The 288,358-nt window shown below is 47.3% G+C and overlaps 1 long non-coding RNA gene across 1 annotated transcript; it reads left to right on the top strand.

The window, feature by feature from the left end:
* The first annotated feature begins 98,622 nt into the window (after positions 1–98,622).
* Positions 98,623–218,487, top strand: LOC138295464 (uncharacterized). Its single transcript, XR_011203603.1, has 6 exons — positions 98,623–98,740; positions 99,208–99,306; positions 184,749–185,105; positions 185,744–186,432; positions 217,789–217,878; positions 217,962–218,487. It is a non-coding gene; the product is annotated as an uncharacterized lncRNA (long non-coding RNA).
* The last annotated feature ends 69,871 nt before the right edge of the window (positions 218,488–288,358 follow it).

Below are 288,358 nucleotides of genomic sequence, written 5' to 3'. Positions count from 1 at the left end.
AAATGTGGCTAAAAAATCACGTTTTCCTCGGATTTCTATGACAGAAAGTTCTGGAATCTGAGAGGAGCCACAAATTTAATTCCACCCAGCGTTCCTCCAAGTCTCCTGATAAAAATGATACCACACTTGTGTGGGTAGGCCTAGCGCCCGTGACAGGAAATGTCCCAAAACACAACGTGGACACATCCCATTGTTTGACAGAATACAGAGCTGTTTTTTGCAAAGTGCCTACCTGTAGATTTTGGCCTCTAGCTCAGCCGGCACCTAGGGAAACCTACCAACCCTGTGCATTTGGGAAAACTAGAGACCTAGGGGAATCCAAGATGGGATGACTTGTGGGGCTCTGACCAGGTTCTGTTACCCAGAATCCTTTGCAAACCTCAAAATGTGGCTAAAAAAACACGTTTTCCACACATTTCGGTAACAGAAAGTTCTGGAATCTCAGAGGAGCCACAAATTTCCTTCCACCCAGCGTTCCCCCAAGTCTCCCGATAAAAATGATACCTCACTTGTGTGGGTACGCCTAGCGCCCGCAACAGGAAATGCCCCAAAACACAACATGGACACATCCCATTTTTTTGTCAGAAAACAGAGCTGTTTTTTGCAAAGTGCCTACCTGTAGGTTTTGGCCTCTATCACAGCCGGCACATAGGGAAACCAACCAAACCTGTGCATCTTTTAAAACTAGAGACCTAGGGGAATTCAAGATGGGGTGACTTGTGGGGCTTTGACCAGGTTCTGTTACCCAGAATCATTTGCAAACCGCAAAATGTGGCTAAAAAAACACGTTTTCCTCGGATTTCTGTGACAGAAAGTTCTGGAATTTGAGAGGAGCCTCAAATTTCCTTCCACCCAGCGTTCCTCCAAGTCTCCTGATAAAAATGATACCTCACTTGTGTGGGTAGGCCTAGCGCCCGCGACAGGAAATGCCCCAAAACACAACGTTGACACATCCCATTGTTTGACAGAATACAGAGCTGTTTTTTGCAAAGTGCCTACCTGTAGATTTTGGCCTCTAGCTCAGCCGGCACCTAGGGAAACCTACCAACCCTGTTCATTTTTTTAAACTAGAGACCTAGGGGAATCCAGATGGGATGACTTGTGGGGCTCTGGCCAGCTTCTGTTACCCAGAATCCTTTGCAAACCTCAAAATGTGGCAAAAAAAACACGTTTTCCTAATATTTCGGTAACAGAAAGTTCTGGAATCTGAGAGGAGCCACAAATTTCCATCCACCCAGCGTTCCCCCAAGTCTCCCGATAAAAATGATACCTCACTTGTGTGGGTAGGCCTAGCGCCCGCAACAGGAAATGCCCCAAAAATACAACGTGGACACATCCCATTTTTTCACAGAAAACAGAGCTGTTTTTTGCAAAGTGCCTACCTGTAGGTTTTGGCCTCTAGCACAGCCGGCACCACATAGGGAAACCTACCAAACCTGTGCATTTTTGAAAACTAGAGACCTAGGGAAATTCAAGATGGGGTGATTTGTGGGGCTTTGACCAGGTTCTGTTACCCAGAATCCTTTGCAAACCTCAAAATTTGGCTAAAAAAACACATTTTCCTCACGTTTCGGTGACAGAAAGTTCTGGAATCTGAGAGGAGCCACAAATTTCCTTCCACCCAGCGCTCCCCCAAGTCTCCTGTTGAAAATTATACCTCACTTGTGTGGGTAGGCCTAGCGCCCGCAACAGGAAATGCCCCAAAACACAACGTGGACACATACCATTTTTTGACAGAAAACAGAGATGTTTTTTGCAAAGTGCCTACCTGTAGGTTTTGGCCTCTAGCACATCCGGCACATAGGGAAACCTACGAAACCTGTGCATTTGTGAAAACTAGAGACCTAGGGGAATTCAAGATGGGATGACTTGTGGGGCTCTGACCAGGTTCTGTTACCCAGAATCCTTTGCAAACCTCAAAATGTGGCTAAAAAAACACGTTTTCCTCACATTTCGGTAACAGAAAGTTCTGGAATCTCAGAGGAGCCACAAATTTCCTTCCACCCAGCGTTCCCCCAAGTCTCCCGATAAAAATGATACCTCACTTGTGTGGGTACGCCTAGCGCCCGCAACAGGAAATGCCCCAAAACACAACATGGACACATCCCATTTTTTTGTCAGAAAACAGAGCTGTTTTTTGCAAAGTGCCTACCTGTAGGTTTTGGCGTCTATCACAGCCAGCACATAGGGAAACCAACCAAACCTGTGCATCTTTTAAAACTAGAGACCTAGGGGAATTTCCAGATGGGGTGACTTGTGGGGCTTTGACCAGGTTCTGTTACCCAGAATCATTTGCAAACCGCAAAATGTGGCTAAAAAAACACGTTTTCCTCGGATTTCTGTGACAGAAAGTTCTGGAATTTGAGAGGAGCCTCAAATTTCCTTCCACCCAGCGTTCCCCCAAGTCTCCTGATAAAAATGATACCTCACTTGTGTGGGTAGGCCTAGCGCCCGCGACAGGAAATGCCCCAAAACACAACGTTGACACATCCCATTGTTTGACAGAATACAGAGCTGTTTTTTGCAAAGTGCCTACCTGTAGATTTTGGCCTCTAGCTCAGCCGGCACCTAGGGAAACCTACCAACCCTGTTCATTTTTTTAAACTAGAGACCTAGGGGAATCCAAGATGGGATGACTTGTGGGGCTCTGGCCAGCTTCTGTTACCCAGAATCCTTTGCAAACCTCAAAATGTGGCTAAAAAAACACGTTTTCCTAACATTTCGGTAACAGAAAGTTCTGGAATCTGAGAGGAGCCACAAATTTCCATCCACCCAGCGTTCCCCCAAGTCTCCCAATAAAAATGATACCTCACTTGTGTGGGTAGGCCTAGCGCCCGCAACAGGAAATGCCCCAAAAATACAACGTGGACACATCCCATTTTTTCACAGAACACAGAGCTGTTTTTTGCAAAGTGCCTACCTGTAGGTTTTGGCCTCTAGCACAGCCGGCACCACATAGGGAAACCTACCAAACCTGTGCATTTTTGAAAACTAGAGACCTAGGGAAATTCAAGATGGGGTGATTTGTGGGGCTTTGACCAGGTTCTGTTACCCAGAATCCTTTGCAAACCTCAAAATTTGGCTAAAAAAACACATTTTCCTCACGTTTCGGTGACAGAAAGTTCTGGAATCTGAGAGGAGCCACAAATTTCCTTCCACCCAGCGCTCCCCCAAGTCTCCTGTTGAAAATTATACCTCACTTGTGTGGGTAGGCCTAGCGCCCGCGACAGGAAATGCCCCAAAACACAACGTGGACACATACCATTTTTTGACAGAAAACAGAGATGTTTTTTGCAAAGTGCCTACCTGTAGGTTTTGGCCTCTAGCACATCCGGCACATAGGGAAACCTACGAAACCTGTGCATTTGTGAAAACTAGAGACCTAGGGGAATTCAAGATGGGATGACTTGTGGGGCTCTGACCAGGTTCTGTTACCCAGAATCCTTTGCAAACCTCAAAATGTGGCTAAAAAAACACGTTTTCCTCACATTTCGGTAACAGAAAGTTCTGGAATCTCAGAGGAGCCACAAATTTCCTTCCACCCAGCGTTCCCCCAAGTCTTCCGATAAAAATGATACCTCACTTGTGTGGGTACGCCTAGCGCCCGCAACAGGAAATGCCCCAAAACACAACATGGACACATCCCATTTTTTTGTCAGAAAACAGAGCTGTTTTTTGCAAAGTGCCTACCTGTAGGTTTTGGCCTCTATCACAGCCGGCACATAGGGAAACCAACCAAACCTGTGCATCTTTTAAAACTAGAGACCTAGGGGAATTCAAGATGGGGTGACTTGTGGGGCTTTGACCAGGTTCTGTTACCCAGAATCATTTGCAAACCGCAAAATGTGGCTAAAAAAACACGTTTTCCTCGGATTTCTGTGACAGAAAGTTCTGGAATTTGAGAGGAGCCTCAAATTTCCTTCCACCCAGCGTTCCCCCAAGTCTCCTGACAAAAATGATACCTCACTTGTGTGGGTAGGCCTAGCGCCCGCGACAGGAAATGCCCCAAAACACAACGTTGACACATCCCATTGTTTGACAGAATACAGAGCTGTTTTTTGCAAAGTGCCTACCTGTAGATTTTGGCCTCTAGCTCAGCCGGCACCTAGGGAAACCTACCAACCCTGTTCATTTTTTTAAACTAGAGACCTACGGGAATCCAAGATGGGATGACTTGTGGGGCTCTGGCCAGCTTCTGTTACCCAGAATCCTTTGCAAACCTCAAAATGTGGCTAAAAAAACACGTTTTCCTAACATTTCGGTAACAGAAAGTTCTGGAATCTGAGAGGAGCCACAAATTTCCATCCACCCAGCGTTCCCCCAAGTCTCCCAATAAAAATGATACCTCACTTGTGTGGGTAGGCCTAGCGCCCGCAACAGGAAATGCCCCAAAAATACAACGTGGACACATCCCATTTTTTCACAGAACACAGAGCTGTTTTTTGCAAAGTGCCTACCTGTAGGTTTTGGCCTCTAGCACAGCCGGCACCACATAGGGAAACCTACCAAACCTGTGCATTTTTTAAAACTAGAGACCTAGGGAAATTCAAGATGGGGTGATTTGTGGGGCTTTGACCAGGTTCTGTTACCCAGAATCCTTTGCAAACCTCAAAATTTGGCTAAAAAAACACATTTTCCTCACGTTTCAGTGACAGAAAGTTCTGGAATCTGAGAGGAGCCACAAATTTCCTTCCACCCAGCGCTCCCCCAAGTCTCCTGTTGAAAATTATACCTCACTTGTGTGGGTAGGCCTAGCGCCCGCGACAGGAAATGCCCCAAAACACAACGTGGACACATACCATTTTTTGACAGAAAACAGAGATGTTTTTTGCAAAGTGCCTACCTGTAGGTTTTGGCCTCTAACACATCCAGCACATAGGGAAACCTACGAAACCTGTGCATTTGTGAAAACTAGAGACCTAGGGGAATTCAAGATGGGGTGACTTGTGGGGCTTTGGCCAGGTTCTGTTACCCAGAATCCTTTGCAAACCGCAAAATGTGGCTAAAATATCATGTTTTCCTCGGATTTCTGTGACAGAAAGTTCTGGAATCTGAGAGGAGCCACAAATTTCCTTCCACCCAGCGCTCCCCCAAATCTCCTGATAAAAATGATACCTCACTTGTGTGGGTAGGCCTAGCGCCCGCGACAGGAAATGCCCCAAAACACAACGTGGACACATCCCATTTTTTGACAGAAAACAGAGCTGTTTTTTGCAAAGTGCCTACCTGTAGGTTTTGGCCTCTAGCACAGCCGGCACATAGGGAAACCTACCAACCCTGTGCATTTTTTAAACCTAGAGACCTAGGAGAATCCAAGATGGGATGACTTGTGGGGCTCTGACCAGGTTCTGTTACCCAGAATCCTTTGCAAACCTCAAAATGTGGCTAAAAAAACACGTTTTCCTCACATTTCGGTAACAGAAAGTTCTGGAATCTGAGAGGAGCCACAAATTTCCTTACACCCAACGTTCCCCCAAGTCTCCCGATAAAAATGATACCTCACTTGTGTGGGTAGGCCTAGCGCCCGCGACAGGAAATGCCCCAAAACACAACGTGGACACATCCCATTTTTTGTCAGAAAACAGAGCTGCTTTTTGCAAAGTGCCTACATGTAGGTTTTGGCCTCTAGCACAGCCGGCACATAGGGAAACCTACCAAACCTGTGCATCTTGTAAAACTAGAGAACTAGGGGAATTAAAAATGGGGTGACTTGTGGGACTCTGACCAGGTTCTGTTACCCAGAATCCTTTGCAAACCTCAAAATGTGGCTACAAAAACAAGTTTTCCTCAGATTTCGGTGACAGAAAGTTCTGGAATCTGAGAGGAGCCACAAATGTCCTTCCACCCAGCATTCCCCCAAGTCTCCCGATAAAAATGATACCTCACTTGTGTGGGTAGGCCTAGTGCCCGCAACAGGAAATGCCCCAAAACACAACGTGGACACATCCCATTTTTTGTCAGAAAACAGACCTGTTTTTTGCAAAGTGCCTACCTGTAGGTTTTGGCCTCTAACACAGCCAGCACATAGGGAAACCTCCCAAACCTGTGCATCTTGTAAAACTAGAGACCTAGGGGAATTAAAGATGGGGTGACTTGTGGGGCTTTGACCAGGTTCTGTTACCCAGAATCCTTGGCAAACCGCAAAATGTGGCTAAAAAAACACATTTTCCTCTGATTTCTGTGACAGAAAGTTCTGGAATCTGAGAGGAGCCACAAATTTCCTTCCACCCAGCGTTCCCTCAAGTCTCCTGATAAAAATGATACCTCACTTGTGAAGGTAGGCCTAGGGCCCGCGACAGGAAATGCCCCAAAACACAACGTGGCCACATCCCATTGTTTGACAGAATACAGAGCTTTTTTTTGCAAAGTGCCTACCTGTAGGTTTTGGCCTCTAGCACAGCCGGCACCTAGGGAAACCTACCAAACCTGTGCATTTTTGAAAACTAGAGACCTAGGGAAATTCAAGATGGGGTGACTTGTGGGGCTTTGACCAGGTTCTGTTACCCAGAATCCTTTGCAAACCTCAAAATTTGGCTTAAAAAACACATTTTCCTCACATTTCGGTGACAGAAAGTTCTGGAATCTGAGAGGAGCCACAAATGTCCTTCCACCCAGCGTTCCCCCAAGTCTCCCGATAAAAATGATACCTCACTTGTGTGGGTAGGCCTAGCGCTCGCGACAGGAAATGCCCCAAAACACAACGTGGACACATCCCATTTTTTGACAGAAAACAGAGCTGTTTTTTGCAAAATGCCTACCTGTAGGTTTTGGCCTCTAGCACAGCCGGCACATAGGGAAACCTACCAAACCTGTGCATTTTTTAAAACTAGAGACCGAGGGGACCAAGATGGGGTGACTTGTGGGACTCTGACCAGGTTCTGTTACCCAGAATCCTTTGCAAACCTCAAAATGTGTCTAAAAAAACACATTTTCCTCAGATTTCGGTGACAGAAAGTTCTGGAATCTGAGAGGAGCCACAAATTTCCTTCCACCCAACGTTCCCCCAAGTCTCCCGATAAAAATGATACCTCACTTGTGTGGGTAGCCCTAGTGCCCGCAACAGGAAATGCCCCAAAACACAACGTGGACACATCCCATTTTTTGACAGAATACAGAGCTGTTTTTTGCAAAGTGCCTACCTGTAGATTTTGGCCTCTAGCTCAGCCGGCACCTAGGGAAACCTACCAACCCTGTGCATTTTTTAAAACTAGAGACCCAGGGGAATCCAAGATGGGATGACTTGTGGGGCTCTGACCAGGTTCTATTACCCAGAATCCTTTGCAAACCTCAAAATGTGGCTAAAAAAACACGTTTTCCTCACATTTCGGTAACAGAAAGTTCTGGAATCTGAGAGGAGCCACACATTTCCTTCTACCCAGCGTTCCCCCAAGTCTCCCGATAAAAATGATACCTCACTTGTGTGGGTAGGCCTAGCGCCCGCAACAGGAAATGCCCCAAAACACAACGTGGACACATCCCATTGTTTGACAGAATACAGAGCTGTTTTTTGCAAAGTGCCTACCTGTAGATTTTGGCCTCTAGCTCAGCCGGCACCTAGGGAAACCTACCAACCCTGTGCATTTGGGAAAACTAGAGACCTAGGGGAATCCAAGATGGGATGACTTGTGGGGCTCTGACCAGGTTCTGTTACCCAGAATCCTTTGCAAACCTCAAAATGTGGCTAAAAAAACACGTTTTCCTCACATTTCGGTAACAGAAAGTTCTGGAATCTCAGAGGAGCAACAAATTTCCTTCCACCCAGCGTTCCCCCAAGTCTCCCGATAAAAATGAATCCTCACTTGTGTGGGTACGCCTAGCGCCCGCAACAGGAAATGCCCCAAAACACAACATGGACACATCCCATTTTTTTGTCAGAAAACAGAACTGTTTTTTGCAAAGTGCCTACCTGTAGGTTTTGGCCTCTATCACAGCCGGCACATAGGGAAACCAACCAAACCTGTGCATCTTTTAAAACTAGAGACCTAGGGGAATTCAAGATGGGGTGACTTGTGGGGCTTTGACCCGGTTCTGTTACCCAGAATCATTGGCAAACCGCAAAATGTGGCTAAAAAAACACGTTTTCCTCGGATTTCTGTGACAGAAAGTTCTGGAATTTGAGAGGAGCCTCAAATTTCCTTCCACCCAGCGTTCCCCCAAGTCTCCTGATAAAAATGATACCTCACTTGTGTGGGTAGGCCTAGCGCCCGCGACAGGAAGTGCCCCAAAACACAACGTTGACACATCCCATTGTTTGACAGAATACAGAGCTGTTTTTTGCAAAGTGCCTACCTGTAGATTTTGGCCTCTAGCTCAGCCGGCACCTAGGGAAACCTACCAACCCTGTTCATTTTTTTAAACTAGAGACCTAGGGGAATCCAAGATGGGATGACTTGTGGGGCTCTGGCCAGCTTCTGTTACCCAGAATCCTTTGCAAACCTCAAAATGTGGCTAAAAAAACACGTTTTCCTAATATTTCGGTAACAGAAAGTTCTGGAATCTGAGAGGAGCCACAAATTTCCATCCACCCAGCGTTCCCCAAAGTCTCCCAATAAAAATGATACCTCACTTGTGTGGGTAGGCCTAGCGCCCGCAACAGGAAATGCCCCAAAAATACAACGTGGACACATCCCATTTTTTCACAGAAAACAGAGCTGTTTTTTGCAAAGTGCCTACCTGTAGGTTTTGGCCTCTAGCACAGCCGATACCACATAGGGAAACCTACCAAACCTGTGCATTTTTGAAAACTAGAGACCTAGGGAAATTCAAGATGGGGTGATTTGTGGGGCTTTGACCAGGTTCTGTTACCCAGAATCCTTTGCAAACCTCAAAATTTGGCTAAAAAAACACATTTTCCTCACGTTTCGGTGACAGAAAGTTCTGGAATCTGAGAGGAGCCACAAATTTCCTTCCACCCAGCGCTCCCCCAAGTCTCCTGTTGAAAATTATACCTCACTTGTGTGGGTAGGCCTAGCGCCCGCAACAGGAAATGCCCCAAAACACAACGTGGACACATACCATTTTTTGACAGAAAACAGAGATGTTTTTTGCAAAGTGCCTACCTGTAGGTTTTGGCCTCTAGCACATCCGGCACATAGGGAAACCTACGAAACCTGTGCATTTGTGAAAACTAGAGACCTAGGGGAATTCAAGATGTGGTGACTTGTGGGGCTTTGACCAGGTTCTGTTACCCAGAATCCTTTGCAAACAGCAAAATGTGGCTAAAATATCATGTTTTCCTCGGATTTCTGTGACAGAAAGTTCTAGAATCTGAGAGGAGCCACAAATTTCCTTCCACCCAGCGCTCCCCCAAGTCTCCTGATAAAAATGACACCTCACTTGTGTGGGTAGGCCTAGCGCCCGCGACAGGAAATGCCCCAAAACACAACGTGGACACATCCCATTGTTTGACAGAATACAGAGCTGTTTTTTGCAAACTGCCTACCTGTAGGTTTTTGCCTCTAGCACAGCCGGCACAAAGGGAAACCTACCAAACCTGTGCATTTTTTAAAACTAGAGACCTAGGGGAATCCAAGATGGGGTGACTTGTGGGACTCTGACCAGGTACTGTTACCCAGAATCCTTTGCAAACCGCAAAATGTGGCTAAAAAAACACGTTTTCCTCGGATTTCTGTGACAGAAAGTTCTGGAATCTGAGAGGAGCCACAAATTTCCTTCCACCCAGCGCTCCCCCAAGTCTCCTGTTGAAAATGATACCTCACTTGTGTGGGTAGCCCTAGCGCCCGCAACAGGAAATGCCCCAAAACACAACGTGGGCACATACCATTTTTTGACAGAAAACAGAGCTGTTTTTTGCAAAGTGCCTACCTGTAGGTTTTGGCCTCTAGCACATCCGGCACATAGGGAAACCTACGAAACCTGTGCATTTGTGAAAACTAGAGACCTAGGGCAATTCAAGATGGGGTGACTTGTGGGGCTTTGACCAGGTTCTGTTACCCAGAATCCTTTGCAAACCGCAAAATGTGGCTAAAATATCATGTTTTCCTCGGATTTCTGTGACAGAAAGTTCTGGAATCTGAGAGGAGCCACAAATTTCCTTCCACCCAGCGCTCCCCCAAATCTCCTGATAAAAATGATACCTCACTTGTGTGGGTAGGCCTAGCGCCCGCGACAGGAAATGCCCCAAAACACAACGTGGACACATCCCAATTTTTGACAGAAAACAGAGCTGTTTTTTGCAAAGTGCCTACCTGTAGGTTTTGGCCTCTAGCACAGCCGGCACATAGGGAAACCTACCAAACCTGTGCATTTTTTAAAACTAGAGACCAGGGGAATCCAAGATGGGGTGACTTGTGGGACTCTGACCAGGTACTGTTACCCAGAATCCTTTGCAAACTGCAAAATGTGGCTAAAAAAACACGTTTTCCTCGGATTTCTGTGACAGAAAGTTCTGGAATCTGAGAGGAGCCACAAATTTCCTTCCACCCAGCGTTCCCACAAGTCTCCCGATAAAAATGATACCTCACTTGTGTGGGTAGGCCTAGCGCCCGCAACAGGAAATGCCCCAAAACACAACGTGGACACATCCCATTTTTTGTCAGAAAACAGAGCTGTTTTTTGCAAAGTGCCTACTTGTAGGTTTTGGCCTCTAGCACAGCCGACACATAGGGAAACCTACCAAACCTGTGCATCTTGTAAAACTAGAGACCTAGGGGAATTAAAGATGGGGTGACTTGTGGGGCTTTGACCAGGTTCTGTTACCCAGAATCCTTTGCAAACCGCAAAATGTGGTTAAAAAAACACGTTTTCCTCGGATTTCTGTGACAGAAAGTTCTGGAATCTGAGAGGAGCCACAAATTTCCTTCCACCCAGCGTTCCCCCAAGTCTCCTGATAAAAATGATACCTCACTTGTGTGGGTAGGCCTAGAGCCAGCGACAGGAAATGCCCCAAAACACAACGTGGACACATCCCATTGTTTGACAGAATACAGAGCTGTTTTTTGCAAAGTGCCTACCTGTAGATTTTGGCCTCTAGCTCAGCCGGCACCTAGGGAAACCTACAAACCCAGTCCATTTTTGAAAACTAGAGACCTAGGGGAATCCAAGATGAGATGACTTGTGTGGCTCTGACCAGGTTCTGTTACCCAGAATCCTTTGCAAACCTCAAAATGTGGCTAAAAAAACAAGTTTTCCTCACATTTCGGTAACAGAAAGTTCTGGAATCAGAGAGGAGCCACAAATGTGCTTCCACCCAGCGTTCCCCCAAGTCTCCCGATAAAAATGATACCTCACTTGTGTGGGTAGGCCTAGCGCCCGCAACAGGAAATGCCCCAAAACACAACGTGGACACATCCCATTTTTTGTCAGAAAACAGAGCTGTTTTTTGCAAAGTGCATACCTGTAGGTTTTGGCCTCTAGCACAGCCGGCACATAGGGAAACCTTCCAAACCTGTGCATCTTGTAAAACTAGAGACCTAGGGGAATTAAAGATGGGGTGACTTGTGGGGCTTTGACCAGGTTCTGTTACCCAGAATCCTTTGCAAACCGCAAAATGTGGCTAAAAAATCACGTTTTCCTCGGATTTCTATGACAGAAAGTTCTGGAATCTGAGAGGAGCCACAAATTTAATTCCACCCAGCGTTCCTCCAAGTCTCCTGATAAAAATGATACCACACTTGTGTGGGTAGGCCTAGCGCCCGTGACAGGAAATGTCCCAAAACACAACGTGGACACATCCCATTGTTTGACAGAATACAGAGCTGTTTTTTGCAAAGTGCCTACCTGTAGATTTTGGCCTCTAGCTCAGCCGGCACCTAGGGAAACCTACCAACCCTGTGCATTTGGGAAAACTAGAGACCTAGGGGAATCCAAGATGGGATGACTTGTGGGGCTCTGACCAGGTTCTGTTACCCAGAATCCTTTGCAAACCTCAAAATGTGGCTAAAAAAACACGTTTTCCTCACATTTCGGTAACAGAAAGTTCTGGAATCTCAGAGGAGCAACAAATTTCCTTCCACCCAGCGTTCCCCCAAGTCTCCCGATAAAAATGATACCTCACTTGTGTGGGTACGCCTAGCGCCCGCAACAGGAAATGCCCCAAAACACAACATGGACACATCCCATTTTTTTGTCAGAAAACAGAACTGTTTTTTGCAAAGTGCCTACCTGTAGGTTTTGGCCTCTATCACAGCCGGCACATAGGGAAACCAACCAAACCTGTGCATCTTTTAAAACTAGAGACCTAGGGGAATTCAAGATGGGGTGACTTGTGGGGCTTTGACCCGGTTCTGTTACCCAGAATCATTGGCAAACCGCAAAATGTGGCTAAAAAAACACGTTTTCCTCGGATTTCTGTGACAGAAAGTTCTGGAATTTGAGAGGAGCCTCAAATTTCCTTCCACCCAGCGTTCCCCCAAGTCTCCTGATAAAAATGATACCTCACTTGTGTGGGTAGGCCTAGCGCCCGCGACAGGAAGTGCCCCAAAACACAACGTTGACACATCCCATTGTTTGACAGAATACAGAGCTGTTTTTTGCAAAGTGCCTACCTGTAGATTTTGGCCTCTAGCTCAGCCGGCACCTAGGGAAACCTACCAACCCTGTTCATTTTTTTAAACTAGAGACCTAGGGGAATCCAAGATGGGATGACTTGTGGGGCTCTGGCCAGCTTCTGTTACCCAGAATCCTTTGCAAACCTCAAAATGTGGCTAAAAAAACACGTTTTCCTAATATTTCGGTAACAGAAAGTTCTGGAATCTGAGAGGAGCCACAAATTTCCATCCACCCAGCGTTCCCCCAAGTCTCCCAATAAAAATGATACCTCACTTGTGTGGGTAGGCCTAGCGCCCGCAACAGGAAATGCCCCAAAAATACAACGTGGACACATCCCATTTTTTCACAGAAAACAGAGCTGTTTTTTGCAAAGTGCCTACCTGTAGGTTTTGGCCTCTAGCACAGCCGATACCACATAGGGAAACCTACCAAACCTGTGCATTTTTGAAAACTAGAGACCTAGGGAAATTCAAGATGGGGTGATTTGTGGGGCTTTGACCAGGTTCTGTTACCCAGAATCCTTTGCAAACCTCAAAATTTGGCTAAAAAAACACATTTTCCTCACGTTTCGGTGACAGAAAGTTCTGGAATCTGAGAGGAGCCACAAATTTCCTTCCACCCAGCGCTCCCCCAAGTCTCCTGTTGAAAATTATACCTCACTTGTGTGGGTAGGCCTAGCGCCCGCGACAGGAAATGCCCCAAAACACAACGTGGACACATACCATTTTTTGACAGAAAACAGAGATGTTTTTTGCAAAGTGCCTACCTGTAGGTTTTGGCCTCTAGCACATCCGGCACATAGGGAAACCTACGAAACCTGTGCATTTGTGAAAACTAGAGACCTAGGGGAATTCAAGATGGGGTGACTTGTGGGGCTTTGGCCAGGTTCTGTTACCCAGAATCCTTTGCAAACAGCAAAATGTGGCTAAAATATCATGTTTTCCTCGGATTTCTGTGACAGAAAGTTCTAGAATCTGAGAGGAGCCACAAATTTCCTTCCACCCAGCGCTCCCCCAAGTCTCCTGATAAAAATGACACCTCACTTGTGTGGGTAGGCCTAGCGCCCGCGACAGGAAATGCCCCAAAACACAACGTGGACACATCCCATTGTTTGACAGAATACAGAGCTGTTTTTTGCAAAGTGCCTACCTGTAGGTTTTGGCCTCTAGCACAGCCGGCACATAGGGAAACCTACCAACCCTGTGCATTTTTTAAACCTAGAGACCTAGGAGAATCCAAGATGGGATGACTTGTGGGGCTCTGACCAGGTTCTGTTACCCAGAATCCTTTGCAAACCTCAAAATGTGGCTAAAAAAACACGTTTTCCTCACATTTCGGTAACAGAAAGTTCTGGAATCTGAGAGGAGCCACAAATTTCCTTACACCCAACGTTCCCCCAAGTCTCCCGATAAAAATGATACCTCACTTGTGTGGGTAGGCCTAGCGCCCGCGACAGGAAATGCCCCAAAACACAACGTGGACACATCCCATTTTTTGTCAGAAAACAGAGCTGCTTTTTGCAAAGTGCCTACATGTAGGTTTTGGCCTCTAGCACAGCCGGCACATAGGGAAACCTACCAAACCTGTGCATCTTGTAAAACTAGAGAACTAGGGGAATTAAAAATGGGGTGACTTGTGGGACTCTGACCAGGTTCTGTTACCCAGAATCCTTTGCAAACCTCAAAATGTGGCTACAAAAACAAGTTTTCCTCAGATTTCGGTGACAGAAAGTTCTGGAATCTGAGAGGAGCCACAAATGTCCTTCCACCCAGCATTCCCCCAAGTCTCCCGATAAAAATGATACCTCACTTGTGTGGGTAGGCCTAGTGCCCGCAACAGGAAATGCCCCAAAACACAACGTGGACACATCCCATTTTTTGTCAGAAAACAGACCTGTTTTTTGCAAAGTGCCTACCTGTAGGTTTTGGCCTCTAACACAGCCAGCACATAGGGAAACCTCCCAAACCTGTGCATCTTGTAAAACTAGAGACCTAGGGGAATTAAAGATGGGGTGACTTGTGGGGCTTTGACCAGGTTCTGTTACCCAGAATCCTTGGCAAACCGCAAAATGTGGCTAAAAAAACACATTTTCCTCTGATTTCTGTGACAGAAAGTTCTGGAATCTGAGAGGAGCCACAAATTTCCTTCCACCCAGCGTTCCCTCAAGTCTCCTGATAAAAATGATACCTCACTTGTGAAGGTAGGCCTAGGGCCCGCGACAGGAAATGCCCCAAAACACAACGTGGCCACATCCCATTGTTTGACAGAATACAGAGCTTTTTTTTGCAAAGTGCCTACCTGTAGGTTTTGGCCTCTAGCACAGCCGGCACCTAGGGAAACCTACCAAACCTGTGCATTTTTGAAAACTAGAGACCTAGGGAAATTCAAGATGGGGTGACTTGTGGGGCTTTGACCAGGTTCTGTTACCCAGAATCCTTTGCAAACCTCAAAATTTGGCTAAAAAAACACATTTTCCTCACATTTCGGTGACAGAAAGTTCTGGAATCTGAGAGGAGCCACAAATGTCCTTCCACCCAGCGTTCCCCCAAGTCTCCCGATAAAAATGATACCTCACTTGTGTGGGTAGGCCTAGCGCTCGCGACAGGAAATGCCCCAAAACACAACGTGGACACATCCCATTTTTTGACAGAAAACAGAGCTGTTTTTTGCAAAATGCCTACCTGTAGGTTTTGGCCTCTAGCACAGCCGGCACATAGGGAAACCTACCAAACCTGTGCATTTTTTAAAACTAGAGACCGAGGGGACCAAGATGGGGTGACTTGTGGGACTCTGACCAGGTTCTGTTACCCAGAATCCTTTGCAAACCTCAAAATGTGTCTAAAAAAACACATTTTCCTCAGATTTCGGTGACAGAAAGTTCTGGAATCTGAGAGGAGCCACAAATTTCCTTCCACCCAACGTTCCCCCAAGTCTCCCGATAAAAATGATACCTCACTTGTGTGGGTAGCCCTAGTGCCCGCAACAGGAAATGCCCCAAAACACAACGTGGACACATCCCATTTTTTGACAGAATACAGAGCTGTTTTTTGCAAAGTGCCTACCTGTAGATTTTGGCCTCTAGCTCAGCCGGCACCTAGGGAAACCTACCAACCCTGTGCATTTTTTAAAACTAGAGACCCAGGGGAATCCAAGATGGGATGACTTGTGGGGCTCTGACCAGGTTCTATTACCCAGAATCCTTTGCAAACCTCAAAATGTGGCTAAAAAAACACGTTTTCCTCACATTTCGGTAACAGAAAGTTCTGGAATCTGAGAGGAGCCACACATTTCCTTCTACCCAGCGTTCCCCCAAGTCTCCCGATAAAAATGATACCTCACTTGTGTGGGTAGGCCTAGCGCCCGCAACAGGAAATGCCCCAAAACACAACGTGGACACATCCCATTTTTTGTCAGAAAACAGAGCTGTTTTTTGCAAAGTGCCTACCTGTAGGTTTTGGCCTCTAGCACAGCCGGCACATAGGGAAACCTTCCAAACCTGTGCATCTTGTAAAACTAGAGACCTAGGGGAATTAAAGATGGGGTGACTTGTGGGGCTTTGACCAGGTTCTGTTACCCAGAATCCTTTGCAAACCGCAAAATGTGGCTAAAAAATCACGTTTTCCTCGGATTTCTATGACAGAAAGTTCTGGAATCTGAGAGGAGCCACAAATTTAATTCCACCCAGCGTTCCTCCAAGTCTCCTGATAAAAATGATACCACACTTGTGTGGGTAGGCCTAGCGCCCGTGACAGGAAATGTCCCAAAACACAACGTGGACACATCCCATTGTTTGACAGAATACAGAGCTGTTTTTTGCAAAGTGCCTACCTGTAGATTTTGGCCTCTAGCTCAGCCGGCACCTAGGGAAACCTACCAACCCTGTGCATTTGGGAAAACTAGAGACCTAGGGGAATCCAAGATGGGATGACTTGTGGGGCTCTGACCAGGTTCTGTTACCCAGAATCCTTTGCAAACCTCAAAATGTGGCTAAAAAAACACGTTTTCCTCACATTTCGGTAACAGAAAGTTCTGGAATCTCAGAGGAGCCACAAATTTCCTTCCACCCAGCGTTCCCCCAAGTCTCCCGATAAAAATGATACCTCACTTGTGTGGGTACGCCTAGCGCCCGCAACAGGAAATGCCCCAAAACACAACATGGACACATCCCATTTTTTTGTCAGAAAACAGAGCTGTTTTTTGCAAAGTGCCTACCTGTAGGTTTTGGCCTCTATCACAGCCGGCACATAGGGAAACCAACCAAACCTGTGCATCTTTTAAAACTAGAGACCTAGGGGAATTCAAGATGGGGTGACTTGTGGGGCTTTGACCAGGTTCTGTTACCCAGAATCATTTGCAAACCGCAAAATGTGGCTAAAAAAACACGTTTTCCTCGGATTTCTGTGACAGAAAGTTCTGGAATTTGAGAGGAGCCTCAAATTTCCTTCCACCCAGCGTTCCCCCAAGTCTCCTGACAAAAATGATACCTCACTTGTGTGGGTAGGCCTAGCGCCCGCGACAGGAAATGCCCCAAAACACAACGTTGACACATCCCATTGTTTGACAGAATACAGAGCTGTTTTTTGCAAAGTGCCTACCTGTAGATTTTGGCCTCTAGCTCAGCCGGCACCTAGGGAAACCTACCAACCCTGTTCATTTTTTTAAACTAGAGACCTACGGGAATCCAAGATGGGATGACTTGTGGGGCTCTGGCCAGCTTCTGTTACCCAGAATCCTTTGCAAACCTCAAAATGTGGCTAAAAAAACACGTTTTCCTAACATTTCGGTAACAGAAAGTTCTGGAATCTGAGAGGAGCCACAAATTTCCATCCACCCAGCGTTCCCCCAAGTCTCCCAATAAAAATGATACCTCACTTGTGTGGGTAGGCCTAGCGCCCGCAACAGGAAATGCCCCAAAAATACAACGTGGACACATCCCATTTTTTCACAGAACACAGAGCTGTTTTTTGCAAAGTGCCTACCTGTAGGTTTTGGCCTCTAGCACAGCCGGCACCACATAGGGAAACCTACCAAACCTGTGCATTTTTTAAAACTAGAGACCTAGGGAAATTCAAGATGGGGTGATTTGTGGGGCTTTGACCAGGTTCTGTTACCCAGAATCCTTTGCAAACCTCAAAATTTGGCTAAAAAAACACATTTTCCTCACGTTTCAGTGACAGAAAGTTCTGGAATCTGAGAGGAGCCACAAATTTCCTTCCACCCAGCGCTCCCCCAAGTCTCCTGTTGAAAATTATACCTCACTTGTGTGGGTAGGCCTAGCGCCCGCGACAGGAAATGCCCCAAAACACAACGTGGACACATACCATTTTTTGACAGAAAACAGAGATGTTTTTTGCAAAGTGCCTACCTGTAGGTTTTGGCCTCTAACACATCCAGCACATAGGGAAACCTACGAAACCTGTGCATTTGTGAAAACTAGAGACCTAGGGGAATTCAAGATGGGGTGACTTGTGGGGCTTTGGCCAGGTTCTGTTACCCAGAATCCTTTGCAAACCGCAAAATGTGGCTAAAATATCATGTTTTCCTCGGATTTCTGTGACAGAAAGTTGTGGAATCTGAGAGGAGCCACAAATTTCCTTCCACCCAGCGCTCCCCCAAATCTCCTGATAAAAATGATACCTCACTTGTGTGGGTAGGCCTAGCGCCCGCGACAGGAAATGCCCCAAAACACAACTTGGACACATCCCATTTTTTGACAGAAAACAGAGCTGTTTTTTGCAAAGTGCCTACCTGTAGGTTTTGGCCTCTAGCACAGCCGGCACAAAGGGAAACCTACCAACCTGTGCATTTTTTAAAACTAGAGACCTAGGGGAATCCAAGATGGGGTGACTTGTGGGACTCTGACCAGGTACTGTTACCCAGAATCCTTTGCAAACCGCAAAATGTGGCTAAAAAAACACGTTTTCCTCGGATTTCTGTGACAGAAAGTTCTGGAATCTGAGAGGAGCCACAAATTTCCTTCCACCCAGCGCTCCCCCAAGTCTCCTGTTGAAAATGATACCTCACTTGTGTGGGTAGCCCTAGCGCCCGCAACAGGAAATGCCCCAAAACACAACGTGGGCACATACCATTTTTTGACAGAAAACAGAGCTGTTTTTTGCAAAGTGCCTACCTGTAGGTTTTGGCCTCTAGCACATCCGGCACATAGGGAAACCTACGAAACCTGTGCATTTGTGAAAACTAGAGACCTAGAGCAATTCAAGATGGGGTGACTTGTGGGGCTTTGACCAGGTTCTGTTACCCAGAATCCTTTGCAAACCGCAAAATGTGGCTAAAATATCATGTTTTCCTCGGATTTCTGTGACAGAAAGTTCTGGAATCTGAGAGGAGCCACAAATTTCCTTCCACCCAGCGCTCCCCCAAATCTCCTGATAAAAATGATACCTCACTTGTGTGGGTAGGCCTAGCGCCCGCGACAGGAAATGCCCCAAAACACAACGTGGACACATCCCATTTTTTGACAGAAAACAGAGCTGTTTTTTGCAAAGTGCCTACCTGTAGGTTTTGGCCTCTAGCACAGCCGGCACATAGGGAAACCTACCAAACCTGTGCATTTTTTAAAACTAGAGACCTAGGGGAATCCAAGATGGGGTGACTTGTGGGACTCTGACCAGGTACTGTTACCCAGAATCCTTTGCAAACCGCAAAATGTGGCTAAAAAAACACGTTTTCCTCGGATTTCTGTGACAGAAAGTTCTGGAATCTGAGAGGAGCCACAAATTTCCTTCCACCCAGCGTTCCCACAAGTCTCCCGATAAAAATGATACCTCACTTGTGTGGGTAGGCCTAGCGCCCGCAACAGGAAATGCCCCAAAACACAACGTGGACACATCCCATTTTTTGTCAGAAAACAGAGCTGTTTTTTGCAAAGTGCCTACTTGTAGGTTTTGGCCTCTAGCACAGCCGACACATAGGGAAACCTACCAAACCTGTGCATCTTGTAAAACTAGAGACCTAGGGGAATTAAAGATGGGGTGACTTGTGGGGCTTTGACCAGGTTCTGTTACCCAGAATCCTTTGCAAACCGCAAAATGTGGTTAAAAAAACACGTTTTCCTCGGATTTCTGTGACAGAAAGTTCTGGAATCTGAGAGGAGCCACAAATTTCCTTCCACCCAGCGTTCCCCCAAGTCTCCTGATAAAAATGATACCTCACTTGTGTGGGTAGGCCTAGAGCCAGCGACAGGAAATGCCCCAAAACACAACGTGGACACATCCCATTGTTTGACAGAATACAGAGCTGTTTTTTGCAAAGTGCCTACCTGTAGATTTTGGCCTCTAGCTCAGCCGGCACCTAGGGAAACCTACCAACCCAGTCCATTTTTGAAAACTAGAGACCTAGGGGAATCCAAGATGAGATGACTTGTGTGGCTCTGACCAGGTTCTGTTACCCAGAATCCTTTGCAAACCTCAAAATGTGGCTAAAAAAACAAGTTTTCCTCACATTTCGGTAACAGAAAGTTCTGGAATCAGAGAGGAGCCACAAATGTGCTTCCACCCAGCGTTCCCCCAAGTCTCCCGATAAAAATGATACCTCACTTGTGTGGGTAGGCCTAGCGCCCGCAACAGGAAATGCCCCAAAACACAACGTGGACACATACCATTTTTTTTGTCAGAAAACAGAGCTGTTTTTTGCAAAGTGCCTACCTGTAGGTTTTGGCCTCTAGCACAGCCGGCACATAGGGAAACCTACCAAACCTGTGCATCTTGTAAAACTAGAGACCTAGGGGAATTCAAGATGGGGTGACTTGTGGGGCTTTGACCAGGTTCTGTTACCCAGAATCCTTTGCAAACCGCAAAATGTGGCTAAAAAAACACGTTTTCCTCGGATTTCTGTGACAGAAAGTTCTGGAATCTGAGAGGAGCCACAAATTTCCTTCCACCCAGCGTTCCCCCAAGTCTCCTGATAAAAATGATACCTCACTTGTGTGGGTAGGCCTAGGGCCCGCGACAGGAAATGCCCCAAAACACAACATGGACACATCCCATTGTTTGACAGAATACAGAGCTGTTTTTTGCAAAGTGCCTACCTGTGGATTTTGGCCTCTAGCTCAGCCGGCACCTAGGGAAACCTACCAACCCTGTGCATTTTTTAAAACTAGAGTCCTAGGGGAATCCAAGATGGGATGACTTGTGGGGCTTTGACCAGGTTCTGTTACCCAGAATCCTTTGCAAACCTCAAAATGTGGCTAAAAAAACACGTTTTCCTAACATTTCGGTAACAGAAAGTTCTGGAATCTGAGAGGAGCCACAAATTTCCTTCCACCCAGCGTTCCCCCAAGTCTCCCTATAAAAATGATACCTCACTTGTGTGGGTAGGCCTAGCGCCCGCAACAGGAATTGCCCCAAAACACAACGTGGACACATCCCATTTTTTGACAGAAAACAGAGCTTTTTTTTGCAAAGTGCCTACCTGTAGGTTTTGGCCTCTAGCACAGCCGGCACATAGGGAAACCTACCAAACCTGTGCATTTTTGAAAACTAGAGACCTAGGGAAATTCAAGATGGGGTGACTTGTGGGGCTTTGACCAGGTTCTGTTACCCAGAATCCTTTGCAAACCGCAAAATGTGGCTAAAAATACACGTTTTCCTCGGATTTCTATGACAAAAAAGTTCTGGAATCTGGGAGGAGCCACAAATTTCATTCCACCCAGCGTTCCCCCAAGTCTCCTGATAAAAATGATACCTCACTTGTGTGGGTAGGCCTAGCGCCCGCGACAGGAAATGCCCCAAAACACAACGTGGACACATCCCATTGTTTGACAGAATACAGAGCTGTTTTTTGCAAAGTGCCTATCTGTAGATTTTGGCCTGTAGCTCAGCCGGCACCTAGGGAAACCTACCAACCCTGTGCATTTTTTAAACCTAGAGACCTAGGAGAATCCAAGATGAGATGACTTGTGGGGCTCTGACCAGGTTCTGTTACCCAGAATCCTTTGCAAACCTCAAAATGTGGCTAAAAAAACACGTTTTCCTCAGATTTCGGTGACAGAAAGTTCTGGAATCTGAGAGGAGCCACAAATGTCCTTCCACCCAGCATTCCCCCAAGTCTCCCGATAAAAATGATACCTCACTTGTGTGAGTAGGCCTAGTGCCCGCAACAGGAAATGCCCCAAAACACAACGTGGACACATCCCATTTTTTGTCAGAAAACAGACCTGTTTTTTGCAAAGTGCCTACCTGTAGGTTTTGGCCTCTAGCACAGCCAGCACATAGGGAAACCTCCCAAACCTGTGCATCTTGTAAAACTAGAGACCTAGGGGAATTAAAGATGGGGTGACTTGTGGGGCTTTGACCAGGTTCTGTTACCCAGAATCCTTGGCAAACCGCAAAATGTGGCTAAAAAAACACATTTTCCTCGGATTTCTGTGACAGAAAGTTCTGGAATCTGAGAGGAGCCACAAATTTCCTTCCACCCAGCGTTCCCCCAAGTCTCCTGATAAAAATGATACCTCACTTGTGTGGGTAGGCCTAGGGCCCGCGACAGGAAATGCCCCAAAACACAACATGGACACATCCCATTGTTTGACAGAATACAGAGCTGTTTTTTGCAAAGTGCCTACCTGTGGATTTTGGCCTCTAGCTCAGCCGGCACCTAGGGAAACCTACCAACCCTGTGCATTTTTTAAAACTAGAGTCCTAGGGGAATCCAAGATGGGATGACTTGTGGGGCTTTGACCAGGTTCTGTTACCCAGAATCCTTTGCAAACCTCAAAATGTGGCTAAAAAAACACGTTTTCCTAACATTTCGGTAACAGAAAGTTCTGGAATCTGAGAGGAGCCACAAATTTCCTTCCACCCAGCGTTCCCCCAAGTCTCCCTATAAAAATGATACCTCACTTGTGTGGGTAGGCCTAGCGCCCGCAACAGGAATTGCCCCAAAACACAACGTGGACACATCCCATTTTTTGACAGAAAACAGAGCTTTTTTTTGCAAAGTGCCTACCTGTAGGTTTTGGCCTCTAGCACAGCCGGCACATAGGGAAACCTACCAAACCTGTGCATTTTTGAAAACTAGAGACCTAGGGAAATTCAAGATGGGGTGACTTGTGGGGCTTTGACCAGGTTCTGTTACCCAGAATCCTTTGCAAACCGCAAAATGTGGCTAAAAATACACGTTTTCCTCGGATTTCTATGACAAAAAAGTTCTGGAATCTGGGAGGAGCCACAAATTTCATTCCACCCAGCGTTCCCCCAAGTCTCCTGATAAAAATGATACCTCACTTGTGTGGGTAGGCCTAGCGCCCGCGACAGGAAATGCCCCAAAACACAACGTGGACACATCCCATTGTTTGACAGAATACAGAGCTGTTTTTTGCAAAGTGCCTATCTGTAGATTTTGGCCTGTAGCTCAGCCGGCACCTAGGGAAACCTACCAACCCTGTGCATTTTTTAAACCTAGAGACCTAGGAGAATCCAAGATGAGATGACTTGTGGGGCTCTGACCAGGTTCTGTTACCCAGAATCCTTTGCAAACCTCAAAATGTGGCTAAAAAAACACGTTTTCCTCAGATTTCGGTGACAGAAAGTTCTGGAATCTGAGAGGAGCCACAAATGTCCTTCCACCCAGCATTCCCCCAAGTCTCCCGATAAAAATGATACCTCACTTGTGTGGGTAGGCCTAGTGCCCGCAACAGGAAATGCCCCAAAACACAACGTGGACACATCCCATTTTTTGTCAGAAAACAGACCTGTTTTTTGCAAAGTGCCTACCTGTAGGTTTTGGCCTCTAGCACAGCCAGCACATAGGGAAACCTCCCAAACCTGTGCATCTTGTAAAACTAGAGACCTAGGGGAATTAAAGATGGGGTGACTTGTGGGGCTTTGACCAGGTTCTGTTACCCAGAATCCTTGGCAAACCGCAAAATGTGGCTAAAAAAACACATTTTCCTCGGATTTCTGTGACAGAAAGTTCTGGAATCTGAGAGGAGCCACAAATTTCCTTCCACCCAGCGTTCCCCCAAGTCTCCTGATAAAAATGATACCTCATTTGTGAAGGTAGGCCTAGGGCCCGCGACAGGAAATGCCCCAAAACACAACGTGGACACATCCCATTGTTTGACAGAATACAGAGCTGTTTTTTGCAAAGTGCCTACCTGTAGATTTTGGCCTCTAGCTCAGCCGGCACCTAGGGAAACCTACCAACCCTGTGCATTTTTTAAAACTAGAGTCCTAGGGGAATCCAAGATGGGATGACTTGTGGGGCTCTGTCCAGCTTTTGTTACCCAGAATCCTTTGCAAACCTCAAAATGTGGCTAAAAAAACACGTTTTCCTAACATTTCGGTAACAGAAAGTTATGGAATCTGAGAGGAGCCACAAATTTCCTTCCACCCAGCGTTCCCCCAAGTCTCCCGATAAAAATGTTACCTCACTTATGTGGGTAGGCCTAGCGCCCGCAACAGGAAATGCCCCAAAACACAACGTGGACACATCCCATTGTTTGACAGAAAACAGAGCTTTTTTTTGCAAAGTGCCTACCTGTAGGTTTTGGCCTCTAGCACAGCCGGCACATAGGGAAACCTACCAAACCTGTGCATTTTTGAAAACTAGAGACCTAGGGAAATTCAAGATGGGGTGACTTGTGGGGCTTTGACCAGGTTCTGTTACCCAGAATCCTTTGCAAACCTCAAAATTTGGCTAAAAAAACACATTTTCCTCACATTTCGGTGACAGAAAGTTCTGGAATCTGAGAGGAGCCACAAATGTCCTTCCACCCAGCGTTCCCCCAAGTCTCCCGATAAAAATGATTCCTCACTTGTGTGGGTAGGCCTAGCGCTCGCGACAGGAAATGCCCCAAAACACAACGTGGACACATCCCATTTTTTGACAGAAAACAGAGCTGTTTTTTGCAAAATGCCTACCTGTAGGTTTTGGCCTCTAGCACAGCCGGCACATAGGGAAACCTACCAAACCTGTGCATTTTTTAAAACTAGAGACCGAGGGGACCAAGATGGGGTGACTTGTGGGACTCTGACCAGGTTCTGTTACCCAGAATCCTTTGCAAACCTCAAAATGTGTCTAAAAAAACACATTTTCCTCAGATTTCGGTGACAGAAAGTTCTGGAATTTGAGAGGAGCCACAAATTTCCTTCCACCCAACGTTCCCCCAAGTCTCCCGATAAAAATGATACCTCACTTGTGTGGGTAGCCCTAGTGCCCGCAACAGGAAATGCCCCAAAACACAACGTGGACACATCCCATTTTTTGACAGAATACAGAGCTGTTTTTTGCAAAGTGCCTACCTGTAGATTTTGGCCTCTAGCTCAGCCGGCACCTAGGGAAACCTACCAACCCTGTGCATTTTTGAAAACTAGAGACCTAGGGGAATCCAAGATGGGATGACTTGTGGGGCTCTGACCAGGTTCTATTACCCAGAATCCTTTGCAAACCTCAAAATGTGGCTAAAAAAACACGTTTTCCTCACATTTCGGTAACAGAAAGTTCTGGAATCTGAGAGGAGCCACACATTTCCTTCTACCCAGCGTTCCCCCAAGTCTCCCGATAAAAATGATACCTCACTTGTGTGGGTAGGCCTAGCGCCCGCAACAGGAAATGCCCCAAAAATACAACGTGGACACATCCCATTTTTTCACAGAAAACAGAGCTGTTTTTTGCAAAGTGCCTACCTGTAGGTTTTGGCCTCTAGCACAGCCAGCACCACATAGGGAAACCTACCAAACCTGTGCATTTTTTAAAACTAGAGACCTAGGGAAATTCAAGATGGGGTGATTTGTGGGGCTTTGACCAGGTTCTGTTGCCAAGAATCCTTTGCAAACCTCAAAATTTGGCTAAAAAAAAACATTTTCCTCACGTTTCGGTGACAGAAAGTTCTGGAATCTGAGAGGAGCCACAAATTTCCTTCCACCCAGCGCTCCCCCAAGTCTCCTGTTGAAAATGATACCTCACTTGTGTGGGTAGGCCTAGCGCCCGCAACAGGAAATGCCCCAAAACACAACGTGGACACATACCATTTTTTGACAGAAAACAAAGCTGTTTTTTGCAAAGTGCCTACCTGTAGGTTTTGGCCTCTAGCACATCCGGCACATAGGGAAACCTACGAAACCTGTGCATTTGTGAAAACTAGAGACCTAGGGGAATTAAAGATGGGGTGACTTGTGGGGCTTTGACCAGGTTCTGTTACCCAGAATCCTTTGCAAACCGCAAAATGTGGCTAAAATATCATGTTTTCCTCGGATTTCTGTGACAGAAAGTTCTGGAATCTGAGAGGAGCCACAAATTTCCTTCCACCCAGCGCTCCCCCAAATCTCCTGTTGAAAATGATACCTCACTTGTGTGGGTAGGCCTAGCGCCCGCGACAGGAAATGCCCCAAAACACAACGTGGACACATCCCATTGTTTGACAGAATACAGAGCTGTTTTTTGCAAAGTGCCTACCTGTAGGTTTTGGCCTCTAGCACAGCCGGCACATACGGAAACCTACCAAACCTGTGCATTTTTTAAAACTAGAGACCTAGGGGAATCCAAGATGGGGTGACTTGTGGGACTCTGACCAGGTACTGTTACCCAGAATCCTTTGCAAACCGCAAAATGTGGCTAAAAAAACACGTTTTCCTCGGATTTCTGTGACAGAAAGTTCTGGAATCTGAGAGGAGCCACAAATTTCCTTCCACCCAGCGCTCCCCCAAGTCTCCTGTTGAAAATGATACCTCACTTGTGTGGGTAGCCCTAGCGCCCGCAACAGGAAATGCCCCAAAACACAACGTGGACACATACCATTTTTTGACAGAAAACAGAGCTGTTTTTTGCAAAGTGCCTACCTGTAGGTTTTGGCCTCTAGCACATCCGGCACATAGGGAAACCTATGAAACCTGTGCATTTGTGAAAACTAGAGACCTAGGGCAATTCAAGATGGGGTGACTTGTGGGGCTTTGATCAGGTTCTGTTACCCAGAATCCTTTGCAAACCGCAAAATGTGGCTAAAATATCATGTTTTCCTCGGATTTCTGTGACAGAAAGTTCTGGAATCTGAGAGGAGCCACAAATTTCCTTCCACCCAGCGCTTCCCCAAGTCTCCTGATAAAAATGATACCTCACTTGTGTGGGTAGGCCTAGCGCCCGCAACAGGAAATGCCCCAAAACACAACGTGGACACATCCCATTTTTTGACAGAAAACAGAGCTGTTTTTTGCAAAGTGCCTACCTGTAGGTTTTGGCCTCTAGCACAGCCGGCACATAGGGAAACCTACCAAACCTGTGCATTTTTTAAAACTAGAGACCTAGGGGAATCCAAGATGGGGTGACTTGTGGGACTCTGACCAGGTACTGTTACCCAGAATCCTTTGCAAACCGCAAAATGTGGCTAAAAAAACACGTTTTCCTCGGATTTCTGTGACAGAAAGTTTTGGAATCTGAGAGGAGCCACAAATTTCCTTCCACCCAGCGCTCCCCCAAGTCTCCTGTTGAAAATGATACCTCACTTGTGTGGGTAGGCCTAGCGCCTGCAACAGGAAATGCCCCAAAACACAACGTGGACACATACCATTTTTTGACAGAAAACAGAGCTGTTTTTTGCAAAGTGCCTACCTGTAGGTTTTGGCCTCTAGCACATCCGGCACATAGGGAAACCTACGAAACCTGTGCATTTGTGAAAACTAGAGACCTAGGGCAATTCAAGATGGGGTGACTTGTGGGGCTTTGACCAGGTTCTGTTACCCAGAATCCTTTGCAAACCTTAAAATGAGGCTAAAAAACACGTTTTCCTCAAATTTCGGTGACAGAAAGTTCTGGAATCTGAGAGGAGCCACAAATTTCCTTTCACCCAGCGTTCCCTCAAGTCTCCCGATAAAAATGATACCTCACTTGTGTGGGTAGGCCTAGCGCCCGCGACAGGAAATGCCCCAAAACACAACGTGGACACATACCATTTTTTGACAGAAAACAGAGCTGTTTTTTGAAAAGTGCCTACCTGTAGGTTGTGGCCTCTAGCACAGCCGGCACATAGGGAAACCTACCAAACCTGTGCATGTTTGAAAACTAGAGACCTAGGGGAATCTAAGATGGGGTGACTTGTGGGGCTCTGACAAGGCTCTGTTACCCAGAATACTTTCCAAACCTCAAAATGTGGCTAAAAAAACACGTTTTCCTCAGATTTCTGTGACAGAAAGTTCTGGAATCTGAGAGGAGCCACAAATTTCCTTCCACCCAGCATTCCCCTAAGTCTCCCAATAAAAATAATACCTCACTTGTGTGGGTAGGCCTAGCGCCCGCAACAGGAAATGCCCCAAAACACAACGTGGACACATCCCATTTTTTGACAGAAAACAGAGCTGTTTTTTGCAAAGGGCCTACCTGTAGGTTTTGGCCTCTAGCACAGCCGGCACATAGGGAAACCTACCAACCCTGTGCATTTTTTAAATCTAGAGACCTAGGGGAATCCAAGATGGGATGACTTGTGGGGCTCTGGCCGGCTTCTTTTACCAAGAATCCTTTGCAAACCTCAAAATGTGACTAAAAAAACACGTTTTCCTCACATTTCGGTAACAGAAAGTTCTGGAATCTGAGAGAAGCCACAAATTTCCTTCCACCCAGCGTTCCCCCAAGTCTCCCGATAAAAATTATACCTCACTTGTGTGGGTAGGCCTAGCGCCCGCAACAGGAAATGCCCCAAAACACAACGTGGACACATCCCATTTTTTGACAGAAAACAGAGCTGTTTTTTGCAAAGGGCCTACCTGTAGATTTTGGCCTCTAGCACAGCCGGCACATAGGGAAACCTACCAAACCTGTGCATTTTTGAAAACATGAGACCTGGGGGAAATCAAGATGGGGTGACTTGTGGGTCTTTGACCAGTTTCTGTTACCCAGAATCCTTTGCAAACCTCAAAATGTAGCTAAAAAAACACGTTTTCCTCACATTTCGGTGACAGAAAGTTCTGGAATCTGAGAGGAGCCAAGAATTTCCTTCCACCCAGCCTTCCCCCAAGTCTCCCGATAAAAATGATACCTCACTTGTGTGGGTAGGCCTAGCGCCCTTGACAGGAAATGCCCCAAAAACAACCTGGACACATCCCATTTTTTGACAGAAAACAGAGCTGTTTTTTGCAGAGTGCCTACCTGTAGATTTTGGCCTCTAGCTCTGCCGGCACCTAGGGAAACCTACCAAACCTGTGCATTTTTTTAAACTAGAGACCTAGGGGAATCCAAGATGAGGTGACTTGGTGGGCTCTGACCAGGTTCTGTTACCCAGACTCCTTTGCAGACGTCAAAATGTGGCACAAAAAACACGTTTTCCTCACATTTCGGTGACAGAAAGTTCTGGCATCTGAGAGGAGCCACAAATTTCCTTTCACCCAGCGTTCCCCCAAGTCTCCCGATAAAAATGATACCTCACTTGTGTGGGTAGGCCTAGCGCCCGCGACAGGAAATGCCCCAAAACACAACGTGGACACATCCCATTTTTTGTCAGAAAACAGAGCTGCTTTTTGCAAAGTGCCTACATGTAGGTTTTGGCCTCTAGCACAGCCGGCACATAGGGAAACCTACCAAACCTGTGCATCTTGTAAAACTAGAGACCTAGGGGAATTAAAAATGGGGTGACTTGTGGGACTCTGACCAGGTTCTGTTACCCAGAATCCTTTGCAAACCTCAAAATGTGGCTACAAAAACACGTTTTCCTCAGATTTCGGTGACAGAAAGTTCTGGAATCTGAGAGGAGCCACAAATGTCCTTCCACCCAGCATTCCCCCAAGTCTCCCGATAAAAATGATACCTCACTTGTGTGGGTAGGCCTAGTGCCCGCAACAGGAAATGCCCCAAAACACAACGTGGACACATCCCATTTTTTGTCAGAAAACAGACCTGTTTTTTGCAAAGTGCCTACCTGTAGGTTTTGGCCTCTAACACAGCCAGCACATAGGGAAACCTCCCAAACCTGTGCATCTTGTAAAACTAGAGACCTAGGGGAATTAAAGATGGGGTGACTTGTGGGGCTTTGACCAGGTTCTGTTACCCAGAATCCTTGGCAAACCGCAAAATGTGGCTAAAAAAACACATTTTCCTCACATTTTGGTGACAGAAAGTTCTGAAATCAGAGAGGAGCCACAAATTTCCTTCTACCCAGCGTTCCCCCAAGTCTCCCGAGAAAAATGATACCTCACTTGTGTGGGTAGGCCTAGCGCCCGCGACAGGAAATGCCCCAAAACGCAACGTGGACACATCACATTTTTTTAAAGAAAACAGGTGTTTTTTGCAAAGTGCCTACCTGTAGATTTTGGCCTCTAGCTCAGCCGGCACCTAGGGAAACCTACCAACCCTGTGCATTTTTTAAAACTAGAGTCCTAGGGGAATCCAAGATGGGATGACTTGTGGGGCTCTGGCCAGCTTTTGTTACCCAGAATCCTTTGCAAACCTCAAAATGTGGCTAAAAAAACACGTTTTCCTAACATTTCGGTAACAGAAAGTTCTGGAATCTGAGAGGAGCCACAAATTTCCTTCCACCCAGCGCTCCCCCAAGTCTCCTGTTGAAAATGATACCTCACTTGTGTGGGTAGGCCTAGCGCCTGCAACAGGAAATGCCCCAAAACACAACGTGGACACATCCCATTTTTTGACAGAAAACAGAGCTTTTTTTTGCAAAGTGCCTACCTGTAGGTTTTGGCCTCTAGCACAGCCGGCACATAGGGAAACCTACCAAACCTGTGCATTTTTGAAAACTAGAGACCTAGGGAAATTCAAGATGGAGTGACTTGTGGGGCTTTGACCAGGTTCTGTTACCCAGAATCCTTTGCAAACCTCAAAATTTGGCTAAAAAAACACATTTTCCTCACATTTCGGTGACAGAAAATTCTGGAATCTGAGAGGAGCCACAAATGTCCTTCCACCCAGCGTTCCCCCAAGTCTCCCGATAAAAATGATACCTCACTTGTGTGGGTAGGCCTAGCGCTCGCGACAGGAAATGCCCCAAAACACAACGTGGACACATCCCATTTTTTGACAGAAAACAGAGCTGTTTTTTGCAAAATGCCTACCTGTAGGTTTTGGCCTCTAGCACAGCCGGCACATAGGGAAACCTACCAAACCTGTGCATTTTTTAAAACTAGAGACCGAGGGGACCAAGATGGGGTGACTTGTGGGACTCTGACCAGGTTCTGTTACCCAGAATCCTTTGCAAACCTCAAAATGTGTCTAAAAAAACACATTTTCCTCAGATTTCGGTGACAGAAAGTTCTGGAATCTGAGAGGAGCCACAAATTTCCTTCCACCCAACGTTCCCCCAAGTCTCCCGATAAAAATGATACCACACTTGTGTGGGTAGCCCTAGTGCCCGCAACAGGAAATGCCCCAAAACACAACGTGGACACATCCCATTTTTTGACAGAATACAGAGCTGTTTTTTGCAAAGTGCCTACCTGTAGATTTTGGCCTCTAGCTCAGCCGGCACCTAGGGAAACCTACCAACCCTGTGCATTTTTTAAAACTAGAGACCTAGGGGAATCCAAGATGGGATGACTTGTGGGGCTCTGACCAGGTTCTATTACCCAGAATCCTTTGCAAACCTCAAAATGTGGCTAAAAAAACACGTTTTCCTCACATTTCGGTAACAGAAAGTTCTGGAATCTGAGAGGAGCCACACATTTCCTTCTACCCAGCGTTCCCCCAAGTCTCCCGATAAAAATGATACCTCACTTGTGTGGGTAGGCCTAGCGCCCGCAACAGGAAATGCCCCAAAACACAACGTGGACACATCCCATTTTTTGTCAGAAAACAGAGCTGTTTTTTGCAAAGTGCCTACCTGTAGGTTTTGGCCTCTAGCACAGCCGGCACATAGGGAAACCTTCCAAACCTGTGCATCTTGTAAAACTAGAGACCTAGGGGAATTAAAGATGGGGTGACTTGTGGGGCTTTGACCAGGTTCTGTTACCCAGAATCCTTTGCAAACCGCAAAATGTGGCTAAAAAATCACGTTTTCCTCGGATTTCTATGACAGAAAGTTCTGGAATCTGAGAGGAGCCACAAATTTAATTCCACCCAGCGTTCCTCCAAGTCTCCTGATAAAAATGATACCACACTTGTGTGGGTAGGCCTAGCGCCCGTGACAGGAAATGTCCCAAAACACAACGTGGACACATCCCATTGTTTGACAGAATACAGAGCTGTTTTTTGCAAAGTGCCTACCTGTAGATTTTGGCCTCTAGCTCAGCCGGCACCTAGGGAAACCTACCAACCCTGTGCATTTGGGAAAACTAGAGACCTAGGGGAATCCAAGATGGGATGACTTGTGGGGCTCTGACCAGGTTCTGTTACCCAGAATCCTTTGCAAACCTCAAAATGTGGCTAAAAAAACACGTTTTCCACACATTTCGGTAACAGAAAGTTCTGGAATCTCAGAGGAGCCACAAATTTCCTTCCACCCAGCGTTCCCCCAAGTCTCCCGATAAAAATGATACCTCACTTGTGTGGGTACGCCTAGCGCCCGCAACAGGAAATGCCCCAAAACACAACATGGACACATCACATTTTTTTGTCAGAAAACAGAGCTGTTTTTTGCAAAGTGCCTACCTGTAGGTTTTGGCCTCTATCACAGCCGGCACATAGGGAAACCAACCAAACCTGTGCATCTTTTAAAACTAGAGACCTAGGGGAATTCAAGATGGGGTGACTTGTGGGGCTTTGACCAGGTTCTGTTACCCAGAATCATTTGCAAACCGCAAAATGTGGCTAAAAAAACACGTTTTCCTCGGATTTCTGTGACAGAAAGTTCTGGAATTTGAGAGGAGCCTCAAATTTCCTTCCACCCAGCGTTCCTCCAAGTCTCCTGATAAAAATGAGACCTCACTTGTGTGGGTAGGCCTAGCCCCCGCGACAGGAAATGCCCCAAAACACAACGTTGACACATCCCATTGTTTGACAGAATACAGAGCTGTTTTTTGCAAAGTGCCTACCTGTAGATTTTGGCCTCTAGCTCAGCCGGCACCTAGGGAAACCTACCAACCCTGTTCATTTTTTTAAACTAGAGACCTAGGGGAATCCAAGATGGGATGACTTGTGGGGCTCTGGCCAGCTTCTGTTACCCAGAATCCTTTGCAAACCTCAAAATGTGGCTAAAAAAACACGTTTTCCTAATATTTCGGAAACAGAAAGTTCTGGAATCTGAGAGGAGCCACAAATTTCCATCCACCCAGCGTTCCCCCAAGTCTCCCGATAAAAATGATACCTCACTTGTGTGGGTAGGCCTAGCGCCCGCAACAGGAAATGCCCCAAAAATACAACGTGGACACATCCCATTTTTTCACAGAAAACAGAGCTGTTTTTTGCAAAGTGCCTACCTGTAGGTTTTGGCCTCTAGCACAGCCGGCACCACATAGGGAAACCTACCAAACCTGTGCATTTTTGAAAACTAGAGACCTAGGGAAATTCAAGATGGGGTGATTTGTGGGGCTTTGACCAGGTTCTGTTACCCAGAATCCTTTGCAAACCTCAAAATTTGGCTAAAAAAACACATTTTCCTCACGTTTCGGTGACAGAAAGTTCTGGAATCTGAGAGGAGCCACAAATTTCCTTCCACCCAACGCTCCCCCAAGTCTCCTGTTGAAAATTATACCTCACTTGTGTGGGTAGGCCTAGCGCCCGCAACAGGAAATGCCCCAAAACACAACGTGGACACATACCATTTTTTGACAGAAAACAGAGATGTTTTTTGCAAAGTGCCTACCTGTAGGTTTTGGCCTCTAGCACATCCGGCACATAGGGAAACCTACGAAACCTGTGCATTTGTGAAAACTAGAGACCTAGGGGAATTCAAGATGGGATGACTTGTGGGGCTCTGACCAGGTTCTGTTACCCAGAATCCTTTGCAAACCTCAAAATGTGGCTAAAAAAACACGTTTTCCTCACATTTCGGTAACAGAAAGTTCTGGAATCTCAGAGGAGCCACATATTTCCTTCCACCCAGCGTTCCCCCAAGTCTCCCGATAAAAATGATACCTCACTTGTGTGGGTACGCCTAGCGCCCGCAACAGGAAATGCCCCAAAACACAACATGGACACATCCCATTTTTTTGTCAGAAAACAGAGCTGTTTTTTGCAAAGTGCCTACCTGTAGGTTTTGGCCTCTATCACAGCCGGCACATAGGGAAACCAACCAAACCTGTGCATCTTTTAAAACTAGAGACCTAGGGGAATTTCCAGATGGGGTGACTTGTGGGGCTTTGACCAGGTTCTGTTACCCAGAATCATTTGCAAACCGCAAAATGTGGCTAAAAAAACACGTTTTCCTCGGATTTCTGTGACAGAAAGTTCTGGAATTTGAGAGGAGCCTCAAATTTCCTTCCACCCAGCGTTCCCCCAAGTCTCCTGATAAAAATGATACCTCACTTGTGTGGGTAGGCCTAGCGCCCGCGACAGGAAATGCCCCAAAACACAACGTTGACACATCCCATTGTTTGACAGAATACAGAGCTGTTTTTTGCAAAGTGCCTACCTGTAGATTTTGGCCTCTAGCTCAGCCGGCACCTAGGGAAACCTACCAACCCTGTTCATTTTTTTAAACTAGAGACCTAGGGGAATCCAAGATGGGATGACTTGTGGGGCTCTGGCCAGCTTCTGTTACCCAGAATCCTTTGCAAACCTCAAAATGTGGCTAAAAAAACACGTTTTCCTAACATTTCGGTAACAGAAAGTTCTGGAATCTGAGAGGAGCCACAAATTTCCATCCACCCAGCGTTCCCCCAAGTCTCCCAATAAAAATGATACCTCACTTGTGTGGGTAGGCCTAGCGCCCGCAACAGGAAATGCCCCAAAAATACAACGTGGACACATCCCATTTTTTCACAGAACACAGAGCTGTTTTTTGCAAAGTGCCTACCTGTAGGTTTTGGCCTCTAGCACAGCCGGCACCACATAGGGAAACCTACCAAACCTGTGCATTTTTGAAAACTAGAGACCTAGGGAAATTCAAGATGGGGTGATTTGTGGGGCTTTGACCAGGTTCTGTTACCCAGAATCCTTTGCAAACCTCAAAATTTGGCTAAAAAAACACATTTTCCTCACGTTTCGGTGATAGAAAGTTCTGGAATCTGAGAGGAGCCACAAATTTCCTTCCACCCAGCGCTCCCCCAAGTCTCCTGTTGAAAATTATACCTCACTTGTGTGGGTAGGCCTAGCGCCCGCGACAGGAAATGCCCCAAAACACAACGTGGACACATACCATTTTTTGACAGAAAACAGAGATGTTTTTTGCAAAGTGCCTACCTGTAGGTTTTGGCCTCTAGCACATCCGGCACATAGGGAAACCTACGAAACCTGTGCATTTGTGAAAACTAGAGACCTAGGGGAATTCAAGATGGGATGACTTGTGGGGCTCTGACCAGGTTCTGTTACCCAGAATCCTTTGCAAACCTCAAAATGTGGCTAAAAAAACACGTTTTCCTCACATTTCGGTAACAGAAAGTTCTGGAATCTCAGAGGAGCCACAAATTTCCTTCCACCCAGCGTTCCCCCAAGTCTCCCGATAAAAATGATACCTCACTTGTGTGGGTACGCCTAGCGCCCGCAACAGGAAATGCCCCAAAACACAACATGGACACATCCCATTTTTTTGTCAGAAAACAGAGCTGTTTTTTGCAAAGTGCCTACCTGTAGGTTTTGGCCTCTATCACAGCCGGCACATAGGGAAACCAACCAAACCTGTGCATCTTTTAAAACTAGAGACCTAGGGGAATTCAAGATGGGGTGACTTGTGGGGCTTTGACCAGGTTCTGTTACCCAGAATCATTTGCAAACCGCAAAATGTGGCTAAAAAAACACGTTTTCCTCGGATTTCTGTGACAGAAAGTTCTGGAATTTGAGAGGAGCCTCAAATTTCCTTCCACCCAGCGTTCCCCCAAGTCTCCTGACAAAAATGATACCTCACTTGTGTGGGTAGGCCTAGCGCCCGCAACAGGAAATGCCCCAAAAATACAACGTGGACACATCCCATTTTTTCACAGAACACAGAGCTGTTTTTTGCAAAGTGCCTACCTGTAGGTTTTGGCCTCTAGCACAGCCGGCACCACATAGGGAAACCTACCAAACCTGTGCATTTTTGAAAACTAGAGACCTAGGGAAATTCAAGATGGGGTGATTTGTGGGGCTTTGACCAGGTTCTGTTACCCAGAATCCTTTGCAAACCTCAAAATTTGGCTAAAAAAACACATTTTCCTCACGTTTCAGTGACAGAAAGTTCTGGAATCTGAGAGGAGCCACAAATTTCCTTCCACCCAGCGCTCCCCCAAGTCTCCTGTTGAAAATTATACCTCACTTGTGTGGGTAGGCCTAGCGCCCGCGACAGGAAGTGCCCCAAAACACAACGTGGACACATACCATTTTTTGACAGAAAACAGAGATGTTTTTTGCAAAGTGCCTACCTGTAGGTTTTGGCCTCTAGCACATCCAGCACATAGGGAAACCTACGAAACCTGTGCATTTGTGAAAACTAGAGACCTAGGGGAATTCAAGATGGGGTGACTTGTGGGGCTTTGACCAGGTTCTGTTACCCAGAATCCTTTGCAAACCGCAAAATGTGGCTAAAATATCATGTTTTCCTCGGATTTCTGTGACAGAAAGATCTGGAATCTGAGAGGAGCCACAAATTTCCATCCACCCAGCGCTCCCCCAAATCTCCTGATAAAAATGATACCTCACTTGTGTGGGTAGGCCTAGCGCCCGCGACAGGAAATGCCCCAAAACACAACGTGGACACATCCCATTTTTTGACAGAAAACAGAGCTGTTTTTTGCAAAGTGCCTACCTGTAGGTTTTGGCCTCTAGCACAGCCGGCACATAGGGAAACCTACCAACCCTGTGCATTTTTTAAACCTAGAGACCTAGGAGAATCCAAGATGGGATGACTTGTGGGGCTCTGACCAGGTTCTGTTACCCAGAATCCTTTGCAAACCTCAAAATGTGGCTAAAAAAACACGTTTTCCTCACATTTCGGTAACAGAAAGTTCTGGAATCTGAGAGGAGCCACAAATTTCCTTCCACCCAACGTTCCCCCAAGTCTCCCGATAAAAATGATACCTCACTTGTGTGGGTAGGCCTAGCGCCCGCGACAGGAAATGCCCCAAAACACAACGTGGACACATCCCATTTTTTGTCAGAAAACAGAGCTGCTTTTTGCAAAGTGCCTACATGTAGGTTTTGGCCTCTAGCACAGCCGGCACATAGGGAAACCTACCAAACCTGTGCATCTTGTAAAACTAGAGACCTAGGGGAATTCAAGATGGGGTGACTTGTGGGGCTTTGACCAGGTTCTGTTACCCAGAATCCTTTGCAAACCGCAAAATGTGGCTAAAAAAACACGTTTTCCTCGGATTTCTGTGACAGAAAGTTCTGGAATCTGAGAGGAGCCACAAATTTCCTTCCACCCAGCGTTCCCCCAAGTCTCCTGATAAAAATGATACCTCACTTGTGTGGGTAGGCCTAGGGCCCGCGACAGGAAATGCCCCAAAACACAACATGGACACATCCCATTGTTTGACAGAATACAGAGCTGTTTTTTGCAAAGTGCCTACCTGTGGATTTTGGCCTCTAGCTCAGCCGGCACCTAGGGAAACCTACCAACCCTGTGCATTTTTTAAAACTAGAGTCCTAGGGGAATCCAAGATGGGATGACTTGTGGGGCTTTGACCAGGTTCTGTTACCCAGAATCCTTTGCAAACCTCAAAATGTGGCTAAAAAAACACGTTTTCCTAACATTTCGGTAACAGAAAGTTCTGGAATCTGAGAGGAGCCACAAATTTCCTTCCACCCAGCGTTCCCCCAAGTCTCCCGATAAAAATGATACCTCACTTGTGTGGGTAGGCCTAGCGCCGGCAACAGGAATTGCCCCAAAACACAACGTGAACACATCCCATTTTTTGACAGAAAACAGAGCTTTTTTTTGCAAAGTGCCTACCTGTAGGTTTTGGCCTCTAGCACAGCCGGCACATAGGGAAACCTACCAAACCTGTGCATTTTTGAAAACTAGAGACCTAGGGAAATTCAAGATGGGGTGACTTGTGGGGCTTTGACCAGGTTCTGTTACCCAGAATCCTTTGCAAACCGCAAAATGTGGCTAAAAATACACGTTTTCCTCGGATTTCTATGACAAAAAAGTTCTGGAATCTGGGAGGAGCCACAAATTTCATTCCACCCAGCGTTCCCCCAAGTCTCCTGATAAAAATGATACCTCACTTGTGTGGGTAGGCCTAGCGCCCGCGACAGGAAATGCCCCAAAACACAACGTGGACACATCCCATTGTTTGACAGAATACAGAGCTGTTTTTTGCAAAGTGCCTATCTGTAGATTTTGGCCTGTAGCTCAGCCGGCACCTAGGGAAACCTACCAACCCTGTGCATTTTTTAAACCTAGAGACCTAGGAGAATCCAAGATGAGATGACTTGTGGGGCTCTGACCAGGTTCTGTTACCCAGAATCCTTTGCAAACCTCAAAATGTGGCTAAAAAAACATGTTTTCCTCAGATTTCGGTGACAGAAAGTTCTGGAATCTGAGAGGAGCCACAAATTTCCTTCCACCCAGCGTTCCCCCAAGTCTCCCGATAAAAATGATACCTCACTTGTGTGGGTAGGCCTAGCACCCGCAACAGGAAATGCCCCAAAACACAACGTGGACACATCCAATTTTTTGTCACAAAACAGAGCTGTTTTTTGCAAAGTGCCTACCTGTAGGTTTTGGCCTCTAGCACAGCCGGCACATAGGGAAACCTACCAAACCTGTGCATCTTGTAAAACTAGAGACCTAGGGGAATTAAAAATGGGGTGACTTGTGGGACTCTGACCAGGTTCTGTTACCCAGAATCCTTTGCAAATCTCAAAATGTGGCTACAAAAACACGTTTTCCTCAGATTTCGGTGACAGAAAGTTCTGGAATCTGAGAGGAGCCATAAATTTCCTTCCACCCAGCGTTCCCCCAAGTCTCCTGATAAAAATGATACCTCACTTGTGTGGGTAGGCCTAGGGCCCGCAACAGGAAATGCCCCAAAACACAACATGGACACATCCCATTGTTTGACAGAATACAGAGCTGTTTTTTGCAAAGTGCCTACCTGTAGATTTTGGACCTCTAGCTCAGCCGGCACCTAGGGAAACCTACCAACCCTGTGCATTTTTTAAAACTGGAGACCTAGGGGAATCCAAGATGGGATGACTTGTGGGGCTCTGGCTAGCTTCTGTTACCCAGAATCCTTTGCAAACCTCAAAATGTGGCTAAAAAAACACGTTTTCCTAACATTTCGGTAACAGAAAGTTCTGGAATCTGAGAGGAGCCACAAATTTCCTTCCACCCAGCGTTCCCCCAAGTCTCCCAATAAAAATGATACCTCACTTGTGTAGGTAGGCCTAGCGCCCGCAGCAGGGAATGCCCCAAAACACAAAGTGGACACATCCCATTTTTTGACAGAAAACAGAGCTGTTTTTTGCAAAGAGCCTACCTGTAGGTTTTGGCCTCTAGCACAGCCGGCACATAGGGAAACCTACCAAACCTGTGCATTTTTTAAAACTAGAGACCTAGGGGAATCCAAGATGGGGTGACTTGTGGGACTCTGACCAGGTTCTGTTACCCAGAATCTTTTGCAAACCTCAAAATGTGGCTAAAAAAACACGTTTTCCTCGGATTTCTATGACAGAAAGTTCTGGAATCTGAGAGGAGCCACAAATTTCATTCCACCCAGCGTTCCCCCAAGTCTCCTGATAAAAATGATACCTCACTTGTGTGGGTAGGCCTAGCGCCCGCGACAGGAAATGCCCCAAAACACAACGTGGACACATCCCATTGTTTGACAGAATACAGAGCTGTTTTTTGCAAAGTGCCTATCTGTAGATTTTGGCCTGTAGCTCAGCCGGCACCTAGGGAAACCTACCAACCCTGTGCCTTTTTTAAACCTAGAGACCTAGGAGAATCCAAGATGGGATGAATTGTGGGGCTCTGACCAGGTTCTGTTACCCAGAATCCTTTGCAAACCTCAAAATGTGGCTAAAAAAACACGTTTTCCTCACATTTCGGTAACAGAAAGTTCTGGAATCTGAGAGGAGCCACAAATTTCCTTCCACCCAACGTTCCCCCAAGTCTCCCGATAAAAATGATACCTCACTTGTGTGGGTAGGCCTAGCGCCCGCAACAGGAAATGCCCCAAAACACAACGTGGACACATCCCATTTTTTGTCAGAAAACAGAGCTGCTTTTTGCAAAGTGCCTACATGTAGGTTTTGGCCTCTAGCACAGCCGGCACATAGGGAAACCTACCAAACCTGTGCATCTTGTAAAACTAGAGACCTAGGGGAATTAAAAATGGGGTGACTTGTGGGACTCTGACCAGGTTCTGTTACCCAGAATCCTTTGCAAATCTCAAAATGTGGCTACAAAAACACGTTTTCCTCAGATTTCGGTGACAGAAAGTTCTGGAATCTGAGAGGAGCCACAAATGTCCTTCCACCCAGCATTCCCCCAAGTCTCCCGATAAAAATGATACCTCACTTGTGTGGGTAGGCCTAGTGCCCGCAACAGGAAATGCCCCAAAACACAACGTGGACACATCCCATTTTTTGTCAGAAAACAGACCTGTTTTTTGCAAAGTGCCTACCTGTAGGTTTTGGCCTCTAGCACAGCCAGCACATAGGGAAACCTCCCAAACCTGTGCATCTTGTAAAACTAGAGACCTAGGGGAATTAAAGATGGGGTGACTTGTGGGGCTTTGACCAGGTTCTGTTACCCAGAATCCTTGGCAAACCGCAAAATGTGGCTAAAAAAACACATTTTCCTCGGATTTCTGTGACAGAAAGTTCTGGAATCTGAGAGGAGCCACAAATTTCCTTCCACCCAGCGTTCCCCCAAGTCTCCTGATAAAAATGATACCTCACTTGTGAAGGTAGGCCTAGGGCCCGCGACAGGAAATGCCCCAAAACACAACGTGGACACATCCCATTGTTTGACAGAATACAGAGCTGTTTTTTGCAAAGTGCCTACCTGTAGATTTTGGCCTCTAGCTCAGCCGGCACCTAGGGAAACCTACCAACCCTGTGCATTTTTTAAAACTAGAGTCCTAGGGGAATCCAAGATGGGATGACTTGTGGGGCTCTGTCCAGCTTTTGTTACCCAGAATCCTTTGCAAACCTCAAAATGTGGCTAAAAAAACACGTTTTCCTAACATTTCGGTAACAGAAAGTTCTGGAATCTGAGAGGAGCCACAAATTTCCTTCCACCCAGCGTTCCCCCAAGTCTCCCGATAAAAATGTTACCTCACTTGTGTGGGTAGGCCTAGTGCCCGCAACAGGAAATGCCCCAAAACACAACGTGGACACATCCCATTTTTTGACAGAAAACAGAGCTTTTTTTTGCAAAGTGCCTACCTGTAGGTTTTGGCCTCTAGCACAGCCGGCACATAGGGAAACCTACCAAACCTGTGCATTTTTTAAAACTAGAGACCTAGGGAAATTCAAGATGGGGTGACTTGTGGGGCTTTGACCAGGTTCTGTTACCCAGAATCCTTTGCAAACCTCAAAATTTGGCTAAAAAAACACATTTTCCTCACATTTCGGTAACAGAAAGTTCTGGAATCTGAGAGGAGCCACAAATGTCCTTCCACCCAGCGTTCCCCCAAGTCTCCCGATAAAAATGATACCTCACTTGTGTGGGTAGGCCTAGCGCTCGCGACAGGAAATGCCCCAAAACACAACGTGGACACATCCCATTTTTTGACAGAAAACAGAGCTGTTTTTTGCAAAATGCCTACCTGTAGGTTTTGGCCTCTAGCACAGCCGGCACATAGGGAAACCTACCAAACCTGTGCATTTTTTAAAACTAGAGACCGAGGGGACCAAGATGGGGTGACTTGTGGGACTCTGACCAGGTTCTGTTACCCAGAATCCTTTGCAAACCTCAAAATGTGTCTAAAAAAACACATTTTCCTCAGATTTCGGTGACAGAAAGTTCTGGAATCTGAGAGGAGCCACAAATTTCCTTCCACCCAACGTTCCCCCAAGTCTCCCGATAAAAATGATACCTCACTTGTGTGGGTAGCCCTAGTGCCCGCAACAGGAAATGCCCCAAAACACAACGTGGACACATCCCATTTTTTGACAGAATACAGAGCTGTTTTTTGCAAAGTGCCTACCTGTAGATTTTGGCCTCTAGCTCAGCCGGCACCTAGGGAAACCTACCAACCCTGTGCATTTTTGAAAACTAGAGACCTAGGGGAATCCAAGATGGGATGACTTGTGGGGCTCTGACCAGGTTCTATTACCCAGAATCCTTTGCAAACCTCAAAATGTGGCTAAAAAAACACGTTTTCCTCACATTTCGGTAACAGAAAGTTCTGGAATCTGAGAGGAGCCACACATTTCCTTCTACCCAGCGTTCCCCCAAGTCTCCCGATAAAAATGATACCTCACTTGTGTGGGTAGGCCTAGCGCCCGCAACAGGAAATGCCCCAAAAATACAACGTGGACACATCCCATTTTTTCACAGAAAACAGAGCTGTTTTTTGCAAAGTGCCTACCTGTAGGTTTTGGCCTCTAGCACAGCCGGCACCACATAGGGAAACCTACCAAACCTGTGCATTTTTTAAAACTAGAGACCTAGGGAAATTCAAGATGGGGTGATTTGTGGGGCTTTGACCAGGTTCTGTTGCCCAGAATCCTTTGCAAACCTCAAAATTTGGCTAAAAAAAAACATTTTCCTCACGTTTCGGTGACAGAAAGTTCTGGAATCTGAGAGGAGCCACAAATTTCCTTCCACCCAGCGCTCCCCCAAGTCTCCTGTTGAAAATGATACCTCACTTGTGTGGGTAGGCCTAGCGCCCGCAACAGGAAATGCCCCAAAACACAACGTGGACACATACCATTTTTTGACAGAAAACAAAGCTGTTTTTTGCAAAGTGCCTACCTGTAGGTTTTGGCCTCTAGCACATCCGGCACATAGGGAAACCTACGAAACCTGTGCATTTGTGAAAACTAGAGACCTAGGGGAATTAAAGATGGGGTGACTTGTGGGGCTTTGACCAGGTTCTGTTACCCAGAATCCTTTGCAAACCGCAAAATGTGGCTAAAATATCATGTTTTCCTCGGATTTCTGTGACAGAAAGTTCTGGAATCTGAGAGGAGCCACAAATTTCCTTCCACCCAGCGCTCCCCCAAATCTCCTGTTGAAAATGATACCTCACTTGTGTGGGTAGGCCTAGCGCCCGCAACAGGAAATGCCCCAAAACACAACGTGGACACATCCCATTGTTTGACAGAATACAGAGCTGTTTTTTGCAAAGTGCCTACCTGTAGGTTTTGGCCTCTAGCACAGCCGGCACATACGGAAACCTACCAAACCTGTGCATTTTTTAAAACTAGAGACCTAGGGGAATCCAACATGGGGTGACTTGTGGGACTCTGACCAGGTACTGTTACCCAGAATCCTTTGCAAACCGCAAAATGTGGCTAAAAAAACACGTTTTCCTCGGATTTCTGTGACAGAAAGTTCTGGAATCTGAGAGGAGCCACAAATTTCCTTCCACCCAGCGCTCCCCCAAGTCTCCTGTTGAAAATGATACCTCACTTGTGTGGGTAGCCCTAGCGCCCGCAACAGGAAATGCCCCAAAACACAACGTGGACACATACAATTTTTTGACAGAAAACAGAGCTGTTTTTTGCAAAGTGCCTACCTGTAGGTTTTGGCCTCTAGCACATCCGGCACATAGGGAAACCTATGAAACCTGTGCATTTGTGAAAACTAGAGACCTAGGGCAATTCAAGATGGGGTGACTTGTGGGGCTTTGATCAGGTTCTGTTACCCAGAATCCTTTGCAAACCGCAAAATGTGGCTAAAATATCATGTTTTCCTCGGATTTCTGTGACAGAAAGTTCTGGAATCTGAGAGGAGCCACAAATTTCCTTCCACCCAGCGCTCCCCCAAGTCTCCTGATAAAAATGATACCTCACTTGTGTGGGTAGGCCTAGCGCCCGCAACAGGAAATGCCCCAAAACACAACGTGGACACATCCCATTTTTTGACAGAAAACAGAGCTGTTTTTTGCAAAGTGCCTACCTGTAGGTTTTGGCCTCTAGCACAGCCGGCACATAGGGAAACCTACCAAACCTGTGCATTTTTTAAAACTAGAGACCTAGGGGAATCCAAGATGGGGTGACTTGTGGGACTCTGACCAGGTACTGTTACCCAGAATCCTTTGCAAACCGCAAAATGTGGCTAAAAAAACACGTTTTCCTCGGATTTCTGTGACAGAAAGTTCTGGAATCTGAGAGGAGCCACAAATTTCCTTCCACCCAGAGCTCCCCCAAGTCTCCTGTTGAAAATGATACCTCACTTGTGTGGGTAGGCCTAGCGCCTGCAACAGGAAATGCCCCAAAACACAACGTGGACACATACCATTTTTTGACAGAAAACAGAGCTGTTTTTTGCAAAGTGCCTACCTGTAGGTTTTGGCCTCTAGCACATCCGGCACATAGGGAAACCTACGAAACCTGTGCATTTGTGAAAACTAGAGACCTAGGGCAATTCAAGATGGGGTGAGTTGTGGGGCTTTGACCAGGTTCTGTTACCCAGAATCCTTTGCAAACCTTAAAATGAGGCTAAAAAACACGTTTTCCTCCAATTTCGGTGACAGAAAGTTCTGGAATCTGAGAGGAGCCACAAATTTCCTTTCACCCAGCGTTCCCTCAAGTCTCCCGATAAAAATGATACCTCACTTGTGTGGGTAGGCCTAGCGCCCGCGACAGGAAATGCCCCAAAACACAACGTGGACACATACCATTTTTTGACAGAAAACAGAGCTGTTTTTTTAAAAGAGCCTACCTGTAGGTTGTGGCCTCTAGCACAGCCGGCACATAGGGAAACCTACCAAACCTGTGCATGTTTGAAAACTAGAGACCTAGGGGAATCTAAGATGGGGTGACTTGTGGGGCTCTGACAAGGCTCTGTTACCCAGAATACTTTCCAAACCTCAAAATGTGGCTAAAAAAACACGTTTTCCTCAGATTTCTGTGACAGAAAGTTCTGGAATCTGAGAGGAGCCACAAATTTCCTTCCACCCAGCATTCCCCTAAGTCTCCCAATAAAAATAATACCTCACTTGTGTGGGTAGGCCTAGCGCCCGCAACAGGAAATGCCCCAAAACACAACGTGGACACATCCCATTTTTTGACAGAAAACAGAGCTGTTTTTTGCAAAGGGCCTACCTGTAGGTTTTGGCCTCTAGCACAGCCGGCACATAGGGAAACCTACCAACCCTGTGCATTTTTTAAATCTAGAGACCTAGGGGAATCCAAGATGGGATGACTTGTGGGGCTCTGGCCGGCTTCTTTTACCAAGAATCCTTTGCAAACCTCAAAATGTGACTAAAAAAACACGTTTTCCTCACATTTCGGTAACAGAAAGTTCTGTAATCTGAGAGAAGCCACAAATTTCCTTCCACCCAGCGTTCCCCCAAGTCTCCCGATAAAAATTATACCTCACTTGTGTGGGCAGGCCTAGCGCCCGCAACAGGAAATGCCCCAAAACACAACGTGGACACATCCCATTTTTTGACAGAAAACAGAGCTGTTTTTTGCAAAGGGCCTACCTGTAGATTTTGGCCTCTAGCACAGCCGGCACATAGGGAAACCTACCAAACCTGTGCATTTTTGAAAACATGAGACCTGGGGGAAATCAAGATGGGGTGACTTGTGGGTCTTTGACCAGTTTCTGTTACCCAGAATCCTTTGCAAACCTCAAAATGTAGCTAAAAAAACACGTTTTCCTCACATTTCGGTGACAGAAAGTTCTGGAATCTGAGAGGAGCCAAGAATTTCCTTCCACCCAGCCTTCCCCCAAGTCTCCCGATAAAAATGATACCTCACTTGTGTGGGTAGGCCTAGCGCCCTTGACAGGAAATGCCCCAAAAACAACCTGGACACATCCCATTTTTTGACAGAAAACAGAGCTGTTTTTTGCAGAGTGCCTACCTGTAGATTTTGGCCTCTAGCTCTGCCGGCACCTAGGGAAACCTACCAAACCTGTGCATTTTTTTAAACTAGAGACCTAGGGGAATCCAAGATGAGGTGACTTGGTGGGCTCTGACCAGGTTCTGTTACCCAGACTCCTTTGCAGACCTCAAAATGTGGCACAAAAAACACGTTTTCCTCATATTTCGGTGACAGAAAGTTCTGGCATCTGAGAGGAGCCACAAATTTCCTTTCACCCAGCGTTCCCCCAAGTCTCCCGATAAAAATGATACCTCACTTGTGTGGGTAGGCCTAGCGCCCGCGACAGGAAATGCCCCAAAACACAACGTGGACACATCCCATTTTTTGACAGAAAACAGAGCTGTTTTTTGCAAAGTGCCTACCTGTAGCTTTTGGCCTCTAGCACAGCCGGCACATAGGGAAACCTACCAAACCTGTGCATTTTTTAAAACTAGAGACCTAGGGGAATCCAAGATGGGGTGACTTGTGGGACTCTGACCAGGTTCTGTTACCCAGAATCGTTTGCAAACCGCAAAATGTGGCTAAAAAAACACGTTTTCCTCGGATTTCTGTGACAGAAAGTTCTGGAATCTGAGAGGAGCCACAAATTTCCTTCCACCCAGCGCTCCCCCAAGTCTCCTGATAAAAATGATACCTCACTAGTGTGGGTAGGCCTAGCGCCCGCGACAGGAAATGCCCCAAAACACAACGTGGACACATCCCATTGTTTGACAGAATACAGAGCTGTTTTTTGCAAAGTGCCTACCTGTAGATTTTGGCCTCTAGCTCAGCCGGCACCTAGGGAAACCTACCAACCCTGTTCATTTTTTTAAACTAGAGAACTAGGGGAATCCAAGATGGGATGACTTGTGGGGCTCTGGCCAGCTTCTGTTACCCAGAATGCTTTGCAAACCTCAAAATGTGGCTAAAAAAACACGTTTTCCTAACATTTCGGTAACAGAAAGTTCTGGAATCTGAGAGGAGCCACAAATTTCCATCCACCCAGCGTTCCCCCAAGTCTACCAATAAAAATGATACCTCACTTGTGTGGGTAGGCCTAGCGCCCGCAACAGGAAATGCCCCAAAACACAACGTGGACACATCCCATTTTTTGACAGAAAACAGAGCTGTTTTTTGCAAAGTGCCTACCTGTAGGTTTTGGCCTCTAGCACAGCCGGCACATAGGGAAACCTACCAAACCTGTGCATTTTTGAAAACTAGAGACCTAGGGAAATTCAAGATGGGGTGATTTGTGGGTCTTTGACCAGGTTCTGTTACCCAGAATCCTTTGCAAACCTCAAAATGAGGCTAAAAATCACGTTTTCCTCAAATTTCGGAGCCAGAAAGTTCTGGAATCTGAGAGGAGCCACAAATTTCCTTTCACCCAGCGTTCCCTCAAGTCTCCCGATAAAAATGATACCTCACTTGTGTGGGTAGGCCTAGCGCCCGCGACAGGAAATGCCCCAAAACAGAACGTGGACACATACCATTTTTTGACAGAAAACAGAGCTGTTTTTTGCAAAGTGCCTACCTGTAGGTTGTGGCCTCTAGCACAGCCGGCACATAGGGAAACCTACCAAACCTGTGCATGTTTGAAAACTAGAGACCTAGGGGAATCCAAGATGGGGTGACTTGTGGGGCTCTGACCAGGCTCTGTTTCCCAGAATCCTTTGCAAACCTCAAAATGTGGCTAAAAAAACACGTTTTCCTCAGATTTCTGTGACAGAAAGTTCTGGAATCTGAGAGGAGCCACAAATTTCCTTCCACCCAGCATTCCCCTAAGTCTCCCAATAAAAATAATACCTCACTTGTGTGGGTAGGCCTAGCGCCCGCAACAGGAAATGCCCCAAAACACAACGTGGACACATCCCATTTTTTGACAGAAAACAGAGCTGTTTTTTGCAAAGGGCCTACCTGTAGGTTTTGGCCTCTAGTATAGCCGGCACATAGGGAAACCTACCAACCCTGTGCATTTTTTAAAACTAGAGACCTAGGGGAATCCAAGATGGGATGACTTGTGGGGCTCTGGCCTGCTTCTGTTACCCAGAATCCTTTGCAAACCTCAAAATGTAGCTAAAAAAACACGTTTTCCTCACATTTCGGTGACAGAAAGTTCTGGAATCTGAGAGGAGCCAAGAATTTCCTTCCACCCAGCCTTCCCCCAAGTCTCCCGATAAAAATGATACCTCACTTGTGTGGGTAGGCCTAGCGCCCTTGACAGGAAATGCCCCAAAAACAACCTGGACACATCCCATTTTTTGACAGAAAACAGAGCTGTTTTTTGCAGAGTGCCTACCTGTAGATTTTGGCCTCTAGCTCTGCCGGCACCTAGGGAAACCTACCAAACCTGTGCATTTTTTTAAACTAGAGACCTAGGGGAATCCAAGATGAGGTGACTTGGTGGGCTCTGACCAGGTTCTGTTACCCAGACTCCTTTGCAGACCTCAAAATGTGGCACAAAAAACACGTTTTCCTCACATTTCGGTGACAGAAAGTTCTGGCATCTGAGAGGAGCCACAAATTTCCTTTCACCCAGCGTTCCCCCAAGTCTCCCGATAAAAATGATACCTCACTTGTGTGGGTAGGCCTAGCGCCCGCGACAGGAAATGCCCCAAAACACAACGTGGACACATCCCATTTTTTGACAGAAAACAGAGCTGTTTTTTGCAAAGTGCCTACCTGTAGCTTTTGGCCTCTAGCACAGCCGGCACATAGGGAAACCTACCAAACCTGTGCATTTTTTAAAACTAGAGACCTAGGGGAATCCAAGATGGGGTGACTTGTGGGACTCTGACCAGGTTCTGTTACCCAGAATCCTTTGCAAACCGCAAAATGTGGCTAAAAAAACACGTTTTCCTCGGATTTCTGTGACAGAAAGTTCTGGAATCTGAGAGGAGCCACAAATTTCCTTCCACCCAGCGCTCCCCCAAGTCTCCTGATAAAAATGATACCTCACTAGTGTGGGTAGGCCTAGCGCCCGCGACAGGAAATGCCCCAAAACACAACGTGGACACATCCCATTGTTTGACAGAATACAGAGCTGTTTTTTGCAAAGTGCCTACCTGTAGATTTTGGCCTCTAGCTCAGCCGGCACCTAGGGAAACCTACCAACCCTGTTCATTTTTTTAAACTAGAGAACTAGGGGAATCCAAGATGGGATGACTTGTGGGGCTCTGGCCAGCTTCTGTTACCCAGAATGCTTTGCAAACCTCAAAATGTGGCTAAAAAAACACGTTTTCCTAACATTTCGGTAACAGAAAGTTCTGGAATCTGAGAGGAGCCACAAATTTCCATCCACCCAGCGTTCCCCCAAGTCTACCAATAAAAATGATACCTCACTTGTGTGGGTAGGCCTAGCGCCCGCAACAGGAAATGCCCCAAAACACAACGTGGACACATCCCATTTTTTGACAGAAAACAGAGCTGTTTTTTGCAAAGTGCCTACCTGTAGGTTTTGGCCTCTAGCACAGCCGGCACATAGGGAAACCTACCAAACCTGTGCATTTTTGAAAACTAGAGACCTAGGGAAATTCAAGATGGGGTGATTTGTGGGTCTTTGACCAGGTTCTGTTACCCAGAATCCTTTGCAAACCTCAAAATGAGGCTAAAAATCACGTTTTCCTCAAATTTCGGAGCCAGAAAGTTCTGGAATCTGAGAGGAGCCACAAATTTCCTTTCACCCAGCGTTCCCTCAAGTCTCCCGATAAAAATGATACCTCACTTGTGTGGGTAGGCCTAGCGCCCGCGACAGGAAATGCCCCAAAACAGAACGTGGACACATACCATTTTTTGACAGAAAACAGAGCTGTTTTTTGCAAAGTGCCTACCTGTAGGTTGTGGCCTCTAGCACAGCCGGCACATAGGGAAACCTACCAAACCTGTGCATGTTTGAAAACTAGAGACCTAGGGGAATCCAAGATGGGGTGACTTGTGGGGCTCTGACCAGGCTCTGTTTCCCAGAATCCTTTGCAAACCTCAAAATGTGGCTAAAAAAACACGTTTTCCTCAGATTTCTGTGACAGAAAGTTCTGGAATCTGAGAGGAGCCACAAATTTCCTTCCACCCAGCATTCCCCTAAGTCTCCCAATAAAAATAATACCTCACTTGTGTGGGTAGGCCTAGCGCCCGCAACAGGAAATGCCCCAAAACACAACGTGGACACATCCCATTTTTTGACAGAAAACAGAGCTGTTTTTTGCAAAGGGCCTACCTGTAGGTTTTGGCCTCTAGCATAGCCGGCACATAGGGAAACCTACCAACCCTGTGCATTTTTTAAAACTAGAGACCTAGGGGAATCCAAGATGGGATGACTTGTGGGGCTCTGGCCTGCTTCTGTTACCAAGAATCCTTTGCAAACCTCAAAATGTGACTAAAAAAACACGTTTTCCTCACATTTCGGTAACAGAAAGTTCTGGAATCGGAGAGAAGCCACAAATTTCCTTCCACCCAGCGTTCCCCTAAGTCTCCCGATAAAAATTATACCTCACTTGTGTGGGTAGGCCTAGCGCCCGCGACAGGAAATGCCCCAAAACACAACGTGGACACATCCCATTGTTTGACAGAATACAGAGCTGTTTTTTGCAAAGAGCCTACCTGTAGATTTTGGCCTCTAGCTCAGCCGGCACCTAGGGAAACCTACCAACCCTGTTCATTTTTTTAAACTAGAGACCTACGGGAATCCAAGATGGGATGACTTGCGGGGCTCTGGCCAGCTTCTGTTTCCCAGAATCCTTTGCAAACCTCAAAATGTGGCTAAAAAAACACGTTTTCCTAACATTTCGGTAACAGAAAGTTCTGGAATCTGAGAGGAGCCACAAATTTCCATCCACCCAGCGTTCCCCCAAGTCTCCCAATAAAAATGATACCTCACTTGTGTGGGTAGGCCTAGCGCCCGCAACAGGAAATGCCCCAAAACACAACGTGGACACATCCCATTTTTTGACAGAAAACAGAGCTCTTTTTTGCAAAGTGCCTACCTGTAGGTTTTGGCCTCTAACACAGCCGGCACATAGGGAAACCTACCAAACCTGTGCATTTTTGAAAACTAGAGACCTAGGGAAATTCAAGATGGGGTGATTTGTGGGGCTTTGACCAGGTTCTGTTACCCAGAATCCTTTGCAAACCTCAAAATTTGGCTAAAAAAACACATTTTCCTCACATTTCGGTGACAGAAAGTTCTGGAATCTGAGAGGAGCCACAAATTTCCTTCCACCCAGCGTTCCCCCAAGTCTCCCGATAAAAATGATACCTCACTTGTGTGGGTAGGCCTAGCGCTCGCGACAGGAAATGCCCCAAAACACAACGTGGACACAACCCATTTTTTGACAGAAAACAGAGCTGTTTTTTGCGAAGTGCCTACCTGTAGATTTTGGCCTATAGCTCAGCCGGCACCTAGGGAAACGTACCAACCCTGTGCATTTTTGAAAACTAGAGACCTAGGGGAATCCAAGATGGGATGACTTGTGGGGCTCTGGCCAGGTTCTATTACCCAGAATCCTTTGCAAACCTCAAAATGTGGCTAAAAAAACACGTTTTCCTCACATTTCGGTAACAGAAAGTTCTGGAATCTGAGAGGAGCCACACATTTCCTTCTACCCAGCATTCCCCCAAGTCTCCCGATAAAAATGATACCTCACTTGTGTGGGTAGGCCTAGCGCCCGCAACAGGAAATGCCCCAAAACACAACGTGGACACATCCCATTTTTTGTCAGAAAACAGAGCTGTTTTTTGCAAAGTGCCTACCTGTAGGTTTTGGCCTCTAGCACAGCCGGCACATAGGGAAACCTTCCAAACCTGTGCATCTTGTAAAACTAGAGACCTAGGGGAATTAAAGATGGGGTGACTTGTGGGGCTTTGACCAGGTTCTGTTACCCAGAATCCTTTGCAAACCGCAAAATGTAGCTAAAAAAATCACGTTTTCCTCGGATTTCTGTGACAGAAAGTTCTGGAATTTGAGAGGAGCCTCAAATTTCCTTCCACCCAGCGTTCCCCCAAGTCTCCTGATAAAAATGATACCTCACTTGTGTGGGTAGGCCTAGCGCCCGCGACAGGAAATGCCCCAAAACACAACGTGGACACATCCCATTGTTTGACAGAATACAGAGCTGTTTTTTGCAAAGTGCCTACCTGTAGATTTTGGCCTCTAGCTCAGCCGGCACCTAGGGAAACCTACCAACCCTGTTCATTTTTTTAAACTAGAGACCTAGGGGAATCCAAGATGGGATGACTTGTGGGGCTCTGGCCAGCTTCTGTTACCCAGAATCCTTTGCAAACCTCAAAATGTGGCTAAAAAAACAAGTTTTCCTAACATTTCGGTAACAGAAAGTTCTGGAATCTGAGAGGAGCCACAAATTTCCATCCACCCAGCGTTCCCCCAAGTCTCCCGATAAAAATGATACCTCACTTGTGTGGGTAGGCCTAGCGCCCGCAACAGGAAATGCCCCAAAACACAACGTGGACACATCCCATTTTTTGTCAGAAAACAGAGCTGTTTTTTGCAAAGTGCCTACCTGTAGGTTTTGGCCTCTAGCACAGCCGGCACATAGGGAAACCTTCCAAACCTGTGCATCTTGTAAAACTAGGGACCTAGGGGAATTAAAGATGGGGTGACTTGTGGGGCTTTGACCAGGTTCTGTTACCCAGAATCCTTTGCAAACCGCAAAATGTGGCTAAAAAATCACGTTTTCCTCGGATTTCTATGACAGAAAGTTCTGAAATCTGAGAGGAGCCACAAATTTAATTCCACCCAGCGTTCCTCCAAGTCTCCTGATAAAAATGATACCACACTTGTGTGGGTAGGCCTAGCGCCCGTGACAGGAAATGTCCCAAAACACAAAGTGGACACATCCCATTGTTTGACAGAATACAGAGCTGTTTTTTGCAAAGTGCCTACCTGTAGATTTTGGCCTCTAGCTCAGCCGGCACCTAGGGAAACCTACCAACCCTGTGCATTTGGGAAAACTAGAGACCTAGGGGAATCCAAGATGGGATGACTTGTGGGGCTCTGACCAGGTTCTGTTACCCAGAATCCTTTGCAAACCTCAAAATGTGGCTAAAAAAACACGTTTTCCTCACATTTCGGTAACAGAAAGTTCTGGAATCTCAGAGGAGCCACAAATTTCCTTGCACCCAGCTTTCCCCCAAGTCTCCCGATAAAAATGATACCTCACTTGTGTGGGTAGGCCTAGCGCCCCCAACAGGAAATGCCCCAAAACACAACATGGACACATCCCATTTTTTTGTCAGAAAACAGAGCTGTTTTTTGCAAAGTGCCTACCTGTAGGTTTTGGCCTCTATCACAGCCGGCACATAGGGAAACCAACCAAACCTGTGCATCTTGTAAAACTAGAGACCTAGGGGAATTCAAGATGGGGTGACTTGTGGGGCTTTGACCAGGTTCTGTTACCCAGAATCATTTGCAAACCGCAAAATGTGGCTAAAAAAACACGTTTTCCTCGGATTTCTGTGACAGAAAGTTCTGGAATTTGAGAGGAGCCTCAAATTTCCTTCCACCCAGCGTTCCCCCAAGTCTCCTGATAAAAATGATACCTCACTTGTGTGGGTAGGCCTAGCGCCCGCGACAGGAAATGCCCCAAAACACAACGTAGACACATCCCATTGTTTGACAGAATACAGAGCTGTTTTTTGCAAAGTGCCTACCTGTAGATTTTGGCCTCTAGCTCAGCCGGCACCTAGGGAAACCTACCAACCCTGTTCATTTTTTTAAACTAGAGACCTAGGGGAATCCAAGATGGGATGACTTGTGGGGCTCTGGCCAGCTTCTGTTACCCAGAATCCTTTGCAAACCTCAAAATGTGGCTAAAAAAACACGTTTTCCTAACATTTCGGTAACAGAAAGTTCTGGAATCTGAGAGGAGCCACAAATTTCCATCCACCCAGCGTTCCCCCAAGTCTCCCAATAAAAATGATACCTCACTTGTGTGGGTAGGCCTAGCGCCCGCAACAGGAAATGCCCCAAAAATACAACGTGGACACATCCCATTTTTTCACAGAAAACAGAGCTGTTTTTTGCAAAGTGCCTACCTGTAGGTTTTGGCCTCTAGCACAGCCGGCACCACATAGGGAAACCTACCAAACCTGTGCATTTTTTAAAACTAGAGACCTAGGGAAATTCAAGATGGGGTGATTTGTGGGGCTTTGACCAGGTTCTGTTGCCCAGAATCCTTTGCAAACCTCAAAATTTGGCTAAAAAAACACATTTTCCTCACGTTTCGGTGACAGAAAGTTCTGGAATCTGAGAGGAGCCACAAATTTCCTTCCACCCAGCGCTCCCCCAAGTCTCCTGTTGAAAATGATACCTCACTTGTGTGGGTAGGCCTAGCGCCCGCACCAGGAAATGCCCCAAAACACAGCGTGGACACATACCATTTTTTGACAGAAAACAAAGCTGTTTTTTGCAAAGTGCCTACCTGTAGGTTTTGGCCTCTAGCACATCCGGCACATAGGGAAACCTACGAAACCTGTGCATTTGTGAAAACTATAGACCTAGGGGAATTAAAGATGGGGTGACTTGTGGGGCTTTGACCAGCTTCTGTTACCCAGAATCCTTTGCAAACCGCAAAATGTGGCTAAAATATCATGTTTTCCTTGGATTTCTGTGACAGAAAGTTCTGGAATCTGAGAGGAGCCACAAATTTCCTTCCACCCAGCGCTCCCCCAAGTCTCCTGATAAAAATGATACCTCACTTGTGTGGGTAGGCCTAGCGCCCGCGACAGGAAATGCCCCAAAACACAACGTGGACACATCCCATTGTTTGACAGAATACAGAGCTGTTTTTTTGCAAAGTGCCTACCTGTAGGTTTTGGCCTCTAGCACAGCCGGCACATAGGGAAACCTACCAAACCTGTGCATTTTTTAAAACTAGAGACCTAGGGGAATCCAAGATGGGGTGACTTGTGGGACTCTGACCAGGTACTGTTACCCAGAATCCTTTGCAAACCGCAAAATGTGGCTAAAAAAACACGTTTTCCTCGGATTTCTGTGACAGAAAGTTCTGGAATCTGAGAGGAGCCACAAATTTCCTTCCACCCAGCGCTCCCCCAAGTCTCCTGTTGAAAATGATACCTCACTTGTGTGGGTAGCCCTAGCGCCCGCAACAGGAAATGCCCCAAAACACAACGTGGACACATACCATTTTTTGACAGAAAACAGAGCTGTTTTTTGCAAAGTGCCTACCTGTAGGTTTTGGCCTCTAGCACATCCGGCACATAGGGAAACCTATGAAACCTGTGCATTTGTGAAAACTAGAGACCTAGGGCAATTCAAGATGGGGTGACTTGTGGGGCTTTGATCAGGTTCTGTTACCCAGAATCCTTTGCAAACCGCAAAATGTGGCTAAAATATCATGTTTTCCTCGGATTTCTGTGACAGAAAGTTCTGGAATCTGAGAGGAGCCACAAATTTCCTTCCACCCAGCGCTCCCCCAAGTCTCCTGATAAAAATGATACCTCACTTGTGTGGGTAGGCCTAGCGCCCGCAACAGGAAATGCCCCAAAACACAACGTGGACACATCCCATTTTTTGACAGAAAACAGAGCTGTTTTTTGCAAAGTGCCTACCTGTAGGTTTTGGCCTCTAGCACAGCTGGAACATAGGGAAACCTGCCAAACCTGTGCATTTTTTAAAACTAGAGACCTAGGGGAATCCAAGATGGGGTGACTTGTGGGACTCTGACCAGGTACTGTTACCCAGAATCCTTTGCAAACCGCAAAATGTGGCTAAAAAAACACGTTTTCCTCGGATTTCTGTGACAGAAAGTTCTGGAATCTGAGAGGAGCCACAAATTTCCTTCCACCCAGCGCTCCCCCAAGTCTCCTGTTGAAAATGATACCTCACTTGTGTGGGTAGGCCTAGCGCCTGCAACAGGAAATGCCCCAAAACACAACGTGGACACATACCATTTTTTGACAGAAAACAGAGCTGTTTTTTGCAAAGTGCCTACCTGTAGGTTTTGGCCTCTAGCACATCCGGCACATAGGGAAACCTACGAAACCTGTGCATTTGTGAAAACTAGAGACCTAGGGCAATTCAAGATGGGGTGACTTGTGGGGCTTTGACCAGGTTCTGTTACCCAGAATCCTTTGCAAACCTTAAAATGAGGCTAAAAAACACGTTTTCCTCAAATTTCGGTGACAGAAAGTTCTGGAATCTGAGAGGAGCCACAAATTTCCTTTCACCCAGCGTTCCCTCAAGTCTCCCGATAAAAATGATACCTCACTTGTGTGGGTAGGCCTAGCGCCCGCGACAGGAAATGCCCCAAAACACAACGTGGACACATACCATTTTTTGACAGAAAACAGAGCTGTTTTTTGAAAAGTGCCTACCTGTAGGTTGTGGCCTCTAGCAAAGCCGGCACATAGGGAAACCTACCAAACCTGTGCATGTTTGAAAACTAGAGACCTAGGGGAATCTAAGAATGGGTGACTTGTGGGGCTCTGACAAGGCTCTGTTACCCAGAATACTTTCCAAACCTCAAAATGTGGCTAAAAAAACATGTTTTCCTCAGATTTCTGTGACAGAAAGTTCTGGAATCTGAGAGGAGCCACAAATTTCCTTCCACCCAGCATTCCCCTAAGTCTCCCAATAAAAATAATACCTCACTTGTGTGGGTAGGCCTAGCGCCCGCAACAGGAAATGCCCCAAAACACAACGTGGATATATCCCATTTTTTGACAGAAAACAGAGCTGTTTTTTGCAAAGGGCCTACCTGTAGGTTTTGGCCTCTAGCACAGCCGGCACATAGGGAAACCTACCAACCCTGTGCATTTTTGAAATCTAGAGACCCAGGGGAATCCAAGATGGGATGACTTGTGGGGCTCTGGCCGGCTTCTTTTACCAAGAATCCTTTACAAACCTCAAAATGTGACTAAAAAAACACGTTTTCCTCACATTTCGGTAACAGAAAGTTCTGGAATCTGAGAGAAGCCACAAATTTCCTTCCACCCAGCGTTCCCCCAAGTCTCCCGATAAAAATTATACCTCACTTGTGTGGGTAGGCCTAGCGCCCGCAACAGGAAATGCCCCAAAACACAACGTGGACACATCCCATTTTTTGTCAGAAAACAGAGCTGTTTTTTGCAAAGGGCCTCCCTGTAGATTTTGGCCTCTAGCACAGCCGGCACATAGGGAAACCTACCAAACCTGTGCATTTTTGAAAACTAGAGACCTGGGGGAAATCAAGATGGGGTGACTTGTGGGTCTTTGACCAGTTTCTGTTACCCAGAATCCTTTGCAAACCTCAAAATGTAGCTAAAAAAACACGTTTTCCTCACATTTCGGTGACAGAAAGTTCTGGAATCTGAGAGGAGCCACAAATTTCCATCCACCCAGCGTTCCCCCAAGTCTCCCAATAAAAATGATACCTCACTTGTGTGGGTAGGCCTAGCGCCCGCAACAGGAAATGCCCCAAAAATACAACGTGGACACATCCCATTTTTTCACAGAAAACAGAGCTGTTTTTTGCAAAGTGCCTACCTGTAGGTTTTGGCCTCTAGCACAGCCGGCACCACATAGGGAAACCTACCAAACCTGTGCATTTTTTAAAACTAGAGACCTAGGGAAATTCAAGATGGGGTGATTTGTGGGGCTTTGACCAGGTTCTGTTGCCCAGAATCCTTTGCAAACCTCAAAATTTGGCTAAAAAAACACATTTTCCTCACGTTTCGGTGACAGAAAGTTCTGGAATCTGAGAGGAGCCACAAATTTCCTTCCACCCAGCGCTCCCCCAAGTCTCCTGTTGAAAATGATATCTCACTTGTGTGGGTAGGCCTAGCGCCCGCACCAGGAAATGCCCCAAAACACAGCGTGGACACATACCATTTTTTGACAGAAAACAAAGCTGTTTTTTGCAAAGTGCCTACCTGTAGGTTTTGGCCTCTAGCACATCCGGCACATAGGGAAACCTACGAAACCTGTGCATTTGTGAAAACTAGAGACCTAGGGGAATTAAAGATGGGGTGACTTGTGGGGCTTTGACCAGCTTCTGTTACCCAGAATCCTTTGCAAACCGCAAAATGTGGCTAAAATATCATGTTTTCCTTGGATTTCTGTGACAGAAAGTTCTGGAATCTGAGAGGAGCCACAAATTTCCTTCCACCCAGCGCTCCCCCAAGTCTCCTGATAAAAATGATACCTCACTTGTGTGGGTAGACCTAGCGCCCGCGACAGGAAATGCCCCAAAACACAACGTGGACACATCCCATTGTTTGACAGAATACAGAGCTGTTTTTTTGCAAAGTGCCTACCTGTAGGTTTTGGCCTCTAGCACAGCCGGCACATAGGTAAACCTACCAAACCTGTGCATTTTTTAAAACTAGAGACCTAGGGGAATCCAAGATGGGGTGACTTGTGGGACTCTGACCAGGTACTGTTACCCAGAATCCTTTGCAAACCGCAAAATGTGGCTAAAAAAACATGTTTTCCTCGGATTTCTGTGACAGAAAGTTCTGGAATCTGAGAGGAGCCACAAATTTCCTTCCACCCAGCGCTCCCCCAAGTCTCCTGTTGAAAATGATACCTCACTTGTGTGGGTAGCCCTAGCGCCCGCAACAGGAAATGCCCCAAAACACAACGTGGACACATACCATTTTTTGACAGAAAACAGAGCTGTTTTTTGCAAAGTGCCTACCTGTAGGTTTTGGCCTCTAGCACATCCGGCACATAGGGAAACCTATGAAACCTGTGCATTTGTGAAAACTAGAGACCTAGGGCAATTCAAGATGGGGTGACTTGTGGGGCTTTGACCAGGTTCTGTTACCCAGAATCCTGTGCAAACCTTAAAATGAGGCTAAAAAAGACGTTTTCCTCAAATTTCGGTGACAGAAAGTTCTGGAATCTGAGAGGAGCCACAAATTTCCTTTCACCCAGCGTTCCCTCAAGTCTCCCGATAAAAATGATACCTCACTTGTGTGGGTAGGCCTAGCGCCCGCGACAGGAAATGCCCCAAAACACAACGTGGACACATACCATTTTTTGACAGAAAACAGAGCTGTTTTTTGAAAAGTGCCTACCTGTAGGTTGTGGCCTCTAGCACGGCCGGCACATAGGGAAACCTACCAAACCTGTGCATGTTTGAAAACTAGAGACCTAGGGGAATCTAAGATGGGGTGACTTGTGGGGCTCTGACAAGGCTCTGTTACCCAGAATACTTTCCAAACCTCAAAATGTGGCTAAAAAAACACGTTTTCCTCAGATTTCTGTGACAGAAAGTTCTGGAATCTGAGAGGAGCCACAAATTTCCTTCCACCCAGCATTCCCCTAAGTCTCCCAATAAAAATAATACCTCACTTGTGTGGGTAGGCCTAGCGCCCGCAACAGGAAATGCCCAAAACACAACGTGGATACATCCCATTTTTTGACAGAAAACAGAGCTGTTTTTTGCAAAGGGCCTACCTGTAGGTTTTGGCCTCTAGCACAGCCGGCACATAGGGAAACCTACCAACCCTGTGCATTTTTTAAATCTAGAGACCTAGGGGAATCCAAGATGGGATGACTTGTGGGGCTCTGGCCGGCTTCTTTTACCAAGAATCCTTTACAAACCTCAAAATGTGACTAAAAAAACACGTTTTCCTCACATTTCGGTAACAGAAAGTTCTGGAATCTGAGAGAAGCCACAAATTTCCTTCCACCCAGCGTTCCCCCAAGTCTCCCGATAAAAATTATACCTCACTTGTGTGGGTAGGCCTAGCGCCCGCAACAGGAAATGCCCCAAAACACAACGTGGACACATCCCATTTTTTGTCAGAAAACAGAGCTGTTTTTTGCAAAGGGCCTCCCTGTAGATTTTGGCCTCTAGCACAGCCGGCACATAGGGAAACCTACCAAACCTGTGCATTTTTGAAAACTAGAGACCTGGGGGAAATCAAGATGGGGTGACTTGTGGGTCTTTGACCAGTTTCTGTGACCCAGAATCCTTTGCAAACCTCAAAATGTAGCTAAAAAAACAAGTTTTCCTCACATTTCGGTGACAGAAAGTTCTGGAATCTGAGAGGAGCAAAGAATTTCCTTCCACCCAGCCTTCCCCCAAGTCTCCCGATAAAAATGATACCTCACTTGTGTGGGTAGGCCTAGCGCCCTTGACAGGAAATGCCCCAAAAACAACGTGGACACATCCCATTTTTTGACAGAAAACAGAGCTGTTTTTTGCAAAGTGCCTACCTGTAGATTTTGGCCTCTAGCTCTGCCGGCACCTAGGGAAACCTACCAAACCTGTGCATTTTTTTAAACTAGAGACCTAGGGGAATCCAAGATGAGGTGACTTGGTGGGCTATGACCAGGTTCTGTTACCCAGACTCCTTTGCAGACCTCAAAATGTGGCACAAAAAACACGTTTTCCTCACATTTCGGTGACAGAAAGTTCTGGCATCTGAGAGGAGCCACAAATTTCCTTTCACCCAGCGTTCCCCCAAGTCTCCCGATAAAAATGATACCTCACTTGTGTGGGTAGGCCTAGCGCCCGCGACAGGAAATGCCCCAAAACACAACGTGGACACATCCCATTTTTTGACAGAAAACAGAGCTGTTTTTTGCAAAGTGCCTACCTGTAGCTTTTGGCCTCTAGCACAGCCGGCACATAGGGAAACCTACCAAACCTGTGCATTTTTTAAAACTAGAGACCTAGGGGAATCCAAGATGGGGTGACTTGTGGGACTCTGACCAGGTTCTGTTACCCAGAATCCTTTGCAAACCGCAAAATGTGGCTAAAAAAACACGTTTTCCTCGGATTTCTGTGACAGAAAGTTCTGGAATCTGAGAGGAGCCACAAATTTCCTTCCACCCAGCGCTCCCCCAAGTCTCCTGATAAAAATGATACCTCACTAGTGTGGGTAGGCCTAGCGCCCGCGACAGGAAATGCCCCAAAACACAACGTGGACACATCCCATTGTTTGACAGAATACAGAGCTGTTTTTTGCAAAGTGCCTACCTGTAGATTTTGGCCTCTAGCTCAGCCGGCACCTAGGGAAACCTACCAACCCTGTTCATTTTTTTAAACTAGAGAACTAGGGGAATCCAAGATGGGATGACTTGTGGGGCTCTGGCCAGCTTCTGTTACCCAGAATGCTTTGCAAACCTCAAAATGTGGCTAAAAAAACACGTTTTCCTAACATTTCGGTAACAGAAAGTTCTGGAATCTGAGAGGAGCCACAAATTTCCATCCACCCAGCGTTCCCCCAAGTCTACCAATAAAAATGATACCTCACTTGTGTGGGTAGGCCTAGCGCCCGCAACAGGAAATGCCCCAAAACACAACGTGGACACATCCCATTTTTTGACAGAAAACAGAGCTGTTTTTTGCAAAGTGCCTACCTGTAGGTTTTGGCCTCTAGCACAGCCGGCACATAGGGAAACCTACCAAACCTGTGCATTTTTTAAAACTAGAGACCTAGGGGAATCCAAGATGAGGTGACTTGTGGGGCTCTGACCAGGTTCTGTATCCCAGAATCCTTTGCAAACCTCAAAATGTGGCTAAAAAAACACGTTTTCCTCACATTTCGGTGACAGAAAGTTCTGGAATCTGAGAGGAGCCACAAATTTCCTTCCACCCACCAATCCCCCAAGTCTCCTGATAAAAATGATACCTCACTTGTGTGGGTAGGCCTAGCGCCCGCAACAGGAAATGCCCCAAAACACAACATGGACACATCCAATTTTTTGTCACAAAACAGAGCTGTTTTTTGCAAAGTGCCTACCTGTAGGTTTTGGCCTCTAGCACAGCCGGCACATAGGGAAACCTACCAAACCTGTGCATCTTGTAAAACTAGAGACCTAGGGGAATTAAAGATGGGGTGACTTGTGGGGCTTTGACCAGGTTCTGTTACCCAGAATCCTTTGCAAACCGCAAAATGTGGCTAAAAAAACACGTTTTCCTCGGATTTCTATGACAGAAAGTTCTGGAATCTGAGAGGAGCCACAAATTTCCTTCCACCCAACGTTCCCCCAAGTCTCCCGATAAAAATGATACCTCACTTGTGTGGGTAGGCCTAGCGCCCGCAACAGGAAATGCCCCAAAACACAACGTGGACACATCCCATTTTTTGTCAGAAAACAGAGCTGCTTTTTGCAAAGTGCCTACATGTAGGTTTTGGCCTCTAGCACAGCCGGCACATAGGGAAACCTACCAAACCTGTGCATCTTGTAAAACTAGAGACCTAGGGAAATTAAAAATGGAGTGACTTGTGGGACTCTGACCAGGTTCTGTTACCCAGAATCCTTTGCAAACCTCAAAACGTGGCTACAAAAACACGTTTTCCTCAGATTTCGGTGACAGAAAGTTCTGGAATCTGAGAGGAGCCACAAATGTCCTTCCACCCAGGATTCCCCCAAGTCTCCCGATAAAAATGATACCTCACTTGTGTGGGTAGGCCTAGCGCCCGCGACAGGAAATGCCCCAAAACACAACATGGACACATCCCATTTTTTGACAGAAAACAGAGCTGTTTTTTGCAAAGTGCCTACCTGTAGATTTTGGCCTCTAGCTCAGCCGACACCTAGGGAAACCTACCAAACCTTTGCATTTTTGAAAACTAGAGACCTAGGGGAATCCAAGATGGGGTGACTTGTGGGACTCTGACCAGGTTCTGTTACCCATAATCCTTTGCAAACCTCAAAATGTGGCTAAAAAAACACATTTTCCTCAGTTCTCGGTGACTGAAAGTTCTGGAATCTGAGAGGAGCCACAAATTTCCTTCCACCCAGCATTCCCCCACGTCTCCCGATAAAAATGATACCTCACTTGTGTGGGTAAGCCTAGCGCCCACAACAGAAAATGCCCCAAACACAACGTGGACACATCCCATTTTTTGACAGAAAACAGAGCTGTTTTTTGCAAAGTGCCTACCTGTAGGTTTTTGTCTCTAGCACAGCCGGCACACAGGGAAACCTACCAAACCTGTCCATTTTTTAAGACTAGAGACTTAGGGGAATTCAAGATGGGGTGACTTGTGGGGCTTTGACCATGTTCTGTTACCCAGAATCGTTTGCAAACCTCAAAATGTGGCTAAAAAAACACGTTTTCCTCACATTTCGGTAACAGAAAGTTCTGGTTTCTGAGAGGAGCCACAAATTTCCTTCCACCCAGCATTCCCCCAAGTCTCCTTATAAAAATGATACCTCACTTGTGTGGGTCGGCCTAGCGCCCGCAACAGGAAATGCCCCAAAACACAACATGGACATATCCCATTTTTTGACAGAAAACAGAGCTGTTTTTTGCAAAGTGCCTACATGTAGATTTTGGCCTCTAGCTCACCCGACTGATAGGGAAACCTACCAAACCTGTGCATTTTTTAAAACTAGAGACCTAGGGGAATCCAAGATGAGGTGACTTGTGGGGCTCTGACCAGGTTCTGTATCCCAGAATCCTTTGCAAACCTCAAAATGTGGCTAAAAAAACACGTTTTCCTCACATTTCGGTGACAGAAAGTTCTGGAATCTGAGAGGAGCCACAAATTTCCTTCCACCCACCAATCCCCCAAGTCTCCTGATAAAAATGATACCTCACTTGTGTGGGTAGGCCTAGCGCCCGCAACAGGAAATGCCCCAAAACACAACATGGACACATCCAATTTTTTGTCACAAAACAGAGCTGTTTTTTGCAAAGTGCCTACCTGTAGGTTTTGGCCTCTAGCACAGCCGGCACATAGGGAAACCTACCAAACCTGTGCATTTTTTAAAACTAGAGACCTAGGGGAATCCAAGATGAGGTGACTTGTGGGGCTCTGACCAGGTTCTGTATCCCAGAATCCTTTGCAAACCTCAAAATGTGGCTAAAAAAACACGTTTTCCTCACATTTCGGTGACAGAAAGTTCTGGAATCTGAGAGGAGCCACAAATTTCCTTCCACCCACCAATCCCCCAAGTCTCCTGATAAAAATGATACCTCACTTGTGTGGGTAGGCCTAGCGCCCGCAACAGGAAATGCCCCAAAACACAACATGGACACATCCAATTTTTTGTCACAAAACAGAGCTGTTTTTTGCAAAGTGCCTACCTGTAGGTTTTGGCCTCTAGCACAGCCGGCACATAGGGAAACCTACCAAACCTGTGCATCTTGTAAAACTAGAGACCTAGGGGAATTAAAGATGGGGTGACTTGTGGGGCTTTGACCAGGTTCTGTTACCCAGAATCCTTTGCAAACCGCAAAATGTGGCTAAAAAAACACGTTTTCCTCGGATTTCTATGACAGAAAGTTCTGGAATCTGAGAGGAGCCACAAATTTCCTTCCACCCAACGTTCCCCCAAGTCTCCCGATAAAAATGATACCTCACTTGTGTGGGTAGGCCTAGCGCCCGCAACAGGAAATGCCCCAAAACACAACGTGGACACATCCCATTTTTTGTCAGAAAACAGAGCTGCTTTTTGCAAAGTGCCTACATGTAGGTTTTGGCATATAGCACAGCCGGCACATAGGGAAACCTACCAAACCTGTGCATCTTGTAAAACTAGAGACCTAGGGAAATTAAAAATGGAGTGACTTGTGGGACTCTGACCAGGTTCTGTTACCCAGAATCCTTTGCAAACCTCAAAACGTGGCTACAAAAACACGTTTTCCTCAGATTTCGGTGACAGAAAGTTCTGGAATCTGAGAGGAGCCACAAATGTCCTTCCACCCAGGATTCCCCCAAGTCTCCCGATAAAAATGATACCTCACTTGTGTGGGTAGGCCTAGTGCTCGCAACAGGAAATGTCCCAAAACACAACGTGGACACATCCCATTTTTTGTCAGAAAACAGACCTATTTTTTGCAAAGTGCCTACCTGTAGGTTTTGGCCTCTAGCACAGCCAGCACATAGGGAAACCTCCCAAACCTGTGCATCTTGTAAAACTAGAGACCTAGGGTAATTAAAGATGGGGTGACTTGTGGGGCTTTGACCAGGTTCTGTTACCCAGAATCCTTGGCAAACCGCAAAATGTGGCTAAAAAAACACATTTTCCTCGGATTTCTGTGACAGAAAGTTCTGGAATCTGAGAGGAGCCACAAATTTCCTTCCACCCAGCGTTCCCCCAAGTCTCCTGATAAAAATGATACCTCACTTGTGAAGGTAGGCCTAGGGCCCGCGACAGGAAATGCCCTAAAACACAACGTGGACACATCCCATTGTTTGACAGAATACAGAGCTGTTTTTTGCAAAGTGCCTACCTGTAGATTTTGGCCTCTAGCTCAGCCGGCACCTAGGGAAACCTACCAACCCTGTGCATTTTTTAAAACTAGAGTCCTAGGGGAATCCAAGATGGGATGACTTGTGGGGCTCTGGCCAGCTTTTGTTACCCAGAATCCTTTGCAAACCTCAAAATGTGGCTAAAAAAACACGTTTTCCTAACATTTCGGTAACAGAAAGTTCTGGAATCTGAGAGGAGCCACAAATTTCCTTCCACCCAGCGTTCCCCCAAGTCTCCCGATAAAAATGATACCTCACTTGTGTGGGTAGGCCTAGCGCCCGCAACAGGAAATGCCCCAAAACACAACGTTTACACATCCCATTTTTTGACAGAAAACAGAGCTGTTTTTTGCAAAGTGCCTACCTGTAGGTTTTGGCCTCTAGCACAGCCGGCACATAGGGAAACCTACCAAACCTGTGCATGTTTGAAAACTAGAGACCTAGAGGAATCCAAGATGGGGTGACTTGTGGGGCTCTGACCAGGCTCTGTTACCCAGAATCCTTTGCAAACCTCAAAATGTGGCTAAAAAAACAAGTTTTCCTCAGATTTCTGAGACAGAAAGTTCTGGAATCTGAGAGGAGCCACAAATTTCCTTCCACCCAGCATTCCCCTAAGTCTCCCAATAAAAATAATACCTCACTTGTGTGGGTAGGCCTAGCGCCCGCAACAGGAAATGCCCCAAAACACAACGTGGACACATCCCATTTTTTGACAGAAAACAGAGCTGTTTTTTGCAAAGGGCCTACCTGTAGGTTTTGGCCTCTAGCACAGCCGGCACATAGGGAAACCTACCAACCCTGTGCATTTTTGAAAACTAGAGACCTAGGGGAATCCAAGATGGGATGACTTGTGGGGCTCTCGCCGGCTTCTGTTACCAAGAATCCTTTGCAAACCTCAAAATGTGAGTAAAAAAACATGTTTTCCTCATATTTCGGTAACAGAAAGTTCTGGAATCTGAGAGAAGCCACAAATTTCCTTCCACCCAGCGTTCCCCCAAGTCTCCCGATAAAAATGATACCTCACTTGTGTGGGTAGGCCTAGCGCCCGCAACAGGAAATGCCCCAAAACACAACGTGGACACATCCCATTTTTTGACAGAAAACAGAGCTTTTTTTTGCAAAGTGCCTACCTGTAGGTTTTGGCCTCTAGCACAGCCGGCACATAGGGAAACCTACCAAACCTGTGCATTTTTGAAAACTAGAGACCTAGGGAAATTCAAGATGGGGTGACTTGTGGGGCTTTGACCAGGTTCTGTTACCCAGAATCCTTTGCAAACCTCAAAATTTGGCTAAAAAAAAACATTTTCCTCACATTTCGGTGACAGAAAGTTCTGGAATCTGAGAGGAGCCACAAATGTCCTTCCACCCAGCGTTCCCCCAAGTCTCCCGATAAAAATGATACCTCACTTGTGTGGGTAGGCCTAGCCATCACGACAGGAAATGCCCCAAAACACAACGTGGACACATCCCATTGTTTGACAGAATACAGAGCTGTTTTTTGCAAAGTGCCTACCTGTAGATTTTGGCCTCTAGCTCAGCCGGCACCTAGGGAAATCTACCAACCCTGTTCATTTTTTTAAACTAGAGACCTACGGGAATCCAAGATGGGATGACTTGTGGGGCTCTGGCAAGCTTCTGTTTCCCAGAATCCTTTGCAAACCTCAAAATGTGGCTAAAAAAACACGTTTTCCTAACATTTCGGTAACAGAAATTTCTGGAATCTGAGAGGAGCCACAAATTTCCATCCACCCAGCGTTCCCCCAAGTCTCCCAATAAAAATGATACCTCACTTGTGTGGGTAGGCCTAGCGCCCGCAACAGGAAATGCCCCAAAACACAACGTGGACACATCCCATTTTTTGACAGAAAACAGAGCTGTTTTTTGCAAAGTGCCTACCTGTAGGTTTTGGCCTCTAACACAGCCGGCACATAGGGAAACCTACCAAACCTGTGCATTTTTAAAAACTAGAGACCTAGGGAAATTCAAGATGGGGTGATTTGTGGGGCTTTGACCAGGTTCTGTTACCCAGAATCCTTTGCAAACCTCAAAATTTGGCTAAAAAAACACATTTTCCTCACATTTCGGTGACAGAAAGTTCTGGAATCTGAGAGGAGCCACAAATTTCTTTCCACCCAGCGTTCCCCCAAGTCTCCCGATAAAAATGATACCTCACTTGTGTGGGTAGGCCTAGCGCTCGCGACAGGAAATGCCCCAAAACACAACGTGGACACATCCCATTTTTTGACAGAAAACAGAGCTGTTTTTTGCAAAGTGCCTACCTGTAGATTTTGGCCTCTAGCACTGCCGGCACATAGGGCAACCTACCAAACCTGTGCATTTTTTAAAACTAGAGACCTAGGGGAATCCAAGATGGGGTGACTTGTGGGACTCTGACCAGGTTCTGTTACCCAGAATCCTTTGCAAACCGCAAAATGTGGCTAAAAAAACACGTTTTCCTCTGATGTCTGTGACAGAAAGTTCTGGAATCTGAGAGGAGTCACAAATTTCCTTTCACCCAGCGCTCCCCCAAGTCTCCTGTTAAAAATTATACCTCACTTGTGTGGGTAGGCTTAGCGCCCGCGACAGAAAATGCCCCAAAACAGAACGTGGACACATATCTTTTTTTGACAGAAAACAGAGCTGTTTTTTGCAAAGTGCCTACCTGTAGGTTGTGGCCTCTAGCACAGCCGGCACATAGGGAAACCTACCAAACCTGTGCATGTTTGAAAACTAGAGACCTAGAGGAATCCAAGATGGGGTGACTTGTGGGGCTCTGACCAGGCTCTGTTACCCAGAATCCTTTGCAAACCTCAAAATGTGGCTAAAAAAACAAGTTTTCCTCAGATTTCTGAGACAGAAAGTTCTGGAATCTGAGAGGAGCCACAAATTTCCTTCCACCCAGCATTCCCCTAAGTCTCCCAATAAAAATAATACCTCACTTGTGTGGGTAGGCCTAGCGCCCGCAACAGGAAATGCCCCAAAACACAACGTGGACACATCCCATTTTTTGACAGAAAACAGAGCTGTTTTTTGCAAAGGGCCTACCTGTAGGTTTTGGCCTCTAGCACAGCCGGCACATAGGGAAACCTACCAACCCTGTGCATTTTTGAAAACTAGAGACCTAGGGGAATCCAAGATGGGATGACTTGTGGGGCTCTCGCCGGCTTCTGTTACCAAGAATCCTTTGCAAACCTCAAAATGTGAGTAAAAAAACATGTTTTCCTCATATTTCGGTAACAGAAAGTTCTGGAATCTGAGAGAAGCCACAAATTTCCTTCCACCCAGCGTTCCCCCAAGTCTCCCGATAAAAATGATACCTCACTTGTGTGGGTAGGCCTAGCGCCCGCAACAGGAAATGCCCCAAAACACAACGTGGACACATCCCATTTTTTTACAGAAAACAGAGCTGTTTTTTGCAAAGGGTCTACCTGTAGATTTTGGCCTCTAGCACAGCCGGCACATAGGGAAACCTACCAAACCTGTGCATTTTTTTAAACTAGAGACCTAGGGGAAATCAAGATGGGGTGACTTGTGGGTCTTTGACCAGGTTCTGTTACCCAGAATCCTTTGCAAACCTCAAAATGTAGCTAAAAAAACACGTTTTCCTCACATTTCGGTGAAAGAAAGTTCTGGAATCTGAGAGGAGCCACAAATTTCCTTCCACCCACCCTTCCGCCAAGTCTCCCGATAAAAATGATACCTCACTTGTGTGGGTAGGCCTAGCGCCCGCGACAGGAAATGCCCCAAAAACAACGTGGACACATCCCATTTTTTGACAGAAAACAGAGCTGTTTTTTGCAAAGTGCCTACCTGTAGATTTTGGCCTCTAGCTCAGCCGGCACCTAGGGAAACCTACCAAACCTGTGCATTTTTTTAAACTAGAGACCTAGGGGAATCCAAGATGAGGTGACTTGGTGGGTTCTGACCAGGTTCTGTTACCCAGACTCCTTTGCAAACCTCAAAATGTGGCACAAAAAACACGTTTTCCTCAGATTTCGGTGACAGAAAGTTCTGGAATCTGAGAGGAGCCACAAATTTCTTTCCACCCAGCGTTCCCCCAAGTCTCCCGATAAAAATGATACCTCACTTGTGTGGGTAGGCCTAGCGCTCGCGACAGGAAATGCCCCAAAACACAACGTGGACACATCCCATTTTTTGACAGAAAACAGAGCTGTTTTTTGCAAAGTGCCTACCTGTAGATTTTGGCCTCTAGCACTGCCGGCACATAGGGAAACCTACCAAACCTGTGCATTTTTTAAAACTAGAGACCTAGGGGAATCCAAGATGGGGTGACTTGTGGGACTCTGACCAGGTTCTGTTACCCAGAATCCTTTGCAAACCGCAAAATGTGGCTAAAAAAACACGTTTTCCTCGGATGTCTGTGACAGAAAGTTCTGGAATCTGAGAGGAGTCACAAATTTCCTTTCACCCAGCGCTCCCCCAAGTCTCCTGTTAAAAATGATACCTCACTTGTGTGGGTAGGCTTAACGCCCGCGACAGGAAATGCCCCAAAACAGAACGTGGACACATACCTTTTTTTGACAGAAAACAGAGCTGTTTTTTGCAAAGTGCCTACCTGTAGGTTGTGGCCTCTAGCACAGCCGGCACATAGGGAAACCTACCAAACCTGTGCATGTTTGAAAACTAGAGACCTAGAGGAATCCAAGATGGGGTGACTTGTGGGGTTCTGACCAGGCTCTGTTACCCAGAATCCTTTGCAAACCTCAAAATATGTGGCTAAAAAAACAAGTTTTCCTCAGATTTCTGAGACAGAAAGTTCTGGAATCTGAGAGGAGCCACAAATTTCCTTCCACCCAGCATTCCCCTAAGTCTCCCAATAAAAATAATACCTCACTTGTGTGGGTAGGCCTAGCGCCCGCAACAGGAAATGCCCCAAAACACAACGTGGACACATCCCATTTTTTGACAGAAAACAGAGCTGTTTTTTGCAAAGGGCCTACCTGTAGGTTTTGGCCTCTAGCACAGCCGGCACATAGGGAAACCTACCAACCCTGTGCATTTTTGAAAACTAGAGACCTAGGGGAATCCAAGATGGGATGACTTGTGGGGCTCTCGCCAGCTTCTGTTACCAAGAATCCTTTGCAAACCTCAAAATGTGAGTAAAAAAACATGTTTTCCTCATATTTCGGTAACAGAAAGTTCTGGAATCTGAGAGAAGCCACAAATTTCCTTCCACCCAGCGTTCCCCCAAGTCTCCCGATAAAAATTATACCTCACTTGTGTGGGTAGGCCTAGCGCCCGCAACAGGAAATGCCCCAAAACACAACGTGGACACATCCCATTTTTTGACAGAAAACAGAGCTGTTTTTTGCAAAGGGCCTACCTGTAGATTTTGGCCTCTAGCACAGCCGGCACATAGGGAAACCTACCAAACCTGTGCATTTTTTTAAACTAGAGACCTAGGGGAAATCAAGATGGGGTGACTTGTGGGTCTTTGACCAGGTTCTGTTACCCAGAATCCTTTGCAAACCTCAAAATGTAGCTAAAAAAACACGTTTTCCTCACATTTCGGTGACAGAAAGTTCTGGAATCTGAGAGGAGCCACAAATTTCCTTCCACCCACCCTTCCCCCAAGTCTCCCGATAAAAATGATACCTCACTTGTGTGGGTAGGCCTAGCGCCCGCGACAGGAAATGCCCCAAAAACAACGTGGACACATCCCATTTTTTGACAGAAAACAGAGCTGTTTTTTGCAAAGTGCCTACCTGTAGATTTTGGCCTCTAGCTCAGCCGGCACCTAGGGAAACCTACCAAACCTGTGCATTTTTTTAAACTAGAGACCTAGGGGAATCCAAGATGAGGTGACTTGGTGGGTTCTGACCAGGTTCTGTTACCCAGACTCCTTTGCAAACCTCAAAATGTGGCACAAAAAACACGTTTTCCTCAGATTTCGGTGACAGAAAGTTCTGGAATCTGAGAGGAGCCACAAATTTCCTTCCACCCAGCGTTCCCCCAAGTCTCCCGATAAAAATGATACCTCACTTGTGTGGGTAGGCCTAGCGCCCGCGACAGGAAATGCCCCAAAACACAACATGGACACATACCATTTTTTGACAGAAAACAGAGCTGTTTCTTGCAAAGTGCCTACCTGTAGGTTTTGGCCTCTAGCACAGCCGGCACATATGGAAACCTACCAAAGCTGTGCATGTTTGAAAACTAGAGACCTAGGGGAATCCAAGATGGGGTGACTTGTGGGGCTCTGACCAGGTTCTGCTACCCAGAATCCTTTGTCAACCTCAAAATGTGGCCCAAAAAACACGTTTTCTTCACATTTCGGTGACAGAAAGTTCTGGAATCTGAGAGGAGCCACAAATTTCCTTCCACCCAGCATTCCCCCAAGTCTCCCGATAAAAATGATACCTCACTTGTGTGGGTAGGCCTACCGCCCGCGACAGGAAATGCCCCAGAAACAACATGGACACATCCCATTTTTTGACAGAAAACAGACCTGTTTTTTGAAAAGTGCCTACCTGTAGATTTTGGCCTCTAGCTCAGCCGGCACCTAGAGAAACCTACCAAACCTGTGCATTTTTTTAAACTAGAGACCTAGGGGAATCCAAGATGAGGTGACTTGGTGGGTTCTGACCAGGTTCTGTTACCCAGACTCCTTTGCAAACCTCAAAATGTGGCACAAAAAACACGTTTTCCTCACATTTCGGTGACAGAAAGTTCTGGAATCTGAGAGGAGCCACAATGTCCTTTCACCCAGCGTTCCCCCAAGTCTCCCGATAAAAATGATACCTCACTTGTGTGGGTAGGCCTAGCGCCCGCGACAGGAAATGCCCCAAAACACAACATGGACACATACCATTTTTTGACAGAAAACAGAGCTGTTTTTTGCAAAGTGCCTACCTGTAGGTTTTGGCCTCTAGCACAGCCGGCACATATCGAAACCTACCAAAGCTGTGCATGTTTGAAAACTAGAGACCTAGGGGAGTCCAACATGGGGTGACTTGTGGGGCTCTGACCAGGTTCTGCTACCCAGACTCCTTTGCCAACCTCAAAATGTGGCCCAAAAAACACGTTTTCTTCACATTTCGGTGACAGAAAGTTCTGGAATCTGAGAGGAGCCACAAATTGCCTTCCACCCAGCATTCCCCCAAGTCTCCCGATAAAAATGATACCTCACTTGTGTGGGTAGGCCTAGCGCCCGCGACAGGAAATGCCCCAAAAACAACATGGACACATCCCATTTTTTGACAGAAAACAGACCTGTTTTTTGCAAAGTGCCTACCTGTAGATTTTGGCCTCTAGCTCAGCCGGCACCTAGAGAAACCTACCAAACCTGTGCATTTTTTTAAACTAGAGACCTAGGGGAATCCAAGATGAGGTGACTTGGTGGGCTCTGACCAGGTTCTGTTACCCAGACTCCTTTGCAAACCTCAAAATGTGGCACAAAAAACACGTTTTCCTCACATTTCGGTGACAGAAAGTTCTGGAATCTGAGAGGAGCCACAAATTTCCTTTCACCCAGCGTTCCCCCAAGTCTCCCGACAAAAATGATACCTCACTTGTGTGGGTAGGGCTAGCGCCCGCGACAGAGAATGCCCCAAAAGACAACATGGACACATCCCATTTTTTGACAGAAATAGAGCTGTTTTTTGCAAAGTGCCTACATGTAGATTTTGGCCTCTAGCTCAGCCGGCAAATAGGGAACCCTTCCAAACCTGTGCATTTTTAAAAACTAGAGACCTAGGGGAATCCAAGATGAGGTGACTTGTGGGGCTCTGACCAGGTTCTGTAACCCGGAATCCTTTGCAAACCTCAAAATGTGGCAATAAAACACGTTTTCCTCACATTTCGGTGACAGAAAGTTCTGGAATCTGAGAGGAGCCACAAATTTCCTTCCACCCACCGTTCCTCCAAGTCTCCTGATAAAAATGATACCTCACTTGTGTGGGTAGGCGTAGCGCCCGTGACAGGAAATGCTCCAAAACACAACGTGGACACATCAAATTTTTTCATAGAAAACAGTGCCTACCTGTGGATTTTGGCCTTTAGCTTAGCCGTCACCTAGGGAAACCTGTCAAAACTGTGCATTTCTGAAAACTAGAGACCTAGAGGAATCCAAGATGGGGTGACTTGTGGGGCTCTGACCAGGTTCTGTTACCCAGAATCCTTTGTACACCTCAAAATATGGCTAAAAAAACACGTTTTCCTCAGATTTCGGTGACAGAAAGTTCTGGAATCTGAGAGGAGCCACAAATTTCCTTCCACCCAGCATTCCCCCAAGTCTCCCGATAAAAATGATACCTCACTTGAGTGGGTAGGCCTAGCGCCCGCAACAGGAAATGCCCCAAAAGAGAACGTGGACACATCACATTTTTTGACAGAAAACAGAGCTGTTTTTTGCAAAGTGCCTACCTGTAGGTTTTGGTCTCTAGCACAGCCGGCACATAGGGGAACCTACCAAACCTATGCATCTTTTAAAACTAGAGACCTAGGGGAATCCAAGTTGGGGTGACTTGTGGGACTCTGACCAGGTTCTGTTACCCAGAATCCTTTGCAAACCGCAAAATGTGGCTAAAGAAACACGTTTTCCTCGGATTTCTGTGACAGAAAGTTCTGGAATCTGAGAGGAGCCACAAATTTCCTTTCACCCAGCGCTCCCCCAAGTCTCCTGTTAAAAATGATACCTCACTTGTGTGGGTAGGCCTAGCGCCCGCAACAGGAAATGCCCCAAAACACAACGTGGACACATCCCATTTTTTGACAGAAAACAGAGCTGTTTTTTGCAAAGTGCCTACCTGTAGGTTTTGGCCTCTAGCACAGCCGGACATAGGGAAACCTACGAAACCTGTGCATTTGTGAAAACTAGAGACCTAGGGGAATTCAAGATGGGGTGACTTGTGGGGCTTTGACCAGGTTCTGTTACCCAGAATCCTTTGCAAACCTCAAAATGTCGCTAAAAATCAAGTTTTCCTCACATTTCGGTGCCAGAAAGTTCTGGAATCTGAGAGGAGCCACAAATTTCCTTTCACCCAGCGTTCCCTCAAGTCTCCCGATAAAAATGATACCTCACTTGTGTGGGTAGGCCTAGCGCCCGCGACAGGAAATGCCCCAAAACAGAACGTGGACACATACCATTTTTTGACAGAAAACAGAGCAGTTTTTTGCAAAGTGCCTACCTGTAGGTTGTGACCTCTAGCACAGCCGACACATAGGGAAACCTACCAAACCTGTGCATGTTTGAAAACTAGAGACCTAGGGGAATCCAAGATGGGGTGACTTGTGGGGCTCTGACCAGGCTCTATTACGCAGAATCCTTTGCAAACCTCAAAATGTGGCTAAAAAAACACGTTTTCCTCAGATTTCTGTGACAGAAAGTTCTGGAATCTGAGAGGAGCCACAAATTTCCTTCCACCCAGCATTCCCTTAAGTCTCCCAATAAAAATAATACCTCACTTGTGTGGGTAGGCCTAGCGCCCGTCACAGGAAAGGCCCCAAAACACAACGTGGACACATCCCATTTTTTGACAGAAAACAGAGCTGTTTTTTGCAAAGTGCCTACCATTAGATTTTGGCCTCTAGCTCAGCCGGCACCTAGGGAAACCTACCAACCCTGTGCATTTTTTAAAACTAGAGACGTAGGGGAATCAAAGATGGGATAACTTGTGGGGCTCCGACCAGGTTCTGTTACCCAGAATCCTTTGCAAACCTCAAAATGTGGCTAAAAAACAAGTTTTCCTCATATTTCTGTGACAGAAAGTTCTGGAATCTGAGAGGAGCCACAAATTTCCTTCCCCCCAGCATTCCCCCAAGTCTCCCGATAAAAATGATACCTCACCTGTGGGGGTAGGCCTAGTGCCCGCGACAGGACATGCCATAAAACACAACATGGACACATCCCATTTTTTGACAGAAAACAGAGCTGTTTTTTGCAAAGTGCCTACCTGTAGATTTTGGCCTCTAGCTCACCGGCACCTAGGGAAACCTACCAAGCCTTTGCATTTTTGAAAACTAGAGACCTAGGGGAATCCAAGATGGGGTGACTTGTGGGACTCTGACCAGGTTCTGTTACCCAGAATCCTTTGCAAACCGCACAATGTGGCTAAAAAAACACGTTTTCCTCAGATTTCGGTGACAGAAAGTTCTGGAATCTGAGAGGAGCTACAAATTTCCTTCCACCCAGCATTCCCCCAAGTCTCCCGATAAAAATGATACCTCACTTGTGTGGGTAGGCCTAGCGCCCGCAACAGGAAATGCCCCAAAACACAACGTGGACACATCCCATTTTTTGACAGAAAACAGAGCTGTTTTTTGCAAAGTGCCTACCTGTAGGTTTTGGTCTCTAGCACAGCCGGCACCTAGGGAAACCTACCAAACCTGTGCATTTTTTAAAACTAGAGACCTAGGGGAAGTCAAGATGGGGTGACTTGTGGGGCTTTGACCAGGTTCTGTTACCCAGAATCCTTTGCAATCCTCAAAATGTGGCTAAAAAAACACGTTTTCCTCACATTTCGGTGACAGAAAGTTCTAGAATCTGAGAAGAGCCACAAATTTCCTTCCACCCAGCGTTCCCCCAAGTCTCCCGATAAAAATGATACCTCACTTGTGTGGGTAGGCCTAGCGCCCGCGACAGGAAATGCCCCAAAACACAACATGGACACATCCCATTTTTTGACAGAAAACAGAGCTGTTTTTTGCAAAGTGCCTACCTGTAGATTTTGGCCTCTAGCTCAGCCGACACCTAGGGAAACCTACCAAACCTTTGCATTTTTGAAAACTAGAGACCTAGGGGAATCCAAGATGGGGTGACTTGTGGGACTCTGACCAGGTTCTGTTACCCATAATCCTTTGGAAACCTCAAAATGTGGCTAAAAAAACACATTTTCCTCAGTTCTCGGTGACTGAAAGTTCTGGAATCTGAGAGGAGCCACAAATTTCCTTCCACCCAGCATTCCCCCACGTCTCCCGATAAAAATGATACCTCACTTGTGTGGGTAAGCCTAGCGCCCACAACAGAAAATGCCCCAAACACAACGTGGACACATCCCATTTTTTGACAGAAAACAGAGCTGTTTTTTGCAAAGTGCCTACCTGTAGGTTTTTGTCTCTAGCACAGCCGGCACACAGGGAAACCTACCAAACCTGTCCATTTTTTAAGACTAGAGACTTAGGGGAATTCAAGATGGGGTGACTTGTGGGGCTTTGACCATGTTCTGTTACCCAGAATCGTTTGCAAACCTCAAAATGTGGCTAAAAAAACAAGTTTTTCTCACATTTCGGTAACAGAAAGTTCTGGTATCTGAGAGGAGCCACAAATTTCCTTCCACCCAGCATTCCCCCAAGTCTCCTTATAAAAATGATACCTCACTTGTGTGGGTCGGCCTAGCGCCCGCAACAGGAAATGCCCCAAAACACAACATGGACATATCCCATTTTTTGACAGAAAACAGAGCTGTTTTTTGCAAAGTGCCTACATGTAGATTTTGGCCTCTAGCTCACCCGACTGATAGGGAAACCTACCAAACCTGTGCATTTTTTAAAACTAGAGACCTAGGGGAATCCAAGATAAGGTGACTTGTGGGGCTCTGACCAGGTTCTGTATCCCAGAATCCTTTGCAAACCTCAAAATGTGGCTAAAAAAACACGTTTTCCTCACATTTCGGTGACAGAAAGTTCTGGAATCTGAGAGGAGCCACAAATTTCCTTCCACCCACCAATCCCCCAAGTCTCCTGATAAAAATGATACCTCACTTGTGTGGGTAGGCCTAGCGCCCGCGACAGGAAATGCCCCAAAACACAACGTGGACACATACCATTTTTTGACAGAAAACAGAGCTGTTTTTTGCAAAGTGCCTACCTGTAGGTTGTGACCTCTAGCACAGCCGACACATAGGGAAACCTACCAAACCTGTGCATGTTTGAAAACTAGAGACCTAGGGGAATCCAAGATGGGGTGACTTGTGGGGCTCTGACCAGGCTCTATTACCCAGAATCCTTTGCAAACCTCAAAATGTGGCTAAAAAAACACGTTTTCCTCAGATTTCTGTGACAGAAAGTTCTGGAATCTGAGAGGAGCCACAAATTTCCTTCCACCCAGCATTCCCCTAAGTCTCCCAATAAAAATAATACCTCACTTTTGTGGGTAGGCCTAGCGCCCGCAACAGGAAATGCCCCAAAACACAACATGGACACATCCCATTTTTTGACAGAAAACAGAGCTGTTTTTTGCAAAGGGCCTACCTGTAGGTTTTGGCCTCTAGCACAGCCGGCACATAGGGAAACCTACCAACCCTGTGCATTTTTTAAAACTAGAGACCTAGGGGAATCCAAGATGGGATGACTTGTGGGGCTCTGGCCGGCTTCTGTTACCAAGAATCCTTTGCAAACCTCAAAATGTGACTAAAAAAACCTGTTTTCCTCACATTTCGGTAACAGAAAGTTCTGGAATCTGAGAGAAGCCACAAATTTCCTTCCACCCAGCGTTCCCCCAAGTCTCCCGATAAAAATTATACCTCACTTGTGTGGGTAGGCCTAGCGCCCGTCACAGGAAAGGCCCCAAAACACAACGTGGACACATCCCATTTTTTGACAGAAAACAGAGCTGTTTTTTGCAAAGTGCCTACCATTAGATTTTGGCCTCTAGCTCAGCCGGCACCTAGGGAAACCTACCAACCCTGTGCATTTTTTAAAACTAGAGACGTAGGGGAATCAAAGATGGGATAACTTGTGGGGCTCCGACCAGGTTCTGTTACCCAGAATCCTTTGCAAACCTCAAAATGTGGCTAAAAAACAAGTTTTCCTCATATTTCTGTGACAGAAAGTTCTGGAATCTGAGAGGAGCCACAAATTTCCTTCCCCCCAGCATTCCCCCAAGTCTCCCGATAAAAATGATACCTCACCTGTGGGGGTAGGCCTAGTGCCCGCGACAGGACATGCCATAAAACACAACATGGACACATCCCATTTTTTGACAGAAAACAGAGCTGTTTTTTGCAAAGTGCCTACCTGTAGATTTTCGCCTCTAGCTCAGCCGGCACCTAGGGAAACCTACCAAGCCTTTGCATTTTTGAAAACTAGAGACCTAGGGGAATCCAAGATGGGGTGACTTGTGGGACTCTGACCAGGTTCTGTTACCCAGAATCCTTTGCAAACCGCACAATGTGGCTAAAAAAACACGTTTTCCTCAGATTTCGGTGACAGAAAGTTCTGGAATCTGAGAGGAGCTACAAATTTCCTTCCACCCAGCATTCCCCCAAGTCTCCCGATAAAAATGATACCTCACTTGTGTGGGTAGGCCTAGCGCCCGCAACAGGAAATGCCCCACAACACAACGTGGACACATCCCATTTTTTGACAGAAAACAGAGCTGTTTTTTGCAAAGTGCCTACCTGTAGGTTTTGGTCTCTAGCACAGCCGGCACCTAGGGAAACCTACCAAACCTGTGCATTTTTTAAAACTAGAGACCTAGGGGAAGTCAAGATGGGGTGACTTGTGGGGCTTTGACCAGGTTCTGTTACCCAGAATCCTTTGCAAACCTCAAAATGTGGCTAAAAAAACACGTTTTCCTCACAGTTCGGTGACAGAAAGTTCTAGAATCTGAGAAGAGCCACAAATTTCCTTCCACCCAGCGTTCCCCCAAGTCTCCCGATAAAAATGATACCTCACTTGTGTGGGTAGGCCTAGCGCCCGCGACAGGAAATGCCCCAAAACACAACATGGACACATCCCATTTTTTGACAGAAAACAGAGCTGTTTTTTGCAAAGTGCCTACCTGTAGATTTTGGCCTCTAGCTCAGCCGACACCTAGGGAAACCTACCAAACCTTTGCATTTTTGAAAACTAGAGACCTAGGGGAATCCAAGATGGGGTGACTTGTGGGACTCTGACCAGGTTCTGTTACCCATAATCCTTTGCAAACCTCAAAATGTGGCTAAAAAAACACATTTTCCTCAGTTCTCGGTGACTGAAAGTTCTGGAATCTGAGAGGAGCCACAAATTTCCTTCCACCCAGCATTCCCCCACGTCTCCCGATAAAAATGATACCTCACTTGTGTGGGTAAGCCTAGCGCCCACAACAGAAAATGCCCCAAACACAACGTGGACACATCCCATTTTTTGACAGAAAACAGAGCTGTTTTTTGCAAAGTGCCTACCTGTAGGTTTTTGTCTCTAGCACAGCCGGCACATAGGGAAACCTACCAAACCTGTCCATTTTTTAAGACTAGAGACTGAGGGGAATTCAAGATGGGGTGACTTGTGGGGCTTTGACCATGTTCTGTTACCCAGAATCGTTTGCAAACCTCAAAATGTGGCTATAAAAACACGTTTTCCTCACATTTCGGTAACAGAAAGTTCTGGTATCTGAGAGGAGCCACAAATTTCCTTCCACCCAGCATTCCCCCAAGTCTCCTTATAAAAATGATACCTCACTTGTGTGGGTCGGCCTAGCGCCCGCAACAGGAAATGCCCCAAAACACAACATGGACATATCCCATTTTTTGACAGAAAACAGAGCTTTTTTTTTGTCAAGTGCCTACATGTAGATTTTGGCCTCTAGCTCACCCGACTGATAGGGAAACCTACCAAACCTGTGCCTTTTTTAAAACTAGAGACCTAGGGGAATCCAAGATGAGGTGACTTGTGGGGCTCTGACCAGGTTCTGTATCCCAGAATCCTTTGCAAACCTCAAAATGTGGCTAAAAAAACACGTTTTCCTCACATTTCGGTGACAGAAAGTTCTGGAATCTGAGAGGAGCCACAAATTTCCTTCCACCCACCAATCCCCCAAGTCTCCTGATAAAAATGATACCTCACTTGTGTGGGTAGGCCTAGCGCCCGTGACAGGAAATGCTCCAAAACACAACGTGGACACATCACATTTTTTCATAGAAAACAGTGCCTACCTGTGGACTTTGGCCTTTAGCTCAGCCGGCACCTAGGGAAACCTAGCAAAACAGCGCATTTTTGAAAACAGAAACCCAGGGGAATCCAAGATGGGGTGACTTGTGGGGCTCTGACCAGGTTCTGTTACCTAGAATCCTTTGCAAACATCAACATTTGGCCAAAAAAACACTTTTTCCTCTCATTTCGGTGACAGAAAGTTCTGGAATCTGAGAGGAGCCACAAATTTCCTTCCACCCAGCATTCCCCCAAGTCTCCTGATAAAAATGGTACCTCACTTGTGTGGGTACGCCTGGTGCCTGCGACAGGAATAGATCACACAACGGTCAATGTTGGTCCTTACATGAGGCAGCTGTTGACCCTGGGGTGATCCATTCCTGACGCAGGCACTAGGTGTAGGCACTCAAGTGGGGTAGTGTTTTTATCAGGACAGGTGAGGAATCACTGGGTGGCAGTAATTTTGTTGATCCCAGCATATTCCTGTAGTTTGTGTGACAGAAATGCGAGAAAAATAGAGTTTTTATTCAACATTTCAGCTTTACAGGGTATTCTGGGTAAGAAAGCTTTGTGGAATCCCCACAAGTCACACCTCTGTGGACTCCCCCGAATGTCTAGTTTCCAGAAATGTTTGGGTTTAGTGTGTTTCCCTATGTGGGCGCCAAACCCAGGACCAAAAACACAGGTGCCTGCCTTAGAAAACCAGTTTGTTTTGCGATAGATAATTTTGATGTCTCCAGAATATGACTTGGGGAGCTCCCAAGAGAGCACTCTCTCTCTCTCTCTGCTTGCCGCCGCATTTCCCTGCTCTCTGGGTTGGGCTAACCCACTATTACCCAGTTGCACAGACTGCTTGCGAAGGGACAGCAGGACTGTCCTCATCACCTCCCTCATAATGTACTGGAAGAGGAGTTATCGAATGGGACTCCTCCGACTGAAAAATCACTCCCAGAGCCTGCGCCATTGTCCTATCCCTCAGATGCTGTCTCAGTATCTGATGTCTCAGTCTCTGATCCTATGTCAGAGCTGTCCTCTATAACTCGAGTGACGGCAGCAGTCATCCATCAAGATGCCATCTCTGCTATTGGCTAAACAGTTGCTCTAAAACACTAGCCTACTTAGACAGTCACAAAATCGATGGTGTGTGTGAGATACGTGCAACAGTAGAGGCCACATTACCTGCGCTTCTTCCCTCAATCAGCACATTCTTTCAAGACACTCAAAAAACACCTTGTCACATACCATTTGTCACAGTCTTTAGCACCTCCTGCGCCCAGTCCAACAATCATTATTGGTGCTCCCACTCCCTCCTCCTCGGATTCCCTCATTACCACCCAGCAAAAGTGCCCTTCATCTCTCCATAGCCGCCCTCCACCCCGCCCATACATTTCATTTGTATTATAGCGCAGGTAATGGCTGACTTTACTAATGTACTAAGCTATTTACATAAAATACAGATTTGCTCTTTGTAGTAGGCATATAAACCTTCTGCACTTCTTCTTGGCACTAAAACTGCCACTAGACAAGTCTGACCCTTTTGTAGCAGAAACATAATCACAATACTTACTTGACTTTTTTATTGCTGCCTAAAAGCTATAGTTGAAAAGCGTCAGTTGAAGTATGTGCATTGCTTTGAAGACGCAAGCTGCAATTGAAAGACAACTGGTGGCAAATCTATATATATATCTATATACAGTTATATATATATATATATATCTATCACTTTTATATGTGGGTCTGGTTTTCCTGGGGGCCGATCGCAGCCCCCCAGGGAAACCACACACATATTGACAAAAGTGATATATATATATATATATATATATATATATATATATATATATATATATATATATAGATCTATCTCTATATATATATCTATCTACATAGATATATCTATAGATAGATATATATATATATAAATATATATACATATATTTATATATATCTATAGATCTATCTATAGATATATCCATGTACATAGATATATCTACATAGATATATCTATATCTCTCTCTCTCTCTATATATATATATATATATACATATATATATATATATATATATATATATATATATATATATATATTTAGTTGTTGTATGGTTTCCTTGGGGGCCAAAATGGCCCCCAGGGAAACCCTACAACAACAACAAAAAAAATTGCCCCCACAGGGGGTCGCCCTGCCCACGGGCCACCCCTTGTCCATTTATTTATTTATTTATTTATTTTTTTAGAAAAAAAAAGATTTAGCCCCCCTGGGGGCACCTACCTTTTTTTAAAAAAAATATGCCCCGGGGGGCATTTGAACAGACTCACATCTATAATGAAATTGCTCCATTCTATGAGAATATTAAGTTTTGGTCTAGGTATATAGACGACAGTTTTTTCATCTGGTCAGAACAAGAAGAACAACTAGATGAATTTTGTGAATGGATTAATTTGTGTGATAGGAATTTAAAATTTTCCATCCACAAAAGTAGAGATAGAATCGAGTTCCTGGATATTTGGATAAAGAGTCATAACCTTCAGTTAGAAGTATCCTTATATACTAAACCCACGGAAAAAAATACTATTTTGCATTTCGATAGTTACCACCCTAGGAGCCAAAAACAGGGTGTTCCGTTTAGTCAATTTCTACGGATTCCAAGGAACTGTACGAAACTTAGTTAATACGATCTAAATGCTGATGTACTTCAGAAAAAACTTCTGTTAAGAGGCTACCCTAAGAGACTGGTTAGGGAATCTTACAAAAGAGCAAGGTATTTTAACGGAGAAAGTATGTTCCAACAAAATGCGAAAGGATCTAAATCTCAAATTGTTTGTGTAATTCAACATTCCAACATAAATGACAAAATTAGAAAAATATTAAACAACAACTGGCAAATTTTAAATTACGATCAAACTTTAGTACCTTCAGAAAGACCACTGTTGGCTTTTAAGAAAAATCTGAATATTCGCAACAAACTAGTTAAAGCAGCTCTACCACGGGACAAAGATTTCTGTCAGAAGTCCATCACTGGATCATTTCAAGTTAAAGGCAATCACAAATGTGGGACATGTAAAGCATGCACAAGAGCAATTGCTGGTGATTCTCTTGTCTGGAAACAAAGAAAGTATAAGCTGTTAGATATGACAAATTGTAAAACGTCTAACTGTATATACTTGATAACCTGCCCCTGCCCGGCTGGGTATGTTGGTGAGACTGGACGTGAGATAAGAGTTAGGATCTCAGAACATCTGTCCAATATTCGAAACAAGAGGGAGGGAGCTCCACTTGTACAGCACTGGTTGAAGGAAAGACATAATTTAGATGACCTCCTTTGGACGGTCCTGGAAAAAATTAAAGACGTCCAGTGAGAAGAGGGAGTTAAAATCAGAAAAAAATGTGAATTTTTTTGGATTTTTACCTTGGGGACTCATGGTAATGGACTAAATGAGTACATTCCTTAGGAAAATGATCTAGTTTGAATTCCACCTTTTTGTCCAACTGTTAGTGTTTGGATTGTAGTATTTTTTCTTTGAGGGAACCTAGAAGTTGTGACCTTTTCTCTGTCTGTTCTGGTCGTGTTATCTTTTTTCTCCCATTGCTGAACGCAGACTGAAGCTTTACATTGATTAGAGCTTGGAGTGGACAGACACTGTCTGAATAGAAATGGTCTGTGCTGTTAAATTAACTTAACTCCTTTCTAGCCTTGTAGATTAGGGGATTGTAATTTTCCTTCCCTCGTTTTTATTGGCACGATTAGACCATTCTAATATGGCTGCTTGCTGACTTCCTCTCATCTCGAAGCGAGTTCTCGTGATTTCCCCGATATCTCTTGGCCTTTAACCCATATCAGGATAGGAGGTTTCTATGGAACTGCTGATATTTCTACCATTTAGTACAAACAAAAAAAGTTGGCCATCATAAGGTAACGTGCTTCTAAAACAGAGAAGGAATGACTCTGTATGGTAGAACAGGTTCCCGACTGTGTAATGTCTTGAAGAATGTCAGGCTATTTGGTAACTGTATTCTTTTTACATCCCGTCCTGGAGGGATTTCACCTCGTTAATATGTCCGACAATGTTTTTCTTCCTCTCTCCCCATTTTTCCTGATTCAGCGAGATCTCGCGATAACTCGCAATGTCTTGCGGTTTTTGGTTTCCAATTGGGACGAGATGCCTGCTTTTAAAACGAAAGGTGGTCTCCCAAAAAAAACTTACTGGTGCCGCTACGAGCTGAAGAGTAGAGGATCTTTGCTAATTATGAGGTAATGCATTTTCAAGGACAGGAAGAGATTGGCATGAGAACTGGGAATATATATTTTTCTTATCTAGACCTACATGAAGCCTTTTTGAAACACGGGGAGGTTGTTCAAGGTCTTTTAAAAGTAGAGGAAAGGTGCTTTTATAGTAAGCGCTATTTGTGCCAATGGTATGTGAACCAAGATATTGATTTTGGGTCTTTGGATGTGGCATTATGCAGTATGTACAATTCGATATGTGATGCCATAGACTGTTCTCTAGGTCGCATTATGTTTTAAATGATAGACTGTGTGTTGCCGTATCATGTTATAAAATTCCTTTGAATTGAGTATGTACGGTTTGGTATATGAAGTTATAAATTGTGCTAGAGGTGTTATTATTTCAGAAATGATAGACTGCGTTTGGCTGCACTATGTCAAAAAAAATCTTTCTGATTTGAGTACCTTTGTGGCAATTTCCCTCTTTTTCTGTAGAAGCTTTGATGAATAAAAATAATAGAGAAGATGCCCTGGGTCAAACTTTGTCGTAAAATCTACTACCATTAGTGAAGCGGAAGGCAATTTTCCATAGCGGTATGTCTGTGTATTATTATACATCTTTTATAATAAAAAGATAGTTGGACTGTGTCTAGTGATGGTTCAGAAAAGGAGAGTGGTAGTTATATGTATCTGGTGTCTCTTTTTGGAAGGAGTATTGGTTGAACCGGCTTTGGAACCAGAAAGTCTGATAATTTTCAACTGCTTTTGGATTTTACTGATATCTTCGCCTTGGTTTCAGGTATATATTCCCAGTAAGTGTATGTTTATATTGCCTGGTCACTGAGTGTGTGCATGTTTTGTTCTTTTGAGCACTCTTTTCTATTTCTTTTTTCTTTTTTCTCTTTTATTGATTCACATTTTTATTCTCAATCTTCATGTTTATTTTAGGTGAAAGGGGTCATACGGGTATGGTTACTGGTGGTTCACTGTATCTCAAGAGCATATATTTGTTTGAATTAACATGTCTATTCATTATTCTTTTATCAGGTTATTGATGTTTGGGAAGGATTACTAAATTGATGAAGCCTGCGATTTCTGTATCATAAAGTACTTAAGGAACTGCCCTGATGAAGGCGGCCTCTCAGACGAGAGGACTACCGCCGAAACGCGCGTAGGCTTGGTTACTACTTTTGTTGATGTAGAGAAATTATATTTTGGTGATTATTAGACTAGACTGAGTTATAATTGCTGATTGAAACAACAGGATTATGTTATTTTGAATATTGTCAGGGTTTTTGCTGATAGAGGAAATACTTATATTCATCTGTAATTAAATATATCTTTAAGGTTTTATAGATTTATATATTTATTGTTGTGTTATCACTATTGTACAGTATTGTCCTGTCTTGTGTGGCACTCTATCCTTGTGAGTTATTTGTGTACCTGTACTCATTGTATTGAACTGTTTTTTAATATTTATGTATGATTTTGGCTTATATTTGTTTGCTTCCCTTTGCCATATCTGTATATCCATATAATCAAGATATGTTTGTTTTGTTGTGCATACACACTTAATAAATATCATTGTTTTAATTTATTGTTAAACTTTTTTTTTTGTGTTTTGTATTTGCTTGATAATATTGAACATTGGTTGTAGCTCATTTTCTTCTTGCTTGTACCCAAGTATATTTCCTTGGATGGGCTACTGATCATACCAGGGACCTTCTAAAGTTCATTCCGTTATGGGATACGACACATTGTCGAGAGGGCCATACTCATATGACTGGTAGTGTATGTTAGAGTTTATCTATACTGACTAAGAAGCGTTCTTTTTCTCTTGAGATCTGTTGAACACTGGGTGATTAGTCTTGGTGTGTGATCTTATCTTTTGTTTCTTCTACATCTATTTCTATTTTGGGTATTCTTGTCTTTTCATGAGGGTGAGTTGGTTGAGTGTCTGATTTAACTTAGTTTCCGTTTCACGATGGACGGTATAAAAACATTTGGCTTTAATGAAGAAGATCTTACTAGAGTGTTGGGACAACCTAGATTAGGTTCCGGGCCCAGTTCAAACTATAACCAACCCAAAGAGGGTTGGTTCAAATTAGTTGAGCTAGAAAAAAAGGCTAGACAGACAGAATTGCATGCCGATTTCATCCTGGAGTATTTGAGGGCAGGAGTAATACCAGTGGGTCTAAGGGTGAGAAACATACCAGGGTTGTTTACAGAAATACAAACATTTTTAGAGAAATGGTTGTTAATATCGAATAGGTGTTCCCGCGATTGGATGATTCTAATTGTAGAAACCGCAAGGGAACTGATTGAAATACTTACTATTGAAATCCAGACATTAGAAGATGAATTAAAAACCCAAGATTCTGTACAGGAAGCTAAAAAACAGTTAGAAATGGTGAATCAGGAACTGGATTCCTTTGATGCTTATCTTAATAAGAGAAAAACAGATAAATTAAGAAAAGACATCAGATGGTTCACCCAAGAAAAAGCCTATCCCTATTTATCGGATAAATACTACCAGAACTATAACCAGACAGGCCAATATAAAGACCAACAATTTTGGACTAGTAAAAAGATAGTCACTTTTTCTGATATGTCCGAATCTGATGGAGAAGGTGTTGCTGATCACCCAGAGCAGTCCGGAAATAGAAGTTCATACAATGAAGGATTTACCCAGTCTAATTGTTTTTTGTCCCGAAGAGGATCACAACGTACCAGGTTCAGAAGCCAACAAAGAGGCAGATATTACAGTGCAGAAAATTCCACACATTTTTTGCAGACAAGGAGACAACAGTACGGGAGGGACTAGATCCCAACCCAGTGTTTAACCTCTCTTCCTTTTATCTCGATCCAGACATGGAATCGGTTTTGAAGAAAGGGTTGTCTTTTGTTCCTAGTGCACCTATTAATCAATTTGGACTCTTTACGGATCTGCATGCATTATTTAGACGCATTAGACTTAGGAGATATTTTGAAAATAGGGTTAATATTCCAGAAATTAATTTGTCAGGCTTGAAACCTATTTCTACCTTTACTCCTAGCCTAGACATTGTGGGACCGGAAATAAGAATTTTTGAGAATCTTGTTTTAGAAAAGGTCAAACAATTGTACAGATTTACACATAAACCCGATCCCAACCTTACGAGTAATGAACAACAGGCTCTTGATAAGTTACAAAAAAACAAGAGCATCATCATCAAACCTTGTTATAAGGGAGGAGGTATTGTGCTTCTAGAAACAGATCATTACAAGCAGAAAGTTTATCTTAAGCTGGGTGTGTCAGAACATTACAGTAAAGCCAACAATAATTGGCAAACTAATGTTAAACAGGCAATACAGGAAGTGAGTTTAAAAGCATACAACGAAGGCCTGATTTGTGATAAAGAATACCAATTTCTGAATCCTACCACTACTAGAGGTCCCATCTTATATGGCTTACCAAAAATGCACAAAGATGAGGAGGATTCACCTTTTCGCCCTATAGTGTCCACTGTAGGGTCAGTTACTGAACCAATATCTAAGTTTGTGGAAAAATTCTTGAAACAGAGAGTCACACAGCTGCCTGCATACAAAAAGATACAGGACATATTATTTCAAAACTAGAAGGGGTTAGTTTCAATCCTGCTACTGAAATTTTGGTGACTATGGACATAGAAGCCCTGTATACTAACATCCCGCAACAAGAAGCTTGGCAGGTGGTGTCTCAGCTTTTCGAAAAGGAAGGTATGACTGACCACCTGCGACTAATACTAAATTGTCTAAAAATTGTACTGGAAGGTAATTTCTTTGAATTCGATGGCAAGATGTATCAGCAAAAGAAGGGAGTCAGCATGGGGGCAGCCTGTGCCACAAGTGTTGTGTATATCTATGTGGGGGCATTTGAACAGACTCATATCTATAATGAAATTTCTCCATTCTATGAGAATATTAGGTTTTGGTCTAGGTATATTGACAACATTTTTTTCATCTGTTCAGGACAAGAAGAACAACTAGATGATTTTTGTGAATGGATTAATTTGTGTGATAGGAATCTAAAGTTGTCCATCCACAAAAGTAGAGATAGAATCGAGTTCCTGGATACTTGGATAAAGAGTCATAACCTTCAGTTAGAAGTATCCTTATATACTAAACCCACGGCAAAAAATACTATTTTGCATTTCGATAGTTACCATCCTAGGAGCCAAAAACAGGGTGTTTCCGTTTAGTCAATTTCTACGGATTCGAAGGAACTGTACGAAACTTAGTGAATACGATTTAAATGCTGATGTACTTCAGAAAAAACGTCTGTTAAGAGGCTACCCTAAGAGACTGGTTAGGGAATCTTACCAAAGAGCGAGGTATTTTAACATAGAAAGTATGTTCCAACAAAATGCGAAAGGATCTAAATCTCAAATTGTTTGTGTAATTCAACATTCCAACATAAAAGACAAAATTAGAAAAATAATAAACAACAACTGGCAAATTTTGAATTGCGATCAAACTTTAGTACCTTTAGAAAGACCACTGTTGGCTTTTAAGAAAAATCTGAATATTCGCAACAAACTACTTAAAGCAGCTCTACCACAGGACAAAGATTTCTGTCAGAAGTCCATCACTGGATCATTTCCAGTTAAAGGCAATCACAAATGTGGGACATGCAAAGCATGCACAAGAGCAATTGTTGGTGATTCTCTTGTCTGGAAACAAAGAAAGTATAAGCTGTTAGATATGACAAATTGTAAAACGTCTGACTGTATATACTTGATAACCTGCCCCTGCCCGGCTGGGTATGTTGGTGAGACTGGACGTGAGATAAGAGTTTGGATCTCAGAACATCTGTCCAATATTCAAAACAAGAGGGAGGGAGCTCCACTTGTACAGCACTGGTTGAAGGAAAGACATAATTTAGATGACATCCTTTGGACGGTCCTGGAAAAAATTAAAAACGTCCAGGGTGAAGAGGGAGTTAAAATCAGATAAAAACTGGAAGTTTTTTTTATTTTTACCTTGGGGACTCATGGTAATGGACTAAGGGGGTCATTACAACAATGCCGGTAAAAGGCGCTTACCGCAGTGCAGAAGACCGTCAATACACCGCCGTGGCCGCGGAATTCCGCCACAGCTATTAGGACACACATCTTGGAATCCGCCGAACTTCAGATACCCACACCAGTCCGCCACACCAAAGGTCAGTGTTAAACTGGCAAAAGCAAAACCTCCACCTCCACACCAACAGAAACCCACCCATGCTATTACGACCCACGAATCCACGCTGCGGTCTTTCAACCGCGGTATTCCATTGGCTGTACACACCGCCACGCTCAAAATACACACACATTTCCAAAACACTGCCACATTGGACAATTAAAAAAACACACACCTGAGACACATACAAACAACACTCCCACATACCCAACGCAATATAAGACACACACCCACATCACCCACAAACCCCTACGACCAAAAATTAGTCACGAAGGCCAGGGAGACAGCACAGATTAGACAATCCCACCACAGAGAGGCACACAACACCATCACCCACACAACATCCACGCACAAAAAAACACACACCACTACACATCACCACACTCATCAACACATACACCACCCCACACATCACCCACACCACCCCATGTCACGCCAAAGACACCCCCGCTTTTCCGAGGAGGAGCTCCGGGTTATGGTGGAGGAAATCCTACGGGTAGAGTCACAGCTATTCGGCTCACAGGTGCAGCACACATCCAGAGCCAGGAAGATGGAGCTATGGCGCAGAATAGTCGACAGGGTCAACGCTGTGGGACAGCACCCAAGAAATCGGGAGGACATCAGGAAGAGGTGGAACGACCTACGGGGGAAGGTACGTTCATCGGTCTCCAGGCACAACATCGCAGTTCAGCGGACTGGTGGCGGACCCCCACCTCCTCCCCCACAACTAACAACATGGGAGGAGCAAGTCTTGACCATCATGCATCCAGAGGGCCTCGGAGGAGTCGGTGGAGGAATGGACACTGGTAAGTCAGATTATAACTTTCATATCCCCCACCCTACCTGCATGCTATCACACACCCTCACCCCCTCCACTATCACTCCAACTCCTCACTAATGTACTCATAACACAAACCACACATCCCAACACCAAGCCCTGCATGACACAACAAAGTATGGACACCCATCACTAAAGCATGCCCACTGCACATACCCACAACACCCCCCCAACCATCATCACCCAACCCCCATACAGGAATGCTTGCACTGGGGTACACGGTCACCCACCAATTGCACACCATGACACACACACATGCAATAATCATGCCCTTATGCCCCTGCAGGATCACAAAGGACCGTCACCACCCCGGAGGGTCCAGACAACTCCACTCCACCCACAGAAGAGGCCCACAGTGACTATAGCAGCTCTGCCCTACTGGATCCTGATGACCAGCCCGGACCATCGTGGGCCTCGGGACAGTCGGTTCCCCTTGCCCAGGCACAGCCCAACACTGACATTCCACCCTCTGGTAACACCAGCACAGCACCCACCCAGCGGGCCCAAACCTCCGTACCCAGGACAGGTCAATCAGCAGTGTGTCCACCACTACAGGGAACCTAGGAGAACCCACCACCCCAACAACAACAGGGACCTGGGGGCAGTGGTAGTGGGCACACGGTCCAGGGGACGGAGGCACAGGAACACAGGGGAACTGGGAGGGCTGCTGTGCGACAGGGGGCGGACAGGCCAAGGGAACACACTGTCCACGATTCCCTCTCCTCCATCATGGGAGCATACCACCACTCCCAGGAGACGATGGCGACGGTCCTGGTCAAGTTTCAGGAGACCCAGCGCCTGCAGGAGGACCAGTATTTGGGGTTCAGGGAGGAGCTCAGGACCATCAGCTCCGCCTTGGGCACTATCGTAGGGGTGCTGAAGGACATACAGCAGACCTTGAGGGACACCGTGGGACTCCAAGGGGCCCCTGACACTAGCATGGACGATGAACTGCCCACCACCTCCGCCGGCGCTAGTGGACAGGACGCCCCGCCACAGGACCAGCACACCAGCACCCCACCCCCTGCAGACGGACAACCAGCACGCAAGCGGGCCCTGAGATCCAGGAACAGGACAGAGCAAGATGGCAAGGCCCCCGCCAGGAAATGAGACCACCCTGATTGTCCTCCCACTGTCCCACTTTGTTACCCTGTCCATACTTAAACTGCCCAAGCTCCACTTCCTATGCCCATATGGGCAGTGCACCTGTGAGACTAATAGACTGGACTCTGCCATGGACATTCCTCCACCATCACCCCTCACCATTTTACCACCCCCCTCCATTTTTGAGCACTTCAATAAACACCCTTGAGCCACAAAACAATGTTGAGTCAGTCCATGATTTGGTAATATGTATTATCTTTGACAGTGTCAAAATGCGTTTCTACTTGTAAAGGCAACATACCTATGTCACACATCACAAGTCCTTGAAGGATGTATGCATTTGACACACGTTGGTAACCACACCTGTGAAACCGTAATGGAAAGGAACAACTCAGTTACCAAATAATGCTATGAAATTACACACAGGATAGAGGAAGACGTGTGACAGTGAATGTAATGGTAAAAAAGAAAATGTTCTCACCTGTGTGTCACTGGAAATATTGCTGTATGACTGACTCCCTGTTGTTGTTGTCTTCTTCCTCCGCTTCCTCCTCATCACTGTCCACAGGCTCTACAGGCTCCACAGCTGCCACAACACCATCATCTGGACCATCCTCCTGCAGAAAAGGCACCTGGCTTCGCAATGCAAGATTGTGAAGCATTGAGCAGGCGATGATGATCTGGCACACTTTCTTCGGTGAGTAGAATAGGGAACCACCTGTCATATGGAGGCACCTGAACCTGGCCTTCAGGAGGCCGAAGGTGCGTTTCGATCACCCTCCTAGTCCGCCCATGGGCCTCATTGTAGCGTTCCTCTGCCCTGGTCCTGGGATTCCTCACTGGGGTTAGTAGCCATGACAGGTTGGGGTAACCAGAGTCCCCTAATAGCCACACACGGTGCCTCTGGAGTTGACCCATCATATCAGGGATGCTGCTATTCCGCAGGATGTAGGCGTCATGCACTGAGCCAGGGAACATAGCATTAATCTGGGAGATGTACTGGTCTGCCAAACATACCATCTGTACATTCATAGAATGATAACTCTTCCTGTTCCTGTACACCTGTTCACTCCTGTGGGGGGGGGCCCAGAGCTACATGGGTGCCATCAATCGCACCTATGATGTTGGGGATATGTCCAAGGGCATAGAAGTCACCTTTCACTGTAGCCAAATCTTCCACCTCAGGGAAAATTATGTATCTCCTTACGTGTTTCAGCAGGGCAGACAATACTCTGGACAGGACGTTGGAAAACATAGGCTGGGACATCCCTGATGCCATGGCCACTGTTGTCTGAAAAGAGCCACTTGCAAGGAATTGGAGCACTGACAGCACCTGCACGTCAGGGCTGATTCCAGTGGGATGGCGGATTGGTGACATCAGGTCTGGCTCCAACTGGGTACATAGTTCCTGGATTGTGGCACGGTCAAACCAGTAGGTGACGATTAAATGTCACTCCTCCATTGTCAACAGGTCCACCAGCGGTCGGTACACCGGAGGATTAAGCCATCTTCTCAAATGTCCCAGCTGACGGCGCCTAGGAAGGACAACAGCGACCACAGAGTCAATTTTAATCAAGGTATGTACCAACAGTGACATAGAAGACGACACCAAACAGAAAACCCTTTCTGTATGTGTGTTGAGTGTAGGCCTAGCTATGTGTGACGCAGAAGTAAATGAAGCCATGTGGGCCCCTGACATGGCGGCTGCCTGACCTCTACACTGGGACAATGGGATTGTGGGGTAACTGCGTTGCCATTGCACACCGTTGCGGTAGGCGGTCGTAGACTGTGGCTCAATGCTGCATTGGTTAACATCGGACCCTATGGGTCCCAGGAGCCAATGAACAAGTGCGCCGGCGGTGATGATACGCACAGCCGCGGAGGTCACCGCCGCGGACGTCACCACCATTTTCTATCTGTTCAATCACTAGATACCTGATCTTCGACAGGAGAGGACCTACACTGCAAGTGCTGCTGTTACCTCGGTCTGGAAGCGACGATGGCTGCTGCGTCTGGGGAAAGGGCCCCTGCCTTCACTGCTCAGGAGTTGGAGAAACTAGTAGACGGGGTCCTCCCCCAGTACACGCTACTCTACGGTCCTCCAGACCAACAGGTAAGTACACAGGGAACACGTTGTATGGGCTAGGCCTGGGTGGAGAGGGCTGGTTGTAAGACGGAAGGGGGCAGAGTTCAGGGAACATGAATGCATGTGCCACATGGCAAGGGTAGGGAGGGGGGACACTTACATCGACGGTGGAGTTGGTAATGACTTCTCTTCTTCCACTGTGCATGTCATGTAGGTCTGCGCCCACCAGAAGAGGGACATTTGGCGTGCCATCGCCAAGGATGTCCGGACCCTGGGGACCCACCAGAGACGGGGCACCCACGGCCGGAATAGATGGGAGGACATTTGCCGCTGCAGCAAGAAGACGGCGGAGGCTCAGCTGGGGATGGCCTCCCAACGTGGGAGGGGTGCCCGTCGCACCATGACCCTCCTGATGTTCCGGATCCTGGCGGTGGCCTACCCTGAGTTGGATGGGCGCTTGAGGGCATCACAGCAGACACAAGGGGGTGAGTACAAACTCATTCTGCGGACTTTGCGTGTAGTGGAGGGGTATGGGTGGGGGAGGAGGCCTGTGGGTGTACCTAGGCCAGGCTGAAATACGTAGACTAGGCCCCTCAGTAATGCAGCCCATGTGTCACTCTACCCCACCCCAGTAGAGTGCCAAGTACAGGTATAGTTGCCCCTGTGGCATCCATGTGTGCAGATGTCCACCATAGCCATGTAGTCCAGATCCCAGGAAATGCATCTGCAGAGGCCAGGAGCACGGCGTAGTGCAGGGGGCTGCTGTGTCTGTATTGTCCGCCAACGGTAGCGGTATGCCATGCACTCAACCTGTCTTTCTTCTGTTTCCCCCCCTCTTTCTGCTCTCCCTGTTCTTTTGTGCATCAGCATCATCAGGCGGAGGTACAGTGACACCGGAGCACGAGGGAGCTGCATCCCACATGGCCATGGAGAGCCACACCACGGACTCAGAATGCACCAGTGGGACGGAGGGCGAGGGGAGCTTCACGACGGCCACCGGATCACCAACCAGCGACACAGACTCATCTGCCGATGGGAGCTCCCTTGTGGTGGTGATACCATCTGTGCGCCCCACTTCCACAGGTACAGCTGCCACCTCCCCTACCAGCACCGCCCTCCCAGCAGCCCCTCAGCGTTCGCCCCGTGCCCGCTCACCCAGGAAGGTGGGCATCACCTTCGCCCCAGGCACCTCAGGCCCTGCCCCAGTCACCCCTGCTGCCCTCAGTGAGGAGGCCATTGACCTCCTCAGGTCACTCACTGTTGGGCAGTCTACCATTGTGAATGCCATCCAGGGTGTAGAAAGAGAGTTGCAACACAGTAATGCATTCCTGGAGGGCATTCATTCTGGTCAGGCTGCCCTTCAGCGAACCCTGCAATCTCTGGCCTCAGCACTGATGGCAGCCATTGTCCCTGTGTCTAGCCTCCCCCCTCCAACCTCCTCCACCCAGACCCAATCCCCTGTACCCCAGCCCATCCCAAGCACACCTACAGACCAGCATGTACATATGTCAACACCCAAGGGAAGCTCTGGCAAACATAGGCACCACACAACCCAGAGGCACACACACAAGCATCACCCACATGCAGACACACCAACACCCACTGCCTCCACTGTGTCCCCCTCCTCGTCGTCTGCCTCCTCCCTCCCAGTGTCATCTACACTCTCACCTGCATGCACTACATCTACAGGCACCTGGAATCGCACCAAGACACCCAGCACCAAAACCCGTTCACCTGCACTCACCACCTCCACTCACATTTACACGTCCCCTGTGTCCTCTCCCAGTGTGTCTGTGACGCCCCCACCCAAAGTACACAAACGTCGGCAACCACACACCCAACATCCATTCACCACACGACAGCCTCCAGTACCTGCACCTGCACCCAAAACACTTTAAAGTGACACCTCCTACAACCACCTCCTCTTCCTCCACTCCCAGACCCCCTCCACCTACCCATCCCAGTGTTCGTCAGAAACTGTCCCTCTGCAAAATTGACCTTTTTGCCCCCACCCCCCCTCCAATTCATCAGTCCTGTCGTAGCGCCTCAGCCAAAAAGCCTCCAGTACCAGTGGTGCCTGTTCAAGGTGTGTGGAGTGCACCGGCCACGAGGGCAGGCAGTGTTACCCGGAGCCAAGGCACTGGCATCCCACCCCCTGGAAAGGCTCTGAAATTGGAAAGTGGCCGACAGGACCCTGTGAAGACTCCTGGAGGCAAAACAACTCACAGTGGTTCCAGGGGGATTGCAGAGTCAGCTGTGACTCCTCCAAAGGTGGGTAAGGGCCAGAGGAAGTCTGCACAGCCTGGTGTGAGCATCACGGGGGAGAAGGGCGGCATCCTTCCCGGCGGTCGGGACGCCACCGCCAGCACCGTTGTCACTGGTCCGGAGACCACCGCCACCGCCGGAGTCAGTGCCCAGGAGGGCCCAAGTATTGTCATTGGTCAGGAGACCACCGCCGGAGTCAATTCCCAGGAGGGCCCAAGTATCGTCACTGGTAAGGAGACCACCGCCACCGCCGGAGTCAGTGCCCAGGAGGGCCCAAGTATTGTCATTGGTCAGGAGACCACCGCCGGAGTCAATTCCCAGGAGGGCCCAAGTATCGTCACTGGTCAGGAGACCACCGCCGGAGTCATTGCCCAGGAGGGCCCAAGTATTGTCACTGGTCAGGAGACCACCGCCGGAGTCATTGCCCAGGATGGCCCAAGTATCGTCACTGGTCAGAAGACAGGCTGTCGGACAGGACACGGCAGCGTTAACACGCGCTGCCTGCTACGCGCACACGTACCGGTTGTGCTGTTTTCCCGGATCTGGGGAAACACTGACTGCTCTTACCAAAACCACAATCAGAGTGTTCCTCTTACCACAGACACATTCTATCTGCATACGCACTATTCGCGTATTACTAATATCCGTCTCGGGATTATAAATGGACTTTGTTACTGAGATGGAGAACCCTTCGGTCTCCCTGAATTTCCACTTGGAACTCCAACATTAACATCGTGATTCCCATTTACATTTTAGTTCATGAGCCTTGAAGAAGTCCATTGAGGACGAAACACGTGTTGGCTGTTACCGAATATACATGTATTGGTCACTTTATATGGACATTAATTGTACTATATGAACAGGCTGTTACCGAATTTTCATGTATTGACCTTAAGTACATGGAAGGTTTTATCATGAAGGTTTACCAATAAATCTTTTTGTTATTCTACGTATCTCGGTTCTATGAAGTTTGGAGTGCCCTGGTCGCTTTCTACCTTTTCACTGGTCAGAAGACCACCGCCACCGCCGGAGTCATTGCCCAGGAGGGCCCAAGTATCGTCACTGGTCAGGAGACCACCGCCACCGCCGGAGTCAGTGCCCAGGAGGGCCCAAGTATCGTCACTGGTCAGGAGACCACCGCCAGAGTCATTGCCCAGGAGGGCCCTAGTATCGTCACTGGTCAGGAGACCACCGCCACCGCCGGAGTCAGTGCCCAGGAGGGCCCAAGTATCGTCACTGGTCAGGAGACCACCGCCGGAGTCAGTGCCCAGGAGGGCCCAAGTATCGTCACTGGTCAGGAGACCACCGCCACTGCCGGAGTCAGTGCCCAGGAGGGCCCCGGCTGCCACAGCCCCGCTGGGCAATGAGGGAACGTCATGCCACACACCAATGCCCAGTCCAGAACCGCCATGGCAAAGCACCGCTGAACAGTCCAGAGACCGCCATGGCAAAGCACCGCTGAACAGTCCAGACACCGCCATGGCAAAGCACCGCTGAACAGTCCAGACACCGCCATGGCAAAGCACTGCTGAACAGTCCAGACACTGCCATGGCAAAGCACTGCTGAACAGTCCAGAGACCGCCATGGCAAAGCACTGCTGAACAGTCCAGAGACCGCCATGGCAAAGCACCGCTGAACAGTCCAGAGACCGCCATGGCAAAGCACAGCTGAACAGTCCAGAGACCGCCATGGCAAAGCACCTCTGAACAGGGCATGCACCGGGGAAGAATGAAAAGGCCGCCACATCACGCATTGTTATCCCATGTGCAGCTGGAACAGTGACGGGACAGGAACTGTCACGGGGAGACTAATCCAGTCTGGGAACCAGTCCCCCTCCAGAACCAGTGGAGGCTGTTAGCTACTTGCGAAACTGTGGCTTTGCACTCCCCAGGATGGTACAGTGGGCAACCTACCCACTGTAGAGACTTGTGAGACTGTGGCTTTGCACTCCCCAGGATGGTACAGTGGGCAACCACCCACTGTAGATACTTGAGAGACTGTGGCTTTGCACTCCCCAGGATGGTCCAGTGGGCAAGCCACCCACTGTAGAGACTTGAGAGACTGTGGCTTTGCACTCCCGAGGATACATCAATGGGCATGGAGCCCCATCGTTTTGTCTTTGCATTCTTCCAGGGGGGTTGTGGGTTGTTACTGAGATTTTTGTGAATGCATTGGTGTGTGTGTTGTACTATGCGAAGGTGGGGGTGGGGGTGTTGCATGTGTGTCCCCCTAACTTTTGCCTCCCCTATGTCGTAGGTGCAGTACTCACCGTTGTCTTTGCCGGCGCCGGCAATGCTCTTCGTAGATGAGTAGGAATAAAAGGGCCGGTAGGATTTGTAATTCGGGCTCCATGGAGTCCTCCTTCCTTGTGGGATGTGTTCAGGTGAGCATTTTCCCATTGCAGAAACTGGTTCCGCCGTATTTTTATCCACGGTGTATCCGCCCCGGAAAAGGTGGCGGATTGGCGGGTTGTGATACTATGGGCGGTACATTGTCTTCCGCCTGTCTATTGGCGGTGACCGCCGCGCTGCTTGTCTGTACCGCCATGGCGGGCGGAGTGTTAAAGTGGCTGTCTTTGTTGGCAGTTTCCGCCAGGGTCATAATTCCCTTTTTTTGTCCACCGGCCTGTTTGCGGTATTACCGCACCTTTAACACCGTCCGCCAGGGTTGTAATGACCCCCTAAATGAGTACATTCCTTGGGAAAATGCTCTGGTTTGAATTCCACCTTTTTGTCCATCTGTTAGTGTTTGGATTGTAGTATTTTTTCTTTGAGGGAACGTAGAAGTTGTGACCTTTTCTCTGTCTGTTCTGGTTCTCGTCGTGTTATCTTTTTTCTCCCATTGCTGAACGCAGACTGAAGCTTTACATTGATTTGAGCTTGGAGTGGACACACTGTTTGAATAGAAATGGTCTGTGCTGTTAAGTTAACTTAACCCCTTTCTAGCCTTGTAAATTAGGGGATTGTAATTTTCCTTCCCTCGTCTTTATTGGCACGATTAGACCATTCCAATACGGCTGCTTGCTGACTTCCTCTCATCTCGAAGCGAGTTCTCACGTTTTCCCACGATATCTCTTGGCCTTTAACCCACATCAGGATAGGAGGTTTGTATGGAACTGCTGATATTTCTACCATTTAGTACAAACAAAAAAAGTTGGCCATCATAAGGTAACGTGCTTCTAAAACGGAGAAGGAATGACAGTGTATGGGACTCTGTATGGTAGAACAGGTTCCCGTCTGTGTAATGTCTTCAAGAATGTCGGGCTATTTGGTAACTGTATTCTTTTTGCATCCCATCCTGGAGGGATTTCACCTCGTTAATATGGCCGACAATGTTTTTCTTCCTCTCTCCCCTTTTTTCCTGATTCAGCAAGATCTCGCGATAACTCGCAATGTGTTGCGGTTTTTGGTTTCCAATTGGGACGAGATGCCTGCTTTTAAAATGAAAGGTGGTCTCCCAAAAAAAACTTACTGGTGCCGCTACGAGCTGAAGAGTAGAGGATCTTTGCTAATTATGAGGTAATGCATTTTCAAAGACAGGAATAGATTGGCATGAGAACTGGGAATATATTTTTTGCTTATCTAGACCTACATGAAGCCTTTTTGAAATACGGGGAGGTCGTTCAAGGTTTTTTAAAAGTAGAGGAAAGGTGTTTTTATAGTAAGCGCTATTTGTGCCAATGGTATGTGAACCAAGATATTGATTTTGGGTCTTTGGATGTGGCATTATGTAGTATGTACAATTCGATATGTGAAGCCATAGACTGTTCTCTAGGTCGCATTATGTTTTAAATGATAGACCGTGTGTTGCCATATCATGATATAAAATTCCTTTGAATTGAGTATGTACGGGTTTGTATGTGAAGTTATAAATTTTGCTAGAGGTGTTATTATTTCAGAAATGATAGACTGCGTTTGGCTGCACTATGTCAAAAAAATCTTTCTGATTCGAGTACCTTCGTGGCAATTTCCCTCTTTTTCTGTAGAAGCTTTGATGAATAAAAATAATGGAGAAGACGCCCTGGGTGAAACTTTGCCGTAAAATCTACTACCCTTGGTGAAGCAGAAAGCAATTTTCCATAGCGGTATGTCTGTGTATTATTATACATCTTTTATAATAAAAAGATAGTTGGACTGTGTCTAGTGATGGTTCGGAAAAGGAGAGTGGTAGTTATATGTATCTGGTGTCTCTTTTTGGAAGGAATATTGGTTGACCCGGCTTTGGAACCAGATAGTCTGATATTTTTCAACTGCTTATGGATTTTACTGATATCTTCGCCTTGGTTGCAGGTATATATTCCCAGTAAATGTATGTTTATATTGCCTGGTCACTGAGTGTGTGCATGTTTTGTTCTTTTGAGCACTCTTTTCTATTTATTTTTTATTTTTTCTCTTTTATTGATTCACATTTTTATTCTCAATCTTCACATTTATTTTAGGTGAAAGGGGTGACACGGGTATGGTTACTGGTGGTTCACCGTATCTCAAGAGCATATATTTGTTTGAATTAACATGTCTATTCATTATTCTTTTATCAGGTTATTGATGTTTGGGAAGGATTACTAAATTGATGAAGCCTGCGATTTCTGTATCATAAAGTACTTAAGGAACTGCCCTGATAAAGGCGGCCTCTCAGACGAGAGGACTACCGCTGAAACGCACGTAGGCTTGGTTCCTACTTTTGTTAATGTAGAGAAATTATATTTTGGTTATTATTAGACTAGACTGAGTTATAATTGCTGATTGAAACAAGAGGATTATGTTATTTTGAATATTGTCAGGGTTTTGGCTGATAGAGAAAATACTTATATTCATGTGTAATTAAATATATCTTTGATTGTTTTATAGATTTATGTATTTATTGTTGTGTTATCACTATTGTATTGTCCTGTCTTGTGTGACACTCTGTCCTTGTGAGTTATTTGTGTACCTGTACTCATTGTATTGAACTGTTTTTTAATATTTATGTATGATTTAGGCTTATATTTGTTTGCTTCCCTTTGCCATATCTGTATATCCATATAATCAAGATATGTTTGTTTTGTTGTGCTTACACACTTAATAAATATAATTGTTTGAATTTATTGTCAAACATTTTTTTTTTGTGTTTTGTATTTGTTTGATAATATTGAACATTGGTTGTAGCTCATTTTTTCTTGCTTGTACCCAAGTATATTTCCCTGGATGGGCTACTGATCATACCAGGGATCCTCTATAGCTCATTCCGTTTTTGGATACAACACATTGTCGACGGGGCCATACTCACATGACTGGCGGTGTATGTTAGAGTTTATCTATACTGACTAAGAAGCGTTCTTTTTCTCTTGAGGTCTGTTGAACACTGGGTGATTAGTCTTGGTATGTGATCTTATCTTTTGTTTCTTCTATATCTATTTCTATTTTGGGTATTCTTGTCTTTTCATGAGGGTGAGTTGGTTGAGTGTCTGATTGAACTTAGCTTCCGTTTCACGATGGACGGTACAAAAACATTTGGCTTTAATGAAGAAGATCTTATTAGACTGTTGGGACAACCTAGATTAGGTTCCAGGCCCAGTTCAAACTATAACCAACCCAAAGAGGGTTGGTTCAAATTAGTTGAGCTAAAAAAGAAGGCTAGACGGACAGAATTGCATGCCGATTTCATGCTGGAGTATTTGGGGGCAGGAGTAATACCAGCGGGTCTAAGGGTGAGAAACATACCAGGGTTGTTTACAGAAATACAAACATTTTTAGAGAAATGGTCGTTAACATCGAATAGGTGTTCCCGTGATTGGATGATTCTAATTGTAGAAACCGCAAGGGAACTGATTGAAATACTTACTACTGAAATCCAGACATTAGAAGATGAATTAAAAACTCAAGATTCTGTACAGGAAGCTAAAAAACAGTTAGAAATGGTGAATTAGGAATTGGATTCCTTTGATGCTTATCTTATTAAGAGAAAAACAGATAAATTAAGAAAAGACATCAGATGGTTCACCCAAGAAAAAGCCTATCCCTATTTATCGGATAAATACTACCAGAACTATAACCAGACAGGCCAATATTCAGACCGACAATTTTGGACTAGTAAAAAGATTGTCACTTTTTCTGATACGTCCGAATCTGATGGAGAAGGTGTTGCTGATCACCCAGTGCAGTCCGGAAATAGAAGTTCATACAATGAAGGATTTAACCAGTCTAATAGTTTTTTCTCCCGAAGAGGATCACAACGTACCAGCTTCAGAAGCCAACAGAGAGTCAGTTATTACAATGCAGACAATTCCACCCATTTTTTGCAGACAAGGAGACAACAGTACGGGAGGGACTAGATCCCATCCCAGTGTTTAACCTCTCTTCCTTTTATCTCGATCCAGACATGGAATCGGTTTTGAAGAAAGGGTTGTCTTTTGTCCCTAGTGCACCTATTAATCAATTTGGACTCTTTACGGATCTGCATGCATTATTTAGACGCATTAGACTTAGGAGAATTTCTGAAAATAGGGTTAATATTCCAGAAATTAATTTGTCAGGCTTGAAACCTATTTCCACCTTTACTCCTAGCCCAGACATGGTGGGACTGGAAATAAGAATTTTTGAGAACCTGGATTTAGAAAAGCTCAAAAAATTGTGCGGATTTACACATAAACCCGATCCCAACCTTACGAGTAATGAACAACAGGTGCTTGATAAGTTAAAAAAAAACAAGAGCATCATCATCAAACCTTGTGATAAGGGAGGAGGTGTTGTGCTTCTAGAAACAGGGGGCGTGGCCAAGATGGCTACCGGAGCGGACGCTTAAGTGAAGAGCTCCGCTCACGGCCCACCAATACTTCATGATCCTGTGCCCTGACGCATCGGGGATTGATGCGGGCAAAGATCTCCCTTCCCGTCCGGGAACGCACCTGAGGACTCCGGAGCTCGTGGAGACGGCGCCTGGTGCGGGGAACTGGAGACGTGGAAGCGGCGGTGCGGCCTAAGCCTGGGTCCGCAGCCTTACCTGAGTGCACCGCGCGCTGGGCGGTGGCATCGCGTGATCTGTCTGGTCCCCATGGGCCCCTACCGGAGCTCCTTTTGATCGATGCCACCGGGACGCCCAAGGGTGTGAGCCGCGGCGCCGGGCGCTGTCCCTGAGGAGGGGAGCTGTGTGCGTTGCGCTCTGGCCCGGCCGCCCCCTAGCTGTGCGACCCGGGAGTGCTCCTGGCTGGTGCGGGCGAGCGGGTGCGGCGAATGGGAGCAGGCTCCTGATTTCGTCCACCGGATCGGCGAGATCCCAGAGGGGCTGCGCTGGGCTTGTTGCCGGGGCGGGGCGCGGCCTCCCTGGCTCCCAGCTGGACCGAGCTGGCGGATTGGGACCTGGACGGGGGCTGGCCCCACACGGCACGGAGGAGAACATGCAGAGTCAATGGAGTCATATGAAAACAACGCAACTTAAAAACTAAACATAAACTAAACATAAAGGTGGACTAACTACAAAAGGGGACAATAGGAAGAAAAAAAAAAGTCAAAGAAACAAAAGAATAGAAACAAAGAAGACCAAGTTAAAGTTCAATATAACAAAGGGTGTCGTAACAATTCATTTATATAGGTGGAAAGGCGACTGTCAGCATTAGAAGTAAAACATTCAAAGGGGGAAAGCACAGCTTGAAAAGGGGACAAAGTCGTAGCACTATGGGAAAGACAGGAAACGGGCAACAAGAAAAAAGGTGTGCTGGGAGCGGAGTGGCTCGCGTACTGGAAGGAGTGATGGGCTAAGGGCTGTATAATTTATAACATAAGCAGGCACATGACCAGTCGTAGCCCTGGCCGAACAAACTCTCTTGGGCATTAATCTCGGCCCATAATCACACAGTACATCCAGCCGCACCACCCGTGCAATATACATTGGCCCATCTGACATCTCCGTGTAGATTCCCTGCAGAGCGGAGACCCCCGCAATTGCCCGGCCCCCTGATGGCCCCACCCGACTCGGTCTGGACTCGTGTCGCAAAGCAGGCGAGGCTACCCCTGTGAAGAAGTATGGTAAAACCAAAACATCCCAAACCGGGGACCCAGGGAGTTGGGGACCCCCCCCGTCAGCTGGTCATTCAGACATGCAATCAGCTACACTTCTTCAACTGAATGAAACACTACGCGCGCACTCCCTCCAGTTCGACAAAATCATGCAAGCAATAATGGACACTAAGGGGGTGATTCCAACCCTGGCGGTCGGTGATAAAGCGGCGGCCAACCCGCCAACAGGCAGGCGGTCCAAAAAATGCAATTCTGACCCTGGCGGGAACCGCCAACACAGCCCACCACTTTAACACTCCGACCGCCACGGCGGGACCGACAAACAGCGCGGCGGTCACCGCCAACAGGCAGGCGGCAGACAATGTACCGCCCACCCTATCACAACTCACCAATCCGCCACCTTTCCCGGGGCGGGAGCCCCGCTGATTAAAAACACGGCCGAAATAGACTACGAACTGGAAAACGCTCACCTCCACACACTCCGCGAGGAATCTGGACAGCATGGAACCCGAATTAAACATCCTACCAGCCCTTGTCTACCTGCTCATCTACCACAAGTACGAACGGCGGCGCAGACGACAACGGTGAGTACTGCACCTATGATACAGGGGAGGGGGGAGGAGGAAACGTGCACACACATACGCGATACATCCACCCCCCCACCCCACCCCCCCAATACCTACACACCAATGCAGAGTAACAAGTCAGAGTGACACCCCCCAAGCCCCCCGGAAGAATGCAAAGACATAATTAAAATGAAGTTTCAAATTTATGTATAAAATAGGTCCATTGAAGTCATGGTAAAATGCCATATGAAATATACAAAAGAAATAATAAACATAGTGCAAAGTATAAACATAGTCAATAAGCCCTGCACAGTCCGTTAAATATCCATAGTACGTGGGCCAATGTGTACAAACACATGGGTAAAGCCCACACAGGAGACCGGACACCATTGGAGAGAACACTGCAGGGGCATCAGATGATAAAACAACAGGCACCTCAGGGGGAAGGGAAAGGGGGGCACCTCAGCCACATGAGTCCACGATGCCAGATCCACGAGGGGCCTCCATGCCCACTGTACCATCCTGGGGAGTGCAAAGCCACAGTCCATCAGATGGATAACCGACTCCACTGGTATTGGAGGAGGCATGGTGCCCAGAGTGCTTCGTGAACACCTGCTCAACACAGAACCGGCACTGTCAATGGACCAGCGGTGCTTGAGACGGCGGTGCCCAGCGGAGCGGTGCTTGACAGGAAGGGCCCAGCGGAGCGGTGCGTGACAGGAAGGGCCCAGCGGAGCGGTGCGTGACAGGAAGGGCCCAGCGGAGCGGTGCTTGACAGGAAGGGCCCAGCGGAGCGGTGCTTGACAGGAAGGGCCCAGCGGAGCGGTGCTTGAGATGAAGGGCCCAGCGGAGTGGTGCTTGACAGGAAGGGCCCAGCGGAGCGGTGCTTGAGACGGCGGTGCCCAGCGGAGCAGTGCTTGACAGGAAGGGCCCAGCGGAGTGGTGCTTGACAGGAAGGGCCCAGCGGAGAGGTGCTTGAGATGAAGGGCCCCACGGAGCGGTGCTTGACAGGAAGGGCCCAGCGGAGCGGTGCTTGTGATGAAGGGCCCAGCGGAGCGGTGCTTGACAGGAAGGGCCCAGCGGAGCGGTGCTTGACAGGAAGGGCCCAGCGGAGCGGTGCTTGAGATGAAGGGCCCAGCGGAGCGGTGCTTGAGACGGCGGTGCCCAGCGGAGCGGTGCTTGACAGGAAGGGCCCAGCGGAGCGGTGCTTGACAGGAAGGGCCCAGCGGAGCGGTGCTTGACACGAAGGGCCCAGCGGAGCGGTGCTTGACAGGAAGGGCCCAGCGGAGCGGTGCTTGAGATGAAGGGCCCAGCGGAGCGGTGCTTGACAGGAAGGGCCCAGCGGAGCGGTGCTCTTCACGGCGGGGCCCTGTTCAGCGGTGCCCTTCACGGCGGGGCCCTGTTCAGCGGTGCTCTCCACGGCGGGGCCCTGTTCAGCGGTGCCCTTCACGGCGGGGCCCTGTTCAGCGGTGCCCTTCACGGCGGGGCCCTGTTCAGCGGTGCTCTCCACGGCGGGGCCCTGTTCAGCGGTGCCTGTCTTGGCGGGGCCCTGTTCAGCGGTGCCCTTCACGGCGGGGCCCTGTTCAGTGGTGCCCTTCACGGCGGGGCCCTGTTCAGTGGTGCCCTTCACGGCGGGGCCCTGTTCAGTGGTGCCCTTCACGGCGGGGCCCTGTTCAGCGGTGCTCTTCACGGCGGGGCCCTGTTCAGCGGTGCCCTTCACGGCGGGGCCCCGTTCAGCGGTGCTCTCCACGGCGGGGCCCTGTTCAGCGGTGCCCTTCACGGTGGGGCCCTGTTCAGCGGTGCTCTTCACGGCGGGGCCCTGTCCAGTGGTGCTCTTCACGGCGGGGCCCTGTTCAGCGGTGCTCTCCACGGCGGGGCCCTGTTCAGCGGTGCCCTTCACGGTGGGGCCCTGTTCAGCGGTGCCCTTCACGGCGGGGCCCCGTTCAGCGGTGCCCTTCACGGCGGGGCCCTGTTCAGCGGTGCCCTTCACGGTGGGGCCCTGTTCAGCGGTGCTCTTCACGGCGGGGTCCTGTTCAGCAGTGCCTGTCTTGGCGGGGCCCTGTTCAGCGGTGCCCTTCACGGCGGGGCCCTGTTCAGCGGTGCTCTTCACGGCGGGGCCCTGTTCAGCGGTGCCCTTCACGGCGGGGCCCTGTTCAGCGGTGCCCTTCACGGCGGGGCCCTGTTCAGAGGTGCTCTTTACGGCGGGGCCCTGTTCAGCAGTGTCTGTCTTGGCGGGGCCCTGTTCAGCGGTGCTCTCCACGGCGGGGCCCTGTTTAGAGGTGCTCTTCACGGAGGGGCCCTGTCCAGTGGTGCTCTTCACGGCGGGGCCCTGTCCAGTGGTGCTCTTCACGGCGGGGCCCTGTCCAGTGGTGCTCTTCACGGCGGGGCCCTGTTCAGCGGTGCCTGTCTTGGCGGGGCCCTGTTCAGCGGTGCCTGTCTTGGCGGGGCCCTGTTCAGCGGTGCTTGTCCTGTCTTTCAAGGGAGCCAGACCTGGCCAAGACTCCCCGCTTAGTCGCCCTCCGACCTTGCGGTAGCAGGGCCCTCCTGTGATGGAGTCTTGTGCCCGTGGGTGTCGTCCATCACACCCGGTATGGGGCTGGTGGGGCCCTCCTGGTGCGCTCGGCTGCTGCATGTCTTCTCCGCCCTGCTGCCCTTGCCCTCCTTCGCTGCAGCTCTCGGGCCCTTGCCTCCCTTAGATGATGTGGCAGGTGACGGGGCAAGGCCACTCTCCTTGGTGGCAGCCGTCTCAGGCTTTTCGCGCCGCCCTTAATTTTTCTTGTCCTCTTCCCAGGGGGTGGGCTGGCTGTCCCCTTGCTGCTGGCCGATGTTCCTTCCCTAGGAGCTGGTGGACTCCAATAGCCCTGCACTATGGTGATACTAGATGCAGGGCTGGTGGTGGCTGAGGTGCTCTTTGGACTCTTACCAGATGGAGGGGGTGGGTCAGGTGAGGCAAAGAGGTTAATTTTTGAGAGGAAAAGTTTTTTAGGAGCAATGGGAAGGGTAGGTGCAGTGGGTATGGGAGTGGAGGAAGAGGATGTGGTTGTAGGAGAGTCAAGTGTGCTGTCTTTGGGTGCAGGTGCTTGGGCTGGAGGCTGTCGTGAGGTGGATGGCTGTTGGGTGTGTGGCTGCCTGCGTTTGTGTGGTTTGGAAGAGGGGGTGACAGACACAGTGGGAGAGGACACAGGGGACGTGTAAATGGCAGTGGGGGTGGTGACTGCACGTGTGCTGACTGTAATGGAGGGTGTGCTGGTGATGGAAGTACTGGCTGATGGTGGTGTGCATGAAGGTGTGAGTGGAGATGTCACAGGGAGGGAGGAGGGAGACGAGGAGGAGGGGGACACAGAGGTGGTAGTGACTGTTGGCATGTCTGCATCTGGATTTTGTTTGTGTGAATGCTTGTGGGATCTGTGGTGCTTATGTCTGGATGAGCTGCCCTTGGGTGTTGAGGTGTGTGCAGGCTGATCTGATGGTGTGGATGGGATAGGCTGAGGAACAGGAGACTGGGACTGGGTGGAGGGAGTTAGAAGAGGGAGGCTGGAGACAGGGACAATGGCTGCCGTCAGTGCTGAGGCCAGAGCTTTGAACGATCGCTGATGGGCAGCCTGACCCGAATGAATGCCCTCCAGGTATGCATTGCTCCGATGCACCTCCCTTTCTACCCCCTGGATGGCATTCAAAAGGGTAGACTGCCCAACAATGATCGTCTGGAGGAGGTCAATGACCTCCTCACTGAGGGCAGCAGGGGTAACTGGGGCAGGGCCTGAGGTGCCTGGGGCGAAGGAGATGCCCACCTTCCTGGGTGAGCGGGCACGGAGCGAAGGCTGAGGGGCTGCTGGGGGGACGGGGCTGGTGCGCTGGGTGGCGGCTGTACCTGTTGTGGCGGTGGGCACGGATGTTGCCGCCACCGCAAGGGAGCTCCCTTCCGAGGACGTGTCGGTGACGCTGACGTCTCCACGGGTCCCCGTTGTGGAGCTCCCCTCTCCCTCCGTCTCACTGGTGAACTCTGAGTCGGTTGCATGGCCCTCCGGGGCCATGTGAGATGCAGCTCCCTCGTGCGCCGATGCCACTTCTCCTCCGCCTGATGATGCTAATGCACACATGCACAGGAAGAAAAAGAAAATGGGTGGGGGGGAGAAATGAAGACAGGTTGAGTGCATGCATTGGCAACACCGTTGGCGGAGGGGACAGACACAGAAGCCCCCTGCACTACGCTGCGCAATCGGGGTACACTACTCAGTTCTTGTGACTAGGCCTACAGGTCTATGGACGACAAATGCACACATTGGTGATGCAGGACCATGGATAGCTGTACTTGGCACCCTACAGAGGTGGGGGGCGGGGGCACAGGGCCATGCCTAACGGAGGGGACTAGCCTACAGAAAGCGCCCTGGCCTAGAGTTACCCACAGCTCTCCTCCCCAACCCAGACACCTCAACTGCGCGCAAAGATAGCAGAATGTGCTGATACTCACCCCCTTGTGTCTGCTGTGATGTCCTCACGCGCCCATCCAAATCGGGGTAGGCCACCGCCAGGATCCGGGACATCAGGGGGGTCAACTGGCGGCTGGCACCCCTCCTACGTTGGGAGGCCATCCCCAGCAGAGACTCGGCGGTCTTTCTGGTCCCATGGCGGATGTCCTCCCACCTCTTTCGGCAGTGGGTGCCCCGTCTGTTGTGGACCCCCAGGGCCCGGACGTACTTGGCGATGGCACGCAAAATGTCGATCTTCTGATGGGCGCTGACCTATTTGACATGTACAGGGTGAGAAAGGAAATATCATCACTTTTCTGCATGGTCGATGTAAGTGGCCCCCCCTCCCCAACCTTGCCATGTGGCACATGTTCCCATCTGTTGTGCGTTGCACTCCTCATTCGCTCCCCTCCCCACCATCTAACATACACCCAACTCAACACAGGCATAGCCCATTCAGCGTGCACCCTGTGTACTAACCTGTTGGTCTGGAGGACCGTAGAGTAGCGCATACTGGGGGAGAACCCCATCAACAAGTTTCTCCAATTCTTCGGCAGTGAAGGCAGGGGCCCTTTCCCCAGTCGCAGCAGCCATTGTATCTCCCAGACCGAGGTCACAGCAGCACTTGCAGTATAGGTCCTCTCCTGTGGATGATCAGGTCTCGAGTGATTAATCAGATAGAAAATGGCGGGCACATCGTCATTGGCTCATGAAACCCATAGGGTGCAATGTTAACCAATGCGGCTTCGCACTGCGGTCTTCGACCGCCTACCGCCACGGTGTGCCACGCCAGCGCATTGACCTCACATCCCACTGTCACACTTCACAGGTCAGGCAGCCGCCATTTCCAGGGCCCACATGGCATAATTTCAACTGCGTCACACAGGCCTAGGCCGTGCATTGCCACTCATACAAGCCTTTCAATGCATTGCGATTCTTTTACTGTGCAAGCTGTGTGAACAAACCTGTGGTTTGCTTGACTTTCTGCTCCATGTTGTCCTTCCTAGGCACCGTTGGCTGGGACTTGCGAGGAGAAGGATAAATCCTCCTGTGTACCGACCGCTGGTGGACCTGTCGACAATGGAAGAACGACATGTTATACTTTGATACCGACTTGACAGAGCCACTAAACATGAACTGTGTGCCCAGCTGGAGCCAGACCTGATGTCCCCCATCCGCCAACCCACAGGGATTCCCCCTCTCGTGCAGGTTCTGTCAGTACTCCATTTTTTGGCAAGTGGGTCTTTTTAGACAACAGTGGCCATGTCATCAGGGATGTCTCAGCCTATGTTTTCTAAGGTTTTGTCCATAGTGCTGTCTGCCCTGATGAAATACATGCAGAGCTACATTGTTTTCCCTGAGGAGGATGATTTGGCTACAGTGAAGGGTGATTTCTATGCCCTTGGACATATCCCCAACATCATTGGTGCCATTGATGGGACCCATGTGGCTTTGGTTCCCCCCAGTGGAAGTGAGCAGGTGTACAGAAACAGATAAAGTTATCATTCGATGAATGTCCAGGTGGTCTGTTTGGCAGACCAGTACATGTCCCATGTAAATGCCAAGTAACCTGGGTCAGTGCATGACGCGTATGTTATGAGAAATAGCAGCATCCCTTACGTGATGGAACAGCTACAGAGACACCATGTGTGGTTATTGGGTGACTCTGGTTACCCCAACCTCTCCTGGCTATTGACCCCACTGAGGAATCCCCGGACCAGGGCAGAGGAACAGTACAATGAGGCCCATGGGCGAACTAGGAGGATCATAGAAAGGACCTTCGGCCTCCTGAAAGCCAGGTTTAGGTGCCTACATATGACTGGTGGATCCCTAATGTACTCACCAAAGAAGGTGTGCCATATCATCGTGGCCTGCTGTATGCTTCACAATCTTGCTTTGCGATGCCAGGTGCCTTTTGTGCAGGAGGATGGTCCAGATGGTGGTGTTGTTGCAGCTGTGGAGCCTGTGGAGAGTGAAGAGGAGGAAGACGACGGGGACGACACGGACAACAGGGATACAGTCATACAACAATACTTTCAGTAGCACACAGGTAAGAAACAGCCACCCCAATTTACATTTACTTAAGGCCTCCTGCGTCTCTACTGTCTGTGTTTCCCCCCAGTTCCTTTTAAGTTAATTGTGACATTCCCTTCCCTTTTCAGAGCTGTATGACCGACTGCGTGACTACTGCTTTGTTTGCCCATGGACTAAAGCTTATTGACATTGGTATGTTGTCATCACAATGTTGCTGAACATAATTGCACCATTATGTGTAATACATTTGTGAAAAATACAAGCAGACTCCTGTTATTTTAAGTGCAATGAGTGATTTATTTCAAGTGCTACATATAGGTAAATGATTGGGAAGCGGGGATGGGTGGGGGTGGAGTAATGTCCATGGCAGAGTCCAGTTCTCAGTCGCACAGGTGCATTGTCCATATGCCTGTGGAAGGATGGAGCAGGGGCAATTCAAGGTTGGACAGGGTGACAATGTGGGACAGTGGGATGACATCAGGGGGTATCATATGCTGGCGGGGGTCTTGCAATCCTACTCTGTCTTCTTGTGAGATCTCAGGTTCCGCTTGCGGGTGGTTCTTCTTCAGCAGGAGGTGGGGTTCTGGTGGACTTTCGTTGTGTGGGGGCCTCCTGTCCACTAGCGCCGGCGGATGTTGTAGCCTGTTCCTGGTCCAGGCTAGTGACAGGAGCCCTTTGTGGTGCCACATGGTCCCGCAATGTGGTGACTATCTGGTTAAGGGCCAAGACGATGGTCCCCATTGCAGAACTGATGTTCCTCAGTTCCTCTCTGAACCCCATGTACCGTTCCTCCTGCTGTGCCTGGATCTCCTGGAACCTGGCCAGTACCGTCGCCATCGTCTCCTGGGAGTGGTGGTAAGGTCCCATGATGGAGGAGAGGACCTCTTGGAGAGTGGGTTCCCTGGCCCTGTCCCCCCCCTGTCGCACAGAAGCCCTCCCAGTTCCCCTGTTTCCCTGGGCCTCTGTCCCTTCGACGGTGTGCCCACTACCACTGCCCCCAGGTCCCTGTGGTTGTTGGGGTGGTGGGTCAACCTGGGTGCCCTGTAGTGGCGGACACACCGCTGATTGACGTGTCCTGGAGACAGAGGCATGGGCCCGCTGGGTGGGAGCTGTGCTGGTGTTCCCAGAGGGGGTTGGGTCTGGTGTAGCCTGTGGCTGTCTGTGGGGAACCGACTGTCCAGAGGTCCCTGATGGGCCGGGCTGGTCGTCTGGCTCCAGGGAGACAGAGCTGCTGTCATCGCTGGGTGCCTCATCTGGGGGTGGGATGGACATCTCTGGACCCTCCATGGCGGTGTGGTGGCGTTCGGGTCCTGCAGGGGTATTAAGGTATGGTTATAGCTTCTCTGTGTGGCATTTTGTGTGATGGGTGGGTGTCCGTGTACCCAAGTGCAGGCATTCCCTTGTGGGGGCTTTTGTGACGGTGGCTTGTGGGGGTGATGTGTGTGTGCAGTGGGCATGCTTTGGTGATGGGTGTCCATGCTTTGTGGTCGCATGCAGGGCTTGGTGTTGGGATGGGTGGGTTGTGATGGTGAGCCTTTTGCAAGGAGTTGGTGTGATGGGGGTGGGGGTGAAGGTGGGGGTATGTGTTGGCATGCAGGTGGGGTGGGGGTGGGAAGTAGTAGTTAAGATTTGACTTACCAGAGTCCATTCCTGCGCCTACTCCTGCGAGGCCCTCAGGATGCAGGATGTGCAAGACTTCCTCCTCCAATGCTGTAAATTCGGGGGGAGTAGGTGGGGGTCCGCCGCCAGTCTTCTGCACCGCAATGTTGTGCCTTGATACCATGGAACGCACCTTCCCCCGTAGGTCGTTCCATCGCTTCCTGATGTCATCCCGATTGCGTGGATGCTGTCCCACTGCGTTGACCCTGTCCACTATCCTTTTCCAGAGCTCCATCTTCCTAGCTATTGTGGTGTGCTGCACCTGTGCCCCGAATAGCTGGGGCTCTACACAGACTATTTCCTCCACCATGACCCTGAGTTCTGCGTCAGAGAACCTGGGGTGTCTTTGGGGTGCCATGGGGTGGTGTGGATGAGGTGAGGGGTGGTGTATGTTTTGTGGAGTGTAATGTGTGTTGTGGTGTATGGTGTTTTGTGCGTGGTAATTGTGTGGGTGATGTTGTGATTTGCCTCGGTGTGATGGTCTACTCTAAGCAGTGCTGTCTCTCTCGGTCCTTGATTCGCAATTGTTGTCGTAGGGGTTTGTGGGTGATGTGGGTGTGTGTTTTATTTTGGATTGGGTGTGTGGGAGTGGTGTGTATATGTATCTCAGGTGTGTGTGTTTCAAATTGACCAATGTGGGGATGTTTTGTAGAGGTGTGTGTATTTCGACCGCGGCGGTGTGTACCGCCAATAGAATACCGTGGTTGAAAGACCACCACGTGGATTCGTGGGTCATAATGGCATGGGCGTATTTCTGTTGGCGTGACGGTGGAGGTTTGGTCATCGCCATTTTTTCGCTGAACTTTGGTGTGGCGGACTTTTGTGGATGTCGGGTTTTTGGAGGTTTTCAAGTTGCGGGTCAGAATGACTGTGGCGGTTTACCGCGGCCGCGGCGGTGTTATGGCGGGCTTCTGACCGGCGGTAAGCGCCTTTTACCGCCGAGGTCAGAATGACCCCCTAAATCTTCATTGGAAGGGAAAATTGACGCTGCGGTACTGGAAGTCTCACTGCTCCGCGCTGACCATCGCAAACTAAGAGAAAGGGTGCACAACACAGAAACGGCACTAAAAAACGTCCAACCAGAAGTGGCAGACATGAGAACCGAAATCCAACAAATGGAAACGGATATAGCTCAACTGCAATGCATGGCTGAAGACGCTGAGGGTCGATCAAGACGCAATAACATCAGATTCCTCGGCATTCCAGAACGTATTGAGTCCTCCAAAGCAGAGGAATTCATAAAAAGTTGGCTGAAAAACAAACTGAACGTGAAGGACCCCACCATAGCTCCAGTGATAGAGAGAGCCCACAGAGTCCCGGGCAGACCCCCGCGGCCCGGAGCACCACCTCGCCCGCTGATAGCGCATTTCCTAAACTACAGAGAAAGCAATTCGGTCCTCCAACACTTCAGAATCTCAAACCAAATCACTCTGGAAAAAGGTAAAGGCCTACCCAGACTATACGATGGAAGTACAGCGCAAGAGAGTTGCATATGTTAAGATCAAACAATTACTGCATGAACATGACATCACCTACTCACTCATGTTCCCAGCACACCTGCGCATAGTCATAGATGAAAAAACTCTAATGTTTTCCACATCTGAAGACGCATGTACATGGATCCATGCCAAAGGATTGGCAGACCCAGCCAAGGAAGATACAGCGAACAAAGAATGGATCACCCCCATCTCCAGAAAGAAGAAATAAGCTAAAGCAACCTCCCGCCCTACAAAATCACAAATGGCAGCAGACCAAGCACAAATCCTGAAGGAAACCAGCTCATTCACCCGTTCGCTATTGGACACCAGGAGTGAAACAGACACCAATGACACCACCTCACATGGGGGGGACTCCAGCCCAACCCCCTCCCCGTTGCTGGTTGGCCCGGACCTCACCCCGCGCTCGGCGGACGAACTCTAGGTGCTCGTAGTGGACGCTTGCGGCGCCCCCTCCGGGCGTTGCGGCAACCGAAGCGGGACCTTCCTCTTCCTCAGTAGTTTCATGCCAAAGACTGCGACGGCCATTGGAGGGGAATTGGCTGACAGCCGCATTGGAAGCATTAACTGTCTCTTAACAAACAACACGGCCACGCACTGGATCGCACAGGCAATGGATCATCCTGGAGGTGGGCCAACCAAGGGCCCGATTTCAATCAATCCACGTCCCACACTACCTGAACGGTACCCAAATGGAACTGAACTTCCTGGACTCTAGTCTAGGCACCGGTTGTGCCACTTTGTTTAAAACCGGACACCGCCCGGAATATCCTTTTTGTTGTTGTGTTCTTGCTTTTCCTTATCCTCCTCTTTCCCACTCTGGGTTTATTCTTCCTCTCTCAGGATCTGGATCTGGGTTGCATGTGGGCGGGTGTGTGGGGGGTGGGTGGGTTGCTGGGGTGGATGCGCGGAGGCGTGGCGGCGAGGGGATGATGCGCATAAGAACTGGATCTCGGGAACAGCCCCTATAGCTCCTTATAACACCACTCAATACAATGAAGAAGGAACCCATATATAATATAATAACCTGGAATGTGAAGGGTATGGCCGGAATAAATAAATGAAACATGCATATCTAAAACGCCACCATATCCATATAGCAATCCTCCAGGAAACACACATCACACCGGAAGACATTACACGGCTAAAAAAGTGCTGGGTGGGATAAATATACAGCTCAGGTAACTCGTCCTTCGCCAGAGGTGTGCTGATCTGGATAGCCCCGGGGGTCCCTTACACAGTGCAACACAGCATATAAGATAAGGATGGTAGGTTCATACAATTAAAGGGACTGTTAGATGGGGAGGAGCTTATGATTAATGGGTTATATGTCCCGAACATTAGACAAGGCGAATTTTTACAAAAAACGATATCGCAATTAACAAATGACTTAACTACACCCTGCATATGGGGCGGGGACATGGATTGTGCCCCGCAAATAGATATGGATAGATCACACCCCATACTGGTGGCCGCCCCAATAACGAAAAATTCCCAGACATTACGATTATGGATAACAGAGCGTCGCCTGACTGATATATGGAGGCATTTGCACCCGCATGACAGAGTATACTCCTACTACTCCCCAGTACACCTTCTACACACCCGGATTGACCTAATCCTTACATCACAGGACCTAACACATAGAATAATGAATGCGGACTACGCCGCCAGGGTAATCTCAGATAACTGCCCACTTATTGCGCAAATCAGATGGGGCAGACACCCCACCTGTATCCCAACCTGGCGCCTGCAAACTCAACTATTACATGACCCCCTGTTTAGAAAAGAGATAGCCACGCACATCTCTTCATATTTCACCAAAAATGTTGGGACAACAAGCTCCAGAGCTATCGAGTGGGATGCACACAAGACAGTCATAAGGGGGATATGTATATCAACGACAGTAGGCGTACGTCAAAAACTGACGCGCGAGCTCCATAAACTAGAACAAGAGATTCACTCTTCTGAGTGCGAATTCGCAAAAGGCACGATCCCACAAGCGAAGCTCTCTAGTATATGCACTAAATGGAACGAGACAGACAATCGACTCAGGCACTTTGAACACCGACATTACATGGCCCGTACACATGCAGAAGGGGACAGATCCGGCAAATTATTAGTATGGCTCATAAACAATGAATGTCGGAATTCCCCTATAGGTTCCATTCGCCTCGATACAGGATTAATAGTTAATACACCGGCAGAGATAAACAGTGCCTTTAGAGAGTACTATAGCTCACTATACAAGGCGCGACCCCCACCTACTGAAACACAACTAAGCGAGTTCTTCAACGGCATTACCCTGAACCGCCTAACGGCCACACAGGTGATGGACTTAGACAGGCCGATAGATATCACTGAAGTGCAACAGGCACTGCAACAATTAATACATGGCAAGGCGCCTGGTAGCGATGGTATACCCATTGAATACTATAGTACGTTCCCATTCCAAACCTTAGCCCCATACCTAGCAATGCTAAGGGAGGCTCTAAAACGGGGCCAACTCCCTGACACTTGCCGTGAGGCGCTGATAGGGGTACTACCTAAAGCAGGTCGCGATCCATTAGATGTACACTCATACAGGCCACTATCGTTGCTAAACACAGATTGCAAATTACTTGGCAAAATCCTAGCCAACCTCCGTCTCCCATACATATCAGAATTGGTCCATAAAGACCAATCAGGCTTCATCCCTGGCCGCAATACTTTCAGCAACATTAGGAATCTACTGCGCCTGATGGAAAACTCCCCTGAAAGCGAGTGGCATCGGGTAGCAGTATCACTAGACATAGAAAAAGCGGTTGACACACTAGGGTGGCCCTTCCTGAAAGAAACGCTCTGTCGCATGGGCTTTGGGCAGACTTATATTGACTGGGCGAAAGTGATATACTCCAATCCAACGGCTAGGGACAAGACAGGTGATACGATCTCTGAAGCACTCAACATAGAAAGAGGTACCAGGCAGGTATGCCCATTATCCCCGCTCCTGTTCGCGCTGGCCATCGAGCCACTGGCCGCCCGTCCCTGCCCAATGGCCCCTACTTGGGGCGTCCTTGACGGCCGAGCACATCATATAGTGTCTTTATATGCAGACGATGCGTTGATTTTCCTCCAAGATCATACAGAATCCCTGCCTGGCTTATTGAACCTACTACAACAATTTGGCTCGGTGACTGGGTTGATGGTGAACTGGGCAAAATCATGCATATTCCCTATGCGCCCGGTCCCTGAGGTCCACAGGACACTATCAGGACCGGGTGACCTGAAGTGGTGCCATGCCACTTTTAAGTACCTAGGTATAAACATATATCATGATAGTCGGGACCTAAGGAACGGCAACCTCGGCCAAGTGATTAGATCCATAAGGGGCTCCCTGCGCTTCTGGTGCTCGCTCCCACTGTCGCCTATGGGCAGAGTGGCCATTGCAAAGATGATACTATTACCATGCCTTCTGTATTTCTTTATGGCACTGCCGTTGGTACTGCCTACTTCCTTTTTCAAACCCTTGAACAGTTTACTGACTGATCTAATATGGGGAAATGGCCAAAGACACGTTTCGTTATCCAAAGTATGCCAACCACTTACTCTAGGGGGACTAGGGGGCCCCAGATTTGAATTATACTACGCAGCCGCCCAATTGCAATAGATATCGACCTTGATCGGGAATCCCACCAGTGCAGAAACACAGAGGGTCTTATTGGATCTCGGCGGTACCGAGGTATTGCATTATCTCATGAATCGCGAGGGCCCTAAACATGCACGCAACATCCTATTGGCTACTGCGCACTGGGTCTAGGGCTGATTTGCACTACTAGGTGATAAAAACCCACAGTACTCCCCAAGGATACCACTGTTGGCTCACCCGAAACTCGCGAAAATAGCGACTAAGGTGGGTTTCAGTACATGGGGAAGCAGAGGCTTACGCACAATCGGTGACATATATAATTACGGGCAACTCCAAACATATGAAGCTCTGGCTGACAAATATACCCTAGGACAAGGTGGCTTCATAGCCTAAGGAGCAGTGCGACAAGCAATACGAGCATGGTGGAAAAGTGGCAACGCGGAACCTAATATTTCCCCCATGCTTCACGAATTGCTAGGAAGCATAACCGCCTCAACAAGCATATCGAATGTATACAAAACCCTCACTACTCAGACCGAACACAAACAGGAACAAGCAAAAAACAGATGGGACTGTGTACTATCTGAACCCCTAACACAGCACACATGGAAACTGTAGGAAAGTACCATCTTGCCTGGCATGTTACCCCCATTTTTCACTGTATATATGTTGTTTTAGTTGTATGTGTCACTGGGACCCTGCTAGTCAGGGCCCCAGTGCTCATAAGTGTGCCTGAATGTGTTACCTGTGTTATGACTAACTGTCTCACTGAGGCTCTGCTAATCAGAACCTCAGTGGTTATGCTCTCTCATTTCTTTCAAATTGTCACTAACAGGCTAGTGACCAATTTTTACCAATTCACATTGGCTTACTGGAACACCCTTATAATTCCCTAGTATATGGTACTGAGGTACCCAGGGTATTGGGGTTCCAGGAGATCCCTATGGGCTGCAGCATTTCTTTTGCCACCCATAGGGAGCTCTGACAATTCTTACACAGGCCTGCCACTGCAGCCTGAGTGAAATAACTTCCAGGTTATTTCACAGCCATTTTACACTGCACTTAAGTAACTTATAAGTCACTTATATGTCTAACCTTTAACTGGTAAAGGTTAGGTGCAAAGTTACTTAGTGGGAGGGCACCCTGGCACTAGCCAAGGTGCCCCCACATTGTTCAAGGCCAATTCCCCGGACTTTGTGAGTGCGGGGACACCATTACACGCGTGCACTACATATAGGTCACTACCTATATGTAGCTTCACAATGGTAACTCCGAATATGGCCATGTAACATGTCTATGATCATGGAATTGCCCCCTCTATACCATCCTGGCATAGTTGGCACAATCCCATGATCCCAGTGGTCTGTAGCACAGACCCTGGTACTGCCAAACTGCCTTTCCCGGGGTTTCACTACAGCTGCTGCTGCTGCCAACCCCTCAGACAGGCTTCTGCCCTCCTGGGGTCCAGCCAGGCCTGGCCCAGGATGGCAGAACAGAGGACTTCCTCTGAGAGAGGGTGTTACACCCTCTCCCTTTGGAAAATGGTGTGAAGGCAGGGGAGGAGTAGCCTCCCCCAGCCTCTGGAAATGCTTTCATGGGCGCACATGGTGCCCATTTCTGCATAAGCCAGTCTACACCGGTTCAGGGACCCCTTAGCCCTGCTCTGGCGCGAAACTGGACAAAGGGAAGGGGAGTGACCACTCCCCTTACCTGTACCTCCCCTGGGAGATGCCCAGAGCTCCTCCAGTGTGCTCCAGACCTCTGCCATCTTGGAAACAGAGGTGCTGCTGGCACACTGGACTGCTCTGAGTGGCCACTGCCATCAGGTGACATCAGAGACTCCTTCTGATAGGCTCCCTCAGGTGTTGCTAGCCTATCCTCTCTCCTAGGTAGCCAAACCCTCTTTTCTGGCTATTTAGGGTCTCTGTCTCTTGGGATTCCTTAGATAACGAATGCAAGAGCTCATCCGAGTTGCTCTTCATCTCTCTCTTCACCTTCTGCCAAGGAATCGACTGCTGACCACGCTGGAAGCCTGCAAAACTGCAACATAGTAGCAAAGACGACTACTGCAACTCTGTAACGCTGATCCTGCCGCCTTCTTGACTGTTTTCCTGGTGGTGCATGCTGTGGGGGTAGTCTGCCTCCTCTCTGCACTAGAAGCTCTGAAGAAATCTCCTGTGGGTCGACGGAATCGTCCCCCTGCAACCACAGGCACCAAAGAACTGCATCACCGGTACCCTGGGTCTCCTCTCAGCACGACGAGCAAGGTCCCTTGAATCCAGCAACTCTGTCCAAGTGACTCCCACAGTCCAGTGACTCTTCAGTCCAAGTTTGGTGGAGGTAAGTCCTTGCCTCCCCACGCCAGACTGCATTGCTGGGAACCGCGACTTTTGCAGCTACTCCGGCCTCCTTGCACTTCCGGCGGAAATCCTTTGTGCACAGTCCAGCCTGGGTCCACGGCACTCTAACCTGCATTGCACGACCTCCTAAGTTGTTCTCCGGCGACGTGGGACTCCTTTGTGCGACTTTGGGTGAGCACTGTTTCACGCATCCTTGTAGTGCCTGTTTCTGGCACTTCTGCGGGTGCTGCCTGCTACTGAGAGGGCCCTCTCTGTCCCCAGACGCAATTGGCGACATCCTGGTCCCTCCTGGACCACAGCAGCATCCAAAAACACTAACTGCACGATTTGCAGCTAGCAAGGCTTGTTGGCAGTCTTACGGCGGGAAAACACTTCTGCACGACTCTCCATGGCGTGTTGGATCCATCCTCCAAAGGGGAAGTCTCTAGCCTTTGTCGTTCCTGCAGAAACCTAAGCTTCTACTGTCCAGTAGCAGCTTCTTTGCACCCACAGCTGGCATTTCCTGGGCATCTGCCCATTTCCGACTTACTTGTGACTTTTGGACTTGGTCCCCTTGTTCCACAGGTACCCTCGACTGGAAATCCATCGTTGTTGCATTGCTGGTTTGTGTCTTTCCTGCAGAATTCCCCTATCACGACTTCTATGTCCTTTGGGGAACTTTAGTGCACTTTGCACTCACTTTTCAGGGTCTTGGGGTGGGCTATTTTTCTAACCCTTACTATTTTCTAATAGTCCCAGCGACCGTCTACAAGGTCACATAGGTTTGGGGTCCATTCGTGGTTCGCATTCCACTTTTGGAGTATATGGTTTGTGTTGCCCCTATCCCCATGTGTCCCCATTGCATCCTATTGTAACTATACATTGTTTGCACTGTTTTCTAATACTATTACTGCATATTTTGGTATTGTGTACATATATCTTGTGTATATTTGCTATCCTCATACTGAGGGTACTCACTGAGATACTTTTGGCATATTGTCGTAAAAATAAAGTACCTTTATTTTTAGTATATCTGTATATTGTGTTTTCTTATGATATTGTGCATATGACACTAGTGGTACTGTAGGAGCTTCACTCGTCTCCTAGTTCAGCCTAAGCTGCTCTGCTAAGCTACCATTATCTATCAGCCTATGCTGCTAGACACCCTATACACTAATAAGGGATAACTGGGCCTGGTGCAAGGTGCAAGTACCCCTAGGTACTCACTACAAGCCAGTCCAGCCTCCTACATAAACAAGCTATGAAAATGATTTACGAAGTATCCCGCAACCCCCGCTTCCGGTACACGCAGTTCAATTACGTGCATCAAACATACCTATCACCGCACCGCATAACGCACATGTTCCCCCGGTCACCGCAGTCGTGCCCCAGATGCAGAACAGAAGAAGCCACTTTCTATCATATGACATGGGACTGTCCCCCAATCCGAAACACCTGCACTGACATAATAACTTTACTAGCCGAGTGGACAGACACCACACTAACCCCCAACCCCTAATTATGCTTACCGGACATCGGACCCTGTCCCAAAAAATGCAAACAAACACTTTGATGTATCGCCCTAGCACTGTGATGTACAGGCACCTCATAGCCATGCAATGGAAAGCGCTGAGCGCCCCTAGTGTTGCCCAATGGCGGGCAGAGCTGCTACGGTGGGCTAAAGCGGAAGCGCAGACACTGCAGAACCTATTGGACAAGGGAATCCTGGTCAAGGCCCTAGACGCTTGGAACTCGTTCGTGATTGCTGTAGAAAACAAGGATGACGAGCGTCCTCCCTGAAAACAGTAAAAAACAGACCACACCCGATATTTAAGTGAGAGCCCCAAGACACTAACACAGGCACTCACTGTCACATACATAACAAGTTATAAACCAACATATGCATTGAAATTTGGCCTATGGGGACAGCCCAGGTATATCACTAGGGGGCCAGAACACTTAACTACATGGCCGACTCTGGCGTGTCTGGATGCCGTGGGTGTCCCCCTCTGGCTCCGGAGCTGCCGCGCCGTCGCCTTCTTCTCGAACGGGGGCTGGGCCTCGGCCCTCTCCTCGAATTACTCCTGGGCCGTGGGGGTGGCAGTGCAGCCCTGGCCGGGGTGCGGGCTTGCCTGCGCTAGAAAGGGGGGCTGCACTCCTCCCCACACCTTGTTCTCCCCCTCTGCTCTTCCCCACTCCCCCCCTCCCCAACGGCGCTCGCTCAACCCGCTCCGGCTCTTTTCTTTATGTCTTTCCTCTGTCCCCTTAAGTCGTTCTATTATTATCTTATATGGTGAGCCAATTATGCATCTCAAATGTACATTATCTCATGCCTCTTTTTTGCCCTCGGGAGCGTGGGTTTCCGCGCTCTCGTATGTGCACGGGAGATGGGGCTCCCACACAGGAATTGAAGATGTGGCAAAGCAAGACAATTTCACTGTATATGTGCCCTGGAGCAAATTGTAATCACCTGTATTTCACTCTAATGTTGCCTGTTGGCTGATATAACAATAACAACATATTTTTTTAAAAAAGAGCTTCTAGAAACAGATCATTACAACCAGAAAGTTAATCTTATGCTGGGTGTGTCAGAACATTATAGTAAAGCCAACAATAATTGGCAAACTAATGTTAAACAGGCAATACAGGAAGTGAGTTTAAAAGCCTACAACGAAGGCCTGATTTGTGATAAAGAATACCAATTTCTGAATCCTACCACCACTAGAGTTCCCATCTTATGTGGCTTACCAAAAATACACAAAAATGAGGTGGATCCACCTTTTCGCCCTATATTGTCCACTGTAGGGTCATTTACTGAACCAATATCTAAGTTTGTGGAAAGATTATTGAAACAGAGAGTCACACAGCTGCCTGCATACATAAAAGATACAGGACATATTATTTCTAAACTAGAAGGGGTTAGTTTCAATCCTGCTACTGAAACTTTGGTGACTATGGACATAGAAGCCCTGTATACTAATACCCTGCAACAAGAAGCTTGGCAGGCGGTGTCTCAACTTTTCGAAAAGGAAGGTATGACTGACCACCTGCGACTAGTACTAAATTGTCTAAAAATTGTACTGGAAGGTAATTTCTTTGAGTTCGATGGCAAGTTGTATCAGCAAAAGAAGGGAGTCAGCATGGGGGCAGCCTGTGCCCCAAGTGTTGCGAATATCATGTGGGGACATTTGAACAGACTCATATCTATAATTAAATTGCTCCATTCTATGAGAATATTAGGTTTTGGTCTAGGTATATTTAGAACATTTTTTTCATCTGGTCAGGACAAGGAGAACAACTAGATGAATTTTGTGAATGGATTAATTTGTGTGATAGGAATCTAAAATTTTCCATCCACAAAAGTAGAGATAGAATCGAGTTCCTGGATATTTGGATAAAGAGTCATAACCTTCAGTTAGAAGTATCCTTATATACTAAACCCACGGCAAAAAATACTATTTTGCATTTCGATAGTTACCATCCTAGGAGCCAAAAACAGGGTGTTCCGTTTAGTAAATTTCTACGGATTCAAAGGAACTGTACGAAACTTAGGGCCAGATGTAGGATACTCCAATTTTGCGACTTGCAAATTGCGAGTCTGACCGACTTGCAATTTGCAACTCACAAAATTGGATGCAGAAAGGTGTCTCAGACACCTTCTGCGACTCGCTATGGGGTCGCAAAGACCCACCTCATTAATATTCATGAGGTGGGTCGCAAGTTTGTGACCCCATAGCGAGTCCCTGCACTCACGAGCTGCAAAATGAAAACTAAACCGAAACCATTTGGTTTTGTTTTTTTCATAGGACCACTGCCTGCTCTGAAAAAATATTTTTTTCGGCATTCACAAAGGGGAAGGGGTCCCGTGGGGACCCCTTCCCGTTTGCGAATGAGTTACCACCAGTGTGACACTGGTGGTAACTGCGAGTTGGTTTGCAACCGCATTCGCGGTCACAAAGCAACTCTGAATTGCGATGCGGTCGCAAATAGGAAGGGAACACCCCTTCCTATTTGCGAGTTGCATTCCCAAATTGCGAGTCGGTGGGAATGAGGATCGCGTTCGGCCGTTTGCATGCCGCAAACTGCGTTTTTCGCAGTTTGCGACATGCAAACAGCTTCGTACATTTGTCCCTTAGTGAATACGATCTAAATGCTGATGTACTTCAGAAAAAACTTCTGTTAACAGGCTACCCTAAGAGACTGGTTAGGAAATCCTACAAAAGAGCGAGGTATTTTAACAGAGAAAGTATGTTCCAACAAAATGCGAAAGGATCTAAATCTCAAATTGTTTGTGCAATTCAACATTCCAACATAAATGACAAAATTAGAAAATTAATAAACAACAACTGGCAAATTTTGAATTGCGATCAAACTTTAGTACCTTTAGAAAGACCACTGTTAGCTTTTAAGAAAAATCAGAATATTCGCAACAAACTAGTTAAAGCAGCTCTACCACCGGAGAAAGATTTCTGTCAGTAGTCCATCAATGGATCATTTCCAGTTAAAGGCAATCACAACTGTGGGACATGTAAAGCATGCACAAGAGCAATTGTTGGTGATACTCTTGTCTGTAAACAAAGTATAAAGTGTTAGATATGACAAATTGTAAAACGTCTAACTGTATATACTTATTAACCTACCCCTGCCCGGCTGGGTATGTTGGTGAGACTGGATGTGAGATAAGAGTTAGGATCTCAGAACATCTGTCCAATATTCAAAACAAGAGGGAGGGAGCTCCACTTGTACAGCACTGGTTGAAGGAAAAATATAATTTAGATGACCTCCTTTGGACGGTCCTGGAAAAAATTAAAGACGTCCAGGGAGAAGAGAGAATTAAAATCAGAAAAAAACTTGACGTTTTTTGGATTTTTACCTTGGGGACTCATGGTAATAGACTAAATGAGTACATTCCTTGGGAAAATGCTCTGGTTTGAATTTCACCTTTTTGTCCATCTGTTAGTGTTTGGATTGTAGTAATTTTTCTTTGAGGGAACCTAGAAGTTGTGACCTTTTCTCTGTCTGTTGTGGTTCTGGTTGTGTTATCTTTTTTCTCCCATTGCTGAACGCAGACTGATGCTTTACGTTGATTAGAGCTTGGAGTGGACAGACACTGTTTGAATAGAAATGGTCTGTGCTGTTAAGTTAACTTAACCCCTTTCTAGCCTTGTTGATTGGGAGATTGTAATTTTCCTTCCCTCGTCTTTATTGGCACGATTAGACCATTCCAATGTGGCTGCTTGCTGACTTCCTCTCATCTCGAAGCGAGTTCTCGCGGTTTCCCGCGATATCTCTTGGCCTTTAACCTGTATCAGGATAGGAGGTTTGTATGGAACTGCTGATATTTCTACCATTTAGTACAAACAAAAAAGTTGGCCATCATAAGGTAACGTGCTTCTAAAACGGAGAAAGAATGACTCTGTATGGTAGAACAGGTTTCCGTCTGTGTAATGTCTTGAAGAATGTCGGGCTATTTGGAAACTGGATTATGTTTACATCCTGTCCTGGAGGGATTTCACCTCGTTAATATGGCCGACAATGTTTTTCTTCCTCTCTCCCCTTTTTTCCTGATTCAGCGGGATCTCGCGATAACTCACAATGTCTTGCGTTTTTTGGTTTCCAATTGGGACGAGATGCCTACTTTTAAAACGAAAGGTGGTCTCCCCAAAAAAACTTACTGGTGCCGCTACGAGCTGAAGAGTAGAGGATCTTTGCTAATGATGAAGTAATGCATTTTCAAGGACAGGAAGAGATTGGCATGAGAACTGGGAATATATTTTTTGCTTATCTAGACCTACATGAAGCCTTTTTGAAATACGGGGAGGTCGTTCCAGGTTTTTTAAAAGTAGAGGAAAGGTGCTTTTATAGTAAGCGCTATTTGTGCCAATGGTATGTGAACCAAGATATTGATTTTGGGTCTTTGGATGTGGCATTATGTAGTATGTACAATTCGATATGTGAAGCCATAGACTGTTCTCTAGGTTGCATTATGTTTTAAATGATAGACCGTGTGTTGCCGTATCATGTTATAAAATTCCTTTGAATTGAGTATGTACGGTTTGGTATGTGAAGTTATAAATTGTGCTAGAGATGTTATTATTTCAGAAATGATAGACTGCGTTTGGCTGCACTATGTGAAAAAAATCTTTCTGATTTGAGTACCTTTGTGGCAATTTCCCTCTTTTTCTGTAGAAGCTTTGATGAATAAAAATAATGGAGAAGATGCCCTGGGTGAAACTTTGCCGTAAAATCTACTACCCTTAGTGAAGCAGAAGGCAAATTTCCATAGCGGTATAGTTGGACTGTGTCTAGTGATGGTTCGGAAAAGGAGAGTGATAGGTATATGTATCTGGTGTCTCTTTTTGGAAGGAGTATTGGTTGAACCGGCTTTGGAACCAGAAAGTCTGTATTTTTCAAATGCTTTTGGATTTTACTGATATCTTCGCCTTGGTTGCAGGTATATATTCCCAGTAAGTGTATGTTTATATTGCCTGGTCACTGAGTGTGTGCATGTTTTGTTCTTTTGAGCACTCTTTTCTATTTCTTTTTTCTTTTTTCTCCTTTATTGATTCACATTTTTATTCTCAATCTTCACGTTTATTTTATTCGAAAGGGGTCACACGGGTATGGTTACTGGTGGTTCACCGTATCTCAAGAGCATATATTTGTTTGAATGAACATATCTATTAATTATTCTTTTATCAGGTTATTGATGTTTGGGAAGGATTACTAAATTGATGAAGCCTGCGATTTCTGTATCATAAAGTACTTAAGGAACTGCCCTGATGAAGGCGGCCTCTCAGACGAGAGGACTACTGCCGAAACGCGCAAAGGCTTGGTTCCTACTTTTGTTGATGTAGAGAAATTATATTTTGGTGATTATTAGACTAGACTGAGTTATAATTGCTGATTGAAACAACAGGATTACGTTATTTTGAATATTGTCAGGGTTTTTGCTGATAGAGGAAATACTTATATTCATCTGTAATTAAATATATCTTTGAGGTTTTATAGATTTATGTATTTATTGTTGTGTTATCACTACTGTATTGTCCTGTCTTGTGTGGCACTCTGTCCTTGTGAGTTATTTTTTGTACCTGTACTCATTGTATTGAAATGTTTTTTTAAATATTTATGTATGATTTAGGCTTATATTTGTTTGCTTCCCTTTGCCATATTTGTATATCCACATAATCAAGATATGTTTGTTTTGTTGTACATACACACTTAATAAATATCATTGTTTGAATTTATTGTTATACATTTTTTTGTGTGTTTTGTATTTGTTTGATAATATTGAACATTGGTTGTAGCTCATTTTCTTCTTGCTTGTACCCAAGTATATTTCCCTGGATGGGCTACTGAAAATACCAGGGACCCTCTATAGCTCATTCCGTTTAAGGCCCAATCACAGCCAGTACCTAGGGAAATCTAGCAAACCTGTACATTTTTGGAAATTAGACATGTAGGGAAATCCAGGGAGGGGTGGCTTGTGTTTCTCCACACCACACCACCCAGATACTTTTTTATTATTAGATTAATTCGGTCTAGAAGTCTAGACCATTTGACGTAATAATAACAATCGTACATGAAAGAAAAGAATGTGATAAAAGCATAGTGACAATATAAAACCAATAATCGTCAGAACATTATAACAATAAAAACAGCAGGACAAAAGCATTTGATCATAAATATAAATACAATAAATACAACATGAATAGATATAGTAAAAAAGAGAAAAAGATAAAAGCTAAAATATATAAGACTTTTTGTCTAGAGGACCAGTGTGCACAACCAGAAGACAAAAAGACAAAAATAGAGTTCCCATTTAACTAAAAGAAACATTATCAGAATACCAATCAAAAAAACAACAGTAAAAGCTATAGGGAAGGACTCTATAAGCTTGTGCAATCTCTGTGATCATATAGAAGGCAACAAATTCCTAAAGGAGATTTCCTGCTAAAAATAATACAAAGAAGATAAAAAGAGCAGATTAAAATCCTTCTAAACACTAATATAAAAATAACTCAGGGGCCTTTGGGTACAACGGACTTGCGACGGATGTACCAGGCCTCCGATAAGTATTTAGTGACTGGAATGGCTACCCTGGGAGAGGAATCATGCGTGCAGATTCTAATGGCTGTCACTCTATCCTGAGATGACATATTTTTGCAAAGGGGAATAATCCACCTCTTTCTGGGTATCTTATACAAAGGGCAGAAGAATAATACATGCTCTATTGTTTCTTTACAGTGTTGGCAAAAGATACACCTGTCATTTGAAGCGATGTTAGATGACCAGTGGGCCGTGAAACCATTGTTAGGCAATGTACCGTATCTTAACTGCAGGTATAGAGCGCGGGCATATGGAGGGATAGGGAGGTTCAGGAAATTCTCAGCCCAGGGTTCATGCTTAATTTGAAGAAAATCCATTGTTAACCTACCCGCCCCCTTTTGGTGCAGGGAATATTCGTTAACTTTCTCCCAATATCTGCTTGTAACAAATTTCTTAGCATTATCAGGAATTTGGTCCGGGTATTTCCAATAATGGGGAAGACCCATTTTGTCCCAGGCAATTTTCATTTCTTTCAGCCAGGGGATATTCTCCAATGCCTTAGGGGCGGCTATCAACTCTCTTATAGCCAGCCTATATGGTTCAAGTTCAGCAGATTTCCATAATCGAATCCAATAGGAAAGGGGTCTTAAGGCCGCTATGGTTTTAATACTATTTAAACCAAGGTCAAGCCTTAAAGGGGTCATTGGTGTACCCGTACCAAGCCTGGACACCTGCCTAAGGAAAATATTTTCCTTGGTTTGCAGAATGTCCAGGTTTTTGTGGGATCCCCAAATTTCCGCTCCATATAAGGCCGCTGCTCTAATTTGAACGTTATAAATCTCCGCAAGAATGTTCAGAGGGGGGCTCGGAGCCTTTCTAGATCTACGGACTAAGGCCCCACCTCTTTGGCCTATGATTAGAGCCTCTTTGTCAATAGCTGCCTTCCATTTGCCTGATGTAGATAATCTGAAACCCAAATAATCGAACTCTTCTACTTTCTCCAATGGGGTCGAATTCATCTCAATATTAACACGCAATCGTTTTTTGGAGGTAGTGAATATCATAAATTTGTTTTTCTTGATATTTACATCTAGACCATAGTCGCTACAGTAAGCACAGAACTGGTTGATCAGATGTTGAATTCCCATTGGCGATTTTGATAGTAGGATCGTGTCATCTGCATATAGCAGACAAGGGATTTTTATCCCACCCAGTTTCGGAGAATCATTTAAGCAGTTCTCTAGGTAGTGGATACAATTATTAATGTAGAGCAAAAAAAGAGTAGGTGCCAAAACACAACCTTGTCTAACTCCTTTTTTAATGGCTACGGGATCAGTCAGCTCGCCCCCCTGTCCACACCTGATTTGGGCAAAGGTATCTTGGTGCAATTGAGCTATAAGTTTCAGGAGGCCAAATGGCACTCCCATATTTAATAATGTTGACCACAGCAGATTCCTGGGGATCAGGTCAAATGCGGCTCTTAGATCTATAAAAACCACATAAAGGTTACCCCTCCCCAGGTCTACATTCTTCCATTTTATTGACATAAATCTTAAAGCTTGGTCAACTGTGCTCACTGCGGGTCTGAAACCCGATTGTAAATCAGAGAGAGCTTCAGACTCAATAATCCATTCCTCAAGATGGGACAGAAGATGTTTCGCATAGATTTTTTGGAAGTTATCGAGGAGACTAATTGGGCGGTAGTTAGCCGGAATGTTTGGATTTCCTTTTTTAAAGATCGGTACAATTTCAGCCCCTTTCCAAGTGGATGGAACTGGAGCTCCCGCTGCAATTGCATTGCAGATAGAATTGAGGTAAGGAGCCCATATGTCAGGTCTAGATTTATATAGATCACCTGGGATTTTGTCTGGGCCAGGTGCCTTCCCCCATTTCAGGGAGTCTATTGCTACTCTAGTTTCGGATAGGGAAAATGAAATTGGAATGATCTCTTGGTTTATTAAATCATTGGGGGGACACAAGGAAACTTCAGGCGGACCTCCATAAAGTTGCCCAAAATGCTCTACCCAAGTTGCTGAGAGGATTGTGGAGCCAGGCGCGGCAAGGGAATCACTGTCATTATCAGCTATTAGTTTCCAAAACCTGGATGTATTATTGGATAAGGCAGAATCCAAAATAGTGGCCCATCTGGCCTCCTCCCAGCTTCTGCGTGCCTTTAAACATTCCTTCTTATAAGCCCCCCTGGCTGTTCTCAACGTCACAGCATGGCCTTCTTTAATTGCATCCAGGAGAGCTAGTTGTGCTATTCTGCAAGATTTATTGAACCAAGGGGCATTGTACTTTTTATTGAAGTTGTTAAGAGTCTCTTTTGTAAAAAGTTGTTTTAAAGATTGAAACAGATCAGTGTGGGCTGTAAGAAGGCTGTCGCCCTCCTCAGACTCAATGAACCGAGTCATACACTCCATTTGATTTGCGAGCAAGCTGTAAATAGATGCCAGGTGTGTTGGGGAGGAGATAACGGATTCCCATTTGAGATTGCATCTATTATTAGTTAAGGCCAGTTGGGAGGCATTTGTCCTGGAGTGAGGCGCTATGAACGAAGAAAAAAGACCTCTGGTTGATAAAATCAGAGGGTCGTGGTCGCTCACGGGCTGCTCATCTACCCTCATATCTACCATGTAACGCCAAAGACGAATATCAAGAAATATGTAGTCAATGCGACTGCTATGTTCTCCGCGCCTAAAAGTGGGACGCAAAATAGCATCCGAGTGTGAGCGGCCATTACAGGCTCGGAGGCCATGGGCTAGTGCAATGTCAGCCAATAAGCGCGCAGATTTATTCAATCTTGGTTTTTTGTTGGAGACTAGCTGGGGGATGCCCCAATGGGCATCCTCTTCTTTACAAATTCCTTGGACTAGAGGATTAGGTTCAAAAGTAACATTGAAGTCTCCTCCAATTAAGACAAGGAGGGAGGGATTACTTTTAAGAAAATAGTCCAAATTCGACAGAACGTCCGACTCGGAGTGGGGACTCGCATTCCTGTTATAGATATTAATTAAGAGGAGGGGTTTTCCTTCAGAAATCATTAGCGATAGTGCTTGCAGGTCCGGGCAACCTGTATCTATTTCTTCTATCTTGCACCTGAGAGAAGTATTTAGCCACACAAGCAACCCTCCCGAAGGTCTCCCAGAAGATGACTTACGGGCCGGAACCCAATAGCTTTTGAAACCGAGTCTATATTTGGGTTCTAATGCCCATGTTTCTTGAAAGAGACAGATCAAGTGATCATCAATAAGGTTACCCCAACCTGGGCTTTGTAATTTGCTTTCCAATCCAGCTATGCTCCAGCTGAGTACCTTATCGAGATCCTCTGAGCATGAGGACCCAACTTTATTCTGGGAATATAGCGTACTAGGGGGGGGACTGTTAAAGACCATGGTACTTCCCTCGGTGGATTAGGACCAGGAGATTTCTCGCTCTGTATCTTTAAAACCTCGCTGGATGTAACCCCAACAGCATTTGAGTTTGGTGAATTGACCATACGGATAGGCCCCAAGGTATAGGGAGCGTTTGACAGATTAGAAATGCATTCCTCAGTTGCTTGACATGTCATATTTTTGGGTGATCCCGGGACAACAAAATCTGCCAAGATAAGGGGGGCAGGAGGATTAAAGATGTTAAGAACAATAGGGCAAATGGACTCAGCTTCACAATTAGACAATACCACTTCCGGAAAAGCATCTCCTAGTCAGTCTGCCTCAGAGAGAGAAGATAGAGGACGTCTAGGACCAATTACAGGGGTAGGCAGTGTGTGAGTAGCCGGACCAGCCCCGTATGATGGTGGCGATTGAGTACTCCAAGACGACATAAAAGGTGGATAAAACACTTGTAGCCTGCAAAGAGAAGTTTTGCCCGTTGTAGGATAAGGTCTGTTAGCATTTAAAAAAAGTCGTTGGACAAGATCGGGGGAATTAAAATTAATGACAATACAGTCCCCTGAACCGATCTTCGCTAGGACCACCCACCCTACCCTTCTCACCATCAATATTGAGGATGACATGGAAAAAGCGAACCCCGCATTCACATGCAACCAGTGGATAACCTTGTTTTTGAGTTCGATAAAAGATTCGGAAAAATGAGGTTTGAGTTCAGGAACATTTGATATGATGAGGACATAAGGGCATGATTCTGGTGGTAAATGGAGCACTTTTGGTTCTCGGAAGTCCCTGCTCATAACCTTCTTTTGGTATACTGGATGTGGGAATTCCCTGATAGGGATGCCGTCTCCCGAATTAGTTACTGGATTGTTCCATAAGGCGGTTCCTTTTGATAGGGAAGCTAAAGCCATATGAGGTTTGTTCATCAAGGTACTGGGAGTTTTAGCAGAACTGGGCCAATCGTGATTTAAAATGGGAGGAACATTTTTGGGTATTTGGCCAGTGTGTCTATTGGCAATAATAGAGTCATGATTAGGTTGAATTTCTACAGGTAAAGAAATTGTTGGTATTTGCCTGGTCGTAAGACTTTCAAGTTTGTCCTCGATTATTTGGAGACGGTTGGAAATAGGGAGAAGTAGTTTTGAGAGCTCATCTCTTATGAGATCCCTAATAAACTCGTTTGCATGGGGGACGTTGGTATTGTGTGAGGAAATTGATGCCATATCTTTAATAGAGGGTTGGGCCGAGTTAGAGGGACTCAAGGTCCTAGATCGTTTATTCTTGAGAACAGGTTCCTTTCGCTTCCTTTTCCCTTTAGTATTAGATTCAGTTAAAGTAAGGGAACCTTCTATTGAGGGATGCTGGGCCAACAAAATTAGTGCGGCACAAATGGCAGTTGCAATTGAAATATCGTCTTGGATCTCTTGAGGAATTTTGGACGGAGAAGGGGAAGGGATAATCGGTACAGACTGAAGCTCTAGTCGCGGGTGGGGCTGTGAGACTGGGCTATCATGGGCTAAACTAATAGATGCAGAAGGAGGGGCAGCAAGGCGTCGTTGCACTAATTCTATTTCTCTTTCGAGTTCCCCAACGGCCTTTTGTAAAAAACCATCTAGGGTATTGTTAGAATGCTGTTTCCCATCTAAGCCCCCCCCACGTCGTCTGCCCATTTTACTAAGAACCAGGGGCCTTTAATAAGCTCCCGATTAATAGTAATACTTAGGCCTTTGGAACCCAACTTCTACCCCAAGCAAGCGTTAAATAAACTTCTCAAACCCTGCTATTTGCAGATCTCACGGACAAAACTACAATCAAAGACCCAAATGCATATATGTATATATAGTTTGGCCCAACCACTTTTCATGAGCAAGCAAACACAGGGCGGGAAATGAATGGTGAGTTCCAACCCCTGCACCTCCTACCACCCACCAAAAGACGTATTTCGGTTAGAGAATATATGGGGAATTAGTGGGAGATTCAACTAGAAACACAGCGGGCGAGCAAAAGCTGATTAATATTGGTAGTTGTCCACTAGCTTGATGGAGGCCTGGTGCTTGGTGGGAAAGCTACCCCTACGCAATAAAAATAAGCTTGAATTTGTCCTTCGGGCAGTCAAATGCAAAATGGTTATCTGGGACCACAGATTGAAGTAGATGTCAGAGGGGTGGCCCTGCCCTGCCTCTTCCTGGCAATGACGGGCAAGGACGGGCCTGCCCTTGGCCCGGGCTTCGCCCGGGCGCCGCCCGCGGGCGTCCCGCGGAGCGGGAGCGCTCACTGGTTTTTAAAGGGCTCCTGCCCTAATTGGAAAGGCAGCACACAGCTGCTGCCCGCCTCCTCTGGTCCCGAAAAGCGTTCAGCGCGTCCCGCGGAGTGGGAGCGCTCACTGGTTTTTAAAGGGCTCCTGCCCTAATTGGAAAGGCAGCACACAGCTGCTGCCCGCCTCCTCTGGTCCCGAAAAGCGTTCAGCGCGTCCCGCGGAGAGGGAGCGCTCACTGGTTTTTAAAGGGCTCCTGCCCTAATTGGAAAGGCAGCACACAGCTGCTGCCCGCCTCCTCTGGTCCCGAAAAGCGTTCAGCGCGTCCCGCGGAGCTGGAGCGCTCACTGGTTTTTAAAGGGCTCCTGCCCTAATTGGAAAGGCAGCACACAGCTGCTGCCCGCCTCCTCTGGTCCCGAAAAGCGTTCAGCGCGTCCCGCGGAGCGGGAGCGCTCACTGGTTTTTAAAGGGCTCCTGCCCTAATTGGAAAGGCAGCACACAGCTGCTGCCCGCCTCCTCTGGTCCCGAAAAGCGTTCAGCGCGTCCCGCGGAGCGGGAGCGCTCACTGGTTTTTAAAGGGCTCCTGCCCTAATTGGAAAGGCAGCACACAGCTGCTGCCCGCCTCCTCTGGTCCCGAAAAGCGTTCAGCGCGTCCCGCAGAGTGGGAGCGCTCACTGGTTTTTAAAGGGCTCCTGCCCTAATTGGAAAGGCAGCACACAGCTGCTGCCCGCCTCCTCTGGTCCCGAAAAGCGTTCAGCGCGTCCCCAGATACACTTGCAAACCTCACAATTTGTCTGAAAACACATTTTCCTCATATTTCTGTGATGGAACGTTCTAGAATCTGCACAGAGCCACAAACGTCCTTCCACCCATCATTCTCCTATGTCTCCCAATGAATATTGTACCTCGCTTCTGGGGGTAGGCCTAGTGCTCACAACAGTAAACTGAGCTGTTTTTTGCAAACTGGAGGTTGTGGTTTTTAGGCCCTAGCTCAGCCAGTACCTAGGGAAATCTAGCAAATGTGTACATTTTCAAAAACTAGATGTAGGAAAGTACCATCTTGCCTGGCATGTTACCCCCATTTTCACTGTATGTATGTTTGTTTTTGCCCTTGTGTCACTGGGATCCTGCTAGGCAGGACCCCAGTGCTCATAATGTATGCCCTGTATGTGTTCCCTGTGTGGTGCCTAACTGTATCATTGAGGCTCTGCTAACCAGAACCTCAGTGTTTATGCTCTCTCTGCTTTCTAAAATTGTCACTGCAGGCGCGTGACTAATTTTACCAATTCTCATTGGCACACTGGTACACCCATATAATTCCCTTGTATATGGTACCTAGGTACCCAGGGTATTGGGGTTCCAGGAGATCCTTATGGGTTGCAGCATTTCTTTTGCCACCCATGGGGAGCTCAGACAATTCTTACACAGGACTGCCATTGCAGCCTGAGTGAAATAACGTCCACGTTATTTCACAGCCATTTTCACTGCACATAAATAACTTATAAGTCACCTATATGTCTAACCCTCACTTGGTGAAGGTTAGGTGCACTAGCCAAGGTGCTCCCACATCGTTCAGGGCAAATTCCCCGAACTTTGTGAGTGCGGGGACACCATTAGACACGTGCACTGCACATAGGTCACTACCTACGTGTAGCATCTGTTCTGCTTTCCTTCGCTTATCTCATGACCGAGCTTACAGAACCTCTCTGGAATGCACTTCTGAGTTTAAAGAAGACATTTATTATTATTATTACTTCACCACGAGGTTCCTGAGAGACGAAATTAGTAGGTTGGAAGCACACGTTCAAAAGTAGTCGCAGCAATGAAAGCAAAATATATCAAAGTACTTCTCAGTTGCAATTTACACAGAAAATACATGTGATTATATTATCGCATAACTTCAAAGCAAAGCATAAAAGTCAAAATTGCATCACCGTAGGGCAAGGCTTCATCTTTTTGGGGCTTCAAGTTGATGACTCCGGTTCAACTGCGAGAAAGAGATTTTCTACCCAAACGGGGACAGGCAACTGACGTCCTCGTTCCTTTCTGAAGTCAAGATGGTTTCAATCTAACTAACTCTGCTGTTGTCAAGAGCCATCCTTCAAAAACGTGCCTCCTCCAATCAGACTCGGGAAAGGAAGGCAAGCCTTTGGAGACTGGCCAGATCTCCTAGACCCCTCCTCTTCCCAAGACTGAGCAGAAAGGAAAACACCAAATGTACTCTCTCTTATCAGCTAGGGTCTGGTGTGAAAAACACAGCTTGGTCTATCAAGTGGAAAAACAAAGCTTGGAAAACACAGCTCATCTGCAATGTCTCAACTGCAATGTCTAACTCCACGTTAAAGCCAATAGGCAGCTAACCTAAATATCAAATGTAATGTCTAATGTCATGTCAAAGCCAATAGGCAGCTAAACTGAATACAACATGTAACGTGCTCCTGGTGAACATTGAGCAACTGATATGCCCAGTGCTGAAACACAAAGTCATTGGTCAAACACAATTAATAGCATCACAAGCGTCACAATGGTAACTCCGAACACGGCCATGTAACATGTCTAAGATCATGGAATTGTCACCCCAATACCACTCTGGTATTGGGGGGACAATTCCATGATCCCCCGGATCTCTAGCACAGAACCCGGGTACTGCCAAACTGCCTTTCCGGGGTTTCCACTGCAGCTGCTGCCAACCCCTCAGACATGATTCTGCCCTCCTGGGGTCTGGGCAGCCCCGGCGCTGGAAAGCAGAACAAAGGATTTCCTCTGAGAGAGGGTGTTACACCCTCTCCCTTTGGAAAAAGGTGTGAAGGCTGAGGAGGAGTAGCCTCTGGAAATGCTTTGATGGGCAGAGATGGTGCCCATCTCTGCATAAGCCAGTCTACACCAGTTGAGGGGTCCTCCAGCCCTGCTCTGGTGCAAAACTGGACAAAGGAAAGGGGAGAGACCACTCCCCTGACCAGTACCTTCCAGGGGAGGTGCCCAGAGCTCCTCCAGTGTGTCCCAGACCTCTGCCATCTTGGATTCAGAGGTGTTGGGGGCACAATGGACTGCTCTGAGTGGCCAGTGCCAGCAGGTGATGTCAGAGACCCCCTCTGATAGGAGGTTTGGCTACCAAGAGAGGTAAGAACCTTTCTTGGTAGCCAACCTCCTTTTCTGGCTATTTAGGGTCTCTCCTCTGGGTTATTCCTCAGATAATGAATGCAAGAGCTCACCAGAGTTCCTCTGCACTTCCCTCTTCGACTTCTGCCAAGGATCGACCGCAGACTGCTCCAGGACGCCTGCAAAACCGCAACAAAGTAGCGGGACGACTACCAGCAACATTGTAGCGCCTCATCCTGCCGGCTTTCATGACTGTTTCCTGGTGGTGCATGCTCTGAGGGCTGTCTGACTTCACCCTGCACTGGAAGGCAAGAATAAATCTCCCGTGGGTCGACGGAATCTTCCCCCTGCTAACGCAGGCACCAAAAGACTGCATCACCGGTCCTCTTGATCCCCTCTCATCCTGACGAGCGTGGTCCCTGGAACACAGGTGCTGAGTCCAAGTGTCTCGCACTGTCCAGTGGCCCTTCGTCCAAATTTGGTAGAGGTAAGTCCTTGCCTCCCTACGCCAGACAGCAAAACTGTGTACTGCGTGATTTGCAGCTGTTCCGGCTTCTGTGCACTTTTCCAAGGATTACTTTGTGCACACCCTAGTCTGGGTCCCCAGCACTCTGTCCTGCAGTGCTCAACCCGCTGAGTTGGACTCCGACATTGTGGGACCCTACTTTTGTGACTCCGAGTTCACAGAACTTCCAAGTGCCTGCTCTGGTACTTCTGTGGGTGCTGCCTGCTTCTGTGAGGGCTCTCTAAGTTGCTGAGTGCTGGGACTGTAAGAAAACAGTGAGGGTTAGAAAAATAGCCCACCCCAAGACCCTGAAAAGTGGGTGCAAAGTGCACCTAAGTTTCCCAAAGAGCACAGAAGTCGTGATAGGGGAATTCTGCAAGGAAGACCAACACCAGCAATGCAACAACAATGGATTTCCAGATGAGAGTACCTGTGGAACAAGGGGACCAAGTCCAAGAGTCACACTCAAGTCGGGAGTGGGCAGATGCCCAAGAAATGTCATCTGTGGGTGCAAACAAGCTGCCACCAGATGGTAGAAGCTGGGGATTCTGCAAGAACGAAGAGGACTAGGAACTTTCCCTTTGGAGGATGGATGTCCCACGTCGTGAAGAGTCGTGCAGAGGTGTTTCTGTGCAGAAAGACCACAAACAAGCCTTGCTAGGTGCAAGGGTCACGTTTAGGGTTTTTGGATGCTGCTGTGGCCCAGGAGGGACCAGGATGTCGCCAATTGCGTGAGGAGGCAGAGGGGGCAACCAGCAAGAAAAAGAGCCCACTCAGAAGCAAGCAGCACCCGCAGAAGTGCCGGAACAGGCACTACGAAGTGGAGTGAACCGGAGCTCACCCGAAGTCACAAAAGAGGGTCCCACGACCCGGAGGACAACTCAGGAGGTCGTGCACTGCAGGTTAGAGTGCCGGGGACCCAGGCTTGGCTGTGCACAAAGGAAATCCTGGAAGAGTGCACAGGAGCAGGAGTAGCTGCAAAACACGCGGTTCCCAGCAATGCAGTCTAGCGTGGGGAGGCAAGGACTTACCTCCACCAAACTTGGACTGAAGAGTCACTGGACTGTGGGAGTCACTTGGACAGAGTTGCTGAGTTCAAGGGACCTCGCTTGTCATGCTGAGAGGAGACCCAGAGGACCGGTGATGCAGTTCTTTGGTGCCTGCGGTTGCAGGGGGAATATTCCGTCGACCCACAGGAGATTTCTTCGGAGCTTCTAGTGCAGAGAGGAGGCAGACTACCCCCACAGCATGCACCACCAGGAAAACAGTTGAGAAGGCGGCAGGATCAGCGTTACAAGGTCGCATAAGTCGTCTTTGCTACTTTGATGCACTTTTGCAGGCTTCCAGCGCGGTCAGCAGTCGATTCCTTGGCAGAAGGTGAAGAGAGAGATGCAGAGGAACTCTGATGATCTCTTGCATTCGTTATCTAAGGAATTCCCCAAAGCAGAGACCCTAAATAGCCAGAAAAGGAGGTTCGGCTACTTAGGAGAGAGGATAGGCTAGCAACACCTGAAGGAGCCTATCAGAAGGAGTCTCTGACGTCACCTGCTGGTACTGGCCACTCAGAGTAGTCCAGTGTGCCAGCAGCACCTCTGTTTCCAAGATGGCAGAGGTCTGGAGCACACTGGAGGAGCTCTGGGCACCTCCCAGGGGAGGTGCAGGTCAGGGGAGTGGTCACTCCCCTTTCCTTTGTCCAGTTTCGCGCCAGAGCAGGGCTGGGGGATCCCGGAACTGGTGTAGACTGGTTTATGCAGAAATGGGCACCATCTGTGCCCATCAAAGCATTTCCACTCTGACTCCTTCCCAGCCCTGACACCTTTTTCCAAAGGGAGAGGGTGTAACACTCTGAGGAAGTCCTTTGTTCTGCCTTCCTGGGCTAAGCCTGGCTGGACCCCAGGATGGCAGAAACCTGTCTGAGGGGTTGGCAGCAGCAGCAGCTGCAGTGAAACCCCGGGAAAGGTAGTTTGGCAGTACCCGGGTCTGTGCTAGAGACTCGGGGGATCATGGAATTGTCTCCCCAATGCCAGAATGGCATTGGGGTGACAATTCCATGATCTTAGACATGTTACATATCCATGTTCGGAGTTACCATTCTGACGCTATATATATGTAGTGACATATGTATAGTGCACGCGTGTAATGGTGTCCCCGCACTCACAAAGTCCGGGAATTTGCCCTGAACAATGTGGGAGCACCTTGGCTAGTGCCAGGGTGCCCACACACTAAGTAACTTAGCACCCAACCATTACCAGGTAAAGGTTAGACATATGGGTGACTTATAAGTTACTTAAGTGCAGTGGTAAATGGCTGTGAGATAACGTGGACGTTATTTCACTCAGGCTGCAAAGGCAGGCCTGTGTAAGAATTGTCAGAGCTCCCTTTGGGTGGCAAAAGAAATGCTGCAGCCCATAGGGATCTCCTGGAACCCCAATACCCTGGGTACCTCAGTACCATATACTAGGGAATTATAAGGGTGTTCCAGTATGCCAATGTAAATTGGTGAAATTGGTCACTAGCTTGTTAGTGACAATTTGGAAAGAAATGAGAGAGCATAACCACTGAGGTTCTGAATAGCAGAGCCTCAATGAGACAGTTATTCATAACACAGGTAACACATACAAGGCACACTTATGAGCACTGGGGCCCTGGCTGGCAGGGTCCCAGTGACACATACAACTAAAACAACATATATACAGTGAAATATGGGGGTAACATGCCAGGCAAGATGGTACTTTCCTACAGTAGTGTTTTGTAAGAGTGTGTGTATTTGGAGCGCGGCTGTGTGTACCGCCAATGGAATACCGCGGTTGAAAGACCGCCGCGTGGATTCGTGTGTCGTGATAGTGTTGCTGTATTTCTGTTGGCGTGGCGGTGGAGGTTTTGTTTTCGCCAGTTTATCACTGACCTTTGGTTTGGCGGACTTGTGTGGGTGTCTAGATTTTGGCGGATTCAGAACTGTGGGTCATAATTGCTGTGGCAGAATTCCGCGGCCGCAGCGGTGTGTTGGCGGTCTTCTGCACGGCGGTAAGCAGGATTTACCACCAATGTTGTAATGAGGGCCAGAGTGACTAAAAATAAAGGTACTTTATTTTTATGACAATTTGCCAAAAGTATCTCAGTGAGTACCCTCATTATGAGGATAATATATATACACAAGATAAATGTACGCAAACCAAAATTATGCAGGTGATAGCAAAAGGAAGTAATGCAAGCAATGTAAAGTTACAGTAGATTGCATTAGGAGCACATAGGTATGGGGCAACACAAACCATATACTCCAAAAGCGGAATGCGAACCACTAATGGACCCCAAAACTATGTGAGCTTGTAGAGGGTCGCTGGTACTGTAAGAAAACAGTGAGGGTTAAAAAAAAAGCCCACCCCAAGACCCTGAAAGGTAGGTGTAAAGTGCACCTACTACCCCCAGAGACCACATAAGTCGTGATAGGGGGATTCTGCAGGAAGAACAAACACCAGCAATGCAACAACAGTGGATTTCCGGACCTGAGTACCTGTAAGACAAGGGGACCAAGTCCAATAGTCGCGACAGTGTTGAGAGTGGGGAGGAGCCCAGGAAATGCCAGCTGACAGTGCAAGGAAGCTGCCACCGGATGGAAGAAGCTTGGAGTTCTGCAAAAAAGAAGAGAGCTAGGGACTTCTCCTTTGGAAGACGGATGTCCCACGTCGCGATGAAGCTTGCAGAGGTGTTCCCACGCAGAAAGACTGCAAACAAGCCTTGCTAGCTGCAAGGGTTGCGGAAGAGGTTTTTGGGTGCTGATGTGGCCCAGGAAGGACCAGGATGTCACCACTTGGAGGAGGAGAAAGAGGGGGCACCTGTAGGAGGCTGGTCTGGCTTGTAGTGGGTACTAGAGGTACTTACACCTTGTGCCAGGTCCAGTTATCCCTTATTAGTGTAGAAGAGGTGTTTCTAGCAGCTTAGGCTGATAGAAGGTAGCTATGGCAAAGCAGCTTAGGCTGAAGTAGGAGACATGTAAAGCTCCTACTATACCACTAGTGTCATATGCACAATATCATAAGAAAACACAATACACAGAAGTACTAAAAATAAAGGTACTTTATTTTTATAACAATATGCCAAAAGTATCTCAGTGAGTACCCTCAGTATGAGGATAAGATATATACACACGATATATGTACACAAACCAAAATTATGCAGGTAATAGCAAAAGGAAGTAATGCAAGCAATGTAAAGTTACAGTAGATTGCAATAGGAGCACATAGGTATAGGGGCAACACAAACCATATACTCCAAAAGTGGAATGCGAACCACGAATGGACCCCAAACCTATGTGAGCTTGTAGACGGTCGCTGGGACTGTAAGAAAACAGTGAGGGTTAGAAAAATACCCCACCCCAAGACCCTGAAAGGTAGGTGTAAAGTGCACCTACTACCCCCAGAGAGCACAGAAGTTGTGATAGGGGGATTCTGCAGGAAGAACAAACACCAGCAATGCAACAACAGTGGATTTCTTGACCTGAGTACCTGTAAGAATAGGGGACCAAGTCCAATAGTCGCGACAGTGTCGAGAGTGGGCAGGAACCCAGGAAATGCCAGCTGAGGGTGCAAGGAAGCTGCCACCGGTTGGAAGAAGCTTGGAGTTCTGCAAGAAAGAAGAGGACTAGGAACTTCCCCTTTAGAGGATGGATGTGACACATCATGAAGAAGCTTGCTGAGGTGTTCCAACACAGAAAGACCGCAAACAAGCCTTGCTAGCTGCAAGGGTCTCTGTTAGGGTTTTTGGGTGCTGCTGTGGCCCAGAAGGGACCAGAATGTCGCCACTTGGATGAGGAGACAGAGGGTGTGCACAGCAACGTAGGGAGCCCTCGCAGAAGCAGGCAGTACCCGCATAAGTACCTGAAGACGCACTAAGAAGAAAAGTGAACCCGAGTCCAGCCAAAGTCACAAAAGGGAGTCCCACGACACCAGAGGACAACTCAGAAGGTTGTTCACTGCAGGTTAGAGTGTTGGGTGCCAGGCTTGGCTGTGCATGAAGGAAATCCTGGAAGAGTGCACAGGAGCTGGAGCAGCTGCAAATCACACGGTACCCAGCAATGCAGTCTAGCGTGGGGAGGCTAGGACTTACCTCTACCAAACTTGGACTGAAGAGTCATTGGACTGTGGCAGTCACTTGGACAGAGTTGCTGAGTTCCAGGGACCATGCTCGTCGTGCTGAGAGGGGACCCAGAGGACTGGTGATGCAGTCTTTTGTTGCCTGCGGTTGCAGGGGGAAGATTCCGTCGACCCACAGGAGATTTCTTCAGAGCTCCTGGTACAGAGAGGAGGCAGGCTACCCCCAGAGCATGCACCACCTGGAAACAATCGAGAAAGCCGGCAGGATGAAGCGATACAATGTTGCTAGTAGTCGTCTTGCTACTTTGTTGCGGTTTTGCAGGCGTCCTGAGCAGTCAGCGGTCGATCCTTTGGCAGAAGGTGAAGAGGAAGATGCAGAGGAACTCTGATGAGCTCTTGCATTTGTTATCTGAAGAATTCCCCAAAGCAGAGACCCTAAATAGCCAGAAAAGGAGGTTTGGCTACCAAGGAAGGAGGATTGGCTACCAAGAGAGGTAAGAGCCTAACAGAAGGAGCCTCTGACATCACCTACTGGCACTGGCCACTCACAGCAGTCCAGTGTGCCAGCACACCTCTGTTTCCAAAATGGCAGAGGTCTGGAGCACACTGGAGGAGCTCTGGGCACCTCCCCTGGGAGGTGCATGTAGGAGGCTGGACTGGCTTGTAGTGAGTACCTAGGGGTACTTGCACCTTGCACCAGGCCCAGTTATCCCTTATTAGTGTATAGGGTGTCTAGCAGCATAGGCTGATAGATAATGGTAGCTTAGCAGAGCAGCTTAGGCTGAACTAGGAGAGGAGTGAAGCTCCTACGGTACCACTTAGTGTCATATGCACAATATCATAAGAAAACACAATACACAGATATACTAAAAATAAAGGTACTTTATTTTTATGACAATATGCCAAAAGTATCTCAGTGAGTACCCTCAGTATGAGGATAGCAAATATACACAAGATATGTGTACACAATACCAAAATATGCAGTAATAGTATTAGAAAACAGTGCAAACAATGTATAGTTACAATAGGGTGCTATGGAGACACATAGGGATAGGGGCAACACAAACCATATACTCCAAAAGTGGAATGCGAACCACGAATGGACCCCAAACCTATGTGACCTTGTAGAGGGTCGCTGGGACTATTAGAAAATAGTAAGGGTTAGAAAAGTAGCCCACCCCAAGACCCTGAAAAGTGAGTGCAAAGTACACTAAAGTTCCCCAAAGGACATAGAAGTCGTGATAGGGGAATTCTGCAGGAAAGACACAAACCAACAATGCAACAATGATGGATTTCCAGTCGAGGGTACCTGTGGAACAAGGGGACCAAGTCCAAAAGTCACAAGCAAGTCGGAGATGGGCAGATGCCCAGGAAATGCCAGCTGTTGGTGCAAAGATGCTGCTACTGGACAGTAGAAGCATAGGTTTCTGGAAGAACGACAAAGGCTAGAGACTTCCCCTTTGGAGGACGGATCCGGAACGCCGTGGAAAGTCGTTCAGAAGTGTTTCCCGCCGAAAGACCGCCAACAAGCCTTGCTAGCTGCAAATCTTCCGGTAAGGATTTTTGGATGCTGCTGTGGCCCAGGAGGGACCAGGATGTCGCAAATTACGTCAGGGGACAGAGGGGGCGTCGATCAAGACAAGGAGACCACTCAGCAGCACCCGCAGAAGTGCCAGAAACAGGCACTACAAGGATGCGTGAAATGGTGCTCACCCGAAGTCGCACAAAGGAGTCCCACGTCGCCGGAGAACAACTTAGGAGGTCGTGCAATGCAGGTTAGAGTGCCGTGGACCCAGGCTGGACTGTGCAAAAAGGATTTCCACCGGAAGTGCAAGGAGGCCGGAGAAGCTGCAAAAGTCGCTGTTCCCAGCAATGCAGTCTGGCGTGGGGAGGCAAGGACTTACCTCCACCAAACTTGGACTGAAGAGTCACTGGACTGTGGGAGTCACTTGGACAGAGTTGCTGGATTCAAGGGACCTCGCTCATCGTGCTGAGAGGAGACCCAAGGTACAGGTGATGCAGTTCTTTGGTGCCTGCGGTTGCAGGGGGACGATTCCGTCGACCCACGGGAGATTTCTTCGGAGCTTCTAGTGCAGAGAGGAGGCAGACTACCCCCACAGCATGCACCACCAGGAAAACAGTCGAGAAGGCGGCAGGATCAGTGTTACAGAGTTGCAGTAGTCATCTTTGCTACTATGTTGCAGTTTTGCAGGCTTCCAGCGCGGTCAGCAGTCGATTCCTTGGCAGAAGGTGAAGAGAGAGATGCAGAGGAACTCGGATGAGCTCTTGCATTCGTTATCTAAGGAATCCCAAAAGACAGAGACCCTAAATAGCCAGAAAAGAGGGTTTGGCTACCTAGGAGAGAGGATAGGCTAGCAACACCTGAAGGAGCCTATCAGAAGGAGTCTCTGACGTCACCTGATGGCACTGGCCACTCAGAGAAGTCCACTGTGCCAGCAGCACCTCTGATTCCAAGATGGCAGAGGTCTGGAGCACACTGGAGGAGCTCTGGGCACCTCCCAGGGGAGGTACAGGTCAGGGGAGTGGTCACTCCCCTTCCCTTTGTCCAGTTTCGCGCCAGAGCAGGGCTAAGGGGTCCCTGAACCGGTGTAGACTGGCTTATGCAGAAATGGGCACCAAATGTGCCCATGAAAGCATTTCCAGAGGCTGGGGGAGGCTACTCCTCCCCTGCCTTCACACCATTTTCCAAAGGGAGAGGGTGTAACACCCTCTCTCAGAGGAAGTCCTTTGCTCTGCCATCCTGGGCCAGGCCTGGCTGGACCCCAGGAGGGCAGATGCCTGTCTGAGAGGTTGGCAGCAGCAGCAGCTGCAGTGAAATCCCGGGAAAGGCAGTTTGGCAGTACCAGGGTCTGTGCTACAGACCACTGGAATCATGGGATTGTGCCAACTATGCCAGGATGGTATAGAGGGGGCAATTCCATGATCATAGACATATTACATGGCCATATTCGGAGTTACCATTGTGAAGCTACATTTAGGTAGTGACCTATATGTAGTGCACGCGTGTAATGGTGTCCCCACACTCACAAAGTCTGGGGAATTGGCCCTGAACAATGTGGGGGCACCTTGGCTAGTACCAGGGTGCCCTCACACTAAGTAACTTAGCACCCAACCTTTAACAGGTAAAGGTTAGACATATGGGTGACTTATAAGTTACTTAAGAGCAGTGTAAAATGACTGTGAAATAACGTGGACGTTATTTCACTCAGGCTGCAGTGGCAGGCTTGTGTAAGAATTGTCAGAGCTCCCTATGGGTGGCAAAAGAAATGCTGCAGCCCATAGGGATCTCCTGGAACCCCAATACCCTGGGTACCTCAGTACCATATACTAGGGAATTATAAGGGTGTTCCAGTAAGCCAATGTAAATTGGTAAAATTGGTCACTAGCCTGTTAGTGACAATTTGAAAGTAATGAGAGAGCATAACCACTGAGGTTCTGGTTAGCAGAGCCTCAGTGAGACAGTTAGTCATAACACAGGTAACACATTCAGGCACACTTATGAGCACTGGGGCCCTGACTAGCAGGGTCCCAGTGACACATAGAACTAAAACAACATATATACAGTGAAAAATGGGGGTAACATGCCAGGCAAGATGGTACTTTCCTACAGTGCAGGTCAGGGGAGTGGTCACTCCCCTTCCCTTTGTTCACTTTCACGCCAGAGCAGGGCTGGGGGATCCCTGAACCGGTGTAGACTGGCTTATGCAGAGATGGGCACCATCTGTGCCCATCAAAGCATTTCCAGAGGCTGGGGGAGGCTACTCCTCCGCAGCCTTCACACCTATTTCCAAAGGGAGAGGATGTTACACCCTCTCTCAGAGGAAATCCTTTGTTCTGCCTTCCTGGGCTGCAGTGGAGACCCCGGAAAGGCAGTTTGGCAGTACCCGGGTTCTGTGCTAGAGACCCGGGGGATCATGGAATTGTATGGCATTGGGGTGACAATTCCATGATCTTAGACATGTTACATGGCCATGTTCGGAGTTACCATTGTGACGCTATACATAGGTAGTGACCTCTGTATAGTGCACGCGTGAAATGGTGTCCCCGCACTCAGAAAGTCCGTGGAATTTGCCCTGAACGATGTGGGGGCACCTTGGCTAGTGCCAGGGTGCCCACACACTAAGTAACTTTGCACCCAGCCTTCACCAGGTGAAGGTTAGACATATAGGTGACTTATAAGTTACTTATGTACAGTGTAAAATGGCTGTGAAATAATGTGGGCATTATTTCACTCAGGCTTCAGTGGCAAGCCTGTGTAAGAATTGTCAGAGCTCCCTATGGGTGGGAAAAGAAATGCTGCAGCCCATAGGGATCTCCTGGAACCCCAATACCCTGGGTACCTCAGTACCATATACTAGGGAATTATATGGGTGTACCAGTATGCCAATGTGAATTGGTAAATTTAGTCACTAGCCTGTTAGTGACAAATTTGTAAAGCAGAGAGAGCATAACCACTGAGGTTCTGGTTAGCAGAGCCCCAGTGAGACAGTTAGGCATCACACAGGGAACACATATAGGCCACAAACATATGAGCACTGGGGTCCTGGCTAGCAGGGTCCCAGTGACACATAACAAACATACTGACAACATAGGGTTTTCACTATGAGCACTGGGCCCTGGCTAGCAGGATCCCAGTGAGACAGTGAAAACACACTGACATTTACTCACAAACAGGCGAAAAGTGGGGGTAACAAGGCTAGAAAGAGGCTACTTTCTCACACTAGTTTGTATTGCCAAATTGGGTGGTGCATCTGAACAGGCTAGTGACTAAATTTACCAATTCACATTGGCATACTGGTACACCCATATAATTCCCTAGTATATGGTACTGAGGTACCCAGGGTATTGGGGTTCCAGGAGATGCCTTTGGGCTGCAGCATTTCTTTTGCCACTCATAGGGAGCTCTGACAATTCTTACACAGGCCTGCCATTGCAGCGTGAGTGAAATAACATCCACGTTATTTCACAGCCATTTACCACTGCACTTAAGTAACGTATAAGTGACCTATATGTCTAACCTTCCCCTGGTGAAGGTTGGGTGCAAAGTTACTTAGTGTGAGGACACCCTGGCACTAGCCAAGGTGCCCTCACACCGTTCAGGGCAAATTCCCCGGACTTTGTGAGAGTGGGGACACCATTACACGCGTGCACTATACATAGGTCACTACCTATGTATAGCGTCACAATGGTAACTCCGAACATGGCCATGTAACATGTCTAAGATCATGGAATTGTCTCCCCAATCCCAGACAATTCCATGAGCCCCCGGGACTCTAGCATAGTACTCGGGTACTGCCAAACTGCCATTCCGGGGTCTCCACTGCAGCTGCTGCTGCTGCTAACCCCTGAGACAGGTTTCTGCCCTCCTGGGGTCCAGACAGCCCTGGCCCAGGAAGGTAGAATAAAGGATTTCTCTGAGAGAGGGTGTTACACCCTCTCCCTCTGGAAATAGGTGTGAAGGCTGGGGAGGAGTAGCTTCCCCAGATTCTGGAAATGCTTTTATGGGCTCAGATGGTGCCCATCTCTGCATAAGCCAGTCTACACCGGTTCAGGGATCCTCCAGCCCTGCTCTGGTGTGAAACTGGACCAAGTAAAGGGGAGTGACCACTCCCCTGACCTGCCTCTCCCAGGGGAGGGGCCCAGAGCTCCTCCAGTGTGTCCCAGACCTCTGCCATCTTGGATTTAGAGGTGCTGGGGGCACACTGGACTGCTCTGAGTGGCCAATGACAGCAGGTGACATCAGAGACACCTTCGGATAGGCTCTTACCTGTCTTGGAAGCCAATCCTCCTTTGTTGGTAGCCAAACCTCCTTTTCTGGCTATTTAGGGTCTCTGCTTTGGGGAATTCTTTAGATAACGAATGCAAGAGCTCATCAGAGTTCATCTGCATCTCCCTCTTCACCTTCTGCCAAAGGATCGACCGCTGACTGCTCAGGACGCCTGCAAAACCGCAACAAAGTAGCAAGACGACTACTAGCAACCTTGTATCGCCTCATCCTGACGGCTTTCTCGACTGTTTCCAGGTGATGCATGCTCTGGGGGTAGCCTGCCTCCTCCCTGCACCAACAGCTCTGAAGAAATCTCCAGTGGGTTGACAGAATCTTCCCCCTGTTAACGCAGGCACCAAAAGACTGCAACACTGGTCCTCTGGGTCCCCTCTCATCCTGACGAGCGTGGTCCCTGGATCTCAGCAACTCTGTCCAAGTGACTCCCACAGTCCAGTGACTCTTCAGTCCAAGTTTGGTGGAGGTAAGTCCTTGCCTCCCCACGTTAGACTGCATTTTCTGGGTACTGCATGATTTGCAGCTGCTCTGGCTCCTGTGCACTCTTCCAGGATTTCCTTCGTGCACAGCCAAGCCTGGGACCCCGACACTCTAACCTGCAGTGCAAAACCTTCTGAGTTGTCCTCCGGCGTCGGGGGACTCTCTTTTGTGTCTTCGGGTGGAGTCCGGTTCACTCCTCTTCCAAGTGCCTGATCCGGTACTTCTGCGGGTGCTGGCTGCTTCTGTGAGGGCTCCCTGACTTGCTGGGTGCCTCCTCTGTCTCCTCATCCAAGTGGCGACATCCTGGTCCCTCCTGGGCCAAAGCAGCATCCAAAAACCCTAACTGCGACCCTTGCAGCTAGCAAGGCTTGTTTGCTGTCTGTCTGCGTGATAACACCTCTGTAAGCTCCTTCACGACGTGGGACATCCATCCTCCAAAGGGGAAGTTTCTAGCCCTCTTCGTTTTTGCAGAATCTACAGCTTCTACCATCAGGTGGCAGCTTCTTTGCACCCTCAGCTGGCATTTCCTGGGCATCTGCCCACTCTCAATATTGTCGCGACTCTTGGACTTGGTCCCCTTGTTCCACAGGTACTCAGGTCTGGAAATCCACTTTGGTTGCTTTGCTGGTGTTGGTCTTCCTTGCAGAAACCCCCTATCACAATTTCTGTGCTCTCTGGGGGTTATAGGTGCAATTGACACCTACTTTTCAGGGTCTTGGGGTGGGCTATTTTTCTAACGCTCACTGTTTTCTTACAGTCCCAGCAACCCTCTACAAGCTCACATAGGTTTGGGGTCCATTCGTGGTTCGCATCCACTTTTGGAGTATATGGCTTGTGTTGCCCCTATACCTATGTGCTCCTATTGCAATCTACTGTAACTTTACATTGCTTGCATTACTTCCTTATGCTATTACTGCATATTTTTGGTATTGTGTACATATATCTTGTGTATATTTGGCATCCTCATACTGAGGGTACTCACTGAGATACTTTTGGCATATTGTCATAAAAATAAAGTACCTTTATTTTTGGAATATCTGTGTATTGTGTTTTATTATGATATTGTGCATATGACACCAGTGGTATAGTAGGAGCTTTGCATGTCTCCTAGTTCAGCCTAAGCTGCTCTGCTATAGCTACCTTCTATCAGCCCAAGCTGCTAGAAACACCTCTTCTACACTATTAAGGGATAACTGGACCTGGTACAGAGCGTAAGTACCCCTTGGTACCCACTACAAGCCAGGCCAGCCTTCTACAAGAGTCGCAATTTGAGACTCTCTAAACAGGGTTGCAATTTTAAGGAATAGCTATTTTAGCGATTCCTTAAAATTGCGTTCAGAATGTATTTCATACATTCTGAACTGGCATTTTGCATTCGCAAACGGGCATTCGCACTGTTTGCGAATGCAAAATGCTTTCATCCATCTGGCCCTTTATTGCTGGCCTGCTGAGCACAGGCCATTGGAACCTCTTCCCATACCAATACACCAATGGGTTTTGATCCACATAGACCTTTGTTGGGTCATCCAGGTATGCCTGGACCATCCTCTCAATAGTCATTGGTGCTCCACCTTCGTCGAGCTCCTTTGCCTTCCCCTCTGCAGAGAATTTAAGCCCTGCCTTTAGAAATCAATCAAATGCAGATTTTGGGGCTGCTGCTCCTGTTTCTCTTGTTGTTGCTGGTGTTGATTTTGGCTAATATGAGCCAACAGCACTGTTTGCAGGCTCTATGGAAGTTTCAGACTGCACCCAGGAAATTCTGCCCATGAGTGGGTCTCTAATTTCCAGCCGTTTTTTTTCTAGGTCTCCGGCTTGTTCAGCAATCCATGTCTTGTAGGTTGAAACATCCCCGTCAGAAAAAGAAATTAAAGTGGGCAGTACATTTTTGTACCGTAGGTCCAGAACTGTGGCACAAATGTAATATTTGGATGACACAATGGCCCTCATTATGATCATAGCGGGATGTCCCGCCGCCAACCGTGCCGGCGGTCAACGGAAGACCGGCAGTGCCAGTGGTCGGCATCCCACCAAATTTTGGAGCCTGGAGCTTCACTGCCATTGATGGTGTTGAGGGACGCCAGGCTGGCAGTCAGTAGCGGGGGTGTATGCTGCTCCACCCTCACCGCCACGTCAGTCCAGACACTGCCACGCTTATAATGATGCAGTTATAGGTGTGGCTGTGTATGGAGGTGCAGCGTGCCAACAGTGCAGCATCCATGGAGCCCGTTCCCTCATGGAACAGCGCAACGGAAGAGGTAAGTGCTGCCCGAAAGGGAAGGGGAGAGGGGTGTGTGTGTGTGAGTGTGCGAGTGCATGGGTGTGTGCGTGAGTGCATGTGTGGGGAGATGTGTGTCCCAGTGTACGCATGCGTGTGTGCATATAGGTGAATGGGTGCATGAGGATGTAGGGGGTTGGGGTGTGGAGAGACCTGTATGTAGGTGTGGGGTGTGGGGGATGGTGAGGGTCGAGCTGGGGGGCCTACATGGGGTTCTAGGGGCTTGGGGCGGTGGATGGGTATAGTACCAAGGGGGGGCTGGTGTGTCACATATAGGTGACAGGAATGAGTATTCCTGTCACCTGCATGCTTTCCGCCAGGGATTACCTGGTGGGGCATCCCACTAGGAAATCCCTGGTGGAAATGGGATCACAATCCCACCGCCGGTCGGGCCTCCACCACCGGGTCAAATGTGCCTACAGTCAACCTGGCGGTCGATTCTGGCCTGGCGGTGGGTGGTTCAGGATATGGTGGTCTGGACCGCAATGACGCTGGCAGTAATGACCGCCACTGATGCCGATGCGGTCCAAACCGCAATGTTCATAATTACCGCAAATGTCTCTTTACAGCCTTGTGTTAACAGATAAGTGAATGATGAAGCTCTTCGCCAGCTCCTATGCATCTGTTTTTTGATCCACACCGGAGAATGTTTCAGACACCACCATTAGCTGTTTCTGCAGCATATGCACGAATGGGATAGCTTGGCCCATGGTACAGTCATCCTTGCTAACTTCCAGTGTGAAAATTTCATAAGGAAGTAGCATCTCTGTCAAGCATGTGACCAGGCTCCATCTCAATGATCATGTCTTTCACAGTTGCATCCCCTTTTTGCTTGACATATTCATTGATCGGTCTGTACTGCTCAAACAGATGTTGTAACATGTAATAAGTAGAATTCCAATGTATTGGCACCTCCCGTATGAGGGCTTTAACTTGCATTCTATTGTCACGCTGGATAATCCTCTACAGCATGCAGGCTTTAAAAGAATGGCTAAAATGAGTGCAGATTATTCTGCATTTGGACAGTAAGTTGCTGACTCAGGGTTCCTTTTTGAGGAAGTCCTGTACAGTGATGTTTATGTAATGTGCCAAGCACATCACCTTGAAATTCCTACCATCTGACATGGCCTTAACCATATTACTGCCATTGTCAGTGGCAGTAAATCCATGCTAAGCCCTGTGGGGCACAGCTATTCAAAGGACTTGTTGTTAAAGTCATCCAAGATGTTTGCAGCCATATGGGATTTCTCCATGGCGAACATAGCTACTGTTGCATGCAGTTGCCGAGCACCATTAAAAATTTCAGCACTGTCAACACCTTCAGATATAATTTCTCTAACACCCACAAAAGAGATCAAGTGTATAGCTATGCACATGTAATCAGTGGCTTGGCAGGTGGATTGTGTGGACAGCACTCTGCTGCAGTGCTTGTCCAACCAGTTCCAGCATATCATGGTGTAGCACTGGAACAGAAAATCTAGAGAAATAGGTCCGGCTGGGAACCTTCCATTTCAGCAAGATAGCCGCCATAATTTCTAGAAAACCCACTCCTTCCACAAAATAAAAATGAAGGTGGTCCAACGCAAACATTTTAACCAGCTTCCTGCTGTACAAACATGCCATTAGGGTGTTGCGTTCCTACTGCCTCTCCTGCCTAAACATGGCAGTAATAGTAGCCTGGGTTTTTTTCTTTGCTGGTGTGTAGGAGGCTGGCCTGGCTTGTAGTGGGTACCAAGGGGTACTTACACTCTGTACCAGGTCCACTTATCCCTTATCAGTCTAGAAGAGCTGTTTCTAGCAGCTTAGGCTGAACTAGGAGACATGCAAAGCTCCTACTATACCACTGGTGTCATATGCACAATATCATAAAAAAACACAATACACAGATATCCTAAAAATAAAGGTACTTTATTTGTATGACAATATGCCAAAAGTATCTCAGTGAGTACCCTCAGTATGAGGATGCCAAATATACACAAGATCTATGTACACAATACCAAAAATATGCAGTAATAGCAAAAGGAAGTAATGCAAGCAATGTAAAGTTACAATAGATTGTAATGGGAGCACATAGGTATAGGGGCTACACAAACCATATACTCCAAAAGTGGAATGCGAACCACGAATGGACCGCAAACCTATGTGAGTTTGTAGAGGGTCACTGGGACCATAAGAAAACAGTGAGGGTTAGAAAAATAGCCCACCCCACGACCCTGAAAAGTAGGTGTAAAGTGCACCTACAACCCCCAGAGAGCACAAAAGTCGTGATAGGCGGATTCTTCATGGAAAACCAACACCAGCAATGTAACAACAGTGGATTTCCGGACCTGAGTACCTGGAAGACAAGGCGACCAAGTCCAAGAGTCGCGACAGTGTCAAGAGTGGGCAGATGCCCAGGAAATGCAAGCTGAGGGTGCAAGGAAGCTGCCACTGAATGGAGAAGCTTGGTGTTTTGCAAGAACAAAGAGGACTAGGAGCTTCCTCTTTGGAGGATGGCTGTCCCACGTCGTGAAGAAGCTTGCAGAGGTGATCCCACGCAGATAGACTGCAAACAAGCATTGCTAGCTGCTAGGGTCACAGTTAGGGTTTTTGGATGCTGCTGTAGCCCAAGAGAGACCAGGATGTCGCCACTTGGATGAGGAGACAGAGGGGGCGCCCAGCAAGTCAGGGAGCCCTCACAGAAGCAGGCAGCACCCGCAGAAGTACTGGAACAGGCACTTAGAAGAGGAGTGAACCAGAGTCCACCCGAAGTCAGAAAATGGAGTCCCCCGACGCCGGAGGACAACTCAGAAGGTTGTGCACTGCAGGTTAGAGTGTCGGGGACCCAGGCTTGGCTGTGCATGAAGGAAATCCTGGAAGAGTGCACAGAAGCCTGTGGAAGTCACTTGGACAGAGTTGCTGAGTTCCAAGGACCACGCTCGTCGAGCTGAGAGGGGACCCAGAGGACCGGTCATGCAGTCTTTTGTTGCCTGCAGTTACAGGGGGAAGATTCCGTCGACCCACGGGAGATTTCTTCAGAGCTCCTGGTGCAGAGAGGAGGCAGGCTACCCCCAGAGCATGCACCACCTGCAAACAGTTGAGAAAGCTAGCAGGATGAGGCGATACAGGGTTGCTAGTAGTCGTCTTGCTACTTTGTTGCGGTTTTGCAGGCGTCCTGAGCAGTCAGCGGTCGAACCTTTGGCAGAAGGTGAAGAGGGTGCAGAGGAACTCTGGTGAGCTCTTGCATTCGTTATCTAAAGAACTCCCCAAAGCAGAGACCCTAAATAGCCAGAAAAGGAGGTTTGGCCACCAACAAAGGAGGATTGGCTACCAAGACAGGTAAGAGCCTATCAGAAGGAGTCTCCAATGTCACCTGCTGGCACTGGCCACTCTGAGCAGTCCAATGTGCCCCCTGCACCTCTAAATCCAAGATGGCAGAGGTCTGGTACACACTGGAGGAGCTCTGGGCACCTCCCCTGGGAGGTGCAGGTCAGGGGAGTGGTCACTCCCCTTTCCTTTGTCCAGTTTCGCACCAGAGCAGGGCTGGGGGATCCCTGAACCGGTGTAAACTGGCTTATGCAGAGATGGGCACCATCTGTGCCCATCAAAGCATTTTCAAAGGCTGGGGGAGGCTACTCCTCCCCAGCCTTCACACCTATTTCCAGAGGAAGAGGGTGTAACACCCTCTCTCAGAGGAAATCCTTTGTTCTGCCTTCCTGGGCCAGAGCTGCCTGGACCCCAGGAGGGCAGAAACCTGTCCGAGGGGTTGGCAGCAGCAGGAGCTGCAGTGGAGACCCCGGAAAGGCAGTTTGGCAGTACCCAGGTACTATGCTAGAGACCCGGGGGATCATGGAATTGTCCCCCCAATGCCAAAATGGCATTGGGGTGACAATTCCATGATCTTAGACATGTTACGTGGCCATGTTCGGAGTTACCATTGTAACGTTATACATAGGTAGTGACCTATGATTAGTGCACGTGTTTAATGGTGTCCCCACTCTCACAAAGTCCGGGGAATTTGCCCTGAACGGTGTGGGGGCACCTTGGCTAGTGCCAGGGTGCCCACACACTAAGTAACTTTGCACCCAACCTTCACCAGGTGCAGGTTAGACATATAGGTCACTTATAAGTTACTTAAGTGCAGTGGTAAATGGCTGTGAAATAACGTGGACGTTATTTCACTCACGCTGCAATGTCAGGCCGGTGTAAGAATTGTCAGAGCTCCCTATGGGTGGCAAAAGAAATGGTGCAGCCCATATGCATCTCCTGGAACCCCAATACCCTGGGTACCTCAGTACCATATACTAGGGAATTATATGGGTGTACCAGAATGCCAATGTGAATTGGTAAATTTAGTCACTAGCCTGTTAGTGACAAATTTATAAAGCAGAGAGAGCATAACCACTGAGGTTCTGGTTAGCAGAACCTCAGTGAGACAGATAGGCATCACACAGGGAACACATATAGGCCACAAACATATGAGCACTGGGGTCCTGGCTAGCAGGGTCCCAGTGACACATAACAAGCATACTGACAACATAGGGTTTTCATTATGAGCACTGGGCCCTGGCTAGCAGGATCCCAGTGAGACAGTGAAAACACCCTGACATATACTCACAAACAGGCCAAAAGTGGGGGTAGCAAGGCTAGAAAGAGGCTACTTTCTCACACTGGTTTGTATTGCCAAATTGGGTGGTGCATCTGAAATATTTTTGGATTGCTGCGTCAATCTTCTTGGGTGCCTGCCTGAAGTGGTCTGATAAGGTAAGCATGAGTGTTATGGTGCGAAAGAGTAGGCCTGTGGATTGTAAAACAGAAATGATTATCATGACATTGTAGAATCAAGAAGGATGAAATGGTAGGTAAACTTCATGAGTGTAGGAAAGTGCCATCTTGCCTGGCATGTTACCCCCATATTTAACTGTATATATGTTGTTCTAGGGTATGTGTCACTGGGACCCTGCCAGCCAGGGCCCCAGTGCTCATAAGTGTGCCCTGTATGTGTTCCCTGTTTGATGACTAACTGTCTCACTGAGGCTCTGCTAACCAGAACCTCAGTGGTTATGCTCTCTCTGCTTTCTAAATTTTCACTAACAGGCTAGTGACCAATTTCACTAATTCACATTGGCATAGTGGAACACCCTTATAATTCCCTAGTATATGGTACTGAGGTACCCAGGGTATTGGGGTTCCAGGAGATCCCTATGAGCTGCAGTATTTCTTTTCCACCCCTAGGGAGCTCTGACAATTCTTACACAGGCCTGCCACTGCAGCCTGAGTGAAATAACGTCCACGTTATTTCACAGCCATTTACCACTGCACTTAAGTAACTTATAAGTCACCTATATGTCTAACCTCCACCTGTTGAAGGTTGGGTGCTAAGTTACTTAGTGTGTGGGAACCCTGGCACTAGCCAAGGTGCCCCCACATCGTTCAGGGCAAATTCCCCGGACTTTGTGAGTGCGGGGACACCACTTCACGCGTGCACTATACATAGGTCACTACCTATGTATAGTGTCACAATGGTAACTCCGAACATGGCCATGTAACATGTCTAAGATCATGGAATTGTCACCCCAATGCCATTCTGGCATTGGGGAGACAATTCCATGATCCCCTGAGTCTCTAGCACAGACCCGGGTTCTGCCAAACTGCCTTTCCGGGGTCTCCACTGCAGCTGCTGCTGCTGCCAATCCCTCAGACAGGTTTCTGCCCGCCTGGGGTCCAGCCAGGCCTGGCCCAGGAAGGCAGAACAAAGGACTTCCTCAGAGAGAGGGTGTTACACACTCTCCCTTTGGAAAAAGGTGTCAGGGCTGGGGAGGGATAGCCTCCACCATCCTCTGGAAAGGCTTTGATGGGTACAGATGGTGCCCATCTCTGCATAAGCCAGTCTACACCGGTTCAGGGATCCCCCAGCCCTGCTCTGGCGCGAAACTGGACAAAGGAAAGGGGAGTGACCACTCCCCTGACCTGCACCTGCCAGGGGAGGTGCCCAGAGCTCATCCAGCGTGCCCCAGACCCCTGCCATCTTGGATTCAGAGGTGTGCTGGCACACTGGACTGCTCTGAGTGGCCAGGGCCAGCAGGGGACTTCAGAGACTCCTTCTGATAGGCTCTTACCTGTGTTACTAGCCTATCCTCCTTCCTAGGTAGCCAAACCTCCTTTTCTGGCTATTTAGGGTCTCTGCTTTGGGGAATTCTTCAGATACCGAATGCAAGAGCTCATCAGAGTTCCTCTGCCTCTCCCTCTTCACCTTCTGCCAAAGGATCGACCGCTGACTGCTCAGGACGCCTGCAAAACCGCAACAAAGTAGCAAAGACGACTACTGCAACCTTGTATCACTCCATCCTGCTGGCTTTCTCGCCTGTTTCCTGGTGGTGCATGCTCTGGGGGTAGCCTGCCTCCTTCTTGCACCAGGAGCTCTGAAGAAATCTCCTGTGGGTCGACGGAATCTTCCCCCTGCAATCGCAGGCAACAAAGAACTGCATTACTGGTCTTCTGGGTCCCCTCTCAGCATGACGAGCGTGGTCCCTGGAACTCAGCAACTCTGTCCAAGTCACTCCCACAGCGCAGTGACTCTTCAGTCCAAGTTCGGTGGAGGTAAGTCCTTGCCTCCCTACGCTAGACTGCATTGCTGGGTACTGCGTGATTTGCAGGTGCTCTGGCTCCTGTGCACTCTTACAGGATTTCCTTCGTGCACAGCCAAGCCTGGGTCCCCGACACTCTAACCTGCCGTGCACAACCTTCTAAGTTGTCCTCCGGCATCGTGGGACTCCCTTTTCTGACTTTGGGTGGACTCCGGTTCACTCCTATTCCAAGTGCCTGTTCTGGTACTTCTGCGGGTGCTGCCTGCATCTGTGAGGGCTCCCTAATTTGCTGGGCGCACCCTCTGTCTTCTCATTCAAGTGGCAACATCCTGGTCCCTCCTGGGGCACAGCAGCATCCAAAAACCCTAACGCGACCCTTGCAGCTAGCAAGGCTTGTTTGCGGTCTTTCTGCTTGGGAACACCTCTGAAAGCTTCTTCCCGATGTGGGACATCCATCCTCCAAAGGGGAAGTTTCTAGCCCTCTTCGCTCTTGCAGAAACCAAAGCTTCTTCCATCCGGTGGCAGCTTCTTTGCACCATCAGCTGGCATTTCCTGGGCATCTGCCCACTCTCGACATTGTTGCCACTCTTGGACTTGGTCCCCTTGTTTCACAGGTACTCAGGTCCGGAAATCCACTGTTGTTGCTTTGCTGGTGTTGGTCTTCCTTGCAGAAACCCCCTATCACGACTTCTGTGCTCTCTGGGGGTTATAGGTGCACTTTACACCTACTTTTCAGGGTGTTGGGGTGGGCTATTTTTCTAACCCTCACTGTTTTCTTACAGTCCCAGTGACCCTCTACAAGCTCACATAGGTTTGGGGTTCATTCGTGGTTCGCATTCCACTTTTGGAGTATATAGTTTTTGTTGCCCCTATACCTATGTGCTCCTTTTGCAGTCTACTGTAACTTTACATTGCTTGCATTACTTCCTTTTGCTATTACTGCATATTTTTGGTATTGTGTACATATATCTTGTGTATATTTGGCATCCTCATACTGAGGGTACTCACTGAGATACTTTTGGCATATTGTCATAAAAATAAAGTACCTTTATTTTTAGTATATCTGTGTATTGTGTTTTCTTATGATATTGTGCATATGACACCAGTGGTATAGTAGGAGCTTTGCATGTCTCCTAGTTCAGCCTAAGCTGCTCTGCTATAGCTACCTTCTATCAGCCTAAGCTGCTAGAAACACCTCTTCTACACTAATAAGGGATAACTGGACCTGGTACAGAGTGTAAGTACCCCTTGTTACCCCCTACAAGCCAGGCCAGCCTCCTACATTGGTTGTGCAGCGGTGGGATAAGTACTTGTAACTACTTACCACTTTGTCATATTGTACTTTTCATAAGAGAATAATATACAAAACAAGTTCAGTGTATGTACACCTAACCAAAAAGTTTGCTTTTCTTCTCTTACACTATCTGCTAAGTGCTGAAAAGTACTCCTAAACTTTCTAAAAAGTTTCAAAAAGTTGAAAAAGTTTTTTTTCTGTTCTTTAAAAAGTCCTAAACAATTTTCTCTCTTTTATCTGTCCCTAAACCTTTTTCTATCGTGTCTGGTGTAGGAACCCCTCTTAATTTGGTCAATACTACTTATGACCACCTTAACTTTAAGAGCCTAAGGATTCTCTGCATTGAGAGGTTTAGTGGTAGGAAAGAACCCTTCTAGAGATTTTCTGTCTAATATGCTTATTGAAAATGATAAGGCCCAGTGTGGCCCCTCATGTGAACAGTGGATAGATAGCTCACACTCTAAATCAGGGGATGCCCTTGAGGGAGTGTTACAGGGTTCCCCTCCTAACCTGCCCCTTAGCAGAACACCTAGCATAGCTGTTAGTAACAGAAGCTCCCATCACAGTAGGGATGTTTTTGTTCCTGGAGGCCAGGTTGTTAGGGTGCCAACTGATAGGGACAGGTCTCCCTCTGCTCATTCAAATCTTTCTTCTGTGTCAAAACATTACCAACCCACCCACCCTGATGTCAAAATGTTTGAAAGGGAACTCAATAAATTAGGAGTGGAAGAGACCAGGCTGAAGCTTAAACAGCAACACCTGGCTCTAGACAGGGAATCCCTAGACTTAGAAAAAGAGAGACAGAGGTTGGGGTTTGGACCCCATGGTGGCAGCAGCAGTATTCCTGATAGCAATCCTGTGAGAGAGCATGATTCTAGGAATCTGCATAAGATAGTTCCCCCTTACAAGGAGGGGGATGACATTAACAAGTGGTTTGCTGAGCTTGAGAGGGCCTGTATGGTACTGGGGGTCCCTCAAAGTCAGTGGGCTGCTATCCTATGGCTATCTTTCAGTGGAAATGGAAGGGATAGGCTCCTTACTGTGAAGGAAAGTGATGCCAATAATTTTACAGTTTTGAAGAATGCACTCTTGGATGGATTTGGCTTAACTTCTGAACAATACAGGATTAAGTTCATAGAAACCAGAAAAGAGTCCTCACAAGATTGGGTAGACTTTGTTGACCATTCAGTGAAGGCCTTGGAGGGGTGGTTACATGACAGTAAAGTTTCTGACTATGAAAGCCTGTACAATCTAATCCTGAGAGAGCATATTCTGAATAACTGTGTGTCTGATTAGTTACACCAATATCTAGTGGACTCAGATCTGACCTCTCCCCAAGAATTGGGAAAGAAGGTAGACAAATGGGTCAGAACAAGAGTAAACAGAAAAGTTCATACATGGGGTGACAAGGATGGCAAGAAGAAGGATGGTGTAGGAAAGTACTGTAGGAAAGTACCATCTTGCCTGGCATGTTACCCCCATTTTTCACTGTATATCTGTTGTTTTAGTTGTATGTGTCACTGGGACCCTGGTAACCCAGGGGCCCAGTGCTCATAAGTGTGCCTGAATGTGTTACCTGTGTAGTGACTAACTGTCTCACTGAGGCTCTGCTAATCAGAACCTCAGTGGTTATGCTCTCTCATTTCTTTCCAAATTGTCACTAACAGGCTAGTGACCATTTTTACCAATTTACATTGGCTTACTGGAACACCCTTATAATTCCCTAGTATATGGTACTGAGGTACCCAGGGTATTGGGGTTCCAGGAGATCCCTATGGGCTGCAGCATTTCTTTTGCCACCCATAGGGAGCTCTGACAATTCTTACACAGGCCTGCCACTGCAGCCTGAGTGAAATAACATCCACGTTATTTCACAGCCATTTTACACTGCACTTAAGTAACTTATAAGTCACCTATATGTCTAACCTTTACCTGGTAAAGGTTAGGTGCAAAGTTACTTAGTGTGTGGGCACCCTGGCACTAGCCAAGGTGCCCCCACATGGTTCAGAGCCAATTCCCTGAACTTTGTGAGTGCGGGACACCATTACACGCGTGCACTACATATAGGTCACTACCTATATGTAGCTTCACAATGGTAACTCCGAATATGGCCATGTAACATGTCTATGATCATGGAATTGCCCCCTCTATGCCATCCTGGCATAGTTGGCACAATCCCATGATCCCAGTGGTCTGTAGCACAGACCCTGGTACTGCCAAACTGCCCTTCCTGGGGTTTCACTGCAGCTGCTGCTTCTGCCAACCCCTCAGACAGGCATCTGCCCTCCTGGGGTCCAGCCAGGCCTGGCCCAGGATGGCAGAACAAAGAACTTCCTCTGAGAGAGGGTGTGACACCCTCTCCCTTTGGAAAATGGTGTGAAGGCAGGGGAGGAGTAGCCTCCCCCAGCCTCTGGAAATGCTTTGTTGGGCACAGAGGTGCCCAATTCTGCATAAGCCAGTCTACACCGGTTCAGGGGACCCCTTAGCCCTGCTCTGGCGTGAAACTGGACAAAGGAAAGGGGAGTGACCAGAGCTCCTCCAGTGTGCTCCAGACCTCTGCCATCTTGGAAACAGAGGTGCTGCTGGCACACTGGACTGCTCTGAGTGGCCAGTGCAACCAGGTGACGTCAGAGACTCCTTCTGATAGGCTCCTTCAGGTGTTAGTAGCCTATCCTCTCTCCTAAGTAGCCAAACCCTCTTTTCTGGCTATTTAGGGTCTCTGTCTCTGGGGAAACTTTAGATAACGAATGCAAGAGCTCATCCGAGTTCCTCTGCATCTCTCTCTTCACCTTCTGATAAGGAATCGACTGCTGACCGCGCTGGAAGCCTGCAAACCTGCAACATAGTAGCAAAGACGACTACTGCAACTCTGTAACGCTGATCCTGCCGCCTTCTCGACTGTTTTCCTGCTTGTGCATGCTGTGGGGGTAGTCTCCCTCCTCTCTGCACCAGAAGCTCCGAAGAAATCTCCCGTGGGTCGACGGAATCTTCCCCCTGCAACCGCAGGCACCAAAAAGCTGCATTACCGGTCCCTTGGGTCTCCTCTCAGAACGACGAGCGAGGTCCCTCGAATCCAGCGACTCTGTCCAAGTGACCCCCACAGTCCAGTGTCTCTTCAGTCCAAGTTTGGTGGAGGTAAGTCCTTGCCTCACCTCGCTGGGCTGTATTGCTGGGAACCGCGACTTTGCAGCTACTCCGGCCCCTGTGCACTTCCGGCGGAAATCCTTTGTGCACAGCCAAGCCTGGGTCCACGGCACTCTAACCTGCATTGCACGACTTTCTAAGTTGGTCTCCGGCGACGTGGGACTTCTTTGTGCAACTTCGGCGAGCACCGTTTCACGCATCCTCGTAGTGCCTGTTTCTGGCACTTCTCCGGGTGCTACCTGCTTTAGAGAGGGCTCCTTGTCTTGCTCGACGTCCCCTCTCTCTGCTGGTCCAATTTGCGACCTCCTGGTCCCTCCTGGGCCTCAGCAGCGTCCAAAAACGCTAACCGCACGATTTGCATCTAGCAAGGCTTGTTGGCGTTCTTTCTGCGGGAAAACACTTGTGCACGACTCTCCACGGCGAGACGGATCCGTCCACCAAAGGGGAAGTCTCTAGCCCTTTTCGTTCCTGCAGAAACCTCAGCTTCCTCTGTCCAGTAGAAGCTTCTTTGCACCCGCAGCTGGCATTTCCTGGGCATTTGCCCATCTCCGACTTGCTTGTGACTTTTGGACTTGGTCCCCTTGTTCCACAGGTACCCTAGATTGGAAATCCACAGTTGTTGCATTGCTGGTTTGTGTCTTTCCTGCATTATTCCTCTAACACGACTTCTTTGTCCTTAGGGGAACTTTAGTGCACTTTGCACTCACTTTTCAGGGTCTTGGGGAGGGTTATTTTTCTAACTCTCACTATTTTCTAATAGTCCCAGCGACCCTCTACAAGGTCACATAGGTTTGGGGTCCATTCGTGGTTCGCATTCCACTTTTGGAGTATATGGTTTGTGTTGCCTCTATCCCCATGTTTCCCCATTGCATCCTATTGTAACTATACATTGTTTGCACTGTTTTCTAAGACTATACTGCATATTTTTGCTATTGTGTATATATATCTTGTGTATATTTCCTATCCTCTCACTGAGGGTACACTCTAAGATACTTTGGCATATTGTCATAAAAATAAAGTACCTTTATTTTTAGTATAACTGTGTATTGTGTTTTCTTGTGATATTGTGCATATGACACTAGGTGGTACTGTAGTAGCTTCACACGTCTCCTAGTTCAGCCTAAGCTGCTCTGCTAAGCTACCATTATCTATCAGCCTAAGCTGCTAGACACCCTATACACTAATAAGGGATAACTGGGCCTGGTGCAAGGTGCAAGTACCCCTTGGTACTCACTACAAGCCAGTCCAGCCTCCTACATTGGTTGTGCAGCGGTGGGATAAGTGCTTTGAGACTACTTACCACTCTTGTCATTGTACTTTTCATAAGAGAAAAATATACAAAACAAGGTCAGTGTATATACACATAGCCAAAAAGTTTTGCATTTCCTCTTTTCACTCTTTTCTAAGTGCTGAAAAGTACTTCTAACTTTCTAAAAAGTTTAAAAAGTTTTTTTCTCTGTCTTTCTAAAAGCTCTGACAAACATTTTATCTTTTACTATCACTTTAACTCTCTCTAAAAATGTCTGGCACAGGCCAAAATGTTGATCTGTCCAAACTTGCATATGATCACCTTAGCTGGAAAGGAGCAAGGAATCTCTGCATAGAGAGAGGTTTGAGTGTAGGGAAGAATCCTTCCTTAGAACTGTTAATTAACATGCTTAGAGTACAGGATAAGGCCATAAGTGCCCAATCTGGTGAAAAAGTAGCTAATGGTTCTCAATCTGATCCAGGGACTCCCCCAGGAAAAGATTCAGGAAAGAAACTTCCTAGCCTGCCCATTACTAGACAGTCTAGCATAGTTGGTAATGATGATGAGCCACACCATATAAATAGTGTTGTCTCACATCATAGCAAAAGCATTTATTCTCACCATACTGGTAGTGATGTTTCTGTTAGCCAAGCTGGTAGGGTGGCTTCTGTAAGGGACAGGTCTCCTTCTGTCCATTCTCACCATACTTCTGTTTCAAGGCATGTCCCTCCCACCCACCCTGATGACAGATTGTTAGAAAGGGAGCTCAATAGATTGAGAGTGGAACAAACCAGACTGAAGCTCAAGAAGCAACAGCTGGATTTGGATAGACAGACTTTAGAAGTAGAGAAGGAGAGACAGAAACTGGGTTTAGAAACCCATGGTGGCAGCAGCAGTATTCCTCATAGTCATCCTGCAAAAGAGCATGATTCCAGGAATCTGCATAAGATAGTTCCCCCTTATAAGGAGGGGGATGACATTAACAAGTGGTTTGCTGCACTTGAGAGGGCCTGTGTTGTACAGGATGTCCCTCAAAGGCAGTGGGCTGCTATCCTATGGCTATCATTTAGTGGAAAAGGTAGGGATAGGCTCCTTACTGTGAAAGAAAATGATGCTAATAATTTCCAAGTTCTTAAGAATGCACTCCTGGATGGTTATGGCTTAACCACTGAACAGTACAGGATAAAGTTCAGAGAGACCAAAAAGGAGTCTTCACAAGACTGGGTTGATTTCATTGACCATTCAGTGAAGGCCTTGGAGGGGTGGTTACATGGCAGTAAAGTTACTGATTATGACAGCCTGTATAACTTGATCCTGAGAGAGCATATTCTTAATAATTGTGTGTCTGATTTGTTGCACCAGTACTTGGTGGACTCTGATCTGACCTCTCCCCAAGAATTGGGAAAGAAGGCAGACAAATGGGTCAGAACAAGGGTGAACAGAAAAGTTCATACAGGGGGTGACAAAGATGGCAACAAAAAGAAGGATGGTAAGTCTTCTGACAAGGGTGGGGACAAATCTAAAAATGAGTCTTCATCAGGCCCACAAAAACACTCTGGTGGGGGTGGTGGGCCCAAATCCTCTTTTAATCAGAACAAGGAAAAGAAACCATGATGCTATTTATGTAAAATAAAAGGCCATTGGACAACAGATCCCAGTTGTCCAAAGAAAGGCACCAAGCCTCCTACCACTACAACCCCTACTGCTACACCTAGTGTCCCTACTAATAGCAGTGGTGGTGGGAGCAAACCTACTAATAGCCAATCCAAGGGAGTAGCTGGGCTCACTATTGGTAACTTAGTTGGGGTTGGCCTTGTTAGGGAGGCCACAGAGGCTGTGTTAGTCTCTGAGGGGGCTATTGATTTAGCCACCTTAGTTGCTTGTCCCCTTAATATGGATAAGTACAAGCAGCTACCCCTAATAAATGGTGTTGAGGTTCAGGCCTACAGGGACACTGGTGCCAGTGTGACTATGGTCATAGAGAAACTGGTCCACCCTGAACAACACATACTTGGTCACCAGTACCAAGTAACCGATGCTCACAACAACACACTTAGCCACCCCATGGCTGTTGTAAATCTCAACTGGGGGGGGGTTACTGGTCCAAAGAAAGTTGTGGTAGCTTCAGATTTACCTGTAGACTGTCTATTAGGGAATGATTTGGAGACATCAGCTTGGTCAGATGTGGAGTTGGAGGCCCATGCAGCAATGCTGGGCATCCCAGGGCATATTTTTGCTTTGACAAGGGCTCAGGCCAAAAAGCAAAAAGGACAGGGAAGCTTGGATCCTGGAACAATGGAACAAGTGCTCCCTAAAGCTAGAGCTAGTAGAAGCAAACCACTTCCTACTATCCCTCCCTCTATAGTGGATTCAACTTCTGAGGAAGAAGAATTCCCTCCCTGTGCAGAACCTACACCAGAGGAGCTGGAAGAAGACACTGCTGAGCTTTTGGGTGAAGGAGGGCCTGCCAGAGAGGAGCTGAGTGTGGCACAGCAAACCTGTCCCACATTAGAGGGTCTCAGACAGCAAGCTGTCAAACAGGCTAATGGGGATGTCAGTGACTCTCACAGAGTTTACTGGGAGGACAACCTCTTGTACACTGAGCATAGGGATCCTAAACCTGGAGCTGCCAGGAGATTAGCGATTCCTCAGGAGTACAGAAAGTTCCTCCTAACACTGGCACATGACATTCCCTTAGCTGGGCATCTAGGACAAATGAAAACTTGGGACAGGCTTGTTCCCCTGTTTCATTGGCCTAGAATGTCTGAGGACACAAAGGAATTTTGTAAGTCCTGTGAAACCTGTCAAGCCAGTGGCAAGACAGGTGGCACCCCAAAGGCACCCCTTATCCCACTGCCTGTGGTTGGGGTTCCCTTTGAAAGGGTAGGGGTTGACATAGTTGGCCCCCTTGACCCTCCTACTGCTTCAGGCAATAGATTTATCTTGGTGGTAGTGGACCATGCCACAAGATATCCTGAAGCTATTCCTTTAAGGACCACTACAGCACCTGCAGTGGCAAAGGCCCTCCTGGGAATATTTTCCAGGGTGGGCTTCCCAAAGGAAGTGGTATCAGACAGGGGAAGCAATTTCATGTCTGCATACTTAAAGGCCATGTGGAAGGAGTGTGGTGTAACTTACAAGTTCACAACACCCTATCATCCACAAACAAATAGACTGGTGGAGAGATTTAATAAAACTCTCAAAGGCATGATTATGGGTCTCCCTGAAAAACTCCGCAGGAGATGGGATATCCTTCTACCATGCCTCCTTTTTGCCTACAGGGAGGTACCCCAGAAAGGAGTGGGCTTCAGCCCCTTTGAACTTCTTTTTGGACACCCTGTTAGGGGTCCACTCACACTTGTAAAGGAGGGTTGGGAACAACCTTTAAAAGCTCCTAAGCAGGATATTGTGGATTATGTACTTGGCCTCAGATCAAGGATGGCTGAGTACATGAAAAAGGTCAGTAAAAACCTTCAGGCCAGCCAAGAGCTCCAAAAGCAATGGCATGATCAGAAGGCTGTTTTGGTTCAGTACCAACCAGGGCAGAAAGTGTGGGTCTTGGAGCCTGTGGCCCCAAGAGCACTCCAAGATAAATGGAGTGGACCCCACACAATTGTTGAAAAGAAGGGAGAAGTCACCTTTTTAGTTGACTTAGGCACTGCCAGGAGTCCCCTTAGGGTGCTCCATGTCAACCGCCTGAAACCCTACTATGACAGGGCTGATCTCACCCTGCTCATGGCAACTGATGAGGGACAGGAAGAAGACAGTGATCCTCTACCTGATCTCTTCTCTTCCACAGAACAAGATGCTCTTGTGGAAGGTGTAGTTTTGGCTGATTGTCTTACTGCTGAGCAGAAAGATAATTGCATAAATCTCCTAGATCAATTCTCTGAACTCTTCTCTACTGTGCCAGGTACCACTTCTTGGTGTGAGCACACTATAGATACTGGAGACAGTTTGCCTGTCAAAAGTAAGATCTATAGGCAGCCTGACCATGTCAGGGACTGCATAAAGCAAGAGGTCCAGAAAATGTTAGAACTAGGAGTGGTTGAGCACTTTGACAGTCCATGGGCTTCTCCTGTGGTACTGGTACCAAAACCCCATTCCAAAGATGGAAAGAAGGAAATGCGGTTTTGTGTAGACTATAGAGGTCTCAACTTGGTAACCAAAACTGATGCTCACCCTATACCCAGGGCAGATGAGGTCATAGATACACTGGCATCTGCCAAGTATCTAAGCACTTTTGACTTGACTGCAGGGTATTGGCAGATCAAATGGTCAGAAGATGCTAAACCTAAGACTGCATTTTCAACCATTGGAGGACATTACCAGTTTACTGTAATGCCTTTTGGTTTGAAAAATGCACCTGCCACTTTTCAGAGGTTGGTGAACACAGTCCTGCAAGGGCTGGAAGCTTTCAGTGCAGCATATTTGGACGATATAGCTGTCTTTAGCTCCAGCTGGGATGATCACCTGGTCCACCTATGGAACGTTTTGGAGGCCCTGCAAAAGGCAGGCCTCACTATCAAGGCTTCAAAGTGCCAGATAGGGCAGGGTAAGGTGGTTTATCTGGGACACCTTGTTGGTGGGGAACAGATTGCACCACTTCAGGGGAAAATCCAAACAATTATTGATTGGGTTCCCCCTACCACTCAGACTCAGGTGAGAGCCTTCCTAGGCCTCACTGGGTATTACAGGAGGTTCATTAAGAACTATGGCTCCATTGCTGCCCCTCTTAATGACCTCACATCCAAGAAAATGCCTAAAAAGGTATTATGGACAGCAAACTGTCAGAAAGCTTTTGAGGAGCTGAAGCAGGCCATGTGCTCTGCACCTGTCCTGAAAAGCCCTTGTTACTCTAAAAAATTCTATGTCCAAACTGATGCATCTGAATTAGGAGTAGGGGCAGTCCTATCACAACTTAATTCTGAGGGCCAGGATCAACCTGTTGCTTTTATTAGTAGGAGGTTGACCCCTAGAGAAAAGCGTTGGTCTGCCATTGAGAGGGAGGCCTTTGCTGTGGTCTGGGCTCTGAAGAAGTTGAGGCCATACCTGTTTGGCACTCACTTCATTGTTCAGACAGACCACAAACCTCTACTTTGGCTAAAACAAATGAAAGGTGAAAATCCTAAATTGTTGAGGTGGTCCATATCCCTACAGGGAATGGACTATACAGTGAAACATAGACCTGGGAGTAGCCACTCCAATGCAGATGGACTCTCCAGATATTTCCACTTAGACAATGAAGACTCATCAGGTCATGGCTAGTCTTATTGTCCTTCGTTTGGGGGGGGGGTTGTGTAGGAAAGTACCATCTTGCCTGGCATGTTACCCCCATTTTTCACTGTATATCTGTTGTTTTAGTTGTATGTGTCACTGGGACCCTGCCAGCCAGGGCCCCAGTGCTCATAAGTGTGCCCTGTATGTGTTCCCTGTGTGATGACTAACTGTCTCACTGAGGCTCTGCTAACCAGAACCTCAGTGGTTATGCTCTCTCTGCTTTCTAAATTGTCACTAACAGGCAAGTGACCAATTTCACCAATTCACATTGGCATACTGGAACATCCTTATAATTCCCTAGTATATGGTACTGAGGTACCAAGGGTATTGGGGTTCCAGGAGATCCCTATGGGCTGCAGCATTTCTTTTGCCACCCATAGGGAGCTCTGACAATTGTTACACAGGCTTGCCACTGCAGCCTGAGTGAAATAACGTCCACGTTATTTCGCAGCCATTTACCACTGCTTTAAATTAACTTATAAGTCACCTATATGTCTAACCTCCACCTGGTGAAGGTTGAGTGCTAAGTTACTTAGTATGTGGGCACCCTGGCACTAGCCAAGGTGCCCCCACATCGTTCAGGGCAAATTCCCCATACTTTGTGAGTGCGGGGACACCATTTCACACGTGCACTACACGTAGGTCACTACCTATGTATAGCGTCACAATGGTAACTCCGAACATGGCCATGTAACATGTCTAAGATCATGGAATTGTCACCCCAATGCCATTCTGGCATTGGAGAGACAATTCCATGATCCCCGAGTCTCTAGCACAGACCCGGGTACTGCCAAACTGCCTTTCCTGGGGTTTCACTGCAGCTGCTGCCAACCCCTCAGACAGGTTTCTGCCCTCCTGGGGTCCAGCCAGGCCTGGCCCAGGAAGGCAGAACAAAGGACTTCCTCAGAGAGAGGGTGTTACACCCTCTCCCTTTGGAAAAAGGTGTCAGGGCTGGGGAGGGGTAGCCTCCCCCAGCCTCTGGAAATGCTTTGATGGGCACAGATGGTGCCCATCTCTGCATAAGCCAGTCTACACCGGTTCAGGGATCCCCCAGCCCTGCTCTGGTGCGAAACTGGACAAAGGAAAGGGGAGTGACCACTCCCCTGACCTGCACCTCCCAGGGGAGGTGCCCAGAGCTCCTCCAGCGTGCCCCAGACCTCTGCCATCTTGGATTCAGAGGTGTGCTGGCACACTGGACTGCTCTGAGTGGCCAGGGCCAGCAGGGGATGTCAAAGACTCCTTCTGATAGGCTCTTACCTGTGTTACTAGCCTATTCTCCTTCCTAGGTAGCCTAACCTCCTTTTCTGGCTATTTAGGGTCTCTGCTTTGGGGAATTCTTCAGATACCGAATGCAAGAGCTCACCAGAATTCCTCTGCATCTCTCTCTTCACCTTCTGCCAAAGGATCGACCGCTGACTGCCCAGGATGCCTGCAAAACCGCAACAAAGCAGCAAAGACGACTACTGCAACCTTGTATCGCTGATCCGGCCGCCTTCTCGACTGTTTTCCTGGTGGTGCATGCTGTGGGGGTAGTCTGCCTCCTCTCTGCACTAGAAGCTCCGAAGAAATCTCCCGTGGCTCGACGGAATCTTCCCCCTGCAACCACAGGCACCAAAAGACTGCATCACCGGTCCTCTGTCTCCCCTCTCAGCACGACGAGCGTGGTCCCTGCAACTCAGCAACTCTGTCCAAGTGACTCCCAAGTCCAGTGACTCTTCAGTCCAAGTTTGGTGGAGGTAAGTCCTTGCCTCCCCACGCTAGACTGCATTGCTGGGTACGGCGTGATTTGCAGCTGCTCCGGCTCCTGTGCACTCTTACAGGATTTCCTTCGTGCACAGCCAAGCCTGTGTCCCCAACACTCTAACCTACAGTGCACAACCTTCTGAGTTGTCCTCCGGCATTGTGGGACTCCATTTCCTGACTTCGGGTGGACTCTGGTTCACTCCTCTTCTAAGTGCCTGATCCGGTATTTCTGCAGGTGCTGCCTGCTTCTGTGAGGGCTCCCTGACTTGCTGGGCACCCCCTCTGTCTCCTCATTCAAGTGGCGACATCCTGTTTCCTCCTTGTAGGAGGCTGGACTGGCTTGTAGTGAGTACCTAGAGGTACTTGCACCTTGCACCAGGCCCAGTTATCCCTTATTAGTGTAGGGTGTCTAGCAGCATAGGCTGATAGATAATGGGAGCTTAGCAGAGCAGCTTAGGCTTAACTAGGAGACGAGTGAAGCTCCTACAGTACCACTTAGTGTCATATGCACAATATCATAAGAAAACACAATACACAGATATACTAAAAATAAAGGTACTTTATTTTTATGACAATATGCCAAAAGTATCTCAGTGAGTACCCTCAGTATGAGGATAGCAAATATACACAAGATATATGTACACAATACCAAAATATGCAGTAATAGTATTAGAAAACAGTGCAAACAATGTATAGTTACAATAGGATGCAATGGGGACACATAGGGATAGGGGCAACACAAACCATATACTCCAAAAGAGGAATGCGAACCACAAATGGACCCCAAACCTAGGTGACCTTGTAGAGGGTCGCTGGGACTATTAGAAAATAGTAAGGGTTAGAAAAATAGCCCACCCCAAGACCCTGAAAAGTGAGTGCAAAGTGCACTAAAGTTCCCCAAAGGACATAGAAGTCGTGATAGGGGAATTCTGCAGGAAAGACACAAACCAGCAATGCAACAACGATGGATTTCCAGTCAAGGGTACCTGTGGAACAAGGGGACCAAGTCCAAAAGTCACAAGCAAGTCGGAGATGGGCAGATGCCCAGGAAATGCCAGCTGTGGGTACAAAGAAGATGCTACAGGACAGTAGAAGCTTAGGTTTCTGCAGGAACGACAAGGGCTAGAGACTTTCCCTTTGGAGGACGGATCCCTCACGCCGCGGAGAGTCGTGCAGAAGTGTTTTCCCGCCGAAAGACTGCCAACAAGCCTTGCTAGCTGCAAATCTTGCAGTTAGTGTTTTTGGATGCTGCTGTGGCCCAGGGGGGACCAGGATGTCGCCAATTGCGTCAGGTGACAGAGGGGGCGTTGTGCAAGACAAGGAGCCCTCTCATCAGCAGGCAGCTCCCGCAGAAGTGCCAGAAACAGGCACTACGAGGATGCGTGAAACAGTGCTCACCCGAAGTTGCACAAAGGAGTCCCACGTCGCCGGAGAACAACTTAGAAGGTCATGCAATGCAGGTTAGAGTGCCGTGGACCCAGGCTGGACGGTGCACAAAGGATTTCCGCCGGAAGTGCACCGAGGCCGGAGTAGCTGCAAAAGTCGCGGTTCCCAGCAATGCAGTCTGGCGTAGGGAGGCAAGGACTTACCTCCACCAAACTTGGACTGAAGAGTCACTGGACTGTGAGAGTCACTTGGACAGAGTTGCTGGATTCAAGGGACCTCGCTCGTCATGCTGAGAGGAGACCCAAGGTACCGGTGATGCAGTTCTTTGGTGCCTGCGTTTGCAGGGGGACGATTCAGTTCACCCATGGGAGATTTCTTCGGAGCTTCTAGTGCAGAGAGGAGGCAGACCACCCCCACAGCATGCACCACCAGGAAAACAGTCGAGAAGGCGGCAGGATCGGCGTTACAGAGTTGCAGTAGTCGTCTTTGCTACTATGTTGCAGTTTTGCAGGCTTCCAGCGCGGTCAGCAGTCGATTCCTTGGCAGAAGGTGAAGAGAGAGATGCAGAGGAACTCGGATGAGCTCTTGCATTTGTTATCTAAGGAATCCCAAGAGACAGAGACCCTAAATAGCCAGAAAAGAGGGTTTGGCTACCTAGGAGAGAGGATAGGCTAGCAACACCTGAAGGAGCCTATCAGAAGGAGTCTCTGACGTCACCTGATGGCACTGGCCACTCAGAGCAGTCCAGTGTGCCAGCAGCACCTCTGTTTCCAAGATGGCAGAGGTCTGGAGCACACTGGAGGAGCTCTGGGCACCTCCCAGGGTAGGTACAGGTCAGGGGAGTGGTCACTCCCCTTCCCTTTGTCCAGTTTCGTGCCAGTGCAGGGCTAAGGGGTCCCTGAACTGGTGTAGACTGGCTTATGCAGAAATGGGCACCATGTGTGCCCATGAAAGCATTTCCAGAGGCTGGGGGAGGCTACTCCTCCCCTGCCTTCACACCATTTTCCAAAGGGAGAGGGTGTAACACCCTCTCTCAGAGGAAGTCCTTTGTTCTGCCATCCTGGGCCAGGCCTGGCTGGACCCCAGGAGGGCAGAAGCCTGTCTGGGGGGTTGGCAGCAGCAGCAGCTGCAGTGAAACCCCGGGAAAGGCAGTTTGGCAGTAATAGGGTCTGTGCTACAGACCACTGGGATCATGGGATTGTGCCAACTATGCCAGGATGGTATAGAGGGGGCAATTCCATGATCATAGACATGTTACAGGGCCATATTCGGAGTTACCATTGTGAAGCTACATATAGGTAGTGACCTATATGTAGTGCACGCGTGTAATGGTGTCCCCGCACTCACAAAGTCCGGGGAATTGGCCCTGAACAATGTGGGGGCACCTTGGCTAGTGCCAGGGTGCCCACACACTAAGTAACTTAGCACCCAACCTTTACCAGGTAAAGGTTAGACATATAGGTGACTTATAAGTTACTTAAGTGCAGTGTAAAATGGGCGTGAAATAACGTGGACGTTATTTCACTCAGGCTGCAGTGGCAGGCCTGTGTAAGAATTGTCAGAGCTCCCTATGGGTGGCAAAAGAAATGCTGCAGCCCATAGGGATCTCCTGGAACCCCAATACCCTGGGTACCTCAGTACCATATACTAGGGAATTATAATGGTGTTCCAGTAAGCCAATGTAAATTGGTAAAATTGGTCACTAGCCTGTTAGTGACAATTTAAAAGAAATGAGAGAGCATAACCACTGAGGTTCTGATTAGCAGAGCCTCAGTGAGACAGTTAGGCATCACACAGGGAACACATACCTATAGGTCACAAACTTATGAGCACTGGGGTCCTGACTAGCAGGGTCCCAGTGACACATAACAAACATACTGGAAACATAGGGTTTTCACTATGAGCACTGGGCCCTGGCAAGCAAGATACCAGTGAGACAGTGAAAACACCCTGACATACACTCGCAAACAGGCCAAAAGTGGGAGTAACAAGGCTAGAAAGAGGCTACTTTCTCACACAACCCCCCCCCCCCAAACGAAGGACAATAAGGCTAACCTTGGCCAGTTGAGACTTTATTGTCTAAGTGGTGATAAGTAGAGAGTAGCTCTGCAATAGACTGGTTACTCCCTTTATCATCCACTATATGTTTACTTCCCTGTGGGGATGTAAACCACCCTGTTTGAAGTTTTTTAGCTAAGCAACAATTTGAAGATGTATGTTCAGAGTTTCTATCAGTAAGTTTTAGTTTAGAGCAGTGGGAATTGTCCACTGAACCTATTTGTAGTGATGGAAATGCCAGACAGGGATGCTATCTCAGAAAAGCCATAGCTGGGCAAAAACTTTGTCCATATGACTGGAAGAGAGAGAACAGGGATGCTGTTTCTCTTGGGTTGGAGCAGGGCAGGGATGCTGTCCTATGAGCTCCACACTAGGGCAGGGATGCTGTCCTAAGTGTTGTGAGGCAGTGCAGAGTTTTTGCACTAAAGTTTCTCTGGGAGGGTTGGAGGGATGCTCCATGTTAACTAAAATGGTGCTCTTTTTGTCACCAATGTTAGTTATCCCACAGAGAGGTACTTCTACCTCAGGGAGCACAGCTTTGCCAGCTGATGATTCACTTGGAACAGGTGCCACCCCAGGAGAGGTTTTTCCCACCACAGGAATGGTATCCTGAATGGCAGGGTGGTTAGGGGATACTGTGATACCCTTTTTACCTGTTGATGGAGAGGGATCCTGAGTTTTCAGGCCTTCTCTCCTTTGCTTTTTCATTTCAGTAGAAATGAGAGGGAACAATTCCTCTGGGATGCCCAGCATGGCTGCATGGGCATAAAACTCTACATCAGCCCAACCTGAGGCCTCTAGGTCATTACCTAAGAGACAGTTTACAGGTAAGCTAGGTGATACCACCACCTGCTTAGGGCCAGTAACTCCACCCCAACTAAACTGTATTATAGCTAAGGGAAGAAACTTAGTGGAGTTATGGACATCAATAATTTTATACTGTTGTCCAATGATGTGTTGTTCAGAAGCCACTAGGTTTTCAGTCACCAAAGTGATACTGGCACCTGTGTCCCTGTAGGCCAAGGCCTCAACACCATTTATTGAAACTGTCTGCCTGTACTTATCCATTGTAAGGGGACAAGCAGCCAGTGTGGCAAGGCCAATGCCACTAGGTGTGACAGAAACTGTCTTGGGACTGACTACCCCAGTTTCTATTATGGACCCATAAGTGAACCCAACTACACCCTTTGCTTGACTGTTGCCAGCAGTCCCACCACTAGTACCACTACTGCTAGGGGCACTAGAGCTTGATGTATTAGTGGTGGTAGGCTCAGGGGGTTTACCTGGACAGGACTTATCCCCTGGCCTATGGCCTCTGTTTTTACACACAAAGCACCAAGGCTTTTTTACTTGTGTAGGTTGAGAAGAAGAGGAAGAATTTGTTTTATCCCCACCCCCTGAAGAGTGTTTAAGATTTGAAGTGGGATCTTTGGTTTTACCCTTATCCCCATGCTTATCTTGAGATTTTTCACCATCTTTCTTCTTATTGCCATCTTTGTCACCCCCTGTATGAACCTTTCTGTTCACCCTTGTTCTGACCCATTTGTCTGCCTTCTTTCCCAATTCTTGGGGAGAGGTCAGATCAGAGTCTACCAGGTACTGGTGCAACAAATCAGACACACAATTATTAAGAATATGCTCTCTCAGGATCAAGTTATACAGGCTGTCATAATCAGTAACTTTACTGCCATGTAACCACCCCTCCAAGGCCTTCACTGAATGGTCAATGAAATCAACCCAGTCTTGTGAAGACTCCTTTTTGGTCTCTCTGAACTTTATCCTGTATTGTTCAGTGGTTAAGCCATAACCATCCAGGAGTGCATTCTTAAGAACTCTAAAATTATTGGCATCACTTTCTTTCACAGTAAGGAGCCTATCCCTACCCTTTCCACTAAATGATAGCCATAGGATAGCAGCCCACTGCCTTTGAGGGACATCCTGTACAACACAGGCCCTCTCAAGTGCAGCAAACCACTTGTTAATGTCATCACCCTCCTTATAAGGGGGAACTATCTTGTGCAGATTCCTAGAATCATGCTCTTTTGCAGGATGACTATTGGGAATACTGCTGCTGCCACCATGGGTTTCTAAACCCAGTTTCTGTCTCTCCTTCTCTACTTCTAAGGACTGTCTATCCAAATCCAGCTGTTGCTTCTTGAGCTTCAGTCTGGTTTGTTCCACTCTCAATCTATTGAGCTCCCTTTCTAACAATCTGTCATCAGGGTGGGTGGGAGGGACATTCCTTGACACAGAAGTGTGGTGAGAATGGACAGAAGGAGACCTGTCCCTTACAGAAGGCATCCTAACAGCTTGGTTAACAGAAACATCAGTTCTACTGTGGTGAGAATGAATGCTCTTGCTATGATGTGAGACAACACTATCTGTATGGTGTGACTCAACCTCAGTACCAACTATGCTAGGTTGTCTAGTATTGCGCAGGCTAGGAAGTTTCTTTCCTGAATCTTTTCCTAGGGGAGTCCCTGGATCAGATTGGGAACAATTAGCTACTTTTTCAACCGATGTGGCCCTTGTGGCCTTATCTTGTTCTCTAAGCATGTTAAGCAATAATTCCAAGGAAGGATTCTTCCCTACACTCAAACCTCTTTCTGCACAGAGACTCCTTGCTCCTTTCCAGCTAAGGTGGTCCTATGCAAGTTTGGACAGATCCACATGTTGGCCTGTGTCAGACATTTTTAGAAAGAGTTTAAGTGATAGAAAAAGAGAAAAAACTTTTCAGAACTTTTAGAAAGACAGAAAAAAAAACTTTTCAAACTTTTAAGAACTTTTTAGAAAGTTTAGAGGTACTTTTCAGCACTTTAGAAAAGAGGTGAGAAAAGAAATGCAAAACTTTTTGGTTAGGTGTACATACACTGAACTTGTTTTGTATATTTTTCTCTTATGAAAAGTACAATGACAAGAGTGGTAAGTAGTCTCAAAGCACTTATCCCACCGCTGCACAACCAAAGTAGGCGGGTGGACTTGCTTGTAGTGAGTACCTAGGGGTACTTGCACCTTGCACCAGGCCCAGTTATCCCTTATTAGTGTATAGGGTGTCTAGCAGCATAGGCTGATAGATAATGGTAGCTTAGCAGAGCAGCTTAGGCTGAACTAGGAGACGAGTGAAACTCCTACAGTACCACTTAGTGTCATATGCACAATATCATAAGAAAACACAATACACAGATATACTAAAAATAAAGGTACTTTATTTTTATGACAATATGCCAAAAGTATCTCAGTGAGTATCCTCAGTATGAGGATAGCAAATATACACAAGATATATGTACACAAAACCAAATATGTAGTAATAGTATTAGAAAACAGTGCAAACAATGTATAGTTACAATAGGATACAATGGGGACACATAGGGATAGGGGCAACACAAACCATATACTCCAAAAGTGGAATGCGAACCACGAATGGACCCCAAACCTAGGTGACCTTGTAGAGGGTCGCTGGGACTATTAGAAAATAGTAAGGGTTAGAAAAATAGCCCACCCCAAGACCCTGAAAAGTGAGTGCAAAGTGCACTAAAGTTCCCCAAAGGACATAGAAGTCGTGATAGGGGAATTCTGCAGGAAAGACACAAACCAGCAATGCAACAACGATGGATTTCCAGTCGAGGGTACCTGTGGAACAAGGGGACCAAGTCCAAAAGTCTCAAGAAAGTCGGAGATGGGCAGATGCCCAGGAAATGCCAGCTGTGGGTGCAAAGAAGATGCTACTGGACAGTAGAAGCTTAGGTTTCTGCAGGAATGACAAGGGCTAGAGACTTCCCCTTTGGAGGATGGATCCCTCATGCCGTGGAGAGTTGCGCAGAAGTGTTTTCCCGCCGAAAGACCGCCAACAAGCCTTGCTAGCTGCAGATCGTGCGGTTAGTATTTTTGGATGCTGCTGTGGCCCAGGAGGGACCAGGATGTCGCCAATTGCGTCAGGGGACAGAGGGGGCATCGAGCAAGACAAGGAGCCCTCTCAGCAGCAGACAGCACCCGCAGAAGTGCCAGAAACAGGCACTACAAGGATGCATGAAACGGTGCTCACCCGAAGTCGCACAAAGGAGTCCCACGTCGCCGGAGAACAACTTAGAAGGTCGTGCAATGCAGGTTAGAGTGCTGTGGACCCAGGCTGGACGGTGCACAAAGGATTTCCGCCGGAAGTGCACGGAGGCCGGAGTAGCTGCAAAAGTTGCGGTTCCCAGCAATGCAGTCTGGCGTGGGGAGGCAAAGACTTACCTCCACCAAACTTGGACTGAAGAGTCACTGGACTGTGCGAGTCACTTGGACAGAGTTGCTGGATTCAAGGGACCTCGCTCGTCGTGCTGAGAGGAGACCCAAGGTACCGGTGATGCAGTTCTTTGGTGCCTGCGGTTGCAGGGGGACGATTCCGTCGACCCACGGGAGATTTCTTTGGAGCTTCTAGTGCAGAGAGGAGGCAGACTACCCCCACAGCATGCACCAGCAGGAAAACAGTCGAGAAGGCGGCAGGATCAGCGTTACAGAGTTGCAGTAGTCGTCTTTGCTACTATGTTGCAGTTTTGCAGGCTTCCAGCGCGGTCAGCAGTCGATTCCTTGGCAGAAGGTGAAGAGAGAGATGCAGAGGAACTCAGATGAGCTCTTGCATTCGTTATCTAAGGAATCCCAAGAGACAGAGACCCTAAATAGCCAGAAAAGAGGGTTTGGCTACCTAGGAGAGAGGATAGGCTAGCAACACCTGAAGGAGCCTATCCGAAGGAGTCTCTGATGTCACCTGATGGCACTGGCCACTCAGAGCAGTCCAGTGTGCCAGCAGCACCTCTGTTTCCAAGATGGCAGAGGTCTGGAGCACACTGGAGGAGCTCTGGACACCTCCCAGGGGAGGTACAGGTCAGGGGAGTAGTCACTCCCCTTCCCTTTGTCCAGTTTCGCGCCAGAGCAGGGCTAAGGGGTCCCTGAACCGGTGAAGACTGGCTTATGCAGAAATGGGCACCATGTGTGCCCATGAAAGCATTTCCAGAGGCTGGGGGAGGCTACTCCTCCCCTGCCTTCACACCATTTTCCAAAGGGAGAGGGTGTAACACCCTCTCTCAGAGGAAGTCCTTTGTTCTGCCATCCTGCAGCTGCAGTGAAACCCCGGGAAAGGCAGTTTGGCAGTACCAGGGTCTGTGCTACAGACCACTGGGATCATGGGATTGTGCCAACTATGCCAGGATGGTATAGAGGGGGCAATTCCATGATCATAGACATGTTACATGGCCATATTCGGAGTTACCATTGTGAAGCTACATATAGGTAGTGACCTATATGTAGTGCACGCGTGTAATGGTGTCCCCGCACTCACAAAGTTCGGGGAATTGGCCCTGAACAATGTGGGGGCACCTTGGCTAGTGCCAGGGTGCCCACACACTAAGTAACTTAGCACCCAACCTTTACCAGGTAAAGGTTAGACATATAGGTGACTTATAAGTTACTTAAGTGCAGTGGAAAATGGCTGTGAAATAACATGGACGTTATTTCACTCAGGCTGCAGTGGCAGGCCTGTGTAAGAATTGTCAGAGCTCCCTATGGGTGGCAAAAGAAATGCTGCAGCCCATAGGGATCTCCTGGAACCCCAATACCCTGGGTACCTCAGTACCATATGCTAGGGAATTATAATGGTGTTCCAGTAAGCCAATGTAAATTGGTAAAATTGGTCACTAGCCTGTTAGTGACAATTTAAAAGAAATGAGAGAGCATAACCACTGAGGTTCTGATTAGCAGAGCCTCAGTGAGACAGTTAGGCATCACACAGGGAACACATACCTATAGGTCACAAACTTATGAGCACTGGGGTCCTGACTAGCAGGGTCCCAGTGACATATAACAAACATACTGAAAACATAGGGTTTTCACTATGAGCACTGGGCCCTGCCAAGCAAGATACCAGTGAGACAGTGAAAACACCCTGACATACACTCACAAACAGGCCCAAAGTGGGGGTAACAAGGCTAGAAAGAGGCTACTTTCTCACACTCCTGGGCTACAGCAGCATCCAAAAACCCTAAAAGAGAACCTTGCAGCTAGCAAGGCCTGTTTGCCGTCTTTCTGCGTGGGAACACCTCTGCAAGCTTCTTCACGACGTGGGACATCCATCCACCAAAGGGGAAGTTTCTAGCCCTCTTAGTTCTTGCAAAAACCAAAGCTTCTTCCATCCAGTGGCAGCTTCTTTGCATCCTCAGCTGGCATTTCCTGGGCATCTGCCCACTCTCAACATTGTCGCGACTCTTGGACTTGGTCCCCTTGTTTCACAGGTACTCAGGTCCAGAAATCCACTGTTGTTGCTTAGCTGGTGTTGGTCTTCCTTGCAGAAACCCCCTATCACGACTTCTCTGTACACTGCTTGCATTACTTCCTTTAGCTATTACTGCATATTTTTGGTATTGTGTACATATATCTTGTGTATATTTGGCATCCTCATACTGAGGGTACTCACTGAGATACTTTTGGCATATTGTCATAAAAATAAAGTACATTTATTTTTAGTATATCTGTGTAATGTGTTTTCTTATGATATTATGCATATGACACCAGTGGTATAGTAGAAGCTTTGCATGTCTCCTAGTTCAGCCTAAGCTGCTCTGCTATAGCTACCTTCTATCAGCCTAAGCTGCTAGAAACACCTCTTCTACACTAATAAGGGATAACTGGACCTGGTACAGAGTATAAGTACCCCTTGGTACCCACTACAAGCCAGGCCAGCCTCCTACAATGATGAGTAATGCAACAAAAAGACTCACAGGTGGCAGAGCAAGAGCAAAGGCCTTTGCGATCATTCACCAACAATCACAGACAAGTGTCAGCATGTATTGGGATGATCAAACTTGTAACTGTCATGCTCACCATACAAATTAGCCTAGAGCACTGCATAATATGACATTATCATCCATCACATGTCTGACTCCTCCAGTTTCCTATAACAAGCCCCCACCCAACCACATAGTTTCAAGTTTGAGCCAGGCAGCAGACACACACAGCAGCATTGCATTTCCCAAATCAAATAAATGACGCACCTCTCACCACCAGTCCACAGATTGGAGTAGGCCTCTTAGACTCATCCTCCCATTGGCGGTTATTATGAACAGTGCGGTTTGAACCGCCACGCCGTCGGAGGTGGTCATTACTGCCAACGTCATTGGGGTCCAGACCACCATATCCTGAACCACCCACCACCATGCCAGAATCGACCGCCAGGTTGACTGTAGGCACATTTGACCCGGTGGTGGAGGCCGGACCGGCGGTGGGATTGTGATCCCAGTTCCACCAGGGATTTCCTGGTGGGATGCCCCACCAGGTAATCCCTGGCAGAAAGCATGCAGGTGACAGGAATACTCATTCCTGTCACCTATATGTGACACACCAGCCCCCCTTGACAATATACCCAGCCACCACCCCAAGCTCCTAGATGCGACCCACCCCGAACCCTGAAAACCGACCCCAACCCTCCACCCCCAAAACCCCATGTAGGCCCCCCAGCTCGACCCTCACCATCCCCCACCCCCCACACCTACATACAAGTCCCTCCACACCCCAACCCCCTACATCCTCATGCACCCATTCACCCATATGCACACACGCATACTTACACTGAGACACACATCCCCCGACACATGCACTCACACACACACCCATGCACTCGCACACTCACACACATACACCCCTCTCCCCTTCCCTTTCGGGCAGCACTTACCTCTTCCGTCGCGCTGTTCCAGGAGGGAACGGGCTCCATGGAGGCTGCTCTGTCGGCACGCTGCACCTCCATACACAGCCACACCTATAACTGCATCATTATAAGCGTGGCGGTGTCTGGACTGACGTGGCGGTGAGGGTGGAGCAGCATATACCCCCTCTACCGACTGCCAGCCTGGCGTCCCTCAACACCATCAATGGCTGTGAAGCTCCAGGCTCAAAAATTTGTTGGGATGCCGACCACTGCCACTGCCGGCAGCGGACAGCTCCCGCCAAGTCAGAGCAAACACAACTCCGCTCCGAGCAAGCGAGAGCTGTCAAACAGTTCTCGCTTGGTGGAAGTGGCATTTTTGTCCGCATCCCTGCCTGCAGACATGCAAAATTCTCCAGGAGATACTTTTTCACGATAAATTTGGGGAAAGTTTGTTTTTCCAAGTCTCTATGCTTGTGGATTAACACTCACCTCACAGTGTTATGTAACAGTAATGATTCAGGCCCATGTGCTGACATTGTGCAAATAAATTCTTATTTTTTGATGGCACAGGAGGAGAAATCCTCAAATTTTCCCTTAGGTGCTGCAAAATATCTATAAGAGCCAACTCCTAGATGAAGTGCCCCCAAAAAGTCCTCATTATCAGCATCCATAGAACCATCATCTACTTCCAGTCTCGGAACCTTGGAGATCCAAGGGGACCAATCTGGCTCACAAAACTGCCTCAAAAGCAGAAGAAATCATTTGCTGTGGAACTTCCTAAGAAGGAACTCCCTTATAGGGACACAATCTCTCTGTAGGCATGGCATCCTCATGAAAACCCTTGTGCTCCACAATGGCAGGCAGCTATGACTCCAGCTTGCTACCTTTACTGAGAAAATGAAATCTTGTATCCAACGGAAGGATGGCAGCCAGCCATACTGGAAAAAAGCCAAGGAGGGCATACCGAAGGTTGTGCTTAGCATTTAACAATATATTTCTTATCACCGATAAATGCCGCAGTCTAAATCTTTAATAATTAGTGCATGCACCAAGGTAAAAGACAGCCCAGCAAGTAAAATCGGTCCCATTTGCCCAGCAGTTGGTTAGACTGGTCCTTTATTAATAGAAATCACTAAAGCAGATTTCTCAATATCATAAAAGAGAAAAGAAATTAGTAGAAACAAAAGTTATATGTTTAATATAAATAAATACTCTCATCTCTGGCAAGGAGAGTATTGAACTCTATTACACAGATGAAAAAGACAGGATGTGGCAATGACAAGTTCCTGTAATATACTATTTGGGAAGGATTTGCCACCATATTGAGTGAGCTTTTTGGGCTGGGCTATGTAAACAGTTATCTGTGAAGACAGAAAACTAATCTTTGGAGTAAGGACTAGTCGAGAAAGACAGACAAGGAGATAATGAAAAACCCTTCAGGTTTGAATGTGAGTTGATCGCCCATTCCACATTTTATTTTCATTCAAGCTGCCCATCCCTGAATTTGTACTGGTTAATGACATAAGTGAGTAAACAAAAGACAGACTTCGGCCTACATTATGACATTGGTGGTAAGTACCTCCTACCGCCGCAGCAACGGCCGGCAAAAGACAGTCGCTGCGGCTAACAGCCATCTGCGAAATTATGACCTAAGCTGGATTCCCGCCACAAGAAGGGCGGAAAGGCGGCTGTGGCCATGCTGGCAGATGGCGTTCAGGTGGCACTGCCACTACCAGCAGTGCTACGCCAGTAGACCTCCGTCGGCGGTATTATGAAAAATAATTCGGCCTGGTGGTGTTCTGCTGGCGGGTGCTTCTGGCGGTAGAAGCGCCCCATCCCCTGTCAGAAGACTCCCTGGATTCAGGTAAGTTAGGTTTCCAACAGGGGAGGGGGTTGGGGGGTGTTGTGTGTGTGTGGGCGGTCTGTGCATGAGTGTGTGTGTGTGCTTGAATGCAAATGTATGTGTAGTGTTGTTTGCATGCATATGCATGTGTGAGAATGCGTGTAAGTATGGATTTGTGAATGCATGTCTGCGTGTCAGTGTGAATGTGTGCGGATGTGTGCATGAATGAATGGATGCATGCGTGTATAAATCGTGTATATCTGTTTGAGTGAGTGTGTGTATGCGTGCTGTGTGTCTGCATGTGTGTGTGTGTAGGGGATTGGAATGGGGGAGCGTGGATGGAGGGGGTCTGGGGGTGTCTAGGTAGTTGTTGGGGGGAGGGGTCCTCCTATCAGTGTCAGGGAAGCAATTCCCTGTCACTGATAGGGCCTACCACCATGGTTTTCGTGGTGTTAAGAACACCACGAAAACCATGGCGGTAGGCAGGGTCAAAATGCCGGAGGAGGTACATTAGCAGCCGCCTGGCTGGAGATTCTTATCTCCAGCCTTGTGCCTGCTACCGCCATGGCGGTCAAAGTTGTACATTGGCGGGTTGGGTTCAGCCATCCCGCCAGTGTCATAATGTGGCGATATGTACCACCACCCTGTTGGCGGTACTACCGCCACATTACCACCGACCGCCGGTGTCATAATGACCCCCTTCATCTGGAGGGATTAGAGTTGAGCCATGGAAGTGGTTGGGCCGGCTCCATTGTTTGCACTCACAAAGCGATGTAGTGTTTGGTGCCAACTAACTGTTGCAGGCCTATTGTTAGATTTTTGCTGTTCACAGTTCGCTCTGCCTCAGCGTGTTGCTCCATCTGATCTGTTCATCAGTTGAGCAGTTGCGAAACTGATTGGAGATTGGATGTTGCTTTCCGTGGTGTAGCTACAGCTGGCATTTGAGCGGCTGTTTATGGCTTGTGGTAGAGGTTGCAGCTAAGGAAGGAGGAAGAACCTAGTAGAGCTTATGGCCTGCACTGTGTTTACTGCCTGTTTGCATAGCCGAACTTTGGAACTAGATAACAAGGTTGTTAAAGTTTGACAGAGGCCATCATTGATGCAGGTGGCTGGTGATGAGCGGCGTTTGGACTTTGATGTGGTGATATTTTAGGGCCTCACAAAAAAATTAAGCAGAGGAGTGAAAGAGGAGACCAGACAGCAGGGCAGAGTAGAAGGGTAAAGGTGACATTCATTATCAGCTTTAGGTCAGAAATTTAGCCATGAAACCTTAATTGCAAGGCCCAAACTGAGTGCTACGGTTGATTATGAGGGTAAGTAAGCCTTTTACGTAGTCTCCCCCGCCCGGATGTGTAGCCACTGTTCACTGTGCTCTGTAATGCAACCGTGCAAGTCACTATATAATTAGGGAATGGCTGGTAGTGACCACTAATCGTGCATTTGGGAGTAACAACAAAAAACAACACTCATGAAGTTTCAATAAAATTAAAATCAACACATATACAAAAGAGAATCCAGTGTGTCAGAAAAGTACAATTAAACACACCAAGTACAATAAGTATAAACCAAACATAAATTGACCAATAAATTGCAGGGACGCTTTTAGGTCAGCTTATAGAGGCTCCCAGTAGTTCAGAGTAATCATGTGACCAAGATGCTCTGCGTAGCTCATTATGATGACAACCATTCGTTTGGCAGCAAAAAAAAAAAAGGGTATAAGTGGACTTAAGGGCAAAAACAGTACTAAATACTATAGCTGGTTTTGCATTTAACAGCCCCAACCAATAGCAGTATCGGTTGGCCCTTTATCCCTGTGTATCTCGAGATAGATATATTCTGTTTTACCCTAAGTTCTTAAGGAAAAAGCAGCAGTTGTTCTCCTTAAAATGTAATTTATGACAACAATCTGTATCTGAGGAGTGTCTAGTGCGAATGGCACCACGCGGTCCGCAAGGGTGCAGCCATCTTGTTTTTCACTCAATCTTTGCAAACCTCTACCCCATACTTCATCTAACCCTATTTTTTTATTTATTGTAATTGTTTTTTTTTTTGTGTGTGTCTAATGTTTTTTATGTTGTTTTAATTTTGTGTGTGTTTTTTGTAACTTTTTGTATTTTGTTTTATTTTTCAATCTTGCTTTCCTTTTCCTTCAGTTTCTTTTCCATACTCCCACCTAGGCCATGGCAGAGCAGCAGCAGGGTAACATCAGCCGTCTGCTTTGTGGGTGGCGTTGCCGTCAAGGGGTGCAACCTCGCCTATTCTCCAGCAAGCAGGAAGTGGCAGCACTTGTTTTTTATGTGCAGCGCCACCACCCCTCCATGCTGGCAGCAGGCCTGGAAGCAGGTACCACCTTCAGGAGTGTCAGCAGCGCTGGGCTATGGTGCGCCAGTTGACCAGGGCCACCACCTCGTTCCAGCACACCACCCAGCAGCTGACAAACCACTGGGTGGATATCACCGACCACGAGCAAGACCTGCTTGACCTCCTAGGTGTGGAGATTCTGGGGCTTGGTGAGTATTATATTTTTACTGTGTTTGTGTTCTACAATACTATTTTTTTTCAAATGCATGCGGTTTCCACTCAGAGGTTTTACATTTAGTTTACGTTAGTTTATTATTTATTATGTGATCCAGTTAGAGCTATCCAGCTGCTTGGTGCTACATCATTTATTTTTATAGTTGTGGGTAGGCTCTCACTTTGGCTGATTATTTAAGAAGCCATTGCAAATCAGACTACTCTGTCCTCCTCCTAACTCCATAGTGAATTAGTGATATCAGTGAGTTAGCGTTTCCTGTGACTTTATGTAGCACGTACAGTCCCAAGCATTTTCACATTGATGCGAAGATGCATGCATTGATAAAAAAGGGAGACTGAGTTGGTCCATAAAGGGACTTGAGAAATGAGAACAGAATGAAATATCATTCATTGTAATGCATTAGTTCTAAATGTAGATTTTCTTAAAGACATTTGGAATAGGGAATTTAGGAGTATAGTCAACTCAATGATAGTAGATGATACTAATAAAGTACCATAGGCTATCTGATTTAAGTACAATGTTTTTGCATTTGCCTGTTGTATCATACTTTTGCAGAGATTAACGGTACCACTGATGTCTTTTTTTTTAACCTTCTTTCTAATCTTATTTCAGCACTCAAGGGCAAGAAGAATGGCACTGCACCGGCAGGTCCGGCAGGAGCTGGGGAGACGCCGACCACTAGCGCTGATGCTCATGGCTCTGCTAAACCTAATAAGTCCTATTATTTATTTAATATTATTCTTATTATTTCCCTTACTTTTACCCCCCACTTTTATACTATTTTTAGTTTTGTCCTGTTTATCATTTCTATACTGTCTCCCTTTTTCCCAACTCCCCTATCCAAGTTTTGTTTAAGTTGTTCCTGTTATCCCTGCATTATCTTTTTTACTGTCTTTCATTGACCATTTTGTATTCCACCCTTTTGTTGCTCTTAAATGATTCTGAGTCATCCTCAATCATAGGCTATAGCTCTGTCCCCCTATTATATGAAACTTTCGGTTGGCTTGTCTGCCCCTCTATCATGCAAAGCTTTTGAATGGCTTGTTTACCTGGCTTTTCTAACATTCCAACAAAATGCTCAGAGTGATATTTTTGACAGAAGATAATGCAGTTCTAGCCGAACTGTAACGATTGTGGTAACATTTTTTTTTAAATTAAGAATTGGATCTGGCATCTAAAAACTGTATACAGTTTTTTGTATAGGCACACCAACCACCAGTGGACTAGGAGGAGCCGGCTCAAGTTTGACTGCTGCAGGAGTAGATGGAGCAAGGGAGACACGGCGGTAGGATCAGGCTCTGGTAAGTCAAATTGCTTGCTCATTGACAATTACTCTTAATTACTAGCTACAGGGGTATCTTTGTGATCGGATTCATGAACCCCCTGCATTACAGCTACATCGGTGGTTGGGTTACTTATGGCCTCTTTTTTCTGCAACTCAACAAAAGCACACATAATACATGCTAAAAATGATAGCTTGATGGAAACGGGAAAGAACGGAAGGTTAAAAGAGCAGGATGGGTGAAAAGAGTGAAAGGAAAGGATGTAGGTGGATGAAAAAGGATGCATGGGTGAGTATTGGTATTGGGTAAATAGATGGATGGGTGAAAGGATGATTGAAAGAAAAGGTGGATATTGTGGGTACTGAAAGGATGGATAAAGGATTATGAATTTGGGTGGAAGGCTGGATGAGAGAATTAAAAGCTTGAATCATTGTGGCTATGGGTGTATATGAGGAAAGAATGAAAGGATGATTAAATAATTGCTTGGATGAATAAAGAAGGGAACTCTTCTTTTGTAGATAGATCTGTGACACCCCTTTATTCTTCTATAGCAGAAGCTCTACCTACCTGCCTAATCCACCAGCCTTACTCTGCAGTAGAGTAACTCAAGTTTCTTTACTTTTCTTACTGCCCAACAAATCAATTTGTTGGAAATAATTTGTGATGGTGGGGGAGATTTCAAGTTTGGCGTAGGGGATACTCCGTGATGAACATGCCAAATACAATCTATATAGCACATTCCTTTCAGTGTAGTGCAGTGCATAATCCTCCCCCCATCTACTTACAGCAGACAGGAAAATATATCCGCTTCGCCACCAGAAGGCAAGGTCTCTAACTGCACTCGCTGCTGCACCCTCCCGCTCCACCAGGGCATTTCAAAGATGCATCCTGCAGCAGATGGACCATTTAGAGAGCCGGCTTGCCAGGATAGAGCAGAGCATCAACCAGCTCCAGACCCATATGCACAGTGCCATTTTTAAGCCCTTTCTTTAAAGTTTTTTTTCTGGTGGGAGGAACTTGTTGTGGGTGGAGAGGGTGGGAGGGAGTTGGATGGACTTCAAGTTTGAACTTTTCATAGGACTTTTTGGGTTGGGATTATATTTGTTCAGGAGAGGGTTAGGACTGTTGTGGGTGGAGAGGGAGGGTTTTATATTTGTAAAGAATAAAAAGAGTATTATTTATTTACTTAATAATTTGCATCTTAAAACTTTATTTTGGTGTTTTAGACTTTTAGTTTGGACTGCTGTCTTTTAGTGTAGCCTGTTATTTTTAATCTGCTAAAAAAAAGTGTATGCCTTTACTTAGACCCGTAATCTATTGCCCCCTGCAACTATTATTGACCACTAGGGAATGATTTCCCTTGCCTATTTTGCCTACACAAATCCAGTACACACTGACAACATCTTCAGTATGAGTTAAATACTAACTAAAGAATTTCACTTCAATCCATAGTACCTCTCCTACTTGAATAGATGGAACGATGGAGTCTTCTTCTTATTGCAGGGTTTTCCCAAGATGGTACGCTAAGTGGGAGATAGATAGGTAGCAGTGGTAGCAGGTTAGCATGCTAACGGGGAAGACAGAACTTGACAGAAAGTGCCACTCCCACCTATGCAAACTCGAATTACCGGATTAATCAAAGGGATGTCCATCACTGTCAACTCGATTGAAAGAAAATAGAGTTAGAGGGTTATCATCATATTTCTTAACTGTAGGAAGACTGAGACCAGACTACCACGACAGTATTGACACACAGAAGACCTGTTATGATAATAAAACATAGTAATATCAATTTCTTCTGAGTAATGGTGGGGAGCTATAGCATAATACAATTAAACTTAGGAAATGAGATTACAGAGTCAGAAGTGGGCTCAAACTCAAGAGTGTTTGGACCAGTGTTAACCATTTATGGAACACACACACAAGGCATAAATGAAGATGTTGATGGGCCCGGTGTGGAATGTTGCTCAGGTAATAGAAGGTAAAAGGTCCTGCAGTGAGTTGGTGTTGCCTACTTGCTTTTACCACATCCATCATAGCAAGTGTGTGATTCATTTATTTATAGTATAAAATTAAGTCACACCTCAATAAATCACACAGACCAGGGAAGAGGGTCAGGGGCTCAATGAATGGATGGAAAAGGGGATTTGGGGAAAGTTGTGACAAAGACAAACACTACACAAAAGAAACCACAACACTATCTGTTGGGCCGCTCAGCAGCACACCATCATCAATCTATTGTGGAGGGAAACAAAGGAATATTTATGAAAGTATGACATCGTTCAGTTAATTCATAGTCCTTCTGCCCCAGAGTGACCCCAGATAGTATATCCTAAGGCCCATATTTATACTTTTTTTAGTCCCGCATTTGAGCCGCTTCTTGATGCAAAAACGGCGCAAACTTACATAATACAATTGTATTTTGCAAGTTTGAGCCTTTTTTTGCGTAAAAAAATGATGCAAGTGTGGTGCTAAAAAAGTATAAAAATGGGCCTAAGTGTTCTGTCTTCTAGTTTTGAAAAATGGAAAATTGAATGTTACCCACCCAGTTCTATAAATTATGATTGTTAAAAGGAAAATTATGCTGTATTGCCAAATTTGGTGATGCATCATTCATTCTTCTTCGAATGTCTGTCACTCTGGTGCCTGTCTGAACCTGTCTAGTATTTAAGCTGGAGTCTTGAGCTTGGCAAGTTTTGTTTGTGTAGGAGAGGACTAGGAGAAAGCCTGTTTATTGAAAAAAAACAGTAACTGTATTTTAGAGTAAAGGAAAAGGACAAAATAAAGCAAGGTCAGCTTCAAGAGGAGTCAGGAAGACTCAGGAGTGTACCATGAAGACTCAAAGGTAAAGCAAGAACATAAAAGAAATTTCACGTTTGAGCTATTGATGCAGCAACACATACTCAGTAGCTTTTCCAAATCAAAGCATCTATCTCCAGTCACAGAGCTGAATGAGTACTAGACCTCAGAGTCTTTGCCATCATCGTTGGTTCTCTTTGAAGTCAAAAACTTTCTCCTTTCTAGCTGTTGAGGTAGTCCCGCCGTGAGTCCTTCTATCTTCCTCGTCCAGATTCAGAATATCTCTGTTTCAGTCCCAAACCAAGTAAGGTAGACTTGTGAAGTCCACTACTGTTGAAGAAATAGAGAAACAGAACTGGAGTATTTTTGTGTGTAGCTTTGTGTTTTGTAAGTAAAGTGGCTGGATTGTTATGAGGAACAAGTAAAAAGGAGTAGACCCTGCATGTAAATTTGACTACTTTTGAAAGGCCATTCACTTTCAGGAAAAAAAAGATTGCTTATCAGCCCACAAACACTGTAAATTATCAGAAACTAGTTTACAGTTGTGTTGAACTCGCTCCTTCACTGTTAGCCACCACATACTTCAATTATCACTCACAAATTCACAATCACAATCAATTAATTATGTATTACCACTCGGTGCAATAGTCACTTAGTTACCTCTTCTAATCCAAGCACAGTGATTTAACAAAATACCTCCTCTTTGATGGTAGCCACATATTGGTATTAGATATTGGCCATGGCAGTCTTTTAATCAATCATCTTCTAGGGTAGCCCTGCTAGGTGATGCATAGAAAAGGCAATGGCATGCGAGGGAGTTAGGCAGCATTTCTAATGTCCTGAAGGCTATGTGGAGGCTTCTTCACTGCACATGGGTCCAACTCCATTCCAGGTTTTATATGACTATAAAATCCATGGTGGGGCAACATAAGTCTGACACAAACATAATGTTACATTAGAATTTTCTTTGTAAACAAAGAAAGAGAAAAAAAACGCTGAATGAGAAATAATAAAAAAGTTTTGTGGTGGCACTGGCATACTCAATCCAGGAAATAGAGTTTGTCCTCAAACTCTGGTGGTTCATCCAGAAGCTGGTCAGCTAACATGCTTGATTTGAACCAATCATCCTCTTCCTCCTCCTGTGGTGGTTCAGGAATGTGTAATCAGGTGACATGAAATGCTGGTTCATTTTGATCATTGTCAATCTCTCCTCATTTTGATTAGAGAGAATGGTCCTTCTCACTGTAACAACTGCACCAGCTGCACTGAACACTCTTTCAGCAGATACACTGGCTACAGGACAAGCCAGAAACTTTATTGCCTGCCTGCTGGGCTCTGGCCATTGGCACGTTTTCCCATACTATTACACCGATAGGTTTTGATCCACATACATCTCTTTCGAACATTCAGATACTCTTGGAATATCCTCTGAATGGTCATTGGTGCTGCCACCTGCTCAGCTGCTCTTTCATTCGCCACTGCACTGGACTTAAGACCTGCAACTTGGACCAAGCCAATGCATAGGTTGGGTCCAATTCTTCTGTTGCTGTTGTTGCCTTTTTTTTTATTGTTGGTGGGGTTGGTGGATGTGAGACAAGGCTTACCTTTCTGGAGGTTGAAGGCCGCACCCCAGAACTGCAAAGTGGGACTCTAAGTTCCAGCTGTCCTTTTTCCAGTTCTTCTGCTTGCTCAACAATCCACCTCTTGTATTGTAAAACACGTTTCAGAAAAAGAAAGGATAGCGGGCAGAATTGTTTTGCAGCATGGATCAAGTAGGGTAGCACAGATGTACACTTTGGACAAGATGATGTCATTTTGCAGCCTTGCATTACAAGGCAAGCAATAGCTTAGGCTAATAACCAAAGCATACACTTCTGGGGTTTCTTTCACCCCCCCCAAATGCGAACCTTTCAGACACCTTCTTATGCTGCTCCTGTAGCAGATGCAATACCGGATAGCTTGGCCCCTTGTACTGTCCTCCTAGCTAACCTACAGCGTGAAAACCTCACAAGGGAGCAGCATCTGTGAGAGGCATTTGACTAGGCCCCATTTGTGGGCATCCATGGTCAATTGCATCAGCTCCTCTATCGATGACATAATCATTGATCTGTTTGTACTGTTCAAAAAGACGTTGCAACGTATAATAAGATGAGTTCCAATATGTTTGCACCTTCTGTATCAGGGCTTTAACTGATACTCTGTTATGATGCTGAATAATCCACAACTGTTTCTGGACTTTTAAAGAAAGGCTGAAATGAGTGCACATGCATCTTCAGGTGGTCAGTATGTTGCTATGTCTTCTTTTTAAAGAAAGTTTTGCACAACCAGGTTGATGCAGTGCGCCAAACACAGGACCCTGAAATAGCCACTGTCTGCATTGGCCTTGACTATGTTACTGCCTTTGTCCATGACAACAAATCCAACACGAAGACCTCTGGGTTGCAGCAAGTTAGACACCTTGCTATTAGATTATTTCAAGATGTTTGCAGCTCTTTGTGACTTCCCCATGGTGAACATGGCTACTGTTGAACACTGCTGAACGCTCTTAAAAATGTATCCAGGGCCAAGACCTGTAGATAGGTTCTGCCTTACCTCCAGAAAAGATATCCAGTGTGTACTAATGCATGTGTAATCAGTTGTCTGATAACTGGTCCACATGCCTGTCATCAGGTGGATTGTGTGGACAACACGTTGCTGCAAAGCTTTTCCAACCAATTGCAGCACATTGTGATGCAGTGCTGGAACAGCTACTCTGGCAAAATAGGCCTGTCTTGAAACATTCCATTTCAGGCAGAGGGCTGCCACACACTCTAAGAATCACAATTCTTCCTGTAGGAAAGTACCATCTTGCCTGGCATGTTACCCCCATTTTTACTGTATGTATGTTTGTTTTTACCTATGTGTCACTAGGATCCTGCTAGTCAGGACCCCAGTGCTCATAAAGTATGCCCTGTATGTGTTCCCTTTGTGGTGCCTAGCTGTATCACTGAGGCTCTGCTAACAAGAACCTCAGTGTTTATGCTATCTCTGCTTTTAAAATTGTTACTGCAGGCTAGTGACTAATTTTACCAATTCTCATTGGCACACTCGAACACCCTTATAATTCCCTTGCATATGGTACCTAGGTACCCAGGGTTTTGGGGTTGCAGGAGATCCCTACGGGCTGCATCATTTCTTTTGCCACCCATAGGAAGCTCAGACAATTCTTACACAGGACTGCCACTGCAGCTTCTGTGAGATAACATCCACGTTATTTCACAGCCGTTTTTCACTGCACTTAAGTAACTTATAAGTCACCTATATATCTAACCCTCACTTGGTGAAGGTTAGGTGCAAAGTTACATAGTGTGTGGGCACCCTGGCACTAGCCAAGGTGCCCCCACATTGTTCAGGTCAAATTCCCCAGAATTTGTGAGTGCGGGGACACCATTACACACGTGCACTACATACAGGTCAATACCTATATGTAGCGTCACAATGGTAACTCCGAACATGGCCATGTAACATGTCTAGGATCATGGAATTGTCACGCCAATACCATTCTGGTATTGGGGGAACAATTCCATGCATCCCCGTGTCTCCAGCATAGAGCCCGGGTACTGCCAAACTAACTTTCCGGGGTCTCCTCTGCAGCTACCGCTGCTGCCAACCCCTCAGTCAGGTTTCTGCCCCCCTGGGGCCAGGGTAGCCCAGTCCCAGGAAGGCAGAACAAAGGATTTCCTCTGAGAGAGGGTGTTACACCCTCTCCCTTTGGAAATAGATGTGAAGGGCCTGGGAGGAGTAGCCTCTCCTGGCCTCTGGAAATGCTTTGAATGGCACAGATGGTGCCCTCCTTGCATAAGCCAGTCTACACTGGTTCAGGGATCCCCCAACCCTGCTCTGGTGTGAAACTGGACAAAGGAAAGGGGAGTGACCACTCCCCTGACCAGCATCTCCCAGGGGAGGTGCCAAGAGCTCCTCCAGTGTGCCCCAGACCTCTGCCATCTTGGATGCAGAGGTGTGAGGGCACAATGGACAGCTCCGAGTGGCCAGTGCCAGCAGGTGACGTCAGAGACCCCTCCTGATAGGCTCTTACCTTTCTCTGTAGCCAATCCTCCTCTGAGGGCTATTTAGGGTCTCTCCTGTGTGTATCTCACCAGATAACGAATGTAAGAGCTCACCAGAGTTCCTCTGCACTTCTCTCTTTGACTTCTGGCAAGGATCGACCACTGACTGCTCCAGGACGCCTGCATAACCGCAACAAAGTAGCAAGAAGACTACCAGCAACATTGTAGCACCTCATCCTGCTGGCTTTCTCGACTGTTTCCTGGTGGTGCATGCTCTGAGGGCTGTCTGCCTTCACCCTGCACTGGAAGCCATGAAGAAATCTCCTTGGGTCGACGGAATCTTCCCCCTGCCAATGCCGGCACCAAACTTCTGTATCACCGTTCCTCTGGGTACCCTCTCATCCTGACGAACGTGGTCCCTGAAACACAGGAGCTGGGTCGAAGTGTCTTCGACAGTCCAGTGGCCCTCCTGTCCAAATTTGGTGGAGGTAAGTCCTTGCCTCCTCACGCCAGACAGTAAACCTCTGTACTGTGTGAACTGCAGCTGCTCTGGCTTCTGTGCACTTTTGCAAGACTTCCTTTGTGCACATCCTAGCCCAGGTCCCCAGCACTCCGTCCTGCATTGCCCAACTCACTGAGTTGGACTCCGATGTCGTGGGACCCTCCTTTGTTGCTCTGAGTCAAGCGTCGTCCTCAGATCTTCTAAGTGCCTGTTCAGATACTTCTGTGGGTGCTACCTGCTTCTGCGTGGGCTCTCTGTGTTGCTGAGCGCCCCCTCTGTCTCCTCCTCCTAGGGGCGACCTCCTGGTCCTTCCTAGGCCCTAGCAGCACCCAAAATCCTCAACTGCAATTCTTGCAGCTAGCAAGGCTTGTATGTGGTCTTTCTGCATGTAAACAACTCTGCATCCTCCAGCACGCCATGGTACATCTTCTGACCAAAGGAGAAGTTCCTGGCACCTTCCGTTGTTGCAAAATCCTTGGCTTCTTCCACTCTGAGGCATCCCTTTTGCACCTTCATCCGAGGTTTAGTGGGCTCCTGCCACCCCTGGACACTTGCGTGACTCTTGGACTTGGTCCCCTTCCTTTACAGGTCCTCAGGTCCAGGAATCCGTCTAAAGTGTTTTGCAGTCAGTTGTTGTCCTTGCAGAATCCCCTATCTCGACTTTACTGTCTTTCTGGGGTAGTAGGGTAACTTTACTCCTACTTTTCAGGGTCTTGGGGTGGAGTATCTTGGACACCCTTAGGGCCATATGTATGAACGCTTTTTCCCATAGACACAGAATGGGTAAAAACCTTTGCTACATCTGGCCCTTAGTGTTTTGTTACACTCCCATTGACCCTCTACACACTACACTAGGCCTGGGCTCCATTCGTGGTTTGCATTTCACTTTTGGAGTATATGTTTTTTGTTGCCCCTAGGCCTATTTCTCCCTATTGCATTCTATTGTGATTCTACATTGTTTGCACTACTTTTCTAACTGTTACTTTCCTGATTTTGGTTTGTGTGTATATATTTGGTGTATATTACTTACCTCCTAAGGGAGTGTATCCTCTGAGATACTTTTGGCATATTGTCACTAAAATAAAGTACCTTTATTTTTTTAGTAACTCTGAGTGTTGTGTTTTCTAGTGACATAGTGATCTATGATTTAAGTAGTATAGTAGGAGCTTTGCATGTCTCCCAGTTCAGCCTAAGCTGCTCTGCTATAGCTACCTCTATCAGCCTAAGCTGCTAGAACACCTCTATTCTACTAATAAGGGATAACTGGACCTGGCACAAGGTGTACGTACCACAAGGTACCCACTATAAGCCAGGCCAGCCTCCTACGCTTCCATAAAAGATAAAGGGAGGAGGTCCAGCCCTAACATTTTTGCCTGCTTGCAATTGTACAATGTGCCTTTGGGTGGTTGCGGATATATGGCCCTTGCTGCCTAAAGATGCTTGTAACTGTAACCTGGATTTTCTTCTTTTGTGGGGCCACTGATGTAGGCTATTTTTCAGATGTAAGTGGTGGTAGACTCATTGTGCATCTTGGTGCTACAGTCACTATATGCTGTGGTGTCTCCATCTGACTCTGAGTCTTGCTGTGCCATTTTGAGGTCACTTAGCCAGATCATTCTGGTGCCCTGCTGGGGCAAGGCTGATTTGAGTGAGGATGATGTCACCTCTTCCTCCTCACCTTCCACTGTGATATGACCAGGTGTAGGTGATGTTTTCTGGCTCTCCTCACCTTCACCACCGTGACCACGTTTAGACGTTTGTTTAAGGTGCTGCTCCTAACAAATTGCGTGATGCTTAGCCATATGGGTCGCCTGGCCTCCAGTACCACAATGTGAACCAGGCTTACCTCAACGAACACTCGTGTGGCAAATGGAACATATGGCAATGTTCTCCTCCTGTTTGCTAATCGTGAAAAAGTCCCAAACTGGGGAGGAGTACTTTCTTATTCGGACACTGCCATTGCTGAAGAAGAACTGTATATTGGTGGTGGTGAGTGCATACTTGTACTGAGGTAGGGGTTGGTGCAGGTCTCTGCTGAGGCCTTACAAATATGGGAGCTGGCAGTGCTATCTTTGCCACATCCCTTGGAGCAGGTTGCTTAGTAATGGTGGACTCCTCTGTGCCAGCTCCTACAATGAATGTGTCATTGTCATCATCCTCATCATAATCCTCTTCAATGATTCTAAGGCTTTCTGGAATTTTCTTTTCCCTTGCCTCTCCTGGCGTCCCCCAGACTCAGCCGGGGTCAACTCCATGTCTCTATAATCGTCATCAGAAGTGGTGGTTGGAAAGGATGGTGGATTAGTACCCTTCCTTTTTCTTGCTGGAGATCTGCGAACCCTTGATTCTAAAACAAGAGGTTCTTGCTCGACAGAAAGCTCCACCTCCTGTTCTGCTCCAACTTCGGGAAGATCTAGTTGTGGCTGCTGTCCACTTTGCTCTGTTTCCTGAATCGATAGAGTACTATTTTGTGAAAATGACACATTCAATTCAACATCACTGCTCGTTGGGGTTGCCATGATTGCAGTTTCTACCTCACTGATAGACATTGTCATTGTCTTGGGTTGGGGTTGTGCTGTTGTTGATGCAGGAGTGCTCCCAGGTTCCTCCCTTATGAAAAAGGTTGTGGTTGGCAGGCCACTGGCGGAAAGCTACTTCTTCTCACTGGCCACTTTCTTGGGAACAACTTTGTCTGGGGAAATCTAAACTATCTCTAGATTGTCAGTGGCACTTAGATGCTCAAGCGAAAGAGCTTGGTGCCTGTGGACGAAGTAACTGTAGGGCTTTCTCTTTGGCAATACTGCGGGTGATGTAGAGTCTCTTCTCTTGTACACCTAAAAACAGTCATGGAAGAAAAACATGTAGTTAATGAAATGTGGCATGACATTGTTGCAGCAGGTCAAAAACAGTTCGGAGAAATGAAATCTCAGTGCGGTTGATTACTTATGTAACATACCTTGTATTTATTGTGGAGGCAAACCACACCATGAAAAATGACATTTCAAATCAGAGAGCACAACAGGCAGATCTAGCTCTTTGCTTTATTTACAACTGTTTTAGGATACACCTGGGGTAGTCAGAGAGAGGTACATGGATAAATGGAATAATCCTTTAAATACAAAAGCCTATAGTGGAAGGTGGTCCGGGGGAAATGCTTTGGAGGATGGATGGATGGAGAAATGTGATGGGTCAGATGGATGGATCAAGGCAAAATGCTGAATTAAATAAAAACTAAAATAAAAATAAAAAATGATAATAAAAAAGTGAAATATAAAACAATTCAAAACAAAAAAATAAAACATATATATTACAAAATAAAATAATTAAAATTAAAAGGGGAACATTATTAAAAAAACTAAAATATAAAAATTAAAACAAAAAGTAAATCAAAAAGAAATACAAAAAAAAGCGTAAACATTAAATTAAAATTAAAAATGAAAATGTCAAAAATAAAATAGAAAAAAATAAAAATAGATACTTACAACACAAATGATCAATGATTACTGATGTTTGTATGTAAGCCTATGCCAAATTTGTCACACTGGCTGCACAGAGTTTGCACAAAATTGTTGCCAGCCAACCACATGTTCAAACAACAACAATACAAGCAAACCTATGGCTAGGGACACTGGCTGCATAGGCAAAATGGTTGCCAGGAAGCCACATGGTCAAACAACAACAACAAGGAGCAAGGAGAACAAAGAAGAACACATGCAAGCCTATGGCAAAGGGACACTGGCTGCATGCACAAAATGGATGCCAGCCACATGGTCATATAACAACAACAAGGAGCAAGAAGGCATGGTAAACAAAGAACACATGCAAGCCTATGGCAAAGGACACTGGCTGGATGGACAAAATGGCTGCCAGCCTGCCACAGAGTCAAACATGAAAAAGGAGCAAGGAGCAAGCATGGAGAACATAGAACACAGGCAAGCCTATTGTAAGGAACACTGGTTGAATGGACGAAATGGCTGCCAGCAAGCCACATGGTCAAACAACAACAACAAGGAGAAAGGAGAACAAAGAAAAACACATGGAAGCCTATGGCAAAGGGACATTGGCTGCATGCACAAAGTGGCTGCCACCCACATGGTCAAATAACAACAACAAGGAGCAATGAGGCAAGGCAAACAAAAAACACATGCAAGCCTAATGCAAACACACTGGCTTGATGGACAAAATGGCTGCCAGCTAGCCACATGGTCAAACAATAACAAGAAGAAGCATAGGGAACAAAGAACACATGCAAGCCTATGGCAAGGGACACTTCCTGCATGGACGAAATGGCTGCCAGCCAGTCACATGTTCAAACAACAACAAGGAGCAAGGAGAACAGAGAAGAACACATGCAAGACTATGGCAAAGGGACACTGGCTGCTTGCATCAAATGACTGCCAGCCACATGGTCAAATAACAACAACAAGGAGCATGGAGGCATGGCAAACAGAGAACACATGCACACCTGTAGCAAAGAACACTGCCTGGATGAACAAAATGGCAGTAAGCCAGCAACATGGTCAAACAACAACTAGGAGCAAGGAGGAAGCCTGGAGAGCAAAGAACACATGCAAGCCTGTTGCAAGGGACACTGGCTGCGTAGACAAAATGGCTGCCAGGAAGCTACATGGTCAAACAACAACAACAAGGAGCAAGAAGAACAAAGAAGAATGCATGCAAGCCTATGGCAAAAGGACATTGGCTGCATGCACAAAACGGCTACCAGCCACATAGTCAGACAACAACAACAAGGAGCAAGAAGGCATTGTGAGCAAAGAACACATGCAAGCCTATGCAAAGGACACTGGCTGGATAGACAAAATGGCTGCCAGTCAGCCACAGAGTCAAACAAGAACAAGGAGCAAGGAGGAAACATGGAGAACAAAGAACACGTGCAAGCATATGGCAAGGAGCACTGGCTGCACAGACAAAATGGCTTCCAGCCAGCCACATGATCAAACAACAATAAGCAAGGAGAACAAAGAACAACACATGCAAGCCTATGGCAGAGGGACACTGGCTGCATACACAATATGGCTGCCACCCACATGGTCAAACAACAAGGAGCATGGAGGCATGGCAAACAAAGAACACATGCAAGGCTATGACAAACACACTGGTTGGATGGACAAAATGGCTGCCAGTCAGTCACACGGTCAAACAAAAACCACAACAAGCAAGGAGAAAGCATGGAGAACAAAGAACACATGCAAGCCTGTGGCAAGGAGCACTGGCTGCATGCACAAAATGACTGCTAGCTGGACACATGGTCAAACAACAACAAGGAGCAAGGAGAACAAGGAAGAACACATGCAAGCCTATGACAAAGGGACACTGGCTGCATGCAGAAAATGGTTGCTATACACATGGTCAAACAACAACAACAAGGAGCAACGAGGCATGACAAAAAAGAACACATGCAAGCCTATGGTAAATGACACTGGCTGGATGGACAAAATGGCTGTCAGCCAGCCATATGGTCAAACTACATCCTCCTATGCCTTCAAATATTATTATCCCACAATAAACTGTTTGCAAAAAAATGAAATGCAAACAATAGCCAACATTTTAAACTTAAATTAATCCAATGCCATCTCTGCCCTAAACAAAGTTTTAAAAACATCACACTGAAACATTTATTTAATGCACTGATTACTGCTAGTACTGGGCCTTTACAAAAGGTGAAACATCAATGAAATGCAAACTAAATAATAACTAGGCCCATATTTAAACTACAGGCCACCCACCACTGTAAATTTTTTTAATCAAATTAAAGTACAAAGAAATATTGGTGCATGCCCAAGCAAACAAACAACACCCTTATTCAATATAGTTTTAGAACTTACTTGTGTGCTGATTTCACAAAGCAAAGTCCATAAATTCAAAAGTATATCCAGGAGACAAAGACAGTGATCTTTCCACCTTGAAATCCAAGTGAAAAGTGACCAAGGGATGGACTAAGCACTGGGAGGAACTTGCTGGGCAGGAACAGGAAGTAGGAGTCTCTGACACACTTTCTTCCTGTTTGAAAAAAAGGCTTCTCAATCTGAAAAACAAATTGCAGGGTCAATTGGAGGAGAAAATCTAGTCAAAAAAAGCTCTTTTTGACTAGATTTAGTAGCTCTGGAGTCGAAAATCTACTTCAGAAGTAAGTTCACGCTTCCGAGGAGCCCATTTTGGCTGCTGGCACGGCTGAAAGCAATGCAAAAGAACACAAGGTCTTGTGCGCACTTGTCAGTGGCCCAGGAGAATCATCGCACTCGCAAGAGAGCGCCAAAACCCAATCTCATGAGCGCAAACTAACTCTGAGCCAGAGAGCTGAATTCGTAAACTTCACACTACTTCGCATAGCACGGCGTTCCCAAATTCCACACACGCTGCTGGCAAAGCATATGCGATAAATATATAGATGTCTCTTTGAGGTTTTGCACTTTCATGATGACACATGGCCAAAAGGTCCCGATGAAGACCAGCGTAAATAAGGACGGACTGAGAACCAAAACCATCCCTTTTCCTGACCCATATTCATATTTGTTCATTTTCATTCTCACTCTCTTCCACTCTCTCGATGATTAAAACACTACAATAGCAATTACTTGCCAATAACATTTTCTTCTTTCTTTGCTATTAAAAAAACACAAAAAATCTGTCTGTACTTGCATTGAGCATGTGAAAGAAACTGCAAGACTAGCTAGAAACTAGAGTACCAACTGCAGTTCATTCAAACGTATTTTGGACCCATCCCTGAATTATACCATTGTTTCATTGTACTGGGACATGTGAATAGCAAGTGCACGACCCTTGTAAGGAACACATGGCTGATTCAAAATGTATTTTGTTTTTCAAAGATATTTTATTGACATTTTCTTTAACGAAAAATAACAAGTGTTATAATTGTGTAGTTTAATAAGTCATACATGGGATACTCAGGGGTGTGATAATGTATATATGTGAGCACACTCCTAAGGTCTAATGGCTACTGGTAAAAATTAACTTTTAGGGACACTGGGCCTCATTATGACCCTGGCGGGCGGCGGAGGCCGCCCGCCAGGATGCCGCCCTCCAAAATACCGCGCCGCGGTCAAAAGACCGCGGCGGGTATTACAAGTTTTCCCCTGGGCTGGCGGGCGGTTGTTGAAAAACCGCCCGCCAGCCCAGGGGAAAACGACCTTCCCACGAGGATGCCGGCTCGTAATCGAGCCGGCGGAGTGGGAAGGTGCGACGGGTGCAGTGGCACCCGTCGCGTATTTCAGTGTCTGCAAGGCAGACACTGAAATACTTTTCGGGGCCCTCTTACGGCGTCCCCTGCCGTGCCCATGCCATTGGCATGGGCACGGCAGGGGCCCCCAGGGGCCCCGCGACCCCCCCTACCGCCATCCTGTTCATGGCGGCTTTCCCGCCATGAACAGGATGGCAGTAGGGGGGGTCAGAATCCTCATGGCTGCGGAGCGCGCTCCGCAGCCATGGAGGATTCACACGAGCAGTGGAAAGTCAGCGGGAGACCGCTGACTTTCCGCTTCTGACCGCGGCTGAACCGCCGCGGTCAGAATGCTTGTTGGAGCACCGCCAGCCTGTTGGCGGTGCTCCCGTGGTCGGTGGCCCTGGCGGCCACCGGCCGCCAGGGTCAGAATGACCCTCACTCACTGCTGCATTATCCGTTAACATTTAAGCTACATATATCCGTTTCAAGGTTCAAATTGCAGACAACAGGCCCCAACAAGGAGCAAACACAGCTATTATGGTGTCTCAGGCAAACAATAGAAGCAGCAGATATAATAAACTAGATCGCAGATTATATTAAATACAAGATAAGAGACCTTGAGCAATGGAACAAAAACAATAAAAACTTCTTGATAACAAATAGGAACATGTGCTAGAGATAACATAGTGATAAGAAGTATCTCTTGGAAAGCAGCACGAATTTTGAAATCTGTAGTTTTCTACTTATTGGCATTCATGAGTATCCTGTTATTTTATCTTTTATACTTTGACGTAATAACTGCTTTTTATTTATAATCCTACAAGTCCGAAGAGTTTCGATGAAATGATGGGAATGAAGAAGCCCACGTAGGATTGTGTAGGAGGAAAAGTATTGGCTACTACCTGAGCTAGCAATATATCTTATCTGTCTGTAGAGAATATTACCTTTCGGGAATCTTGTCTCGCTCCCATTTATTAAGAATCTGATTGCAAAGGGAGACGTGGGGGGAGAAAGCCAATGAAATATGAGAAAGGAACTGTACAGCACCCCTCCACCATGCAGAAACTCCTATTTATAGTTTCTGGAGACAATTTGTAGGGCGTTGGATGCAATGAGTAAGGAGTATTCCAAATTCGATATACAAATTACCATCTTGCAAGAAGTGCAGTCCCCAGTGCAGGGACTGATAGAAGGTTGGAGGTAATGAAGACTGTTGTATCAGAATCTATGGCAAAGCAACCTGTCATGCAAGATAAATGTAACTGCTCAGGAATCTTAACGTAATTAGGATGGTACTCGAGGAGATCTAGATATTGATATTTATTTGTTAGTAAAGCCTTTTGAAGAATAACCAGACTGACAATCTAATTTGTAAATCTTTTACCCCATCACTAGGGAAACAGGCAGATAATACTCCTGAGGGGCAGACTCTGTCCCCAGAAGATAAATGCCCTTATAGCAGAAATCTCATAGTGACGGTGAGGACTGCAGTCAATGGAGTCCCCACCATTTCAACAGCTGTTTCCCCCAAAAAAGAAAATCGCGGAGCAAAAGACTTATAAAATATTTAAAAAACTCTGGTAAAATAAACCAAGGTTGATTTATGAGAATAGAAAACATAAATGGCAAATCAATGAATCGATCAGAGCTTGTACAGCGCAACTACTCACCTCTTAGGGTCTCAAGGTGCTGGTGGGGGGAAAGTGTAGTGTTTACCGGTGAGGTGGTTCTTAAAAAAGCCATGCCTTCAGCTCATTCATGAAGCTGAGGAGGGAGGTGGTTTGTCTGATGTGGAGAAGAAGGGCATTCCAGGCTGTGGGTGCAAGGTAGAAAAAGGAGCGTCCTCCTGTTTTGGTTTTCCAGATGTGGGGTACTTCTGCGAGAGAGAGCTGGGCAGAGCGTAGGGTCCTGTGGGGTATGTGGAGGGTGAGTCGCTGGTTCAGGTAGGTTGGTCCGGTGTTGTGGAGGGCTTTGTGTGCATGGATGAGGACCTTGAAGGTGATTCTTTTCTCTATGGGAAGCCAGTGCAGTGTACTCAGGTGTTGCAAGATGTGGCAGTGTTGAGGTAGGTCAAGGACCAGTTTTCCGGCGGCGTTCTGGATGTTTTGTAGTTTGCGGGTACGTTTCTTGTTGATTCCGGCATAGAGTGCATTGCCATAGTCCAGTCTACTGGTGATGAGGGAAAGTGTGACTGTCTTTCTATGATCGAGGGGGATCCACTTGAAGGACTTGTCTAGGAAGAGGAGGGTGTGGAAGCAGGTGGAGGTGACTGAGTTGATTTGATGGTTCATGCTAAGGTTGGAGTCCAGGATGATTCTGAGGTTGCGGGATTGGCTGTTGGGGGTGGGCGGGTTTCCGGGGGTGGGTGGCCACCATGCGTTGGGTTGAGGGCCCATAATGAGTACTTCTGTCTAGTTTGCGTTGAGTTGAAGGCAGCTGTTTCTCATCCAGTTGGTGACTACTTCCATACCTTCGTGGAAGTTGTGTCTGGCTTGGTTGGGTTCATGGAGAGGGAGAGGATGAGTTAGTTGTTGTCGGCGTAGGAGCATATGTTGATTCTGTAACGTCTGACGAGGGTGGCTAGTGGGTGATTGTAGGAGCCTGGCCTGGTTTGTAGTGGGTGCCTGGGGTACTTACACTTTATACCAGGTCCAGTTATCCCTTATTAGTGAAGTAGTAGTGTTCTAGCAGCTTAGGCTGATAGAGGTAGCTATAGCAGAGCAGCTTAGGCTGAACTAGGAGACAAGCAAAGCTTATGCAATACCACTTGTAGTTACACACTACTTATACACAAGTAAAGACAATACTCAATGTTACCAAAAATAAAGGTATTTGTTGGGGTGACACAGTACCAAAAATATCTTAGAGACAATACTCCTTATAGAGGTAAGTATTACACAAAATATATACACTAGACACCAAATAAGGGCAGTAATTAGACATAGGATAGTGCAAACAATAGGAAATGCTATAGAATGCAATGGGAGAAACTAGCCCTAGGGACAACATAACCCATATACTAAGAAAGTGGAATGCGAATCACGAATTCCCCCCAGACAAGTGGTAGTGCGTGCAGAATCGCTGGGAGAGTGAGAATACAGTAAAGGTAAGTAAATTACCCCACCCCAGAGCCCAGAAAAGCTGGAGTAAAGTATTGCAAGTTTCCTTAGAACACACTACACCTCGTGATATGGATTATTGCAGTAACCAACCAAGTCTGCAAACAACAACTGCTGGATTCCTCGACCTGAAGATCTGCAAAAGAAGGAGACCAAGTCCAGAAGTCAAAAGAAGGTCCAGAAAGAACAGGAGCCGCTGCCAACCCAGAAGAGGGTGAAAAAGAAGAGTCACCGGTTGGACGAAGACTGCAGGAATGCACTCTAGGAAGATGCCAGCGGGTTCCTGCTTGATGCAAAGGATGTCCCATGACATGAAGATGGATGCAGATGTGATGTTGTGTTGGAAGTCGCCAACAAGCCTTGATTGTGAGGAAGAAGAGGGGGCTCTCAGTACTTTAGAGAGCCCTCAGGATGCCAAACAGCACCCACGGGAGTCCCAGGACACAGGGACAAAGGAGGTGCAAAACGCGGTTGGTGCAGCACTACAAAGAAGGGTCCCACGCCACCGCCAGAGGTCAACTCAGTGAGTTGAGCATCACAGGATAGAGTGCTGGGGACCTGGGCCAGGCTGTACACAAAGGAATTTTGCAAATAGTGCACAGAAGACTCAAGAGGAGAGGAAGATGTGGTGCACAGAGGTACTGCAGCTCCCAGGGAAGACAAGGTCTTACCTCGTCCAAATTGTGTCAGAAGGACCTTAGGAAGGTCTGTGTTGATGGGGTCCACCCTCTGTGTGTCCAGGAGCAGGCTTGTCGCTATGAGAGGAGTCCAGGAGTATAGGTTGTCGACTTGGAAGGTGCCTGCATGAGCAGGGGAGTGACTCCGTCACCCCATGGGAGATTTCTTCGGTCCTTCTGGTGCAGGGTGAAGACAGGGAGCCCTCAGAGCGTGCACACCATGGAAACTGTGCAGTTGCTGGCTGGAGCTGAAGTTGTAGAGGAAAAGTATCCTTTGTGGATACTTTGTTGGTGTTACAGCAGTTCCTGGAGCAGGCTGCGGTTGATCTGAGGTCAGAGGATGAAGTAGTAGTTGCAGAGGACCCATGCTGGAAAATTGCAAGTAGAATCTAAAGAGAACCCACAGGAGAGACCCTAAGGTATGTCCCAGGAGGGGTCTCTGACGTCACCTGCTGGCACTGGCCATTCAGAGTACTACAGAGTGCCCCCAAACCTTGCACAGCGAGATGGCTGAAGTCTGGGACACACTGGAGAAGCTCTGGGCATCACCCCTAGGGTGGTGATGGACAAGGAAGTGGTCACTCCCCTTTCCTTTGTCCAGTTATGCACCTGAGCAGGGGACAATGGGTCCCTGAACTGGTGTAGTGTGGGTCATGCAAGCAAGGCACCATCTGTGCCCTTCAAAGCATTTCCAGAGGCTGGGGAGGCTACCCCTCCCCAGCCTGTAATGCCTATTTCCAAAGGGAGAGGGTGTAACACCCTGCTTTCAGAGGAAATGCTTTGTTCTGCCTTCCTGGGACTGAGATGTTCAGACCCCAGGAGGGCAGGACACTGTCTGTGAGGTGGCAGAAGCTGTAGCTGCAGTGCAAGCCTCAGAGAGCTGGTTTGGCAGTACTGGGGTGTAGGAAAGTAGCCTCTTTCTAGCCTTGTTACCCCCACTTTTGGCCTGTTTGTGTGTATATGTCAGGGTGTTTTTCACTGTCTCACTGGGATCCTGCTAGCCAGGGCCCAGTGCTCATAGTGAAAACCCTATGTTGTCAGTGTGCTTGTTATGTGTCACTGGGATCCTGCTAGCCAGGACCCCAGTGCTCATAGGTTTGTGGCCTATATGTGTTTCCTTTGTGGTGCCTAACTGTCTTACTGAGGTTCTGCTAACCAGAACCTCAGTGGTTATGCGCTCTCTGCTTTCCAAATTTGTCACTACAGGCTAGTGACTACATTTACCAATTCACATTGGCATACTGGTACACCCATATAATTCCCTTGTATATGGTACTGAGGTACTCAGGGAATTGGGTTTCCAGGAGATCCCTATGGGCTGCAGCATTTCTTTTGCCACCCATAGGGAGATCTGACAATTCTTACACAGGCCAGCCACTACAGCTTGAGTGAAATAACGTCCACGTTATTTCACAGCCATTTACCACTGCACATAAGTAACTTAGAAGTCACCTATAAGTCTAACCTTCACTTAGTGAAGGTTGGGTGCCAAGTTACCTAGTGTGTGGGCACCCTGGCACTAGCCAAGGTGCCCCCACATCGTTCAGGGCAAATTCCCCGGACTTTGTAAGTGCGGGGACACCATTACACGCATGCACTATACATAGGTCACTACCTATGTATAGCGTCACAATGGTAACTCCGAACATGGCCATGTAACATGTCTAAGATCATGGAATTGTCACCCCAATACCATTCTAGTATTGGGGGAACAATTCCATGATCCCCCGGGTCTCTAGCACAGAACCCGGGTACTGCCAAACTGCCTTTTTGGGGTTTCCACTGCAGCTGCTGCCAACCCCTCAGACAGGTTTCTGCCCCCCTGGGGTCCAGGCAGCCCTGGCCCAGGAAGGCGGAACAAAGGATTTCCTCTGAGAGAGGGTGTTACACCCTCTCCCTTTGGAAATAGGTGTGAAGAGCTGGGGAGGAGTAGCCTCCCCCAGACTCTGGAAATGCTTTGACGGGCACACATGGTGTCCATCTCTGCATAAGCCAGTCTACACTGGTTCAGGGATCCCCCAGCCCTGCTCTGGCGCGAAACTGGACAAAGGAAAGGGGAGTGACTACTGCCCTGACCAGTACCTCCCAGGGGAGCTGCCCAGAGCTCCTCCAGTGTGTCCCAGACTTCTGCCATCTTGGAAACAGAGATGTTGGGGGCACACTGGACTGCTCTGAGTGGCCAGTGCCAGCAGCCGATGTCAGAGGCTCCTTCTGATAGGCTCTTACCTCTCTTGGTAGCCAATCCTCCTATCCTGGTAGCCAAACCTCCTTTTCTGGCTATTTAGGGTCTCTGCTTTGGGGAATTCTTCAGATAACAAATGCAAGAGCTCACCAGAGTTCCTCTGCATCTCCCTCTTCACCTTCTACCAAAGGATCGACTGCTGACTACTCCAGGATGCCTGCAAAACCGCAATAAAGTAGCAAGACGACTACCAGCAACATTGTAGCACCTCATCCTGCAGGCTTTCTCAACTGTTTCCAGGTGGTGCATGCTCTGGGGTAGCCTGCCTTCCCCCTGCACCAGAAGTTCCAAAGAAATCTCCTGTGGGTCGACGGAATCTTCCCCCTGCTAACGCAGGCACCAAAAGACTGCATCACTGGTCCTCTGGTTCCCCTCTCATCCTGACGAGCGTGGTGCCTGAAACACAGCAACTCTGTCCAAGTGACTCCCACAGTCCAGTGACTCTTCAGTCCAAGTTTGGTGGAGGTATGTCCTTGCCTCCCCACGCTAGACTGCAAAGCTGTGTACCGCGTGATTTGCAGCTGCTCCGGCTCCAGTGCACTCTTCCAATATTTCCTTCGTGCACAGCCAAGCCTGGGTCCCCAGCACTCCATCCTGCTGTGGACAACCTTCTGAGTTGTCCTCCGACGTCGTGGGATCCTATTTTGTAACTTCACATGGACTCCAGTTCACTCTTCTTCCAAGTGCCTGTTGGGGTACTTCTGCGGGCACTGCCTGCTTCTGTGAGGGCTCTCTGAGTTGCTGAGCGCCCCCTCTGTTTCCTCCTCCAAAAGGCAACATCCTGGCCCTGCCTGGTCTTCAGCAGCACCCAAAAACCTTTCTGCAACCCTTGCAGCTAGCAAGGCTTGTTTGTGGTCTTCCTGCGTGGGAACACCTCAGCAAGCTTCATCGCGACGTGGGACATCCCTCTTCCAAAGGAGAAGTCCCTAGTCCTCTTCTTTCTTGCAGAACTCCAAGCTTCTTCCACCCGGAGGCAGCTTCCTTGTACCTTCATCCGGGGTTTCCTGGGCTCCTGTCCCTCCTGGACACTGTCATAACTATTGGACTTGGTCCCCTTGTCTTACAGGTACTCAGGTCCGGAAATCCGTTGTCAATGCACTGCTGGTGTTTGTTCTTCCTGCAGAATCCCCCTATCACGACAATTGTGCTCCCTGGGGGTAGTAGGTGCACTTTACTCCTACTTTTCAGGGTCTTGGGGTGGGCTATTTTTCTAACCCTCACTGTTTTCTTACAGTCCCAGTGACCCTCTAGAAGCTCACATAGGTCTGGGGTCCATTTGTGGTTCGCATTCCACTTTTGGAGTCTTTGGTTTGTGTTGCCCCTATACCTATGTGCTCCTATTGCAACCCTACACTGTTTGCATTACTTTTCTTGCTCTTAGTTACCTAATTTTGGTTTGTGTACATATAACTTGTGTATAGTCCTTACCTTCTTACTGAGGGTACTCACTGAGATACTTTTGGCATATTGTCATAAAAATAAAGTACCTTTATTTTTAGTAACTCTGTGTATTGTGTTTTCTTATGATATTGTGCATATGATATAAGTGGTATAGTAGGAGCTTTGCATGCCTCCTAGTTCAGCCTAAGGTGCTTTGCCATAGCTACCTTCTATCAGTCTAAGCTGCTAGAAACACCTCTTCTACACTAATGAGGGATAACTGGACCTGGCACAAGATGTAAGTACCTCTGGTACCCACTAAAAGCCAGGCAAGCGTCCTACATTTGTTGTGCAGCGGTGGGATAAGTACTTGTAACTACTTACCACTTTGTCATTGTTTACTTTTCATAAGAGAATCATACACCAAACAGTTCAGTGTATGTACACTTAACCAAAAAAGTTTGCTTTTCTTCTCTAAAACTGCTTAAAAAATGTTCTGAAAAGTTTCTTAAAACTTCTAAAAGTTTTCTAAAAGTTAGAAAAAGTTCTTTTTCTCTGTGCTTTAAAAAGTTCTGAAACTTTTTCTCTCTTCTCACTATCTCTAAACCTTTTGCTATCATGTCTGTGGTAGATTCTGCTCCAAAAACTGTCAATACTACTTATGACAATTACAAGAGCTTAAGGAGTCTCTGCTTAGATAGAGGTTTAGTGATAGGAAAGAACCCTACAAAAGAGTTTCTGTATAACATGCTTATGGTGAATGACCAGAACCAGTCTGGTCCATCCAATGAGAGGTTAATAGAAGCTTCATAGTCTGACTCGGAGGAACCCCTTGAGGAAGCTGGGGAGGGTTCTGACAAGGGTCTGCCCCCTAGCAGGACACCTAGTAATGTTGGTAGTAATGGAGAGTCCCATCACAGTAGGGCAACCTTTATTCCTAGAGGCCAAGTTACCAGGGTCCAGACAGTTAGGGACAGGTCCCCCTCTGAAGTTTCCAATTTGTCATCTGTGTCAAAACATGTCCCAACCCACCCACACTGAGGATAACTTGTTAGAAAGGGAACTCAAAAAGTTGAGGGTTGAAGACTGAAGCTTGAACAGCAACAGCTGGCCTTAGATAGGGAATCCCTAGACATTGAGAAGGAAAGAAAGAGGTTGGGGTTAGGACCCCATGGTGGCAGCAGCAGTATTCCTGATAGTAATCCTGTTAGAGAGCATGATTCCAGGAATCTGCACAAGATAGTCCCCCCTTACAATGAGGGGGATGACATCAACAAGTGGTTTGCTGCACTTGAGAGGGCCTGTATGGTACAGGGGGTCCCTCAAAGGCAGTGGGCTGCTATTTTGTGGCTATCTTTCAATGGAAAGGGTAGGGATAGGCTCCTTACTGTTAGAGAAAGTGAAGCCTAACCACTGAACAATACAGGATTAATTTCAGAGACACCAGAAAAGAGTCCTCTCAAGACTGGACAGATTTTGTGGACTGTTCAGTGAAGGCCTTGGAAGGGTGGTTACATGGCAGTAAGGTATCTGACTATGAAAGCCTGTATAATCTTATTCTGAGAGAGCATATTCTGAATAACTGTGTGTTTGACTTGTTGCACTAGTACTTGATAGACTCAGATCTGACCTCTCCCCAAGAATTGGGAAAGAAGGCAGACAAATGGGTCAGAACAATAGTGAACAGAAAAGTTCATACAGGAGGTGAAAAGGATGGCAAGAAGAAAGATGGTGAGAAATCTCAGGATAAGCATGGGGATAAGGGTACAACCAAAGATTCTTCTTAAAATCCTAAACACTCTTCAGGGGGTCGGAATAAAACAAATTCTTCCTCTTCTTCACAACATAGACACATTAAAAGGCCTTGGTGCTTTGTGTATACAAATAAAGGCCATAGGCCAAGGGATAAGTCCTGTCCAGGTAAACCCCCTGAGCCTACCACCACTAATACATCAAACTCTAGTGCCCCTAACAGTAGTGGTAATAGTGGTGGGACTGCTGGCAACAGTCCAAGTAAGGGTGTAGTTGGGTTCACTTATGGGTCCATCATAGAAACTGGGGTAGTCAGTCCCAAGACAGTTTCTGTCACACCTGGTGGCATTGGCCTTGCAACACTGGCTGCTTGTCCCCTTACAATGGATAAGTACAGGCAGACAGTTTCAATAAATGGTGTGGAGGCTCAGGCCTACAGGGACACAGGTGCCAGTATCACTTTGGTGACTGAAAACCTAGAGTCTCCTGAACAACACATCATTGGACAACAGTACAAGATTATTGATGTCCATAACTCCACCAAGTTTCTTCCCTTAGCTATAGTTCAGTTTAGTTGGGGTGGAGTTACTGGCCCTAAGCAGGTGGTAGTATCACCTAGCTTACCTTTAGACTGTCTCTTAGGTAATGACCTAGAGGCCTCAAGTTGGGCTGAGGTAGAGTTTCATACCCATGCAGCCATGTTGGGTATCCCTGAGGAATTGCTTCCTCTCATTTCTACTAAAATGAAAAAGCAAAGGAGAGAAAAAGGCCTGAAAACTCAGGATCCTTCTCCAAGAACAGGTAAAAAGGGCATCACAGTATCCCCTACCCACCCTGCCATTCAGGATACCATTCCTGTGGTAGGAGAAACCTCTCCTGGTGTGGCACCTGTACCAAGGGAACCATCAGTTGGCACAGCTGAACTCCCTGAGTTAAAAGTACCTCTCTGTGGGATAACCAAAATTGGTGAGGAAAAGTGCACCATTTTAGTTAACATGGAGCATCCCTCCAGCCATCCTAGAGATTCTTTAGTGCAGAAATCCTGCACTGCCTCACAGCACTTAGGACAGCAGCCCTGCCCTAGTGCGGAGCTCATAGGACAGCATCCCTGCCCTGCTCCAACTCAAGAGAAACAGCAACCCTGTTCTCTCTTACAGCCATATGGACAAAGATTTTGCCCAGCTATGGCTTTACTGAGACAGCATCCCTGTCTGGCATTCTCATCATTAGATATAGGTCCAGTGGACTATTCCCACTGCTCTAAACTTAAACATACTAATAGGAACTCTGAAAATATGACTTCACATTGTTGGCTAACTAAAAAACTTCAAACAGGGTGGTTTACATCCCCACAGCGAAGTAAACATATAGTGGAGGATAAAGGGAGTAACCAATCTATTGTAGAGCTACTCTCCACTTAGCACCACTTAGACAATAAAGACTCAACTGGCCAAGGTTAGCCTTATTGTCCTTCGTTTGGGGGGGGGGGGGTTGTGTAGGAAAGTAGCCTCTTTCTAGCCTTGTTACCCCCACTTTTGGCCTGTTTGTGAGTATATGTCAGGGTATTTTCACTGTCTCACCGGGATCCTGCTAGCTAGGGCCCAGTGCTCATAGTGAAAACCCTATGTTGTCAGCGTGTTTGTTATGTGTCACTGGGATCCTGCTGGCCAGTTTATGTCCGATACAATGATAATAACATTAGGTTACAAGGACTGACAGCCCAACACTTGATTGAGTGGTTAGACAATTTGAGCAGATTTTCAGCTTCAGGAAACATGCCATGGGGAGAAAGGACATTGAACATGGGCAGAATAAAACTGGAATTAAATGAAACAATTGAGGGAACACTTGAATTAGACTGATTAGATTCTTACAATGAGAATGAATTGCGCTTTATGTGCAAGGATGTTGCTCTTCGAGTAGGATTGATTTATGAGAAATTAGCTAATTTGGCTGAGAAATATGACATCAAAATATATAAATCCAAACAGTTGAAGAAGAGTTATAGATTAGAATTTAATTTGAGAGAGATTGAAAACATGAGATCACTTGGAATGAAAACTCACATTGAGTAGTGCATTCAAAGCATTCAAACATAGGGAGCATTAGATAAATGGGAAGGCAGATGGGCAAAGAACAGAGATCAAAAGAAAAAAATGACTGCATCTTCGAATGAAGTACAGCAAGCTAAAAGAGCTGGAAAACTGATGTCAAGGAGAGAAATTCCAGGAGGGATTTTTGTTCATGTCCCTTGGAGTAGAAGTGAATTACTGTCATTTATAAATGATTACCCAAAACTGAGGGGAAAACCAATTAAATGGTAGCACCAAACAGAGAGGTTTGCAAGCTCGCAAAGTGCCTGTGGGAGGATCTAAATACTTTATTAGAAATTGTGGTTCCAGCAGATTTGTGGGTTGAGTATTAGCTAGAGTATCGATTGGCCAACACGTGAGCTGTCAAGAGATGCAAAAACATGTGCGCCGTCTGAAGAGGTAATGAAAGTTTATTATAAGGTGATTGAGCTTCTGAAAACTAGAGTGTCCCCTAAAGATATTGGCCCAGAATTACAAGAAAATGATGGAGCGCAACACTGCGCCAAATTTGGCAGTGCCCAGCTCTGTCATTTTCAAAATGCAGGGATACACCTTATTTAATAGAATACGGCACCACCCCTCTGTTGCTCCCTGTGCCGGTGCTAAATTAGCTGCCGAGCACCAACACAGCACCTTTGCGCCATGGCGGTTGTGCCATTATAACACCAAATCTGGGGTGGTATTAGATTTTGGTGCTGCCTCATGTTTACGAAACCTCGTAAATCTGGGACAGCGTCAAAATGCAATGGGTGTTGCTGTGGCACACCAACAGCAACACCCATTGCACTCACCTTCCACGCAAAGGGCCGTACTTACAAGATGGCATTAAGCCTCAAAAAGTGGTTTAATGCTACCTTGTAAATATGGCACAGTACATAGTGCCACTGGAGCATAAAAGTGATGCTCCAGTAGAGATAGTGCGTTATAAATCTGGCCAATTGATTGGCAAAGGATTGACAGGACATTAAAGGAGAGAAAGGAGTATGTTCATGTTGATTATGAGAGAATGCTGAAAGCATTCAGATTATACAGAGGCACAGAGATTATCGAGCGGAGAGACATGATTCATACTGTGTTTAGATTTGTTCAAGGACTGAAGCCTGAAGTTAGCAATATGATTAGGAATCATTTGATTTGCTGGCAAGGAAAGGCGATTGATGAGTTGTTGCAATAGACAAAATACTATAGGGACAAGGCTAATTTGAAGCAAAAAAATTTGAAAGAAAAGGCAATGGTGATACAGATTAGGTTTGCCCACGCAGCAAGTATGCAGGGTCCACAAGGAATGACGAGTGTAGGAGGAATGCAGAGAACACAGCAGCATGGAAATATGGTGACTCAATACAGAGGTAGAAGTCGGGGTGTTCGAGTAGATCCAAAATGAGAATATGGCTGACGTTCAGAACATGAAGAAAATACTTCCTTGTCATGCATTCGGCAACGTCGGATATTTGAAATAGGAGTATCTATTTAATAATGTAAATAATTTGGTGCATGGTGGTGGTGTTACGCAGATGGTTGATGTTAGAAATGGGGTCTCTGGTTGGCAGTCTGTTTGCACTCTGTCCAAGCAGGGACCCTCACTCAAGTCAGGGCAATGGATATACACACTTAAGATGACCCCTGCTCACCCCATTGATAGCTTGGTACAAGCAGTCAGGCTTATCTGAAAGGCAATGTGTTAGGTATTTTGACCAAGACACATAGTAATACAGTGAAAACACCACAAAACGGATATTACACCTGGTAGGTAAAATAGCTAAAATGTATCTAAATCAAACAAGACCAAAATGACAAAAATCCAACATACACAAGTAAAGTTATGAATTTTTAAATTAGAAAGAATCTAACTCCATAGAAAACAATGGAAGCGTTGTTGTTACACAAAGTACCTAGTTTGCATCGAAAATAAAGCCACTGGGGTGAGAGTGCATCGGAAAAGTAAGCAATGACTTGGTTCCTTACTTCCAAGTGAGGCCATGCGTTGTTTCTTCTCTGGTCGGGTAGGCGATGTGTCATTTTTCTCTCCTGCAAGAGAGCGATACGTTGATTTGCAGACTGGCACCTTAGGTCCGGGTAGGTCCACGTCTATTTTGACACCCAGTGATACTGCATGTGAAATCTGGGTGCACAATGACCAGAATCGGTCCTGCATGGGGTTTGTGTGATTTTCAGCAGCTGCAAGTGGGTGTTGCGTCCCTTCTCCAGCTACAATGCAGGTGATGTGTCAATTTCCCATGCGCGATGCAGGTGGTGCATCGATTTTTTATGCCGAGATGCAGTTGGTGTGCTGTTTTTACAGCTGCGTTGCAGGTGGTGCATCAAAATTTGCCCTGCACAGCTCCTGTGCATGGATTTCAGTCTTTGTTCCACCAGCTTCACCTTTCAAGGGCCCAGGAACTGGATATGGCACCACTTGGCACGGTAAGAGTCTCAGCAGAGGGTCCAAGTGTGGCAGAGGAAGTCTTTGATGGCCCCAAAACTTCAAAACAGAAGGCAAGCTCAATCCAAGCTTTTGGAGACACTTCACAAGCAGGAACATACCACAAAGTTCAGTCTTTGTCCTCTTTCAGGCAGAAGCAGCAACTGCAGGCCATCCCAGCAACTCACACTCACAGGCACAGCGGCAGTACTTCTCCTTCAGCTCTTTGGCTGTTCTCCTTGCCAGAGGTTCCTCTTGAGTCCAGAAGTAATCTAAAAGTCTGGGGGTTTGAGTCCACTACTTATACCCCTTTTTGCCTTTGAAGAAGGCATACTTCAAAGGAAAGTATCTGTAGTCATAAGATCCTGCCTTGACCAGGCCTGGCTCCAGACTCACACCAGGGGTTGGAGACTGCATTGTGTGAGGGCAGGCACAGCCCAATCAGGTGTAAGTGACCACTCCTCTCACCACTCTACCTCAGATGGACCAGGATATGCAGGCTACACCCCAGCTCCTTTTGTGCCACTGTCTAGTGGAGATTCACAAACAGCCCAACTGTCAGTCTGACCCAGACAGGGAATACACAAGCAGGCAGAGTCAGAGGACGGTTTAAGCAAGAAAATACCCACTTTCCAAAAGTGACATTTTCAAAACATATAATTTAAAAAACAACTCTACCGAAAGATGTATTTTTGAATTGTGAGTTCAGGGAACCCAAACTCCTTATCTTTATCTTCTCCCAAAGGGAAACTGAACTTCAAGGATAATTAAAGGCAGCCCCCATGTCAAACAAAGAAAAAGATAGGCCTTGCAACAGTGAAAAAACGAATTTGGCAGTATTTCACTGTCAGGACATGTAAAACACATCAGTCAATGTCCTACCTTTAACATAAACTGCACCCTGCCCATGGGGCTACCTAGGGCCTACTTTAAGGGTGTCGTACATGAATAAAAAGGGAAGGTTTGGGCCTGGCAAGTGGGTACACTTTCCATGTCAATTTGACAGTTCAAAACTGCACACACAGACACTGCAGTGGAGGTCTGAGCTATGTTTACAGGGCTACTCGTGTGGGTGGCACAATCAGTGCTGCAGGCCCACTAGTAGCATTTGATTTACAGGCCCAGAGCACCTCCAGTACATTTTACTAGGAACTTACTAGTAAATCAAATATGCCAATCATGGAAAAGCTAATTACACATACAGTTTACACAGAGAGAACTTGCACTTTAGCACTGGTCAGCAGTGGTTAAGTACCTAGAGTACTAAAGTCAGCAAAAGCAAAGTCCAGCACACAGTCAAAACAGGGGAAACAGAGGCAAAAAAGACAGGGGAGACCACGCCAAGGCCCTGAAATCAAAACATCAATGTTCCTACAGGAGCAGTCAAAATGCAGGCTCCCCAGCAAGAAGTACAGTTTTCCCAACAGCAAATTCATGTCCTACAGCAAAGGTAGATACCACAAGCTCCAATGGCACAGCAACACGTGATGGTTCCTCAGCAGAACGCGGAGCAGAGAACAATTGCAAACCTAAATCAATTAATCACACAATACCCATTGATTGATTTCTGTGTTGATGAAATGATCGAAGAATGCATGAGTGAGAGTTCAGAAGGAGAAGAATGTGTTAAGCACTAACCTGTTCTTCCCACAAAGACACAATGCTGACCTACATTGCTTGTTCCCAACTCCACCTACACGTTATGTGCCTCCCACTTACTTGTACGTGATCGGCACAGGAACGTTCCAGGGAAAAGGGGATGGATGAGAGAGGGAGAGAAACACGGACATCTCCTGGCAGAATCAGGATGGCTAGCAATGGTCTAGGAAGAGCAGATATCTCCTATAATGAATGAAACATTTAATCAAATCACACTTTTCATGTAACTGCTATACTAAAACTACTCTTTGCCAATACCCACAAACTAGGTGTACCTGTCAGGGTCCCCTTTCCCACTTTTGATGGCTCTCCCCTCTCTCTAAGGATTTTCAAGACACAGTATGGAGCCTACAACCAGATACAATGTTTAGCCTTCTATACTATCGGCATCTATTCCCACCTTTTTTCCAAGTCCATGTGGACCCACTGGAAGACCTACCTAAAGTGTTCCAGAAATTTAGGGGCATATTTATAATGCCCTAGTGCCACTTGGAGCCACAGTAACGTCATTATTTTTGGCGTTATTGTGGCCTAACGAGGCTAAAATCCCCATGCTGTATTTACAGGGTGGTGCAATGCATGCATTGAGCCACTCTGTAACCCTTTGCGCTACATTATGCCTGTGCCAGGCATAATGTATGCAAAGGGGGCGTTCCCCCATTAGGGGTGCCGGAAAAATGTCGTAAGGAAATCTATGAGATTTCCTTGCACCATTTTATGGCACTCAAGAGCAAGCATTAAAAGCAGGCTTTCATTCTTTATAATGGGGCCCCATGTACTCTGCAGGAGTAGCGCCAATATTTTGGCATCACTTCTGCAGAGTACATCAATAGCGTCATGAAAAATTACACTGTTGCCCCCTACCCTGCTCCATGGTGCACCATATTTTAAATATGGCGCATATGTGGTGGTGGTTAATGGGGTGCCAAGGGGCGTAGGGAAAGTGGTGCTGCACTCAGTGCAGTGCCACTTTCCATATATCTGCCCCTTAGTGTAAGTCTTGCTCGTTGGTTCTTGATGAGACTTTCTAAAATACAGTCACACTCACAATCATAGACATATAACAGGCGATAAAGAATGAAAATCAATTCATAAGTATTTAGATTTCTTACATATTTAGGGATTATTCAGCGCAGCGTGTTAGTATCAGAAATAACGCAGTGGAATGTTTTAACCACACTGAGAGCATAAGGGTAATATACTAAAGCTCACTTTCATATGTATTTGGTGTCATCATTGTTACATCACAGTGAGAATTGAACATGAAAATAACAGACCTTTGGTTCACGTTTTAAAACTAGCGTGTGCCTAGCACAGAGTGTTTTTTGTCATAGGCAATGATTGGTATCAGGAAAATGCTACATAAAACTCAACTATAACAAACATGTTCATAGTAGATCCTTAAAATAACAATTGTCCAACATGCACTCAAATCTGTACTGTCATTGCAAGCTAACAACAATGAGCGTTATTATTCGGCAGACAGCAAGTATTCAAGTAACCAAGGATATTGATAACATGGCCTTCTAGTGTGCGCTGCCTGTCTGAACATCCGGAAATCAACTATCAAAGGTAACCGGTAAGAAGCCTTTCAAGCATCTGCAGTGCGTTACCGCCTTTTATAATACCAATCTTTTTGATCTCTACTTTTCCAGGGTCGGCCACCGCAATGCTGGACAGTGGAAAAGACGATCCAGGAACAAGCGCAGAGGAGCAGGAAATCCCACTTTGCATCTGAAGACCTCTGACAGCAAGCAATCACCTCAAGACTGGTGTAGCTTTAAATACCTGCTGCTCCTGGCTACACCGATTCTGAGTCACCTGGCTACAGCTTTGACACAGTCACATGGAGTAACAAACAGTGGCAGTGGCATTTTTTTCTGCCACATTTTATCCTGTGGCTGCTCCTTTGCCCGGCTGTTGGAAAGCCATGACTTCTGCTGGTGTAAGCATCAGTCAGTAGGAAGGCCTTGTGATGGGACACCCTTTACCTGTTTATGTTCCACACTCAGTTGAAGTTCTCCTGACCAGATCTTTGACCAATGCCCATCTTACTCGTTATTAGTTATTGATCCTTTGATCGGAAAATGTAACAGTCAAGAGGTGTGCGGCTTTAAACCCCTCCATGTTAATGCCTGTAAATGTTGATGAATCAAATGATGTAAATGAAATGGAACACAACTGCCTTGATGTCACTGAACTGTGTACCAAACCCTGACTTGTTATTCAGGATACTACTTTAGAGGAAAAAGACCATATTGTCTTTGTTGATGGCTCCTGTTTAAGAGACAGTGAAGGTACTCTGAGAGCTGGTTATGCTGTTTGCACCCTTTCAGGAGTTGTCAAAGCTTCAAGGTTTCAATGAGTCATTTCTGCCCCAGTAGCCAAATTGGTTGCTCCCACAAGAGCATTCTGTGTTTCAGAGCAGCTCAAAGTGACAATATTCACAGACAGCCAATACGGATTTGGTGTTGTCTATGACTTTGGGCAGTAATGGCACCAGCAAGGTTTCATGAACTCGTCTGGAGATTGCGGTCGTAAAATGTACTGCACATATAAGATCAAATGATTATGTATAATTGGGTAAGGCCTATACTAATCAAATTGCCAGATATTGTGCACTCTGTGTGTCACCTTCTATGAAGAGTGGAGTAATGAAAGTGACACCAGTGAGACAAATCAAAATTTCCTGATGTCAGTGGTTGGTACCTGGGATGAAATTAAGAGGTTGCAGGTAGAATATATGACCTGGTATCCTTGGTGATTTCCTCTGTCTTTTGTCTCTGCTTTCTTTATTTTTGACTGTGTGCTGGACTTTGATTTTGCTGGTTTTGGTACTCTGGGCCCTTAACCACTGCTAACCAGTGCTTAAGTGCAAGTACTCTCTGTGGAAATTGTAACACTAATTTGTTTATCCATGACTGGCATATTTAATTTACTGGTAAGACCCTAGTAAGTGTGCTGGAGGTGCCCAGAGCCTATACATAAAATGCTACTAGTGGACATGCAGCACTGATTGTGCCACCCACATGAGTAGCTCAGTAGACATGTCTCAGACCTGCCACTGCATTGTCTGTGTATGCAGTCTTGCACTGCCAATTCTAACTGGCAGGTGTACCCACTTGCCAGGTGCAAACCGTCCCTTTTACTACATTTAAGGCACCCCTAAGGTAGGCCCTAGGTAGCCCCATAGGCATGGTGCAGTGTATTTAAAAGGTAGGGCATGTACTGGTGTGTTTTACACGTCCTAGTGAAATACTGCCAAATTTGGCTTTCATTATTGCAAGGCCTATCTCACTCATAGGTTGACATGGGTACTGTCATTAAATATCCTGTAAGTGCAGTTTCCCATTGGGAACAGATAGAGATGAGGAGTTTGGGGTCTGTGAACTCACAATTTAAAAATACATATTTTGGTAAAGTTGGTTTTTAGATTGTCAGTTTCAAAATTCCACTTTTTAGAAAGTGGGAATTTTCTTGCTGAACCATTCTGTGCCTCTGCCTGCCTGTGGAATCCACGTCTGGGTCAGACTGACAGTTGGGCTGTTTGTGAATTCCCTCTAGACAGTAACACAAAGGGAGCTGAGGAGTGACTTGCATATCCTAATGAGTTTCCTGGGCTAGTGTGGGGAGGGAAGAGCTGACACCTGTACCTGAAATGCTGTGACTGTCCTCACACAATGCAGTCTCCAACCCCCTGGTGTGTGTCTGGGACCAGGCCTGGTCAAGGCAGTATCTTGTGAACAACAGAGACTTTCCTTTGAAGTTTGCCTACTTCAAAGTCAGAAACGGGTATAAGTTGTGGACTCAAAATCCCAGACTTTTAGATGACTTCTGGATCAAGAGGAGCTTCTGCCAAGGAGAAAAGCTTAAGAGCTGGAGGAGGAGTACTTCCCCTTTGCCTGTGACTTTACCTTTTGACTATTTTACTAAATTGGTGTTGTGTCCCTTTTGTAGTGTTTTCACTGTATTGTGTTGGTACAAACACTTTACACATTGCCTCATTACCAAGGGCTTGAGGAGGTGTTGTCTGAGGAGTGTAACTCCCTTACCTTGACTAGAGTGATGCTCTCTGCTTGGACAGAGTGCAAACTGACTGCCAACCATAGATTCCATTTCTGCCAACCAGAGAACCAGAGAGAGAAGCAACAGAGGAAAAACGCAGAGGTTGGATAAAAGCAGATTGTGCTCAAAGAGAGGGAGACGATGTCTGAATTTCAAATGGAAGGAATATTGTGTTGCCAGATTGCTGTTTGAAATGAATGGCTAGGTATGATAATGGTCAGGTTCATCTCAGCAGAGATGCAATGATTCGCACATTCAAACAGACATGGTACAACCATAGATTTCGATTGGTTGCAGAAGCGGTTAACCACAGATGTGTTACATGCCGCTATATGAACGTAGGGAAACACACAGTTGTTAATTTGAACCACATAGGCAGATCCGGAGGTCCATTTAACAGAATGCAACTTGATTTCATTGAAATGCCTGCCTGTAATAGATTGAAGTACGCATTGGTCATTGTATGTGTGTTTTCCAGATGGGAGGCTTATCCAACACATAGGAATGATAGTCTCACTGTAGCTAAGCTGCTGCTCAGGGAATTAATACTGAGGTACAGATTCCTGACTTCTTTGGAATCAGATTGAAGAACTCATTTTAATAATGAGATCATAAAGTTTTTGTGTGCAGCATTGAACATTGAGCAAAAATTGCACTGCAGTTACAGACCAAAGGCATCTGGACTGGTGGAGCAAATGAATGGAACACTAAAAGCTTGATTGGCAAAGGTTTGGCCTGAATCATTGCCACTTGTCCCGATGAGCATGCATAGTACCCCTAACAGGAAGACAGGACTGTCTCCCCATGAGATTCTGATGGGTCGTGCAATGAGACGACCAGCATTACCAGCAAATGCACTTGTGAACATGACTGATGACTTAGTGCTGGATTATTGCAAAGGTCTGGCTGATGTGGTTCGCTATTTGTCTCATTAGGTTGAAGCAGCAACAGTTCAACCGGCCCAGGAAGAGCATCACAGCTTGAAAGCTGGTGATTGTGTTGCAGTAAAGAAACATGTGAGGAAGACTTGCATTGAACCAAGGTGTAAAAGACCGTTTCAAGTCATCTTGGTGAACACAACAGCTGTGAAGTGTGGCAGTCTTCCGAATTGGATTCAGGCAAGCCACACACACAAAGTTCTGGGTCCTCTTGAAAACACAGAGTCTGATCCTGCAAGAGCAAATGCTGATGAAGAAGGGGTTTGGCTTGAGCAAGCCGTGAGGACGGAACCAGTAGCTGAAGAAGAAAACGTGCAAAGTAGTGAAGGTGCAAGCAGCCTGCATACAGACAAAAGTACAGGAGAGCAAAGTCAAAGTCAACTGATTCCTTCCAGAGCAACAAACATTGTGAATGCAGTTGTACCCGAAAAGAGAATTGTGAAAGAAGACAAATGGCCTGCAGCTGCACATGAATTGGTTGCTGATGAACTTCCATCAATGACAGAAGCAGTTAAGGAGTCAAATCAGAGTGAAGATGGTGCTGTAAGGAGAAAGAAAAGGAAAAGAGTGCCATGTCACAGATACTCTTCACCCGAATGGATCTACCTTGTCACAAATGATTGGGAGAACAAGTTTATGGCCATTTTTTTGACCGTGAGAATTCAGTTGAACATTCTGGAACCTGAAATAGCATTTGAACTGAGCTTTGAAATAAACTTCCCAATTGATCAACAAAGACATTATATTCTGGAAGTAGTCACTAGCAATCATCAGACAGTGTTCTACTGAAAATGAACATTGAACTATTTTTGATAGCTTTTATTTGAATCTTGAAGAACTTTCTTGAAGATGGAGAACTGCTGTAAATAGTGCAAAGACTCTGAAAAGCTGTTTAGTTTTTGATTTTGCTTGCCTTTGCTTTTATATATATATTTTTCCTTTTTCTTTTGCTTTCTCTTTTCCTCCTCTGATTCTACAGAAGCCATGAATCTTGTACAGGGCAAACATAGTTGGTGTTAAAATATGTGGTTTGATTTCATAATAGTATGTATGATTGCATGCATTTTATTGATTGTAGAAATTAGTGTTTCAATGAAAGGTGAGGTGCAAAGTACAGCAACTCCAGTGCTGAGAATGACAACATCTAAGCGGATACAATTTATAAAGATGAGGGTTTGCTTCATTTAGATGACACAGGGAGATTTATCTTCCAATGTTTATTATAGTTTGCTATATGAGTATGTGGACATGAATGTGCATGATTATTATGTGTGTACACAAGTTCCTTTGTCAGTACAAGAAAGAATCACTTATCACAGCCTACCACTAACTTATGGTATTAGTTGTAGTTTATTATTAACATGTTTGTACAACCAGAAGTACATTCAGTATTTTTACTCTAACTATGTTGTAGTTTTGTGTTTGTTCCTATTAATCAGTATTTGAGCAGCATTGGAAAGGCTAGGAACATAGATACAGTAGGAGGTTTCTTTGAACCTTCATTGACTATTGGCACAGCATATGCACACAGGAATAACCTTAAATGTATTCTCACTCAGGTAGAAAAGGAGTTTATTAATGAAGCAGATGATAGAAAAAAGCAATGAAAGAAAGGATAGATAAGGATATTGTTAGCAAGAAGAAAACAGTTCACAGCACACCAGATACACAAAGACGCTTAGCTTTAGATTGACAACATGTAGGAAAGCTTTGTAGATATAGGCCGCAATCAAAAGCTGACAATAAGTTTGTAGGAATGAGTGTATGCAGACATGTATTCCTGTTCAAGAATGTATGGGAGTTTATGCTAAATTGACAAGACCCCACTGTGCTTGGTGTCTATTACATCTGTGGTAAGAATGCTTATTATAAATTGCCAAAAGGCTGGTATGGTATATGCTATTTGGGAGTGGTTTTCCCAAAGAATTACCAAGTGGACCATATTAACAGTTACGCAGGATTTGAGAGACCCAAAATGAGATTTAAAAGAGGGGTTAGTTAAAAACAAGCTAGTAACAGTTAGTTACTTGCTCCAGCATATGTTTATAGTAAGTTATCCTAGTTAGATCTTTTTCCAAATTATTATTGTCTTTCTTTTAGTTTCGCCTTGTCCTCATGTGTTAGCCCGTTCCCACACATGCAATTCCATATTCATTTTAGTGTTTGGAATTGCCCAGCTTTGAAACCTGAAATTGAATGTTAAGTTGTATTTTGATGATTTACTGATGTCACCATCATTGGCGTTGAATTCTAAAAACAATGCACATATTGTATTGTTGCTTATCTATAATACTGTTTTGGTGTGTCTAACAGTGTTGATGTTTATAAGGCTAAATCTTTTCAGATGTTTTTGGCCAGCCTATGGTTGTATGTATGTTTATAGCTTAGATTTGTGCACCGTATATGTGACATTGATTTTGGGATTGTAATAAAGCTTTGGAGTTTGATTTAGTGTTTAACCCTAAGGGTGCCCGGTACGAGTTGGTCTCGTCCTCGCACACGGTTCCCGTGTGCTGGGGAGGAGACCAGCTCGCCCTACACCCGGCCCACACCCCAAGTAGGGAATAGAAGGGGAATTGGTTCCCATTCCACCCCTAGCCCCCCGACTTCCTCACAGTGAAGTCTCATGACATCAGCACACAATCGCGTGCTGACCTCATCAGAGGCCACCTCATGCGCCCAGCGGGATGCGGAAGAGAAATGCTCAGCATTTCTCTTCCGCTCAGGAGGAGGAGGCAGGCAGAGGCATGAAAGGAAAGGCCTTTCCTTTCATGTCTCTGCAAGCATTTCTGCTGCCCGATCGCATCACGATTTTGTTTATACTTCCGTATAAGGGGAGCGGCCCCTTGGGCAAGGGCCGCTCTCGAGAGGTGCAAAATATTTTTAGGTCTTCTCTGCCCCACCCCCCGGGCAGATAGGACTAATATAATTAGGCCGATCTGCCTCCGGGGGGGATAGAAACCCATAGACACAATGGATATATATATATTTTTTTTACTTGATGTTTTTATGTAAGGGGAGCAACCCCTTAGGCAAGGGTCGTTCTCCTGGGGGGCAAATTGTATTAGGCCATTTCTGCCCCCCTTGGGGGCAGATCGGCCCATTTTTATTAGGACAATCTGACCCCAAGGGGGGCAGAAACCACTTGACACCAGGATTTTTTTTTTATATACGTGCACATAAGGGGAGCGGCCCCTTGGGCAAGGGCCACTCCCCAGGGGGACAAAATATTTTTAGGCCTTTTCTGCCCCCCCCCCCGGGAAAGATCAGCCATTTATAATTAGGCCGATCTGCCCCTGGGGGACAAAAACCCTTAGACACCAGGAATATTTTTATTTGTCTCCTTTATGTTTTTATGTATATGGAGCGACCTCTTAGGCAAGGGTTACTCCCCTGGGGTGCAAATAGTATTTAGGCCATTTCTGCCCCCAGTGGGGGCAGATTGGCCTATTTGTATTGAAACCACTAGACACCAGGAATTTTTATTTTTTTGCGTCAATTTTACACAAGGGGAGCGACACCTTAGGCAAGGGTAGTTCCCCGGAAGGGGGGGGCAAATTTATTTTAGGCCATTTCTGCCCACCTTGGGGGCAGATTGGCCTATTTTTATTAGGCAGATCTGCCTCCAAGGGGGGCAGACACCACTAAGCACCAGGGATTATTTTTTTGCGCCAATTTCATGCAAGGGTCGCAACCCCTTAGGCAAGGGTCGCTCCCCTGGGGGGGCGAATTATTTTTTAGGCCATTTCTGCTCCCCTTGGGGGCAGATCGGCCTGTTTCTATTAGGCTGATCTGCCCCCGGTGGGCAGAAACCACTTAGGCACCAGGGAATGGTTTGTGTGTGTATTTGTGTGTTTTGTTTGGGCAAGGGTCGATCCCCATGGGGGCACATTACTGTTGGCCATATCTGCCCCCACTGGGGGCAGATGGGCCTATGTTTGGAGGCCCGTCTGGCCCAAGGGGGTAGAAAGCCCACCAGAGACCAGGAAAAATGGGGCCAAAGTTGGGGCAATTACCCCCGATCCACACCCGGGGGGGGCAGAAAGTCTACTATATGCCAGGGAATTTTTTGAAAAAATAGTGTGATGGTGGCTACCAACCAGTATAGGCATGGTTATGGCCCGACCCCAACTGAAGATGGATTAACAGTCTTTCAGCTCTCCCCACGCACACTAAAACATCTTATCCCATGGAAAGCAAGAGGACATTTGATTATTTTGCTTTTTGGTTTTACATTTGGGCCATGAGAGCTTGGCTAACTCTCAAAATCGTCCCACTTGGGATGGTGAGGGCTGCAGTTTTTGGACTTTGGACGCTGCCATGGATAAAAATCCACAAGACCTAGACACATCTGAAAATTAAACATCTGGGTGAATCCAGGGTGGTGTGCTTCACATGCACCCTGCACCATTTTCTTACCCACAATGCCCTGCAAACCTCCAACTTTGTTAGAAATCTCAAATTTTTTGCACATTTTTGTGATGGATCCTTCCGGAATCTCCATGAATCAACAACATTTCTGCCACCCAGCATTGTCTCATCTATATCGATAACGATTTTGCCCCACTTGTCAGCCTAAAAATGTTTTTGTTTTCAAACTGCCCTTTTGGACCCGCTTTGGTTCCGTCTCAATTTCAACATGTTTTAGGTTCTTCCCTGTCACAGGCACCTGGCCCACCTTCACAAGTGAGGTATAATTTTTACCAAGAGACTGAGGGGAACGGTTGGTGGTAGGAACTTTGTCCCGGTGTGGTGATCCCACACAGAAATGTGGGAAAAATATGTTTTTTTAGCTACATTTGAGGTTTGCTGAGGATTCTGTGAAGAAAACATTGGGGGATCCACACAAGTCACACCTCCCTGGATTCCCTAGGGTGTCTAGTTTTCAGAAATGTTTGGGTTTCGTAGGTTTCCCTATATGGCTGCTGAGCCCAGGACCAAAAACGCAGGCCCTCCCCCGAAATAACAGGTAATTTCGTATTTGATAATTTTGATGTGTCCACATAGTGTCTTGGGGCATTTTCTTTCGCGGGGTCTAGACCTACCCACACAAGTGAAGTACCATTTTTATTAGAAGACTTGGGGAAATGCTATGTGGAAGGAAATTTGTGGATCCTCTTAGATTTCAGAACTTTCTGTCACTGAAATGTGAGGAAGAAGTATGTTTTTGGCCAAATTTTGAGGTTTGCAAAGTATTCTGGGTAACAGAACCTGGTGAGAGCCCCAGAAGTCACCCTATCTTGGATTCCCCTAGGTGTCTAGTTTTCAAAAATGCACAGGTTTGGTAGGTGTCCCTAGGTGCCGGCTGAACTAGAGGCCAAAATCCACAGCTTGGCACTTTGCAAAAAACAGGTCTGTTTTCTTTGGGAAAATGTGATGTGTCAATGTTGTGTTTTGGGGCCTTTTCTGTCACGGGCGCTAGGCCTACCCACGCAAGTGAGGTACCATTTTTATCGGGAGACTTGGGGGAATGCTGGGTGGAAGGACATTTGTGGCTCCGCTCCGATTTCAGAACTTCCTGTCACCAAAATGTGAGGAAAAAATGTTTTTTTAGCCACATTTTGAGGTTTGCAAAGGATTCTGGGTAACTGAACCTGGTGAGAGCCCCAAAAGTCACCCCATCTTGGATTCCCCTTGGTGTCTAGTTTTAATAAATGTGCAGGTTTGGTAGGTTTCCCTAGGTGCCGGCTGAGCTAGAGGCCAAAATCCACAGCTAGGCACTTTGCAAAAAACAGGTCTGTTTTCTTTGGTAAAATGCAATGTGTACATGTTGTGTTTTGGGGCATTTCCTGTCGCGGGTGCTAGGCCTATGCACACAAGTGAGGTATCATTTTTATCGGGAAACTTGGAGAACGCTGGGTGGAAGGAAATTTGTGGCTCCTCTCAGATTACAGAACTTTCAGTCACCGAAATGTGAGGAAAAAGTGTTTTTTTGGCCAAATTCTGAGGTTTGCAAAGGGTTCCGGGTAACAGAATCTGGTGACAGCCTTACAAGTCACCCCATCCTGGATTCCCTTATGTGTGTAGTTTTCAAAAATGCACAGGTTTGGTAGGTTTTCCTAGGTGCCGGTTGAGCTAGATATTAAAATCCACGGCACGGCACTTTCCAAAAAACAAGTCAGTTTTTAAGGTAAAAATGTTATGTGTCCATGTTCCGTTTCCTGTCGCGGGCATTAGGCCTACCCACGCAAGTGAGGTACCATTTTTATCAGGAGACTTGAGGGAATCCAGAATAGGAGAACAAGTGTTATTGCCCCTTGTCTTTCTCTACATTTTTTTCTTACAAATGTAAGACGCTGTGTTAAAAAGACGTCTATTTGAGAAATGCCCTGTAATTCACATGGTAGTAGGGACACCCTGGAATTCAGAGATGTGCAAATAACCACTGCTTCTCGGCTCCTTATCCTGCACTTATTTTGGGAATACAGAGGTTTTCTTGATGCCTATTTTTCACTCTTTAAATTTCAGAAAATGAATTGCTGTATACCCGGTATATGAAAACCCATTGCAAGGTGCAGCTCATTTATTGGGTACCTAGGGTTCTTGATGAACCTACAAGCCCTATATATCACCACAACCAGAAGAGTCCAACAGATGTAACGGTATATTGCTTTAAAAAATCTGACATCACAGTAAAATGTTAGAGAGTAAAATGTGAAGAAGAGTGGCTGTTTTTTACCTCAATTTCAATATATTTTTTTCAGCTGTTATTTTCTGTAGGAAAACCTTGTAGGATCTACACAAATTACCCCTTGCTTAGTTTAGAATTTTGTCTACTTTTCAGAAATGCCTTTTGGGATCCAGAATTGGTTTCACACCCATTTCTGTCACTAACTGGAAGGAGGCTAAAAGCACAAAAGTAGAAAAAAGGGGTATGTCCCAGTAAAATGCCAAATTTGTGTTGAAAAATTTGGTTTTCTGATATAAGTCTGCCTGTTCCTGAAAGCTGGGAAGCTGGTGATTTTAACACCGCAAACCCTTTGTTGATGTCATTTTCAGGGAAAAACCACAAGGCTTCTTCGGCAGCCCTTTGTTCCCATTTTTTGAACAAAACAAACTTTTTGGTGTATTTTGGCTAATTTCTTGGTCTCTTTCAGGGGAACCCACAAACTCTGGGTACCTCTATAATCTCTAGGATGGTGGGAAAAAAGGACGCAAATTTGAAGTGGGGAGCTTATGTGGACAAAATGTTATGAGGGCCTAAGCGCAAACTGCCCCAAATAGCCAAAAAAGACCTGGCACATGAGGGGAAAAAGGCCTGGTATCGAAGGGGTTTAGTTGTATATGGCATTTTTTATTGCTTATAGTATGGTCTGACTACTACACTCTCTGCCAAGTCCAAAGATTTAATCAACCTACATAGGTGAGAACAGTGATGGTGTCTCATCCGCGCGCTGGTGGTTGTTGAACCCAGAACCCCAGAGAAGAAATAATTTTCTGGGACCCTAGGCATGTGCCAGCACTCCTGCTTGTTTTTTTGTGGGGTACCTGGCTAATGGCCCCTGGGCTTCATTTTAACCGCATTTTATTCAAGCACTTACCTCAAGTGTTTGTGTTTTTTGGGATTGATTACCGCGGCACCTGCTTCACGGATGCTGCGCTTCGCAAAACTTTCTTTTGTTTTATGCATTTTTTTTTGGGACATTTTAAACAAGCATTTCCCACTCAGCACGGAACCCATGTCACGGCCACCACGCAGCTCAAGAACTTTTATTTTTACATTCCGGACGAGCATTTCTTTCTCAGCACGGCACCTGGCTCATGGCCACCGGGCTTCTTTTTAACCAAGCACTTCCCTCAAGCGTTTGCATATTTTCCCTTCTGTTCATTTTTTTTATCAAACAGACCTTTAGACACTCTCCCTTTCCCGCATTCAAATCAAATCAAATCATTAACATTTATAAAGCGCGCTACTCACCCGTGCGGGTCTCAAGGTGCTAGGGGAAAAAGGGGGGTTATCGCTGCTCGAACAGCCAGGTCTTTAGGAGTCTCCGGAAAGCGGAGTGGTCCTGAGTGGACCTGAGGCTGGTGGGGAGGGAGTTCCAGGTCTTGGCCGCCAGGAAGGAGAAAGATCTCCCACCCGCCGTGGAGCGGCGGATGCGAGGGACAGCAGCGAGTGCGAGGCCAGAGGAGCGGAGGAGGAGGGTGGGGACGTAGAAGTTGAGGCGTCTGTTGAGGTATTCCGGTCCCTTGTCATGGAGGGCTTTGTGTGCGTGGGTGAGAAGTCGGAAGGTGATCCTTTTGCTGACTGGGAGCCAATGCAGGTGTCTCAGGTGTGCGGAGATGTGGCTGCTGCAGGGTATGTCGAGGATGAGGCGGGCCGAGGCGTTTTGAATGCGTTGCAGGCGATTTTGGAGTTTGGCTGTGGTCCCGGCGTAGAGGGTGTTGCCGTAGTCCAGGCGGCTCGTGACGAGGGCGTGGGTCACGGTTTTTCTGGTGTCGGCGGGGATCCAGCGGAAGATCTTGCGGAGCATGCGGAGGGTGAGGAAGCAGGCGGAGGACACGGCGTTGACTTGCTTGGTCATGGTGAGAAGAGGGTCCAAGATGAAGCCGAGGTTGCAGGCGTGGTCTGTGGGGGTCGGTGCGGTGCCGAGGGCCATGGGCCACCAGGAGTCGTCCCAGGCGGACGGGGTGTTGCCGAGGATGAGGACTTCCGTTTTTTCAGAGTTCAGCTTTAGGCGGCTGAGCCTCATCCAATTTGCGACGTCCTTCATACCCTCTTGTAGGTTGGTCTTGGCGCAGGCGGGGTCCTTGGTGAGGGAGAGTATAAGTTGGGTGTCGTCGGCGTAGGAGGTGATGATGATGTCGTGCTTGCGTACGATGTTGGCGAGGGGGCTCATGTAGATATTGAAGAGTGTCGGGCTGAGTGATGAGCCTTGGGGTACGCTGCAGATGATCTCGGTGGGTTCTGAGCGAAACGGAGGGAGGTAAACTCTTTGGGAACGGTTTGAGAGGAAGGAGGCGATCCAGTCCAGGGCCTGGCCTTGGATTCCGGTGGAGCGGAGGCGGGTGATTAGGGTGCGGTGACAGACGGTGTCAAAGGCAGCCGAGAGGTCGAGCAGAATGAGGGCGACTGTTTCACCGTTGTCCATCAGGGTTCTGATGTCGTCAGTGACTGAGATGAGGGCGGTTTCAGTGCTGTGGTTGGTTCGGAATCCGGTTTGTGAGGGGTCGAGCTGGTTGTTGTCTTCCAGGAAGGTGGTCAGCTGTTTGTTGACGGTCTTCTCTATTACTTTGGCTGGGAAAGGCAGAAGATAGATGGGGCGGAAGTTTTTCAGGTCGCTCGGGTCAGCCGTAGGTTTCTTTAGTAGGGCGTTGACTTCGGCGTGTTTCCAGCATTCGGGGAAGGTAGCAGAAGAAAAAGAAGAGTTGATGACGGTCTGGAGGTGCGGGGCGATGATGTTGTCGGCTTTGTTAAAAATGAAGTGCGGGCAGGGGTCCGAAGGGGCGCCAGAGTGGATAGAGTTCATGATGGATTTGGTTTCTTCCGTGTTGATGTGGGACCAGTTGTTGAGGGTGATGGCCATGGATGCCGGTTCGGTGGTGTTTGGTTGGGTCTGGTGTCCGAAGCTGTCGTGGAGGTCGCTAATCTTGCGATGGAAGAAAGTGGCGAGGGATTCGCACAGATCCTGTGAGGGCGTGACGGCGTTGGCGCTGGGGTTGGAGAACTCCTTGACGATGCTGAAGAGTTCTCTGCTGTTGTGTCTGTTTTTGTCCAGTCTGTTGGTGAAGAAGTTCCTTTTGGCAGCGCGGATCAGGTGGTGGTGTTCGCGGGTAGCGTTCTTGAGGGCGGTCATGTTGTCAGCGGTGCGGTCCTTGCGCCAGGCTTTCTCAAGGGCGAGACAAGTTTTCTTAGATTCTTTGAGGGTGTCAGAGAACCAGAGAGGTTTTTCTGTGTTGGTCTGTCAATGCGTGCGTTTGAGGGGAGCAAGGATGTCTGCGCAGTTGGAGATCCAGTTTGTGAGGTTGAGGGCTGCATTGTTGGGGTCGGTGGTGAGGGTGGGTTGGTTGGCGGCGAGTGCGGAGAAGAGTTGCTCTTCGGGGATCTTGTTCCACTGTCGACGAGCGATGGGTTGGGTGCGGAGGTGGCGGGTCTCGCGTCGGAATGTGAAGTGGACGCAGCTGTGGTCGGTCCAGTGTAGGGCGGAGGCGTGGCTGAAGAAGACGTGTTTGCTGGCGGAGAAGATGGGGTCAAGCGTGTGTCCGGCGATGTGGGTTACGGTGTTCACCAGTTGTTTGAGGCCGAGGTTGGAGAGGTTGGTGAGCAGGGTGGTGGTGTTGGGGTCGTTGTTTTGTTCCAGATGGAAGTTGAGGTCACCTAGGAGGATGTAGTCCGGCGAGGCGAGGGCGTGCGGGGAGATGAAGTCGGCGATGGCGTCGCTGAAAGGGGCGCGTGGCCCGGGAGGACGGTAGATGAGGGATCCTCTGAGGGTGGTCCTCGGATCGGTGCGAATCTGAAAATGCAGGTGTTCAGCGGCGAGAGGGGTGTCTTCGGTGGAGGTGGTGACGCTGATGGAGTCTTTGAAGACGATGGCGATACCTCCTCATACCTGGTTGGTGCGGTCTTTTCTGGAGATCTTGTAGCCTTCGGGGATGGCAGTGGCGATGTCAGGGGCCGAGGAGGAGTTCATCCAGGTCTTCGTGATGAAGGCGACGTCGGGTGTTATGGAGTCCAGGAGGTCCCAGAGTTCAACAGCGTGTTTGTGGACGGAGCGAGCGTTGACTAGGATGCACTTGAGGTGGTTGATGGCGCGTGGGCTTGTGGTCGTGGTTGTTGCGTGGTGGAAGGTGCGTTTGCAGGAGTTGCCGGCGAAGGGTCCATGGGTGCGTTTGGGGTGAGCTTGGAAGCAGGTGTTGGAGCGTCCTGGGTTGAGGGCGTGGAGGGTGGTGGGGTCGTAGCGGGTCAGCGGGGCTTGGGAGAGCTGGGGACCAGGGGTCGTGGCGCTGGGCGCGGGACAGGCGCGGACGGGTGCAGATGGGCTTCTCCGGCGCGCCAGCGGCGTGGTCGCGCAGCGGCCGCCATATGAGGTAGGAGGGGGGGAGGGGTCAGGTGGGGACGAATGGGAGCTGGGGGGAGGGGCGTGCAGGAGGTCGCGGCGGGAAAGCGCGAGGGAGGGGGGGACAGGTAGAGTGAGAAGAGCTGGGGAGGGGGGATTAAGGGTGGAGGGGGGTGAGTGTTAGGAGGTTTAGGAGATAAGGGAGAAAGATAGGAGTAGGGTTGAGAAGATAGGGGAGGGGGGTTGTAGAGGTGGGTGAGGGTGAGAGGTAGAGTGAGAGGATAGGAAGATAGGTAATAGTGGGGGTGAGGGAGGGGGGAGAGATAGAGAAATAGATAGAGAAAATGGATAGATAAGGAAATCGATAGATAGGGAAATAGATAGAGAGATAGGAAGATAGGAGGAGGTGGAGGGTGAGGGAGTTAGATAGTGGGATAGAGAGATAGAGAGATAGAGAGATAGGTAGATAGGAGGAGTGAGGGAGGTAGATAGTGAACGGGTTAGATAGGGGAGATAGAGAGGGGGATGCGAGTGGGGGAGGGGGATGAGGCAGGAGGGCAGGCGCGGGGAGAAGAGGACGGAGGAGGCAGAAGAGCCGAAGGCAGAAGACAAGAAGAACAGAAGACAAGAAGAACAGAAGAACAGAAGAAAGGAAGATCAGAAGACCGGAAGGAGAGAAGAAAGGAAGACCGGAAGAACACAGAAGAACACAGAAGAAGATACAGAAAACGAAGAACAGAGGGCAGAAGACCACCGAAGAAGATGAGGAAGAAGAGAAGAAGAGTGAAGACGGGGGAAAGAAGAGTACAGAAGAAGATTACAGACGAGGAGCGAGGAGGAAGAACAGAAGAACAGAGAAGAAGAAAAGAAGAAAAGAAGCAGGAGAGAGGGTGAGTAGCGCGGGGCAGAGCGAGGGGCTGGGAGGGGGGGTACTTACTGTGAGGTGGGTCTCAGGAACTCAGGAACTCAGGAACCTGGAGGAGCTGCAGCGGCAGGGGGAGCGACCTACCCTTGGGTCAAGGGTCGCTACCACTGTCGCGCAGCGGCCGCCATATGAGGTAGGAGGGGGGGAGGGGTCAGGTGGGGGCGAATGGGAGCTGGGGGCGTGCAGGAGGTCGCGGCGGGAAAGCACGAGGGAGGTGGGGGACAGGTAGAGTGAGAAGAGCTGGGGGAGCGGGGTTTAAGGGAGGAGGGGGGTGAGTGTTAGGAGGTTTAGGAGATAAGGGAGAAAGATAGGAGTAGGGTTGAGAAGATAGGGGAGGGGGGGTTGTAGAGGTGGGTGAGGGTGAGAGGTAGAGTGAGAGGATAGGAAGATAGGTAATAGAAGGGGTGAGGGAGGGGGGGAGAGATAGAGAAATAGATAGAGAAAATGGATAGATAGGGAAATCGATAGATAGGGAAATAGATAGAGAGATAGGAAGATAGGAGGAGGTGGAGAGTGAGGGAGTTAGATAGTGGGATAGAGAGATAGAGAGATAGGTAGATAGGAGGAGTGAGGGAGGTAGATAGTGAACGGGTTAGATAGGGGAGATAGAGAGGGGGATGCGAGTGGGGGAGGGGGATGAGGCAGGAGCAGGAGGGCAGGCGCGGGGAGAAGAGGACGGAGGAGGCAGAAGAGCCGAAGGCAGAAGACAAGAAGAACAGAAGACAAGAAGAACAGAAGAAAGGAAGATCAGAAGACCGGAAGGAGAGAAGAAAGGAAGACCGGAAGAACACAGAAGAACACAGAAGAACACAGAAGAAGATACAGAAAACGAAGAACAGAGGGCAGAAGACCACTGAAGAAGATGAGGAAGAAGAGAAGAAGAGTGAAGACGGGGGAAAGAAGAGTACAGAAGAAGATTACAGACGAGGAGCGAGGAGGAAGAACAGAAGAACAGAGAAGAAGAAAAGAAGAAAAGAAGCAGGAGCAGGAGAGAGGGTGAGTAGCGCGGGGCAGAGCGAGTGGCTGGGAGTGGGGGGATACTTACTGTGAGGTGGGCCTCAGGAACTCAGGAACCTGGAGGAGCTGCAGCGGGAGGGGGAGCGACCTACCCTTGGGTCAAGGGTCGCTACCACTGTCGTGCAGCAGCCGCCATATGAGGTAGGAGGGGGGGAGGGGTCAGGTGGGGGCGAATGGGAGCTGGGGGGCGGGGCGTGCAGGAGGACGCGGCGGGAAAGCGCGAGGGAGGTGGGGGACAGGTAGAGTGAGAAGAGCTGGGGGAGGGGGGTTTAAGGGTGGAGGGGGGTGAGTGTTAGGAGGTTTAGGAGATAAGGGAGAAAGATAGGAGTAGGGTTGAGAAAATAGGGGAGGGGGGGTTGTAGAGGTGGGTGAGGGTGAGAGGTAGAGTGAGAGGATAGGAAGATAGGTAATAGAGGGGGTGAGGGAGGGGGGGAGAGATAGAGAAATAGATAGAGAAAATGGATAGATAGGGAAATCGATAGATAGGGAAATAGATAGAGAGATAGGAAGATAGGAGGAGGTGGAGAGTGAGAGAGTTAGATAGTGGGATAGAGAGATAGAGAGATAGGTAGATAGGAGGAGTGAGGGAGGTAGATAGTGAACGGGTTAGATAGGGGAGATAGAGAGGGGGATGCGAGTGGGGGAGGGGGATGAGGCAGGAGCAGGAGGGCAGGCGCGGGGAGAAGAGGACCGAGGAGGCAGAAGAGCCGAAGGCAGAAGACAAGAAGAACAGAAGACAAGAAGAACAGAAGAACAGAAGACCGGAAGGAGAGAAGAAAGGAAGATCAGAAGACCGGAAGGAGAGAAGAAAGGAAGACCGGAAGAACGCAGAAGAACACAGAAGAACACAGAAGAACACAGAAGAAGATACAGAAAACGAAGAACAGAGGGCAGAAGACCACCGAAGAAGATGAGGAAGAAGAGAAGAAGAGTGAAGACGGGGGAAAGAAGAGTACAGAAGAAGATTACAGACGAGGAGCGAGGAGGAAGAACAGAAGAACAGAGAAGAAGAAAAGAAGCAGGAGCAGGAGAGAGGGTGAGTAGCGCGGGGCAGAGCGAGGGGCTGGGAGGGGGGGGTACTTACTGTGAGGTGGGTCTCAGGAACTCAGGAACCTGGAGGAGCTGCAGCGGCAGGGGGAGCGACCTACCCTTGGGTCAAGGGTCGCTACCACTGTCGCGCAGCGGCCGCCATATGAGGTAGGAGAGGGGGAGGGGTCAGGTGGGGGCGAATGGGAGCTGGGGGGCGGGGGCGTGCAGGAGGTCGCGGCGGGAAAGCGCGAGGGAGGGGGGGACAGGTAGAGTGAGAAGAGCTGGGGGAGGGGGGTTTAAGGGTGGAGGGGGGTGAGTGTTAGGAGGTTTAGGAGATAAGGGAGAAAGATAGGAGTAGGGTTGAGAAGATAGGGGAGGGGGGGTTGTAGAGGTGGTTGAGGGTGAGAGGTAGAGTGAGAGGATAGGAAGATAGGTAATAGAGGGGGTGAGGGAGGGGGGGAGAGATAGAGAAATAGATAGAGAAAATGGATAGATAGGGAAATCGATAGATAGGGAAATAGATAGAGAGATAGGAAGATAGGAGGAGGTGGAGAGTGAGGGAGTTAGATAGTGGGATAGAGAGATAGGTAGATAGGAGGAGTGAGGGAGGTAGATAGTGAACGGTTAGATAGGGGAGATAGAGAGGGGGATGCAAGTGGGGGAGGGGAATGAGGCAGGAGCAGGAGGGCAGGCGCGGGGAGAAGAGGACGGAGGAGGCAGATGAGCCGAAGGCAGAAGACAAGAAGAACAGAAGAACAGAAGACCGGAAGGAGAGAAGAAAGGAAGATCAGAAGACCGGAAGGAGAGAAGAAAGGAAGACCGGAAGAACACAGAAGAACACAGAAGAAGATACAGAAAACAAAGAACAGAGGGCAGAAGACCACCGAAGAAGATGAGGAAGAAGAGAAGAAGAATGAAGACGGGGGAAAGAAGAGTACAGAAGAAGATTACAGATGAGGAGCGAGGAGGAAGAACAGAAGAACAGAGAAGAAGAAAAGAAAAGAAGCAGGAGCAGGAGAGAGGGTGAGTAGCGCGGGGCAGAGCCAGGGGCTGGGAGGGGGGGGGTACTTACTGTGAGGTGGGTCTCAGGAACTCAGAAACCTGGAGGAGCTGCAGCTCATTTCCTCTTTGAGTTGCTCTTTACTATGCTCCCTTTTGGCCAGGTAGCAGACCTGCTTTCCATATATAGGCTTGCCTTAAATCCATTCCTGCTGTTGGTGCCCCAGTCCAGGTCACTGTCAACAAATTTGAGACGTTCTAGTCAGAGGGCTGGGAGTGTACAATAGAAGGACTCTTTCAAAGTTATACTGGCGCTGGTTGCACAGGATTATAGGCAACAGGATTCTGTGGCAGATTGCAACCTCTCGCACCAGCTGAAATAAAAAAAAAAGGGAATAAGCTCTTGCAAACGTTCCCTTCTGAGATGAAGTGATGGGGGTGTGGCCTAACAGACAGAACTGCTCACTTCAGAACTGGGGATCCGAGTTCGAGCCCCAGTGTCATCTCAGCATCCAATGAATGCACTCCTTGCTTCTGCTCATGGTATGAGTGTCTCCTGCAGCCACTAAGCCCTACATTCATTTATGGACAAGTAAAGGCGCAGCAGCTGAAATATTTCACTGCAGGACTCTCATTTCCCACCCTATCTCATCAGGCTCTGTCTCTTTAGGCTTCACTTCCAGCCTCTGTGGTGCCAGGTGGTTCATCCATGATAAATGGATGGCACGTATCCCAGATTTCTTCACTGAGCAGAACACCCTCCCCACACTCCTTTGGGTGCTGCCTCTGTCCCATTTGCCTAAATTGCGACACAAGGTCTGCCGAAGGAACCTTTGTGTTGCTGTTCTTTCCAAACAAATAATAACTGTTCCCATCTGTAGGAGGCTGGCCTGGCTTGTAGTGGGTACCAAGGGGTACTTACACTCTGTGCCAGGTCCAGTTATCCCTTATTAGTGTAGAAGAGGTGTTTCTAGCAGCTTAGGCTGATAGAAGGTAGCTATAGCAGAGCAGCTTAGGCTGAACTAGAAGACATGCAAAGCTCCTACTATACCACTGGTGTCATATGCACAATATCATAAGAAAACACAATACACAGATATACTAAAAATAAAGGTACTTTATCTTTATGACAATATGCCAAAAGTATCTCAGTGAGTACCCTCAGAATGAGGATGCCAAATATACACAAGATATATGTACACAATACCAAAAATATGCAGTAATAGCAAAAGGAAGTAATGCAAGCAATGTAAAATTACAGTAGATTGCAATAGGAGCGCATAGGTATAGGGGCAACACAAACCATATACTCCAAAAGTGGAATGCGAACCACAAATGGACCCCAAACCTATGTGAGCTTGTAGAGGGTTGCTGGGACTGTAAGAAAACAGTGAGGGTTAGAAAAATAGCCCACTCCAAGACCCTGAAAAGTAGGTGTAAAGTGCACCTATAACCCCCAGAGAGCACAGAAGTTGTGATAGGGGGATTCTGCAAGGAAGACCAACACCAGCAATGCAACAACAGTGGATTTCCAGACCTGAGTACCTGTGAAACAAGGAGACCAAGTCCAAGAGTCGCGACAATGTCGAGAGAGGGCAGATGCCCAGGAAATACCAGCTAAGGGTGCAAAGAAGCTGCTACCAGATGTTAGAAGCTGCAGATTCTGCAAGAACGAAGAGGGCTAGGAACTTCCCCTTTGGAGGATGGATGTCCCACATCGTGAAGAAGCTTGCAGAGGTGTTCCCACGCAGAAAGACCGCAAAAAAGCCTTGCTAGCTGCAAGGGTCGCGATTAGGGTTTTTGGATGCTGCTGTGACCCAGGAGAGACCAGGATGTTGCCACTTGGGTGAGGAGACAGAGGGGGTGCCCAGCAAAGTAGGGAGCCCTCACAGAAGCAGGCAGCACCCGCAGAAGTACCGGAACAGGCACTTGGAAGAGGAGTGAACCAGAGTCCACCCGAAGTCAGAAAAGGGAGTCCAACGACGCCGGAGGACAACTCAGAAGGTTGTGCACTGCAGGTTAGAGTGTCGGGGACCCAGGCTTGGCTGTGCACGAAGGAAATCCTGGAAGAGTGCACAAGAGCTGGAGCAGCTGCAAATCACGTGGTGCCCAGCAATACTGTCTAGCGTGGGGAGGCAAGGACTTTACCTCCACCAAACTTGGACTGAAGAGTCACTGGACTGTGGGAGTCACTTGGACAGAGTTGCTGAGTTCCAGGGACCACGCTCGTCGTGCTGAGAGGGGACCCAGAGGACCGGTGATGCAGTCTTTTTTTGCCTGCGGTTGCAGGGGGAAGATTCCATCGACCCACTGGAGATTTCTTCAGAGCTCCTGGTGCAAGAAGGAGCCAGGCTACCCCCAGAGCATGCACCACCAGGAAACAGGCGAGAAAGCCGGCAGGATGAAGCGATACAAGGTTGCAGTAGTCGTCTTGGCTACTTTGTTGCGGTTTTGTAGACGTCCTGAGCAGTCAGCGGTCGATCCTTTGGCAGAAGGTGAAGAGAGAAGTGCAGAGGAACTCTGGTGAGCTCGTGCATTCGGTATCTGAAGAATTCCCCAAAGCAGAGACCCTAAATAGCCAGAAAAGGAGGTTTGGCTACCTAGGAAGGAGGATAGGCTAGTAACACAGGTCAGAGCCTATCAGAAGGAGTCTCTGACGTCACCTGCTGGCCCTGGCCACTCAGAGCAGTCCATTGTGCCAGCACACCTCTGAATCCAAGATGGCAGAGGTCTGGGGGACGCTGGAGGAGCTCTGGGCACCTCCCCTGGGAGGTGCAGGTCAGGGGAGTGGTCACTCCCCTTTCCTTTGTCCAGTTTCGTGCCAGAGCAGGGCTGGGGGATCCCTGAACTGGTGTAGACTGGCTTATGCAGAGATGGGCACCATCTGTGCCCATTAAAGCATTTCCAGAGGCTGGGGGAGGCTACTCCTCCCCAGCCCTGACACCTATTTCCAAAGGGAGAGGGTGTAACACCCTCTCTCTGAGGAAGTCCTTTGTTCTGCCTTCCTGGGCCAGGCCTGGCTGGACCCCAGGAGGGCATAAACCTGTCTGAAGGGTTGGCAGCAGCTGCAGTGAAACCCCGGGAAAGGCAGTTTGGCAGTACCTGGGTTCTGTGCTAGAGACCCTGGGGATCATGGAATTGTCCCCCAATGCCAGAATGGCATTGGGGTGACAATTCCATGATCCTAGACATATTACATGGCCATGTTCGGAGTTACCATTGTGACGCTGTACATAGGTAGAGACCTGTGTACAGTGCATGCGTGTAATGGTGTCCCCGCACTCACAAAGTCCGGGGAATTTGCCCTGAACGATGTGGGGGGCACCTTGGCTAGTGCCAGGGTGCCCACACACTAAGTAACTTGGCACCCAACCTTCACCAGGTGAAGGTTAGACATATAGGTGACTTATAAGTTACTTAAGTGCAGTGGTAAATGGCTGTGAAATAACGTGGACGTTATTCCACTCAGGCTGCACTGGCAGGCCTGTGTAAGAATTGTCAGATCTCCCTATGGGTGGCAAGAGAAATGCTGCAGCCCATAGGGATCTCCTGGAACCCCAATACCCTGGTTACCTCAGTACCATATACTAGGGAATTATAAGGGTGTTCCAGTATGCCAATGTGAATTGGTGAAATTGGCCACTAGCCTGTTAGTGACAATTTCGAAAGCATAGAGAGCATAACCACTGAGGTTCTGGTTAGCAGAGCCTCAGTGAGGCAGTTAGTCATCACACAGGGAACACATACAGGGCACACTTATGAGCACTGGGGCCCTGGCTGGCAGGGTCCCAGTGACACATACACTAAAACAACATACATACAGTGAAATATGGGGGTAACATGCAAGGCAAGATGGTACTTTCCTACACCATCTGTTTGTTAAGTCTCTTTGGCTGCATTTGTTTAATATTAATCAGGAAAGGCTCACAAAGGCAGTTGGAGACCTCCATCTTCCTTTCTGCGGCACTGGAGAATGTAAGTAGAGAGTGGCAAAGTGCCAAGGTCAGAGTAAGAGGCAACTGTTATTCACTTCTGCTGTACAATACACGGTATGTGTCGAGGTCAGAGACATCTAAAACGTAATGTGTAGAGGTACCAGCTGCCCATGCTTAGTTTCTTGGTAATATTCAGAGATCCTAATCCCTATGTTCAGCTTCTGCATAATGTTCAGAGCTCCAACTGCTTATGCTTAGTTTCTTGTTATTAAGATTCTAGGAGCCTACCACGTCTCTGATTCACAGAGGTAGTTTTAGGTGGTGTGGTCACTTGCACTTTATTCCTTATCAAAGTTTTAACAGTTGTTTTTTACCGTAGGATGATGTGGAATATTACCTTATCATGACTACTTTTGTAATTGTGCGTTCAGGAGCTTATCTGTGTCTCCGGTTGTGTAAAGGTAATTTGTGGTGTTTGGGTTACCTCTATTACATTTCATTCTAGGTTGGGTCACCAGTTCCGTTTTATATTGGTGGGAAAATGCTAACTAAACGTGTTCCAGCACATTCGTTTGTCCACATTTTTCAAAATTTCATGGTGCTTTATTTCGCTTGCCCGGTTCTTCAGCTTTAATTCACTTCATTATTCGCTAAATTACGTATCCAACTTGTTTTTTAATTGCACTACTTAAATTACGTCCTTGTCTTGATAATCGTCTCTGTACAGTGACATGATGCCTTTTTACTAACTATGTGGTTTCCATTTTACAAGAATCTACCAGTCTCCTTTCTCTGAATGAGATTACCAGGTCTCCTATCACTCGCTCTTCCACATATTTGAGTGTTTACGCTGTTACTTGTTCAATAAGGTTTTTAGAGGTGAGATCTGTAGCTTCCAGCACTTTTGACACATAATGCATGTACACGCTATGACCAGGATTTTGTTTTGTGTACATTTATACTCTGGCGCTTAATTCATTTTCATTCCTTCACGCTTGTTTGCAACACATGGGCGGGTGTGTTATTTACATTGCAGGGCGGTTCTTTGAGTATAATTGATATGTAACACCACCCAGTCACACATAGGATTTTCCATTGTAAATTGGCTCACCTTGAAGTCACATTTCTTACTTTTCTTATTCTTCCTTCTCACATGTCTCAGTACTTACTTCACCGGCGATGTGAGCGATCCCCTGAGCCCTCTTCTTCTCCACTTCCCATCCACCCCCATCCTTTTGCTTGGTACCCTAATTTACTCTGCTCTGACTCCAATTTAAAACTCTCCACCCTCTCATATTTGTAAATTGTTTAGTGCATCCTTTCTACAGACCCTCATTTTCTATACTTTACACCCAGCTGTCTTCCTTTGTTCCTGCTCTAGTTTGCTTCCCCTCTAACCTAACAACACTCTTTTAACCTGTCTCCCTCAAACCCTACCTTACGCTGCCACCTGCTCCTCTTTTCAGCAAAATTGTAGCACAGGTCTTCAGGTCACCAAATACTTTTCTCTCCTCAATGCTTGTTTTTTATTAGCAACCTAAAGCATTCTGGGAAGTGTAGTCCTAGTCCATTTCAGTTGCTATATCCCCTAAACAATGAATTGCAAAATAAAAGGCTACCACAGCTGAAGCACGGCTTCTTGGTGACATGGAGTCCTCTGGTACTCTTACCACAGCTCCCTCACCCCTTTCACTTCCCATTCTGAACATCCCCCCCAGCTCTCCAATCCGTAATGGTAAACTGAAGCAAACGGGCTGAAAGTTTGTCAGAATGTCCCAGTGCTTGAAGTAGGGGAGGGAGCATTCACACAGTTTCCTATGATCTTGTTTTTGTATGCTAGTATATCAAAGGATGCTTTCTGCTTAGCTCTGATATTTTTGTGACTTTTTATTTACTGGAGTGATAGGCAGCCATACCCTTAAAAGCAGGACAAAAACTGCAGCAGGACTTGTTAGAAATGAATTGTGAAATCAAATATACAAATCAGGCAATATCTTTCTAATTTGTGCACAGTTATAGTTCTTTCTTACTCACTACAGAAACACAAGGGTTAAATGGTATATAAATATCCTCACTTAAATGTTGTTGATTATTGAATAAATACATTATTGCTTCGAATTGCTCCTGATAAAATCACCAGCCCCACACCCCTAGCAAACTACTTTAACAAATGGCATTTTATAGTAAGATCAAACTGTTGTTTGCTTCTTACCTGCTTAAAAAAATATAAATTGTTTCTGCCATATCTTTAGGTAGGAGATGAAATATTAATGCTTTTGCAAGTTTAGTTCTGCATTTTCTCTTTGCTTTTTAAACTACCACATCGGTGTAACTGGGTGCTTTTAAATAACCGTTTTCAAAAAGACTATTCATGATAAATGTGGAGGTTGCAATGTGGTTGCACTATCTGATATTATTCAGCGACATTGCCAGGAGATATATGCTTCAATGGATGAAAGTTAATTCCTCTCTCAACTTCATTTAAAACAGCCAAGCTAGCATCACTAGAGTTGAAATCCTCTTTTTTTAAACCTCTTTATTTTCACTTCATCCACATTTAAGCTCACTCCAAGCCACTGACCTCAACATAGTTGTCTTGTACAATCTTCTTTAGAGTAAGTAATACTTTAGGAGTAATTTTCAAAAAGTAAGCAAGTGGAAATACATTCAAATAGTGAGTGAAGCTTTGCCCTATAAAGTCTTTCACTGATCAGTGAGGGAATTTGGTTGCTAGTAAAAGTACATTAGTAAGCAGCAGTAGCAAACACACGGTAGCTATTTTGAACACGGATGAGTAGTCACTCAAGAAAACAACTTTCAAAGGAATGTCACTGACATACCACACATGTCCACTACACAACTTCACACCACACCACACAAAATCCATGCCACACAATTCCACAACAAACAATTCTAATCCAGGACATCACTCCCTTGCACTTCGAACAACCCTGTCATCTCTCCCCCACACACTGACTGTCCTTCTCAGCTCTCCCTCACACTGCCATTACACCCTCTCCTCCCACAAACCCACTGCCCCTCTCATCTCTCCCTCACATTCCCTATCTCTTCTCGGTACTGCCTCCTCACACATACTAAGCACAGTTTCTTTCCTGTGCCTTTTGAAAGTTTCCGTCCCTCAGCTCCACACTCTTGTCCTCTTCTTAGGGTGTCTTCTGTTTACACAGGTCCTTCCTCTTTATGCGTCTGTGGCCGGCTCTCCCCTCCTTTCTCTTTCTCTCACATACACTCTGCTCCTGTGTCTCGAGTTGATTCACCACTTCCTGCACAAACTACATATCAGTCTCTATTTTCCCTTCTTTCTAGTCTGTGTAGCTCTCACCTGTATTTATTCATCATACCACATAATTCCACTACACAAATACAGTCCACACCACACAATTCCACCCCACACAGTTCCACAACTAACAATCCCAATAGAGCCCATAAAATTCCACTCCGCACCACATACATCCACTACATTCCAAAACAAAACACATAGGTAAAAGACTTTGGCCCTCATTACAACCCTGGCAGTTGGTGATAAAGTGGAGGTAATACCGCCAAATTATGACTATGGCTGAAAGATCTCAGATAGACAGCCACTTTACCACACTGACTGCCAGGGTGGAAACAACAGCCACCACGGCGGTAACCGTCTACAGCCAGGCTGAAGTCAATGTTCTGCCCACCAAATTAAGACCCTTGAAACTGCCACCTTTTCAGGGGCGTTACCAACAACAGGAAAAGCCTGGCGGAAACACTGCACAGAAGGGAAGGGAAAGGACTCATCTTTGGAGACACGGGGAACAACCATGACGCCATGGAGCCCGAGCTGCAAAGTTTCCAATTATATTTTATGTCCTGCTCCACCACGAACACCAACAACAGCGAAGACGACCACAGTGAGTAGAGCTGCCTAGCACACGAGGGGGGGGAAAGAGAGTGACACACACATGCAAAACACACACTCCCACCCCAAACACCATGCACACAATCAGATGCAGTAAGAAAACATATTGACCCCGTACCTCTCAGGAATAATGCAAGGACAACATAAATAGATGAAAGTGAGTGTAATAATATAAATACAGTACAAATATGACCAGGTAATCTAAAAGGATACACATATGTACAGTTCAAGGGACCCTGTCCAGTCCTCTATGTGCGTGGGCCACAGGGCCACATGACAAAGTCCAAGGCCCCACTTGTCTCCTGCACCAACACGGAGAGAACACTGCAGGGGCATGAGTTAATAAATAGGCAGGCACCTCAGGGGGATGGGGAACGGGGGCACCTCAGCCGGCAGAGGGAGCAACACCACTGGTTCTGGGGGGGGGGCAACATGCCCTGTGCTTGGTCCAGGGGAGCGCAAGGCCACAGTCTCTCAAGTGGGTTACTTGCCCACATGCTCTGGAGGGGGCAACATGCCCTGTGCTTCAGATCCTTGGGAGGATGGGGTGAGTGGGTGTCATACTCACTGGTTCTGGAGGGGGCATCGTGCCCTGTGCTCTTGATCCTGAGGAGGCTGGGGTTGGTGGGTGTCTTACCCACTGGTTCTGGAGGGGGCATCATGCCATGTGCTTCAGATTCAGGGGAGGATGGGTTGAGTGGGTGTCATACCCACTGGTTCTGGAGGGGGCATTGTGCACTGTGCTTCAGATCCTGGGGAGGATGGGGTGAGTGGGTGTCATACTCACTGGTTCTGGAGGGGTATCGTGCCCTGGTCTCTTGATCCTGGAGAGGCCGGGGTGAGTGGGTGTGAGAAAGAAGCCTCTTTCTAGCCTTGTTACCCCCACTTTTGGCCTATTTGTGAGTGTATGTCGGGGTGTTTTCACTGTCTCACTGGGATCCTGCTAGCCAGGGCCCAGTGCTCATAGTGAAAACCCTATGTTTTCAGTATGTTTGTTATGTGTCACTGGGACCCTGCTAGTCAGGACCCCAGTGCTCATAAGTTTGTGGCCTATATGTATTTGTTCCCTGTGTGGTGCCTAACTGTCTCACTGAGGCTCTGCTAACCAGAACCTCAGTGGTTATTGTAGGAGGCTGGACTGGCTTGTAGTGAGTACCAAGGGGTACTTGCACCTTGCACCAGGCCCAGTTATCCCTTATTAGTGTATAGGTGTCTAGCAGCATAGGCTGATAGATAATGGTAGCTTAGCAGAGCAGCTTAGGCTGAACTAGGAGACGAGTGAAGCTCCTACAGTACCACTTAGTGTCATATGCACAATATCATAAGAAAACACAATACACAGTTATACTAAAAATAAAGGTACTTTATTTTTATGACAATATGCCAAAGTATCTCAGAGTGTACCCTCAGTGAGAGGATAGGAAATATACACAAGATATATATACACAATACCAGAAATATGCAGTATAGTCTTAGAAAACAGTGCAAACAATGTATAGTTACAATAGGATGCAATGGGGACACATAGGGATAGGGGCAACACAAACCATATACTCCAAAAGTGGAATGCGAACCACGAATGGACCCCAAACCTATGTGACCTTGCAGAGGGTCGGTGGGACTATTAGAAAATAGTAAGGGTTAGAAAAATAGCCCACCCCAAGACCCTGAAAAGTGAGTGCAAAGTGCACTAAAGTTCCCCAAAGGACAAAGAAGTCGTGATAGGGGAATACTGCAGGAAAGACACAAACCAGCAATGCAACAACGATGGATTTCCAGTCGAGGGTACCTGTGGAACAAGGGGACCAAGTCCAAAAGTCACAAGCAAGTCAGACATGGGCAGATGCCCAGGAAATGCCAGCTGTGGGTGCAAAGAAGCTTCTACTGGATAGAAGAAGCTAAGGTTTCAGCACGAACGACAAGGGCTAGAGACTTCCCCTTTGGAGGACGGATCCCTCACGCCGTGGAGAGTCGTGCAGAAGTGTTTTCCCGCCGAAAGAACGCCAACAAGCCTTGCTAGCTGCAAATCATGCGGTTAGCGTTTTTAGATGCTGCTGTGGCCCAGGAAGGACCAGGATGTCGCAAATTGCGCCAGGAGGTAGAGGGGACATCGAGCAAGACAAGGAGCCCTCTTTGCAGCAGGTAGCACCCAGAGAAGTGCCAAAAACAGGCACTACAAGGATGCGTGAAATGGTGCTCACCTGAAGTTACACAAAGGAGTCCCACGTCGCCGGAGACCAACTTAGAAAGTCGTGCAATGCAGGTTAGAGTGCCGTGGACCCAGGCTTGGCTGTGCACAAAGGATTTCCGCCGGAAGTGCACAGGGGCCGGAGTAGCTGCAAAAGTCGTGGTTCCCAGCAATGCAGTCTGGTGTGGGGAGGCAAGGACTTACCTCCACCAAACTTGGACTGAAGAGTCACTGGACTGTGGGAGTCACTTGGACAGAGTTGCTGGATTCGAGGGACCTCGCTCGTCGTGCTGAGAGGAGACCCAAGGGACCGGTAATGCAGCTTTTTGGTGCCTGCGGTTGCAGGGGGAAGATTCCGTCGACCCACAGGAGATTTCTTCGGAGCTTCTAGTGCAGAGAGGAGGCAGACTACCCCCACAGCATGCACCACCAGGAAAACAGTCGAGAAGGCGGCAGGATCAACGTTACAGAGTTGCAGTAGTCGTCCTAGCTACTATGTTGCAGTTTTGCAGGCTTCCAGCGCGGTCAGCAGTCGATTCCTTGGCAGAAGGTGAAGAGAGAGATGCAGAGGAACTCGGATGAGCTCTTGCATTCATTATCTCAAGTTTCCCCAGAGACAGAGACCCTAAATAGCCAGAAAAGAGGGTTTGGCTACCTAGGAGAGAGGATAGGCTAGCAACACCTGAAGGAGCCTATCAGAAGGAGTCTCTGACGTCACCTGGTGGCACTGGCCACTCAGAGCAGTCCAGTGTGCCAGCAGCACCTCTGTTTCCAAGATGGCAGAGGTCTGGAGCACACTGGAGGAGCTCTGGACACCTCCCAGTGGAGGTGCAGGTCAGGGGAGTGGTCACTCCCCTTTCCTTTGTCCAGTTTCGCGCCAGAGCAGGGCTAAGGGGTCCCCTAAACCGGTGTAGAATGGCTTATGCAGAATTGGGCACATCTGTGCCCAAGAAAGCATTTCCAGAGGCTGGGGGAGGCAACTCCTCCCCTGCCTTCACACCATTTTCCAAAGGGAGAGGGTGTAACACCCTCTCTCAGAGGAAGTCCTTTGTTCTGCCATCCTGGGACAAGCCTGGCTTGACCCCAGGAGGGCAGAAACTTGTCTGAGGGGTTGGCAGCAGCAGCAGCTGCAGTGAAACCCCAGGAAAGGCAGTTTGGCAGTACCAGGGTCTTTGCTACAGACCACTGGGATCATGGGATTGTGCCAACTATGCCAGGATGGCATAGAGGGGGAAATTCCATGATCATAGACATGTTACATGGCCATATTCGGAGTTACCATTGTGAAGCTGCATATAGGTAGTGACCTATATGTAGTGCACGCGTGTAATGGTGTCCCCGCACTCACAAAGTCCGGGGAATTGGCCCTGAACAATGTGGGGGCACCTTGGCTAGTGCCAGGGTGCCTCACACTAAGTAACTTTGCACCTAACCTTTACCAGGTAAAGGTTAGACATATAGGTGACTTATAAGTTACTTAAGTGCAGTGTAAAATGGCTGTGAAATAAGGTGGACGTTATTTCACTCAGGCTGCAGTGGCAGGCCTGTGTAAGAATTGTCAGAGCTCCCTATGGGTGGCAAAAGAAATGCTGCAGACCATAGGGATCTCCTGGAACCCCAATACCCTGGGTACCTCAGTACCATATACTAGGGAATTATAAGGGTGTTCCAGTAAGCCAATGTGAATTGGTAAAATTGGTCACTAGCCTGTTAGTGACAATTTGAAAGAAATGAGAGAGCATAACCACTGAGGTTCTGGTTAGCAGAGCCTCAGTGAGACAGTTAGGCACCACACAGGGAACACATACATATAGGCCACAAACTTATGGGCACTGGGGCCCTGACTAGCAGGGTCCCAGTGACACATAACAAACATACTGAAAACATAGGGTTTTCACTATGAGCACTGGGCCCTGGCTGGCAGGATCCCAGTGAGACATTGAAAACACCCTGACATACACTCATAAACAGGTCAAAAGTGGGGGTAACAAGGCTAGAAAGAGGCTACTTTCTCACAGTTATGCTCTCTCATTTCTTTCCAAATTGTCACTAACAGGCTAGTGACCAATTTTACCAATTTACATTGGCTTACTGGAACACCCTTATAATTCCCTAGTATATGGTACTGAGGTACCCAGGGTATTGGGGTTCCAGGAGATCCATATGGGCTGCAGCATTTCTTTTGCCACCCATAGGGAGCTCTGACAATTCTTACACAGGCCTGCCACTGCAGCCTGAGTGAAATAACGTCCACATTATTTCACAGCCATTTTACACTGCACTTAAGTAACTTATAAGTCACCTATATGTCTAACCTTTACCTGGTAAAGGTTAGGTGCAAAGTTACTTAGAGTGAGGGCACCCTGGCACTAGCCAAGGTGCCCCCACATTGTTCAGGGCCAATTCCCCGGACTTTGTGAGTGCGGGGACACCATTACACGCGTGCACGAAATATAGGTCACTACCTATATGTAGCTTCACAATGGTAACTTCAAATATGGCCATGTAACATGTCTATGATCATGGAATTGCCCCCTCTATGCCATCCTGGCATAGTTGGCACAATCCCATGATCCCAGTGGTCTGTAGCACAGACCCTGGTACAGACAAACTGCCTTTCCTGGGGTTTCACTGCAGCTGCTGCTGCTGCCAACCCCTCAGACAGGTTTCTGCCCTCCTGCGGTCAAGCCAGGCTTGTCCCAGGATGGCATAACAAAGGACTTCCTCTGAGAGAGGGTGTTACACCCTCTCCCTTTGGAAAATGGTGTGAAGGCAGGGGAGGAGTAGCCCCCCCCAGCCTCTGGAAATGCTTTCATGGGCACATTTGGTGCCCATTTCTGCATAAGCCAGTCTACACCGGTTCAGGGACCCCTTAGCCCTGCTCTGGCGCGAAACTGGACAAAGGAAAGGGGAGTGACCACTCCCCTGACCTGTACCTCCCCTGGGAGGTGCCCAGAGCTCCTCCAGTGTGCTCCAGACCTCTGCCATCTTGGAAACAGAGGTGCTGCTGGCACACTGGACTGCTCTGAGTGGCCAGTGCCACCAGGTGACGTCAGAGACTCCTTCTGATAGGCTCCTTCAGGTGTTGCTAGCCTATCCTCTCTCCTAGGTAGCCAAACCCTCTTTTCTGGCTATTTAGGGTCTTTGTCTCTGGGGAAACTTTAGATAACGAATGCAAGAGCTCATCCGAGTTCCTCTGCATCTCTCTCTTCACCTTCTGCCAAGGAATCGACTGCTGACCGCGCTGGAAGCCTGCAAAACTGCAACATAGTAGCAAAGACGACTACTGCAACTCTGTAACGCTGATCCTGCCGCCTTCTCGACTGTTTTCGTGGTGGTGCATGCTGTGGGGGTAGTCTGCCTCCTCTCTGCACTAGAAGCTCCGAAGAAATCTCCCGTGGGTCGACGGAATCGTCCCCTCTGCAACCGCAGGCAGCAAAGAACTGCATCCCCGGTCCCCCGGGTCTCCTCTCAGCACGACGAGCGAGGTCCCTTGAATCCAGCAACTCTGTCCAAGTGACTCCCACAGTCCAGTGACTCTTCAGTCCAAGTTTGGTGGAGGTAAGTCCTTGCCTCCCCACGCCAGACTGCATTGCTGGGAACCGCGACTTTTGCAGCTACTCCGGCCTCCGTGCACTTCCGGCGGAAATCCTTTGTGCACAGTCCAGCCTGGGTCCACGGCACTCTAACCTGCATTGCACGACCTCCTAAGTTGTTCTCCGGCGACGTGGGACTCCTTTGTGCGACTTCGGATGAGCACAGTTTCATGCATCCTCGTAGTGCCTGTTTCTGGCACTTAAGCGGGTGCTGCCTGCTGCTGAGAGGGCTCCTTTTCTTGCTCGACGTCCCCTCTGTCCCCAGACGCAATTGGCGACATCCTGGTCCCTCCTGGGCCACAGCAGCATCCAAAAACCCTTATCGCATGATTTGCAGCTAGCAAGGCTTGTTGGAGGTTTTTCGGCGGCAAAACACTTCTGCACGACTCACCATGGCGTGCCGGATCCGTCCTCCAAAGGGGAAGTCTCTAGCCCTTGTCGTTCTTGCAGAAACCTACGCTTCTACTGTCCAGTAGTAGCTCCTTTGCACCCACAGCTGGCATTTCCTGGGCATCTGCCCATCTCCGACTTGCTTGTGACTTTTGGACTTGGTCCCCTTGTTCCATAGGTACCCTCGACTGGAAATCCATCATTGTTGCATTGTTGGTTTGTGTCTTTTCTGCAGAATTCCCCTATCACAACTTCTATGTCCTTTGGGGAACTTTAGTGCACTTTGCACTCACTTTTCAGGGTCTTGGGGTGGGCTATTTTTCTAACCCTTACTATTTTCTAATAGTCCCAGCGACCCTCTACAAGGTCACATAGGTTTGGGGTCCATTCGTGGTTCGCATTCCACTTTTGGAGTATATGGTTTGTGTTGCCCCTATCCCTATGTGCCCCCATTGCATCCTATTGTAACTATACATTGTTTGCACTGTTTTCTAATACTATTACTGCATATTTTGGTATTGTGTACATATATCTTGTGTATATTTGCTATCCTCATACTGAGGGTACTCACTGAGATACTTTTGGCATATTGTCATAAAAATAAAGTACCTTTATTTTTAGTATATCAGTGTATTGTGTTTTCTTATGATATTGTGCATATGACACTAGTGGTACTGTAGGAGCTTCACTCGTCTCCTAGTTCAGCCTAAGCTGCTCTGCTAAGCTACCATTATCTATCAGCCTATGCTGCTAGACACCCTATACACTAATAAGGGATAACTGGGCCTGGTGCAAGGTGCAAGTACCCCTTGGTACTCACTACAAGCCAGTCCAGCCTCCTACATTGGTTGTGCAGCGGTGGGATAAGTGCTTTGAGACTACTTACCACTCTTGTCATTGTACTTTTCATAAGAGAAAAATATACAAAACAAGTTCAGTGTATGTACACATAGCTAAAAAGTTTTGCATTTCCTCTTTTCACTCTTTTCTAAGTGCTGAAAAGTACTTCTAAACTTTCTAAAAAGTTCTTAAAAGTTGAAAAAGTTTTTTTTTCTGTCTTTTTAAAAGCTCTCAAAAGTTTTTTTTCACTTTTTCTGTCACTTAAACTCTTTCTAAAAATGTCTGGCACAGGCCAAAATATTGATCTGTCCAAACTTGCATATGACCACCTTAGCTGGAAAGGAGCAAGGAGTCTCTGTGTAGAAAGAGGTTTGAGTGTAGGGAAGAATCCTTCTTTGGAATTGTTCCTTAACATGCTTAGAGAACAAGATAAGGCCAAAGGGGCCACATCTGTTGAAAAAGTAGCTAATGGTTCCCAATCTGATCCAGGTACTCCCCCAGGAAAAGATTCAGGAAAGAAACTTCCCAGCCTGCCCATTACTAGACAGTCTAGCATAGTTGGTACTGATGTGGAGGTACACCATACAGATAGTGTTATCTCACATCATAGCAAGAGCATTGCTTCTCACCACAGTAGAATTGATGTTTCTGTTAGCCAAGCTGTTAGGGTGCCCTCTGTAAGGGACAGGTCTCCTTCTGTCCATTCTCATCATACTTCTGTTTCAAGACATGTCCCTCCCACCCACCCTGATGACAGATTGTTAGAAAGGGAGCTCAATAGATTGAGAGTGGAACAAACCAGACTGAAGCTCAAGAAGCAACAGCTGGATTTGGAGAGACAGACTTTAGAAGTAGAGAAGGAGAGACAGAAACTGGGTTTAGAAACCCATGGTGGCAGCAGCAGTATTCCCCATAGTCATCCTGCAAAAGAGCATGATTCCAGGAATCTGCACAAGATAGTTCCCCCTTATAAGGAGGGGGATGACATTAACAAGTGGTTTGCTGCACTTGAGAGGGCCAGTGCTGTACAGGATGTCCCTCAAAGGCAGTGGGCTGCTATCCTATGGTTATCATTTAATGGAAAAGGTAGGGATAGGCTCCTTACTGTGAAAGAAAATGAAGCCAATGATTACAAAGTTCTTAAGAATGCACTCCTGGATGGTTATGGCTTAACCACTGAACAATACAGGATAAAGGTCAGAGAGACCAAAAAGGAGTCTTCACAAGACTGGGTTGATTACATTGACCATTCAGTGAAGGCCTTGGAGGGGTAGTTACATGGCAGTAAAGTTACTGATTATGACAGCCTGTATAACTTGATCCTGAGAGAGCATATTCTTAATAATTGTGTGTCTGATTTGTTGCACCAGTACTTGGTGGACTCTGATCTGACCTCTCCCCAAGAATTGGGAAAGAAGGCAGACAAATGGGTCAGAACAAGGGTGAACAGAAAAGTTCATAAAGGTGGTGACAAAGAGAACATTAAGAAGAAAGATGGTGAAAAATCTCAAGACAAGCATGGGGATAAGGGTAAAACCAAAGATCCCACTTCAAATCTTAAACACTCTTCAGGGGGTGGGGATAAAACAAATTCTTCCTCTTCTTCTCAACCTACACAATTTAAAAAGCCTTGGTGCTTTGTGTGTAAAAACAGAGGCCATAGGCCAGGGGATAAGTCCTGTCCAGGTAAACCCCCTGAGCCTACCACCACTAATACATCAAGGTCTAGTGCCCCTAGCAGTAGTGGTACTAGTGGTGGGACTGCTGGCGACAGTCAAGTTAAGGGTGTAGTTGGGTTCACTTATGGGTCCATAGTAGAAACTGGGGTAGTCAGTCCCAAGACAGTTTCTGTCACACCTAGTGGCATTGGCCTTGCCACACTGGCTGCTTGTCCCCTTACAATGGATAAGTACAGGCAGACAGTCTCAATAAATGGTGTTGAGGCCTTGGCCTACAGGGACACAGGTGCCAGTATCACTTTGGTGACTGAAAACCTAGTGCACCCTGATAAACACATCATTGGACAACAGTATAAGATTATTGATGTCCATAACTCCACTAAGTTTCTTCCCTTAGCTATAATTCAGTTTAGTTGGGGTGGAGTTACTGGCCCTAAGCAGGTGGTGGTATCACCTAGCTTACCTGTAGACTGTCTCTTAGGTAATGACCTAGAGGCCTCCGGTTGGGCTGATGTAGAGTTTTATGCCCATGCAGCCATGCTGGGCATCCCTGAGGAATTGTTCCCTCTCATTTCTACTGAAATGAAAAAGCAAAGGAGAGAAGGCCTGAAAACTCAGGATCCCTCTCCATCAACAGGTAAAAAGGGTATCACAGTATCCCCTAACCACCCTACCATTCAGGATACCATTCCTGTGGTGGGAGAAACCTCTCCTGGGGTGGCACCTGTTCCAAGGGAATCATCAGTTGGCAAAACTGTACTCCCTGAGGTAGAAGTACCTATCTGTGGGATAACTAACATTGGTGAGAAAAAGAGCACCATTTTAGTTAACATGGAGCATCTCTCTAACCCTCCCAGAGAAACTTTAGTGCAGAAACTCTGCACTGCCTCACAACACTTAGGACAGCGTCCCTGCCCTAGTGTGGAGCTCATAGGACAGCATCCCTGCCCTGCTCCAACTCAAGAGAAACAGCATTCCTGTTCTCTCTTCCAGCCTTATGGACAAAGTTTTTGCCCAGCTATGGCTTTTCTGAGACAGCATCCCTGTCTGGCATTTCCATCATTACAAATAGGTTCAGTGGACAATTCCCACTGCTCTAAACTAAAACTTACTGATAGAAACTCTGAAAATACATCTTCACATTGTTGCTTAGCTAAAAAACTTCAAACAGGGTGGTTTACATCCCCACAGGGAAGTAACCATATAGTGGATGATAAAGGGAGTAACCAGTCTATTGCAGAGCTACTCTCTACTTATCACCACTTAGACAATAAAGTCTCAACTGGCCAAGGATAGCCTTATTGTCCTTCGTTTGGGGGGGGGGTTGTGTGAGAAAGTAACCTCTTTCTAGCCTTGTTACCCCCACTTTTGGCCTATTTGTGAGTGTATGTCAGGGTGTTTTCACTGTCTCACTGGGATCCTGCTAGCCAGGGCCCAGTGCTCATAGTGAAAACCCTATGTTTTCAGTATGTTTGTTATGTGTCACTGGGACCCTGCTAGTCAGGACCCCAGTGCTCATAAGTTTGTGGCCTATATGTATGTGTTCCCTGTGTGGTGCCTAACTGTCTCACTGAGGCTCTGCTAACCAGAACCTCAGTGGTTATGCTCTCTCATTTCTTTCCAAATTGTCACTAACAGGCTAGTGACCAATTTTACCAATTTACATTGGCTTACTGGAACACCGTTATAATTCCCTAGTATATGGTACTGAGGTACCCAGGGTATTGGGGTTCCAGGAGATCCATATGGGCTGCAGCATTTCTTTTGCCACCCATAGGGAGCTCTGACAATTCTTACACAGGCCTGCCACTGCAGCCTGAGTGAAATAACGTCCACATTATTTCACAGCCATTTTACACTGCACTTAAGTAACTTATAAGTCACCTATATGTCTAACCTTTACCTGGTAAAGGTGAGGTGCAAAGTTACTTAGTGTGAGGGCACCCTGGCACTAGCCAAGGTGCCCCCACATTGTTCAGGGCCAATTCCCCGGACTTTGTGTGTGCGGGGACACCATTACACGCGTGCACTACATATAGGTCACTACCTATGTGTAGCTTCACAATGGTAACTCCGAATATGGCCATGTACCATGTCTATGATCATGGAATTGCCCCCTCTATGCCATCCTGGCATAGTTGGCACAATCCCATGATCCCAGTGGTCTGTAGCACAGACCCTGGTACTGCCAAACTGCCTTTCCTGGGGTTTCACTGCAGCTGCTGCTGCTGCCAACCCCTCAGACAGGTTTCTGCCCTCCTTGGGTCAAGCCAGGCTTGTCCCAGGATGGCAGAACAAAGGACTTCCTCTGAGAGAGGGTGTTACACCCTCTCCCTTTGGAAAATGGTTTGAAGGCAGGGGAGGAGTATCCTCCCCCAGCCTCTGGAAATGCTTTCATGGGCACATTTGGTGCCCATTTCTGCATAAGCCATTCTACACCGGTTCAGGGACCCCTTAGCCCTGCTCTGGCGTTAAACTGGACAAAGGAAAGGGGAGTGACCACTCCCCTGACCTGTACCTCCCCTGGGAGGTGCACAGAGCTCCTCCAGTGTGCTCCAGACCTCTGCCATCTTGGAAACAGAGGTGTTGCTGGCACACTGGACTGCTCTGAGTGGCCAGTGCCACCAGGTGACGTCAGAGACTCCTTCTGATAGGCTCCTTCAGGTGTTGCTAGCCTATCCTCTCTCCTAGGTAGCCAAACCCTCTTTTCTGGCTATTTAGGGTCTCTGTCTCTTGGGATTCCTTAGATAACGAATGCAAGAGCTCATCCGAGTTCCTCTGCATCTCTCTCTTCACCTTCTGCCAAGGAATCGACTGCTGACCGCGCTGGAAGCCTGCAAAATTGCAACATAGTAGCAAAGACGACTACTGCAACTCTGTAACGCTGATCCTGCCGCCTTCTCCACTGTTTTCCTGGTGGTGCATGCTGTGGGGGTAGTCTGCCTCCTCTCTGCACTAGAAGCTCCGAAGAAATCTCCTGTGGGTCGACGGAATCGTCCCCCTGCAACCGCAGACACCAAAGAACTGCATTACTGGTCCATTGGGTCTCCTCTCAGCACGACGAGCGAGGTCCCTCGAATCCAGCAACTGTGTCCAAGTGACCCCACCAGTCCAGTGACTCTTCAGTCCAAGTTTGGTGGAGGTAAGTCCTTGCCTCCCCACGCCAGACTGCATTGCTGGGAACCGCGACTTTTGCATCTACTCCGGCCTCCGTGCACTTCCGGCGGAAATCCTTTGTGCACCGTCCAGCCTGGGTCCACGGCACTCTAACCTGCATTGCACGACCTCCTAAGTTGTTGTCCGGCGACGTGGGACTCCTTTGTGCGACTTCGGGTGAGCACTGTTTCACGCATCCTCGTAGTGCCTGTTTCTGGCACTTCTGCGGGTGCTGCCTGCTGCTGAGAGGGCTCTTTGTCTTGCTCTACGTCCCCTCTGTCCCCTGACACAATTGGCGACATCCTGGTCCCTCCTGGGCCACAGCAGCATCCAAAAACAATAAGGGCCTGATTCTAACTTTGGAGGACGGTGTTAAACCGTCCCAAAAGTGGCGGATATACCACCTACCGTATTACGAGTCCATTATATCCTATGGAACTCGTAATACGGTAGGTGGTATATCCGCCACTTTTGGGACGGTTTAACACCGTCCTCCAAAGTTAGAATCAGGCCCTAACTGTACGATTTGAAACTAGCAAGGCTTGTTGGTGGTCTTTCGGCGGGAAAACACTTCTGCACGACTCTCCACGGCGTGAGGGGTCTGTCCTCCAAAGGGGAAGTCTCTAGCTCTTGTCGTTCCTGCAGAAACCTAAGCTTCTAATGTCCAGTAGCAGCTTCTTTGCACCCACAGCTGGCATTTCCTGGGCATCTGCCCATCTCCGACTTGCTCGTGACTTTTGGGCTTGGTCCCCTTGTTCCACAGGTACCCTCGACTGGAAATCCATCGTTGTTGCATTGTTGGTTGGTTTCTTTCCTGCAGAATTCCCCTATCACGACTTCTATGTCCTTTGGGGAACTTTAGTGCACTTTGCACTCACTTTTCAGGGTCTTGGGGTGGGCTATTTTTCTAACCCTTACTATTTTCTAATAGTCCCAGCGACCCTCTACAAGGTCACATAGGTTTGGGGTCCATTCGTGGTTCGCATTCCACTTTTGGAGTATATGGTTTGTGTTGCCCCTATCCCTATGTTTCCCCATTGCATCCTATTGTAACTATACATTGTTTGCACTGTTTTCTAATACTATTACTGCATATTTTGGTATTGTGTACATATATCTTGTGTATATTTGCTATCGTCATACTGAGGGTACACTCTGAGATACTTTGGCATATTGTCATAAAAATAAAGTACCTTTATTTTTAGTATATCTGTGTATTGTGTTTTCTTATGATATTGTGCATATGACACTAGTGGTACTGTAGGAGCTTCACTCGTCTCCTAGTTCAGCCTAAGCTGCTCTGCTAAGCTACCATTATCTATCAGCCTATGCTGCTAGACACCCTATACACTAATAAGGGATAACTGGGCCTGGTGCAAGGTGCAAGTACCCCTTGGAACTCACTACAAGCCAGTCCAGCCTCCTACATTGGTTGTGCAGCGGTGGGATAAGTGCTTTGAGACTACTTACCACTTTTGTCATTGTACTTTTCATAAGAGAAAAATATACAAAACAAGTTCAGTGTATGTACACCTAACCAAAAAGTTTTGCATTTCTTTTCTCACCTCTTTTCTAAAAGATCGACCGCTGACTGCTCAGGACGCCTGCAAAACCGCAACAAAGTAGCAAAGACGACTACTGCAACCTTGTATCGTTGATCCTGCCGCCTTCTCGACTGTTTCCTGGTGGTGCATGCTCTGGGGGTAGCCTGCCTCCTCTCTGCCACAGGAGCTCTGAAGAAATCTCCAGTGGGACGATGGAATCCTCCCCCTGCAACCTCAGGCAACAAAAGACTGCATCACCGGTCCTCTGGGTCCCCTCTCAGCATGATGAGCGTGGTCCCTGGAACTCAGCAACTCTGTCCAAGTGACTCGCACAGACCAGTGACTCTTCAGTCCAAGTTTGGTGGAGGTAAGTCCTTGCCTTCCCACGCTAGACTGCATTGGTGGGTACCGCGTGATTTGCAGCTGCTCCGGCTCCTGTGCACTCTTCCAGGATTTCCTTCGTGCACAGCCAAGCCTGGGTCCCCGACACTCTACCCTGGAGTGCCCAACCTTCTGAGTTGTCCGCCGGCATCATGGGACTCCCTTTTCTGACTTCATGTGGATTCCAGTTCACTCCTCTTCTAAGTGCCTGTTCCGGTACTTCTGCGGGTGCTGCCTGCTTCTGTGAGGGCTCCCTGACTTGCTGGGTGCCCCCTCTGTCTCCTCATCCAAGTGGCGACACCCTGGTCCCTCCTGGGCCACAGCAGCATCCAAAAACCCTAACCGTAACCCTTGCAGCTAGCAAGGCTTGTTTGCGGTCTTTCTGCATGGGAACACCTCTGCAAGTTTCTTCACGACATGGGACATCCATCCTCCAAAGGGGAAGTTCCTAGTCCTCTTCGTTCTTGCAGAATCCACAGCTTCTACCGTCCGGTGGCAGCTTCTTTGCACCCTCAGCTGGCATTTCCTGGGCATCTGCCCTCTCTCAACATTGTTGCGACTCTTGGACTTGGTCCCCTTCTTTCACAGGTACTCAGGTCCGGAAATCCACTTTGGTTGCATTGCTGGTGTTGGTCTTCCTTGCAGAATTCCCCTATCAGGACTTCTGTGCTCTCTGGGGAATATAGGTGCACTTTACACCTACTTTTCAGGGTCTTGGGGTGGGCTATTTTTCTAACCCTCACTGTTTTCTTACTGTCCCAGCGACCCTCTACAAGCTCACATAGGTTTGGGGTCCATTTGTGGTTCGCATTCCACTTTTGGAGTATATGGTTTGTGTTGCCCCTATACCTATGTGCTCCTATTGCAATCTATTGTAACTTTACACTGCTTGCATTACTTCCTTTTGCTATTACTGCATATTTTTGGTATTGTGTACATATATCTTGTGTATATTTGGCATCCTCATACTGAGGGTACTCACTGAGATACTTTTGGCATATTGTCATAAAAATAAAGTACCTTTATTTTTAGTACATCTGTGTATTGTGTTTTCTTATGATTTTGTGCATATGACACTAGTGGTATGGTAGGAGCTTTGCATGTCTCCTAGTTCAGCCTAAGCTGCTCTGCTATAGCTACGTTCTATCAGCCTAAGCTGCTAGAAACACCTCTTCTACACTAATAAGGAATAACTGGACCTGGCACAGAGTGCAAGTACCCCTTGGTACCCACTACAAGCCAGGCAAGCCTCCTACATTGGTTGTACAGCGGTGGGATAAGTTCTTGCAACTACTTACCACTTTGTCATTGTGTACTTTTCATAAGAGAATAATATACAAAACAAGTTCAGTGTATGTACACCTAACCAAAAAGGTTTGCTTTTCTTGTCTTACACTATCTGCTAAGTGCTGAAAAGTACTCCTAAACTTTCAAAAAGTTTCTAAAAAGTTAAAAAAGTTTTTTTCTGTTTCCTTAAAAAGTCCTGAAACTTTTTCTCTCTTTTATCTGTCCCTAAACCTTTTCCATCATGTCTGATGTAGAAACTCCTCTTAATTTGGTCAGCACAGCTTATGACCACATTAACTTTCAGGGCCTAAGGAGTCTCTGCATTGATAGAGGTTTAGTGGTAGGAAGGAATCCCTCTAGAGAATTATTGTCTAACATGCTTATTGAAAATGACAAGGCCTTAGCTGGCACTTCAATTGAGAAGTCAGGTGATATCTCACACTCTGACTCAGGGGAGCCCCCAGTAAGTGTGTTAGAGGGTGCCCTTCCAAACCTGCCCCTTAGCACACCACCTAGCATAGCTGGTAGTAATGGAAGCTCCCATCACAGTAGGGATATTTTTGTTCCTGCAGGCCAGGTTGCTAGGGTGCCAACTGTTAGGGACAGTTCTCCCTCTGTTCATTCACATCATTCTTCTATGTCAAAGCATTCCCAACCCACCCACCCTGATGACAGAATGTTAGAAAGGGAACTCAATAGATTGAGAGTGGAAGAGTCCAGGCTGAAGCTTAAACAGCAACAGCTGGCTCTAGACAAGGAATCACTAGACTTAGAAAAAGCGAGACCGAGGTTGGGGTTTGGACCCCATGGTGGCAGCAGCAGTATTCCTGATAGCAATCCTGTGAAAGAGCATGATTCTAGGAATCTGCATAAGATAGTTCCCCCTTACAAGGAGGGGGATAACATTAACAAGTGATTTGCTGCACCTGAGAGGGCCTGTATGGTACAGGGGGTCCCTCAAAGGCTGTGGGCTGCTATCCTATGGCTATCTTTCAGTGGAAAAGGTAGGGATAGGCTTCTTACTGTAAAGGAAATTGATGCCAATCATTTTACAGTTTTGAAGAATGCACTCTTGGATGGATTTGGCTTAACCACTGAACAATACAGGATTAGGTTCAGAGAAACCAGAAAAGAGTCCTCACAAGACTGGGTAGACTTTGTTGACTATTCAGTGAAGGCCTTGGAGGGGTGGTTACATGGCAGTAAAGTTTCTGACTATGAAAGCCTGTATAATCTGATCCTGAGAGAGCATATTCTGAATAACTGTGTGTCTGATTTGTTACACCAATATCTAGTGGACTCAGATCTGACCCCTCCCCAAGAATTGTGAAAGAAGGCAGACAAATGGATCAGAACAAGAGGGAATAGAAAAGTTCATACAGGGGGTGACAAGGATGACAAGAAGAAGGATGGTAAGTCTTCAGACAAGGGTGGGGACAAATCTAAAAATGAGTCTTCATCAAGCCCACAAAAACACTCTGGTGGGGGTGGTGGGTCCAAATCCTCTTCTAATCAAGTAAAGAAACCATGGTGCTATTTATGTAAAGTAAAAGGCCATTGGACAACTGATGCCAGTTGTCCAAAGAAAAGCACCAAGCCTCCCACTACCACAACCCCTACTGTAACCTCTAGGACCCCTAGTAATAGGAGTGGTGGTGGGAGGAAACCTGCTAATAGCCAATCCAAGGGAGTAGCTGGGCTCACTTTTGGTAATTTAGTTGGGGTTGGTCTTGTTAGGGAGACCACAGAGGCTGTGCTAATCTCTGAAGGTGCTATTGATCTGGCCACCTTGGTTGCTTGTCCCCTTAATATGGATAAGTACAAGAAACTTCCCCTAATAAATGGTGTTGAGGTTCAGGCCTACAGGGACACAGGTGCCAGTGTTACCATGGTAATAGAGAAACTGGTACACCCTGAACAAAACACCTACTTGGTCACCACTACCAAGTGACAGACGCTCATAACAACACTCTTAGCCACCCCATGGTTGTTGTGAATCTCAACTGGGGGGATTACTGGTCCAAAGAAAGTTGTGGTTGCCTCAGATTGACCTGTAGACTGTCTACTAGGGAACGATTTAGAGACATCAGCTTGGGCAGAAGTGGAGTTGGAGGCTCATGCAGCAATGCTGGGCATTCCTGGGCATATTTTTGCTTTGACAAGGGCTCAGGCCAAAAATCAAAAAGGACAGGGTGACTTGGATCCTGGAACAATGGACCAAGTGCTCCCTAAAGCTAGGGTTAGTAAGGGTAAATCCCTACCCACTATCCCTACCTCTACAGATGATTCTCCTTCTGAGGAAGAAGAATTTCCCCCCTGTGCAAAACCTTCACCAGAGGAGCTGGCAGGAGACACTGCTGAGCTTTTGGGTGGAGGGGGTCTGCCAGGGAGGAGCTGAGTGTGGCACAGCAATCCTGTCCCACATTAGAGGGCCCAAGACAGCAAGCTGTCCAACAGCAAAATGGGGATGTCAGTGACTCACATAGAGTTTACTGGGAGGACAACCTCTTGTACACAGAGGCAAGGGACCCAAAACCTGTAGCAGCCAGGAGATTGGAAATTCCCCTGCAATACAGAGAGTTCCTCCTAGCTCTGGCAAACAACATTCCCTTGGCTAGACATTTGGGTCAAATTAAAATATGGGAAAGGCTTGTCCCCCTTTTTCATTGGCCTAGGATGTCAGAGGACACAAAAGACTTTTGTAAGTCCCGTGTGACCTGCCAAGCCAGTGGCAAGACTGGCGGCACACCAAAGGCTCCCCTTATTCCACTGCCTTTGGTTGGGGTTCCCTTTGAAAGGGTAGGGGTTGACATAGTTGGCCCCCTTGACCCTCCTACTGCTTCAGGCAATAGGTTTATCTTGGTGGTAGTGGACCATGCCACAAGATATCCTGAAGCAATTCCTCTAAGGACCAATACAACACCTGCAGTAGCAAAAGCCCTCCTGGGAATTTTTTCCAGGGTGGGTTTCCCAAAACAGGTGGTATCAGACAGGGGTAGCAACTTTATGACTGCATACTTGAAGGCCATGTGGAAGGAATGTGGTATAACATGCAAATTCACCACACCTTATTATCCACAAACAAATGGACTGGTAGAGAGGTTTAATAAAACTCTCAAAGGAATGATAATGGGACTCTCTGAAAAACTCAAGAGGAGATGGGATGTCCTGTTACCTTGCCTCCTTTTTGCTTACAGGGAGGTACCCCAGAAAGGAGTGGGCTTCAGCCCCTTTGAACTCCTATTTGGACACCCTGTAAGAGGTCCCCTAACACCTGTGAAGGAGGGTTGGGAACAACCTTTAAAAGCTCCTAAGCAAGACATAGTGGACTATGTACTCGGCCTAAGATCCAGAATGGCTGAGTACATGAAAAAGGCCAGTAAAAACCTTCAGCCCAGCCAAGAGCTCCAAAAGCAATGGCATGACCAGAAGGCTGTTCTGATTCAGTACCATCCAGGACAGAAGGTGTGGGTCTTGGAGCCTGTGGCCCCAAGAGAACCCCAAGACAAATGGAGTGGACCCCACATCATTGTTGAAAAGAAGGACAAAGTCACCTACTTGGTTGACTTGGGCACTGCCAGGAGTCCCCTTAGGGTGCTCCATGTCAATCGCCTGAAACCCTACTATGACAGGGCTGATCTCACCCTGCTCATGGCAACAGATGAAGGACAGGAAGAAGAGAGTGACCCTCTCCCTGATTTCTTCTCTTCCACAGAACAAGATGCTCTAGTGGAAAGTGTCGTTTTGGCAGACTGTCTTACTGCTGAGCAGAAAGACCACTGCATAAATCTCCTGGATCAGTTCTCTGAACTCTTTTCCACTGTGCCAGGCACCACTTCTTGGTATGAGCACACTATAGATACTGGAGACAGCATGCCTGTCAAAAGTAAGATCTATAGGCAGCCTGACCATGTCAGGGACTGCATAAAACAAGAGGTTCAGAAAATGCTTGAACTGGGAGTGGTTGAACATTCTGAAAGCCCATGGGCCTCTCCTGTGGTGCTTGTACCAAAGCCTCACTCTAAAGATGGGAAAAGAGAGATGAGATTTTGTGTAGATTACAGAGGTCTCAACCAGGTAACTAAAACTGATGTTCACCCTATACCCAGGGCAGATGAGCTCATAGATACACTGGCATCTACCAAGTATCTAAGCACCTTTGATTTGACTGCAGGGTATTGGCAGATCAAGTTATCAGTGGATGCCAAAGCAAAAACTGCATTTTCGACTATTGAAGGGCACTACCAATTCACAGTAATGCCCTTTGGTTTGAAAAATGCACCTACCACTTTTCAGACGTTGGTGAATACAGTCCTGCAAGGGTTGGAGGCTTTTAGTGCAGCATATCTAGATGATATAGCTGTCTTTAGCTCCACCTGGGATGATCACCTGGTCCACCTGTGGAAAGTTTTGGAGGCCCTGCAAAAGGCAGGCCTCACTATCAAGGCTTCAAAGTGCCAGATAGGGCAGGGGAAAGTGGTATATCTGGGACACCTGGTAGGTGGAGAACAGATTGCACCACTTCAGGGGAAAATCCAAACTATCATAGATTGGGTTCTCCCTACAACTCAGACCCAGGTGAGAGCCTTCTTAGGCCTCACTGGGTATTACAGGAGGTTCATTAAGAACTATGGCTCCATAGCAGCCCAGCTTAACGACCTCACCTCCAAGAAAATGCCTAAAAAGGTATTGTGGACAGCTAGCTGTCAGAAAGCTTTTGAGGACCTCAAACAGGCCATGTGCACTGCACCTGTCCTAAAAAGCCCATGTTACTCCAAGAAATTCATTGTTCAAACTGATGCATCTGAATTAGGGGTAGGGGCAGTCTTATCACAACTCAATTTTGAAGGCCAGGATCAACCTGTTGCTTTTATCAGCAGGAGGTTGACCCCTAGAGAAAGGCGTTGGTCTGACATAGAGAGGGAGGCCTTTGCTGTGGTCTGGGCACTGAAGAAGTTGAGGCCATACCTGTTTGGCACTCACTTCATTGTTCAGACAGACCACAAACCTCTACTTTGGCTAAAACAAATGAAAGGTGAAAACCCTAAATTGTTGAGGAGGTCCATATCTCTATAGGGAATGGACTATACAGTGGAACATAGACCTGGTAGTACCCACTCCAATGCAGATGGACTCTAGATATTTCCACTTAGACAATGAGTACTCATCAGGCCAGGGCTAGTCTTATTGTCCTTCGTTCGGGGGCGGTTGTGTAGGAAAGTACCATCTTGCCTGGCATGTTACCCCCACATTTCACTGTATATATGTTGTTTTAGTGTATGTGTCACTGGGACCCTGCCAGCCAGGGCCCCAGTGCTCATAAGTGTGCCCTGTATGTGTTCCCTGTGTGATGACTAACTGTCTCACTGAGGCTCTGCTAACCAGAACCTCAGTGGTTATGCTCTCTCTGCTTTCTAAATTGTCACTAACAGGCTAGTGACCAATTTCACCAATTCACATTGGCATACTGGAACACCCTTATAATTCCCTAGTATATGGTACTGAGGTACCCAGGATATTGGGGTTCCAGGAGATCCCTATGGGCTGCAGCATTTCTTTTGCCACCCATAGGGAGATCTGTCAATTCTTACACAGGCCTGCCAGTGCAGCCTGAGTGAAATAACGTCCATGTTATTTCACAGCCATTTACCACTGCACATAAGTAACTTATAAGTCACCTATATGTCTAACCTTCACCTGGTGAAGGTTGGGTGCAAAGTTACTTAGTGTGAGGGCACCCTGGCACTATCCAAGGTGCCCCCACATTGTTCAGGGCAAATTCCCCAGACTTTGTGAGAGCGGGGACACCATTACACGCGTGCACTGTACATAGGTCACTACCTATGTACAGCGTCACAATGGTAACTATGAACATGGCCATGTAATATGTCTAGGATCATGGAATTGTCACCCCAATGCCATTCTGGTATTGGGGGGACAATTCCATGACCCCCCGGGTCTCTAGCACAGAACCCGGGTACTGCCAAACGGCCTTTCCGGGGTTTTCACTGCAGCTACTGCTGCTGCCAACCCCTCAGACAGGTTTCTGCCCTCCTTGGGTCCACCCAGGCCTGGCCCAGGTAGCAGAACAAATGACTTCCTCTGAGAGAGGATGTTACACCCTCTCCCTATGGAAATAAGTGTCAGGGCTGGGGAGGAGTAGCCTCCCCCAGCCTCCGGAAATGCTTTGATGGGCAAAGATGGTGCCCATCTCTGCATAAGCCAGTCTACACCGGTTCAGGGATCCCCCAGCCCTGCTCTGGCGCGAAACTGGACAAAGGAAAGGGGAGTGACCATTCGCCTGACCTGACCTGCACCTCCCAGCGGAGGTGCCCAGAGGGTAGCTATGGCAGAGCAGCTTAGGCTGAACTAGGAGACATGCAAAGCTCCTACTATACCACTGGTGTAATATGCACAATATCATAAGAAAACACAATACACAGATATACTAAAAATAAAGGTACTTTATTTTTATAACAGTATGCCAAAAGTAGCTCAGTGAGTACCCTCAGTATGAGGATGCCAAATATACACAAGATATAGGTACACAATACCAAAAATTATGCAGTAATAACAAAACGAAGTAATGCAAGCAATGTGAAGTTACAGTAGATTGCAATAGGAGCACATAGGTATAGGGGCAACACAAACCATATACCCCAAAAATGGAATGCGAACCACGAATGGACCTTAAACCTATGTGAGCTTGTAGAGGGTTGCTGGGACTGTAAGAAAACAGTGAGGGTTAGAAAAATAGCCGACCCCAAGACCCTGTAAGGTGTAAAGTGCCCCTACAACCCCCGGAGAGCACAGAAGTCGTGACAGGGGGATTCTGCAAGGAAGACCAACACCAGCAAACCAACGACAGTGGATTTCCGGACCTGAGTACCTGTTAAACAAGGGGACCAAGTCCAAGAGTCGCGACAATGTCGAGAGAGGGCAGATGCCCAGGAAATGCCAGCTGAGGGTGCAAGGAAGCTGCCACCGGGTGGAGGAAGCTTGGTGTCCTGCAAGAACGAAGAAGACTAGGAACTTCCCCTTTAGAGGATGGATGTCCCACGTCGTGAAGAAGCTTTCAGAGGTGTTCCCACGCAGAAAGACCGCAAACAGGCCTTGCTAGCTGCAAGGGTCGCGGTTAGGGCTTTTGGGTGCTGCTGTGGCTCAGGAGGGACCAGGATGTCGACACTTGGATGAGGAGACAGAGGGGGTGCCCAGCAAGTCAGGGAGCCCTAACAGAAGCAGGCAGCACCCGCAAAAGTACCGGAACAGGCACTTGGAAGAGAAGTGAACCGGAGTCCACCCGAAGTCAGAAAAGGGAGTCCCACGATGCCGGAGGACAACTTAGAAGGTTGTGCACTGCAGGTTAGAGTGTCGGGGACCCAAGCTTGGCTGTGCACAAAGCAAATCCTGGAAGAGTGCACAGGAGCCGGAGTCTAGCGTGGGAAGGCAAGGACTTACCTCCACCAAACTTGGACTGAAGAGTCACTGGACTGTGGGAGTCACTTGGACAGAGTTGCTGAGTTCCAGGGACAACACTCGTCGTGCTGAGAGGGGACCCAGAGGACCGGTGATGCAGTCTTTTTTTGCCTGCGGTTGCAGGGGGAAGATTCCGTCGACCCACGGGAGATTTCTTCAGTGCTCCTGGTACAAGAAGGAGGCAGGCTACCCCCAGAGCATGCACCACCAGAAAACAGGCGACGAAGCCAGCAGGATGAAGCGATACAAGGTTGCAGTAGTCGTCTTTGCTACTTTGTTGCGGTTTTGCAGGCATCCTGAGCAGTCAGCGGTCGATCCTTTGGCAGAAGGTGAAGAGAGAAGTGCAGAGGAACTCTGGTGAGCTTGTGTATTCGGTATCTGAACAATTCCCCAAAGCAGAGACCCTAAAAAGCCAGAAAAGGAGGTTTGGCTACCTAGGAAGGAGGATAGGCTAGTAAGAAAGGTAAGAGCCTATCAGAAGGAGTCTCTGACGTCACCTGCTGGCCCTGGCCACTCAGAGCAGTCCAGTGTGCCAGCACACCTCTGAATCCAAGATGGCAGAGGTCTGGGGCAAGCTGGAGGAGCTCTGGGCACCTCCCCTGGGAGGTGCAGGTCAGGGGAGTGGTCCCTCCCCTTTCCTTTGTCCAGATTCGCACCAGAGCATGGCTGGGGGGATCCCTGAACCGGTGTAGACTGGCTTGTGCAGAGATGGGCACCATCTGTGCCCATCAAAGCATTTCCAGAGGCTGGGGGAGGCTACTCCTCCCTAGCCCTGACACCTATTTCCAAATGGAGAGGGTGTAATACCCTCTCTCTGAAGAAGTCCTTTGTTCTGCCTTCCTGGGCCAGGCCTGGCTGGACCCCAGGATGTCAGAAACCTGTCTGAGGGGTTGGCAGCAGCAGCAGCTGCAGTGAAACCCCGGGAAAGGCAGTTTGGCAGTACCCGGGCTCTGTGCTAGAAACCCGGGGGATCATGGAATTGTCCCCCCAATGCCAGAATGGCATTGGGGTGACAATTCCATGATCCTAGACATATTACATGGCCATGTTTGGAGTTACCATTGTGACGCTGTACATAGGTAGAGACCTATGTACAGTGCGCACGTGTAATGGTGTCCCCGCACTCACAAAGTCCAGGGAATTTGCCCTTAACGATGTGGGGGCACCTTGGCTGGTGCCAGGGTGCCTTCACACTAAGTAACTTGGCACCCAACCTTCACCAGCTGAAGGTTAGACATATAGGTGACTTATAAGTTACTTAAGTGCAGTGGTAAATGGCTGTGAAATGACGTGGACCTTATTTCACTCAGGCTGCAGTGGCAGGCCTGTGTAAGAATTGTCAGATCTCCCTATGGGTGGCAAAAGAAATTCTGCAGCCCATAGGGATCTCCTGGAACCCCAATACCCTGGGTACCTCAGTACCATATACTAGGGAATTATAAGGGTGTTCCAGTATGCCAATGTGAATTGGTGAAATTTATCACTAGCCTGTTAGTGACAATTTAGAAAGCAGAGAGAGCATAACAACTGAGGTTCTGGTTAGCAGAGCCTCAGTGAGACAGTTAGTCATCACACAGAGAACACATACAGGGCACACAAGAAATCTCCTGTGGTTCGACTGAATCTTCCCCCGGCAACCGCAGGCAACAAAAGACTGCATCACCGGTCCTCTAGGTCCCCTCTCAGCACGATGAGCGTGGTCCCTGGAACTCAGCAACTCTGTCCAAGTGACTCCCACAGTGCAGTGACTCTTCAGTCCAAGTTTGGTGGAGGTAAGTCCTTGCCTCCCCACGCTAGACTGCATTGCTGGGTACCGTGTGATTTGCAGCTGCTCCGGCTCCTGTGCACTCTTCCAGGATTTCCTTCGTGCACATCCAAGCCTGGGTCCCCGACATTCTAACCTGCAGTGCACAACCTTCTGAGTTGTCCTCCGGCATCGTGGGACTCCCTTTTCTGATTTCGGTGGACTCCGGTTCACTCCTCTTCCAAGTGCCTGTTCTGCTACTTCTGCGGGTGCTGCCTGCTTTTGTGAGGGCTCCCTTACTTGCTGGGTGCCCACTCTGTCTCCTCATCCAAGTGGCATCATCCTGGTCCTTCCTGGGCCACAGCAGCATCCAAAAACCCTAACCACAACCCTTGCAGCTAGCAAGGCTTGTTTGCGGTCTTTCTGCGTGGGAACACCTCTGCAAGCTTCTTCACGATGTGGGACATGCATCCTCCAAAGGCGAAGTTCCTAGTCCTCTTCGTTCTTGCAGAACACCAAGCTTCTTCCACCAGGTGGCAGCTTCCTTGCATCCTCAGCTGGCATTTCCTGGGCATCTGCCCACTCTCGACACTGTTGCGACTCTTGGACTTGGTCCCCTTGTCTTACAGGTACTAAGGTCCGGAAATCCACTGTTGTTGCATTGCTGGTGTTGGTCTTCCTTGCAGAATCCCCCTATCACGACTTCTGTGCTCTCTGGGAGTTGTAGGTGCACTTTACACCTACCTTTCAGGGTCTTGGGGTGGGCTATTTTTCTAACCCTCACTGTTTTCTTACAGTCCCAGCGACCCTCTACAAGCTCACATAGGTTTGGGGTCCATTCGTGGCTCGCATTCCACTTTTGGAGTACATGGTTTGTGTTGCCCCTATACCTATGTGCTCCTATTGCAATCTATTGTAACTTTACACTGCTTGCATTACTTCCTTTTGCTATTACTGCATATTTTTGGTATTGGGTACATATATCTTGTGTATATTTGGCATCCTCATACTGAGGGTACTCACTTAGATACTTTTGGCATATTGTCATAAAAATAAAGTACCTTTATTTTTAGTACTTCTGTGTATTGTGTTTTCTTATGATATTGTACATATGACACCAGTGGTATAGTAGGAGCTTTGCATGTCTCCTAGTTCAGCCTAAGCTGCTCTGCTATAGCTACCTTCTATCAGCCTAGGCTGCTAGAAAAACCTCTTCTACACTAGTAAGGGATAAGTGGACCTGGTACAGAGTGTAAGTACCCCTTGGTACCCTCTACAAGCCAGGCCAGCCTCCTACCTTGGTTGTGCAGCGGTGGGATAACTACTTGTAACTACTTACCACTTTGTCATTTTGTACTTTTCATAAGAGAATAATATACAAAACAAGTTCAGTGTATGTACAACTAAACAAAAACTTTTGCTTTTCTTCTCTTACACTATCTGCTAAGTGCTGAAAAGTACTTCTAAACTTTCTAAAAGTTTGAAAAAGTTTGAAAAAGTTTTTTTCCTGTTCTTTAAAAAGTCCTGAAACTTTTTCTCTCTTCTCACTGTCCCTAAACCTTCTTCTATCATGTCTGATGTAGGAACCTCTCTTAAAATGGTCAATACAACATATGGCAATCTTAACTTTAAGAGCCTAAGGAGTCTCTGCATTGATAGAGGTTTAGTGGTAAGAAAGAACCCTTCTAGAGAATTTCTGTCTAACATGCTCATTGAGAATGATAAGGCCCGTGGTGGCACTTCCTCTGTAAAGTTAGTAGATAGCTCACACTCTGACTCAGGGGAGCCCCTTGAGGGAGGTGTACATGGTTTTATTCCAAATCCGCCCCCTAGCAGACCTCAAAGCAATGCTGGTAGTAATAGAAGCTCTCATCATAGTAGAGGTACTTTTGTTCCTGAAGGCCAGGTTGTTAGAGTGCAAGCTGTTAGGGACAGGTCTCCCTCTGTTCATTCCAATATATCTTCTGTGTCAAAACATTCCCAACCCACCCACCCTGATGACAAAATGTTAGAAAGGGAACTCAACAAGTTGAGCGTGGAAGAGACCAGGCTGAATCTTAAACAGCAACAGCTGGCTCTAGACAGGGAATCCCTAGATTTAGAGAAGGAGAGACAGAGGTTGGGGTTTGGACCCCATGGTGGCAGCTGCAGTATTCCTGATAGTAATCCTGTGAGAGAGCATGATTCCAGGAATCTGCACAAGATAGTTCCCCCTTACAAGGAGGGGGATGACATTAACAAGTGGTTTGCTGCACTTGAGAGGGCCTGTATTGTACAGGGGGTCCCTCAAAGGCAGTGGACTGCTACCCTATGGCCATTTTTCAGTGGAAAGGGTAGGGAAAGGCTCCTTACTGTGAGAGAAAGTGATGCCAATAATTTTGCAGTTTTGAAGGATGCATTCTTGGATGGATTTGGCTTAACCACTGAACAATACAGGATTAAGTTCAGAGATACCAGAAAAGAGTCCTCACAAGACTGGGTAGACTTTGTTGACTATTCAGTGAAGGCCTTGGAGGGGTGGTTACATGGCAGAATTCATGGCACATTCTGAATAACTGTGTGTCTGATTTGTTACACCAATATCTAGTGGACTCAGATCTGACCTCTCCCCAAGAATTGGGAAAGAAGGCAGCCAAATGGGTCAGAACAAGAGTGAACAGAAAAGTTCATATAGGGGGTGACAAGGATGGCAAGAAGAAGGATGGTAAGTCTTCTGACAAAGATGGGGACACATCTAAAAATTAGTCTTTATCAGTCCCACAAAAACACTCTGATGGGGGTGGTGGGTCCAAATCCTCTTCTAATTAAGTAAAAAATCCTTTGTGTTATTTATGTAAAGTAAAAGTCCATTGGACAACTGATGCCAGTTGTCCACAGAAAAACACCAAACCTCCCACTACCACAACCCACACTGCAATCTCTAGTGCCCCTAGTAATAGCAGTGCTGGTGGGAGCAAACCTACTAACAGCTAATCCAAGGGAGTAGCTGGGCTCACTTTTGGTAATTTAGTTGGGGTTGGTCTTGTTAGAGAGACCACAGGGGCTGTGTTAGTCTCTGTAGGTGCCATTGATTTGGCCACCTTGGTTGCTTGTCCCCTTAATATGGATAAGTACAAGCAACTTCCCCTAATAAATGGTGTTGAGGTTCAGGCCTACAGGGACACAGGTGCCAGTGTTACCATGGTAATAGAAAAACTGGTACACCCTGAATAACACCTACTTGGTCACCAGTACCAAGTGACAGACGCTCATAACAACACTCTTAGCCACACCATGGCTGTTATGAATCTCAACTTGGGGGGGGGGGTTACTAGTCCAAAGAAAGTTGTGGTTGCTTCAGATTTACCTGTAGACTGTCTACTAGGAAATTATTTAGAGACATCAGCTTGGGAAGAAGTGGAGTTGGAGGCTCATGCAGCAATGCTGGGCATTCCTGGGCATATTATTGCTTTGACAAGGGCTCAGGCCAAAAAGCAAAAAGGACAGGGTGACTTGGATCCTGGAACAATGGACCAAGTGCTCCCTAAAGCTAGGGGTAGGAAGGGTAAATCCTTACCTACTATCCCTCCCTCTACAGATGATTCTCCTTCTGAGGAAGAAGAATTTGCTCCCTGTGCAGAACCTTCACCAGATGAGCTGGCAGCAGACACTGCTGAGCTTTTGGGTGGAGGGGGGCTTGCTAGGGAGGAGCTGAGTGTGGCAGAGCAACACTGTCCCACATTAGAGGATCTCAGACAGCAAGCTGTCAAACAGCAAAATGGGGATGTCAGTGACTCACATAGAGTTTACTGGGAGGACAACCTCTTGTACACAGAGGGATCCAAAACCTGGAGCAGCCAGGAGATTGGTCATTCCCCTGCAGTACAGAGAGTTCCTCCTAACTCTGGCACACAACATTCCTTTGGCTGGGCATTTGGGTCAGATTAAAACATGGGAAAGGCTTGTCCTCCTGTTTCACTGGCCTAAGATGTCAGAGGACACAAAAGATTTTTGTAAGTCTTGCGTGACCTGCCAAGCCAGTGGCAAGACTGGTGGCACTCCAAAGGCTCCCCTTATTCCACTGCCTGTGGTTTTGGTTCCCTTTGAAAGGGTAGGGGATGACATAGTTGGCCACCTAGACCCTCCTACTGCTTCAGGCAATAGGTTTATCTTGGTGGTAGTGGACCATGCCACAAGATATCCTGAAGCAATTCCTCTAAGGACCACCACAGCACCTGCAGTGGCAAAAGCCCTCCTGGGAATCTTTTCCAGGGTGGGTTTCCCAAAAGAGGTGGTATAAGACAGGGGTAGCAACTTTATGTCTGCATACTTGAAGGCCATGTGGAAGGAATGTGGTGTAACATACAAATTCACCACACCTTATCATCCACAAACAAATGGACTGGTAGAAAGGTTTAATAAAACTCTCAAAGGAATGATAATGGGACTCCCTGAAAAACTCAGGAGGAGATGGGATGTCCTGTTACCTTGCCTCCTTTTTGCTTACAGGGAGGTACCCCAGAAAGGAGTGGGCTTCAGCCCCTTTGAACTCCTCTTTGGGCACCCTGTAAGAGGTCCCCTAACACTTGTAAAGGAGGGTTGGGAACAACCTTTAAAAGCTCCTAAGCAAGACATAGTGGACTATGTACTTGGCCTAAGATCCAGAATGGCTGAGTACATGAAAAAGGCCAGTAAAAACCTTCAGGCCAGCCAAGAGCTCCAAAAGCAATGGCATGACCAGAAGGCTGTTCTGATTCAGTACCAACCAGGACAGAAGGTGTGGATCTTGGAGCCTGTGGCCCCAAGAGCACTCCAAGACAAATGGAGTGGACCCCACATCATTGTTGAAAAGAAGGGAGAAGTCACCTATTTGGTTGACTTGGGCACTGCCAGGAGTCCCCTTAGGGTGCTCCATGTCAATCGCCTAAAACCCTACTATGACAGGGCTGATCTCACCCTGCTCATGGCAACAGATGAAGGACAGGAAGAAGAGAGTGACCCTCTTCCTAATCTCTTCTCTTCCACAGAACAAGATGCTCTAGTGGAAGGTGTAGTTTTGGCAGACTGTCTTACTGCTGAGCAGAAAGACCACTGCATAAACCTCCTGGGTCAGTTTTCTGAACTCTTTTCTACTGTGCCAGGCACCACTTCTTGGTGTGAGCACACTATAGATACTGGAGACAGCATGCCTTTCAAAAGTAAGATCTATTGGCAGCCTGACCATGTCAGGGACTGCATAAAACAAGAGGTTCAGAAAATGCTTGAACTGGGAGTGGTTGAACATTCTGAAAGCCCATGGGCCTCTCCTGTGGTGCTTGAACCAAAATCTCACTCTAAAGATGGGAAAAGAGGGATGAGGTTTTGTGTAGATTACAGAGGTCTCAACCAGATAACTAAAACTGATGCTCACTCTCTACCCAGGGCAGATGAGGTCATAGATACACTGGCATCTGCCAAGTATCTAAGCACCTTTGATTTGACTGCAGGGTATTGGCAGATTAAGTTATCAGAGGATGCTAAAGCAAAAACTGCATTTTCGACTATTGGAGGACACTACCAATTCACAGTAATGCCCTTTGGTTTGAAAAATGCACCTGCCACTTTTCAGAGGTTGGTGAATACAGTCCTGCAAGGGTTGGAGGCTTTTAGTGCAGCATATCTAGATGATATAGCTGTCTTTAGCTCCACCTGGGATGATCACCTGGTCCACCTGTGGAAAGTTTTGGAGGCCCTGCAAATGGCAGGCCTCACTATCAAGGCTTCAAGGTGCCAGATAGGGCAGGGGAAAGTGGTTTATCTGGGACACCTTGTAGGTGGAGAATGGATTGCACCACTTCAGGGGAAAATCCAAACTATCATAGATTGGGTTCCCCCTACAACTCAGACCCAGGTGACAGCCTTCTTAGGCCTCACTGGGTATTACAGGAGGTTCATAAAGAACTATGGCTCCATAGCAGCCCCTCTTAATGACCTCACTTCTAAGAAAATGCCTAAAAAGGTATTGTGGACAGCTAGCTGTCAGAAAGCTTTTGAGGAGCTGAAACAGGCCATGTGCCCTGCACCTGTCCTAAAAAGCCCATGTTACTCCAAGAAATTCATTGTTCAAACTGATGCATCTGAATTAGGGGTAGGGGCAGTCTTATCACAACTCAATTCTGAGGGCTAGGATCAACATGTTGCTTTTATCAGCAGGAGGTTGACCCCTAGAGAAAAGTGTTGGTCTGCCATAAAGAGGGAGGCCTTTGCTGTGGTCTGGGCACTGAAGAAGTTGAGGCCATACCTGTTTGGCACTCACTTCATTGTTCAGACAGACCACAAACCTCTACTTTGGCTAAAACAAATGAAAGGTGAAAACCCTAAATTGATGAGGTGGTCCATATCTCTACAGGGAATGGACTATACAGTGGAACATAGACCTGGGAGTACCCACTCCAATGCAGATGGACTCTCCAGATATTTCCACTTAGACAATGAAGACTCATCAGGTCATGGCTAGTCTTATTGTCCTTCGTTTGGGGGGGGGGAGTTGTATAGGAAAGTACCATCTTGCCTGGCATGTTACCCCCATATTTCACTGTATATATGTTGTTTTGGTGTATGTGTCACTGGGACCCTGCCAGCCAGGGCCCCAGTACTCCTAAGTGTGCCCTATATGTGTTCCCTGTGTGATGACTGTCTCACTGAGGCTTTGCTAACCAGAACCTCAGTGGTTATGCTCTCTCTTCTTTCTAAATTGTCTTTATCAGGCTAGTGACCAATTTCACCAATTCACATTGGCATACTGGAACACCCTTATAATTCCCTAGTATATAGTACTGAGGTACCCAGGGTATTGGGGTTCCAGGAGATCCCTATGGGCTGCAGCATTTCTTTTGCCACCCATAGGGAGCTCTGACAATTCTTACACAGGCCTGCCACTGCAGCCTGAGTGAAATAACGTCCACGTTATTTCACAGCCATTTACCACTGCACTTAAGTAACTTACAAGTCACCTATATGTCTAACCTTTACCCGGTAAAGGTTGGGTGCTAAGTTACTTAGTGTGTGGGCACCCTGGCACTAGCCAAGTTGCCCCCACATCGTTCAGGGCAAATTCCCCGAGCTTTGTGAGTGCGGGGACACCAATACACGCGTGCACTGGACATAGGTCACAACCTATGTGCAGCGTCACAATGGTAACTCCGAACATGGCCATGTAACATGTCTAAGATCATGGAATTGTCACCCCAATGCCACCCTGGCATTGGGGAGACAATTCCATAATCCCCTGAGTCTGTAGCACAGACCCGGGTACTGCCAAACTACCTTTCCCGGCATTTCACTGCAGCTGCTGCTGCTGCCAACCCCTCAGACAGGTTTCTGCCCTCCTGGGGTCCAGCTAGGCCTGGCCCAAGAAGGCAGAACAAAGGACTTCCTCAGAGAGAGGGTTTTACACCCTCTCCCTTTGGAAAAAGGTGTCAGGGCTGGGGAGGAGTAGCCTCCCCCAGCCTCTGGAAATGCTTTGATGGGCACAGATGGTGCCCATCTCTACATAAGCCAGTCTACACCGGTTCAGGGATCCCCCAGCCCTGCTCTGGCGTGAAACTGGACAAAGGAAAGGGGAGTAACCACTCCCCTGACCTGCAACACCCAGGGGAGTTTCCCAGACCTCCTCCAGTGTGCTCCAGACCTCTGCCATCTTGAAAACAGAGGTGCTGCTGGCACACTGGACTGCTCTGAGTGGCCAGTGCCAGCAGGTGACGTCAGAGACTACTCCTGATAGGCTCTCACCTGTGTTGCTAGCCTATCCTCCTTCCTAAGTAGCCAAACCTCCTTTTCTGGCTATTTAGGGTCTCTGCTTTGGGGAATTCTTTAGATAACGAATGCAAGTGGTCATCAGAGTTCCTCTTCATCTCTCTCTTCACCTTCTGCCAAAGGATCGACCGCTGACTGCTCAGGACGCCTGCAAAACCGCAACAAAGTAGCAAGACGACTACTAGCAACCTTGTATCGCTTCATCCTGCCGGCTTTCTCGACTGTATCCAGGCGGTGCATGCTCTGGGGGTAGCCTGCCTCCTCTCTGCACTAGGAGCTCTGAAGAAATCTCCCGTGGGTCGACGGAATCTTCCCCCTGCAACCGCAGGCAACAAAAGACTGCATCACTGGTCCTCTGGGTCCCCTCTCAGCACGACGAGCGTGGTCCCTGGCACTCAGAAACTTTGTACAAGTGACTCTCACAGTCCAGTGACTCTTCAGTCCAAGTTTGGTGGAGGTGAGTCCTTGCCCCCCCACGCTAGACTGCATTGCTGGGTACCATGTGATTTGCAGCTGCTCCGGCTCCTGTGCACTCTTCCAGGATTTCCTTCGTGCACATCCAAGCCTGGGTCCCCGACATTCTAACCTGCAGTGCACAACCTTCTGAGTTGTCCTCCGGCATCGTGGGACTCCCTTTTCTGATTTCGGTGGACTCCGGTTCACTCCTCTTCCAAGTGCCTGTTCTGCTACTTCTGCGGGTGCTGCCTGCTTTTGTGAGGGCTCCCTTACTTGCTGGGTGCCCACTCTGTCTCCTCATCCAAGTGGCATCATCCTGGTCCTTCCTGGGCCACAGCAGCATCCAAAAACCCTAACCACAACCCTTGCAGCTAGCAAGGCTTGTTTGCGGTCTTTCTGCGTGGGAACACCTCTGCAAGCTTCTTCACGATGTGGGACATGCATCCTCCAAAGGCGAAGTTCCTAGTCCTCTTCGTTCTTGCAGAACACCAAGCTTCTTCCACCAGGTGGCAGCTTCCTTGCATCCTCAGCTGGCATTTCCTGGGCATCTGCCCACTCTCGACACTGTTGCGACTCTTGGACTTGGTCCCCTTGTCTTACAGGTACTAAGGTCCGGAAATCCACTGTTGTTGCATTGCTGGTGTTGGTCTTCCTTGCAGAATCCCCCTATCACGACTTCTGTGCTCTCTGGGAGTTGTAGGTGCACTTTACACCTACCTTTCAGGGTCTTGGGGTGGGCTATTTTTCTAACCCTCACTGTTTTCTTACAGTCCCAGCGACCCTCTACAAGCTCACATAGGTTTGGGGTCCATTCGTGGCTCGCATTCCACTTTTGGAGTACATGGTTTGTGTTGCCCCTATACCTATGTGCTCCTATTGCAATCTATTGTAACTTTACACTGCTTGCATTACTTCCTTTTGCTATTACTGCATATTTTTGGTATTGGGTACATATATCTTGTGTATATTTGGCATCCTCATACTGAGGGTACTCACTTAGATACTTTTGGCATATTGTCATAAAAATAAAGTACCTTTATTTTTAGTACTTCTGTGTATTGTGTTTTCTTATGATATTGTACATATGACACCAGTGGTATAGTAGGAGCTTTGCATGTCTCCTAGTTCAGCCTAAGCTCCTCTTCTATAGCTACCTTCTATCAGCCTAGGCTGCTAGAAAAACCTCTTCTACACTAGTAAGGGATAAGTGGACCTGGTACAGAGTGTAAGTACCCCTTGGTACCCTCTACAAGCCAGGCCAGCCTCCTACCTTGGTTGTGCAGCGGTGGGATAACTACTTGTAACTACTTACCACTTTGTCATTTTGTACTTTTCATAAGAGAATAATATACAAAACAAGTTCAGTGTATGTACAACTAAACAAAAACTTTTGCTTTTCTTCTCTTACACTATCTGCTAAGTGCTGAAAAGTACTTCTAAACTTTCTAAAAGTTTGAAAAAGTTTGAAAAAGTTTTTTTCCTGTTCTTTAAAAAGTCCTGAAACTTTTTCTCTCTTCTCACTGTCCCTAAACCTTCTTCTATCATGTCTGATGTAGGAACCTCTCTTAAAATGGTCAATACAACATATGGCAATCTTAACTTTAAGAGCCTAAGGAGTCTCTGCATTGATAGAGGTTTAGTGGTAAGAAAGAACCCTTCTAGAGAATTTCTGTCTAACATGCTCATTGAGAATGATAAGGCCCGGGGTGGCACTTCCTCTGTAAAGTTAGTAGATAGCTCACACTCTGACTCAGGGGAGCCCCTTGAGGGAGGTGTACATGGTTTTATTCCAAATCCGCCCCCTAGCAGACCTCAAAGCAATGCTGGTAGTAATAGAAGCTCTCATCATAGTAGAGGTACTTTTGTTCCTGAAGGCCAGGTTGTTAGAGTGCAAGCTGTTAGGGACAGGTCTCCCTCTGTTCAATCCAATATATCTTCTGTGTCAAAACATTCCCAACCCACCCACCCTGATGACAAAATGTTAGAAAGGGAACTCAACAAGTTGAGCGTGGAAGAGACCAGGCTGAAGCTTAAACAGCAACAGCTGGCTCTAGACAGGGAATCCCTAGATTTAGAGAAGGAGAGACAGAGGTTGGGGTTTGGACCCCATGGTGGCAGCTGCAGTATTCCTGATAGTAATCCTGTGAGAGAGCATGATTCCAGGAATCTGCACAAGATAGTTCCCCCTTACAAGGAGGGGGATGACATTAACAAGTGGTTTGCTGCACTTGAGAGGGCCTGTATTGTACAGGGGGTCCCTCAAAGGCAGTGGACTGCTACCCTATGGCCATTTTTCAGTGGAAAGGGTAGGGAAAGGCTCCTTACTGTGAGAGAAAGTGATGCCAATAATTTTGCAGTTTTGAAGGATGCATTCTTGGATGGATTTGGCTTAACCACTGAACAATACAGGATTAAGTTCAGAGATACCAGAAAAGAGTCCTCACAAGACTGGGTAGACTTTGTTGACTATTCAGTGAAGGCCTTGGAGGGGTGGTTACATGGCAGAATTCATGGCACATTCTGAATAACTGTGTGTCTGATTTGTTACACCAATATCTAGTGGACTCAGATCTGACCTCTCCCCAAGAATTGGGAAAGAAGGCAGCCAAATGGGTCAGAACAAGAGTGAACAGAAAAGTTCATATAGGGGGTGACAAGGATGGCAAGAAGAAGGATGGTAAGTCTTCTGACAAAGATGGGGACACATCTAAAAATTAGTCTTTATCAGTCCCACAAAAACACTCTGGTGGGGGTGGTGGGTCCAAATCCTCTTCTAATTAAGTAAAAAATCCTTTGTGTTATTTATGTAAAGTAAAAGGCCATTGGACAACTGATGCCAGTTGTCCACAGAAAAACATCAAACCTCCCACTACCACAACCCACACTGCAATCTCTAGTGCCCCTAGTAATAGCAGTGCTGGTGGGAGCAAACCTACTAACAGCTAATCCAAGGGAGTAGCTGGGCTCACTTTTGGTAATTTAGTTGGGGTTGGTCTTGTTAGAGAGACCACAGGGGCTGTGTTAGTCTCTGTAGGTGCCATTGATTTGGCCACCTTGGTTGCTTGTCCCCTTAATATGGATAAGTACAAGCAACTTCCCCTAATAAATGGTGTTGAGGTTCAGGCCTACAGGGACACAGGTGCCAGTGTTACCATGGTAATAGAAAAACTGGTACACCCTGAATAACACCTACTTGGTCACCAGTACCAAGTGACAGACGCTCATAACAACACTCTTAGCCACACCATGGCTGTTATGAATCTCAACTTGGGGGGGGGGGGTTACTAGTCCAAAGAAAGTTGTGGTTGCTTCAGATTTACCTGTAGACTGTCTACTAGGAAATTATTTAGAGACATCAGCTTGGGAAGAAGTGGAGTTGGAGGCTCATGCAGCAATGCTGGGCATTCCTGGGCATATTATTGCTTTGACAAGGGCTCAGGCCAAAAAGCAAAAAGGACAGGGTGACTTGGATCCTGGAACAATGGACCAAGTGCTCCCTAAAGCTAGGGGTAGGAAGGGTAAATCCTTACCTACTATCCCTCCCTCTACGGATGATTCTCCTTCTGAGGAAGAAGAATTTGCTCCCTGTGCAGAACCTTCACCAGATGAGCTGGCAGCAGACACTGCTGAGCTTTTGGGTGGAGGGGGGCTTGCTAGGGAGGAGCTGAGTGTGGCAGAGCAACACTGTCCCACATTAGAGGATCTCAGACAGCAAGCTGTCAAACAGCAAAATGGGGATGTCAGTGACTCACATAGAGTTTACTGGGAGGACAACCTCTTGTACACAGAGGGATCCAAAACCTGGAGCAGCCAGGAGATTGGTCATTCCCCTGCAGTACAGAGAGTTCCTCCTAACTCTGGCACACAACATTCCTTTGGCTGGGCATTTGGGTCAGATTAAAACATGGGAAAGGCTTGTCCTCCTGTTTCACTGGCCTAAGATGTCAGAGGACACAAAAGATTTTTGTAAGTCTTGCGTGACCTGCCAAGCCAGTGGCAAGACTGGTGGCACTCCAAAGGCTCCCCTTATTCCACTGCCTGTGGTTTTGGTTCCCTTTGAAAGGGTAGGGGATGACATAGTTGGCCACCTAGACCCTCCTACTGCTTCAGGCAATAGGTTTATCTTGGTGGTAGTGGACCATGCCACAAGATATCCTGAAGCAATTCCTCTAAGGACCACCACAGCACCTGCAGTGGCAAAAGCCCTCCTGGGAATCTTTTCCAGGGTGGGTTTCCCAAAAGAGGTGGTATAAGACAGGGGTAGCAACTTTATGTCTGCATACTTGAAGGCCATGTGGAAGGAATGTGGTGTAACATACAAATTCACCACACCTTATCATCCACAAACAAATGGACTGGTAGAAAGGTTTAATAAAACTCTCAAAGGAATGATAATGGGACTCCCTGAAAAACTCAGGAGGAGATGGGATGTCCTGTTACCTTGCCTCCTTTTTGCTTACAGGGAGGTACCCCAGAAAGGAGTGGGCTTCAGCCCCTTTGAACTCCTCTTTGGGCACCCTGTAAGAGGTCCCCTAACACTTGTAAAGGAGGGTTGGGAACAACCTTTAAAAGCTCCTAAGCAAGACATAGTGGACTATGTACTTGGCCTAAGATCCAGAATGGCTGAGTACATGAAAAAGGCCAGTAAAAACCTTCAGGCCAGCCAAGAGCTCCAAAAGCAATGGCGGCTGTTCTGATTCAGTACCAACCAGGACAGAAGGTGTGGATCTTGGAGCCTGTGGCCCCAAGAGCACTCCAAGACAAATGGAGTGGACCCCACATCATTGTTGAAAAGAAGGGAGAAGTCACCTATTTGGTTGACTTGGGCACTGCCAGGAGTCCCCTTAGGGTGCTCCATGTCAATCGCCTAAAACCCTACTATGACAGGGCTGATCTCACCCTGCTCATGGCAACAGATGAAGGACAGGAAGAAGAGAGTGACCCTCTTCCTAATCTCTTCTCTTCCACAGAACAAGATGCTCTAGTGGAAGGTGTAGTTTTGGCAGACTGTCTTACTGCTGAGCAGAAAGACCACTGCATAAACCTCCTGGGTCAGTTTTCTGAACTCTTTTCTACTGTGCCAGGCACCACTTCTTGGTGTGAGCACACTATAGATACTGGAGACAGCATGCCTTTCAAAAGTAAGATCTATTGGCAGCCTGACCATGTCAGGGACTGCATAAAACAAGAGGTTCAGAAAATGCTTGAACTGGGAGTGGTTGAACATTCTGAAAGCCCATGGGCCTCTCCTGTGGTGCTTGAACCAAAATCTCACTCTAAAGATGGGAAAAGAGGGATGAGGTTTTGTGTAGATTACAGAGGTCTCAACCAGGTAACTAAAACTGATGCTCACTCTCTACCCAGGGCAGATGAGGTCATAGATACACTGGCATCTGCCAAGTATCTAAGCACCTTTGATTTGACTGCAGGGTATTGGCAGATTAAGTTATCAGAGGATGCTAAAGCAAAAACTGCATTTTCGACTATTGGAGGACACTACCAATTCACAGTAATGCCCTTTGGTTTGAAAAATGCACCTGCCACTTTTCAGAGGTTGGTGAATACAGTCCTGCAAGGGTTGGAGGCTTTTAGTGCAGCATATCTAGATGATATAGCTGTCTTTAGCTCCACCTGGGATGATCACCTGGTCCACCTGTGGAAAGTTTTGGAGGCCCTGCAAATGGCAGGCCTCACTATCAAGGCTTCAAGGTGCCAGATAGGGCAGGGGAAAGTGGTTTATCTGGGACACCTTGTAGGTGGAGAATGGATTGCACCACTTCAGGGGAAAATCCAAACTATCATAGATTGGGTTCCCCCTACAACTCAGACCCAGGTGACAGCCTTCTTAGGCCTCACTGGGTATTACAGGAGGTTCATAAAGAACTATGGCTCCATAGCAGCCCCTCTTAATGACCTCACTTCTAAGAAAATGCCTAAAAAGGTATTGTGGACAGCTAGCTGTCAGAAAGCTTTTGAGGAGCTGAAACAGGCCATGTGCCCTGCACCTGTCCTAAAAAGCCCATGTTACTCCAAGAAATTCATTGTTCAAACTGATGCATCTGAATTAGGGGTAGGGGCAGTCTTATCACAACTCAATTCTGAGGGCTAGGATCAACATGTTGCTTTTATCAGCAGGAGGTTGACCCCTAGAGAAAAGTGTTGGTCTGCCATAAAGAGGGAGGCCTTTGCTGTGGTCTGGGCACTGAAGAAGTTGAGGCCATACCTGTTTGGCACTCACTTCATTGTTCAGACAGACCACAAACCTCTACTTTGGCTAAAACAAATGAAAGGTGAAAACCCTAAATTGATGAGGTGGTCCATATCTCTACAGGGAATGGACTATACAGTGGAACATAGACCTGGGAGTACCCACTCCAATGCAGATGGACTCTCCAGATATTTCCACTTAGACAATGAAGACTCATCAGGTCATGGCTAGTCTTATTGTCCTTCGTTTGGGGGGGGGGAGTTGTATAGGAAAGTACCATCTTGCCTGGCATGTTACCCCCATATTTCACTGTATATATGTTGTTTTGGTGTATGTGTCACTTGGACCCTGCCAGCCAGGGCCCCAGTACTCCTAAGTGTGCCCTATATGTGTTCCCTGTGTGATGACTGTCTCACTGAGGCTTTGCTAACCAGAACCTCAGTGGTTATGCTCTCTCTTCTTTCTAAATTGTCTTTATCAGGCTAGTGACCAATTTCACCAATTCACATTGGCATACTGGAACACCCTTATAATTCCCTAGTATATAGTACTGAGGTACCCAGGGTATTGGGGTTCCAGGAGATCCCTATGGGCTGCAGCATTTCTTTTGCCACCCATAGGGAGCTCTGACAATTCTTACACAGGCCTGCCACTGCAGCCTGAGTGAAATAACGTCCACGTTATTTCACAGCCATTTACCACTGCACTTAAGTAACTTACAAGTCACCTATATGTCTAACCTTTACCCGGTAAAGGTTGGGTGCTAAGTTACTTAGTGTGTGGGCACCCTGGCACTAGCCAAGTTGCCCCCACATCGTTCAGGGCAAATTCCCCGAGCTTTGTGAGTGCGGGGACACCAATACACGCGTGCACTGGACATAGGTCACAACCTATGTGCAGCGTCACAATGGTAACTCCGAACATGGCCATGTAACATGTCTAAGATCATGGAATTGTCACCCCAATGCCACCCTGGCATTGGGGAGACAATTCCATAATCCCCTGAGTCTGTAGCACAGACCCGGGTACTGCCAAACTACCTTTCCCGGCATTTCACTGCAGCTGCTGCTGCTGCCAACCCCTCAGACAGGTTTCTGCCCTCCTGGGGTCCAGCTAGGCCTGGCCCAAGAAGGCAGAACAAAGGACTTCCTCAGAGAGAGGGTTTTACACCCTCTCCCTTTGGAAAAAGGTGTCAGGGCTGGGGAGGAGTAGCCTCCCCCAGCCTCTGGAAATGCTTTGATGGGCACAGATGGTGCCCATCTCTACATAAGCCAGTCTACACCGGTTCAGGGATCCCCCAGCCCTGCTCTGGCGTGAAACTGGACAAAGGAAAGGGGAGTAACCACTCCCCTGACCTGCAACACCCAGGGGAGGTTCCCAGACCTCCTCCAGTGTGCTCCAGACCTCTGCCATCTTGAAAACAGAGGTGCTGCTGGCACACTGGACTGCTCTGAGTGGCCAGTGCCAGCAGGTGACGTCAGAGACTACTCCTGATAGGCTCTCACCTGTGTTGCTAGCCTATCCTCCTTCCTAAGTAGCCAAACCTCCTTTTCTGGCTATTTAGGGTCTCTGCTTTGGGGAATTCTTTAGATAACGAATGCAAGTGGTCATCAGAGTTCCTCTTCATCTCTCTCTTCACCTTCTGCCAAAGGATCGACCGCTGACTGCTCAGGACGCCTGCAAAACCGCAACAAAGTAGCAAGACGACTACTAGCAACCTTGTATCGCTTCATCCTGCCGGCTTTCTCGACTGTATCCAGGCGGTGCATGCTCTGGGGGTAGCCTGCCTCCTCTCTGCACTAGGAGCTCTGAAGAAATCTCCCGTGGGTCGACGGAATCTTCCCCCTGCAACCGCAGGCAACAAAAGACTGCATCACTGGTCCTCTGGGTCCCCTCTCAGCACGACGAGCGTGGTCCCTGGCACTCAGAAACTTTGTACAAGTGACTCTCACAGTCCAGTGACTCTTCAGTCCAAGTTTGGTGGAGGTGAGTCCTTGCCCCCCCACGCTAGACTGCATTGCTGGGTACCGTGTGATTTGCAGCTGCTCCGGCTCCTGTGCACTCTTCCAGGATTTCCTCCGTGCACAGCCAAGCCTGGGTCCCCGACACTCTAACCTGCAGTGCACAGCTTCCTGAGTTGTCCTCCGGCGTCATGGGACTCCCTTTTGTGTCTTCGGGTGAGCTCCGGTTCACTCCTCTTCATATTGCCTGTTCTGGCACTTCTGCGGGTGCTGCCTGCTTCTGTGAGGGCTTCCTGACTTGCTGGGCGCCCCCTCTGTCTCCTCATCCAAGTGGCGACATCCTGGTCCCTCCTGGGCTACAGCAGCATCCAAAAACCCTAACTGCGACCCTTGCAGCTAGCAAGGCTTGTTTGCGGTCTTTCTGCGTGGGAACACCTCTGCAAGCTTCTTCACGACATGGGACATCCATCCTCCAAAGGAGAAGTTCCTAGTCCTCTTCGTTCTTGCAGAATCCACAGCTTCTACCATCCAGTGGCAGCTTCTTTGTACCCTCAGCTTGCATTTCCTGGGTATCTGCCCAATCTCGACTTTGTCGCGGCTCTTGGACTTGGTGCCCTTGTTCCACAGGTACTCTCGTCTGGAAATTCACTTTGGTTGCATTGCTGGTGTTGGTCGTCCTTGCAGAATTCCCCCATCAGGACTTCTGTGCTCTCTGGGGAATATAGGTGCACTTTACACCTACTTTTCAGGGTCTTGGGGTGGACTATTTTTCTAACCCTCACTTTTTTCTTACAGTCCCAGCGACCCTCTACGAGCTCGCATAGGTTTGGGGTCCATACGTTACTCGCATTCCACTTTTGGAGTATATGGTTTATGTTGCCCCTATACCTATGTGCTCCTATTGCAATCTATTGTAACTATACACTGCTTGCATTACTTCCTTTTGCTATTACTGCATATGTTTGGTATTGTGTACATATATCTTGTGTATATTTGGCATCCTCATACGAGGGTACTCACTGAGATACTTTTGGCATATTGTCATAAAAATAAAGTACCTTTATTTTTAGTATATCTGTGTATTGTGTTTTCTTATGATATTGTGCATATGACACCAGTGGTATAGTAGGAGCTTTGCATGTCTCCTAGTTCAGCCTAAGCTGCTCTGCTATAGCTACCTTCTATCAGCCTAAGCTGCTAGAAACACCTCTTCTACACTAATAAGGGATAACTGGACCTGGTACAGAGTGTAAGTACCCCTTGGTACCCACTACAAGCCAGGCCAGCCTCCTACAATCCTCCAGCTCATGGTGGGACATCTTCTGACCAAAGGAGAAGTTCCTGGCACCTTTCGTTGTTGCAGAATCTTTGGCTTCTTCCACCCGGAGGCAGCTCTTTTGCACCTTCATCCGGGGTTTAGTGGGCTCCTGCCCCCCCCGGACACTTGTGTGACTCTTGGACTTGGTCCCCTTCCTTTGCAGGTCCTCAGGTCCAGGAATCCAATCTTCAGTGCTTTGCAGTCAGTTGTTGTCTTTGCCGAATCCCCTATCTCGACTTTACTGTCTTTCTGGGATAGTAGGGTAACTTTACTCCTACTTTTCAGGGTCTTAGGGTGGGGTATCCTGGACACCCTTACTGTTTTTTTACACTCCCAGAGACCCTCTACACACTAGACTAGGCCTGGGGTCCATTTGTGGTTTGCATTCCACTTTTGGAGTATATGGTTTGTGTTGCACCTGGGCCTATTTTCTCCTATTGCATTCTGTTGTGTTCTACATTGTTTGCACTACTTTTCTAAGTGTTTTACTTACCTGATTTTGGTTTGTGTGTATATTTTGTGTATATTACTTACCTCTTAAGGGAGTAAATCCTCTGAGATACTTTTGGCATATTGTCACTAAAATAAGTACCTTTATTTTTAGTAACTGAGTATTGTGTTTCTAGTGATATAGTACTATATGATAACCGCCAACACAGCCCGCCACTTTAACACTCCGACCGCCACGGCGGGACAGACAAACAGCGCGGTGGTCACCGCCAACAGGCAGGCGGCAGACAATGTACCACCCACCCTATCACAACTCACCAATCCGCCACCTTTTCCGGGGCGGGAGCCCCGCCGATAAAAACACGGCGGAAACAGACTACGAACAGGAAAACGCTCACCTATACACACTCCACGAGGAACCTGGACAGCATGGAACCCGAATTAAACATCCTACCAGCTATTGTCTACCTGCTCATCTACCACGAGTACGAACGCCGGCGCAGACGACAACGGTGAGTACTGCACCTACGACACAGGGGAGGGGGGAGGAGGAAAGCTTACAGGCACACACATATGCGACTCCACCCCCCCCACCTACCCCCCCCAACTATCTACACATCAATGCAGAGCAACAACTCAGAGGTTCATTGAAGTCATGGGAAATCATCTATTTGAAATATAAAAATAAAAAAATGAACAGTGCGAAATCTAAATACATAGGCAATAAGTCCAGCTCATTTTGTTAAAGTTCCACAGTCCGTGGGCCAATGTCCACAAACACATGGGCAAAGCCCACACAGGAGACCAGATACCTTTGGAGAGAACACTGCTGGGGCATCAGATGATAAAACTAAAGGCACCTCAGGGGGAAGGGAAGTGGGGGCACCTCAGCCAGTTGAGTCCACGATGCCAGATCCACGAGGGGCCTCCATGCCCACTGTACCATCCTGGGGAGTGCAAAGCCACAGTCTCTCAAGTCTCTACAGTGGGTGGTTTGCCCACTGTCACATCCTGGGGAGTGCAAAGCCACAGTCTCTCAAGTCTCAACAGTGGGCAGATTGCCCACTGTTACATCCTGGGGAGTGCAAAGCCACAGTCTCTCAAGTCTCTACAGTGGGTGGTTTGCCCACTGTCACATCCTGGGGAGTTCAAAGCCACAGTCTCTCAAGTCTCTACAGTGGGTGGATTGCCCACTGTTACATCCTGGGGAGTGCAAAGCCACAGTCTCTCAAGTCTATACACTGGGTGGTTTGCCCACTGTGCCCTCCTGGGGAGTGCAAAGCCACAGTCCATCAGATGGATAACCGACTCCACTGGTATTGGAGGAGGCAGGGTGCTCAGAGTGCAGCGTGAACATCAGCTCGACACAGAACCGGCACTGTCAATGGGCCAGCGGTGCTTGACAGGTGGGGCCCAGCGGAGCGGTGCTTGAGATGAAGGGCCCAGCGGAGCGGTGCTTGACAGGAAGGGCCCAGCGGAGCGGTGCTTGAGATGAAGGGCCCAGCGGAGCGGTGCTTGAGATGAAGGGCCCAGCGGAGGGTGCTTGACAGGAAGGGCCCAGCGGAGCGGTGCTTGAGATGAAGGGCCCAGCGGAGCGGTGCTTGACAGGAAGGGCCCAGCGGAGCGGTGCTTGAGACGGCGGGGCCCAGCGGAGCGGTGCTTGAGATGAAGGACCCAGCGGAGTGGTGCTTGACAGGAAGGGCCCAGCTGAGCGGTGCTTGAGATGAAGGGCCCAGCGGAGCGGTGCTTGAGACGGTGGGGCCCAGCGGAGCGGTGCTTGAGATGAA

Source organism: Pleurodeles waltl, chromosome 1_2 (genome assembly GCF_031143425.1).
Source record: "Pleurodeles waltl isolate 20211129_DDA chromosome 1_2, aPleWal1.hap1.20221129, whole genome shotgun sequence".
NCBI classification, from domain to species: domain Eukaryota; kingdom Metazoa; phylum Chordata; class Amphibia; order Caudata; family Salamandridae; genus Pleurodeles; species Pleurodeles waltl.
The sequence above is the reverse complement of the archived record's forward strand: the minus strand, read 5'-3'. Positions and strand labels throughout refer to the sequence as shown.